This window comes from Mauremys reevesii, linkage group 1 (assembly GCF_016161935.1).
Source record: "Mauremys reevesii isolate NIE-2019 linkage group 1, ASM1616193v1, whole genome shotgun sequence".
NCBI classification, from domain to species: Eukaryota; Metazoa; Chordata; order Testudines; family Geoemydidae; genus Mauremys; species Mauremys reevesii.
The window spans coordinates 163,041,650-163,330,007 of record NC_052623.1 but is presented as its reverse complement, the minus strand read 5'-3'; the positions used below and the strand labels follow the sequence as shown (position 1 = coordinate 163,330,007).

Here is a 288,358-nt window from a genome sequence, read left to right as displayed (position 1 = left end):
TCCTCCCTTCCCCTCCTGCAAGGCCTCAAACCCTGGCCAGCTCAGAGGTGGGAAGCCAGAGTCAGGCAGTGCAGGGCAGATGCTGCTCTGGCTGGTGTCATGGAGCAGGCAGCCCCAGCATTCCCTGGGGGCTGCTGCTGGTGCCCAGGGTTGCAGTTGCTCCTCAGCTCACACAGCTGGTAAGAGCCACCCAGGCAGGGTACCCAGCTCTGTGGTCAGCAGAGCCCTCAGGGAGCACATGTCCTAGCTACCACCCTCCCTGCACTCTGAGTTACCCCCTCCCCCACCTGCACACAGCTCCAGTCCTAACTACCCCCTGCACACAGCCCCTAGCTACCCCTTGCCTGCACCCTGAGCAGTTCTCAAACGTTTTGAGCTGAATTCCCACCACACACAACCCAGACAAGCTGGGTGGTCTGCTGAGGTGAGCCAGGGAGTGGAGGTGGTGCTGCCTTCCTGGACTCCACTGGGCAGAGCTGGCCCAAGCCCCCTGGCCTCTGCCCCCTCCCCAACAGAAGTCAAACTACACCTATGCCCGAGGGCCCACCTCTGTCCTGGAGCCCCATGTCCCCCCCTCCCCCGGTGGGCCCTGGAGTGTTATAGAATGTTGGGGGGGGGGCTCAGAAAGGTTGAGAACCCCTGACTTCGAATCAAAGGGTACTGACCCCTTTGTCCTCTGTCAGCAACGGATTCTGCTACATCACGAGATGAAGGTGCAGAGCTTGATGCAAGTAAGAAAGCTGCTTAGAGATTGTAACTTGCTAAAGTTCAGTTTTAGACACTAGAAAGATTGCTTTGTTTGTAACCATACTGGTCCCATTTTCTCTTGCTTAGTATCACTTAAATCTATGTTCTTTATAGTAAAACTAAGAATAAGTTTATTAATAAACCATCTCAGTGCTGTGTATAAAAGGTAAAGAGCCTGTCCTCAGTTGGGCTAACAGGCTAGTGTGTCTGTGTGCTGTCTCCAAGGAGACAGCAGACTTAATAGTTTCTGTGAGTGTCTAGAGAGGGGGACTGGACACTGCAGAGACATCTCCGGGGTTCCCTGAATGTTACCTGCAAGGCAAGGTTGAGACCGCAGAGTCTCAAGGAGTTTGCTGGTTAAGCAGACTGGTGTGGCAGGGAGCGGTCTCCCAGTTTAAGCTCCAGTAAAGCTCTCTCTTGCTACAGTGGAGAGGTAACAGTGACCTATGGTTCTGGGCTCCCTAAGGAGAGAATCAGTTTCATGACCAGAAATTGTCAAAGAGATGGTAAAGCCCAGATCTCTTTGGGTTTCATGGAATTATTACACCCAGGGTGACAATGGAGTGGGTTAATTGTCATATGATCAAAAAACATAACCGTGCTATGAAACATCACTGCTAATACAGCTGTACCCAAAGCTTATTTAGAGACGAAGCGGGTATTCACCCACGGAAGCTCATGCTCCAATACGTCTGTTAGTCTATAAGGTGCCACAGGATTCTTTGCTGCTTATTTAGAGAGGTTTTCAATAGGAGAACAATTAGGTTCTTTGCAAAACAGAATTTGTTAGAGATACATGAAGTGCTTAGGGTGGTTGAAACATAAAATCCCCATTACCTATCTTGACCCAACATACATTATGGACATGCTACATATCCAAGGGCCCTACACAGTCTAATTCAGACCAAGTGATTTCATGGGATTGCTGTGCACAATAATTCTAGGTACAATCACCACATGAATTTTAACTAACATTTCCTGGCTTAGAAGGTTATTAGACTTGTTCTGGGGTGTTAAAAACCACCACATCCTGACCAATATAGCTGTGACAACGTAGCCCCAAGCGTACATGCCATCATGTCAATGGAAGTATGCTACGGTTGACATAGCTACCATCATTCAGGGAGTGGTGTCCTACACTGATGGAAGTGTCCATCCCACTGGTGTAGGCTACATTTATACAACAGGGTTATGCCAGCATAGCTATTGTGATGTAGCTATGCCAGTACAGTCTCTCTATCGGAGACATACCTTAGTCAAGACAGGAATTAGTCCTTGACTCAAAGTTTTTGTTCTTTTTAAATGAAGAAAAATACAACCATTATAAAGGAAATACATCTGCAAATACACCAAGAAAAAGCTTTGAAATGTAGTTTTCTTGAGCTTGTTTTCTTTCAGAAATATTTTTCAATGTTCATTTCAGGTTTACCAAGTACTAATGTATTCAAAAGAAGCCTTTTAAAAACACAGAAAAAAACCAAAAAAATAAGAACAGCTCTCTCCCCCTTAGCTCCAGTTCAACAAAGCACAAGCATGTGCTTAACAGAGGCCTATGTACTCAAGAACCCCTAGTGGATATTTTGGTGACATTCATGATGATGCAAAATGTTTTATCTCAAAGATCAGAATGTCTGGTCCTGGCAATACATATCCTGGCAATTTTAAACTAATGCTTATATGTTAGAAAACAAAAAAGCTTAGTCTACACCAATCACCATTAAAACAAAAACTCACTTTTTCCTGTGCTGGATCCCTGTAAGCCAAGTTTCAGTCCAGAGAAATTTTTACTATAAAAAAAAAGTTAAACACACACACACACACCACCTGACCTGCAATTAGAGCTAAGTGTTAAGCCCTATTCAAATCAGACATCTTCATGCCCCCTTTTAATTTGCTCTTTGCACATGCATGAATGGATAGGTCTGACTGACTACTTGGAAATAAAATGGAACTACTGTAGGGACCTTTCATTATTACACTGTGCACAAGGATGCTATGAACACAGTAGATTTCTGTATGATCATGGGAAAGTTTTGCATGCGCAGGTAATTACAGGGAAGGCAAGTCCACCCCATCCTTGCCAGAATTGTGAAAGGCATCCTTGCTGGTGTAAACCACACCTCCACTCAGTGTAGTGCTCTTTGCCCCTCTGCATGTGCCCACTCACTAGAAGTTGATGAGCCCACTGTAGTAGTGGCTAACAGACCTGGGTGTTTTAGATCAGGCAACAGAGATTCATGCCAGGTAGAATTCTCACTGCAAACAAGCTAGCCCCTTGTACACTATTAGAGTGGCTAATAGCCTCATTATAGTTGAGATCCCACAATGTTTAATGGATATAGTAGCTCACTCCATGTGGGCCTCTCCTATAGAAGGCACAAGCAGCATTGTGATTTAGGTCAAAATTTTGAACACTGGCCACTGATTTTGAGCACTTGAGACATCTTGGCCTCAATTTTAAGAGGTGGTAAGTATCTGCAACTTCCATCAACTTCAACTCGAGCTGCAAGTGTAAAAATCAGGGGCAAAGTGGGCACCCAAAACTGGGGTGCTCAAAATCAGTGGCCTGTGTTGAAAACTTCGGCTTGGATGTCCAACTTTTTGTCATAATGAAATGTGTTTGTACAATGACTTCCACAATGGGGCCTAAACCATAACTGGGGCCCATAGCCATTACCACAGTACACATGGTAAGAGAGCAGGGAGGTCAAACATGTGGCCCACAGGCTGGATATGGTCCCAGGACTCAGGGGCGGCTCTAGGCACCAGTGCTCCAAGCGCGTGCCTGGGGCGGCAAGCCGTGGGGAGCGCTCTGCCGGTCACCGCTAGGGCAGCAGACAAGGTGCCTACAGTGGACCTCCCGCACGCCTGCGGGAGGTCCGCCGAAGCCGTGGGACCAGCGGACCCTCTGTGCTTGTGGGGGCAAAATGTCTAGAGCCGCCCCTGCCAGGACTCCCATGACCATTCTCTCCAGTCCACAGCTTGCCCAGTCCACTTCAAAGGGGACCTGCTCTACAGCTCAAGGGGTTGGAGAGAGCTCTCACATGGTAAGAGTCCAGTGTCTGTGCCCAATCACCCTACCACAGCCAACCAGTGGCTTTTTAAGAAACCATCACCATGGCTCACAGGAGATTACTTTCCAGTCCCCTTTCTGCTTCTACCAGTGTTGTGCTCACAGAACTGGGTTCCTATTCTCCCACCAACTTTGCAGCTACTGCTGAACTCCGCAGCAGTAGACAAAGGAAGGTGACTCCTTCTATATGGTACCTTCCCCACCCATGCCCGCAAAAATGCCCAAAATGGATAGAGGAAAAGGATTCTACAAAATTGGTGGGGGGCAGCAAGGAGGAGGTAAATGATAGGGAAAAGGAGGAATTTACCTCAGAAGAGGGAGACAAACGTGAAGGGGGAGAAAAGAGAAAGTGGGTGGTAAGATTTTCCCCCAAAGGGATAAGAAAAAGTATATGGGGAGTATATTTCCTAACAGAGGGAGGAAGGGAGATAAAATGCATGGGGGCAGGGGGAAGGCAGAGCAGTTCATGATTTTATTGCAAGCCTTGTGATGTTTGGTGATGTTCTGAAAGCCCACCTCCTAAAGGTCATGATTACATGAGAATGTAAATTTTCATAAACAAAGGTTCAAATCATCATCATTTAAGGAAAAAGGTTGAAAAGGCAATCCATGTATGCCACAACAGCTCAAAAACACAACAAGGGAAATAAACCCAAGGTGTTTTTTTTGTTTTTTTGTTTGTTTTTTGCAGCTGATTCTGAGGCACTTGAGGTTAGGAAGGTTGCATAAATGCTATGATTAAAGACAGTGTTAAAAAGTAAATGCATTTAGCTTTGCTACCTAAAAAGCTACATTCTGCAGTCAAATAAGATCGCAAAATTTGCTTCTTGCCAGCAAACTTTTCATTCCCAACTCCGAGACTGAATGAAAGGGTAATTTATCCCTCACTTCAGAAAGAGCTTGACACCCCCAATCTAGTGCAGCAGGGTCATTTCTTTAATGTCAGAGAGGTAACTGGCATAGAAAAAAAATATCTGCACTAGAAATAACAGCTAAGAAGAATTACTAAAATAAAGAGGCTTTTATCTTTTAAACCCTGAAATACTTCTGCCCAACTACAGTAGTGATTGAAATCTCTCATCCCATTGTGAGCACACCTCTAAAAACCAACCACAACAATGGATACAGTTTCCTGTATCCACTTCCTCATACAAAGAATTCTAATTCTTTGAAATAAATATGCTTTGAGTTATTTTTGTAAGGGTCATGTTTAATATAGGTTGCCTAATGTGTAAAACACACCAAAGATTTAACATCTGCTACAAATAAATGTACAGAGGATTTCAAGTTCTTTATTTTAAGATTGGGATAGAGTACAGGTGGTCAAATTATTAAAATATGGTTTATATTCCACACTCCTGCATTTTCATACTGTGCATCAGATCTTAAAGTAATTATAGACACTATTAAACAGTCTGGCAACCACATGTCAACACCAGAGACTATCGGGCTGTTTTGCTGTAAATTCCAATATTAAAGGCCACTTTTCAAGACAGGCACAGGCACTACTCAACCTCAAAGCTGTGGAAGCAGGCTGCTCTGCAGAGTCATCTTTCAGCAGAAGACTGTGGCTGGAATAGGGTAGAATCAATGTTAAGGCACTTACTCCCCTTTTGGTATTCCTATGAATGTTATTTTTTTCTAGGAGCCACAGAAGAATAATAATTAGGAAAGACCATCACAGATTGATCTTACTTAACTAGTAAGATTTTACTTGAAACACACAGTATGTGGACAAAAAGATAAAAGCTGTAAATATAAATACACTGAAGACCTCATTTGATTCAGATTCTTGGTTCAGGAAAGAAAAATTCAGAAGCAAAGCAGTAAACTCAATCACAGCTGAAATAAATTAAATTTAACATTGAAGAGGCAGATAGCATAAATTAAAATGGCAGAGTAGTACCTTAGCATAAATACCCACCCTCACCTCTAGGGCACTCCTTTGTGCCAGGACAGAGATCTTCATCTTTGGTATCCCCCATTGGGGTCTCCCTCAGACCCATATCTTCTTTCAATTCCCTCTCAGAGTGCTCAGTAGCTTGGCCTTCCAGCCAGGTTAAATAAAAAGCTTAAATTACTCTTTTGGAGTAATCCAAAAATTCAAATAAAGTCCAACCAAATCTTCAAATGGATAGCCTTTCTCAGGCAGGTCCCTTGATGGCTCTACTTCAAGACCTCCCCTGCAGGAGCCTAGCCTACTCTTGTAGCAATCTTTCTGTTGCCTGTTTGATTAAACCCAGGCAGGGGGAGGGGGCAGGATGTCTGTCCCCCAACTTGTCTCCACAAAACTTTGCTCTCTCAGTCTACTTATAAGACCTAGCTCCACCTCCTCTGGCCAGGAGGCAATTAGTTCCTCACTCTCCAGGTGCAGAGTGCAATTAATAACTAAAAGTCTTTTCCTTGCCTTGCAGGTGATGAGGGTTAAGCCCCATCATACTTACTAATTATTCCTATTTTTAGTAAGGTATTACTTAACATGACTAAGGATTGGCAGACTCTGACCCAAACCAAATAACACAGAAAATACTATACCAATTGTATTATTTGCTTTTACATTTAATCCAATAAATACTTCAATTTTTTTAGTTTCCTTAAAGCTGCCGAAAATCCCTTGTCTGCTGCACTAGAAGGTTGCAGAATTCAGGGGGCTTTGCAGGAGAATTGAGGTCAAGCTTGCCACATAGTACATGGTGCCTTGTCACTAACTTACTTTTTTATATAGCACCCAGAACCTCAGACAATTTGTAAGGTGTCAAAGCTAAAAAAAAGAACTTAAGTGATTTGGCCAAGGACACATAGCAAGGGCACGTGATGTCAGGAGTTGACAGATCCGAGCCTCCTTCTCAAGCCACTTCATTACACCATCTACACACACACACACACACACACCCCTCTTTGTGTCTGAGGGCAGCATGCTGACTATAGCACCTTTTGGGATCTGCACAGCATATTTTAGAACTTCAGTTTTATACCCTACAAGTACCGTACAGAATGGTTCCCATTTAATAGTGGCTATGGGCTTCAGACACTACAATTATTCTTTGGACTTAAGTGAGTGCAGATAACTCTATGACAAACTGCACAGGGTAAATATAGTTATACAGGGTACATCTACACTTTTGGCAGTGCATAGACTACAGGCACTGCATGCCCAGTTACCATGGATATAAATAGCAATGTAGGCGGTAGGGTGACCAGACAGCAAATGTAAAAAATCAGGACAGGGACTGGGGGGTAATAGGAGCCTATATAAGAAAGAGACCCAAAAATCAGGACTGTCCCTAGAAAATCAAGACATTTGGTCACCCTAGGAGGCAGTGAGGCATGTCTGAGACAAGTAGAGTAGAACAGTATCAGAGGGGTAGCCGTGTTAGTCTGGATCTGTAAAAGCAGCAAAGAGTCCTGTGGCACCTTATAGACTAACAGACGTTTTAGAGCATGAGCTTTCGTCAGATGCAAGAGTAGAACAGTGGCCTACCGGGATGGCAGGTAGCATAGGCAGGGAAAGGCTGTGCCTCTCCAAACAGCCCTGTGTGGCCCCCGCCTGCTTGCAGCTTGGCCCCAGCCCATGCAGGCTGCTCCTCTTCTGGAAAGCCTGCAGGGGCTGCGCCACCCAGTGCTCCAGGGCTGGGGGGGGAGGGCACACATCACTTGTCCACCTGGTGCTCTGAGTCAGGGGAGTTGGGGTGCACACCCCCTTGCTCTGGGGCAGCGAGGGGGCAGTTGCTGCCTGCCCGCCCAGCACTCCCGGGCTGAGTGGGGGGTTAGCAATATTCATTCTGGCATTTCCCAACTTGTGAGTCCTTGATTTTGCAACCTTTTCGGGCTCTTTAATCCTTAGTTTTGTGTTTTCTAATTTTTATGATTTATTGACCAGAGCCACCTTTAACTAAACATTTTTTGTTTGTGAATTTTCTATTTTGAAGTGAATTTTTTATATATGTGCCATTTCAATAATAAAGCACACACATTCATTGTCTTCAGTGTTCATTTTGTTGCTGTTATCTTTGTGAAACTTCTTTTATAAATGGAACTCCACTTTTCCTGCAACTGCTAAATGATATTTTTATTTGTATGCAACAGAGAACTGACTAGGAACTCAGAGCTACAGTTTCCCAATTTTTGTAAAAGGCAAATATTCAGAAAATCATAGCCCCCACTTTGTAAGAAGCAGATACAAAATTGCAGCTCCCTTTCCTGTGTATTGTTTGCCTTATTTTCATGTAACTCTTTTAAGGAAGGTCAACATTTGCCCTCTGAAAGGAAACAGTGCAACTTACCGCAGTTCAAATCCAGTCTCCTTTGCTTTCATTATAGCTCCCTCCTGTGACCCCCGTTGGTAATGTTGTGTTAGTCTAAGGTAAATCAGTTATCAAAGGCAGCTGTTGCCACGTTTCCAGGACAACCAGGGCAATAGTGACTCTCCCCTAGTATGCAAATGAACCAGAATGTGCATGGGAGTGAGGGGCGAGGAGAGGGAAACAGGCCTTTCCAAAGTTGTGGTTTCCCAAATGTCCTAAAAATCCAAGAACTTTCAAACACCAAACACACTGGAGATCACTCCACATGTTAATTAGTGGATAAAATTTGGTTCAAGTCCCCCAAGGTGTGTTTATAAAATGGGTTCCAAAAAAAGGGGAGACACTGAGGTACAGACTCTGTAGAACAGAAAATTCTGGTGCTACCTTAACTATGGTGTTGTTAGTGGGAGACTATAATTCTTAAAATTAGAGCATTATATGGCCCACCTCTGGCTAATGAAAATATTTCTAAAGACTGCTCTTATTTCTGTACATTTAAGGGCCCAATTGCTTCAGGTAGTTGTATGCTAAAATGAACATGAGCACATTAGAAAGGAAAATGAGTGAGAGTCAAAGATCACGGCAAAAGGAAAAAAGATTGCATTTGCTTACGTGGCTTTTTAGTCTGCTGTTATTCTCAGAACAGTGAAACAATTGAATGAGTGCTTGGCAAGACACAGTGAAGAGTATTCACAGACAAATAGCTGTGGTAAACACAAATGCACACACAAACTCAGGAAACTCACTCCTGCAGTTTTTTTCAAGAGAACCTGCTATTCCCTACAGTGACAATTACCCAAGAGATACCTGTTCAATCAGTATAGTAGTGTGTGTTTCTTTTAATCTGCAGGAGGGGTTGTTAGGAAAAAAAATAAGGATTTATCTTTTTTTAAATGCTTACATACACCTTAGAAAGTGTAAGAGGTGTAATATACGTTAATGAATAAATAAAATGTACTTGCTACACTATCATGGAATAAGACTAAAAAAGCCAACCAAATATACGATTTGGTTTAAAATAAAAAAATAAAAAAGGAGATTCTGCTATATGTCAGTAACTATCAAAGTAAATATTCTTTGCATAAATTCTCACACAGCTGATGCCAAAGGGAAAAAAAATATGAAAAAAAAAGTGTTAGAGAGAGTGTTGAGCAGTCTTTTGGGCTGAATCCATGTCCCCTGTGCACCTCTCTTCACAGACGCTACTGCAAAGCCATATCATATTTGCTGCTTCCTGCTGCTTAATACAGACTGTGCAAACACACTGCTGAGAGAAATAGCTAAATTTGGCACTATTTGAATTTAAATTGTATGTTCAAGTGTTTTAGAGCAGCTCATCATAAACCACAAAGAAAAGAATTGCCTGTATCTATTGCCTTAGAAGGATGACAGTGGCACATCATGGTCCTGTCGAGTATGCTCCTTACCCTATTATATGACCAGCTCTGAACTCTTCCCACTGTCCTCTCTTTTCCTCCATATTGGCTGTCTTTATCCCGTGACAACCTCGTGACAGCAGCATAGGCCCCTGGGTCAGCAAACTTTATTGTTATTTCTTTGCAGGACTGGTCATTCACGTGCACCTTGGTCAGAAGGAAGCAGCACAATTGCTCACTGGGTTCAGCAGCTATTGTGAGACTATTCTGCCCGCCCCTCCGTTCTTTGTATTAGAAATAATGGGCCAATTTTAAAGTCTATGAGGCTGTGATGAAATAACCCAGTTTTGTCAACAATATGAGTATGAAATAGTCCTTCCCTTGAAATGGTCTAGGAGATAGTCAGACCAGAGTGATTTCAATATCTGAAATATCCTAATCAGTCTCAAATGCAAGGTGGACAATAGGACTGTGGAAGCTTGCTGCAACCCCTTGGCTAAAACCCAAGTAGCTATGCATGTTCCTTTTAGCAACTGTTTAGGTAGGAATCTGTTTTTAGAAATGTACATTTAAAAGCCCATGCAATATAGCTTTTTTTAAAAAAACACCAACAAACACTGTATTCTATATTGTCATATACAAAAACTATGTTACAAAGATTATGTTTAAACATTTATTTAGGTTGCAAAGTCAAGCAATTGAAAGCTAGGAAATGCCAGAATGTAGGTTGCCCGTGCAACCTCATTTGGCCTCCATGTACACGTACATCATAACAGTCTAATTACATGGTATTTTTTCCCTCAGGACCCCTTCCTCATTCAGTATCTAGGACAGGCAATGTTCTGGATCTGAAACTGCTGTTCACAATATTTTTAACCTCATCATTCAATCAGTGCATTAGTTACTGCACACTATCCAAAACTTGCAATACAGGCAGGAAAAGAGAAGCATTTAGTTCCTCAGTCATTTCTAGGGTATTCATCATCATAGTAACTAAATGCTTCCCTATAAGAGACCATTATTATACATATGGCAAAATTAAGGTAAAAAGACTTGCCTGAGCAAGACACAGTAAAACAATGGCAGAGCCACGACTGGGACTCATTCCTGCTGATACTACCTTACTACAAAGGGACTGATCACCCATAGCTCCTATCAACTTAGGTTGCAGTTGTAAGTACTCAGCACTTCAGCTCATCAGGCCCAGGTATCTTATGTTTGAACCAGAAAACAAGGAATTCAGAGTTAGTGGCCACATGCCAAAATTGTGTCTTACATAAGTTGCTTAGCATCGCAATGGAAGACTGTGACAGAAGTCGGGTTAGCAATGAGTTCTCCTATGTGGGATTCACCTGCCTTAACCATAAGACCATCATCTCATTTCCTGCAGTCCCCTACCTTGCTAACACATCTTCCAACTTCTAGAGCAAATGAAGCTGGGATCCTACAAACAACTTCCTTAACTACAGAATTCTGATTCATTCCTTGGGTACTCTCCATCCTGTTCTTAATGAGGCAGGGGTCCTATGGAAAAAATACTATCCAATTATATAATTTCAAGACTATCCTCATGCATATTATGCACAAGGGGGCTGAATTAAGGTTGCATGGGTCATTCCTTGACTTTGCAACCTTAATAAATGTTTTTAAGCAGTTTTTGATGTGTAATAGCCCATTTTTTTTAAAAGGAAAAAGGTAAAAAATATCTGTAATAGTAACAACCCCTCATCATGTATCACTGATAAGTGTTTGAACTCTTGACTGTTCAGCTGTACAGGACAACTCGAGCTACAGGACTAACTGCATTAGCTGGGAGCATGACAAGGCTGGAGTGTGGGAAAGGTAGAATGGCCTGCTGGAGTCATGCACGGTGATCAGGGAGAGCTTGCACCCAAGAGAGGGGATAGACATGGTGGATTCAACATGTAGCTGTTGAAAGAACCCTAGGCTGGCTCTTTTTCTCTTCCCCTTCTCTTCCCTACCCCAGGAGATTCAGATAGCGCCTTATCCATATGATGTCCTGGTAGAAGTGGAGAGAGGTGCAGGGGCCGCATACTGGGTCTGAGGGGTGGAGTTAGTGGAGGGAGCCCTGCCCAGCTGTTTGTTCCAGGGAGGCCCAGTGCAGCATGAGCTACTATGGCAGAGGTTGGCAACCTTTCGGAAGTGGTGTGCCGAGTCTTCATTTATTCACTCTAATTTAAGGTTTCATGTGCCAGTAATACATCTTAACATTTTTAGAAGGTCTCTTTCTATAAGTCTATAATATATAACTAAACTATTGTGGTATGTAAATTAAATAAGGTTTTTAAAGTGTTTAAGAAGCTTCATTTAAAATTAAATTAAAATGCAGAGCCCCCCCAAACCAGAGGCCAGGACCCGGGCAGTGTGAGTGCCACTGAAAATCAGCTCATGTGCTGCCTTTGGCATGCATGCCATAGGTTGCCTACCCCTGTACTATGGCAACTGTTTTGGTGGGACGATCAGCCCAGTCTTAGATTAGAATGTATTATTTTGGTATGATGAAGCAAAAGAGGAGAAACCAAACTTGAAAGAATTTCATGGGACAAAAAAACCTCTAGAACCAGACAAGTGCCTTTCTCCCTGCAGAATTTCAAAGGCCTACTGCAAGCAACATAGGGAGATATTATAGCTTCTCAAAACAGATTACAAGCATCTTATAACAATGTGTTGGGCAACTTATATCCAGGGGTGGCTTCTAGGTCCTCTATAATAAGAATTGTAAAAAGAAAGCTCTTCCAAGTTGAGGCAGGTGTTTGGGATGGGGGGAATTGTGGTTGGGAATTTTATGTGGGGAAGGGAGTTTAAGCTGCTGGCTCTGGAATCCATGTTGAAAAAGACTAAAGGATTTTTTAAAAAGCAAATCACTGTTCTGTTTTTTCATACTAGAGATGCTGGATATTTTGGATTCACAGAACAAGAGCTGATGCCAATTGAAGCTAATGGAAAGAGTCTTATGAACATCAGTTGGCACTGGATCAGACCCATATATTTTCAGGCCATTAGATTTAATATGATCTTCTGCATAGTCAAGATCACACAATTTCACTCGGTAATTCATTCAGTGAGACGAATTTGAACTAGAGCAAAATCTTTTATAAAACATTCAGTTCTGACTCGAAGATTTCAAGTTATGAAGACTCGATCACATCCCAATAAGTTACTCCTTGTTAGAAATACAGTATACACTTGATTCCCCAGTTCTAATTTTTCTAGCTTTGATTGCTAGACTTTGGATTTATCAGAGGTTTGTTTTTTTTCAAAAGAAAATCTTCATAGTAAATACATAAATTTTCCTTTTTGCTTAGTATAAGTTGGGAATAAATTCAGCTGTATTTGAGGAACTATTTTCAACAGTTGCAAACTGCAGTGGTAACAAGACAAACACTAGAAATATACTTTCTATTTCTGTAAAATGGTGGTTTTCAACCTGTGGTCTGCAGATCCCTGGGAGTCCACACACTATGTCTAACAACAATCTTTTCAACCGGGGGGTCCGCAGACTATGTCTAAAATTTTCAAATGGGCCTGCACGTCCATTTGAAATTTTTAGAAGTCCACAGATGAAAAAAAGGTTGAAACCACTGCTGTAAAAGTTTACAAGTATTGTTATTTATTCAAGTTTTTCCTCTGTAATCTTCAATTTACAATAAACAAATATTCACATTTGAAATGTATAAGCAAGCAACTGGGGTAGCCAATGAACAATCCTTTCATGGCAAAAATATTTTCATCTCAGGTCAGACCTACAAAGCAACCGTAGAAACAGGTTTTCTTCAAACTAAGTAAAATTTGGTTTAGAAGTAAAAAGAAAAAAGTTCTCCTTGCTAGTATGTTTCAAAATATACCACTTATATAGTGGTGGACACTTGTTTTCCTGAGCTCTAAACTCTTACTATATTAACAGTACTTTAAATGAAAGTACCCAATGATGAGAGGCTTTACACTAATAAAATTTGCTGAAGACTTGGTCTCACTTGCATCAATTATCACACTATAAGCCACATATAGCAGGGGCAGTTGAGATTCTAGCACAATATAAAGTGAGTCAGAAATTTCAGAACCAGGCAAAGTAATGCAGTTAAGACACAAAACTATACTGTTACAAATATTCCAGTGAGCTTTCACAAAAAAAAAAAAAAAAAATCAAACTGACTATGCTGAGAACGATAAATCAAACTGACTATGCTGAGAACGATCTAAAAAGTAATCTTTCTTTCCTGTAAAATGACCCAAATACATTTTAAAGTTCTCATTGTAGTAACAGCACTCTGATGCAGTTGGCTACAACAGAATATTAACTCTTCGTGCCACATTTGCAATTATGATCTTGAATACATTGTCAGGGACAATATATAGTTAATGTACCGCAACTTTATGCCAATTCCAATATTTAATTTTAAAAACAGTCAGATCAACATTATAAACCATAGGATCTTAAAATATTAACCTCTAAAATCATTTTAACTTTAAATACTGAACATTTAAACTATTTGCTTCTCTTTGAAAATTTCCTATTCAGCATAAAGGTGACTGTTGTTCTTACTACTCCTTTGTCAACTCAGTTAAAATGGTTGAAGCAAATTTTTATTGTATGGATGTAGACAGACTTTTAATATTAAAGTCAGTTTTGATTATTATTTCTTATTTGTATTAGTGCAGTACCTAAGAGTCATGGACCACATTGTGCTAGGTGCTGTTAAGATTAAAAGCTTATTGGAACAGTTTTGGCCTGCAAAATTTCTGACTACCATAAAGTATAATTTCTCTTTATGTAAGAGACTGCCAGCTAAAATATTGAGGCAAGTTCCAAAGTGAAGTAAAAATGGAGTCACGTATTTCACCTGCTTCCAAATAGCTGACAAGCAGAGCGGGTGGGAACATGGAATTATGTGTAAAAATACAATTCAGGATTCCACCATTTGCATTAGTAAGTTTCCAATATGTCTTTACCATGATATTTTTAACATATAAATATTTTGTACATAAAATTTGAAAACTTCTGAGTATCTTTATTCAGATCACCCACAGATTTTTAAGACAACTCAACTTTTATAACTCAAAATAAATGTAAAATTATGACATCATTAGATATTAAACCTACTTTTCTGTTTTGAATATAGCATGTGTATATTTAAAACAAGTCATTCAATCCACTTAAGGGAAAAATGTGCATTTAATCCTCAAGTCATCTTCTTTGAGTTAATAAACTGTTAAAAATATACTCCCATCTAGTGAAGGAAGAAAATTTGACATGTGTTAAGTCATTCTAGGCATTGAAAAATGTTCAAATAAAGAGTACCTCAAAATATAAAAAAAAAAATCTATTAGGATTTATTCCACTTTTAAAGAAGCAGCTAGAATTCCAAAATATCTTCAAATAAGCAATTGGAGTTGACAAAAGCACACATCAGACTTGAATGTACTGGTTGGTGATAAGTGTCCACTTTATCTTTATGTATAGATGTTATTATGAATTTCATTGGTTGTCACTAATTTCTTCAGTATCTCTGCACTTCTGGACATATCCTAGTAAAATAAAGAAATAGTCATTACTAATAGGTTACACAACACTTCAATCATACTCTTTCCTACCCACTCAAAAAACTTTATTACAGTGAACAGCAATATGATTAAAACATTAACAGTAACTCCTCACTTAACATTGTAGTTATATTCCTGAAAAATGCTACTTTAAGCGAAACGATGTTAAGCGAATCCAATTTCTGCTGTAAGAATTAACGTAAACGGGGTGAGGTGGTGTGTGTGTGTGTTAGGTTCCAGGGAAATTTTTTTCACCGGACAAAAGAGTGTGTGTGTGTGTGAAAACACACACACACGCACACAATATAAGTTTTAAACAAACAGTTTAATATTGTACACAGCAATGATGATTATGAAGCTTGGTTGAGGTGGTGAAATGAGAGGATGGAAGAGGGTAGGATATTTCCCAGGATGCCTTACTGCTAAATGATGAACTAGCACTCGGCTGTGCCCTCAAGGGTTAACACAGTGTTGTTAATATAACCTCACGCTCTACAAGGCGGCACGAATGGAGGGAGGTGAGACAGCATGGCAGAGAGAGACAGACACACACCATTTGCATGAGAGAGAGAGACGTGCATTGCCCCTTTAAGTATGCTGACCCCACACTAAGTACATTGCCTTTTTAAGTAGATCAGCAAGTTGAGATAGCAATTGCTGCCAGCAAGCTCCCTCCAGTCCTGAGCCCTGTTGTGTCCCCGCACCCTGCTCTGTAAGGGGAGTGGGGGGAGGGGAGAAGGGGACACCCTGACATTAGCACTCCTCTTCCCCTCCCGCCACCTCGCACAGCAAGCAGGAGGCTCCCAGGAGCAGCTCCAAGGCAGAGGGCAGGAGCAGCACATGGCAGTGGGGGGAGGGACAGCTGAACTGCCTGGCAATTCACAGTCTGCTGGGCGGCTGCCACACAGGGAACTTAGGGGAGCAGGAAGCAGATGGGGGGCTGCCGGTCCACCCTGGTTCCAAGCCCCCACCAGCTACCTGCAATGTGCTGCCAAACAACGTTATAAGGGAGCATTGTGCAACTTTAAACAAGGATGTTCTCTCATTGATCAGCAACATAACGTTAACCGGACGACTTTAAGTGAGGAGTTATTGTATAAGAGTCAGGTGTTATGAAAGAAAGTATCTAGAGAGCTAGTGAAAGCTCCAAAGGAGTGTCCAGTTTAATCACACACTAGGACAAGTTAACCTGTAGTCTCTTGCTCAAATAGTTACACCCATAAAAGGGAGGGGGAAGAGGCTGTATTTTTATTTCCCCTCAACAAAGTTCTAATATTATCAATTTAGAAGCCTTGTTGGATCCTAAAAATTCATCAGTGGTGTCTGAAAGCTGGAATTTGCATCTCAGTCACAGCTGAAAACAGCGTATTTCAAAGATTCTCCTACCAACCACTTTTTCCATTTAAATTCAAGTTCAACTGGCAAAAACAGGGTGAGTACTTTACAGAAGTCATTCTATAAACATGTTCATTCAAAACATTTAAAAAAAAAAGGAAAATATTCAACTTTTTGCTTGCTGATGGAGACAGTGTGGCCTAGTGGATAGAGCACTGGACTAGGACTCAGAAGACCTGACAGTCATGGGGACTTTGGCTCCTAAATCCCTTTTGAAAAAAGGGAGATTTTGGCTTCTAAATCCATTAGGTGTTGCGATACTGAGCATACCAAGGCCAAAAATACCTTTAAAAATCTGGACCTTTATGATTAATATGTCCCTGAAGTCTGTACTCTTTCAGCTTTAATAGAAGTTGATACAACTAAAAAAAATTAACATTTTCAAAATAATGTTTAAATGAGATCTAGAATGGCTCTCATCTGATACACAGCTAATAGCATAGCACCATTTTGACTATGGATGCACAGTGGTAAGATATTAGCTCACGGACCAGTAAGCAGCATGAGTAGCTTAGAGGCTTTTAATAAGATCTATAGGAAGTTCTATTTACAATAGCCACTTGAAGTTATTCCTTTAAATACCAGATTATAATAAATTCAAAAATGAAACGATTCTTGTGAATCTAGAGCTTCTCACACACTGTTGCTAAGAGGCTAATCACAGATGGAAGCAGTTTAAAGCATTTAAGTGTTCCAATTTGTAAGGTTTATATTCAGGATGGCCTGTTAATCCAAGTTTGTCTCTCTCAAATACTATACATCTAAGTCTTATTAGTCTACAACCTCAGACACTCCGATACTAAAAGAGAGAGAACTTTCCACTAATCTTTAAAATTAAGCTTTACCTTGACTAAACTCTTCAGGTTCTTAGAAGAAAGCACAGGCCTGAATGCTTCAATTGTAACAGTGTCCAGTTTGATGACATCCGTGTAACACTGATACAGCACTGCAGGAATCTGCCATACTTGACAATAACTCAGAACTATATATAACCAAAAAGAAAAGACTGTTACATCAACGTAATCTAATCCACACTGCATAACATCTCTTTCAATTTAAGTAATATACCATTTTGCTATGGGGTTGCATCTCTGACCATCTTGGCTAATAGCCATTGAGGGACTATCCTCCAAGAACACATCTAATTATTTTTTAACTCAGTTATGCTTTTGGCTTTCACAACTTTCCCTGGCAAAGGGTTCCAGAGGATGGCTCTGTGTTGTGTGAAAAAGTACTTCCTTATGCCTGCTAATTTCATTGGGTGACTCCTGGTTCAAGATATACTGTAAGATGTAATGTTACGCAATTGGAGGATAAACTTAAAATTAGGATAATCAGTTAAACGTTATGCTGTTCAAAATTAACATTCACCAATAAATGTCAACAGTTAGCATAGGACACAAGCATAACCTTGCAATGTAGCAAAAAAATAAATGAATGAATGCAAGAATATAAATTAAGTTGCATAATACCAGCAGCAGGGAGACCCTGTACAATATTTGGCTGCTCCAGCAGTGGACAACAGATGGTCTCTTTGAAGTCTTTTGTCTTTAAAGCTTTCAGAAAAGGAGAAGGAAGCGTTAAAGTGGATTCAGGGGTTTTATAATCAGTTACGGGACATGTTGAAAGAATGGTTACTTGCAGATCCTCCTCCCGCATACAGCCAAAAACCTGGAATGAAAATATGAATTCCACCATAAGTGAGGTTTATGCTAATACAGGAATGGAGTCCAATTACAGAAGACTGGGTTCATTTTAGTTCAGAGGGCAAAAAGTAGGAGGGGAGGGGTTGGATGGGGCGGCAGAGGGCAGTCAGGGAGCAGGGGTTGTGGATGGAGCAGGGGTCCCAGGGTGGGGGCCGTCAGGAATGAGAGAAGGGGTTGGATGGGGCAGCAGGAGGCAGTCACAGGTGAGGGTTCCAGGGGCTGTCAACGGACAGGGAGAAGAGGTGGGTGGATGTTGTAGAGGTCCCGGGGGAGCAGTCAGGAAGGAGGGAGGGAAGGTTGGATGGGGCGGTGAAGGGGGCAGTTAGGGAGAAGGGAGTGGAGGGGGCAGGGGTCCCTGGGGGCAGTCAGGAAGGAAGAGGGGGGTGGACGGGGCAGCAGGTCTGGGTGTGGTCAGAGACAGACAGCAGGAGGGGTGGATGGCGCAGGGGTTCCGGGGCCGGGCCATGCCTGGCTGTTTGGGGAGACACAGCCTCCCCTAACCAGCCCTCCATACAATTTCTGAAACCCGATGCGGCCCTCAGGCCAAAAAGTTTGCCCACCCCTGTGCTAGGTCATCATCTGAGACTGCTATAACATGAAATATATGTAGAATGCGGGTAAAAAAAGAGCAGGAGACATACAATTCTCCCCCCAAGGAGTAAAGTCACAAATTTAATTGACACATTATTTTTGTAATGAGCATCATCAGCATGGGAGTATGTCCTCTGGAATGGTGTCCGAAGCATGAAGGGGCATACCAATGTTTAGCATATCTGACATGTAAATACCTTGCAATGCCGGCTACAGAAGTGCCATGCGAATGCCTGTTCTCACTTTCAGGTGACATTGTAAATAAGAAACAGGCACCAGTATCTCCAGTTAATGTACACAAACTTGTTTGTCTTAGCGATTGGCAGAATAAGAAGTAGGACTGAGTGGACTTGTAGGCTCTAAAGTTTTACACAGTTGTGGTTTTGAGTACCGTTATATAACCAAAAAAAATCTGCATTTGCAAGTTACACTTTCATGATAAAGAGATTGCAGTTCAGTACTTGTATGAGGTGAATTGAAAAATTATTTTTTATCATTTTTACAGTGCATATATTTGTAATAAAAATATAAAGTAAGCACTGTGCACTTTGTATTCGGTGTTGTAATTGAAATCAATATTGAAAATGTAGAAAAAATCCAAAATATTTAATAAATTTCAATTGGTATTCTTTTGTTATAAATGTGATTAAGCACAATACATTTTTTAAATTGCAATTAATATTTTTGAGTTAATCACGAGAGTTAACTGCGATTAATTGACAGCCCTAATAGGAATACATTTTTGGATCCCTTACTCTTCCATGTACAGCCTTCAGATGTTACTACTTTCTACTCTAAGATCAATACACACTTACTAAAAATGGCTTCATTTTCTACATGGTCTTGTCATTTTTACAACTGATAAGTTAGTAAAAATGTGCAGATATCCCTCCCACCACCTTCTTAGGATTCATCACCATGAAGACGACAAGGAACGATATGGGAAATATGCTACGGAAGTTCTCTTATTTATGTATATGGCAGCCAAACAATAAATTACTCCTAAAGATAGGCAACTAATCCTCCACATTAATGTTTCGTTACCCTATAACTTGAAAACAAAGAGACTTGCTTCTGATGATTTATGCTTTCCCTGAGAGAGATTATGTAGTCATTGAAGAACCAGCAAAATTATGACATCACAAGAGATTGAAGGCAGAGCAATGGCAGCAGAGGGGTAGGGGTGAAGAGCAGCAGAGGAAGAGAAGGGGGATTTTTAGTCAAACTGCTAACCAAAAAGAAAGCTGAAGTTTCTATTAACATCTATTTAACTGCAATGCCTAATGGAATAGAACACTTGTTACAGATTAGAAACTGTTTTAGAAAGTTTAACTACAGCAGACACAACCAGTGTCTGCCCCATCGATTGTCTCACAAGAGCTCAGAACAACAAGCTTCCTAGAACCCCAAACCAGGAAAGACAAGACATGACATTGGTTGGTTTGCTTACCTGAGAAATATCATCAATATATATTTATAGATCTGCAAAGAGATTTTAAAATTGAATTGTACCTTTTTTATTTTATATATATAGGTACAATTCAATTTTAAAAATCTCTTTGCAGATCTATAAAGCACATTTTATTTTCCTTTCTGCCTCACGGAGACTGCTACAAACTCTTTTTTACACAATTTGCATAATATTAACAACTCTTATGATTTTACCTAAGCCTCGCAACATCTGTTGTGTTTGTTAATACTTCAGCTCCTGAAGTCAAGTGATTATGTGAATCTGAGCTTTCATTTAAAAAAAAAGTTCACAACCCATGAGGTTGCAGGAAAAAAAGATCATGAAAAATATGACCTGAGTGTACACTACACTTCAAAAACTAGAAGGCAAACAAAAATAACCCAATATTTAAGAATTTCATGATTTTGAAGTTGATTACATAATAGTTCCAGACCTGACTCATGCCTTTTGAGTGACTGGGGTTGACAATATTGCAAACTGTTTCAGCAGCAGCCTCTCTGTATGGCAGAATTATAGTGATGAAACAAAAGAGGCAGGAACTGAGCATTTCTCCCTCAAAGAAAACAGAACACACACTCCTCAGTGAGGACTTTGTCCATGCCAAGTTTCAAACTAGTTATTTTTGGCAGCCGTAGCCCTGTACAAGTGCTGTTATACTTTTCTTTCCTAAACAAAACACTCAATTTTCTTTCCTAAACAAAACACTCACCAAAAACACTCAATTTTTTCCCCCATATTTCCATAACTCATAAGTGGTTAGAATAATTCACCTCTGTTGAAATCAACAATGGAAAATTTAATCCTGAAAGGCAAATGTTTCTGAAAATGAGTATGAGAAAACAGAGGCTCTCTTCTGGAAACTGTTTTAGAAAGTTTAACTACAGCAGACACAACCAGTACCAGACATAATGGGATTACACAGAACTTCTTGGTACAAAATTCAAACAACATTTAGTTTTCTGAGTCGGGGGCGGGGGGAGTGATATAGAAAATAACTGAGCATTCTAAGCAGAGATGTTTTGTTTTTCTTATAAGAAGTCCCCCCCTCCCCCCCCCGAAAAATTCTTTGCTTAACTCCTGTTAATCTCAATTTTACCTTTTCAAGCCATTGAAATTGCTGATCTTCAGCCACATAGCAATTGCACTGGCACAACAATACCTAAAAAGACAGAATTGTAAACAAGTGATTCAGACAACTCAGTTACAGTCCCTTTCTGTCTCATATTAAAAAGATATTGACTCTACATGAACATGATATTGATTACACTCACACTATACACTACCACCATTTCAATGAGAATTTTCCATCTGCAACTGATATGAAGCACTCCATCTTGCCATGAATCTTCCTTGTACTGCACATAAAGGGCCAGATATTCATCTGGTGTAAGTCAATGTAGCTTTATTACACCAGTTTATGCTAACTGAGGATATGACCCAAAATGTTCACAGAGAACACTTATTAGTACTAGACTTTGAGGGTGGAAGTGAACACCTAGAAGTAACCTTGAATTCCATAATTTAATATAGCTATGTGGCAGAGTTGAGTACCCTAAACTTCCTGAAATGCAGCTCATGTCTCAGCAACCTCATCAAGCTGGCTGACAAATCACGTTTTTTTATGTGGTAAGCTAAGAACACTGCAACCTTACTGGTTTTCTTTTCTGAAAAGGACTCTCTTACTGATTTTCTGTTGAGAAAGAGAGATAAGGGGAGAGAATCATTTCTAAATGCAAACATATATGCCACTTACTGTTGGATCAGATATTAATTTGTAGAACAAACAGAAAGCATCTGTTGGAAGAACACTTGTTGTATTTGATGTTCTGCACCATTCATTCCACAATTTGACAGAGCCAACTGCTTCCCAGCATCCAGAATTCAGAACAAATGAGGACAGGAAAGCTGTGAACAACATCAGTATTAGTTTATATAGTAATATCAGATAGATGAGACATTCCCATTAAACCAAAATTCATGTAAAACCTCTTGAACTGGATTACTACAGTTTGTTTGTGGTTGGGGTTTTCTGGGGAGAACTCATTATCAATTACATTAAGTTAGTGGTTGCAACAAAACTACAAACTTTAGTACCCTTTCACCTGGAAAGATCAAGAATTAAAGTAATCTTAAATATTAATGTCATTTAAAAAAAATCACAGTTAATATTAATCAAATATATGTTCTATATATTCTAAATACTTTGTGTCACATGAAATATTTTGTTTTTCTCATCAGATAGTACAAAATAAACAGAAAAACGTTGACCCTTATTTGTCATTGACACAACAGATACTGTCCACTGTGCAGAGAGAACCATCTCCCTTCAAAATCAGTATCAAATCTACCGCATTCATTAACTGGTTGAAACTACAAGATATGTTCAGAATCTTTTCCCTTTCAGACTCATCTCTCATGATTAGACACACTCAAACAGAACACGCTAGTATGCAGCTATTTCCACCACCCCAGGGAATGAGTGCTACATTCATCTCAAAAACACACCTCCCACATGGCAATATAAGCCTCCATCACAGTGACCAGGATGCAATTTTCAATTCTGAAACAAATCAAACCCAAGTAGTGTAAATAGCAGGAGTGTACTATTCAAATAATACTTGCACTTTTGCCTTAATGAGTGAAGCAGCTTTTCTTATCTTGTTAATCCACATAATCATGGCTTTGGTACTAGCTTCTTCCTCAGTACCAAAACTCAGAGCAAGGCTCTGCTTGCTTTTGCCAAAAGTGAACTTCACAATTTACAGTAAGTGATCAAAAGTAGGGCTTGAAGAATTTATCAGACACCACCTAGCCAGAGACTAAGCATACTGATCAGAAACCAATATTAAGAGACAAAGAAGGGAGGCCCCTCAAGTAAAATCCAAGGGCAAATTCCTGATGAGAAAGTCAGATTTCATCCCTAGTTGACAGGAAAGGAAGGTGCTAGAATTCCTATCCTACTCTGCTCAATGCTCCACTCTCTGAGGCTAGTTTAGACTAGTATTTAAAGAGGTTTCAGACCACATCAGCTAGTTCAAACTAGCACACGCCTTCAAAAATTCTAGTTAAGACCAGGCAAACTGGACATTAGCACATGCTAAGAAGGCCAAGCTAAAGCCATGGGGGAAGCAAAAAGCCCAGGCTTTAGCTTGACCAGCTTACCAAGTGCTAAAGTACAACTTAACTAGTTAGGACAAGGCCTAGAATGTGAGAGTTAGATTATGGTGGCTAGTTCAAACTCACACTACATCTTTAAACCCTGGTCAAGACTAGATTTAAATAAGGTTCGGAAATTTGAAGTGCCAATCCACCCTTGGTCTGCTGGAAGGAGCTCTCTCTCTTTCCTACCAGTGGGGACTCACACTGCAAGAGAGAGGTGTCTTCATTATTATACTCCCATCCCAGTTTCCTGGCTGTTATAAGGCAGGACAAGCAGGTATAAAGTAACTCCTCGCTTAACGTTGTACTTATGTTCCTGAAAAATGCTACTTTAAGCAAAATAATATTAAGCGAATCCAATTTCCCCATAAGAATTAGTGTAAATAGGGAGAGTTAAATTCCAGGGAAATTTTTTTCACCAGACAAAAGACACATACACCTCCACCCTGATATAATGCGGTCCGATATAATGCGAATTCAGATATAATGCGATAAAGCAGCACTCCGGGGGATGGGGCTGCTTTACCTTGTTATATCCGAATTCGTGTTACTGCAAGTGGTTCCTCTGCGCCCCCTCCCCGCTACCAGTTACTTGCTGCGGCCCTCCCTGAGGCCCCCCTGCCCCAGGTCACCTCCGCTCCGCTTCCTCCCACGAGCGCGCTGCAGTTCTGCTTCTCCCCCCTCCCTCCCAGGCTTGCCGCACCAATCAGCTGTTTTGCGCGGCAAGCCTGGGAGGGAGGAGAAGCAGAGCTGAGTGGCATGCTCGTGGGAGGAGGAGGAGTGGAGGTGAGCTGGGGCAGGGAGCGGTTCCCCTACGCACCCCCCCGCATTATTTGCTGAAGCCCCCCTGCCCCAGCTCACCTCTCCTCCACCTCCTCCGCTTCTCCTCCCTCCCAGGCTTGCCAGGTCAAAGAACTGATTGGCGTGGCAAGCGGGGGGGGGGGGGGAGAGGGGGGGAAGAGAAGAGGGGTAAAAGCGGTTCCTCTCCCTATCCCCATTGTAATGCTGTCTCACCTATAACATGGTGAGATTTTTTGTCTCCCAAAGACCGTGTTACATCTGGGTAGAGGTGTATATATACATACACACATAAATACATATACACACACACACACAGAGTATAAGTTTTAAACAAACAATAATACTGTACACAGCAATGATGATTGTGAAGCTTGGCTGAGGTGGAGGAGTCACAGGGTGGGATATTTTCCAGGGAATGCCTGACTGCTAAATGATGAACTAGCACTTGGCTGAGCCCTCAAGGGTTAACACAGTGTTGTTAATGTAACCTCACACTCTATAAGGCAGCAGGAATGGAGGGAGAAGACACAGCATGGCAGAGAGAGACAGAGAGACACACCCACCGTGTGTGTGCACGGGGGAGAGAGAGAGAGATGCGCATTGCCTTTTAATTACGCTGACCCCACTCTAAGTACATTGCCTTTTTAAGTAGATCAGCAAGTTGAGATAGCTGCTGCTGCCAGCAAGCTCTCTCCAGTCCTGAGCCCTGTCCTGTTGACCCTCCGATCACCCCGCTCTCTGAAGATGGGGGGTAGGAGGACATTAGCACCATACACACAGCAAGCAGGAGGCTCCCAGAAGCAGCTCCAAGGCAGAGGGGCAGGAGCAGCACAGAACAGTGGGGGGAGGGTACAGCTGAACTGCCTGGCAATTCACAGTCTGCTGGGCAGCTGCCACACAGGGAACTTAGGGGAGCTGATAGGGTGGCTGCCGGTCCACCCTGGTTCCAAGCCCCCACAAGCTAGCTCCAATGGGCTCCTCTTTCTGCAAGCAGTGGACAAAGCAGGTGGCTGCCAAACAACAAGGGAGCACTGCGCAACTTTAAACAAGCATGTTCTTTAATTGATCAGCAACGGAACAACGTTAACCAGGATGATGTTAAGTGAGAACTTACTGTATCTCTGCTACCCTACGTGTCCCAAAACAGATTATTTGCATTCCATTGTAAAAAGTTTCAGTGCCTGCCTTTGCTCCTACTCTTAGCTTCTGAGTGGCAGACTGAAAGTGACATGAGCGATGAAGTCATCTTTATGGGATCATTTGCATTTTTCAAGAAGCGTCAGATAACCATATGGGATAGATACTTTTTAAAAAAATGTATTTTTAAATGCTACCTCCTGCAGGTATCAAAAGAAATAAAGTAATGACACTTTCAGTATGGCAAAGCAATGTACAACTTCAGAATTATTGGTGCTGTCTAAAAACGCATCATTACCTCAATTTACATTTGGAAAGTTCTCTTCACCAACATCAGATCTAAAAGTTTATCCCCTGAATGAAAAACGGAAGTAATTAAAATCCCTCCAGAGCATGGTCAGAATGCCTCCTACAGGAGCACTGCAATTCTCTACCCATTTTGCCAGGAACCCAGATTGCTGCTATCCTTTGCATAAAAAGGAGTTTAACAGTCATGGTGAGACCCAAAGCAAAATCAAACATGGCTTCAAGTAGAAAAGCGCTATCTTAGCACGCACACCTTCCCCATGTTCCTACTTGCTACTGCTCAGTATTCAAAAGTTACAGTGGGAGCAGGGCAAAACAATTGTATAGAGTTTCTATAGTACAGACTTTTTTCTCAGTCTGGACTACTTACCTACAGAATTATGTCCTATCGCCAATATAAACTTAGAGCAAGGAAACTGCTCATCTGTAAAGCTTCCAGTAGATGCACTTAACTTCGAATTCCAAAGGATGTGGACCTCCCTAGCATAAAGAAAAAGAAATAGGTTAAATGCAAACAAAACAAACAATGGATAAGAACACAGGTTGTGCAATAAGGTTAGATCCATTTACCTCTCTCTATGATCTGGAAAGACAATACAAAAATTGTTTTTGTGAGAATCATCCTACGTTACACAAATGAAGGAACACAAGCCAAAACGGGGAAAAAAACAAGTTAAAGAATATTTAGATAAGTTATATGTATTCAAATCAGAAGAACCTGATTAAGTTCACCCTTGGGCATTTAAGTAACTAGCTGGAGTAATCTCAATACCATCCGCAATTATCTTTGAGAACTCATGGAGGACAGGTGAGGTCCCAGACAACCAAAGAAGAGCAAACATAGGACTGAGTTTTTAAAAAGGGAACAAAGGACTTGGGGAATTACAGACCTAACTTCAACACCTGGAAAAATACTGGAACAAATTATTAACTAATCAAATGGTAAGCATCTAGGGGATAATAGGGTTCTAAGTAATTGCCAACATAGATTTCTCTAGAACAAATCATGTCAAGCCAACCTAGTTTCCTTCTTTGACAGGGTTACTAGCCTAATAGATATGATATATTTTAATTTCAGTAGGGCTTTTGACACAGTACCACATGACATTCTAATAAGCAAACTGGGGAAATGTCATCTAGAAGAAGTTACTATAAGGTAGGTACAAGATTATGGTCTTTCAACCAGTTTAAGAGTAGTAATCAATGGCTTGCAGTCAAACTGGAGAGATGTATATAGTGGAGTCCCACAGGGCTCTGTCCTGAGTCCAGTACTATTCAATATTTTCATTAATGACTTGGATAATGGAGAGTATGCTTATAAAATCTGCAAATGTCACCTGGATGGGAGGGGCTACAAGTACATTGCAGAACAAGAATAGACTTCAAAACAACCTTGACAAATTGGAGAACTCCTCTGAAATCAACAAAATTCAATAAAGATGAGTGCAAACAAAGTACTACGCTTAGGAAGGAAGAAATCAAATGCACATCTACAAAATTAGGAATAATTGGCTAGGCAGTAGTACTGCTGAAAAGAATTTTGGGGTTATTGTTGACTCATTCAATTTGTGGTCCCCTAGCTGATGCAGTTATGAAAAAGGCTATCATTCTGCGGTGTATTAACAGGTATGTCAGATATATAACACAGGAAGTCTTGACCCACTTTATTTGGCACTGGTGAGTCCTCAGCTGAAGTTGCATGTGTGGTTCTGAGCATAGGAAAATGAGGACAAACTGGAGAGAATCCAGAGTAAAAACATGAAAATGATGAAGTGCGGAAAACTAAAATGTTAAAAAAACAAAACAAAACTAGGCATGTTTTAGTCTTGAGCAAAGGCAATTGAGGGGGCTTAAAAGGGGAGAGACTTCATAGTCTTCAAACACCTTAAGGGCTGTTACAAAGCCCACATGTGCAGCTGGTGGGGCAGGGGATCAAAGTAATTATCTTAATCTGCAGCAAGGGCGATTTAGGTTCCATATTAGGGGAAAAAAATCCAGCTCTAAGGCTAGTTAAGCACTGGAAAACACTTAGGGATATTGTGGAATACCCAACCTGGTCCCACCTGTTCTGAAGCCCCTCCGAACAGCTGTCAGCGATGGGCCAGGTATACCCAGTCCTGCCTCGCCACAGGGGACTGGATCAGGGGACTCTTGAGGTCCCTTCCAGCCCTACATTGCTCTGACTCCTGCCTGACACCCACAGAGACAAGCGGGAGGGAAATAAGCTCAGCCCAGAAGCTGCTCTGCGCACAGGCCGCTCCGCACCTGCCTCCCACACGGGCGGGCTGCACGGGATCGGGCCCCCCCGTGCGAGGTTTTAGAAAGACAACGGGCCCGATCCCGCGTTTTCATCACAAACAGCGTCCGGGCGCCGCATCGCCGGGGCAGCGGCAGCAGCATCGCCGCGCCCCGCCCCCCCCCGCCGCGGGCGGGACCATCCGCCGCTGACACCGCCGGGCTCCCGAGCTCGCGCCCTGCGGCCTCCCGCGCGCTCCCGCGGGGGGGGGCTCGGTCCGGCTGCTCCCCCAGGCTCGCGCCCCCCGCGACACCTTTTCTTCTCCAGCTCCCTGCGGATCTCGCGGTCCTCGGGTGTCTCCTCGCGCTCCCCCGCCGCCACCTCCTCCTCGTCCTCGTCCACCCCGGCCCGGGACGGCGCCGCCACCACCTCCCCGAAGAACGTCGCCATCGAGCCGCCCAACCCCCACCGGCAACACGGGCCCCGAGGCCGCCCCCAGCAGCTCCGTAGCGCTGGCCACGCCCCCTCCCCGCAACTGCGCAGGCGCCAAAGAACCTCAGCCTCGCCGCGGGGGGAGGGGAAGGGCGCCGCTCTAGCGCCGCTGGGCACAGCGAGCTGCGGAGCCGCTGGAGCCAGGGGCGGCTCTAGGCACCAGCAAACCAAGCTGTTGCCTGGGGCGGCCAAATCTAGGGGGCGGCAGGCTGGGCCGTTGGACCTGCCGCAGGCATGCCTGCGGAGGGGGCGCTCGTCCCGCAGCTCGGCTGGACCTCCCGCAGGCATGACTGCGGCAGCTCAAGCGGAGCCGCCGGACCCGCGAACCGTCTGCAGCCGTGCCCGCGGGAGGTCCGCGGCTCCGGTGGAGCTCCCGCAGTCATGCCTGCGGCAGGTCCGCTCGTCCCGGGGCTCCGGTGGACCTGCCGCGGGAGCTCAACCGGGAAGAGGGGACCCGCCGCGGGACCGAGGAAGGGCGGCGCAGCACACCGCGCTGCCTGGGGCAGCCTATTTTCTAGAGCCGCCCCTGGCTCGAGCCGCACGACCCCCCCCTCTTCCCCCAATAGAGCCGGGCGGGCAAACTACCGACAGGGGCCGCTTCCGGCCCTTGAGCGCCCCGCTCCACACCGGCCCTGGCTGCCTGCAGCTCCCGGCTCCGAAGCGCAGGGGCAGCCAAGGGGCTCAGTACCCTGCCCCCGCCCTATGTGCCCCCTGCACCTCCCATTGGCTGGGAACCAGGGCGAATGGGAGCTACAGGGGCAGCACCTATGGCCAGGGCAGCGCGTAGAGCTGCCTGGCTGTGCCTCCGCGTAGGAGCTGGAGAGGGGACAGGCTGCTGCTTCTGGGAATTGCTTGAGGTAAGCGGCACCTGGCGACTGCACCCCAGCTCTGATCCCCCTCCCGCCCGCCAAACCCCTCAGTCCCAGCCCAGAGCACCCTCCTGCACCCCAAATCCTTCATCCCCACCCAGAACCCTTCCCTTCTGCCACCACCCACATGCTGAACACCTCATTTCTTGCCCCACCATAAAGCCTACACCCCCAGCCAGAGCCCCCACCCTCTCCTGCACCCCAATTCTCCAATTTCCTGAGCATTCATGGCCTGCCCTACAATTTCCATACCCAGATGTAACCCTTGGGTCAAAAAGTTTGCCTACCGCTGCCATAGAGCAACTGCTTAATGCGAGCCCTGCCCTGCTGAAACAGAGCAGCAGTGCATGTGCCAGCCAGGATGGGAAGGGGGAATATCACCAGCCCTTGGAACTGCTGTCTGACCCCGACCTTGCCAGGCCAGCACGTGCCAGCTTGGGGGCAACCTCAGAGCATAACATTTATTCACCCCCCGCCCCCGGTGGGCAGGCAGGGACCACCCCACACAGCAGCATGCCATGTGAAAAACAGATAAAGGGGACAAATCAGCACTGGAGCACTTCCTACCGGCACCTCACAGCAAGCAGAGGCTCAGTCTACACGGGAGCGCTCGCTCAGGGCTGTGGACAAGCCTACGGTGGAGCGCTTCTCCCACACGCATAGCTACCGCCGCTCGGGTCAGCAGTGTAACTGCTTGATGAGAGATGCTCTCCCATCAGTGCAGGTAGCAGCTACAGCTGCAGTGCTCATTTTGACCAGATAGCAAGTGTGAAAAATAGGGTTGGGGGGAAGGGGGTAATAGGTGCCTATACAAGACAAATCCCCGACTATCTGTACTGTCCCTATAAAATCAGGACATCTGGTCACCCTACCAGCACTCTATGTATAGACAAGCCCTGAGAGCAGGGACTGTGGGCTAAGGTCTCTGTAAGCTGCATGGCCATGCAGCAGCCAATTTAGCACCATGCAGGTGCTTAGGGAACCTGGCCAGCTGGGACCTGCTACAGCCAGGGGAGTTGCACAGAGCCTAGGGCTGCCCCAGGGAGTCCTCTTTCTAGCCGCAGAGCACCCTCTGCACTGCAAACCCCTCATCCCCATCCCCACCCCAGAGCCCACACACCCAGCTGCAGCCCTCCCCCCCTCCACCCCAACGCCCAGCCCAGAGCCTATCTGCCCTTGTCCTGAACCGCCCCCTACCCCATGAATTTTATTATGTGCACCACTATGAAGGTCATGTGTCACACACCACCTCCATATTGGTGTACATAAAATTAATTCCACACCTGGGGAATTAATTTTGAGGGAACACTGACTGGGGCTCTTGGCCAATGGAATAGTTTTTCACTTGAAGAAAATCTGGTCACCTTAGTAAAAGCAGCAGCATCTATGAGTAGTTTCAGCCTGGGAAAGATGTGTTTCTTTAAAAAGGGAAGGGACTGTAGCATTGCTTTTGCTTTGTATATATTTATTTAAAAAAAAGGCAAAAAAACCTCCTACCTTAGAACAACGTAACTTTTAAGTGGCTGACTGAAACTAAACAAGATACCAGAATTAGGAGGGCTTGTGCAACTTTGATATGACCCACTTGTGACCATGCAGTATTATTGAGACAAGGTGAGTGAGGTAATACTTGTACTAGACCAACTGCGGTTGGTGAGAGATGCTTTACAAGCTTACACAGAACTCTTCTTCCCTCTGAAAGCTGAAAAGCTTGTCTTTTTCACCAACAGTAGTTTGTCCAATAAAAGATACCTTGTCTCTCTAATATCCTGGGACCAACATGGGTACAACACCACTGCATATGCAGTATAAGCAGTGATGAGCTGCCAAAATATTAACCGGTTCCCTCCTCTTCACCCCATAAGAGGGTCCTGCCCCATCCACCCCCCTTCCCTGTCCCCTAACTGCCCCCTGCCACCCCATCCAACCCCTCCTCTTATTCCTGATTGCCCCCCGGGACCCCTGCCCCATCCTACCACCCTTTCTCTCCTGACTGCCCCTGGAATCCCTGCCCCTGACTGCCTCCCACCACCCCATCCAACCCCTGGTCCTTCCTGACTGCCCCCCCCAGGACCCTTGCCCCCATTCAATTCCCCTGTTCCCTACCCTCTGACTGCCCCGAGTCCCAACCCTAATCCACCCCCCACCCTCTATCCAACACCCTCTCCCTGCCCCCCTTACCGTGCCACCCAGAGTCGGGGCTGGGAGCCGCGGGCACTGGGCTGGAGTTGGGGGCCAGGCCAGAGCCACTGGTCAGGCCAGAGTCGGGGAGCGGGGCTGGGGCCCAGCCCAGAGCTGGGAGCCGGAGTCGCTGGCCGGCCCGGAGTCAGGGGTAGCCTGGAGCCGCGCCGCCCGGCCGGGGTCGGAGCTGGAGCCGTGCCGCCTGGCCAGAGTTGGGATCGGGGCTGGAGCTGGGGACACGCGGTGCCTAGAGCCCGCCTTGTGCCCCCCCCGCCCCAGCTCACCTGCAGGAAGCTGCTGCTTCCTTCTCAGCCCAGAGGGGGAGCCTTCAGAGGAGGAGGCAGAGGCAGAGCTGGAGCCAGGTGAGCTGGGGCTGGGGGCAGGGCAGGGAGCTGCAGAGCGCGTTTGTTAAATTTAAAAGCCCTTTACAACCAGTTCTAAAAGGGTTTCTAAATTTAACAACCGGTTCCCCTGAACTAGCTGCAGCTCACCACTGAGTATAAGAGTCTTCGTTAAAGTCATCTAGGGCAGTGATAAAGCACAGTAAAGACCAGCTCCCCTTAGGATCCTACTCCACTGCCTTAAATAAGGTATCTTTCTTTCCTCATGCAGCCCTCACTGTGACTCCTGTCCACCCAATGAGACAGGTTTAAGTAGGATAAATAATAATGTTATCACACAGACTTCATAAAACATATACATTTTGTTCTGAATTAAGACTGCACACACAATTTGAACTTTGCAACTTTAGTGGTGTTTTAGTAGAGCTTTTTGTATGCAAGATCTTTGGGTGGTAGTTTTATTTAAAACTGTCAGAGACATGTTGACTCTGCTTTGTTCATTGAGGGGGAAGGAGGTAAACTTTGAATTTTAAGATCTACACCACAGTCCTCTACCCCTTCAATTAAAGGATTAAAAGTAAACAATAAGCTGTTAGCCTCAGACAGGTGTTTTTAAAAGTTTAGCAAAAATGGTTCCACCATTGCTTCCAGGAATGAGAGAGAAAAAATAGATATGCTTTCCACTTAACACATTATTCCTTTCCCATGTATACTAAGAGCAAGCATGGATAATTTCAGTCAGTCAGATTTGGCAAAAATAAGTGACTGAAAATAGGCATAAGTATTGACATCATCATCACCTACCTATCAAAGCATTTTTTCTTCTGGAGTACAGGTGGACCAAAAAAGTTAATTAAAATTAAAATGACAGTTTTAAATGAGAAGATGAAATAGGTTGTTTCCTGTGAAGCCCTTGAGGAGGAGGTTCAGATGAGTACTATATTTAGAAATGGGTACAGATAATTTCAGAAACATCTGTTGCTAACTATAATCATGACCAACACCGTTATGAACACCCTGTGGATGGTGGACAGGCCAAAAGATAAAATTTTGTATTGGTATAGATGATTTCTATAGGTAAACTAAAGAAGTTGCTGATGAAAGGATCTGATTGGAATATGCAGATGAGGTTCTGCCACATTCCCCACCTAAGTACATCTCTTGGAGAGAGTGCAGCAATAGTGGCAACTAGTCTCCATCTTAAATTTCATTTTCTTTAAAAGTCAACTTGAACAGCATCTTGAAATCTAAGATGAATTAGGCTCCTTCTGACCTTTTTTGTATATGAAGAGGGAGAGTCTTGAACATCTTTCACACTAAGGGACACAGACTGTTCCCATCTCTAGTAGCTATAGAATCTTTCTGGATATTCTTGGATGTCTCTTGAGGTTGAGGCTATGAAAAAAGGATGCAGGTGAGCCTGGAGCTCCAGAATATCAAGGGTGCATTATTTCCAGTGCTCACCTTTGTGAAGTTCAATGGATCCAGCTGCCTGAGAAGTTATTCTTCAATGGGAATTGAAGGGAGAATATCCTCTGCTCTAGGTCTACTTTTGTACAGATGGAAGCACAACTGTACTTTTTTTGATAGTCTGAGCTGGAAAGAGGGATTGGTCTCATTTTGAGGTGTAGGTTTCTCCTAGGAGTTCAAGACCCAGATTTACTAGCTATGTAGTGAGTCTCATGTTTAGCATCTTTGTTGTAGGTTGGAGCAAAAGGCACTTCTGCTCCTGAATGAAGGCTTGTAGTGCATTTCTGGATCTCTCCAGAGTAAGGAATGAACTCTTGGAGTTATCTGTGTTGTCAGCACCACCTCAATCAATCTTCTCTGCAAACTAGATTTGTCCTAAGAATTGTGAGGTACAAATATTTGCTTTGAATAAATTATCTGCTGTCCATATCTTAGACAGGATTTAGCATATGGCTCCAGTGTTGGCTGCCAGTTTCATGGAATCCATGGATCTGTCTGCTCTGAATTAAGTAGCCTGAGATATTTCTTTAATATAAACTTGAATTCACCTTAGTTCTGGGTAGCTACACTTTTTAGGTCATTGCACCAAGACATTGTGTCCCTGGCGAAGCAGATGGTTGTGAGAGGCTCTGAGTGAATACTGCTGAAAAAGCTTCAGGAGACCCTTTTAAGTGTGGCTTTTATCTTCTTGTCTGCAGGGTGTTTTCAGGGAAGAAATCATTCATCAGGAATTACCATTTCTTGTGCCAGGGATCCACCTGCACCATCAACCATAGAAAGAGGAAAGAGTATCTTTGCATTCTAGGAACCAGTAGAATTACTCAGTTTGCCAATTGAAGTTCTTCCCATTGTTGTTTCTTCCGCCTCCCAAATTACCTCCTTGAAGGAAGATTGTAGGTCAGGGGTAGGCTACCTATGGCATGCGTGCCAAACGCAGCACGCAAGCTGATTTTCAGTGGCACTCACATTGCCCGGGTCCTGGCCACCATTTCTATACACAGAGGAATGGATCTTGCTCCTCCCTGTTTGTTTATGCAGCCTGGAGTTGTCATATTGTCTAACAGTGCAAGAATGTGATGAGACTAAATTACTGGTAAGAATGCCTGTATGCTTCTTGGACAGCTCTGAGTTCTGGGAGATTTACATGTATTCTAGTTTCCTGAGGTGTCCAAGTGCCCTGTGCTGTGTGACCATCCATGTGAGCCCCTTAACTTAACATGGAGATGTCTGTGATTGTCCACTGGGTGCAGGAGAATAGGGAAGAAATGCCTATGTACACTGGTGTGGGATCTTTCCACCAAGTTAGAGAGGCCCTTTTCTTAGTGGGGATTGTCACTACAGCATTTCTGCTATTTGTGCTCAGTGTATATTGGTCAAAGCCAAGCCTTCAGGCAGCAGAGGTAGAGTTTGGTGAACAGTGTCATGTAAGTACATGACTCCATGTGACCCAGGAGGGTAAGGCAAATCTAAACCAATGTCTACCTGATTCATCAGGTTGCCCATGGATTGGAAACTGTTGCTAGAGACACAAACCCTTGCTCTGAGTCTAAGGTCAGACTAAGCTCTTATGAAAGCTGTAGTTTGGGTCTGAGCAAACTTGCATGTTTACAGAGATCCCCATGGATGTGGAACAGCCCTGGCTGAGTTGTGATGTTACTACAGAAAACACTTTCATAAAAACCCTGGATGTAGTTACTAGACTGAATGGGAGTACTCTCTATTGACAGTGGTTAGGATCTAACACAAAACTGAAGAATCTTCTGTGGGAAGGGTGAAAATCTGTGAACCACATCTTTTTCTAGGGACAGTATTATCAATGCCAGCGTAACCATGCAGAGTTTTAGCTTGTGATTAAAAAAACGGAGTTGCTGCAAGTCAAGCATGGGTCTCCACCCTCCTCTTAGCAGAACTTTTAAAACTACTAATAATACTAACTACATATAAAACTTTGAAATATTTAGTGGAAAACATTGAAAAGGATCAGTTCCAGACACTGGAGATTCCCACTCAGGCCTTACGGCTGTAAGGAGGAACTGGAGAGGTTTTGGTCTGCACTGCTCCTTATACCTTCGCATGGAACACGAGGACAGAGGGGGCCCAGGCATGGACCAACAGATGCTACTTGCAAGAATTCTCAGGTCTCCTGCACATGGAGCGCATGCATACCCACAATACAACACACATAAGGACCAACACTCAAAGAAGAACTATGAATTACAACTCCAATTATATTGAAATATGAGGACAGGGGCACCAAACCCATTCTCCCCCACCCAAACAGGCTGAATAGAAAATAGGAGTCCCTGCCAAGAAAATGGACAGGTTAGCTGATAGTGAGAATTCCTCTTCTAAAAAGATACAGAAAAGCACCCCAGATCCTCATTGTCCTCCACAAGCTCCAACTCTTCTCAAAATCCGAATGCTGCAGAACATAACTAAACCAGAAAAGCAAAAGAGGATTTTAAGGCCATTAGAGCATATAATCTGACCTCCTGTATAACACAGACCGTAGAATTTCACCCAGTAGTCCCTGTAATGAACCTAAAAGACAGTTACCTTTTCCGTAACTGGTGTTGTTCGAGATGCGTTGCTCATGTCTATTCCACAGTAGGTGTGCGTGCTTGCCATGTGCACTGGTGCCGGAAGTTTTTCCTCTAGCAGTACCTGTAGGGGAGCGCCCTAGCGACTCCTGGAGTGGCGCCTCCATGGTGTGGTATAAGGGGCACTGCGTGCTCCCTGCACCCTCAGTTCCTTCTTGCCAGACAACTCCAACAGAGGGGAAGCAGGGTGGAATGTGGAATAGACATGAGCAACACATCTTGAAGAACACCAGTTACAGAAAAGGTAACTTTTCTTCTTTGAGTGATTGCTCATGTGTATTCCACAATAGGTGATTCCAAGCTATATCTGTTGGAGTTGGGAAGGAGTTCATAAACTCACGGGACGGAGAACGGACCTGCCAAACCTGGCATCCTCCCTGGTCTGAGAGACAATTGCATAATGCGAGGTGATCGTGTGAACTGAAGACCACGTGGCAGCCCTACAAATGTCCTGAATGGGGACATGGGCCAAAAGGGCAGCCGACGAGGCCTGTGCCCTAGTCAAGTGCACTCTTAATTGGTGGCAGAGGGATTCCCACCAGGTCATAACAAATACGGATGCACGAGGTGATCCAGTTGGAGAGCCACTGAATGGAGATAGGCCAACCTTTCATATGCTCGAACGAGGCAATAAACAGTTGTGAGGACTTTCTGAATGGCTTAGTCTACACCAGGTAAAAAGCCAGAGCCCGTCTCACATCCAGCGTGTGGAGGCGATGCTCCTCACTGGACGCATGAGGCTTGGGGCAGAGGACCGGCAGAAAAATGTCCTGACCCATGTGATAGGCGGTGACTACCTTCAGGAGGAATGAAGTGTGTGGGCGGAGCTGGGCCTTATCTTTATGAAACACCGAGTACGGGGGCTCGGATTTCAGGGCCCTGAGTTCTGAGACCCGCCTAGCCGATGTGATCGCAACCAGGAAGGCCACCTTCCACGAGAGGTGTGACCAGGAGCATGTGGCTAGCAGCATAAATGGGGGCCCCGTGAGATGGGACACCACCAAGTTTAGGTCCCACTGCGGGACTGGGGACCTAACATACGGGAAGAGACGATCCAACCCCTTAAGGAATCAGCCAGTCATAGCATGGGAGAATACCGTGTGGCCCTGCACCGGCGGATGGAAGGCTGATATGGCCGCCAAATGCATCTTGACTGATGAGGGCACCAGGCCCAGGGCTCTAAGGGGAAGGAGCTAGTCCAGAATAAACTGGATTGGGGTGGCCACCAGGGAAACGCCCCATTCATCCGCCCATCTGGAAAACCAAGACCACTTTGCCAAGTAGACTCAGCGCATGGAGGGCTGCCTGCTTTCTAGGAGGCTGCTCTGAACCTCTTCCGAGCATGTCCTTTTCTCCCTACCTAACCATTGAGCAGCCATGCCATGATGTGGAGTGCTGCTAGGTTGGGGTGAAGGCGGCGGCCCTGGTCCTGGGAGAGCGGGTCCGGGTGGGATGGCAACTGCCAGGCCTGTGAGGGTCCCATCCAGGCCGGGGCAATCAGAAGGCCTTGGCCGTCTTTATCTTTTCCAGGACCTTGCTGATCAGAGGGAACTGGGGAAAGGTATAGAGAAACTGGCTTGACCAGGACAGGAGGAAGGCATTGGATATAGCACCCCATCCCAGTCCCCCCTGGAGCAGAACTGGAGACAGCGACGGTTCTGCCGAGTAGCAAACAGGTCCACCTGGGGAGTTTCCCACACTTGGAAAAGTCTGTGCACCACCTCTGGGTGGAGAGACCACTCATGCTGAGAGGAGAAGTCCCTGCTCAAGTGATCCACCCGCGTGTTCCGGGCGCCCAGCTGATGGAAGGCCTGCAGGCAGATGTCATGGGTTATACAACAGTCCCACAGCCTGAGGGCTTTGCGGCAGAGGATCAGGCCCCGCCTTGCCTGTTGATGTAGAACACTGAGGCTGTGTTGTCTGTGAGGACCTGGAGGGCTGTGACCACCTAGCCCTCCAGGTGCGAGTGGAAGGCCAGGCATGCCAGCCGTACTGCCCTGAGCTCCTTGACGTTTATGTAGAGGTTCAGATCCTGAGCCAACCACAGACCTTGGGTCTGAAACGTTTCCCACATGAGCCCCCCATCCTAGGTCTGACACGTCAGACACCAGTTCCAGCGATGGGGCCCTGCCCCGAACGGGTCCCCTTGGAGCACGTTTCTCAGGGAGGACCACCACTGTAGGGAGGTGATTACTGGCTCAGGCACTGTGAGGACTTTGTCCATCCTGTCCCTGGCCTGGGAAAACTCCAAGGCCAACCAGAGCTGGAGGGGCCTCATCCTGAGTCTGGCATGACAGACCACATACGTGCACGCTGACATGTGACCCAAGAGCTGGAGGCACACTCTGGCTGTTGTCACCAGAAACTTTGTAACCGTGTTGATGAGCCCCTTCAGGGTCTCGAACCTGTCCAGTGGGAGACTCTGGCCGACGAGGCGTCCAGGACCGCCCCGATAAACTCTATGCATTAGTCTCAATCCAATGTGGACTTGTTTACCAACAGGCCGAAAGTGGTGCACGTGCACAGAAGGAGCGCCACATGATCCCGCACCTGCGACCAGGAGCTGCCCTTGACCAACCAGTCATCCAGATAGGGGAAGATCTGGACCCCCACACGCCTCAGATAGGCTGCCACCACCAACATACACTTCGTGAATACTCTGGGGGCAGTGGACAGGCCAAATGAGAGGACTGTAAATTGGTAGTGTTCCTGCCCCACCGTGAAACGGAGGAAGCATCTGTGCCCCTCGAATATATGAATGTGGAAGTTCATGTCCTGCAGATCGAGGGTGGCGTACCAGTCCCTGGGATCCAGGGAGGGGATGATGGAGGCCAGGGAGACCATGCGGAACTTGAGCTTCACCATGTACTGGTTCAGGCCTCGCAGGTCCAAGATGGGCCTGAGCCCACCTTTGGCCTAAGGGATAAACTGCCTTTTCCCCGCTTGCTTGTCCTTGGAGAACCCAGGCTAGGGGGCAGGCAGAGACTGCCTCTGTGGGCACCTCTTATAGTCCTGTGAATTCTTATAAGCGGTCTCATATTTTGACTGGGTGGCCTGAGCAGGAGTTTGCTGTGGCTTAAACTTAGGTTTAGCTGGAGCCGGAACATAGAGAACCAGAGTCTTGCAGGAGCCTTTCAGGCCATGAAGCTTTGTATCCATTTGTTCTGCAAACAGAGCTTTGCCCTCAAACAGGAGGTCCTGCAGGGAGGTCAGTGATGCCCTTCTCATGGACACCGTCTAGGCCAGGGACTGTGCAGCCGTGTCTGCTGCATCCAAAGCTACCTGCAGGGTTGCCTGGCAGCCGCTGTGCCCTCCTCCACCAGTGATTTGAACTCCTTCCTGTCGCATTCCTGGAGGGAGTCCTCGAACTTAGGCAGGGAGCCCCGCAGACTGAACTCATACCAGCCCAGGAGAGCCTGGTGGTTTGCCACCCGTAAGTGGGAGCTTGAGAATGAATTTTTTTTTTCCCAAATGAGTCCAGCCTCCTTGAATCTTTATTTTTTGGTGGACCGACTCAACCACCAGGGAGTTAGGAGCAGAGTGGGTGTATAAGTATTCATGCCCCTTGGCAGGTACAAAATACTTGCATTCCACTCTCAGAAAAGGGGGCCAATAGGGCTAGGGTTTTCCACCGGGCATTTGAAATTTTCACCACCCCTTCGTGGAGAGGCAAGGCCACCCTGCCCGGTGCCGAGGAGGACAGTACATTAAACAGTAAGTCCAAGGGCTCCTCCATCTCCTCTCCTTGGAGGTGGAGGCTTGATGCCACCCTTTTTAAGAGCTCACCTCCTGTGAGATGGAGGGAGGAGGAGCCGTAATAGCCTCATCCGGGGAGGCCGACGCGATACTTCGTGTCCCCACTGGCACCAGAGGGTCCACCATCTAGTCGGTCTCCAGACACGGTGCCAAGAATGTATGTTTCACCGACTCCTTCCTCGGAGGTCTGGAGAAAGAGGCCGATGGTCCTTTTGAAGTTCTGTCCACCGAGTGAGCCCCCACTGGGTGCCATGGTGCCCACTGGAATCACTGGGCCCGGTGCCACTGCACCTGCTGTGGCATCAGCAGAGTCGGCTGTTCAGCCTAGTTGGCCTGGCCCATCAATGGATGACTACGAAGGGAGGCCGGGCTGACAGATGACCTACTGCTGTCTGTGGACCGGGAGTGGTGCCAACCACAGAACTGTGATCTCAACGTGGAGGACCAGTACCGTCGGTAACAGCTACTCTGCAATTGGCTCCGGCGGGCAGAACCACGATGGTGAGACGCCGGCGATCAACACTCGGGGCTGTGGAGTCAGTGCCATGGTGGGGTCCTGGATTGGACGACCAACGGGAATGATGTCAACATTCGTGCTATGACCGGCTCCGATGGTCTCTCTGAGACGAGGACCTTTGGCGTTGTCTGCCTCGGTCCTGTCGGTGTTCGCTCCTCGAGGTGGAGCGGTGCCAGGAGTCTCGGTCAGATGAAACCCAACCAGACAGCCTGGTGGGCATTGAGGGCAATCCATGTGGACTTTGCCCTGAGCGGCAAACGGCATCGGGAACATTCCCTCCACCAAGACGGGTACCAAGACGGGTGGAGATCCCAGTAGCGGCTTGCCTCTGGAGCACGGGGCTGACATCGGCAGTGCTCCCATTACTGGCATGGACATAACATCGGGCTGCCTGCGGGGCCTCCGGTGTGGAGGGCATCCAGACATCAGGGGAGGCCTGCTCCCAATGGGCCAGGCTACTCTGCTTGACTTAAGTCGGAGGCCTAGAGGCTGATGGGGATCGAGGACTGCCCAACATGGGTCTAGCCTCTGTCTCGGGTTTACTCCAGTGCCATGGCAAAGAAGGCCTCTTCCTAGCCTTCTTGGCATTCCCCGTGGACGGGGAGCAGTGCTGACTAGTCAATGGCACCGAAGGGTCACTGCACACCGACACTGCAGTGCCCAGTGCTGACTTGGAGCTGTACACTGGAGCCGGGGTCAGTGCCGACTCCATCAGAATAGCCCGGAGCCTGATGTCCTTCTCTCTGTTGGTCCGAGGCTTAAACGACTTGTAAATCTTGCAGCGATCGCTGAGATGGGTTTTCCCCAAACAGCGTAGGCAGTCCACGGGCAGATCACTCACTGGCATAGATCGCCTACAAGTGTTGCACGACTTAAAACCCGGGGCATGGGGCATACCCCATCCTGGGCATTCTAGCTAAAGTAAAACTAACTACCTACACGTACCATACACTGAACGAACAAGCAGTTTTGGGGACAAAGCTGGAGCAGAGCAGTTCCGAAGCACCTTCACTGGTGGCAAGAAGGAACTGAGGGTGGGGAGAGCGTGCAGAACCCCTTATACCGCGCCATGGAGGTACCAGTCCAGGAGTTGCTAGGGGGCTCCCCTATGGGTACTGCTAGAGGAAAAACTTCCGACACCAGTGCATGCGGTGAGCACGCACACCTATTGTGAGCAATCACTTGAAGAATAACCTGTTTGCCTAAAGCATATCTTCCAGAAGCCATCCAAGTCTTGATCTGAAGACTTCGAGATGAGTATCTATCACTTTCCTTCATAGTTTGTTCCGATAGTTAATCACCCTCACATTTAAAGGTTGTGATTTCTAATTTGAATGGTTCTGAAACTTCCAGTCATTGGTCCTCACGTCTTTCCCTGCTAAAGAGCCCTTTAGTAACCACTATTTTCTTCCCATGAAAATAATTATACTCTATAGCCTCTTGATCTTTTTGATACCCTAAGCCGATTAAACTTAAGTCTCACTGTAAAGCTTTTTTTTTTTTGGGGGGGGGGGGTTCTTTTCTGCACCATCTCAAATTTTTCAACATTATTTTTAAAATGTGGCCATCAGAACTAGGCAATATTTCAATATTGGTTTTACCAGTGCCATAGACAGAAGTAAAGTCACCTCTCTCCTACTCCTCACTACTCTATTTATACACCCAAGAATTGCATTAGCCCAGGAGAGGGCAAACTTTTTGGCCTGAGGGCCACAATTGGGTATAGAAATTGTATGGCAGACCATGAATGCTCACAAAATTGGGGTTGGGGTGCAGGACAGGGTGAGGGCTCCGGAGTGGGGCCAGAAATGAGTTCAGGGTGTGGGAGGGGGATTCCAGGTTGGAGCAGGGGGATGAGGAGTCTAGCTGGAGGTACGGGCTGTAGGGTGGGGCTGAGGAGTTTGCGGAGTTGGAGGGTGCTCTGGGATCAAAGCGTTTGAAGGGTGGGAGGGGGGAAATCAGGGCTGGGGCAGGGAGGTGGACTCAAGGGTACAAGCTCTGGGCGGCGCTTATGCTTCAAGTGGCTCCTGGAAGCAGCAGCATGTCCCCTCTCCAGCTCATATGCAGAGGCATGGCCAGGCAGCTCTGCTGCGCGTTGCCCCATCCACAGGCACTGCTCCTGCATCTCCCATTGGTCATGGTTCCTGGCCAATGGGAGTTGTGGGGGTGGCAGCAGCGTGCAGAGCGGAGCCCTCTGGCTTCCCCTACGCATAAGAGCCAGAGGGGGCCATGCTGCTACTTCCAGGAACTGTGCAGAGTGGCCCCGACCCTACTCCCTGAGTAGGGCAAGCCCCAGACCCCGCTCCCACCAGGAGCTCGAGGGCAAGATTAAAATAGCTGGCCGGTCGTAGTTTGCCCACCCCTGCATTAGCCCATTTTGCCACATCATCATATTCAGAGCTCATATCGCGTTGCCTGTCCACTATGACCTCCTACTCTAGATCCTTTTTAGTTATTGCTGTCCAGCATACAGTCCCCGTTTCTGTAAGTATGACCTGCATTTTTGTTCCTAGCTATATGACCTTGCATTTGATTGTATTAAAATACATTTTGTTTTAATGGGCCCAGATTACCAAGCAGTCCAGATCACGTTGACTGCCCTATCATAATCATTTACAACTCTAATTTGCATCATCCACAAGTTTTAAATCAGCAATGATTTTATATTTACTTCTTGATCACTAATCAAAATACTGAACAGATCCCTGAGGAACCACCCTAGTAACACACTCATTCAATAATTACTTTTTAAGGTCTGTGAATTAGACAGTTTTCAATCCATTTAACATGTGCATTTATATTGTACAGTGCTATTTTTAATCAGAATGTTGTGTACTAACTCTAAAGCCTTAGAAAACAAAGTACTTTACTTCTGTGCATTTATCTTTACCAAATTCGTAATCTCATCAAAAATTGAAATATTTTTTATAATACAAACATACATAAAACTGTGTTGATCAACATTAACTGTATTCTTATCCTTTCATTATTTATTGAATCCCTGACAGCTTTTCTGTTTTGGCTGTGATTGATGTCAGCAGCACCTACCTGTAATTAGTTGGGCCATCCTGCTTTCCCTTTTTAAATATTGGCACATTAGCACTCTGCTAGTCTTCTGGAGTTTGCCCAGTATTCCAGGTTTTAATAAGAATTAACATCCTTAAGCAAGAGATCTCCTCAGTCAACTCTTTTAGCACTTTTGGATGCAAGTTATTTGGGCATGCTGATTTGGAAATGTTTATCCCTAGAAGTTTAACATCCCCCCCAGTAACAAATGAAGAGGTGGATCCTTGTAAAAGCTCAGATACACTTATTTATTTTTTAAAGGAGTCAGACAGCAGGCCAGAATTCTTGCCAGCTGACAGTTATGTACCTAAACCTACAGCTTTTCCATTCTGAAATGGATTAAAACCAGGAGGAGGGGAAAAACTGGGGATTTACATCTAAAAACCCTACTAGGTGAGGATGGCCAACTTGTTGAGCCTCGTGTCTTTTCAGAGATGTTACTGAAGAAGTCTCAGCAGGCGGGGAGTAAGATGTCCTAGCTTGCCCTCCAGACTGACAAATTTAAGATCTGTGGTAGTGAGCAGCTGTGTCAGAACTCCTCTTCTGCTGCTTCTCCTCTTAGCACTTCTTGGGTTTTTGGCTTGCTCTTCCATAATGAGAAGAGGGACCAAACAGGAAGACGCTGTTCCCTTTGGGGGAACACAACCCTGACAAATTTTGTTTTCCCTAAGGGAAAGGAGAGGGGATGGACAATATTTTGCTTACTGCTGCCCCAAAATAAGCTTTAGAAACTAGTATTTTAAAAAAATAAAATAGGATCGTTGAACAACCACTTGGTCTCCAGAGGCAGGGCCAAGCCCTATGGACAAGTCTTAATTGTCTCCTGTGCTTGAAGAAAGAGGCACCACCCCAATGTCTCAGATTGGGGATCCAGAAAAAGCAATATTTATTTTCTCTGATATACATGTTTCTTTCATCACTATTTTAATATTAAAGTGTACAAGTAGCAACAGAATAACTAGATTGACGTTCCCCCCTCAACGTCTGGATGTTCAATCTTACAGTTGATCTTGGTTTTATCCAATGAATAATGCAGAACAAAGATGCAGCCTAGTGCCTCTTCTTTCACAAGGAACCTGCCAGCCAGAGAAATATTCCACAGGGTGGGTGGAAGTAGCCTATTGTGGAGTACAATGTGTTGCTGCTCTGGGCAGGGGCAACATCAAATCCGCAAATTTATCACTTAATGCTTGCTACTGACAACAGGGTATGCTGTAATTAGATTTGGAGGCAGAGGTGGGGTGGAAGCTGAGCACTTCCCCTATAACACACACAATGGCCCAAAGGAGGGTGTAGCACATGGGCTGGTATTAGCTGGGTTCACCTCCAAGCACATTCCTACACATTGTGGACAAGTTCTGTTGCTTGCCCAAGCAGTACTTCCAACATTGTCTTCTGCCCACAACTTGACACAGAACAGGATGGACTGCTGTTCCTCCCTCCCCCTCCACACTTTCGAAGCCCAGAGTTGTGCACTGTGCAATGCTCTTGCAATTGCTGAATTACATCAATAAAGCCTTCAACAGTGCAGGGAGTTGCTTTCTGAGAATGGAGTTACAATTTAAAATAGTTAAAAATAGCCTTGTAGTTCACCTACAAATGATGTTTGTGAAAGAATAATTGTTTGCTTTTGGGAAAAAGGGATGGAAGATTGCTAAATAAGAATCAGTAGAAATAATTCCATTTACCTTTTAAATGTTTATCTTCCTGTTGTAACCAGAAACCTCCTCTACCTGCCTATACACAGTAAACTGAAATAGCACCCAGGAGCATATGATAACAGAATAAAATATTGTTTTCTCCCAGTGATTAGGGTGTGTATAAGAGAATGATTGTCAAATATTGTAAGTGTGTAGCATCAACAATGCAAGTTGACTTATGACTGTACTTTAGAAAAGCCAAATTTTCCCCCTCATGCACAGAATGAGAGTCCTTTGAATGCATCAATGGGCAGAGTTTGTCCCCAACCTTTTAGGCTTGTTTTATGAACCTATAATTATATTGGTATACTTCCTTTGAAAGTACTATATTTGAACGTACACCAAGGTTGAAGATAAAAATCCTAACAGCCCTACTTAATCTATACTTCAATTAGATGACAAAAATTCTGAGGCTCCCTTATATCCTCAAGTGTTTACTCCAGTACTCGAAATTATTACACTTCACAAACCACTAATTACCAGCCCAATCAACCAGCCACTGAATAATGCAGCCAATTAATTTTCAGATAAAGCAAACATTTATCCCTTTTGACAAGAGCATTTCTAAACTACTAGATACAAAACACTTAAAACAGTGACCAATCTCAATAGACAATCTGGTTCATACTTTGGCATCTTTGCTCTGCATAAGAAATCAGAGACAAAGAAAGATGAACAATTTAAACCCATAAACTTCTACAAAAATATACTGAATTAAGAGCTATATTCAAATCAGAAAAGGGACAAAATATTAGGGCACAAATGGTATAAGCTAGATTTCCATTAGGCTTAATATAGACTAGCTGTGCCTGTTCCTGATCCTGTGGGAGCACCTAGCAAAGGATGGCTCCTCTCCCTCACAACTAGCCAAGGAAGCTCAGGAAATGTGGGAGGGAAGGGGGAGAAAAGTTGAAACCAACCACCAGTTACAGCTCTGGCTTCAGTAATGATGCAGATTGAAGCAGTCTGGGGACTGCTCCAACTTTTGCCAACTCACTGTGGTTCTCAAGGGATGATCTGCCAGCTAAAATAGTTGGAGTCTTAATGTTCCAGCCACTTTCCCACCCCTCAAACCAGGTGGTTAGTTACAGAACGTGGAGAGAGATGTAGGATCCATCTGTGCCATGTGCCCACGGGGGACAACCCCCCCAGTGCGTGGATTTATGGATGGCTTCCCACTACCTTTGTACCAGCAGAACAGTGCAAAGAGCAGAAACATGGTAGAGAATTGATTGTAGTCACTAGACCTTACTGAAATAGTATTTTTGATTCTTAAGTTCCAAAGGTTGGACAGCACTGATCTATGGCAGCACAGTGAAGGGTTAAATGTTGATAGGTCAAATCTAGCTGTTTTGCTAACTGAACGAATTTTGGGTATGAAGGGGCACCACTGGAAATAAAACTGTCATTAAGAAAAGTCTTTATGCTATCAGCAGATTCATGAACATCTTACTGCACTGCCACATATCAAGCCAATGAGAAAGATTTAAATACCACTCCCCCGAACACTTTGTAAATTGCATCAGAAACTGATGCAGAATTACACATTTTAGTTTGAAAAAACATACATTAATCTCATTAACAATTGTCCAACTCCCATTCCTCGTATGTTATAATAAGTTCTAATTATTTTTGTTCTCAACAATGGCAGCTTAAACATCAGCATGTAGGTGCTGTAGGATGGCAATCAGAATTTAGTGTGGTTTATCAACGTAACAATCTAACATGAGGCACTTTTAAGTTAAAAAAAGTTTAAATGTGAAGGAGCAGGTGGGCAACCATAGCAAAAACATCTGAAATAATATTCGGCGCCTCAAACTTTTCACCCATTTAAAAGATAAACAAGTTTTAAATACACAAGTTTTAAAAAATACACAGCATGTTTCTTTTCATATCTATCTATATCTTTCTATATCTATCTATCTATATAGCTATAGATATAGATATAAAAACACACACACAAACCCTTAGGCCCAATCATTCACCTGCATTTTGTGGTCTCAAATTTACAGCATGGAAGCCGCATATTAAAATTGATAATATCACCTGTCAGCAAAACCCTATTTTTCCCCCCAATACCATTTTTTTAAAATTGTTAAATGCATCTTTTCCATTACTAGTTCTTTCAGGTTGTGTATTTTCAATAGTGGTAGCACTGTACATTTTAAAAGCTGTACTAATTCAAGTTATTAATGTAATAATCATTTATTACTTCTGATGTTTGTAATGTCATCATTCACCACTATTTTTATAATGTACAGTATTATTTGCAAGTTTGTTACTGTTATGAGATTTCATACAACATTAAAGAGGTGTTTAAATCAGCTGTTTTTGAACGCACTTATATTGTAAGGCCCAAGTAGTAGCACATTGCAGCACCCATAATAATATTCAACATACTGCTATTAACCTGTTGCCAGGTATTTAACTTTTTTTAAACTCTTGCTATATGTAGTAAAATACCAGTAAAGACAAAATTTTGCCCCTATAATGAGGCACATTTTGGCATCTGTGCTAAATGCTGCTGCATGGGCAGGCAAGTGCAAGTCAAAATATGAAAAGGAGAGTCATGATTTGACATTAGTAACTTTTTCATAGAAAAATATAAATATATTCCCTGAAATGTAGGACAAAGAAGAGCCAGCATTCATCATGAATCCTAGCACTATTACCATAAAAAAAGCGGACTGGCTTTTCCTCTTAAGGTTATGTTCCACAATCTATGTAATCTAGACCTCTATCATCATCATCACCACCATCATCATATCTCACAGTCCTTCTACCCCCATTTCTAGTTCTTATTTTAGAACGTCGATTTGCTCTTTTATATTTGGTGTAGTCCACATCAGAGTCATTTTCTTGATTAAGTTTAAGGCGTTTTGTTCGTTGGGGCCTTCTGGATGGCTTAGATACATTTGAATTTGAAATTTTACCTTTTCTAATTACTTTAGGTTTTCTTTTTCTTTTCCTCTTTTTTGTTTTTGCTGCATTCCTATAGCTACTGTTACTAGAATCAGTTTCAGATTCTAAATTGGAAGAGCAATTTAAACTGGCACCAGGTCCAGATTTTCCAATCTTTGCAGTCCCAGAAGGATCAGTCCGCTGACACAAAGAACTTCTTCCATCTTCCTGCTCTCCTGTTTCAGACTCTGTCTCCTTTACAGCACTCAAGAATTTTGCTTTTCTGAAAGACGTCCCAGCCTTTTGACTTGCCACCTCCTTTGTTTTTTTACCTTTGCACTTGCCTGATTCAGAACCTGCCTCACCCTCAGAGTTGCTCACTGCATGATGTTTGTGTACAAAAGTTGACTGGTCAGAAGTTTTCTTACTGCTCCCATCATCTGACCTACGGCTTTTGGAGTCCTCCGCTGAAAAGACTACTGTGGAATTTTTCATTTTAAGAGACGCAGCACGGACAGTTCTGTGTGGCTGCTTGTGGTCATTAATATGCCTGTTTTGTGTCATCTTTGTCTCTTTCTCAGATTTTCCCCTTTCAGACTCTCTAATATATTTTCTTCTAGCAGCAGCTGAATTAGGCTGAGAGTATGTTTTCCTGCTAGTATGTTGCTCTTTTACTTTTTCACTTTCAGACTTGAAAGTGGCATCTACCTTAGAGATGTCCCTTAGCCTTTTCTTTGATGCAGCAGACGCAGTCCGGTGAGGCAGTTTTCTGTTCTTTTTTTCAGTGCACACACTTTCTGAGCTGGAGAGCTCTTCCTTTAGATCACTCATCTTAATTTTATTAGCAGCCAAAGTAGCACTTCTGCATGGAGTTTTTTTTCCAGTAACAGTTTTGGCATTTAATGTCTCACTAGAAAACGTTGTATATTTTTTGTAGTCATTCATATATGTCCTGCTCCTGAGCACTTTTGTATTTTGTCCAATCTCCTCAGAGGCTGATTCTACAAAATAAAGATTTAAAAGTTCCTTTAAATAACTTACATTTCTATTAAAATCATATAGTTTACTCGGTACAAGCTTTACTACTAATGCTGAAATACATCGAAATCAAAGTACAGGTTATGCACTTTTCAGCTATGTGCAGTTTACTTCGGGTAATTATTTAAAATAAGATCAACAATGGACATCCTTTTAACTTTCAACATTGTGCTTTTGTTTTGAGATAAAAGAGGACAGGAAGCAACATTCTTTGCTCACAATGACAGTCAATCAAAAAATCACTACTTACCTTCAAGAAGGGGAATGATTTCCAGATTCTAAATATCTATGTGTAGTGTTAAAACTATCATTCTATTGCAAAGAAGTCTCTAAAAGAAATTACACACATTTATGAACCTGTAATAATTTTTTTTTCTGCTAATGCAGAGGCAGCCATTCAGAAAGCAAAGAAAGTACAAATTAAATTCTATTACCAGAAGAATTTTGATAGTTTATGCAGTTGATAAATGAAGTAAAAGAATTTCATCAAACCAGACCCGGACTGTGGAACTCACTCCCACAAGAGAAATGATCATAGGCCTTAACATTTTCAGAACTGAACGCATAACTCATTTCTTCAGAATAACTCTCCCTTAAATTCTTAACACACACGGTCTTATAAACACATAATTAGGGCCCTACCAAATTCACAGCCATGAAAAAACACATTATGGACCATTAAATCTGATCTTGTGTGCTTTTACCCTATACAATACAGATTTCACAGGGGAGACCAGCATTTCTCAAATTGGGAGTCCTGACCTAAAAGGGAGGTGCAGGGGGGTTGCAAGGTTATTTTAGGGAGGGTCACAGTATTGCCACCCTTACTTCTGTGCTGCCTTCAGAGTTAGGTGTCCGGAGAGTGGCAGCTGTCAGCCGGGCACCCAGCTCTGAAGACAGTGCCCCAGCAGCAGCAGCACAGAAGGAAGGGTGGCACTGCCATACCATGCCACCCTTCCTTTTGCACTGCTGCCTTCAGAGCTGGTTTGCTGGAGAGTGGCAGTTGCTGGCTGAGGGCCCAGCTCCGCAGGCAGCAGTGTAGACCATGCCATCCTTACTTCTGTGCTGCTGCTGGTGGCGGCTCTCTCCAGCTGCCCAGCTCTGAAGGCAGGGCTACTGCCAGAAGCAGCACAGAATTAAGCATAGCAGTACCACAACCTCCCCTACAATAACCTTGCTATACCCCCACACACAACTCCTTTTTGGGTCAGGACCCCTACAATGACAATACTGTGAAATTTCAGATTTAAATAGCTGAAATCATGAAACTTACAATCTTTAAAATTTTGAAATTGACCAAAATGGACCATGAATTTGGTAGGGCCCTACTCATAATGCTATTTATTCTACAGGCTTTGATGCAAGAAAGACAAAATATTTCTCTATTTTCATACATGGCAGGTGCTCAGATACTACAGTGAAAGGGAATAGAAAGGACAAAAACCAAAAATATCTTCCTTTTGACACACAAAACAGGCAGGGATAGGGGTGGAATGTGAAAAAATTGACAACAGAAAGTAAAAAGCTAGTAAAGAAATGTTAAGTTTCCAAAAAGATACCAACTTAATTATGTTTAAAGTACTTGATAGTATCTAATGTTCTCTGACATGTCACGATGTGTCTGGCTTTAAAACCTAGTTTAATTTCTTTAGATATTAAAATAATATATCCAGGAAACAGGTGGGGACTGTGCTGCACTGGCGGATTCCATGGTAGGATGGAATCACTGTTTATAGTCATTCGGTTTAATGAAATTCCATAAAACTGTATTAAGACTGTATATTTTATTACTGTAATTACAATACCACCTACAATCCAGAGATTGTAAACAGAAAAACTTTGGAAAAAAGCTTTTTAGGTTATCTTTATATCACAAAGCAGCAAATAAGGACAAACCCCTTTTTACCCTTCTCAGATTGTCAGAAATGTGTCATTAATGCATTTGATATTGCTCTGTGGATTAATCTTTTTTTAAAAAATAAATATTTCTAATTTAGCCTTTGACCAGAAAGCATGTTATTACTAGAGCCCTGCAAATCCACGGATATCTGCTTTGCATCTGTGGAGATCCATATCCACAGACCATTTTTGCGGATCGTGGATCAGATGCAGATACAACTTTTGTATCTAGAGCTCTGCAAATCTGCGGATATCCACTATATTCGCAGACCATTTTTGTAGATCGGATATGGATACAAATTTTGTATCCATGCAGGTGCTTCATGCCTACCTTAGTATTCTCTCTCACTCAGAATATCATAGAATATTCATAGTCTGGTAAACATACATTCTCAGTAAGTGTGTGTGTTCAAAACAACTTTATAAAAAAATATGATGAAAATTATATACAATAGCAAGGTTGACACTATAAATTTTGGTTTACTGTTTTTTCAAAATAATGTATTGGCAAATTTTCAATGTTCTGAAAAAGTGAAATTTGAAAAAACACAAATGCATGGAAAGCACTACAGAAGTGCTAGGTGGTGATATTTTATTAATCTTAATCTACTTAATCAGAACATCTGCTGGACAACCTGTTGTCTCCATTAAGAACTCTTGAGTAACAGCATATACTATTTTTTATTAGTAAAGCCGCTGCTGTCAGAGGAACTGCAAAATCTGTTTGTGGACAAGCCCATTTAGGAGTTGAATGGGAGGCATTGTCTACAATGAGACAGGGACTAAGCCTGCTGCCTGCCTAGTGCCAGGAGCTGCACTGGTGGCAATATGTAGTGGCATGGAAAGAGCCAATATAACATAGCTGAACAGAAACTATTGAAGTTTTCACACACTGCATGTATCACAACCATAACAGGATTGAAAGCTATTTCAAAAGACACCCCAAAAATTGTGGATTTGGCAGAATTATCCTTATTAAGTATTGTTATTTAGTATTACTAAGCTTAATTAGTTCCCTGGGAGATGTCCCAATTAAATGTAAATGCCTCAAAAAAATGTCTCCCTTCACTCAAGCCAATCAAAGGAGTAGATACATTAAACCTCCTAGTGCAGTTGCTAGAATTACCATACATGGTGGTGCAGCCAGAACAAACAAATGCTTGATATTGGAAGCATTGATCCAATAGTGCAAAGTGCAGTAATCATTTGTGATGCCATGATTTTGGCTGTGCAGACAGGTACCTTGAAGAACCAGAGAACAGAGTTTGCCTGAATCACCAATTTCATCCTGATGCTTGATGTTCCCAAGAAAGAGTTCACCCTCTTCCAGTCTACAGGAGGACAGGTAGGGACTATAAAAATGTTGACACCTCTCCTCCACCCCATCACTGATCTGTGCACTCTAACAGTGATAAACTGGAAAACGTCCTTAATTCTCTGGTTTTGGAAAATTTGGAGCAAAGTGACTAAACAAAATCGCTGCAGCGCTTTGAAATGAATCATCATAAAATCTCATTCTACAGTGTCCAGTTACAGCTGGGTGAAATTTTTTTGGTCAATTGTAAATTCAATGAAAAATGTTTTTTCAGGGCACCTAAAATGTGAATTTGGGTCAAATTAGGCTAAGTTTCAGCAGAAAAGAATGTAGCTTGTTCAGAGTGGAGCTGCAGACTAATTTAAACAATTATGACAGCCTTACATTTGTCATATTGGCTGCCTATTGAGGACCAGAATGGTTTAAAGCAGACACCCATCAACTTAAAAAAATTACATTACTGTCTGAGTAATACCCCAAATTACTATAAATGAAAAATTTGAGAAAATAAAATTTCCCATTTTTAATTTTAATTTGGGTATTTACACTAAAATATTGTCGACGTTTAGTTTCACTTTTTCCCCTACAAAGAAGAATAGTTTCTCCTGTATGTGTGGGATTTTCTACACAGCAATAGAGGAGATAAAAACATTTTAAAGACAGGAAAATTATAAAAGCACCAAATGGCAGTTGTCCTCATGGGCAGATGTATATTTGCTACTCACATTTGAAATTTACTAGTCAGTGTCTCTTTAAATCGGCTCTACTGGGTTTTGAAGGCCTTAAAGATGCTGGCTCTGAATACATTTTGATCCCACATCTTGAACTTTGTACTATGAGGCACGGTTTTACATACTACTCACAACACAGATCTTATCACATCCAAGATCAGCAGTTGATTATGCTTCACCTGTGGTAAACCCCATGCAGCACAGAACTCTTTCCATCCCTTCTCATTTTATTAAGAACACCTTTGCTTTTCTAGAAGTTTCAGACCATTCATGTTGCCCAACACATACTATCTTGTCTTTCAGTCTTTCCTTTAAAATTAGATGCCCCTGCTTCTATTTTAAGAGGGCAGTATTTTAATGCTTAAAGAGACACCAACTTTAAAAAAACCAACAACACTGTCAGCAATTTTACTGCACTTCAATGCTTTGGCTGCTGTATCTGGGGAATGAGGTGTGATGAGTACTATATAAAATATAATTATTCCATAACAAGTATGGCCGCTAGACATCAAGAAAAAGCTAGACATCAAGAAGCTCTATGGATAAACTCTCTCTCAGATTAAAATCCTTCATAATTTAATATACTAATTAGATGCATCCCTCAGGCTTGGCAGTTAACAGATGTGGCCCTCACTGCTGGAAAGGTTTTGCACCATTGATCCATTAATTAGAAAAACTGTATTTATCATTGCCAGTTTAATCTAGCTGTTAAAAACTGATTATTGCTTTGTAAAGAAAAAATTATTAAAAATAAACTGACACATTTTAACTCAGGAATTGTATATTTTTTTTTGGAAGGATTAGCACTCTTTCATTAAGAGAGGAGACATGATTCATATTTGAATTTTTGTTCTATTTAAGATATCAGAAACTGGAAGACAAATCAACATTTTGAATCCAAGAACATAAAAGTACAATACATTGAGAGCTACAATTTAACCAGAGTGTGATGGAAAAAAAGGGATATAAACCAGATTTTCTTCAAGCTGCAGAAGATGACAGATAGGTTAAAACATCCACCTTTCATACTAATAGCAAAACAATTCCCCCTCCCGCCCCAGGGGAAAAAAAACCAAAAAACAAAGATCAATGCTGGCTGATCTATTCTGGCACTTTTCACATTTGTCATGGTTAACAACTTTCCCCACAAAAGTTTAAGAAAAAAAATCTTTAACTGATCACCTTTAAACAGATAGTATTTTGCAGCTGTTTTTTTTCTTTTAAAAGGAAATACATCAAGTCCTATGTCAGGATAATTTTACTTGGTGTTTATATCACTTCTCTTTCCTTCCTACCACAAAATATATACATTCAAATTGGATGTAATATTTTATATAAAAATTAGAGATTCCCTTTTACAATATTAAAAAAACTCTTCAAAGACTTTGAAAAATAATTTTTCATGTCTCCAAAAATAGTAAGTTATATGCTGGATTCAAATATTTTCTACTTACAAAACAAGTTTCAAATAAGAGCCATTTAATACCAAAAAAGTACCGAAGGGTGCTGAAAAAAAGCCAATACTTTAAGAGTATTAACTGAATGGAAATAAGTATCTATGGCAATGCAGCTACATATAAAGTTTAATGGGCAATCAAGGGCTCAGTGACTGTTTTGTTGCTGATCAAGGGCTCAGTGACTGTTTTGTTGCTGATCATCTACTGTACCCGCCATTCTTATACATTTCATTGATCTAAGAAATCACTGTGTGTATTTGGCAGCAATTAATAAGTGTTTAGATCTTAGTAGGTCAAAAAATTATTTCTTGTGGGAAATTGCCAAGATAGCAGAATTAGTCACAAAACACCTTAAATGACTTTCTTCCTGAGATTCTCACCCCATGTAAACATATACCCATGACACAAAAATGTATCAAAACTATCTGCCTAACAAGGCATACAATACACATTTTAAAGTGCGACAGAATCAGTTATGTGGCAACCGAGAAAAATATATGTCATCTTGACAACAAAATGGCAACACTTTGACAATTCTGTGTTAGAAACACAGTGATGACCCAACTCCATATCCCCCCTCATATTTGGTAGTTTGAATAAATTATTTTGATTGAAATTAATAACTGGAAAAGGGTAACTTTAACAAAGATTTTAACTTATTATAATGCAGTTGTTAAGGCAGGTCATCTTTCCTCAGCTGTCAAGTTAGAGGTGGAAAATAACCCGGGGCCTGATTTTTTAACAGTGGTGTATACAGATAGTAACCCTCCAAGCCCAATCCCAGGCAAGTTGGGCAGAGTAGTTAAATGTATCTTTTGTGCTTTCATTCTTAATCATGTTTGGTGTCACACAAACAAAAAAAAGTTTTTGGAAGTTGAATAAAGTAGTACACGGCATGTTACTTTAAATTCAATAACAATTTTGTGACTAGAAAAAGGGGGAAGAGAACTACAGGAATAAGACAGATAATTTATGCAAAGGTACAATATAGTCTAACAAAATATGAATATAAAATATTACATTCTTACTTGTCCTTTATTCAGTTTAATATCTGGTGAATTATTGACCATTGCTAGCTACAGTATTATTTCATCCAGGATCTTAGAGTTACTGTAAAGACGTGCCTCAATTCCCCCTACCCCCACTCCTATTCAACCTACTGATTGCTACATGAAGTTGAAAATATATGTAGGGTGCTAACCACAAGTAAAGCTACATATGCTCTGGCTTCACAAAGGGCAGACTTCTCCAGGGAAAAGACTGGTACTTCTGCAGTATAGTTAAAAAAAGCACTCTGCAAAAAGGAGATGAAAGAGAGAGGGATGATATTGTATTTTTTAGAAAAATATGTATATAAGTTCCATTCACTACAACTCCATATGCTAGATTCAATCCCCTTTACTGGAGATTACAAGTTATGAGAATTCTCAAAGGCCTAGAACTAGTTGTAGTACCTATGAGGATGGTATAGATACCTCCCACTTACAATATAACAAAAAGAGCAAGTAAAAAAAAATACTCACCCAATTGCTTCTGTTGCAATATTTAAGGGAATTCTCTAAAGTAAGGTCTGCTAGGGCACTTGGGATGTTCTTTCTGATAGTTACTTTTTGCAGTCTTTTTTTTGGGAGGTTGCAGGGAGGGAGGGGGATATAAGGTAGAGCAGTTTTTGGAACTAGTGTGTCTGTCTCCCTGACATCTCTGGAATACAGTAGTCACAAAAAGAGAATATGCAGACTGTAAAGAGTCTTTAAAGTTGGCTAAACTATGAAAGAAGAACCAATCTCCTAAAAGAGGAAGTTGTAGCGACACACTAGATATGGCCCAGTGAATCCCAAAGTCATTCTGATGAGCTGAGTTGTCAAAGAAAATTCCCAAACTGGAATTACATCTCAATTAGCACATGGAAGTGCATATGAAAGAAAGAACGAGAAATGGAGAAGAATAAACCCTTTAGAATAGGTTGAAACTGCAGAAGCAAAATTAGTCTTATGAACATTTCTCTGAGACCATAACTTTGGGCTATTTATTATTAACTGTCTGCCAATGAGATGCTGCATATAAGAAAATCTCTGTGATGGACCGTAAGAGTGACTTAACACTTTGGTTAAACACATGAAAAACCAGAATATCCCATGAAATTTGGAGAAAGAGATATAGGGGACATCACTGTAACTGTTGGACAAAAAGCTTTATCATCTTAAAAAATTAAACCAGTAGTAAGAAAAAGGAGTGCATGCAGATACCAAATAAATACCAGAATATTGCTATCCTGGACACACAATGTTTTCACCTTTTAAAAAAAGGTGCAAAACACTGCCATCAAAACAAAAATTAAAATAAATAATTTTGCAGATTCCAGTTTACCTCATGGAAGCAACACCATATCAAAAAAACAATACCTTTCAGTCAAATAAAAAATATTTAAATTTAAATTAATGGCTCTTATGTATTCAACTGCATTAATAAAGCAAATTTGGAAAAATAAAAATAGTTATCTACTTTGTAAAGTAACTGTTACTTTACTCATGATGTCAAGATCAACAGGACTAATAATACTGATCATGTAACAGTAACCTAGTTTTATAAAGTCTCTAGAACAAGGAACAGGTGCTAGAACAGTCCACTTCGAGATTTTGAAATCTCTAAAACTGTATGTCATAGGCAATTTTCTCTCACAGCACCAAGTAATGCTCAATATTGTGCTAGCAACATATAGACCAGTGTTCAACTGGTTTTGAAAACTGTTACTCCGAGCAGTAACATTCCAGTCCAGACTGAAATACTGCCCCAAAATGAAACATTTTGGTATCAGTTGCTACATAGGCCAGCAAATGCAAGCTGAAATACGACAAGGACAGTCACAGGATTATGTTTTTCACAGAAAAATATAAATGTTTTCCCTGAATCTCATGACAAAGAAAACCATCATTCATCATGAATTCTAATGATATTACCACAAAAGTGGAATAGATTTCCCTCCATTATGTTCTATAATCTCTCAGTTCGAACACACTGTCTAGACCTCTAGATCATGATACCTTACAGTCTTTCTACCCTGATTTCTAGTTCTGATTTTAGAGCGTTGAGGAGCTCTTGTATATTTTGTATAGTCCAAATCCTCCCAGTCTTTATCATCCATATTAATCCTACGTCGTTTCCTCTGTCTAGATAATATCATAGATTTAGATGCATTAGCTTTAAATTTTTTACCTTTTCTAATGACTTTTGTTTTTCCTTTCCTTTTCCTTTTTTTTGTGTTTGTGGCATTGCTATAGTTACTGCTATTGGACTCAGTATCAAATTCTAAATTAGAAGAGCAATTGAAACTGGCATCAGGTCCAGATTTTGAGCTCCTTGCAGTTCGAGAAGGTCCCATTCTCTCTGACACAGACCGTCTTCCATTCTCCCTCACTTTGGTTTCAGACTCTGCTCTGTTCTTCAAATCACTTAGGGCTTTTGCTTTCTTTAAAAGAGTTGCAGACTTCTGACTGGTTATCTTAATTCTTCCACCATTCCACCTGCCTGACAAAGAATCTGCCTCATCCTCAGAGTTGCTCACGGCATGCTGTGTGTGTGCAGAAGTTGACTGGTCAGACACCTTTTGACTGCTCCCATCCCCTGACTTATGGCTTTTGGAGTCTTCCTCTGAGAAGTCTACTGTGGGATTTTTAATTTTAGAAGATGCAGCACAGACTGTCCTGTGTGGTTGTTTATGGCCATTGCTTTGCCTATTTTTTGGTGCCATTTTTACACCTATTTCAGAATCTGAACTTTTATCTTCAGATTCACTAATATATTTTCTTCTAGCAGATGAACCAGCCTGCGAAAGCATTTTCCGCTTAATATACTGTTCTTTTAGTTCTTTTTCACTTTCAGACTTTAAACCTGTGTCATCTTCAAAGCCATCCAACAACAATTTCCTGGCTGCAGCAGAGGCACTGCGGTGGGGCAGTTTTCTGTTCTTGCTTCCAATGCCAACACTTTCTGAGCTGGAGAGCTCTTCCTCCACATCACTCATTAGTCTTAATTTACTGGCAGCCACAGTAGCACTTCTGCGTGGAATTCTTCTGCGACCATCATCTTTGTCATTCACTATTTTGTAAGCCCCCTTTGAATATTCTGAGTCACTCCCATATAACCTTTTCCTGGTAGCTCTTCTGCTATGTCCGTTCTCTTGAGAGAAAAACCCTGTAATATAAAAAAATAAAAATGATTTAAATATTTGTTAAATTAAAAAAAAATTAAGCAACAGATTTATGACAAATATTTTAAAATAGAACAAGAACAATTTATATTATAGTACTAACAATGTACAAACCCAAATAGTACTGGAGAACAGCTCACATTGTGTATTTAATAAGGTGAAAAAAATCTGTATTTTTATTTTATAATAGCAAGGGCAATTCAAACATATTACACATGATATTCAGTAGAGCACAATTAGGGTTTTGGCCAACTATATTATCATTCCACCTATGATTTTTATGATCTCTGAATTACATGCCCTGCGAAGTCCATCTCCTCATCCCCATTTTAAGAATGCACCTGCAAGAAAAAATACTTGTTTTGTTGCAGTTTGGTTGATCTGTTCTTGGCACAAGACCAGATATGGGATACGGGCCATTCAAAGATGGTTTTCAAACACCTTTGCATTCCCCCAATCCTTGGGCCATCAAGGGTCTAAGTGAGTCCCCAGTGCATGAGCACAACTCCAGGCTGCTGCCGGTCCAATAGCCAGGAATCGCTGGAGCATATCCTGGATATGTACCTTTCCCTCTGACATAAATTGTGCCGTGGCAGCGTAGGTGATGCTACAACAGTTTTAGGTCACCTGGATATGTGCTGAGATAAGGGTAATCCTTTTACTAACTTTGTTAAGCTGGTTGTATACTTGCTTTGACCCAGAGTGATGCAAAACCATCAGAATGGATCAGAGCCCTAAAAAATTACCATATCATCTGTGGCAACAGAAAGCTGTGGGTGACCACTGTATTAAGTCTGTTAAATAAAAGCCTCAAAATTAAAACAAAGGAATTAAAAAATGAATCTAAAAAGTAGAAAAAAATTCCATACTACTAGTATTCTGGCACTCCAAAAACTTGTTTTATTTAATCAAAAAAATCCACAAAATGCCTAATTCAGATTTGGCGAGGAAGATGTAATGCTAAAGGGACACTATATCTGGTCAACTTCAGCCCAAACTTTGTTTTGTAAATATATGCTTTTACCAAACCTATAAGCAAAGGAAATATTTCCGTGTTTTTAAAAAACCCAGACGATTAAGTTGTTTTTGTAGCAATAATTTTACATTTACGAAAGATACTGTATGATTAGTTAGGAAGTGCTAGCTGATATCAGGGTCTGACTAGATTTTATAGAAAATGTGTTAAAGCAATATTAAGGCTGCCTATGAAGCACTCAGTCAGGACACACCAAAATAAAGGTTAACTTTTTTCACAGGGCCCCCATCTTCCTTTAGTGAGCAGGTAGAGTCTGCAGTGGACCAGGCAGGGATTCAACATTTATTTATAACTTACTTGTTAGAAGCAAAAAGTAAGAGTGTACACAATATAAAATGCTGGCTGTCAACAAAAAAAAGATTTTCTCTATGCAAATACATTTAATTTAATTTAAAAATACAAATATTTAATAAGTTTTTCTCAAACGAGTACACATCTCTGCCTCACTAGCTGCTGTACACAAATCCAACCTGCATATTGAGAGCTAAATACTATTTTATTCAAATTCATTTATACGTATATTAATGTAAATTCAGAGTAGAGTTAATTGATTTCAGCTGATTTACTCCTAATTTACACCACTGTAACTGCAAACACAATTTGAGCTACAATACAGGAACCTGAAGGAAATCTACGGAAATAATAGTAAGTGATCTTCAGGGATCCTAGTTTTCCATGATAAAAAACCAAAATTGTCCAATAAAAAACCAAAAATCTGTGTTTTTCAATGAGTAAAATGAAACGCTGAACTTTTTCCCTAACCACAATATACAGTGGAACCCCATTTATTCGATCTAATTGGGGCCGGGGCCAGATCAGATAATCTAAAATTTGGATAACCCAGAGACTGGGCAAAGAGCTTCAGCTGCGAGCCCCACTGCCTAGGGCTGACAACCAACAGCACCAGTTCGGTTAATATGGAGAACGGACAATGGAGGCTCACATAAATGGGGTTCTACTATATATATCTATATATAGATATATGTTCTTATTTTTTCACAAAATGTAAAAACTAAAGATTCTCCGTAAAAACGCAAATTTCATGTTTTTCCTATGGCAAAAGGATTTCTAAAATCCCTGGTGATCATAAAATTTAAATTATTTTTCTGAGGCAAATATACAAAATATCCACACGCAACCTTAAAACGTGACATATCTTGACTTGAGTGCTTCACTCTGCAATCTTTAAATTCTCTTATCTTATGTTTTCTTTAGGAAATATGCTAGAAAAAGGAAATAATTCAAATATGACTTTCATTATAAGCCTAGATACACAACTTGGCCAGACTGCACAAAAATGCCTAACGTGAGAGCTGGTCTACAGAGTTTATACACCAATTTACATAAATCAGTTTAAAAACAAACTTACTTGAACTGATGCAACTCCCTAGTGTGAACACACTCATATTGATGTAAATGTGTTTTGCTTACAACTATAAATTTAGTTAAATTGAGGCAGAAATTGCGTGTAGACAAGCCCCGATTTGTGGTTTACAAGAACTTTTGAACATCTCACTGAATGAAGCAGGGCTTCTCTGGAAACCATAGAAACCTTATTAAATATCCAAGATGACATAGGGGGCACCATATTACTTATTTCTATTCAAAATGTTATGTGAATGCATTAACAACCCCTTTACTTTCTATTTCCAGGAGTTATTTTTAAAAAGTATTATTAAAAATGTATAATGCCTGCACATTTAAAAAAAATAGTGATAATCTGAGCTAATCCGAACACTTACTTTAAAGTACACCTCCAACAGAAGGCCCACGGGTAACATTGTGAAAAGCATCTAACTGAGAAAGTTTTTAGGTCAGTGAGGTGCTTTTGAAAATGTTACCCTATATCAGTGTTTCTCATTTATCAGTCCATGGACCGGTGCGGATCCTTGAGATTTCCCTGACAGAGTTTAGGAAGGCAGCAAATTGGTCCCTGGGATCAACAAGGGTGTGAAACACTGCCCTATAGCCATGCACAATTTCATAAGAAACAAAAATGGGCTTTCAGAAAGGAAACACTCAAGTAACCGTAACAGCGGCTGTGTGCTATATATACACTCCAGCTATAGTTATCATGATAACATTCAAGAACAGAATCTAGAACATACATATTTATTGATTCTTGAATGCACATGTTATCAAAGGCAATATCTCAGTCAACCATAATACTCCATATTCTACTAGTGAACTGTCCCCAGTGAAACCATTTGTAAACTTACTGGATGAAACTCAGACTTAAATATGTTCCACAAATGAAGCATATTTTGTCATCTGTGCTAAATATTGCAATGTGGACAGAAAATACAAGTTAAAAATGAACACTATAATAGTATATTTGCATTAATAGTTTCATATAAATATACTTCCAGAATAGTAAGACAAACACTCAGCATTCCTCAAGAGATCTAGTGTCATGAGGAAGGGAAATAATTTTCCTCTGAAAAATTACATTGATCACTGCCCAATTTTAACAGCATACACCTTCATACTTCTATCTTTGTCGAACTTTACAATATTCCTACACAAGCTTCCTTCAGAATGTCAAGAAACTCATTTTGTGTAGTCCAAATCTTCCTAATAACCACCAAACCTACATTTTAATGTAGTCAACATCAGATTTAGATACATTAAGTTTTTAAATGTACCTTTTTTAGTGACTTCCCTTTTCCTCCTTTTTGTGTTTATGGCATCACTATAATTACTATTATTGGTATCAGTTTCAGATGCTAAATTAGAAGAGCAATTGAAACTAGCATCAGGTCCAGATTTTGAGCTCCCTGCAGTCCCAGAAGTTTCCATGCTCTCTGACACAGAACTTCTTCCATTCTCCTTCACTTCTGTTTCAGACTCTGCTGTGTCCTCTAAGTCACTCAAGACTTTTGCTTTTTTGAAAGGAGTTGCAGACTTTTGACTTGTCACCTTCTTGATTTTTCTACCATTCCACCTGCCTGACTCAGAATCTTCCTCATCTTCAGTGTTGCTCACTGCATGCTGTTTGTGTGTAGAAGTTGACTGGCTGGACACTTTCTGACTGCTCCCATTCTCTGACTTATGGCTTTTGGAGTCGTCCTCTGAAAATTCTACTGTGGGATTTTTAATTTTAGGAGATGCAGCACAGACTGTCCTCTGTGGTGGTTTTTTGCTATTGCTTTGCCTATTTTTTTGTGCCATTCTTGTATCAGTTTCAGAATCTGAACTTCCATCTTCAGATTCACTAATATATTTTCTTCTAGCAGCAGATGAACCAGGTTGAGAAAGTTTTTTCTTCCTCGCATACTGTTCTTTTAGTTCTTTTTCACTTTCAGATTTTAAACCTGTCTCCTCCTCATCATCATCATCAGAGCCGTCCAGTAACAGTTTCCTGGCTGCAGCAGAAGCATTGCGGTGGGGCAGTTTTCTGTTCTTGCTTGCAATGCCAACACTTTCTGAACTGGAGATCTCTTCCTCCACATCACTCATCAGCCTTAATTTATTAGCAGCCACAGTAGCACTTCTGCGTGGAATTTTTCTATGTCTACCAGTTTTGTTACTCAACGATTCACAAGCCACTGCTGAAGTATTTTCAGAGTCACTTCTATATAGCCTTTTCCTGGCAGTTTTTCTGATATTTCCATTCTCCTGAGAAACTGATCCTGTAAAATAAAGAATTGCTGTCAATTTTAAATATAAGGACACCCATTTATGTTAAATTTAATTTCCTGTAAAGTCAAACAAGTTCAACTCATAGGCACAAACTGAATTGAAGTACAAATGTAGTAGTAGCTGCAACTTACATGAACATTTTATTTAACTAGAAAATAAAGGTTGCTCATCTTTTAGATTTGTGAAAAATGAGTTTTCACTGTGACTTGAAGCTTGCTTTATTTGTATTTAAACCATCATTACTAGTATCAATTGTATTTAATTTATTTTTTATAATTAAAAACAAGGGAGTTGCAAAAGATTCATCCTCACTGTTGGACTCTCTCTTTGCCTTACTAGTAACTTCCTTCAGTATGGATTCCTTCAGTGCTAATGTTAATCCTTTCACCAAAGGAGACCGTAAGATTCTGAGAAAAGTCTTACTCTTACAGCAACAGTATCGGTACAAGTGCCATGTCGCTATGCTAGCCTCAGTCACATATTCAAGATGTTAATATACAGTTTTAACTTTTCAAAGTGTTATTAACATGAACTTGCACCACATATTTACCACTGACCATGCATTTTCTTATGTTATTGGCCATTCACAGAAAATGCTGATTGAATCTTACCCATTTGCTTTCTTTGAGCTGCTCTATTTCTGGTTACTCTAAAGCTGCTGTTCTTTGCTCTGGATACACCATTGTGTAATACTGGGGATGCAAGAGCCATAGAGCTTTCTTTACTTTCCTCTGAGCTACTTGAAGAAGAAGAAGAAGAAGAAGAGGAAGATCCTGATGAGGAGGCAGAGGAAGAAGCTGAAGAGCCTTCTATTTCACTTTCTGGTTAAAAAAAAATAATTTAGAATTCTAAGTAGGAACACAGCAAGTTAAAGACCTTGAAAATTAATTAGTAGGTGTAATTTGCTGTAATTTGCTGTTTTACACTTTTCGGAATGTTTCTTACACAACGCTTCCATATAATTAGTTTCACAGTGTATTGTTTATAGACAATGACAGGAAGGCATACGTTATAGGTGGCACTGGTAGTACCACCTATACCGATAGCAGTCTTAAAATGGAAAATGTAAGGCAGTTTTCAGTTGCTCATAACTTTGCCAAACTAAGTATGTGGGCTGAATTTTTTCATGCTGCATTGTCTGGTGGCATTTTCTCTTTTTTTAAGGTTCAGCTAAAAACGTTCAGCTATTTTCAAGGAAGGCTTTGCAATGTTAATAAAATTGTGGTGGCTTCTTCTTTAAGAGTTTAGCACCCTTATGCTTTGGAATAATAATGTGATATGAGACGGGGTGGTCTTCATGCGTTTGTTGCATAGGCAACATTAATTCTGGCACTTCCTTCCATCTGAGTGCGTAACTTTGAAATCTTAATATTCTTTTAGCATAGTGCTGTATGTGCAATACACACACACGCGTAATGTTAAATAAGTCATTTATGTGTTAAATCAGGGGTAGGCAATCTATGGCACGTGTGCCGAAGGCGGCACATGAGCTGATTTTCAGTGGCACTCACACTGCCCGGGTCCTGGCCACTGGTCTGAGGGGCTCTGCATTTTAATTTAATTTTAAATGAAGCTTCTTAAACATTTTTAAAACCTTGTTTACTTTACATACAATAGTTTAGTTATATATTATAGACTTATAGAAAGAGACCTTCTAAAAACGTTAAAATGTATTACTGGCACGCGAAACCTTAAATTAGAGTGAATAAATGAAGGCTCAGCACAGCACTTCTGAAAGGCTGCCGACCCTTGTGTTAAATAATGTATGACATGGCAAGTTCAAAGTGTTCATCACAAGTGCTGTTTGCTAAGACTGCTGTTTGAGACTTCAAGGTTCCATTTTCAAATTTAGCAGAAGATTTTTAAAGCAGCAAATGAGGATAGCTGACAGGACCATTTTTCTCCCTCTCACCCCTCAACAAGCCATTTAGCTCTGTGATGACTCCTCACGTGAAACTGAATACAGGCTGAGTACTGAATACATAAAGACTATTCAACAGGATTGAAAGATGGTGTACAAGTCTGCTTCTTTGGTTATAAATATATTTTTACTCATAAGTTTCCCCTTCTGCAGGCTTTTCACTAGTTATGCTGAAACTAAAGAAACTTACTGGGTTCTATACAACTTTAAAACAGACGAATTCTATACTTAACATGCAAACACACAAGATGTTACAAAACATTCATAGTTATCAGAGACAAGGTTTTACTACAGAAGGCATTTTAAAAGGTTTGTATTTTTAGGAGTTATTTAGCTAGAATTTATGGGAATTATGGTTACTTTGCCTACAAAGGCAAAAAAAATTAGCAAACATTTTATAGCTAAAGTTTAATATATAAGCACAAACAGCTTTTAAAACAGATTTTGTTTCTCACCTGATGACAACGCAGTATGATTTCTTAAGGGTGTAGTTCTAGCTTTTCCATTTCTTTCACGTGATGATATGCAAGCAGAATCAGAAGATTCGCCAGAAGAACTGTGGGCATAGGTGCTAGCATCTATTTTATGGCTTGTAACACATCCTGCTCTGCTAGAGGTAGGTTGGGTAGAAGAATCTTCCTGCTCAGATTCAATTTTTGCCTGAGATTTTAAGGGTTTCTGCTTCACATTTCTAGCCATAAAAAGGAAATAGAAATAACTAATATATGATGTAAGAGAGCAGAATATTTTAATAAGAAATAAAGAATATTTGGAAATGTGGATAAAAGGCAATAATTCCTATTGGTAAAAAAACTGTATTCAGTACCATTTCCAACTTGGTGAAAAGCGATTAAATTTGTGAATTAAAATATTAAATTTTATGATGTCTGCAGTTGTGGGACATTCACAACTCAGTAGTCGATGCTAAGTGCTCTTGGTAAAAGCGTAATTTACACCTACAGTGACAATATCTAATGATATCTAATCCATTTCCTGATTTAAACTACACATATATACATAAATCTGTGGCTGATAGTGTCTCCCCCCCCCGCATTTTCCAAGTTGCAACAGCAGCCTTTGGATTTCTGATGTACCCTAGAATCCTCACTTATCAGTTGCAATAGGCATTTCAAAGGGCCATGTGTACCAATTATATCCTATGATAAACAGAGTCCCAAAGACACCAGCTAAGAGGCAACCTGGGAGAAAGATCCTGCTCTCTGAAATAAAATGTGAGTACACAGAAATATGAATACACAAAGTCTATAGTTTTATACTGTAACGCAAATCTAGCCTGTATGCACACAAGCCTGGGGTTCAGTTTGATTACTGGAGAAGAGTGCTCTTCTGGTAGAGGAGTGGAAGAGAGAAGGGGCACTTGTTCGACACCAGAAATATTTCTTCTAATAAAGAAAATTAAAACATTAAAAAAGCCTGAATGGGAAATTTGTTACCTGATAAAACCCTGAATTAACATATGTACTAGTCCTTTAAATCTTGAGTTCTTCAGTGTTTAGAATAAGGCATCCTTACACGCTTAGGCCACATATGCCACTAAGGTATCTTTGCAGGTATGACTATACCGGAATAGTATACTGGCAAAGAGCTCCTACCACCAAAACTGTGCTTTTACTAGAATATTATTCCAACACACCTAAGCAAAAAACAGATTACATGGGTAAAAGTGCAATTTTGCCAGTATAACTGTGTGTACTACTAGGGGCTTCCTGATAGCACAACTATGTTGGTCAAGAACCACACCTCTTCAACTCCCTGGCCAACACAACTGTGCTGGCAGAAATCTTTAGTGTGTACTTGGCTTTAGCCAGAGAGGATTTTACACCTCTTGCACCTGTTCTACTTGTCTTAGAGACTTGCACATGAAACTACATCTCTTGGTTTATGGAACATTTCTTCCGTAGCTACCTCATAGCAGACTTTTAGCTGGGAGCATACCAAGCATTCCTCCTCACCCTCTTTCATGGGTAAAGACATGGGGCAAGAATTAGATTGAGAATACACCACATACAGGAAAGTAATCCAGAGATTTCTGGGGAGCCTGGCAGGAGGCCATTTTCTTTGCTCACATTAGAAAATACCATTTAGTATCCTAAAGTGGTGGGTAACTTGGCTCCTTTGGTTCACAGACTCACTCAAATAAGATTTTTCTAATTATTAAGCCACAAATTCATACAGCCAGAGATTCTTTTTGAGGGACAAGAAGTGCATGCTGTGGTCAAGATATGTCTTGTAATTTGCAGAGACCTATCTGAAGCACTCCTTGAATTCTGCTGAAGAGGAAATGCGGTCTCAATAATCCTCTGAAACACTAATCCTTGGCTCAGTGAAGGTCTGTGTGCTGGGAACAAGTCATACACAATTCCTCTTCAGATATGAATGAGACTGATGTTTCACATAAAGCATTGCACACTCTTTATTTCAGCCATACTTGCCTGCTATTTGGTGGAGGGAAGGGAGCAGATTGAGAATGTGAGGAATAGTCCTGTAACAAATCCTAATAAGCTCAGCACACCTGCCACTGCCCCACATATGCTCTACAGTTAAGAGCTGAAAACCTAAGGTGGCTCACTACTTGCCAGAAACAGTAGGGAAATAAAGAGCTGTATTTGGCCAAGGTAGGTGGACCTTGCTTCTGTTGCCAGCAGTAGAATGGCTGGGTGGCAACAGAAAGAAACATATCCAAGTAAACATGTTGCTAGGCAATGAAAGACATTGCCTCTGGATAGTAAGCACAGGAGGGAAAACCAGATTTAAAAGGACTGGTGGAGAAGCAGCTGAAAATGATTTATAGGTAATAAATCTAAACTAATTACATTTGCATCAAATCACTACCACCACCAGGTTTGACCTTCATGGTCTTCTTGTCACACCACTACGTACACACAAAGTGTGGAAGAAAACATGGAGTTAACCATGTTGCATTAGGAATATTGAAGCTTCTTTTCTTGGAAATTTTGGGTAAACCTCACCATGAGCTACCAACACCACATTATAATACATGTGGAATATAACTTCCTATTATATATGCTTGGTTATAACAATTTATCCTTATTATGGCTAGCAACTTTTACTAACTTGTAATAGGTTATCATTTAAACCTTCCACCTTTCATATAATTTCAGTTAAAAGTTGGTTGTCTGGCTAAAACTGAAGAGATTAAAAATGGTTCTACTCCATATGCTCATAACTGTTTTGTAATCAATTTATTTTGCACTACACAAAGGACCTTCTTTGCAAGTCTTCACTGCTGAAAAAAAATTATACTAAATATTTCACTATAATTAACTATTTAACTAATAAATTAATCCTAGGAGATCATGCTGTGATCTTACAAAACTGAATGCAACATGCATAATTTTTTACAATAGTGATAATTCCCCAAATGCATTCATCTTTCTAAATCTATTTACCTGAGTGTTTTGTTAGGGTGCTGTACCATGCTATGACTTTGCAACCTCCTATTACATCTCTGGCTTCTTCTCAGTCTTTCATTGTGTTTTTGGCCAGTTTTAAAGTCTGCAACGATTCTTCTCATTTTTTCCTCAAATAGCGCTGATAATCTCAAGGTCATGCTATAAATCTAAATAAAGAGATGTTAACTTTAAATTACAAAGTATCTTACGATACTTGTAAATTGAATGTTTTACAAAAAAGAATTTACTGAAGTGATCATCTGGAGAAAAAGTGACAAAATGACTCAGCATCTAGTCTTTGTCCAAACCCACCAGAACGGTTGATTGCTCTGTTGCATTACTAAATAGGTATTGATAAAAAGGCCCAACACTAAATGAAGCCTAGCCCAGCCTGACTACTATGAAAGCATAGTGTACAAAAAGATACCTTTGATCTTTTACTTGGAGTGTAAGATTTTGCATTGCTAAATATTAGTCTTATATCTTTGCATAGTTCCATCGGGTTGTCATAATTTCCAGCTTCCAGCGTCTCCTTCACTGTACCAAAGTCCATTGGAGTGTCTATAATACGTCTGTAGTCCTAGATAAAAGATATAGAGCAAAAAAGTTTCAGTAGCTTAAAAGGGCATACAGAAAATAAAGCAGAAGAATGTTGATGTGCTATTTTATTATTTCTATTGGCACAATAAGAACAGCTGAATAGTCTTAAGTCTTCAGCTACAACCTCAGCAATTTAAACGCCCCAACCCCAGCAAAAGAGTCTCAAGCTTTTAGGTTCAGATGACTTTGGTTCAGCCTCTGTTGCTGCTGTCCCACCTGGGAGTACACACTACAGCAGCTTTCATTTTTAAAAGTTTCCATCTTTTATGGTACAGAGAAAACCTTGAAAATATAAACAAAGAGCACCTAATGCAGTGATGTCTGAGTCCACAGAGCTTTATGGCTTTGACTGGGTAAACTGTCCCTATTCTTCTCAATGCAAGTTAGCTTAGATGCCCAATAATTATAACATTACATGTCAACATTAACTATTTCACCAATGATCAAAGCAGAGGGAAGATCATTGCATAAATCTTTCACACTATTTATTCCTAGGGACCGTGTAAATTGGTAGATTTGAGTGTATGGGGCAGGCTTAAGAGATACCTCCACTTACTTTCCCCAATTAAGAAGGGACTGAGCAGGGCCCAGCATGGCATCTGAGCCCCACCAAGGAGTCCAACAGAGCCCATGGGTGTATTTGAACCTCAATAAGGGAGAACCAAGTTCAAGGACTGGAACCCAGACAACACAATTTATTGGAGTATTATCTCATTTTGTCATCTTAACTGGGCAGAGCTCGGAAGAGTAATACTACTTTCTTCCGAACCTTTGAGTACTACTGAACATTTATGTTACTTGAGCATGCAAAGACCCCAACCAGGATTGGAGCCCAACTGCAGAGTACTGAACAAACACAGACAGTCCCTGCTACAGATATCTTACAATCTAAAATACATTAGAACAAAACCTATTAGGAAGACATAATATACAAGTAAATTAACAAGATGACTAATGGCACACTTTGGTTCTTACAGATTGTGTGATGTGTTTTTAATAGGGTCAGAGGAAGTATTAGGAAGAAATTAAGGTTACTTACCTGTAACCTGAGTTTTTCGAGATGACTCCACATATTCCCACTTATGGGTACTCCGCCACCTTTTGGCTGAATCCTCTTCTAGCAGTAACTGATATAGGACTCTCATATCCCACCTCAACCCCTCAGTATCCCAATGTATTCAGGGTGAGACTATAAAGGGGGCAAAGTACCCTTCCAACTTTAGGTCCTTCCACAGCTAAACCAGACACATAATTACAAGGCCTCTGACAGAAAGGAGAAGGAGGGTGGGAAGTGTGCATATGCAGACACATCTTGAAGAACTCCGGTTACAGGTAAGTAATATTAATTTCTTCTGTGAGTGGCTCTGCATATCCCTACTTATGGGAAAGACTGGCAAAGAGTGCTGAGACTAACCTGGAGGTGGGGGACTTAATTGAATAAAAACAGAAGCACCACTTTCCCAACCCCAGAGCACGTTGCTTGGTGAAAGAGAGCACTGAAGTTCAGGTTGCAGCTTTGCAAATCAGAGTCTGAGACATCTGCCTCAGACAAGCAAAGAAAGCAGCCACAGCTGTAGCGGAATGTGGTTGAATCGAAGCAGCTACAGGAATTTTTGCTAGCATTCAACACTCAGCAATACATTGCTTAATCCACCAGGAAATAGTCTGGAAAGAAACCATATGCCTATGTAGTTCCTGGCCTATGAAACAATCCAGACATTTTACAAAAGCTCTTAGTATTGTCCAAATAATAGGCAAGTGCCCTTATGGCAGCCAATGTATGGAACACAGATCTTCTTTCACTAGAATGTAGTTTAGAGGGAAAAAATGGTAAATTAACAGACTGATTAATGTGGACGTCAAACACCAAATGATAAAATGAACATTTAGCCAATGGGGTGAATGAGATTTCACCAACATGGTCAAAACCAAACTGAGGTCTAAGGAAAGGACAAGGTCTCTAACAGGATGCACATTAGATACACCTTTATAAACTTTTTAATTGAAGCAAGAACAAACAGGCATCTACCATCAACTAAAGCATGATACATAAAGGTCCATTTGGCAGCCATCTCTAACGATGAGTTACACTAGACAACTCTTGATTAAGTACATTAAGTAGTCCAGCCAATATTGAGAATCAGACCTCCTCTGCATCCATGCCTGAAATCTAGACCACTTTAGGTAGTAACAGTTTCTAATGGACCATTATCTAGAGTTAACTAGTATGAACAGGTGAACACGACTGCTCAAGAGCAGACAAAGTACGACCATACACACTCAAGTGAAGGGACTGCAGTCCGGGTTAAAAATCCTGCCCCCCACCACCTGGGACATGAGGTCTGGAGACAGAGAAAGGTATATGAAGACTCTACTGGACAGTTGGAGGATTTCAGTAAACCACTGCTGATGTGGCCAAGAGTGGGCAATGAGTATTATCTTGTCTTATCACCTTCTGTATGAAGGGAAAAAGAAATACCCCTCTCCTTGCCCTGTTGCTGGCAGCAACTATTACCAGCAAGTTGTGCACAGGGTGGGTATGAAAATACAAGAACCTGTCAGAGGGCATCTGGTACAATTTGTCCACCTTCTTTAAGATAGGTAGACAAGAGGTGGGATTGGACCACAGATTTGGCCGACTACAAAAACCCAGCCAGGATGGGGAGTGATATCTGACTCTTGGCAGAGGTACTGAGGATATAAAATACCAGATAGGAAGTCTCTTCCACTGGTACCGCAGGGAGATTCAGAGTGGACATCATGCAATTCCCCAAGTCCTAGAATTGGAATGTCCTCAGAAGGACAGGAGAACGAAGTCACTCCCACGTTCATCTGGTGACAAGTCAGGCTTGAAGTCAGTTTCTAAATGCTTCTGTTGAAAGAAAAGAGTTCTCTCTTCATCATCGTCCTCAGACAGGGCATCAGGTATTACTGTCTGCTGTGTCAACGGATCTAGGGGAATCAGATCACAGGATCTCTGGGCTTTCAGATTCCTTGCAGATGAAACGTCGCCGCCAAATCCACAAGAAGAGTAACTAAAGAGGTCTTGGCATGGTCATCAATAAGGCCCTGGGCCCTGTTACCCAGGGTTTTCAGAACCCAAAGCAGTGGTAACTTAAACTGTTTCACTCCAGGGGCTGTGAGGAATAAATCAATGCAAACAGCAATGTTGTCTGATAAAAGATTAATACAAGTAAGCGTGCACTTATCTAAAACTATAAGCGCACACAGACATAGGCAATATGTTTAGAACAATCCAAATAATTACCTAAAATCTGAGATGCTATAATTTTCAGCAGGTCAGCAATGGCCTGTTGCTTCCCCACCAGGGAATTTGGTATCAGAAAAAAAAGTCTCTCAGAATAGCTTCAGAGAATTGCCCCCAAGTACACTATATTATATAGTTTTTTTACTAGACTAACTTACAAAACACACAGATCATAGTGACCCCCTATGAGTCATCACCTCTCCTTACTTCAATAAACTACTTAAACATTCCTAACAATATTAGTCATAATAAAGTTCTATATCTAAGGTGCACAAATTCAAGATTCTCATCCACTTATTTTCTTCAGTCTCAATCTGTTGACTCTTTCTTTCCCTCCTTCCATTCTGATTAGTAGAAACTGCAAGACTCTGGTTGTGTTTGACCTTGCCTCCAGAAGCCCTGCTTGTTCAAATTAACCCTTAACTATGTGCTGTTCTATTTTATTAATTCATGGCGGCTGAATGCACACAATATGACTGCAATTAGCTTGATCAAAATCTGTTGTACACACACCTCTCAAATCTAGGGCAATAGCTCCAAGACTGCCAGTTTCCCTAACCACTGGGAGCCGGAAAGATGCCAACAGGAGACGGACCTAAGGATAGTCCAAACCTCAATACAGGTCTCTATATTCTTCGTTTATCCTCCTCATGGAGAAGGTCCGGGTCTAGATCTGAGAAAGAACGTACCACGGATAGTAACAGATCTGGAGGGAGGAATGAGAATCCAGTCCTTTGTGGTAGACTTTGACGGAGACCTCAGAGGAGGAATCAGAAGATGATCCAAGAGAGGAACAACAATAGGATTTGTTTTCTTCCCAACTGGAGACAAAGATGATAACCCTGGAACTGAGGATACTCACCTCCTTTTATGAGCTGTGCACTTCACACCTGGATCCAGGACATATATCAAACCTGAAAGGCAGACTTAGGTCGTTATAGTGACAGAACTTTCCAGAACTGAGAAAGTAGCCAGAGCCGAAACAGAAATTGAGTCAGAGAACAACAGTGGATCTGAAGATACACATGGGTTTGTCTCTTTTGTTACTGAAACTAGAGGTGGAACAGGACCCTGCTCTGGAACTGTGGCAGCCTTACCAGAATCAGACATGATCCATATAGTTCTGATGCACAGGAACTGGCACTGCTAGAGTTGGCCATCTTGCTTCTATGCTGCTTCTTCCTCAGTGTCCCAGAATCTGAAACTCAAGGCAATGATGACCCTCATTCAGAGACAACAGGTACATACATCTTCCAGGATCTGGAAGAGGCAGCTGAACTGTTCCTGGTCCTGCTGCCACAGGGATTAGATCAAAGTCCAACTGCTGAGAGGCATGAGGTATGGAACGAACGAGCGCAGCTGAACTGTTCCTTAATCTTTCCTACAGAACCGAGGTGGTGGGATCTGACCAGACAGCCCTCAGTTTGCACATTATCACCTTGGGGGTTTGACTGGGGGAGTCACAGGAACTGATCCAAGTCCCAGCAGAGGCTGCGGTTTCTTGGAACCCTGCAGTCGAGCAGAACAGACTGAGGCCACCAGGGCCAAGGCTGGCTCTTTAGACCTTTGAACCGAAGTCAGAACAGATTCAGAGGGTTTAGCCTCAAGGGCTTCCTTAAGTAGTAGTAGTTGTAGGCTAGTCTTCCTGTCTTTGTGAGCACTGGGGAAAAGTGGGGTGAAAGTCTGGCATCCATGAAGAGGTTTAAGAAAGTAGTATTTAAAGTTAACAGTCCAATGAAGTTAACGCACGCGAAAGAGTTCAGACTTCTCAATCATCGTTTCATTATGTCTGCGAAAATCACTGCACTGGTTTACATTTGCAAGGTTTTCTTTGTAACCATAGGGGTTAGGAATTGACTATTTTTCAAATGAAAGCTTAGATTCTATAGAATATTAATGTCCTGTGGTCCACAAATAAAAAAACAGGTCAGATTCAATTCATGGCTAAGCATTTGGACAGTCCTGCCCATGAATCTCAAGAAAATTGTATTTTTTTTTTCCAACACCCATTAGAAGTAACTAACTTCAAGCAACACAAAATGATACTAATATGAGATAAGCAGTTCCAGTTTCAGTAACAAACAAAAAGACCTAGGAATTAAGAATACAGACAACATGAATCTTTTCATAGATGTTTTCTTATCATAGGACAGAGATACCTAGGCACATGGCGAGGCTAATTTGTGTCAACAGTTCTGGACTAGCTCCAAGAGCTCAGATCTATGAAGCAAACTTCATGAATGACAGTCATATTATGGTACAAGTTCTGTACCAAAAGAGAGAAATGATAAGACAAACATTAAGTCACTAAGATTTATAAAGGACAACTTACAGGATATTGATCCAAATCAACAGGTTGTCTAAAAGGCTCAGAATCTTCACACTGGAAAATTAAATTCACCAGTTCCATACATTGTTTCTTCCAGATATTTTCATCATAGTTAATTTTCACGTTGTTTCGTCTCTTCATAACCCGTCTCTTAAAAAAAAAAATTATTGCCAGAAAAAAAAACTAAGTTACAAAAATAATTCCAATTAGAATTTTAAACACACATTGCAGAAACTGCTGGATAAACTTCAAGAGTATCTTAGTAAAGAAAGAGAAAATTACTAGCAAAAAAATGCAAAAAGCATTCTACTTTTTGCATTTTTTGCAATTCCTTCTCTTCAATTTTTGAAAAGTGTTGAGTAAGAATTTTCCCCCCTTCAACCTAGCTTTTCTTATTGGCTGGCCTACAGGATCAAACTTAGTATTATATTTAAGTGCAACAGGGATGCAAAGGTGCTTTCTTTCTTGATCTCTGAAAATTCCTTTAGGAAAACTATTCTCACTGATCAAAGGGGTTAAACTCACATCTTGTGTTTTTTCAAACTGTTTTCTTGCTGAAAACACTATCCTGTGTCCCTTAAGTATAAACCTTAAAGAAAAGACCTAAGACTTTGTTTCTTGAATAATTCCAACCGTTTGCACTTTAGGTTCATATACTCAGACTTTAAGGTCAGAAGGGACCATCATGATTCGGGCTAAGATTTTGTCACAGATATTTTTGGTAAAAGTCATGGACAGGTCACCTGCAATAAAAAAAATTCACGGAAGCCGTGACCTGTCCATGACTTTTACTAAAAATATCTGTGACAAAATGCGGATCAGCAGGCACCACACCTCCTGCAGCGGGGCAGCTGGGGCTCTGAGGGCCACCAGAGGCAGCGGGGATACCCTGCAGCTCCCCACTGCTACAGACTGAAATCACGGAGGTCACCGGAAGTCACGGATTCAGAGACTTCCATGACTAAATCATAGCTTTAACCATGATCATCTAATCTAACCTCCTGTACACTGCAGCCCACAGAGCCTCACCTAACCACTCCTATAATAGGCACTTAATGTCTGGCTGAGTTACTGAAGGTCTCAAATCTTGATTTAAAAGACTTCAAGTTACTGAAAATCCACCATTTACTTTAGTTCAAACCAGCAAGCGACCTGTATCCCATGCTGCAAAGGAAGGTGAAAAACCTGCAAGGTCTCTGCAAATCTGATCTGAGGGAAAATTCCTTCCTGACCCCAAATATGTTCACTGGTTACACCCTGAACATGTGAGTGAGACCCACCAGCCAGACACCTGGGAAAGAATTCTCTGTAGTAACTGAGAGCCATCCTCATCTTGTGTCCCATCTCCAACTGATGGAGATATCTGCTAGTAGCAGTTGCAGATGGGCTATATAACATTTAGGCAACCTCATCATACCATCTCCTCCATGAACTTATCAAACTTGGTCTTCAAACAAGTTAAGTTTTTTACCCCCCAGTACTGCCTTGGAAAGCTATTGCAGAACTTCACTCCTCTGATGGTTGGAAACCTTCGCCTGTTTTTGAGCCTAAACTTGTTGATGGCCAGTTCATAGCCATTTGTTCTTGTGCCAACACTGGCCCTTATGTTAAATAACTCCTCTTCCTTTCTGGTGTTTATCCCTCTGATGTATTTAGAGAGAGCAATCATTTCTCCTCTTAGCATTCATTCTGTTAGCCTCAACAAGCCAAACTCCTTAAGCTTCCTGGTTCTCCTTTCCTCTTATCCTAGTACCCGTTCTCTGCACCTATTCCAGTTTGAATTAATCCTTCTTAAACATGGGAACCCAGAATTGCATATCAACCACTTTACTGAAATCCAGTTAGAGTACATCTATTGCATTTCCTTTGTCTACAAAACCAGTTATCGTCACAAAGAAAGAAATCAGTTTGATCTGGCAGGATCTACCTTTCGCAATACCATGTTTATTTTAAGCCAATTATCATTCACCACTGTGCCTTTAACTACTTTCTCTTTCAAAATTTGTTTTAAGACCTTGCATATAATTAGGGTCAAACTAAGGGGCTTGTAGTTTCCTGGATCACTTTATTCCCTTCTTAAATTAGGTATTATATTTTCAGTTCTTCGGTTATTGAAGTCTGGTTTTATTAAAATCTGTTTTAATATCAGTTTTATCCATTGCATGTTCTGTATTATGTCTTAATTACAGGAATAAGTAAAAAACCTGAAGAAATCTTTAAAAACTTGTATCTGATTATTTGCAGTTATCACCAGGAAAGTAAGGAAAGGCATTAATTACAAAAGGTAGCACGCTCCACTAGGTTCTGCTACTTCACTACTGTTTTTGCTGACCACCTTTTTGGACAGGCAGGATTTCAATATTTATGGTAAGGACAGGCCAACTTACTTTTACTCTTCTGTAAGAAGTTCTTGGAAGACATTTATCATCATCCTACAAAACAGACCACACACCACTTCAAAAATAATTCACAACATAAAATAGGTAACAACTATTCAGACAAAAGCTGCCGTTATAATTTATACTAAAATGAAAATAGTAAACATACTACACCTCTATCCCGATAATAACGCTGTCCTCGGAAGCCAAAAAATCTTACTGCGTTATAGGTGAAACCGCGTTATATCGAACTTGCTCTGATTCACCGGAGTGTGCAGCCTTGCCCTCTGTCTCCCCCCCCCCCCCCCGAGCACTGCTTTACTGCATTATATCCAAATTCGTGTTATATCGGGTCACGTTATATCAGGGTAGAGGTGTATCTATTGTGATGGACATTATAGAAAACTGTCCAGTTAAGCTAGGAGTTCCAACAGTTTCTGACAAGCAAAGAGGGAAACATCAAAGGAGATACTGCAGCCTTTAAGAAGGCCTCAAATTAGGAGCGACTTATTTAGGACCCTAAACACAAATCAGTACTCAACATTCCTGACTCCAGCATCATGTCCTAGACTCATAGACTTTAAGGTCAGAAGGGACCATTATGATCATCTAGTCTGACCTCCTGCACAATGCAGGCCACAGAATCTCACCCACCCACTCCTGTAACAAACCCCTAACCTATGTCTGAGTTACTGAAGTCCTCAAATCGTGGTTTGAAGACCTCAAGCTGCAGAGAATCCTCCAGCAAGTGACCCAGGCCCCATGCTGCAGAGGAAGGTGAAAAACCTCCAGGGCCTCTGCCAATGGATGGATGATACTGGAATCCTTGATGCAAAGGCACCCAGAGTTAGGGGTTTCACTGATGCCTCAGAGGGATGCTTGCACTCTCGGTACCTCTTATCAGATGCTTTTTATATAAAAAGGATACCTTATGACAAACCAGGGCTCAATACCACCAACTTTAAACACGAAAGGGTATGAGAGACTCAGTGTGTAGCAGATGAAAAATCTTACAGCTTTTCAAGTTTTGCCTGTCTAGCTCAGAAGCAAAGACAACCAGGCATGAAAAGCCCACCAAAAGTAACTTTGGAGAAACACCGTTTTTTGAAAAGCCCACCAAAAGTAACTTTGGAGAAACACCGTTTTTCATGGTTTAAGTAATAAGAGTCACGTATGGACTGAATTTCAGAGTTTCCCTGGACTAAGTGCATTTCAGCATTTTGCTTAGGAATAAAAAAATGCTTGAAATGTCTTTTTGGTAAAAGTAGTGTACTATTTTTTATTAGGTGGCACTCCACCGAAAGCTGGCACTCCAAATGTACACATTCACTGTATGTATTGCTATCAACAGCTCATCACATTAAAATAAATGTATTAGATTACTATTCTCAAATACTGAAGTGAATTTTAGTTTCATATTGCATAATCAAATGCAGTAATCAATAATCATTTTCTCTTTTTTAAAGAAAGCAATTCAGAGCAAAAGTATGAATGTAATTATATCAAACAGTAATGACTCTCATCACATCTATAATTCTGTGTTCTGAACTCTTGGCATTATAATTTTTTAATTATACCATTTTTAATTTTTTTTAAAATTGGGATAAAAAATGAAAGATACCCAGAGTTACATATAATTCAATGAATATGTCTTCAGATGTAGTTATATATCTATATACTGCACATTTAATAACCAGTATGGAGTAACTGAGCCACACACATTTGGGGGAGGAGGAGAACTATACTGCATTTGACAACAGTGATTTATCTGTAAAATGTAAATAAATATTATTTCACATAGAGTGTACATGTAAATATCCACAACTCAACAATTATTGAAATACAGTTATGAAATATGGTATATCTACCTATACCAGATCCAAACATCCTCAAACTTTGGGGAAGTTCAAATAATGGACTGAGCCATTATATACATAGAAATTATGAATACAATATATGTATATGTAGCAGGTATATTTCTATAACCAGACATTTGTAATTGTGGCATGTTATACAAGTTTAAAAATATATCTTAAATTAGTTTTGCTGCTGCTATTAACTAGATTGACAGTACTTTATCACTGCTAATAAGCTCTTATTTTGAATATTTGTTTAAACTAAAAACAGCAGCAGCAACAACAACAAGAGTTTATTACCAGATCAGCAGCATCAAGAGAGTCCTGCTCATCTTCTGTTGTATTACTAAGTTCAAATATGTTTGTACAAACCGGATCACTGTAAAATAGAATTAAAAGCTTTACTATATGAATAATGGAAAAACATGGTTACCACTTTCTAGACTTTAAAACACATATGAACGCTGGAAAATAGTAATTTTCCAAGAGAATTTAAGGCTTGAAAAGGCATGCTTAAAGAACGTATTTTAAACTCAGTAAACAGGGCACTGTCAACATAATTTAATTAAAAACTCCTTTTACCAATTTCAAATGATTTCTGCATAATTGGACAGCTAATTCATATATTATAATATGCATTCATCTCAGCTTCTTAACGTTAGATTTATAACTGAATTTAGAATGTCCGGCTAGAAGTTTTTCCACTGAAAAGCAGGTGGCAGTGGCTGAGAAGGGAAGGGATATAAAATGTTCCGAATTCTCCATTTAGAAAAGAATTTAGTACATGTTAACAATTTCTCTCAGGTCAACTAAAGCATTTTAAGATTACGGCCTTGTCATCAGTAGGACAAATGGTAACTTGTTTTGCTTGGAACATCTCCATGCTAGATGGTTTACAAGAACTAGTTTGTTAATTAGCCTTTGGATGAGGTCTTTAATTCTGGTCTAGATAAAACAGGAGGGCCTACAGGTTTTCTATAGTGTGAAAAATAATATAAAATCTAAAATGCACCAGATCAGGCAGACTGATTAAAAGAGCAGAGAATACTTGTGTGTGTGACAGACAGTAGTAAGGGTATGTCTACAGTACGGGATTACTCCGATTTTACAAAATCTGATTTTTGGAAACAGATTGTATAAAGTCGAGTGCACACGGCCACACTAAGCACATTAATTCGGAGGTGTGCGTCCATGTACCGAGGCTAGCATCGACTTCTGGAGCGTTGCACTGTGGGTAGCTATCCCATAGTTCCCGCAGTCCCCCCCGCCCATTGGAATTCTGGGTTGAGATCCCAATGCCTGATGGGGCCAAAAATTTGTTGCGGGTGGTTATGGGTAAATGTCGTCAGTCAATCCTCCCTCCGTGAAAGCAACGGCAGACAATCATTTCGCACCCTTTTCCCTGGATTGCCCAGGTAGACGTCATAGCATGGCAACCATAGAGCCCGTTCAGCCTTTTTTCACTGTCACCATATGTCTACTGGATGATGCTGACAGATGCGGTACTGCAGTGCTACACAGCAGCATCCCCTTGCCTCTGCAAGTTAGCAAAGACGGTTACCAGCCGTACTGTACCATCTGTTGCCATGGGTGCTCCTGGCCAGCCTCGGTGAGGTTGGTCAGGAGCCTCTGGACAGAAATGGGAATGACTCCCCAGGTCATTCTCTTCTTTAAATTTTGTCTAATGGAGAGTCAGTCCTGCCTAGAGTATCAGGCAAGCCTACTAAAGAACCAGAGAGGCAAACGGCCATTCTGGGTCAGAGCCCCAGACATCCCACTGAAACAATGAGCTGCATGCCATTCTAGGGGGTACCCCTGCAACAACCCCACCCGTTGCTTTCCTCCTCCCCTACCCCTCTTGGGCTACCGTGGCAGTTATCCCCCCATTTGTGTGATGAAGTAAAGAATGCATGAATAAGAAACACTGACTTTATTGCCTCTGCAAGCAGAGATCAAAGGGGGGAGGGGAGGGCAGTTGGCTTACAGCGAAGTAGAGTGAACCACCATTCTGCACTTGCTCAGCCTATAGCTGAAAATGGGAATCTGTGACAAGCACTAGGATAGAAACACAGGCAGGACTGAATCTCCATGTGTGTGGGCCTTTGGTTGACACTGGTAAAATACAGAATGTCTCAGGATATGTATGTTGGGGGACAGTTCTAAACGGCAGCTTAATTTTTTTATTTGTAGCAAAATGTAGAGGTCTAAGTATCTGATTGTGAGCCCTGGTAGTAAGGGGTAGGCTGGGGTAGGCGTGACCGCGCGGTGTTGCTGACTGGGAGAACAGCCTGAGGCAGAAGCCTCCAGCTGGCATGATATTCCAGTCAGGACTGAATCTCTATTAGACAAAACTTGGAGAATGACCTGGAGTCATTCCCATTTTTGCCTAGGCACCCCTGGCCGACCTCACCGAGGCCAGCCAGGAGCACCCATGGGACGATGACAACGGATACCAGTCCTACTGTACTGTCTGCCGTCCACAAGGCAAGGCAAGGCAAGGGGATACTGCTGTGTAGCACTGCAGCACCGCGTCTGCCAGCAGCATCCAGTAGACATATGGTGACATTGAACAAAGGCGAAACGATTTTTTCCCCTTTGCTTTCATGGGGGGGGGGGGGGGGAAGCTGCCTGACGACATATACCCTGAACCACCCGCGACAATGTTTTTGATCCTTCAGGCTTTGGGAGCTCAACCAAGAATTCAAATGGTTTTCGGAGAGTGTGGGAACTGTGGGCTAGCTACAGTCGTCAGTCGCTCCTCCCTCCGTGAGTGTCCATTTCATTCTTTGGCTTTCTGGTTCGTTTGTCTCAGCCCCTTAAGTTTCACGCAGCACTGTGTTGAGTCCATGTTGTGGCCTCTGTCCATCATGGCCTTGGAGATTTTTTCAAATATTTTGGCATTTTGTCTTTTGGAACGGAGTTCTGATAGAACTGATTCATCTCCCCATACAGAGATCAGATTCAGAATCTCTGGTATGGTCCATGCTGGAGCTCTTTTTTGATTCTGGGACTGCATGGTCACCTGTGCTGATCAGCGCTCCACGCTGGGCAAACACGAAATAAAATTCAAAAGTTTGCGGGGCTTTTCCTGTCTACCTGGCCAGTGCATCTGAGTTCAGACTGCTGTCCAGGGAAGTCACAATGGTGCATTGCGGGATAGCTCCCGGAGGCCAATACCGTCAAATTGCGGCCACACTAACCCTAATTTGAAATGGCAATGTCGATTTCAGCACTACTCCCCTCGTCGGGGAGGAGTACAGAAATTGATTTTAAGAGCCTTTTATATCGAAGTAAAAGGCTTCGTTGTGTGGACGGGTGCAGGGTTAATTCGATTTAACACTGCTAAATTCGAGATAAACTCGTAGTGTGGACCAGGCCTAAAACTGACTTACCTCTAAATGGCTAACGAAACTATATTCAGGGTAGATGGTGTGTGGGGATGAGCAGAAACCTCTGCTTGCAGCTAAAAGTTTTCTCATGGACAAGTTCTATTGAAAGACCTTTCTCAAATCCTGAATAATAAATGCTGATTAAATTGGAGTGCTAAAAATGTCCCTTTTCTACACATATCAAGATGCTTCAAAGTTAGTTTGATAAATAGTTCAGGAAATATTTAGAACTTGAAAGTTTCTAAAGGCTTCAGCTATTCTTCATTATAAATAAATAAAGAAAGAAAGAGTCAGCCAAAATTGAGAGAAATTCAAGTGCTATCTCCAACCCAGGTAAATGAAATATGTATACAATTATATTCAGACTGAAATATGACTTACTCAATGAACTTTAACAGCTGTTTAGTGATCTTCTTAGCAGATCGAGCAATAGCACTCTGAGGTTCATTGAAGGTGCTGGCATTACTTTCAATACACCTGACTTCCCACACCAGTGCAGAGATCCTCCTTTAAGATTATAAAACAAATTAACATTCTTTGATACTAAAAAGGAGTATAGAAAAAAAAATTCAGTAAATATCTGTCCCTATTAGGTCTATTATACTAAATTGGCAATCCTTTAGTATCAAACCCCAGCTTAATCTCATTTAAAACAATTCATATGGAAAACAGCAAAAAGTATTCAGGGTTAGCCAGAGAAGTCTCAGCTGCAGGAGGCAGGGGAGGGAGACCTCAATATTGATGCAAAAATGATATTAATAAAGTATTTTAAGTAGTTACCAACTTGTTTGCACTTCTACTGAATATTAAGGTATAGTTACAAGAATGTTACATCCAGAATGATTGAAAAAATAATATACATGTTTGGCTAATTCTGTTACAAAATGTTGAAGCTAATCAAAGAAATTCCAGAGGGTTTCTGCTTCGATCTCCCAAGGATAAGCAAACATCAAGTAAACAAACCATGTAAATACTTTTAGGAAGAAACCTGATTATGAACAGACTGTATGGTTGGGTTATCAGAGAAATAAACCCAGAGGTAAAGTGGGCCTAATTCCATCTCCCCCAACCATCACCACTATTCAAAGAAAAATCTGATTTTAAACCCACACAAAAAATTCTAGAAATATCCTTATTGAAATTGATAACTTTTGTCTTCATTCTTCAGACTTGGACAACATTTATGGGGAGAAACGTTTTACACAAGACGCTGCTTACTTCCAACTCGTGTTTCCACTTAAAGTTGAAAACAGTTATTGTTTCTCAAATGCTTAAGATAGTAAAAGCTTCTTTTAATGTATTTTTCCAACTATTTGGTATCAAAATGCATGTCTTCATATAATAACTGCCTGATATCATTGCAGTATGAGTAGAGAGATGTTTTATATACAACTATAGCAAGGACATTTGATATTAGACTAATTACTAATGCAAGAAGCCATTTAAGCATAGAATATTTAGATTAATGGGGAATTAATTGATTACTGACAGTGGACAAGCAAACCCTCACTCAATGCAAGAGACAAGAAAATCATCGTTAGAAAAATTGCCATGTAAAGTCAACAACTTAGGCTAAAGACTTGCTAGGAGTTATATAACTTTAAAAAACTGTTCTGAGAATGAAAAACTCATTAAAAACAAGACTATTTGACAACAGAATTTCATTTCCTATCAAACTAATAAAAGGAAAAAAACCTCAGAAAATGGACTGAATAAAAAGAAAGTTAAAATGAACTAAGAATTTTCTGGCTCTTTCCTGCCACAAGAAGAACAAAGGCAATAAAGAAATGTTGCATATTCATTAAGAAGACTGCATACTCAGGAGCTCAAACCACCACCTAAACCAAAGCCGAAGGCATGAAGCCATTGAAAGAGGGCAACCAACCTGAATCTAAGCAAGCATGAATGTTCTCTTATAATGTCACAAAAGAAAGAAAAAGGGTATCAGATTCTAAATTGAGAACTCTCACTCCCTGATATTCTGCTTAAACAGCAAACACTCTATAACTCATCCTGTCCACCTCTACAAGAAAGAAAAAGAGAGAAGACTCAAGAAGAAACCAACCCCAGGAAAATGACCCCAAGACTTCAACATGGATTGGTGAGAGAACCAAGGGGATTAGATTAGATTTAAAACTCCTGTAATGATTTGCTGGAATACTGAAATGCTGTTGTAATTTAAAATACTAACAGTTTCTCCTGTTAATCAAGTGATTAGACTATGCATTCATGAGAAGAGATGGGGGCTAAACATTTGTACACAGAGAAAAAGGGGGATTCAATCAGATTTTAGATTCTTAATATTGCTCAACTGGCTTGTCACAAGACAGCTCTTTAAATGGCTTCTTCTAAGTAACTGATTTAAAAATATTTTCTTGGGCTTCATAAAATGTTTTTAAGATTGCTTACTTTATCAACTATAAATTGGCTGGTTATTTATTAATAACCAAAAGGTCCACATTCCCTGATACAAAATTCTTTTGCCCATCTATAAACATTCTTTGTTATCTAGGGATATACTAAAGAATGGATTCACAATAATTTGGGAAACAATACACCTTGGTCTTAACTTACCAAAGAGGAAAGCACACTTCACAGGTGTTCACTATCAGGGCATAATCTCTGTCAAAAGCTCTCCATAGAGAGACATACAGAAGAGATCGTAACAGAAATAACCATTTTATTATTTGTGTTCAGTCATTTGTGCTGTTTTCTTTTCCTTTCTTTAATAATGAAATAGCCCTGGTTAATAACTGATTACTTTGCTTGGGCTTAAATGTTTGCTTGCTATCCCCTACGCAATGTAGAAGAATCCCTGTGAGTCAATAGTGGAAACCACACTCATGAGTTGGCAGTAAGACTCTAAACTAAATGTTTTTAGTAATTTTGAAAACAAAATTACTTGGCGTCCAACAATTTATAAGTACCCCTTTCTACATTATACAGTAATCTTTTTTTCCTCCCACCCCTTCAGTTTTGAGATTCATGTTAATGCTAAAAGCAACAGAGTCTGACGACATGCGTCTGACGAAGTGGGTATTCACCCACAAAAGCTTATGCTCCAATACGTCTTAGTCTATAAGGTGCCACAGGACTCTGTCACTTTTTACAGATCCAGAACACAACTATCCCTCTGATACATGTTAATGATAGTTAAGCATTTAGGATTTAGCATATTCCTGGCCTAAGTGCATATTTTTCTGAGCACTCTCCTGAAATACTGAAATACTTTCATATTTCTCCACAACTATCAGACTACACAATCATACATTGCGTGGAACACTTTCATGAGTCAGTTAAGTTGAAAAAAAAATACAAATCAAGATAAAACTACATTAAAACTAGTTAATTTATATATGAAGTTTGTGTCTACCAGGCTCCCATGAGTTAGTCCTCAAAACCAACTACTTCTGGGGTTATACCCACAATGGTAGGCTTTTTTCCAGCTATCCAAAATATTGATGGCTCAGAATAAGCATTCTGGAACCCCCAGGTTCTGAAATCTCACTTGCTTAGACACTACTGCATTTGGCCTGAGTTCCTTTGGAGGTTCATAAGCTTTCAAGCCCAAATATTATTTTAAAACTTAATGAGACCCATCTGAAGAGGATAAAAACCCTGTTACTTAATTGGTACTAAAAAAACAGGAGTACTTGTGGCACCTTAAAGACTAACAAATTTGTTAGTCTTTAAGGTGCCACAAGTACTCCTGTTTTTTTTGCGGATACAGACTAACACGGCTGCTACTCTGAAACCTGTTAATTGGTACTGTATATTGTATCAAATTCTATTTTCAGCCACACAGACCTGATGCCTCTTTTGATATCAGAGTACTGAGAATGCAGCATACAGAAAACATATGTATTTTGTTATCTTAGTCACCTCTGAAGAATGAAGGAGCACTATTCCAAGAGGCAAAAAAGGGGGGCAAAATATGACCTCTTTCCACATTGTCCTAAGACATAACCATCTCAAACTGGGTAATTCCCCACCCGCCTGTTAATTTTTGACTTTCCCCAATCTTTCATATTTCTATCCTCCTCGTCATCATAGCCTGAGAGGAAGGATTGAGTAAAGGTCCTCTGCAAGTTTGAAGAAACTGAGGACCCAAGTTATAAGCAAATGCAGGTGATGTGCTGCATGGCCATGTACAGGGCTTAATTTTATCACTTACTATTCCAAATCCTTATAGCTAATTATGAACCAAATTATGATAATTGGCAAATATATATTTACCACTTTATCCATAAATCTCAAAGCACTTCACAAAAGGTGAGTTTTATCCTCATTTTACAGATGAGGAAACGAAAATGCAGAGATAATAGGGGCCTGATTTTCAGAAGTGTTGGGCAAGTACAACTCCCATTAAAGTCAATGGGTACTGCAGGCATCCAGCATCTCTGATAACCAGGCCCCATGTATCATAACTAAAGCATTCTTAACATTGTCAAACACATCTACGCGACTTAGGTACCTAAGCCACATTTTCAGAAGGGTTCAGAAGGATTTCAGAAGACATGAGACTCAGGCTCCTAAGTCACTTAAATGCCCAAGTCCCATTTTCAGAAATTTACCTCAAATCTATGACAGGCATGGCACTTCAGAAATTCAATTTACGTTACCTGACTGCTAGTCTTAAAAAAATCAGACATGCAGTTTTCATGTTCATTTATTCCAAAATAGCTCAACTAATTTTGTTTATAATTTCAACCAATGTTTATAATTGTGATATCACTAGAAGAAAAAACAAGGAACTAGTATCTTTTTTTAAATATATATTACAGTACTAATCACTTTTTAGATAACTATAAAATATTAGTAGCTATTCATTTTCACTGTGTTTACAAACAGAACATTTTCCCTTTTTGGTGCATTCTCCAAAAATTTTTTAGATCTTTGTAGGTCACTTAACTTGATGGAAACTTGGTGGAAACTTAGTGAAGGTAATGAAGTTTTCCTCCTTTCTACTGCTAAGGTAGACTAACCTGTAAAACCGGTTGATTAGTCTCATCCGAATAGTGCAAAGATCCGTTGGATAAGCTATCACTGTACAGTACTTTGGATATGTACTCAGATCAACTGGACCAGCAAAAGCTGCTGAAATGTCTGTCAAAAATAGTAATATTTCAGTTAGTTGAGCTAACAAATTCAAAGCCTGTATACATACAGATTTTCATACAGGCATTCATACTGTTATACTATAACCACTGTTAACAAAACAGGTTATGTATGAACCTGAATACAGATTTGTGATAAAGGCTGTATACCAGGTTGCAAACATAACTACAGTACTTTATCATAAATCTTTAAAAAAGGATCAGCACTATGTCTCAGATACCGAATTACAAACGTTTACTGCTATGAGAGCAATGAACTGACTAATTTTCTGTGTTCTCACCAAGATTCAGAAGCTGATCAATGCCACTGATAATCCGTTCACATACTTCATCTCGAGATCTTTTCCCCCATTCTCCCTCTTGTGGTTTGTATAGTAGCTTCTCCATTTCTTCATAAGTTACAGAAACACTAGCTCCTAATTCCTCAGGTTGATCAACTATAGTTTTATAGTAAATGGGGAAGGTGAGAGAGGAAAGAACAGAAACAAAAGAATAAATGAGAATTTAATAAGCTATATGCTTGCCAAGTTTGACACTGTAAATTCTTGCCTAATCTCATAAAATGGGGGGGTTTGATGTTTAGGAACACAAAATGTCTTTTAACCTTTCTTTGTTGCAGATGAGTTTTCAGAATACTTTGCCATCTAATGTAGGAATGTCCAATTTTGTTTTTAATGCACAAAATTGTATATAAGTAGCTGTTAACACTGTTTGCATTTACAGACTGTGTCTGTTTGAATTTAGGCCTGATGTCCACTAGTAAAAGACGTAAGTATTTTTGATTACACTACACCTTACAACGTTGATAGTCCTAGTGCAGCTATACTATTTTTCTTTGCACAGTAAGGCTAACTGAGTGTATAAAGAACTCACAATATGCAGGGTAATACCACGTGTTCCATGGGATAATAGAAACAATAGCAGTTCCTTTGAATTTTGTTGTATTCTACAATGAAACCTGTTTTAAGTGACCACTCAAAGGACAAGTACCAACTCTGCTTGCAGTGCAGAAGAGATCAAAAAAGCTAAGTAAATGTTAGTATGCCTAAAGACTAGCATGAAAAATACTGAGTATTATGCTATATATCTCAATGGTATATCACCTGAAATACTGTATCTAGTTCCTATCTCTAAAGGCATTCTGGGGTTTGGGGTTTTTTTTGTTTTTTGCTAGTAGCTTCTCTCATTCATTGATCACTAATTGGTTAATGCCCCCCACCAGTGGAAATGGGAGGTGGCTCAATGTTGCTGCTGGAGGCTCCAGGACTGAGCCCAGCCCTCCAGCTCAGGCCACTGGAAAAGTTCTTCCAAAGCTGCAGAAATACTTCAGGCAACCAATTATTAGCATCAAGACAAACCCAATATATTAACCTTCATGCAATTGTCTCTTATTCTCCCTTTAGAGAAAAAAATTAAATGTTACAAATTATATTCTGCTTTTCATCAGACTATTAGGGTAGGATGAATGAGGAGAGAAGCTACTAGCAGAAAGTTATTAAATTTCACATTCTGCAGCACAGCTTCTTTCCTCATTCATCACTAATGTGAAATAGCATGCACTGAACAACATAAGAGGGGGAAAGAAAGCAGCAGAGTTTTAAGTTGAACAACAGGTAGAAATGGAAGCTTGCCCACAAATAAAGCCACAGCTTTGTAATTTAAAGAATTATTTGGGAACCAACCCAGAAGCACCTTCCTACCAAAGGATGCCTCTAAAGAAGAATGGAAATCTACTTTGCAAATCTTCTTTATACATGTCTCATACAATTCCACCTCCCCATCCCCACAATGCCTTTAGGGACCTTGTAAAGAAAAATTTGATTCCTTCTCCATAAAGTTTCCAGATGTTCAGCATGCCATGCAGGATTTTAACATCTTGTCCACAGCAACTTTCTGAGGTAATGGCAACTAGAAAGGTGAGCTTGTTTAATTTGTCAGTCCAATTAAACTTGACCCCGATGAGACTCAGGTGGACAGCCTACTGTGATTGCCTAAAAACACCACCAGGCTCATACCTGATTTGCTATGGTGCTTGGTCATAGGACTCCAATTAACCAATGTGGAGAAATTTTAATGTAGCGGAGACACTGCTACTTTGTATTACAGCAGCATCCAGAGGCCAGGGCCCCATCATGCTGGGCATTGTACAAATACAGTAACTCCACACTTAAAGTCCTCTCTCTCAACGTTGCTTCAATGTTACGTCCCTGCTCCATTACAGAACATACTCTTAAAATTGTGCAATGCTCCCCTATAACGTCGTTTGGCCTCCTGCTTTCTCCACAGCTGGCAGCCCCCCATCAGTTCCGCTACACCCCCTCCGCAGCCTCCTCAACACCACAAACCAGCTGATTGCCGCGGGCAGGAGGCAGGGGAGGGAGCGGGGAAGCTGCGTGCCGCGTCTTGGCTCCTCCCCCCAGCATCCTGAATGCCACAAACCAGCTGATTGCCCCAGCAAAGTCAGTGCCCGTGCTTGCAAGAACAGCAAAAGGAGCAGCCAGACAATCCACACCCTCTTCCACTCTGACTCCACCACCTCAACCAAGCTTCATACTCAGCAATGATGATTGTAGTATTAAATTGTTTCTTTAAAACTGTTTAAAACTTATACCTGTATGAAACTGCTTGTTTAAAATGTATATAATGCCTTTTGTCTGGCAAAAAAAATTCCCTGGAGCCAACCCCCCCATTTACATTAACTGTTACGGGGAAATTGGATTCGCTTAACATCATTTCGCTTAAAGTCGCATTTTTCAGGAACGTAACAACGTTCAGTGAGGAGTTACTGTATAGAAAAAAAGTCTGTCCCAGACCAGAAAATAACTTACTATTTCCCCTCTCACAGAAACATAATTTTACCAGACCAGTGAGTAAAGTTTCTTGATTGAGTTCTGTCTGGATACCAAAATGCATCAACAAGGTTAATGAAGAACTGAACTACACTTCTCTTCCAGTGCCCAGACTCTTAACTGTAGGTGGTCCAGGTTCAGATGAAGGAGTCCCTGTTTGCAGAGGACTGGTCTTTTCACCTTGAATTTCCATCGAGTCCAACAATCATGCTTCAATCACAAGACAACCTCTAACAAGAAGTAGGACAGTGGTCCCCAAACTTTGGGGACTGTGGCGGCGGTGGAGCATTCGCCGAAATGCCACCTCTCAATGACATTGCTTGTCAGCAGCAAGCAGCGTCATCGAGAGGCGTCGCTGCCGAAATGCCGCAGAAATTTGGTGGCATTTCGGCGGATGCTCGACCACTGTCCAGGAGGCGGGCGCATTTAGATGTCCCCGCCGGCACCACGTTGGGGACCCCTGAAGTAGGAGGAAGCTTGCCCTGTGACCACCATAATTGCCCACTATGGGTTTTCTTGAACCTTCTTCTGACACAGCTGGTACTAGCTACTGTCAGACAGGATACTGCACTCAGTGGACCACAGGTCCAATCCCATATGGCCAATGATTTATGTTTTTATTAGATAGAGCTGGGTATGTGAACTAAAATGTTAGGTACTTTGAGAGCTGGAACTTTGTTCCCCAACCTATGAAGCTTGCTTCCATATTGAGCATGCAAGGGTGTAGAGTGGAATTTGGGTTGACTTTCAGAATGTCTGTATTTAGCTGCCGAGAAAGGGACATTTGGATGTGATCAGAATGCATCTAATTTTGCACTGTAGCAGGTGCATGCTTCATGATCTCATAAGGAATTTCTGAAGGCTCATTTTAAGAAATTCCACTCAGGGCACAACACTGATGCATGACACCAGCAATCCAAAGCCATTAGAGATAAATGGCTACTCATGACCACTACCAAACCTGTCTTGACTCTTGGATGAACATATTCTTTACATTGGGTCCAAAATGTGCTTCATTTAGAACAACTGGTGAGTGTAAACCCTTTCCCACAGCTGGCTACTCATGAATGGATCTGTTGCCCTGGATAAGGCATTGATTAGTGTCTGTACACTCATGGACAACATGGGCAACTTGCAATCTAAGTCATTCTGTGACCACTACCAGCCATCTCTTAAGACTCTGAGTGTTGTGAACAGGCAGGGCATATACAGACTCTTCAAAGTCTGTATATGGTTGTCTCACATGAGAATCACCACTTAGATTTAGCCCCGTGATTGTAGGACAGCTCTGCTATTACCTGAGGGGGATGTATCCCAGCAGCAGATCCAGGTGGCTGAAACCACAATGCTGTCAAATACCCAATCCAGGGGAGGATAAGGAAGACATTATATGTCGCTAATGCATGAAAATGTATAGAAATTGAAGTTATAAAACAAAACAATTGGGAGAAACTGAACCACCAAATTGTTCTGCTGCCAGAGACAAAAAAAAATCTGTGGTTCTGTAAGGTGTTTAGTTCTAGAGCCTCCAGAAAAAATGGACTACCTCTGAATAGCAGAGGTAGAGGACATAAACCTATTAGTGATGGACAAATAAGGACAGAAGCTGTTTTGCAAAAAATGTGGGTCATGGACAGGTGACCAATTAGAAGCATATAAAAATTAACCACAGAAGAGCTTTTGAAAACAAAGACTGCTTAGTTTACAGAAGAGTATACAAAATAATGAACAGTATAGAGAAGGTAAATCAAGTGCTCTTATTACAGGGCAAACATGCGGAACTTATCGCAAGATATCACTGAGACCAAGAGTTTAGCCAACTTCAAAAAAGGATTAGTCAGACACATGGCTGATGAGCACATCCACAACTACACTAGATAGGAATAAAAAAGTTTCAGTGAGCTTGGAAAGGAAGCCATTTTCTAACTCAGGGGATTGGGAAGAAAATTCCCCTTGGGCTGACTATTACATGACTACCTTCTTCAAGGTTTCATGAACTTTCCTTCTGAAGCATCTAATACTTACAAATGACAGTGACAAGATGCTGGATTAGATGGACCACTGGTCTGATGACCATTAAAACTGATTTTCATTCTAGCAGTAACCTTAGATATACCTTAGTCATTTATTATAAGGTTTTGCTGACTGCACAGAGTGCATATTTCATTATATTTGATCATCAACCTGAGTTGTGTGGTTACGATTAATGCAGGAATCTTGGCACAAGCCAAGAAGTTTAGAATTTTTAAAACGTCAGCCTTAATTAGTTCAACACATCTACAAGAAAGCAGGAAGAAAACTGATGCAAAGCAATTAACCACTGGAGCAAGTTACCATGGGTTATGGTGGATTTTCCATTACTCATCATTTTAAATCAAAATTGGATGTTTTTCTAAAGGATATGCTCTAGGAACTATTTTGGGGAAGTTCTATGGCCTATGTTATGGAGGTGGTCAGACTAGATCATCACAATTGTCCTTTCTGGCCATGGAATCTATGAATTACAACAAAAGTTACAAAGGCTCCTTTGCAGACAGAAAATTGACAACAGCCACAGGATTCTATGCTTGATGACTGGTTCCACTTGTCTCCCTATTTGTTTTTAAAATAGAATATACATTTTGACCTATAGGAGTACTTAAAAGTTTTGTGATCTACATACTTCAGCCATTTCCCTTCCCCACAAGTGATTCTGAGGAATGGGGTGAGGGGAATTTATGGAAAATGACATAGGCTAGTTTTGGACAATTCCAATATCCAGATTCAGAGATTTCAAAGTGAAAACAAATTTCCTCCTTCCACTTTCATCCTCTCAAAGCCAGTTTTCATGGAAACGATCAGATCTTTAACTGTAATAGAATACCTATGCCATTATATCAATTCCACCCTTAAGATCATATGAAAAATGATAGTGTCCTACAATAATAAAATAAGACTATACTCAGGTACTATGGTAACAGGGACCATATAAGAAAATATCAAGACTAGTATTACCACTTGCATGAAACAAATTATTTTGGAGATAGGCAAGAGGATGAGAGGCTTTTAATTCATTTTCACATACCATTATCAGGAATTGGCTCCATGTCCCATGGGCTAAGCTTTTCAATTTCACCGTTGTCCCATCTGTTTAAACAACAAGCAAATTAACAAAAAAATTAAATTATGCTCAAGTATAAGTGTTTCCCTGCAAACAAATGTAAGCAATTTTTCCTTTGATTTTAAGCATAATTAAATTTGCAGTATAAATATATAGGAAGGAGGGAGCAAACCACGCCCTCTTAGAGGCAAATCTACTGCAAACTTCGTTGGTTTAAAAGCTTTAAATTACAACAGCATTCCTACTCCAGGTAATGTTTAACTGATCTCCTACTATATCAATGGGAAGACAAAGAAAATGTCTAAGTTACTAACCAAGAACATTTCAAACAAAGTAAGGCAAAAACACACACCATTCTGAAGCTTATGTCAGAAAATTTCACAAGGTATTTAAAGTAAATAGAAGCAAGCTCCCAGGAAATATTGGAAGGTTTGAAGGAAAATTTACAACAGCTTTGCTGAATAGTTAAAATTTTGAATCAGCAAAGCCAACAGCAATCAGTTTAGCTACTTTTAGAACATTTACATAGCACCATAAATTCACACAGCACTTTACAAACAGATCATATATGCTCTGCTACAAAGAGTTTACACTCGAAATAAGACACAACAAACAAGATCAAGGTACTAGTACACAAAAGGACAGTGCAAATATTACTGTCAATGGAGGAGGATTGTTTTAAGAAATGGAATTACAGAGGGATTTGGAGGAAGGCAGACCAAAAAAATGGGGTGTTTGGTGGAGCACAAAGACTGTTGCGATCATGGGGAGCAGCAAGCTAATAGCACAAAGTAAAGGGAAAAGAAGAAACAAAAGTGATAGGATTGGAGGCAAACAGGGTGAAGGCAGAAGCAATAGTTAGTCTGGTTCACATCGAACAGTATATTCACTTAATAAACGAATGAGAGATTGATTTAAATTCCTGCAGATTGTATAGATTTTTTTATGCCTTGATTAGCAATGTAATAGCTAACAATGTTGATATTTAAATTACCATAGTTGGGTGTTGGTTACAACACCTATTTAGCTGAACAGGGCAATCTACACTTCTCAGAATTATTTTAAGCTGTCTGCAGACAAGCAGACATCGCTATTCAGTTTGCACTCCGTTTGCTGTTTGAAGGAAGGTTTACTTTGCAACCATAGAAGTTATAGACTTCTTAGAGCTTGCTTACTCAGTTTTTGTACGAATTATATTGGTTTAGAAACCCCTAGTATGGATGCAACTATACCAATACATAAGTACATTTATCAGTATAACTTATTTCAGTATAAGCTTTTTATATATCAGGGTTATATTGGTTTAAAAACCAATGCCAATAAAACAATACAGTGAAATTGGTATGAAAACTGTTTAGACCAGCCTTTGGGAAAAGCACTGTCTATTTATAGACCTTTCACCTGTTTTACATCTATGTGAATAATATGGAACTAACTTGTGATATTTATGAATACTGTATGCTGGTTTGGTTATTGGGATGCTGTTAACTTTATGAAAAGACCGTTACTCACCGTTGTAACTGTTGTTCTTCGAGATGTGTTGCTCATATCCATTCCATGTAGGTGTGCGCACGCCGCGTGCACGTTCGTCGGAAGACTTTTACCCTAGCAACTCAGTGGGTCGGCTGGGCGCCCCCTGGAGTGGCGCCACTATGGCCGCGGATATATACCCCAGCCGACCCACCCACTCCTCAGTTCCTTCTTGTCGGCTACTCCGACAGTGGGGAAGGAGGGTGGGTGTGGAATGGATATGAGCAACACATCTCGAAGAACAACATTTACAACGGTGAGTAACCGTCTTTTCTTCTTCAAGTGCTTGCTCATATCCATTCCATATAGGTGATTCCCAAGCCTTACCTAGGCGGTGGGGTCGGAGTGAGACGTGGCGGAATGCAAAACTGCCGAGCCGAAGGCCGCATCATCTCTAGACTGCTGCACCAGAGCGTAGTGCGAAGCAAACGTGTGGACCGATGACCAGGTCGCTGCATGGCATATTTCCTGGACCGGTACACGTGTGCCAGGAAGGCTGCTGAAGAAGCCTGAGCCCTGGTAGAATGGGCCGTGAGGTGGCCCGCTGGAACATGGGCCAAGTCATAGCAGGCGCGGATGCATGCTGTTAGCCACGAGGAAATCCTTTGAGTGGAGATGGGAAGGCCTTTCATGCGGTCCGCTATGGCCACAAAAAGAGTTGGGGGGACTTACGAAAGGGCCTTGTGCGGTGAATGTAGAATGCAAGCGCCCTGCGGACATCTAAGGAGTGGAGTCGCTGCTCCCGTGGAGATGAATGAGGTTTGGGGTAGAAAACCGGGAGGAAGATGTCCTGACTGGTATGGAAGGCTGAGACCACCTTAGGGAGAAAAGCGGGATGGAGGCGCAATTGAACTTTGTCCTTGTAAAAGACAGTGTACGGAGGGTCTATCGTGAGGGCCCAAATCTCAGAAACCCTTCGAGCCAAAGTAATGGCTACCAGAAAAACTGTCTTCCATCACAGGTATAAGAGGGAATAGGTAGCCATCAGCTCAAAGGGCGGACCCATGAGCCTGTTGAGTACCAGGTTCAAGTCCCAGGTAGGGGTGGGGTGACGGATCTGAGGATAGAGACGCTCCAGTCCCTTACGGAACCTAGCCAGGATGAAAAGCGGATATGGCCGCTAAGTGGACCTTCAGGGAGGATACGGCTAGGCCCTGCTGTTTAAGGTGCCATAGGTAGTCCAGGATGACTGGCACAGGGGCTGCCGTGGGCGCAAGGGCCCGTGAGACACACCATAGCGAGAAACACTTCCACTTGGCTAGGTATGCGGAGCGAGTGGAAGGCTTTCTACTGCTGAGCAGGACGTGTTGCACAGGAGCGGAGCAGCGGAGCTCTGAGGCGTCTAGCCACGCAGGAGCCACGCCATGAGGTGGAGAGCCTGAAGGTCCGGATCCTGAGTTATGAGGTCCGGCCAGAGGGGAAGGGTGATTGGCGGGGACACAGAGAGGCTGACCAGTGTGGTGTACCAGGGCTGCCTGGGCCACGCTGGAGCAATCAGGATCAGATGAGCCCTGTCCTGTCGGAGCTTCAACAGAGCCCTGTGGACTAGGGGGAAGGGGGGAAACGCATAGCACAGTTGGAGATTCCACGGAATGAGAAATGCATCCGAGATCGACCCTGGGGAGTGCCCCCGGAACGAGCAGAACGTTTGACACTTTCTGTTCACATGTGTCGCGAAGAGGTCCACCTGGGGAAAGCCCCACTTGCGGAAAATGGTGTGGATAATGTCTGGTCTTATGGACCATTCATGGCACAGGAAGGATCTGCTCAAGCGATCCGCAAGGATGCCACCAGGTCAATCGCATGTGCTATGCAGAAGCCCCATAACTGGATGGCTTCTCGGCAAAGGGGGGGGAAGAGTGGGCCCCACCCTGTTTGTTCATGTACACGGCCGTTGTGTTGTCCGTGAAGACGGAGACACAACGGCCGGCCAGAAGCCTGACGAACGCCTGACATGCTAGGCGGACCGCTCTGAGTTCCCATACGTTTATGTGGAGGGAGAGGCCCTGCATGCGCAGCTGGCCCAGGTGGGCTCCCCAGCCTAGAGAAGATGCGTCTGTCATTAGGGACAGTGTGGGTTGGGGCAGGTGAAAGGGCAACCCTGCACACACCACGGAGGGGTTCAGCCACCAATCGAGGGACTGCAGCACCTCCGGCGACACGGTGACCAAGGTGTCTATTGAGTCTCTGACGGACGGTACACCGAGTGGAGCCACAACTGAAGAGGGCGGAGCCGGAGCCTGGCATACTTGGTGACGTACGTACACGCCGCCATGTGCCCTGGCAGAGCGAGAGTCGTGCGGACCGAGGTCATGGGAAAGGCCCGAAGGTTGCGGACGACGGAAAGGCATGCTGCCCCCGGGCGTGCCTTCAAAAGGACATCTTCGGGTCCGGCTGCGGCTTAGAGGCGCCGTGAGTTTGGCCCAATTGAGGTCCAGAATAGCGCCTGCAGCCACCTCGTCCCCGGCGCCTGCCAAAGTCTTGTCCACGTCTAGGGACAGAGTAGGGACGGAAGTGTTGAGGGCGGTAAGTGTGGCACTGGGTTACAGGGGTATGCATGCCGAGGTTGCGCATAGTAACCCGATTGTCCTTTAGGCTCTGAAGCCTAGAATCAGTCTTTTCCGAAAATAAGTCTCTGCCCTCAAAGGGCAAGTCTTGGATGATGTACTGGAGTTCAGGTGGAAGGGTTGAGGCCTGCAACCAAGAGATGCGTCTCATGGTAACTCCTGCTGCCAAGGTTCGGGCTGCGGAGTCAGCCGCATCTAGGGAGGCCTGCAACGACGTTCTAGACACCTTCTTTCCTTCTTCCAGGAAGGCCTTGTACTCCTGGCGAGAGTCCGGAGGAAGCAACTCTCGGAACTTCGCCATCTCAGTCCAGGTATTAAAGTCATACCGACTAAGTAGCGCATGTTGATTAGCAACTCGGAGTTGCAAAGCGCCCGCTGAGTAGACTTTACGGCCCAGGAGGTCCATCCGTCTGGACTCTTTGGATTTCGGCGCCGGGGCCGGTTGACCATGGCGCTCTTTGTCATTCACCGACTGGACGACTAAGGAGGAGGGGGGAGGGTGCATGTAAAGGTACTCATACCCCCTGGATGGCACCGCCCGCTGGTGGAGGGCGACTAAGTGTGGCCTCAGGGGCTCGACGGTCCGAGACAGCGGTCCGCGATGGAGCAAGAGGAGCACCTTGGGCCTGCTGGTACACCCAAGGTGTCCAAAAGGGCCACTGTTGCCCACTCTGAGTCTCAGGCTGCTGTTCCTGAAACAGGCCCTCCGGTATGTCTGCCTCCTGGTCTTGGAAATAGTAGCTTCCCATATGCGGGGAAGCCAAGGGATGCCTGGACGGCCATAGTGGGGCGGATAGGCCTTCAGCCGACGTTCCCACCGACCTGGTACTTTTCCGCACCGGGGAACGGTGCCCGGAGAAGCTGCGGTGCCGAGAACGGGACTGGGACCGGCTCGGTGCCGGGAGGTCGACCTGGACCTGGTGTATCAGCGCCTGGAGCGGCTCCTAGATGAGCGGTGCCGTGACCTCGACCGGTGCCAGGAGACGTATGATGGCGACCGGGATCTTGAGCGGTGCCGGGAGTCCGACCGGCGCCGTGCCGAGGAGCGGTGCCGGGACTGTGAATGGCGGGAGGAGCGAGAACAGTGCCAGGACCTGGAACGCCGACGGGACCGTGACCGGGAGCAGTGCCGGGCGCTGGAGGAGATAGGATGGATCAGCGCCGGCTTCCCCATCGACTGGACAGCCCGCACCAGCGGTGCCGGGGGCGGTGCCGCTGCCGCATCTGAGAGCGCTATCAGATCCTTAGCCACCTCGCAGACCTCTGGCGTAGAAGGCACCCCATCAACTCAACCACGGCAGGTGCCGGGGAGACAGGAGCCGGACTCAACGGTCCCTGGGGAGCCGGAGTCGACGGCAACGGCTCGGGCGGTGGTATGGTGGCTGCAGGTACCGCGTGGTGCGGAGGAGCCGTGCCCTCGTGCCGCACCGCGGGCGGTGCCGGGGCGGCAGGGGTCTTAACAGACTTTGCTCTAGGGGAGAGCGAGCGCCTCTGGCCTGACTTAGGCACTGATGGGGTTCGGTGCCGAGAAGGAGCAGGTGCACCGGTGCGGCCCGGTGCTGAAGACGAGCTCTTTGCGTCCGACGACGGTGCACTCGATGCCGAAGACGGAGGGGTTAGAGCCGCCTCCATTAGGAGCTGTTTCAGTCTAATGTCTCTCTCCTTCTTTGACCGAGGCTTGAAAGACTTGCAGATTGCACACTTAGAGGATAAGTGCGACTCCCCGAAGCACTTTAGACAGGAGTCATGCGGATCTCCTGTAGGCATCGGGCGATGGCAAGCCGAACACGGCTTGAATCCCAGGGAACTGGGCATGAGCGCTGGCCCCGGTGCGGGGAGGGCCTAAGAGCCCCGAACCCCATTAAACATACTAACACTAATATAACAACTACAGAAATAACTATTAATTAACTTTTAAAACTGATATGAACTATATACAGGTAAATTATGGGAACGCTAGGGAGGTGAAGGTCAGCTAAGCTGCACTCCACAGTTCCAACGAATGACACGGGTGGTAAGAAGGAACTGAGGAGTGGGTGGGTCGGCTGGGGTATATATCCGCGGCCATAGTGGCGCCACTCCAGGGGGCGCCTAGCCGACCCACTGAGTTGCTAGGGTAAAAAAGTCTTCCGACGAATGTGCACGCGGTGCGCGCACACCTACACGGAATGAATATGAGCAAGCACTCGAAGAAGAATTATTTTTTTTAAACTCAGAATTGTCTGGATTCAGGCATGAATGGGAAGAATGGCTCAACACAACTACCTATCAATGAACACATAATTTAAGGGACAATGCCAAAGCTACTAGCTTTGGTGACTGACTGTCCAGTCTACAAAATTGGATTTTACCAAGAATGACTGAGGCCCCGCAAACACAAGGGAACAAAACTCAATTAGTGTTAAAAACATCTCGGGGTGGGGGAATATCAGACAGATGAAAGAGCCAGTTGGGGCAGTCTGGAGAAGCCATGCCTGTGCCTAGGTCTGCATCATGGAATAGTAGGACTTCAGGTAAGATAGACATGCACGATGATTGTTTTAATATCCTTTTTTCTCTAAAGCTTTGCTCTGACTGCTAAAGAAACGAGACTTTTATTTTAATAAAGTTGTTTGGTCACAAGCTCCTAAGGGAAGAATATCAGATTCTCAAACCCAGCAACACCTGTAGTTAATGACCTTTGATACAAAGGGTACTGTAACTGGCTCCTGGGAAAACTGAAAATTCCACCCCAAACACAGGCTTAACACCTGAGGGGGGCATACTCAGAGATCACAAATGGACAGAGATGCAGCTCACCCTATAACTAATGTTTTTTTAACTGATGTAGTTAAATGGATATAAAGTTAAGTTGGTATAAACCAGATGTAAACAGATTTTAAAAAGTGTCCACATGTAGGAGTTTGCATCAGTTTAAAACTGTCTTTTAAATCTATTTAATTAAACTGAAGCAACTTTCTTAGCGTCCCAGATTCCAAAACACAAGACCCCACGTCCAAAAAAACCAAAAACCATTACTGACTTGCCAAGCTACCATGAGCTGGTCCAATTCATCCCATGGTGGTCTACAGAGGACAGGTACAGTCACACAGCAATTTTAGCCACTTTGATATTGCTGCATTTCTCCCGCTATTAGCCTTTTGCAAATAAGTGGTATTTCAAAAGAAGAACTGGGTGTCAGGAGAAAGCAGGGTTTCAAAGGTTCATAAAGAAATATAGGTAACTGCAGATTTATGGAGCCGATGGAGATCATGGACCCTGCATTCTGTGCTCCAGCATCTTTAATGGATTGAAGGGTACACTAACCACATGTCTAATTATGGTGCTGCTGTGAGGCCCCACTAATTATTTGTGCATTATACATCTGTTGATACTATTGGCTACCAATCTGGTGTTTAGTCAAAGCAAAAAAGTAGCTTGTGGGCAGAGCTGGGGACAGAACCACCATTTCGCCTGACATTTTGACCCATTATAACAGTGATTTAGCTGCATATACCTTACTGATACCAGAAAGAACAGGAAGTTTAGAGGAGCTGAAATAGCATGCAAAGATGATTAAATAAAAGGACAGCACTGCTGACAGAGCAGGAAATTTCCATTATGGATAGAAGCACAGGTTGCTTTTGAGTAGAAGAGGTGACAAAAGATTTTTGTATGCAGCGCATACACAGATGTATAGCTGATTAACATGCATGCAGCTGGGTAAAGCAAAGCTACCCAAACCTTACCCTGTTGTAAGATAGCACATATATTACAGATTTAACATGGCTGTAGTATGGAGGGGGATGATAGAAATAAAGGCTGACAGCTGTCTTCTCACATATGTTGCAAATGTCACTGAATGAGAGACCAAAAAGCAGCTCCATACACTAGTCCTTCTCAAGAACAAAAACTATTGCAGTGATAAAGGAGGTTGACTAGCACATGACAAACATTTTGGATTTTAAACTACAAAGGAATAGATATTAAAATTAAATACTTTGAGGTATACTTTGCTTTCAAAAATATTTTTACTTCCATATCTGCCACTCAGTGGGTTTGCACACTACATTATTTTACATATTAAAATTAAGTTTAAGAATATATGAGCATGTCTTAGTCAATTTTGTTCTGGAGCCAATATTTGAGTATTAATACATATAAAGCTGGCAAGATCTGTACAGAACAAATACAGAAACTAAACATTTCCATGCCCCAGTACAAACCTACAAATATTAAAATCCAAAATAATTCATTTCCATTGTGTTAGTTTGGACTACTGAAGCTGTGTGTGGTTTTTTTGTTTGTTTGTTTTTTGTTTTGTTTTTTTTTATAAAGACATCTTCCTTGACTGTTCCATGGAGAAGATTCAGTAACCCATAATTTGTAAGTTATTACCGAAAATAGGAGGTTCCTCTCTTTCACAAATATAGAATACAATTTGTGTTTAGCAAGTTACTATTTATGAAAAAGTTACTGCATTTTGGCAATACATTCACATAGTGCTTAAGAGACTGTTTGCTAATGGAGCTTTATGTTTTCAACCAACAATATTTTGTGCATCTTACACCTACAGCCCACCAATATAAGCCAGGATTTATACTGTGTAAATAAACATTTTAAAGGCCTCTGTACTTACTTAACACTGTAACACTGAAAGTGACTATCTGGATACTGTGGCTGATATGGCTCTTGACCCAACACTGTTCCAAACCACCAAGCATCATCAATAATGGAACGGAATCTATCAGCTGTAAGAGAAAGAACCATTTTGCCACTCAGATACATATTCTGGTAACCAAAAGTTTTTAATTATGCTTTTTTCTGAGGATGGAATTACCAGAGAGAAAACTAATGAATAGACTCAGACTCATAGACTTTAATGTCAGAAGGGACCATCATGATCATCTAGTCTGACCTCCAATAGTATATTTTGGTTTAAAAGTATAAATATCTACTTTAAAAAACAGACACTAGATAAAAGAAAAATAACCGACTACACAAAGTAATATACATTATCATTCACAGTAAGCTCTAAAATCCAAACATATAGTAGCATGCAAACAACAAGATGTTAAATATATGTTTCAGTGTAGAAGGCATGCACCATTAAAGGTGCTGAGTATTCTACAATATATAAAAACTTGTATGACTTCAACCACAATGAGGCAAATGCCTGAAAAAACAGATAAGCCTTAACACTATGAATTGAAGGCCAGACCCTGGCTCTAGCACACCAGAGAGTTTAGGAGGCAATGAACTCCATTTCATAGTCCAGGTCTCTCCATCAATGTCTAACCCCAGCATTCAGATGTTCAAATCTCTAGAAACTGTTTGCAAAAAGGTCTCAGCTGACCTCAAGTGCAACAGTGGAGCATTTGATGATGGAGAGCTGTTGGAAGTCTATGATAGTCAGGACACAAGCCACACAGAACCTTTTAAATCAATGTCAACACAATGAATTGTACATAACATTCTCAGAAGCTAGCCACAATGGAAAATGTTTGTATTCTAAAACTATATTGCCAGACACTTGGAAGGTGAAGACTTACAAGCTTGCCAATTCCTTTGTCGTGCTTCATCATAAAACTGACGCAATACAAGAAAGTCAATGACATCTGGCATATCATGGTATCTAGATAAAACATAAAATTAGCTTTCATTTGTGTGTCATATTATATTATGCTACGTTGCGTAGAGCAAAAAATTAAGAAATGTCTCTTTAAAAAAAATCATCATCTAGCATATGCTTTCAGCAGAGAAACACATACTTGAGAGAAAATGATTTGTCTGAAAGTTTTCCAGTGGCATGGTCTATAAAAGCAAGCTTCAGGCAACACAGTGTAGGAGGGCCAACTTCATATCGTATCCCAACAATTTTTACCAGTTCTTGATCCTATAACAAACAAAAATGAAAGCAACAAATTCCATTAAGTTTCAGCCCTATGCTAGAGGCATAATCTCTAGTTTAGTTTTCTTATATAAAATATCTGAATAGTTTTAGCACTCAAAAAGCCAGTAGTGTTAAATACTGTACATGAGATTTTATTGGGAGACAACCAAATCCTTACATAGAGTCTGTACCCCTTTTAAAAAAACCAAGATTTATGTTTTTATTTCAATGAAGTCCAGGCTTCCCATGGGCAATTTTGAAGGTTTCTTTGATGACTGAAGAAAGTTTTCTTCCTCCTTTACGTTGGTAGGAAAACATTAATGGGAAGTTACATAGCTAAATACTCACTAGTTATATTTATACAAAATTTAAAATGCTAATGTAAACTGTTAAACACACATTATCAGTATTGAACATGTAACAACCTCAATATATTCTTACCCTAAGGACCATTTTTCTCCATGGCTCCTTGTGGGGATTTAGTTCATAAATATTATGTTTTCTGACTGCTTCAATATAAGCTTCATGACCTTGTCGAAAATATATTACCTGTAAAAATAAAAATCCACCGAATAATTATTTACTTGAAACACTAAAGTACTGTTTTTCTATATTTAGTGCCAATTGCTATGTTAACTTTTAGTTAATCTAAAATTTTATAGCACTTTTTGAGAAAAGCCTCTCACCTCATCTCCCATTTGGGGAACAAAAGGAGATTTTCGAAGTGCTGTGTCAGTTATCCAAACAGGAGGATGGTAGTCATATAACACGTCTTCGTTTACTGGTTGTGTGGGAGTACTATTTTGCACATTCTGATAAACAGGATAGTTATACATTAGAAATTATGTTCTTAGTGTAGTGTCATGAAAACTTGTTATCCAAGAATTTCTTCTCAAGTCTACACAATGTTAATACCATGAAACAATAATAAATTAAGCTCTATACAAAACCTTAAGACCAAAAATCTCCTAAAGCCCACATTTTGATACACAAGTTTGGTATTCTGGTTCTCCCTATATTTGCAGTTCTTCCATTGTCATCATTAAGTATGTCAACCATAAAGTATTCTACTCCCAATAAACTTGTAGGGCACAGTTCTCTCAGAGCTGCATGGTAGTTCTTAACATGACTGTCAAAAAGACTTGTCTAATTTTTGAAACTACTGTTCTATTGTGCACTGTCTGGCAACTACATATTGATTATGTATATATGTCATTTTATTAAACAGAAAACCTTCAGACTATTTAAATGTGTACCAAGTGTAGCTTAAAGCAAAGAAATTCCAAGTTATTATATATCTGCCACTTCAAAACTAATATTCAGAATCAAAGGTGACTATATAATCTTTGAGAAAAACAGACTTACATATAGATCATCATACACTTTATACTGTATGATGACATACATTCGAAAGGCACTCTGTTTTACCACCAATCCCCTGGCTACAAGGAGTTGCAAAATCACCTGAAGCGCTTAAAGATTCCAGTTCTCCACATTATTACAGAATGCTATTTTCCACCACTTTAGAATTTACCAAGGAATTCAGGGTAAAATTCCCACCCAGCGCAGAGGGCCAGCACAAGGCCTATAAACCATTTAATACTTGTGCTGTTTTGAAGACTTAAGTTATTTAAATGAATGATTATTTACATCCCTTTGGTGATAGGGCTGAGGTTCTAACCAGTTATTTTCTTTAATTTATTTTAAAAGTTCTTATCCCATATCAAGTATGGTGAACCGTGTGATGTTTGACTAGGAGAATGACACTTCACTTTGGATGCAGAATTTGCCCTGGTTATTCTAGGACTGTTGAATTACTACAGTGCATTCTATGTGAGGCATACCTTGAAAAGATTCAGAAAGTGAAGCTGGTGCAGAATGCAATCACCTGTCGATTAAGCAGTACAGCATGCAGACAGAACATTACATCAGTCTTATCTGCCTTTACTGGCTGCGAATAACTTTCCAGAGAGTTTGAAGTGTTGGTTTTAAACAAAGCTTTCAATGGTTTGGGAACTGGTTACCAGGGAAGACACATCTGCTCTCTAATGTAATACTACTACAACTGTAATCAGTGGAGATGTCAGAGTTGGAGTCCCCTCAATGTAAAATAAAGACATTTTGAAGAACAACCAAATTCCAGGGTCACAGTTCTCTCAAGCCCAGATTTCTGGCCTTCTAGGCATCCAAATTTCCAAATAGGCACTGAGAAACAGTGGCAGGCTTATAAGAGTGGATCAACTGGATATGGAAAGGTTTGTGTTGAGGATATTAAATGGCAGTTCAATTAATTTGTTTTTAGACGTTTTTGTATCAAAAACGGTTTTAAAATTCAGAAAATCACCAAAAGTATTCTAAAATCTAAACAAATAAAACCCTTAAATATGTGCATTCCTTGCTTTTGTATTCAAAGCTGCTATAAAAGCGGTAAAGGGTAAGAAAAACCATCTGTTTGGACCCCATAAGGGTGCGGAGGCTTTAGTTACCTGTTGTAAAGCAAAGTCCATAAAATTTAATTATGGAATGTAATGTTGCTGGGAGGGGGAAATTTTTGAAAAGGTAAAGGAGCCCAAGGTTAACTTTAAGACAACCACAGTTAGTAATATCACAAACACCTCTGCCTAATACGGAGGTAACGTATACGAACTCCATAAAGTCCAGGTATAAGAGATTTAAAACATAAAAAGAGATAGATGAAGAATTAAGTGAATAGAAGGAATTAACAGTATAATACCTCTTCCTGCTTTTTCGGTTTGGGTTTTTTCCTTCTTTTTCTTCTTCTCTTTGGAGGAAAAGATTTCTCTGCTGATACTTCATCTTCTGAAGTACTACAATATCTGATAGCTTTGCGTCGAGATGTTCGTACAGGAGGCTTGAGATTTATCCCTGCATCAGCTATCCAGTCAGAATATCTACTTGAAGAGTCACTGTTCACAGGGAAAATAATGGAAACAAATGGAATTTAGATATTCAAATAGCTGACAACTAGTTAAGAATGTTAAATTAATTGTAACAATATTTGTAGATGTAAAGTTCCCATTCCACTGTCCTGATCTTCAGTGGTTTTGGAGGTTGTCAGGAGGAGTAGAGGAAGGTTTAATTGCTGTGATACATTTCAAAAGAATTTCTAATTCCTTCACTTTGGCTAGCATTTTAATTTATGGCACTAATTCTTCAGTCACTAGCATGCAACTATGACATTTTTGTCCTTATAGAAGTTCTGTACAACATTCAATGTGTTCCTTTACTGTATTTCAGAAGGATTCCAATAAATAGGAACATCCTACCTACTCACAGGCAACAGAAGATACATACTTTCAGACATCTCTTATTTCATTGAGGGTTTAAAAAACAAAACAATTTCCTTTTCTAAAAGACATGCTAACCATAGCTTCTTATAGTTAGATAGGATTCCAACAAAAACAGCTGTAACTTGGCATGGACAGTCATCCCTGAGGATGAGAACAGTTTTGAAAAAATTGTGTTTGATTTAACGAAGTTTGAGAATCAGAATATGCCACACTAAATATATGCAAATTTTTATTAAGCTTATAGGCACAGACTTTAAGATATGCAGTGCACATTGTGTGCAGCTAACTAAGTGCATACTTTTGAAGACAAGTCTGCTGATATCAAACATTTATAATTGTTAAATTATGGATTTCACCACGGCTTAGAAATCAGGCCAATTTAGAAGACGTTTGGATTAGTAGTTTTAATAGTAAAAAGAAACAGTTACTTACAGTAACTGTGGTTCTTCAAAATATGATGCAGTCGTGTATTCCAAGAAGGTCCACATGCACATTGGAGCCAGAGACTTTTGCCTAGCAATACCCATAGGAGGTGTGGTGCTCATGCCTCAGGCCTGTAGCCCCTTCCTTGGCTTACCCATTTCCAAGAACGGGATTTACACCACAAGTCCAGGAAAAGACACCAATGCAGAGGGGATGGAGAGTGGGCCGTGGAATACAAGTCTGCCTCACATCTCGAACAACCACAGTCACAGCAAGTAACTGTTTCTTCTTCTTCGAGTAGATGCAGAAATGTATTCCAAGTAGGTGACTCCAAGTAGTACCTCCATCCAGAGGCACGGCTCAGTCTACTTGAGCAAGGATCGCAGGACCACTCTTCCAACATTATCGTCTGCTCTGGAAGAAGTGGTGATCACATAATGGTCCATAAATGTATGCATGGACAACCACATGGCTACCCTACAAATGTCCAATATGGACATGTCATTTGGGAATGCCACTGACATTGCCCGTCTCTGATCAAATGTCCCCGAACCAGCTGAGGAGGCATAGCTGATGCTATCTCATATGCTGTCTTAATGCAAGACATTAGCCATCCAGAGATTGTCTGCTCAGAGACAGCTTGTCCTTTCATGCGGTCCATACGTACAAACAGGCAAAGTGAAGCCCAAAATTGTTCAGTCCTGTTCAGATGGAAGGATAGACAGCATCTAACGTCAAGGATATGGAGGCGTTGCTACTCCATGGAAGAATGCAGCTTAGGGAAAAAATACAGGCAAACACATCGCTTGGTTCAAATGAAACAGAGACCACCTTGGATACAAACTTTGGGAGTGGCTGAAGCGTAACCATGTCCCTGAAGAACTGCATGTAAGGAGGCCCAGCCATCAGGCCCTGTAACTAACACGCCCTTCTGACAGAGGTAATGGCTATCAAGAATGCAGTTTTTTGACACAGAACAGGCAGAAGACAGGAAGCAAGGGGCTCGAATGGAGACCCCATTAGAGTCGCTAAAACAGTGTTCAGGTCCCACAAAGGGTCTGGCTCTCGGACTGGAGGATGCAAGTGGAGGAGCCCTTTCAGAGATCGTGTCACCTTGGCACTGGAGAAAACCAATTTTCCTTGGATAGGAGGATGAAACACTGATATTGCTGCTAAGTGCAGTCTCAGAGAATTGAGTGCTATGCCCAATTCTTGATGATGTAACAGGTACTCTAAGATGTCCTGGATGGAAGCCTCTGCTGGATGCGTCCCCATGGGCCAAGGATGACATGGAAAACCTCTTCCATTTTGCAAATTGGGTGTTCTAGTAGAAAGCGTCCTACTATTAAGTAGGACCTGTTGGACGGCCTCTCAGCAACACCCATCCTCCTCATTCAGCCATGCCATAAAGGTGCAATGAGCGGATACTGAATGCAGGGTAGATGTAGTCCTTTGTGAGGAGGTTGGGAAGAAGAGGAAGCAGCATGGGAGGCTGAACAGACAGACGAGGAGATCTGAGAACCAGTGCTGCCTCAGTCATGCCAGGGCAATGAGGATGAGTCTGGCTCAATTCACCTTTAGCTTGGTGATGACCTGGGGAAGGACTGGGATAGGAGGGGGATGCATACAGCAGAGTCGACTTCCAGCTGCAGTGGAAGGCATCAGAGAGAGCGCGCCCAGGATGAGTCCCTCTCGAGAGTAGAATAGGCAACACTTTGTTTTCCCTCGTCAAAGAGGTCAATTGTGGGAACGCCCCATGTTGTGAACATCAGCCGAAGGACTTCCGTCTTTAAGGACCACTCATGGTTGGGAAGAAAACCCTGGTGAGATGATCAGCAAGACGGTTCTTGACCCCTGGTATGGGAATAGTTATCTGGGTGATGTCTCTTCAATACAGAACTGCCACATGTTGATCACCTCCAGGCAGAATGATCTGGAGTGAGGGCCCCCTTATCTGTTCATATAATACATTGTGGTGGTATTGTCCTTAAGTATGTGAACCACTAAATGCCTGATCTGGTCCTGGAAGGCACAAACACGCATTGTGGACAGCCCGAAGCTCCAACATACTGATATGGAGTAAGGCCTTCTGTTCTGATCACAGATCCTGCAACTGCAGAAAGTCCAGATGCGCTCCCCAACCCAGAAGGGACGCGACGGTAACCAATGACTTGGTCAGAAAAGGCTGAGCGAAGGTGACTTCTTGCCCATATTACATGGAGAGTCCCACCAGAGCAAGGACTGCAGGACTGACGAAGGAAGGCGAACCAACCTGCCTAGAGAATGCAGGGCAGGGCGGTAAACCATCCTGAGCCACATCTGGCAAAACAGACTACGTGCGGACATGTGGCCCAACAGGCAGGCTCAGGCACATGCAGACTGTGGTGGATGGTTATGATTGCAAACTGAGACACAGCTAGTGAATCGTCTGAAAGCAGTTCGTCAGCAGGAATGCCCCTGGCCTCATGGAATCTAACAGGGCCCCAGTGAACTATTTGCTGAGTGGAAGTGGAGGTCAACTTCATGGTGTTTAGATTCAGACCCAAATGGTCGAGTAAGCATAGTGTGGGCGAAAACCTACTCTCTGGAGCTGCCTTCAGCAGCCAGTCATCAAGGTAGGGGAAGATATGGATTCTCTTCCTCCTGAGGTACACCATGACCACTGCCATTCATTTGGTGAAAACCCAAGGGACAGAAGAGAGCCCAGACAGGAGAACTGTGTACTGAAAGTGGCAGTCTCCTACCATTAAGCGAAGAGAGACTTCCTGTAACTCGGCAGAATGACCACATGGAAGTAGGCATCTGCAAAGTCCACAACAGTGAACCGGTCATTCTGAGACAAAATAGGGAGGATAGCTGATAGAGTGACCACACAGAACTTCATGTGCTTGATTAATTTGCTGAGTTCCCGGAGGTCAAGGACAGGCCTCATCCCATCCTTGGATTTCGGTATCAGGAAATACTGGGAGTAAAACCCGCAACTGTGGCATTCTCACAGAACCTCCTCCACCACTCCCAATGTTACCAGAGAGCTGACCTGCTTGAAGAGCAGCATCTCATGATAGGGGATCTTAAAGAGGGATGGAGAGGGGGTGTGGGTGTAGAGACAAACTGGTTGGCGTAACCTGATCTGACAGTGTGTAGGACACAGTGGTCAGACATTATCAAGACCCAGGCATTGTAAAAGCCGGACAGCCTGTCCCCAAAGGAACGAGTGGATGACAAGGGAAAAACAACAACTGGAACAGGGCTCTAGACCAACAAGTCAAAATGTGTGCTTAGCAGATGTCAAAGGAGGGTGTGCAGAGAGGCCAGGCCCCAAGCTCAAGTGCTTCCTCTTGTGAGACTTACCCCTCCTCCTGGGGTAGACTCACTGTCTTGGCGGGAAGGGGTGCTGTGGCCTGTATGGCTGCTGTTGCTGTGCCCCGTAATGGTGTCTCTGTGCAGATGGCATATACACCCCCAGCAACCTTAGGGTAGCCCATGAAGCCTTAAAAGAATGCAGAGTTTCATCAGTCTTGTCCGTTATAAACTGAACGGCAAGTCCTCAATAGCTTGCTGGACATACAGGGCAATTCCTGAGTTCTGGAGCCAGGAAGTCCTCCTCTTAGTAATTTTCCAAGGCCATCGCCCTGACAAAGTGTCTGTCACATGAAGGGCAGATTGCAATGACTTTTTACCACTAAGCAGCCCTCAGCAACAAAACAATCAAAATTCATCCTGGGAAGCCTCGGGCAACTGCTCCTTAAATTTGGCCATAGCCGACCAATTGGGGAAGTCATATTTGGCGAGCAGAACTTGCTGGCTCACGATCCTCATCTGCAGTGATGATGAGATGTGTATCTTCCTGCCTAGAAGATCTAGGCACTTTGAGTTTCTGTCCTTGGAGGACGACCTGAATCTGCTCTGCTGAGCCCTGCCATTCACGGCTGTGACCACCAGGGAGTTCAGGGCCAGATGAGAATAAAACCCTTTGTATCTCTGTACCGGCACAAAATAGCTCTTCTCCAACCACCTGGCCACGAGTGATACCAAGGTGTGCCTCATTAATAGGGAGGGCCACTCTCCCAGGGACAGAGGATTGGAGAATGTCCACGAGTTTATGGGTATTCTCCTGGAGAAACTCCACCTGAATACCCAGCGACAAGGCCACCCGACGTAACAGGTCCTGGTATGGAACTCTCTGTGTTGTTGAGTGCGTCAGTCCTGACGGACGGACTCAGTACTGAAGACCCTTGTACTGTCTCTGGTACCATGTCCATACCAAGGCCCAGAATGAGTGCTTTGTGGTTCAGTGCTGAGACTTCAGCGGCACATTCCAACTGAAGGGCTATCATGGACGCCAGCCCTGAAGTCTTGAACCAGCGGCGAGGACAGGACGAAAGGGCAAAGTAGGTCTGTCTCAGTCTGGTACGTCAACACCACTGACGCTGTCAGTACCAGCACTGTTCTCATTGTACCAGCCTCAACAGATGCCTGGAACCAAACTTGGTGGTATGAGGTGTCTGCCCTTCCCTCCACTCTACCGATGAGGCGTCAGAAGCTTCAGTACTGGGTCAGGCCTCATGGACTGCTCAACCAGGTGCTGCTTAAGGCAAAGGTCCCGTGCCACGTAAGTCCTCTTTTTGAATGATCTGCAGATCAAACAGTGCTCCTTATGATGAGTTTCGCCAAGGCAGAGCAAGCACCATGTGTAGGGGTCACTGTTAGGAATCTCCACTCCCCACTAATGGCAATGCTTGAACCCAGGTGAGGGCATCACTGGGGTGCACTGCCACTAACACTATGCTATATACTAATTACGAGGTTGTAAAGCGAGAACCACACAGAGCTCCAACTTCAGCTGACAAATGGTGAGAAGGAAACAGAGTGGTCAGGACGGCGCTACCTCATATAGCCAAGGGATGGGCTACAAACATGAGCGCAGTCACTTTACTTGTAATACATGGCTGCATCTACTCAAAGAACAATGCTGGAAAACTCTGGGATCACTAAGTCTTCTGCACTGGCACAGAAACATGTACACAGCTTAAAACAGACATTAGCCAAATCACGCCTATAAATTCTTAAAGGACACAGTTATGACATTAAAAGATGAAACTTGCCTGTGCTTTCCCTTGTCTATTAGCCCTACTACTGGGGACATCTTCCAACTTTTTCCTTTACAAGCCTATGAAATTAAATGTAAAGGACTCACTATTCACAAATCCTTCATATGCACTGAAGACTCACATCAGGAAATAAAAATTCTGCATTTCTCATATTAAAAATATATGTCACCACACATTCTTACATTCCCAAACTGTATTTGAGAAAGTGTGGTATCAGACTACTTAGCTTTTGTATTTGCTGATTTCTGAGTCCTTAATTTATCTTATGCACTTCTTATGATAAATTGGAGAGCTGGCCTCAATTCAACAAGATGAAATTTAATGAAGACAAATGCAAAGTACTTCATTTAGGAAGGATAAAATCAAATGCACAACTACAAAATGGAGAATAACTGGCTTGGTGGTAGTACTGCTGAAAAGGATCTGGGGGCTACAGTGAATCACAAACTGAATATGAGTCAATGTGATGCAGTTTTGAAAAAGGTTAATATTCTAGGATATATTAACACGCATGTTGTATGTAAGTCAGAGGAGGTAATTGTCCCACTCTATTTGGCATTGGTCAGGTCTCAGCTGGAGTACAGTGTCCAGTTTTGGGTGCCATACTTTTGGAAAGATGTGAACAAACTGGAGAGAGTCCAAAGGAAAGCAACAAAAATTATAAGAAGTTTAGAAAACCTGAACTATGGGGAAAGGTTAAAAACTGGCCATGTTTAGCTTTGAGAAAAAAGACGACTGGGGGGTGGGACCTGATGATAGTCTTTAAATATTTAATGGCTGTTGTACAGAGGACTGTTCAATTGTTCTCTATAACCGCTGAAGTTAGGACAAGTAGTAATGGGCTTAATCTACTGCAAGGGAGATTAGGTTAGATATCAGGAACAATTTTCTAACTATAAGGGTCGTGAAGCCCTGGAATAGATTTCCAAGGGAGGCTGTGGAATCCCCTAACACTGGAGGTTTTAAAAGAACAGATTAGACAAACACGTGTCAGGGATGGTTGAGATTTACTTGGTCCTGCCTCAGTGCAGGGGGCTGGACTTGACTTCTCAAAGTCCCTTCCAGGCCTACATTTCTATGATTGATGATAAAAGTCACCGTGGTAATTCAAACATCAACTTTTTAACTTTAATGTTGCCTTAATAAGATATTTGTATTTAGCATACACAAAATGTGGCTTCCCTTTTTAAAAAACAATCATTTCAGTAAGAGTAAAGAAGTGAATATTGGCAAGGTTTCTTGTTTAACACACACATAGGTCCCTTGACTGAGCATCTTCCTTGATTGCTGGTAAAAAGCCCCTAATCCCAGGGTGTTTTCAGAAAATGGATTTCTTCAAGTAACCTAATCATGATAGAACTTTATATTGGAGATTTTAATCTACATTTGTGTAGACATTCAAAAACAAAACTTGACAACAGTCAGGAGAGACTTATGTGAGAAAGTGGAAATATTTTTTTTTACCTAGAACTGTTACTGTTGCTTTTCTTGTCACTTTTCCATTCTTCCTCTTCAGAGGAACCTGAGCCTTCACTTTCTTCTGCTTCCTGGATAAAAAAAAAATAGTTTAGTTGACTATCAATCCTAAATTTATTTATTTTTTGCAGTGCATATTGTAAGTTTTATATTGTTTTAAACACTAAGATAGCATCCATAAGGGGATGGGAAGATATCAAGTTAAAAGAGATCTCCTTACTATGTTAAAAAATAACAAATTATTAAAAATAGTGAAGTGAAGTTCTTTAATTTCTATTTGAGCTGACTTCCTCAATACTAATACAAACTAGCACTGCATATTAAATTATTCAGCATGAGTAGACTGTACAGAAACACATGGGCCATAAGAACTGTTACAGCTGTTTCCAAGGCTACAACAGCCCCCTTCCCAGTGGTAGCCTCACTGTTTTGCCTATCAATACCTTAGCATTCTTTGATTGCACACTTTGCAAGATTGCAAATTATATTTCAAAATTATTATTAAAATATCTTAGACTCTTGATGTCCTCATGAAGTCAGTGTATGACAGAACCTGGCTCACTTAGCATGCAAAAGAAGGATTTAAAGTGGTAGAGGAAGGGGATCCACAAATGAAAAAATACCATGCCCCTCCTCCCCATAAAAACAGTAGAGTTCTAACTTCTGTAAATTTGTTTTCCTTAAATATTTTATACAAGATGGGCATGGTGATTTTGTAGATTTTCAGTATACTGATTGACCTTGTATTCATTTTTTTTTAAAGTAAAACAATGTATATTTAAATACAAAATGGATTACATGGTATGTGAAATATCCCCCAATATACTGCAGAAGTTTCCTGCAATTTTTGCCCATGTGAATTTCAGATTCCTAGGAGCAATAGCACATTATGAATTTAAGGACTGCTTTTTTAAATAGACCTAGTAACTGGGTATCAGCATGAGGGCTATCAGAGCTGGTCATCACTCAGGTTGTATCCTACAGCATACTACACAAAACATATGTTAAAAGAAAATTGTTAAGGTTGCAGAGTCAAGCACTCAAGGTTAAAAAATGACAGAATTAAGGTTGCCTGTGCATTCAACTGCCTTAACCCTGATACTGTCCTCTACTCCTGCAACTCCCTGCCTCATTCACTATACATTTTTTGACTTTCAACAGGTGAAACAGGGTTCCTACAGACAACAGTCTCTTCATACATGACTCTGATTCAACCCCATAGCATAGCTACCAGTCTCTTCCCCTGGCTTCAACTACCATATTTCCCAGCCCCAGTTCTTCAATCCCCACGTCTGGCTCTTGTTCCCTCTGCATTTGAGGGGCAACACGGTGCAGCACAAAGAGCGTCTCAGTGCTTTTTGTTCCTGTGCCCACCACCACCGCAGCCAGGAGCAGCACTTATAGGGAAACTCCTGCTCAACCCCTGCCCAACACAGAAAATCTTTGGAGAATTTAGCTGCCAAACTCCAAGTCATTACTTAGCATATGCAAACATACTTGTTTTCAAAGAATTATAAACTTGGATACATTTGGGCAGTTTTCCCACAGAACAACAAAAGACATCTGAAACCAGGGGGTAGCCAATTCCAAATTTCTAATCCGTACTACAAAGCATAAAGGCCTTAGAGCTTCTTAATGAAACAATTGTAAGGGTTTTTTTTGTTTTGTTTTTTAACAATAGGAAAAAATATGTTGTTTTGCAAATCTCGTTCTTGGAAATGGGTAAGCTATTTTTGCTGAAACTTTCAGAAATGTTCAACCTGAGGCAGATGACTGGCATGGAAAATAATAGCCCAAACAGAGTTTGGCACAGTATTTATAAACAACAGAAAGCAAGGTTTTATAACAGAAGTGTTGGGCAATCTAGAGCACTCACAATATCTGTTGACAGTTAACATATTATAGAAATATTTGTTCTTGTAAAAACAGGGATACATGCATTTTCTGCAACAGAAAAAGACAGTTACTCACCTTTGTAACTGTTGTTCTTCGAAATGTGTTGCTCATATCCATTCCAATTAGGTGTGTGCGCGCTGCGTGCATGTTCGTCGGAAGATTTTTACCCTAGCAACACTCGGTGGGTCGGCTGGGTCACCCCCCTTGAGTGGCGCCGTTATGGCGTCGGATATATACCCCTGCCGACCCAACGGCCCTTCAGTTCCTTCTTGCCGGCTACTGCGACAGAGGGGAAGGAGGGTGGGTTTCGAATGGATATGAGCAACACATCTCGAAGAACAACAGTTACAAATGTGAGTAACCGTCTTTTCTTCTTCGAGTGCTTGCTCATATCGATTCCAATTAGGTGATTCCCAAGCCTTACCTAGGCGGTGGGGTCAGAGTGAGATGTTGCAGAATGCAAAACTACTGAGCCAAATGCTGCATCATCTCTGGACTGTTGAACCAATGCGTAATGTGAGGCAAAGGTGTGAATCGATGACCAGGTAGCTGCCCGACATATTTCCTGGATGGGAACATGGGCCAGGAAGGCGGCAGATGAAGCTTGAGCCCGAGTAGGATGGGCGGTGAGGTGGCTAGCTGGAACGTGAGCCAAATCATAGCATGTACGGACACAGAATGTTACCCAAGATGAAATTCATTGGGATGAGACCGGTAGGCCTTGCATCTGGTCTGCCACGGCTACAAAGAGCTGAGGTGACCTTCGGAAGGGTTTTGTTCTCTCAATATAAAAGGTGAGAGCCCTGCGATCGTCTAGGGAGTGCAGCTGTTGTTCCCGACGCGATGGGTGCGGCTGCGGGAAAAACACTGGGAGGAAGATGTCTTGATTGACATGAAAGGCGGACACCACCTTAGGGAGGAAGGAGGGGTGTGGTCACAGCTGTACCTTGTCCTTACGGAATACCATATACGGGGGGTCCGCTGTCAAGGCCCAAAGCTCAGATACTCGTCTTGCCGAAGTAATAGCGACGAGGAAGGCTGTCTTCCAGGAAAGGTACAGCAGCGAGCAGGTGGCCAGTGGTTCGAAAGGAGCACCCATAAGCTTGGCTAGCACCAGTTTGAGATCCCAGGTAGGGGTCGGGCGTCTGACTTGAGGGTACAAACGTTCCAGTCCCTTGAGGAACCTTGAAACTATGGGGTGAGAGAAGATTGATCGGCCATTTTCCCCTGGGTGGAAGGCGGAGATGGCTGCCAGATGCACCTTTATGGAAGAGACCGCTAGGCCCTGTTCTTTCAGGGACCAGAGGTAGTCCAGGACAGTAGGAACGGACACCTGCCCGAGGACTGAGTTACGCTGAGTGCACCAGCAGGAGAAACGCTTCCACTTGGCCAGATATGTCATCCTAGTGGAAGGCTTCCTACTGCCCAAGAGCACCTGTTGGACCGAGGCAGAGCAACACAACTCAGACTGGCTCAACCACGCAGCAACCATGCTGTGAGATGAAGAGACTGCAGGTCCGGATGGTGAAGCCTGCCGAAGTCCTGTGTTATGAGATCCGGCCAGAGTGGCAGGGGAATCGGGTCTGCCACTGAGAGGTCGAACAACATGGTGTACCAGTGCTGCCTCGGCCACGCTGGAGCAATCAAGATCAGGTGGGCGCTGTCCCTGTAGAGCTTGAGTAGGACTCTGTGGACGAGTGGAAACGGTGGGAAGGCATAGAGTAGGTGCTTCTTCCACAGGATCAGGAATGCGTCTGAGAGGGAGCCCAGGAAGCATCCCTGGAAGGAGCAGAACACCTGGCATTTCCTGTTTTCTCGGGAGGCAAAGAGATCTATGTGGGGAAACTCCCATTTCCGGAAAACAGAATGAATGACGTCCGGACGAGTTGACCACTCGTGAGACAGGAAGGATCTGCTGAGATGATCCACCAGAGTGTTCTGGACTCCTGGGAGAAAAAAGATGCTACCAAATCGATCGAATGGGCTATGCAAAAGTCCCAGAGGTGGAAGGCTTCTTGACAAAGGAAGGAGGAGCGTGCTCTGCCCTGCTTGTTTATGTAAAACATGGCCATTGTGTTGTCCGTGAACACTGATACGCAACGGCCTTGGAGATGGTCTTGAAACACCTGGCATGCTAGACGGACCGCTCTCAGCTCCCGCACATTGATGTGTAAGGCCAGCTCTTGAGGCGACCAGAGGCCTTGAGTGTGAAGGCCCTTGAGGTGGGCACCCCAACCCAGAGATGACGCGTCCGTGGTTCGGGCCATCGAGGGTTGCAGTGGGTGGAATGGCATCCCTGCACAGACTAGAGTGGAGTTTAGCCACCAGGTTAGGGAGCCCAGAACCTTCCAGGGGGTAGTAGCCTCGCATGCTTGGTCACGAAAGTGCAGGAGGCCATGTGACCTACTAGGCTGAGGTAGGTGAGCACCGACGTTGTCAGGACGGTTTGAAGACCTCAAATAATTGAAGCCATTGCTTGAAAACGCGACTGTGGGAGGCAGGCTCTGGCCAGATTGGAGTCCAAAACCGCTCCGATGAAGTCTACTCTCTGCGTGGGTGTCAGAGTAGACTTCTCTGTGTTGATCATCAGGCCTAGGCTCCGGAAAAGGTCTGACGATGTGCAGGTGCTGTGACACTTGTAACTGGGAAGTCCCTCGAATGAGCCAATCGTCGAGATACGGGTAGACGTGTACCCGACGACGCTGGAGGGAGGCGGCAACTACAGCCATGCATTTTGTGAACACACACAGAGCCGTAGAAAGGCCAAACAGAAGTACAGTGAACTGAAAGTGTTGATGGTTGACCACAAAACGGAGGTACCGTCTGTGTGGTGGGGAAATTGCGATGTGGAAATACGCGTCCTTCATATCGAGGGCAGCATACCAGTCTCCCGGATCCAGGGCCGGGATAATGGTCCCCAAGGTTACCATGCGGAACTTCAGCTTTATCATGAATTTGTTGAGTTCTCGCAGGTCTAGGATTGGTCGTAGACCTCCCTTTGCCTTGGGGATTAGGAAGTAGAGGGAATAAAACCCCTTGCCCCTCATGTCTTTTGGCACCTCCTCTATGGCTCCCATGGCTAGGAGTGACTGGACCTCTTGTAAGAGGAACTGCTCGTGAGAGGGGTCCCTGGGACGGGGAGGGAGGGCGGGAGAGCGGGGTTGAAACAAACTGGAGGTGGTATCCCACTTCCACCATGCGCAGGACCCAACGATCTGAAGTTAGCTGGGACCAGGCAGGGAGGAATTGGGAGAGGTGGTTGAAAAAGGGAAGAAAAGGATCCGGTAAAGCAACTGGTGGGCTGCCCTCGGGCATCCCATCGAAAGTTCTGCTTGGGCCCCGCTGGTGGTTTAGGGGGTTGCCTGATTTTGACCTCCTTGAGGGCCAGACTGCCTCCGACGATTCCCTCTACCACGCCTTCTGCTAAAGTCCTGACGCGGCCTACGCGGGGCGTAAGGGCGGTGTGGCTGGGGCCGGAAGGTCCTGCGTTGGGTCACTGGCGTATGCATACCCAGCGAGCGCATTATAACGCGATTGTCCTTCAGACTTTGCAATCTGGGGTCAGTCTTATCTGAGAACAGGTCCTGGCCTTCGAAGGGCAAATCCTGAATAGTTTGTTGTAATTCAGGGGGAAGGCCTGATACCTGGAGCCAGGAGATACGCCTCATCGTCACTCCTGACGCTAGAGTTCTGGCTGCAGAGTCTGCTGCATCCAGAGAGGCTTGGAGGGAGGTTCTTGCTACCTTTTTACCCTCCTCAAGTAGGGCCATAAATTCTTGACGGGACTCCTGTGGAAGAAGCTCTGTAAACTTCCCCAAGGACACCCACGTGTTATAATTATATCTACTTAGGAGGGCTTGTTGGTTTGCCACCCTAAGTTGAGGCCCCTGGCCGAGCATATTTTGCGGCCTAGGAGGTCCATGCGCCTAGCTTCCTTTGACTTAGCAGCCGGGGCTTGCTGGCCATGACGCTCCCTTTCGTTCACCGATTGCACCACTAAAGAGCAAGGAGGTGGGTGAATGTAGAGATATTCATACCCCTTTGAGGGGACCATATATTTTCTCTCTACTCCCCTTGCTGTAGGTGGAATCGAGGCTGGGGATTGCCAAATGGTGTCTGCATTAGCCTGTACGGTGCAGATAAACGGAAGAGCCACTCTAGTAGGTGCATCAGCCGATAGGATGTCCACGATAGGGTCTTCTATTTCAGGGACCTCCTCCACCTGTAAGTTCACATTCTGAGCCACTCGTCTCAAAAGGTCTTGATGGGCCCTGAGGTCAATTGGTGGAGGGCCTGAGGAGGATGTTCCCGCCACCGCCTCGTCAGGCGAGGAGGAGGAGGAGAGGCCCGGGACCAGGGGGTCCTGTGGGGGCTCCTGTACTCGAGAAGTGTCATCTGTGTCAGGTGGAATCTGGATGTCTGCAGATGGTATCGGAGCCTCATCCGTGCTCGTGGGGGGGAGGGGGGGGTTTACTGTCGCCTCTGGTACCCAGTGTTCTGACGGGACCGACCGTGGAGCCACTGATGGAGCACCTTGGGCTTGGTGGTATGCCCACGGTGTCCAGAAGGACCAGTGATGAGGCCCTTGCTCGTGGCTCTGGCTCTCTGGAAATATATGGCTGGGGACGTCAGAGTCACACTCCTGAGGATAGGATGCGCTACCAGCCTGCGATGACACCCATGTGTGTCTCGATGGCCACGGCGGTGCCGATAGACCCTGGGAGGGCGCCACTGTTCTGGATGCTCGATCCCGGGGTGGAACCAGGGAGCGGTACCGGGAGCTATATGGTACCGCGAGCGAGACCGGGACCTTCTACCGTAGTGGTGCCAGGAGGTCGATCGGGATCTCGAGTCCCTTCGTCTGGAGCGACTGCGGGATACACGGTGCCGAGAGCGGTGCCGTGAGTCGGATCGGTACCGGGCGTATCTGGCCAGCGAACGAGATGTCGAACGGTGCCGCGAGTGCGACCGGTACCACGATGGAGAGTGGCGCCGGGACTGCGAGCAGCGCCGGGAGCGGGAACAGCGTGATCGAGAGCGTCTGTGAGACCGTGATCTTGAACGACGTCTCTCTGTTGGACCAAAGGAAGGTGGCCTTACTAGGGCCGGTTTCCCGATGGATTGTATGACCCGCACCAGCGATGCCGGGGGTTGAGGCCGTGTCGACTCCGTCATGGCGATGAGCTCCCTTGCCGTGGAGAAGGTCTCTGGTGTAGAAGGGAGGGCAAGCTCAACCACAGCATGAGCCGGGGAGCTGTCAGGCACCGGACTCAACCGCCCTCGTGCCGCGCTCAGTGGAGCCACAATCGGCGGTGCCACAGTCGACGGTGCCGGACGAACCGTCTTCAAAGAGCACTCCTTCTGTGGAGCTGAAGCAGCTGGAGCGCTATGTTGCTTCCTGGGTCTCGGGGACAGGGAGCAGTGCCAAGCAGATGTCGGTGCTGGTAAGGGTCGGTGCCGGGGCTCCTTCTCGGTACCGGAGCGGTCCGGGGCCGAAGAGGCGCTCCTTACAGAAGCAGTCTGTTGGGCGCTCGGTACCCGACGCTGCAGGACTAAGTGCCGACTCTATGAGGAGCTGTTTCAATCGAACGTCCTGCTCCTTCTTTGTCCTTGGTTTAAACGACTTGCAGATGCGGCACTTATCGGTAAAGTGGGATTCCCCTAGGCACTTGAGGCAGGAGTCGTGGGGATCCCCTATTGGCATCGGCTTTTGGCACGCCAAGCACGGTTTGAATCCCAGTGGGGCATGGGCCCGTACCAGGGTGGAGGGAAGGGGCTAATCCCCGATCCCCCCTTAAACTATATACACTAACTAATACTAACTATAACTACAAGAACTCGAACTATACACACAACAAACAGCAAAGAACTACGAGTAGCTAGGGACGTGGAGATTAGCAAAGCCGCGCTCCACAGTTCCAATGACCGTCACGGGTGGTAAGAAGGAACAGAAGGGCCGTTGGGTTGGCAAGGGTATATATCCGGCGCCATAACGGCGCCACTCCAGGGGGCAACCCAGCCGACCCACCGAGTGTTGCTAGGGTAAATATCTTCTGACGAACATGCACGCGGCGCGCGCACACCTAATTGGAATCGATATGAGCAAGCACTCGAAGAAGAATCTGACATTTTATGAAACTTTCAGGATACTTTCCACTAACTCCAGTTACTAAATTAAAGAATTTGGAAAAGCACTCACTTGGTTTATAAAGCCAAAACAGTCATCCCTCTCCTCATCAGATGAATCAAGTTGTTCTGTGTTATTCCGTGTTCGATAACTTGGATATTTACGCCTATGTAGTCTACGCTTGGATTGTATCAGTGAAGCTTCAGAGTCACTCTAATTTATGCAGAAGTAAAAAGTCAGGTGTTACAGAGAAAGATACAATGCTGAATTAATGCAGTCCAATTTTTGCATAAATACATAAGTTAAATATAGCTTTGCAATATGAAAGTAAACTTAATTTTATAGACTTGTAACAAATATTGTGAACACACAAGAACACAGAGTATCTACTCTTGAAGAGCTGAGATCTAACAAGCTATTCAGAGTTCCCACTTTTTGCTTAAATGTGGTACACCTTACGGTAGGGTCAAAATCCTAATGCCATAAGTTTTAAAAAAAGATTTGAACAGTAATTATAGTTGTGTAGTGAAATTGATTATTTACATAAACAGGACTCCTAGTTTATTCTGTAGTTCGATTATCTGCTGCGGAATTGAGGGCCAATTTATGAAATTAAAGAAAAAATAATGTCATATGAGAAGATACCTTTCTTTATAGTTGCATTGATTGTAAGCCAAAAACAAGGAGTTGTTTTAAATGTCAAAATAACAGCTTTTTTTTATAATATAGATCAAAACAAGAAATATAGTTCTTCTGAATTGGTGAGAAAGGCCGGCCACTTTCAAGGTTCAATTTTTTAAGAAGTTATTATAAATTAATAGTGGTTATTTTACAACCTAACAGAACTTGCTGCAAATCCACCATTTCATTTACCATTAGTAGCACACCAATTTGAAATCTACTCAATTAAAAAAAAAAAGTTAACAGTAACTAGATACTTTACCTGTCACCAAATCGCCCTGCCAATGTTGGCTTACAGTTTTACAATCATGTTTTCCTATTTAAACCATTCTGTCTTGTGTGGGCCTTTCCAACGAACAACAGAAAAGGAAAAACTGACTATCTAGGAACAACCCTGAAACTGATTGCACACAAAATGTCATCAAATCCACAAAGTAATCTGCAAAAGACAAAAGTGATACTAGACTACTACTCTGAATTAATTTCTATGAACTCTGAAGATATCATCTTGGAGGATTCTCACTATTTTTACACTCAATAGTACTGTATGTGACTGGGAAAACTGCCCTATCTATACAGTCTTGAATCCTTTAATACAATAATAGCAACATCAAGTCCAATCCAGGCCCGCTCTTGACTGTCAGACAAGAGGCCAACCAAGTTCCAGTCAGTGGATGGAGGAAGGTGAAACTCCCAGAAAAAACACACCAATTCAAGGGAGTCACCATAAAATAAAAAAATTTACCAGAAAAATGGGGCATTGGGGTCTGGGAGAATCCTGTAAGATGGTATCTTCAGAGACATGTGTAGGTACTTTTTCAACTCACGGCTCTCTCATGCAGAAGTTAAGAGCTCATCATTCACTATTTCTGTTTCATACCTTTTCTGAGAACTGGAATGTCTTCCTTTTCCTCTCTGTTGCATAGAGCTCTCTCTCTTCCTCTCCTTTTGCAATCCGGTACTCCTCTTGTTTTCTACAAGAGATTTTTGAAACTTGTCAAAATAAAAGTAAAATCACAATTCTGAAAGTAAATTGAGTAGTTACAGGTTTGTCTTCTTTAAAATACTTTATATTCCGACACTGGACCTAGCAAAATTGACAGTTTAAATGTCCAAATTTTATTCTCTCTTGGAATTGTTATAACACAACGGAGAAATTCTATGGTTTCTAAATATTTAGGGCTTTTATACAGCTATCAATTCATAAAGAAAAAATTCTCCTCACACATTGGCAGACATGGTTGATCAGAAGGATTTACAAGAGAATTTTTCTCCCAAATTCACCACTATCCCTTGCAGGATGAAATAACTTCACCCTCCCCCGATTTTCAATCTATGGTCCCATCAATAGAAGTAGGTCCAAATATATGGATAGATCACCTTCATTACACATCTTTTTGGTCCCATCTACACTACTTGAATCATGCTAACAGGCACTATGTAGTGATAGGCACCAAGAACATATTTTCTCTTTGCAAAGGAACAGGTTTCTAGATTTTCCTTTTGAACATGCTGGCCAAGTAATCTTAGCTGATACCATTTAACACTAGAGGGTTTGCTTCTCTTCCTCCCTACAATCACCAGGCTTTGTAAGCAGGTGATGACGACGACAACACCTTTCCTACTCTTTCCCTTTTTCAGATACCTGGCTCTGAGGCTGGGAAGAAGGAAAAAGCTTTTTATAGCCGCCTTGGCTACAAGTGCTGCTGTTTCTTATCCTCAGCAACAAATGCACCTTCTCTTCCTCTTAGGCATTTAATGCTCCTGTATGAAAACAGCAGCCAGCTGTCTTCAAGAACCTTCTGTTGCTTTCTGTTCAGGCAGTGCTCCACCTGTGTTGCTGATGGATAGCAACTCATACCAGGAGAGGAGTCGATCAGGAGTTTCCAAAATATTTTTTTGAATCTTTCCAAGTTACTGAATGTAACCCTATAACCCTCACTTTTCTGGAAAATGAGGAGCATTCAGTGAACCTAACTATCCTTTCAATTCTTTTGGAACATACTTCATTGTTTGCAGTAAACCCTCTTACATGCTCAAGTTATTTTCCAACTAGTTAGTTCTCCCTTCACCCTTATTTCACATACATTTTCCAACTTAGTTTTGAATGCAACTGAAATTAGTGCAAATTGAAATTACTAAATGTTAGAGTATTTTTTAAGTTTAGGCCTAATAGCACTGAATAAAGGAGAACATTAAGGTGTTAAACGTGTGGAGTAATATTGATAGCAACCTCATTTAAAAAAAAAAAATGTCCTTCATATGAGCCAGCTAGATTTTCACACACCTGAATAAATGCAGTGGTATTTCTGGTACAACTACTCTTCGTTTCCAAGCTTGAAGGTCTCGCTCTGTGGCAATTTGACTTCGTGGAGCATTCTGATGCATTTGACGTACACCTTCCACTTGCCCACTGCGACGCAGACCAATATTGGGGGGGGACTGGATGTCTAAACTTGGCCTTCTAAAACCTAAAAAGATGATGATGAAAGAGTAAAAGATCTTCTGCCACCGGACAGCTTTGGTGTCTAGTTTGCCCCAATTGTTTGACTGTAAATTAGAAATTAACATTCTCCAACGAAAGAAAGCTCACAGGAAACATGTTGAAGAATCCAAACTTTGTGAATGGATTGCCTTCTCTGGTGATAAATACATCTGGGATTTCAAGCTGTTTTAAAAATCTTTATTACTTCCACTGCTACTTTCAAACCCTAATGAAAGGCAGCACAGTATGAAAGATGTTTTGAGTTTTTCCTGCTGATTTTGCACCAACAGCTAGCTAGCTACCTAAATACCATTCCCAGCATGACACTTTTATAGTCATAGGTACATACACATTGAACAGAACCATGTTCATTTTAAATCCACTTGAAGTCCACAAGGTAAAGAAAGGGAGAAGAAACCATTACTCAATGAAAAGACAATTTTGCACACTTTAGAAAAAAGTAAAAAAATGAGTTTCAAGAACTCTTGAAATATTACAGTACTCTACATATATCCTTAAATATTTAGCTGCCTGCAATCAAAATCAACGCTTTTTGTATGTTTAAGGTTGTATGTACCAAAAGCTGGAGATTCAACCTTTTCAGATACATTTACAGAAGTATCTGGAGGTGTTTTAGCCCAAAAGGCACAGCAAAAATCCCAGTTTTAGACTAGAACCCATGTGGACTATTTCATACTCAAAAGTAGCACAAAAAACTCTTCAGATGAAGGGATTTCCCCCTCCCCATACCTAAACAAATATTTACCAGTAGTTACTGACCTCTTCTAGGCGTTCCTTCTCCATTCTGTAGTCCATTTGGAACAACTTCTTGATCTGATCCAGTTCTTTGGTCTTGCTGTTGCTGTAATTGTCTTATCATGCCATCAAGAATGTTGGGTTCCAGATTTTGTTCATCCTGGTCAACAGTTTGCTGGCCTATCACTTGCTCAACAACCTCTCCATCACCTGGCAAATTTAATACAAAGCACAAGCAAAATGGTTAACTGCCATAGACCTAAAGTTGGCTGTGCTGATCACCTTCACAGCACACCTTAAAATTTAAGCTCTTCTAAAATTGAGTACTCGATAATTCTGAAGTGTAACGTGGATAATCACCCACAAGTTATTTATATTACTTAATATTTTAAAAAAGGACACATTTACCAAACCTAAAATGAACAGAAATAATTCATGAGTTTTAAAAAATATATATGCCCTGCAACAGCGGCAACCCAAATATGGCATCAGAAAATGAAATTAACCAAAAAACCTCCATAAAAATGTGAAACAGACTATTTTCACTGTTTACTCCTTGCATTTATTGGTTTGGAGAAACATAAAAGCAAATTAGATTAAGAAACTCTGTTTCAATAATTTTACGATGTTACCCATACCACAGGCAAAGATTTTTTGTTATTGTTTGTAATATTGTCTCTTAATGTGTCTTAATTGTAATGTGTTTCAAACTTCTTTACTGATTCTTGCATACCCATGCTATGGTTGCATACAGCCAGGAAACCAGTTATAAACTAAAAGACACTAGACAGATGAAATATTTTGTTCCAAAGAACTCACACCTTTTCAATTTGAGCTAAACCACCACCTTCATTACCTGTCAGTGTATTAGTGATTATAGCCTCTTTGTAAACCAGCAACTAAAAGCTGAAACTATAGCAAATATTCTTGATCAGACAATATTACATCCAATAGACATTTGTGTTACAAGACAATATATTACAGTTGCATTAAAACCCAACAACATAAATCTCAAATAAAAATATATAAATAACTTCGAGGTAAATGTAGAACATTAATCTTTTCCTATTCAAAAGAATGCAATGATTCTAAAGTCCAGTCAGACACAGACAGATCCCGAAGTTGAAATTACTATTTCTTACTTGTTGCTATATATCCCAGTTGAGGAATCAAATGTTCGTCTGCACAGTTCTCTCTTCCTGGTACTAATCGCTGGTATTTTGTTGGATGAGGGTTTCCATCCACATCTACTAAGAACGGAGGTGGCATGAGATGAGGAGCCTGTTGTGTCTGCTCATCTAGGACATAATTGTTAGCGTCTCGAATCAATGGTCGGTAGTCAGTGTGGAAGAACATCTGATCAGGAATCTGGAATGAAGCTTGCATATTATCAACTTGAAAAAAAGGTATGTTAAAGAACTTGTATGTAGAAGAAAATTATACTAAGTTTACCTCCTACTGCGACAATGGATATAGAAACAACAAGGAGTCAGGTGGCACCTTAAAGACTAACATGTATTTGGGCATAAGCTTTCGTGGGTAAAAAAAAAAAAAAAAACACACTTCACTTCCTTTTTTCTTCCACTTCTTTTTACCTATGAAAGCTTATGCCCAAATACATGTTAGTCTTTAAGGTGCCACCAGACTCCTTGTTTTTGTGGATACAGACTACCACGGCGACCCCCTGATAATTGGTATAAAGTAGGGACTGCAACCTTTAGCACGCGGCTCGCCAGGGCAAGCCCCCCCGACAGGCCGGGCTTGTTTGTTTACCTGCCGCGTCTGCAGGTTCAGCTGATCACAGCACCCACTGGCCGCGGTTCGCCGCTCCAGGACAATGGGGCGGCGGGAAGCGGCAGCCAGCACATCCCTCGGCCCACGCTGCTTCCCGTAGCCCCCATTGGCCTGGGACAGCGAACCGCAGCCAGTGGGAGCCGCGATTGGCCGAACAGGTAGGTAAACAAACCAGGCCGGCCCGCCAGGGTGCTTACCTTGGCGAGCCGCATGCCAAAGGTTGCCGATCCCTGGTACAGAGACCAAGTTCTCAAAAGGAAAAACGCCACACAAAGATCCTATGCCATCCTAGATTTGTGTTGCTCTGACGATATCATATCCCTCATAAAAGAAAGGAATATTGATAGGCAAGCAGTTAAAAGTATTCAGTACGTTGGTCTTTGAGAGGATAATACACTGAAAGTTCTGCAATCCTATATTAAATAAAATTGCTGCTCTACCCTGAAAAGTAACTATAAAACAGCATTTCAAATTTCCATTTTTAATTTAACATTTAGCAAACATTTGCTTTGTTTCCATCTAAACATATGGTTCTCCAACTGCTAACCTCCAAATTTGCTGTGGGATCTCAAAGTCAGGCAAAGTTCTTTCTTCATCAAGACTTAGCAGCAGAAACAAAGATTCTGCAATCAAAATTAAGCTTTCAGTTGCATCCAACTAACTGCACTGAAGTAAAATAGGGGTGCAAAAGTGTCAAAGAGGTAACAATCCAAACTTTTATTACTGATGATGATAAGCAAGAAGAAATGAACCACTTTTCCCTTTTTGATCCGAAGTTGAATAGGTAGGAGAGTTAGGGAAAAAACCCTCAAATGATAAATTTGGAATAAGAGTTGTAATTTTTTTATTATTTTTTTTTTACGATAGACTGGCACTTCAGACATTCTTCTAAGAGGAAAAATAACTGCTTATTAAGCAAAGCAAAATAAAAACAAAAACCAGAAGTCATGATAGTAAATACATATATCCAAGTATGCAGTATATTTTTCACATGAATTCATTTATTTCTCTAGTCATCACCACAAACGTCAACTGAAACCTGAACTTACCTTTTCATAAGGCTTGTTACACCCAAAACCAAATATCAACAGATGCCCATGAGAATCTGTACAGGCAAAATGTTGTCCATCTGATGAAAACTTGCAGTCAAAAACAGCACCATGTCCTTGTCCTTCAATCTAGATTGAAGAAATGAAACTCAAGGTAGGCTGTGTCATATTTTTTGGAACAAGCAACATTGTACAGCCTTATCCAAACTTCAATCACCAGAGACTCCCTGTTATTTAAAAACAAGGTCATGTTTCTCCTACTATATGTTACAGTGAAATCTTTTTTGTTACATTCAGTTTATTTAACGTTCCTCATTACATGATAATTAGGACTCTGATCTTGGAATTGGATCTGCATCGAAAGACCCTTAACACCTGTAGAGTCTCTCTGAAATCAGCTCCACTTTGCAAAGCAGCAGCATTCACCCATGCAGATGTGATTACAAGCTTGGGCCCCATCAAGTAACGTACCCCCAAATACGGCTGAGAGGGGAATATGAGAAATTTAGAGATTTATCCTAGGTCTCTACCATATGTAACCTATTCTCAGTATAAAAAAGAGGAACATATAATTTTATTTAGATTGCAAAATCAAGAATCTATAGTCAGCTATTTCATTTCCTAGATAGGTCCAAATTTTAAGAGAGACTTATTTAAGGTTGTGGATCTACTGTAATTTGAACTACAACAGCTAAAAACATGCTTTTTACAAAGCTTTATATTTTTAAACAAAGACACTTTAATATCAAATGCTACTTTTTAAAGCACCTCACTGCTATAGCACTTTACAAAGATATCCTCCAGACAAAGTACAAGATACAAAGCCAATCCCTTATTGTCTACATCTAGAAAGGAACAAAAAAAGTGTGAACAGTGGTTATACTAGCACAACTTGGGGGAAAAATAAGTTATTTAAAAGTGGAGAAGGATAGGCTGTCAAGACACCTGTCAAGAATAAAGTGAGCTCCATATAGCTGGGCGAACCACAAAAAAAAGGAACCATCACTTTCTGACTTAAATGATAGTAGCATTCTTAAAGACACAGCTAACATTGTAATTACTTGTCAGAATGAGCCTTGAGGTGCTGGTCTAAATATAACAAGGGGACTACACAGGGTAAGGGCTTTAATTTGGCCCTGTTGGTCTTTAAAGTCAAACCACCATTTTAGAAGCCCCAAAAGTGAGAAGAGTGGGGGAGAGAAGATGCTCTGATCACAATTGCTCAAACATTTTGCATATCCTGAAAAAGGCAGAGGAATATATAATAATTTGATCTTACCATGTTAAAATAATGCTTAGTTTTGTTGCCTTTTGTAATATCCCATATAAAGATATTGCCATCATGGCCTGCAGATAACATAATCCTTGAATCAAAAGGGTGGGTCTCCAACACAAATACTTCATCCGTATGTCCCTATTTTAATATGGAAAAATAGGCATATAAAAATCACAAGTTTACAATTAATACGTTAGAGAGTTCTGAATTCATGCATCCTAGACTTTTAAGACCCTCAGACCCTCCAGAAATCTGAGAACTTTTGGTGGTACCAACATTCAAGCAATTGTGGAAGTGACAATAAACACTGTAGATGGGTGCAATAATCAGGGAACCTTGTGACAAAGAAAAGACTGTTTTTGAACCATACCACTGGCTGGATTCAAACAAAGATAGCAACATACCTACTTAATTTAAAAAAAAAAATGGGATTTGATATTTATTGAAGAAAAAAGTCTCAAGCTTTTCCCTATTCCACATGGAAGGTAGGCTCAATATTATTGTTTTGCACACACTGGGATTTTTTTGTGTGTGTGTGGGGAATGGAAGCTCTTGGGTTTTGGGGTGTTTTTTTTTTAAAATAAGCACTATACATGCATTATATTCGGATACAAGCTTCCAAGACAAATCAAATTTAATGACCAATTCAACATGCAAATGCCACTTTAATACTAACGAGAGAGAAAGGCTGCATATTTTAAAAAGCAGGTAAGATCATTACATACCACCATATCATGAAGTAATTGCCCAGTATAAGAATTCCAAACTTTTAGCAGATGATTATTCACAGCAGTAACAACAAAATTATCATTTTGATTCCAAGCTATCATTGTTACTTTTGGCTTCATAAATCTGTCTTCTTCTGAATGAGAGCCACTATTTAAAAAGAACATCGCCAGTGTAAGCATAACTTTTAAAATAAGTGTTCATTTCAATATCTAAACAAATATTGAACTCTGTTATGATATTAAGAATCAGACATATTGAACTAAGGATTAAACTCTAGTAGTAACTTGTCCACTGTTTTGATATTTCTGCAGTAACTTGACCATAGAATGTGTTGATATCTTAAACTTTAAATCTGAGTTTTCTTGCTTTGGTAGGTTTTACTTTAAATCACAAAATTGCGTGCAAAACAAGTGTTTTTTAAATTTAATGGAAATATACCACTGATATGTTTTAGGCTCAAAATGTTAGTGAACCCACTGAAGAACTGATACTTTAAAAAAAAAAATCCACCCAACAGTCCAATGATGTTCAGATATCTTTTTTCACCCTTTGTTTTAATTAGGTAAGCTTCATGAGAATTGGATGTCTGTGTAAGTTATCACACAGTACATTCAATACGAAATTTATTAGAATATTGAAGTTAAGAATCAGAATGAGCTATAAGGATACCAGAAACCAAGGACCTGGGACTCTCAATCTGCTCTGAAGTCTGACTCTAAGTTACTCTTGCTTCTTTTTTGAAGAAAAAGGCTGTTGAACCCACTTTGTATGTCTTAATTCACAGTCCCTACATGTGCATGTCAAAAAGATTTGTTGAAAACAAGAGAGACATAAAATAAAACAAATTCAATTCACTGAATGTTGGCCTCTGAAGAAGGGAGGGGAAAGCACTGCTAAAATTTAGTGTATCTCATAGGGTGCACAAAATTACCTCCATCTTTTTAGATGAAGCCCATATGAAACTGACTTCCTCAAAATTAGGAGCACATTTAGATTTTTGGAATTTTCATTTTGAAACTCTGGGAGCAGTTTGTGATGCCACAATATGTGGGTGAAAACTAAAGAACACTTTTGGAAAAAAATCAAATTGCTATGCTAATTAAAGCAAATCAAGTTATGATAAAGTTACAATTTATGGTAGGAACAGGGCTTCTGGATTGCTAGAAAGGAATCAGATGCAGCAGGCTTCAGTAAAGAATGGGCATTTTTCTTCTGGAGAAGAAAATGGATATTATATGGAAGAGGAACTTCTTTAATACACTAATCAAAAAACAACACACATACTTACAGTAAAAGGTGCAGAATTTAGATTAGATTCCAAGCAGATATAGTGAATCTTTCAGAGTACCCCGACTCCCCATAAACACACATAAATAGAAGACACTCAGCATACCCTGGTAACCGATCAGCCATATCCAACAAGATACTCCTCCATTCTGTTTGCTGGAAATGCCAGATATGGGCTGTTCCATCTCTGCTGCCACTTATGAACCTTGAAATAATTGTAAAAGATTTTATCTAGTACACAAAAGTATAGTCACAGTATTTCTACTTAAAAATACACCCATCCAGAGTTCTGGGGGCATAAACACAAGGTTAAATAAAACCTACAAAATGGAATAACGACCAAAACAAGTTATCTTTCCGATCCAAGCTTAGACTCTCCAACGACCAAAACTCAGACTTCTTTCCCAGAGAAAGCCTAAGAAAAAGATGAGCTTTCTATGTGAGTTCAAGGTCAACAAATCTGAGAACTGGCAGAACAACAGGGAAACAAAGTTCTGAGTTAAGGACTCTTCATGAAAAACCTGTCTCCAGGTCCTTCCTTATTAAATCAAAACCCTTAGCTCAAATGCTGTGGCATCAGACAGAGAAAGGCAGCCTGAGATATCCAGGATGTAATTCATGTAGGGCTTTACAGATCAAAAATATTTTAAAAATTGCGCTGGGAAAGGAACTGCAACAAAGGGTAGATTTATGCCTGAGCTCCATCCATATCCTGCATGAGAAACACAGCTAAGCAAGAAAGCGGCCATACTTTCTACCGATTATAATTTCTAGATTGCATAAAATAGTAGCCCCATGTAGATATCACTGCGTTACTGCAACATGAAAATGCCAAAGACAAGGATTACTGTAGAAAAAGCCATATTTATAAGGAAAAACTGCAACCTCCAGGCTAGGTGTAAATTACAAAAGCATCCTTAGTCACTGTTATCTAGGTCTCCAGTAAAAAACAAAAGTTTGCAATTCATGGTTCCAATATGCCACTTATCAATATGCCACTCAGTTACTGTCTTGGATCTTTTCTGCATTTAAAGTAATAAGATCATACACATTCATTTTATTATAATATAATAATAGCACTTTGGTTTCATTAAAAATGCCCCCACTTTTTTGTAAAATCCTTTTTCTGTAAAACCATACTTGAAGAAAAAAGTTAAAATGATTTCATACAATTTTATTAAAGATATTGCTGTTTCCAGTCCCTGCTTTAATTTCCTGATCAAAAACACATTGCAAAATTAGGGTGGTTTGCTGAAGCCACTAACAAAACAAAACAGCTGAGCAGACAGCAGTGCAGTGTCATAGCAATACTTGGCACACTTCACCAAATAAGTCCATTTCTTAGATTGTAAGTTCCTTGGTGCAGGAACTGATTCTATCTTTCTCTGTACAGCACAAAGTACAATGGGGTCCAAATACTTAGATGGCCCTGTGGGCATTATGATAAAATTAAATAGTTTCTTCCTACTACTTCCTTCCCCTGAAGCCTTAGATCCAATTAGGGGGCTTCTAGTGGACGTGATGCAGAGGTGTAGCGTTCCTAGCATCTGACATGGAAAAGGGGTGGCAAAAAAGGTAGTGCTGGAGCTGATAAGCAGGCTAAATGGAGAGTATGCCCTGCAAGACTGGATTATGCATAGGGAAACTGATGCTCAGATGAGGGAAAGAGAAGGTGCTTGTGATATAACTTGACACTAGCAGGATACAGCACATTTCTAGGTGTGGGAAGACAAGCCGGTACTGGAATGTGTGTGTAGCAAGGAGGTTGGGAGAGGAAGGGGGTGGAAGATCCTGGCAGTGTCAAAGAATGAGCAATCTTCTGTAAGGACTCCCAGTAGCAGGAGCTAGCAAATCAAAGTGTCCTCCCTTCCCCTGTTACATCAAACCCAATATTCAGGATCTCTCTTCAACAAGCTACCAAAGAGCCAGTTAAACAAAATAAAACACCACACACAAAAAAGGGGAAAAAAGCAGCTTTACAGACATCGTAAATGTGACTGAAAGGATATACCAACCTGGACAATCCAGACAGCGTCCTTTGCTTAAATATATGCACTGCTGCTTTGTAAGATTTATGGGTGTGGTTTTTAAAACTGCTCAGCATGAGTTAACTGCTCCCATTTAAGACAACGAAAATTTTACCACTGCCTTAAATGGCAGAAGAGAGTTAGGCCAATGTTTGCTGCTTTGAAAAGCCAATCCTTAATTCTTATTAGATATTATTATTATTATATGGGAAAGTGTCATATAATAAAATAATAATAATAATAATAATAATAATAATAATGTTAAAAAAATCAGTTTATCCAAATAGAAGATATGTTAAAATATTCACATGGAACAAAACCACAGAGCTGAAATTCAAGTGAACACTGCACTCTAGAGAAATATAGATCATCCTTCAAATTACAGCTATATCAGATTTTCTTAGTTGAGCACTCCATGAATGTGACAATAGGTATTTAATGCCAAAACATTTAAAGGACATATTTACATGTTGAGTATTGCAACATACCTATCACCACCGTTCGAAAACTGAATGCTGTCAACTTTGTCCTGCAAAAGAAAAAAAAGTTTTTAAGAAAGAGGTTAGAAGTTAAATTATTTTTAATCGGGAACTTAATTTCTTTTAGAAAATGTACGTAGCCTTCTTTACAAAAGAAGTTAACATACAGGATCAGAAAAAAGTATTAGCCAAGTCCCAGAGAATGTGATCTCTTTTGCAACACACTGCAGAAAACTGTCCCATCGCAGAACAATTTTGATTAAACAGGTTTCAGAGTGGTAGCCTGTTAGTCTGTATCAGCAAAAACGAGGAGTCCTTGTGGCACCTTAGAGACTAACAAATTTATTTGGGCATAAGCTTGCGTGGGCTAAAACCGGATGAACCCATTCTAACATTTAAAACTTCAAACAGCTTCAGTCATTTAAAAAAAATTAACCTGCCAGAAAAAAAAAAAAGTGTTCTCTTCTTCTTGGCCTAAATATAGAATTCTCTCCATGAACCACACACACCCATGGCCCAGGTCATGCACTACTCTGTCCTGCACAAGTGATAAGTTTAAGGTATGCTAAAAAGCAACTTATGAGCTCTGGAAATAGGATTTTTACACTAAGTGAATACACCACTTTCCAACCAGACACAATTCTCGTTTCTAACCCTGAAAATTACCAAGGTATGTGTCTTTAAAACTGACATGTAGAGGTGTTTTAAACACATTTGATAGTTTTGTATCTCTTAAGAGTCCTGTACAGCTGGACTCATGGTGCTAAAGATGCCTTACTTCATAGGCGAATGATGCATAAAAAAAATTAAAAACTCAAACCCTATTTTATAAAGCATGCGGTACACATTATATACCACACCTTCATGTATTAAGGTTTATTGGCACACAAGTAATGTAACCATTCCCAGCTCATACTGCTAAAACCATGGTTTTATGGAATTATGTATTACCTGCCCCTCCACCCCCACCTTCATTCTCTCTACATATACATCTCTCTCTCTCTCTCTCTCAAAAATGGTATAATACACAAATTAAGAAGTAAGCATGCTTGCTGGTCTACATTCCTCTAATGCTTCTGCACCCATAATAGATGGTAGATATCTCGTTCCTAGAGGAGATAAGCAACAAACAGGGGAAGAACACTAAATCAAGTTACCCAATAAGGCAGCAATAACACTTACAAGAACCAAAGAAGAGAAGCTAAGTTTTTATGTTGTGGAGGAGGACCCAAGATCACAATGTCTATAAACACAGGGGGCCAAATTCTCATACACTAAGGCCTCCTTTTATAGTTCTGCAAGTGTAAAGTAAGGGTAAACATTTATTCTTGCTTTAAGGCTCCTTTACACTTCCAGAGCAGGATAAATGTGAATCAGGCTCCAGAGAACATCTATAAAGGAAGGATTTTTATTTTATTTTGTAAAGCAGGGAACATGCTAGAAAATACTTGGGCTAGCCATTAAGGAAGTTATTAACAGTAAGAGCAATTGAAGAGAAAATTGGGCACCATCACTGTAGATACTCAGTAGGTTACATAAGCCATTAGGGGAACCAGTGTTGGGAGCAGTCCTATCAAATACAGGGAGTCAGACTACTGCAACTCAAGTGGCCTTTAGTGGCCCTAATACTTAAGTTGTAAGAAGAAATATTTATTGAAAATACCCACTAACTATTTCTGATCTAAAATATTCACCGAATTTCAAGTTATACCATACAGTATTGCAAGCTTAAATCCATAAGTGATAAATACAATCATTTTAGTATGTATACCCTATTATGTCTTAAGTGTGTACTTTCATTTGTGATGCATTATGTCTTGCATGTTTAACATTAAAACCCGATACAAATTCTAATGTAAAACATGCAAGACGTGCGTACTTTCATTTGTGGTGCAGTAATAAATTACACTTCTACAGTGGTATAAATGCAAAGGAGCCTTAAAAACAAGAACAACATTTACCTTACTTCACACCTGCAGAACTGTATAAGGAGGCCTTAGTGTATGAAACATACTTAAAATAAAACATACTTAAAATATCATTATGATATGATCCCTCAATTCATTAAACCCATATAAGTGCTTCAAGTTACTGTCACTTAGCTTTTCAGACCAGTATGCAAAATTTTAATCCAGTAAACTTTTAAAACCATATCTAGAATGCTGCTAGAACCCCCAACACAGTTCTTTAAGTATTTTAAATAGGTGACTTGTAGATTTAACAATCTTACTTACAGCATGGCTTTCCAGTTCAGCTATTTTTTCAGGTGTTTCAGAGCCAAAAAAATACATCCTGATAACATGATCTGTACTGCCTGTTGCTAGAAACGTACCACCTGAAAATTCAAACAGTAATTAAAAAGCTGACGTGGATAAGAACTTTCATTTGTTACAATATCAGGTAGAACATGATAGATTAAAATTTTGACAGGTGTCAAATTTCTTGCTCTTTTCCCACTATACAAAAGTGGGGTGAAAATTCATTTTTCTTAACAAATCCTTTTTTAGCCATAAATAATAATAAAGTAAAATCACTAAATTTTAGTATGAAAGATTAAAGGGAAGTATAATAGTAAGAACTTTCTAAAACAAGGTTGCAGCTAAAATTATCTACTGTTTTTACAGTAGAAAGACTTCTCCATAGTTCAAAAGAGTGTTACATTGGCTATTCTTCACTGGAAATACCCACATTGTAAATGAAATGAAGGGTCAAGATGAGAGATTTTATAGCCGGGAAAGAGTAAAAACAAACAAAAAAAAGTGGGGGGGGGCAGGGGCTGGATACAGTTTTCATTCTCGGGCTTTTGTTTATAAAAGATTCATCCAACCACTGGGAACTGAAAGAAGCATGGTCAAAGCATACAAGACATTAAGACATGTGCAAAGTGAATGCAAAGCCAGTAAGTTCACATTACACATTCTAAATATACTGTTGCCCCCTCATAAGAATTCTGGTGAATTACAGGGCCTTACAGTTGGTCAGTTTTGGTTACTGGAGAAAAACTGATAGGAAGTCACACTGTATTTTATTTACATTACATACATGTGTCCTGCTTCTCTTAATACAGATGAATCTAACTCCAGAAACCCCAGCTCAGTCACCACCTGGAACAGCTACCTTCAGCGCTGTCCCGCCAGGTCTCTAACTGTCCTCTTAATGGCTACAGAACCTTCCCCCTCCTGTATGAGCTATCATCCTCCAATCACAAGCCAGAAAAGCAGCAGCAGATTTGTCACAAACCTTCTGCCAACCTACTGTTGTGATGAATCTTCAGAGCATTACTGAAAGCACAGAGCATATATATAGATACCCACTGATAATGCAAAAGCAGCAAAGAGTCTTGTGGCACCTTATAGACTAAGACATTTTGGAGCATGAGCTTTCGTGGGTGAATACCCACTTTGTCGGATGCACGTAGTGGAAATTTCCAGGGGCAGGTATATATAACCAAGCAAGAATCAGGCTGGAGATAACGAGGTTAGTTCAATCAGGGAGAATGAGGCCCTCTTCTAGCAGCTGAGGTGTGAAAACCAAGAGAGGAGAAACTGGTTTTGTAGTTGGCAAGCCATTCACAGTCTTTGTTTAATCCTAAACTGATGGTGTCAAATTTGCAGATGAACTGAAGCTCAGCAGTTTCTCTTTGAAGTCTGGTCCTGAAGTTTTTTTGCTGCAGGATGGCCACCTTAAGATCTGCTATTGTGTGGCCAGGGAGGTTGAAGTGTTCTCCTACAGGTTTTTGTATATTGCCATTCCTAATATCTGATTTGTGTCCATTTATCCTTTTCCTTAGAGACTGTCCAGTTTGGCCGATGTACATAGCAGAGGGGCATTGCTGGCATATGATGGCGTATATTACATTGGTGGACATGCAAGTGAATGAACCGGTGATGGTGTGGCTGATCTGGTTAGGTCCTGTGATGGTGTCGCTGGTGTAGATGTGGGCAGAGTTGGCATCAAGGTTTGTTGCATGGATTGGTTCCTGAGTTAGAGTTACCATGGTGCAGTGTGCAGTTACTGGTGAGAATATGCTTCAGATTGGCAGGTTGTCTGTGGGCGAGGACTGGCCTGCCACCCAAGGTCTGTGAAAGTGTGGGGTCATTTTCCAGGATGGGTTGTAGATCCCTGATGATGCGTTGGAGGGGTTTTAGCTGGGGACTGTATGTGATGGCCAGTGGAGACCTGTTGGTTTCTTTCTTGGGTTTGTCTTGCAGTAGGAGGCTTCTGGGTACACGTCTGGCTCTGTTGATCTGTTTCCTTATTTCCTCGTGTGGGTATTGTAGTTCTGAGAATGCTTGATGGAGATTTTGTAGGTGTTGGTCTCTGTCTGAGGGGTTAGAGCAGATATGGTTGTACCTCAGTGCTTGGCTGTAGACAACGGATCATGTGGTGTGCCTGGGATGGAAGCTGGAGGCATGAAGGTAAGCATAGCGGTCGGTAGGTTTTCGGTATAGGGTGTGTTAATGTGACCATCACTTATTTGCACCGTGGTGTCTAGGAAGTGGACCTCCCGTGTAGATTGGTCCAGGCTGAGGTTGATGGTGGGGTGAAAGCTGTTGAAATCGTGGTGCAATTTTTCCAGAGTCTCCTTCCCTTGGGTCCAGATGATGGTGTCATCAATGTAGCGTAGGTAGAGAAGGGGCGTGAGTGGATGAGAGCCGAGGAAGTGTTGTTCCAGGTCGGCCATAAAAATGTTGGTATATTGTGGGGCTATGCGGGTGCCCATAGCGGTGCCACTGATCTGGAGATATATATTGTCATCAAATTTGAAATAGTTGTGTGTGAGGATAAAGGCACAGAGCTCAGCAACCAGTTGTGCTGTGGCATCATCAGGGATACTGTTCCTGACAGCTTGTATTCCATCAGTGTATGGGATGTTTGTGTAGAGAGCCTCTACATCCATGGTGGCTAGGATGGTGTTTTCTGGAAGGTCACCAATGCATTATAGTTCTGATAATGCAAGAGATCATATAGTTCTCTAGGCTGGAGGTATCAATAGGGCATATCAGTCATGTTCTAGAATGTCATGTAAGAGCCCAACATTGTATTTACAGCTACACTCTTATTTGCCCAACTAGAAAGAGTGCTCCAGAAGTAGCTGATGTGCTCAGCACAGGAAAGGGCAAAGTAACTTGCAAGGTTCAGTTGTAACAAGTTCTTTGTTAAGAAAGTCTTGTCCATTCTTTCCCAGATGCTAAACGTTATTCATCTGCTGGCCTGATCGGCTGTCCCAGAAGATGCACTACCTGCCTGGAGCCTGCATCCAAGGTGTTATGGAAAGGTTGCAAGGTTCATCTGTGTCTCTGACAACTACTCCATGCTGCTCATCCATGTGGATACTTATGATACTGCCAGGTATAACCCTAATCAGATCAGCAACGACGACAGGGATCTCGGAGCAAGTGTGAAGGAGTCAGGGGTGCAGATTTAGATTAGATATTGGACTAGATGACCTCCTGAGGTCCCCTCCAACCCTGATAATCTATGAGTCTAAAAACCTAACTGTAAGAGTTGTTAAACATTGGAATAGGCTTCTGCAAGAGATTGTACAATCCCTGTCACTGGAGATTTTTAAAAACAGGTTGGACAAACATCTGTCAGGGATGGTCAAGGTATGCCTTGGGGCAGGGGGCTGAACTAGATAACCTCTAGGCCCATTCTAGCCCTACACTTCTATGATTGTATAAAACAAGGTTTTGTACAAAAGAACAGGATAAAGTTATATGGATCCTTACATCCAATTCTGGAGTGTAAGGAGAGGAATAAGAAGATTTATTACAAGTGTAGGACAGTTGAAATTGACAGAATGTTTCTGTAGATTAGTGGAAAAAATGAAAAAATGGCCAATATCAACGTGCATACAACTTACCAACACTAAAAGAAGAACAAAGCATCTGAACTCCAGGCCTGGATTTCTCTGTAAACTTCACTGGCCGATTACTTTAAAAGAAAAAAGTTGCTGAAAAATCAGGACATGCAATGTAAAGATTAAAGGTTAACACAATCTTCTAAAATCTGAGTCCACATTGCCAAAAACACATGCACAATCACCAATGTCAAGGATCTAAAGTGATGTACGTTTTCTTCGTGAGAAGTCGGAATTGCAGTAAGCTCAGTTTCCATCCAAGACATCAAATTATTGTGCGTTTGATTTTTTTTGGGGGGGGGGGAGGAGAGGGGGGGAAAAGAGGGGCTGTTGATTAATTGCAGTTAACTCATGCGATTAACTCAAAAATATTAATCGCAATTAATCACAGTTTTAATCGCACTCAAACAATAGAACACCAATTGAAATTTGAGTATTTTGGATGTTTTTCTACATTTTTATATAGTATTCTGTGCTGTAACTCAAATCAAAGTGTATATTGTTTATTACAAATATTTGCACTGTAAAAATCATAAAAAATAGTATTTTTCAATTGACCTCATACTAGTACTGTAGTGCAATCTCTTTGTCGTGAAAGTACAACTTACAAATATAGGGGGTTTTTTTGTTATATAACTGCACTCAAAAACAAAACAATGTAAAACTTCAGAGTATACAAGTTCACTCTGTTCTACTTCTTATTCAGCCAATCGCTAAGACAAACAAGTTTGTTTACATTTAGGGGAGATAATGCTGCCCACTTCTTATTTACAATGTCACCAGAAAGTGAGAACAGGTATTTGCATGGCACTTTTGTAGCCGGCATTGCAAGGTATTTACGTGCCAGATATTTTAAACATTCATAGACCCTTTCATGCTTCGGACACCATTCCAGAGAACATGCTTCCATGCTGATGATGCTCGTTAAAAAAAAAAACAACGTGTTAATTAAATTTGTGACAGAATTCTCACCCAAGGAATTCAATGTCCCATGTTCTATTTTACCTGCATTCCACCACATATTTAATGTTATAGCAGTCTCAGATGGATGACCCAGCCCATGTTGTTGATTTTAAGAAGACTTTCATGGCACATTTGACAAAAACGCAAAGAAGGTACCAATGTGAAATTTCTAAAGATAGCTACAGCACTCAACCCAAGGTTTAAGAATCTGAAGTGCCTTCCAAAATCTGAGAGGGACGAGGTGCGGAGCATGGTTTCAGAAGTCTTTAAAGAGCAACACTCCGATGCAGAAACTACAGAACCCAAACCACCAAAAAAGAAAATCAACTTTCTGCTGGTGACATCTGACTCAGATAATGAAAATGAACGTGCATCAGTCTGCACTGCTTTGGATTGTTATCAAGCAGAACCCATCATCAGCATGGACGCATATCCCCTGGAATGGTAGTTGAAGCATAAAGGGACATATGAATCTTTAGCACATCTCTCATGTAAACATCTTGCGACACCTGCTACAAACAGTGCCATGAGAACACCTGTTCTCACTTTCAGGTCACATTGTAAACAAGAAGTGGGCAGTATTATCTTCTGCAAACTTGTTTGTCTGGGTGACTGGCTGAACAAGAAGTAGGACTGAGTGGACCTGCAGGCTCTAAAATTTTATGTTGTTTTATTTTTGACTGTAGTTTTTTTGTACATAATTCTACATTTGTAAGTTCAACTTTCATAATAAAGAGATTGCACTATGTACTTGTATGAGGTGAATTGAAAAATACTATTTCTTTTGTTTTTATACAGGGCAAATACTTGTAAAAAAAAAAAATAAATATACCTCTACCTCGATATAACGCTGTCCTCGGGAGCCAAAAAAAATCTTACCTTGTTATAGGTGAAACCGCATTATATCAAACTTGCTTTCATCAACCGGAGTGCGCAGCCCTCCCCCCCCGCAGCACTGCTTTACCGCGTTATATCCAAATTTGTGTTATATTGGGTCACACTATATCGAGGTAGGGGTTTATAGTGAGCACTGTACTCTTTGTATTCTGTGTTGTAATTTAAATCAATATATTTGAAAATGTAGAAAATATCCAGAAATATTTAAATAAATGGTATTTTACTGCTGTTAAATCACGCGATTAATTTTTTTAATCACTTGACAGTCCTAATTTTTTTTTAAATCTATTCATGAATTTATGAATACACACCCTGAAAGAGCAGAGGTAATATGGAGTTCCCCACAGTTTGCGTTTTCTCTCCTTTGCAAATCTGATTTACACACTCCATGACATGTCCAATAAGTGCTATGCTGGAGACACTGTACCACATACGGCGCTTGGCCTACAGGGGTAAGGTATTTCCCAGGATTCTGCAGTTTCATGTAATTTTATGAGGTGTAAAACAGGTTTAAAAATCAACGTTTTGCAAAGATATGCAACTGTTGAGTAAAACGCTTGGTTTCATGCTCTGTGATGATGCAGTGTCACCAGCTAAGCATGTATTGTAATCACTCATGGAACAGATACTGATAAATATGGATCTGGGAGAGATAAAAAGGTAAGATTTAAAAAAGAGTCAGTTATATGCCCAACTTTGTTAATTAAGGAAAAAAATCCTGCAACTGAAATGCTGTTCTACTCCAAAAATTAACTGTACAAATGGCATTGTATGTTTCCATGTTAATTACCTTAATGACTTCCAGAACACATTTTTTGTTTACAAAACCCCCTCATATTATAAGGCAAGAATTGTGTTTTATGTTTGTACATCACCCAGCACAATGGGGGCCAAATCCTGATTGGGGACTTTGGACAATATTAAATGTAAAGTGCTTTGAGATCTACAGTTGAAATGCACTATAGAAGTAAATATTACTTATATTTATTTTTTAAAAACTTATTTTTAAACTACTAGCCCTATAAACTAAAACTGGGAACAGAGAGTGAACCTGAGACTTTTCTGTGTCACATATCCGTAAAATGCTCTTTGGGCCAAATTGTGACTTAGTAACACCTTTGCAACTACACTGACTTCACTGGCACAGGCATAAATGACTTCTTTTCACAATCTGAATTACAGGCTTTTTTGATCAAGTACTGGAAGTTTCCACATTAGACATACTGGAACACTTCAACAAATTTGAGGATTCTGTATTAGATATTATGAACACTTCCATGGAATAATGTTAAATATATTCTGATCATGTATTCTGCTTAGTACTAGGAATAGCCTAATTACTAATTTAGTAAACAAATTTCATACCAAAACTGTAAATTGTGTCAGTTATTAATTGAACATGGTAACAGCATCTTTTAAATACATTTGTACACACAAGTTTCATGGAATGAACAAAAGTAGGGGGTCCCAGAACAACAGAACTGTCAAACTCAAAGACAGCAAAAATACCTTTACTATATGGGTCTAATATACTAAGATTTTCAATTTTACTTTTCCCACAGTGTTTCTGATGTCGTAAGAATCTAGTGAATTGGTTTGTTCGTTCCTCAGGACAATGAATCGAGCACAATTCTGTAATGAATGCAGTGTGTAATGGCACTTAAAAATATTCTGTAGGCTGCTGTATGGGATATTTTAAGCTTTTCTATGTGTAAACATCAAAAGATTATTTATATTCAACAAGTCAATTTACACTCCCTAAAATAACTGCCATCTTATAATCAAGAAAGGGAAGATATCTGAAGAGCTAAACAGCAACCCACTTACATACCTGAATTTCATGGAATCTGCATCCCATTGCCAAAAGCAAACTGTTCCATCTGCACCAGTAGAGACCATGTAGCGCATGGAGCCTTTGACCATTGGACTAAACTAAAGTTAAAGCCATATACAAGAAATGTTAAGCTAAAAACTTGCAATTTTTTTTTAAATGACAATGTTCCGTTTGAAATTCCATAAGAAAGAAAATAAGAACTTTTTTACAAGTTCATATAATTTTGTAATTATTCTAGATTCTAATGAATGGGAACAGTTGAAATTCAATTGCTGACACATACAACAAAGTTATAGGTCCTGAAATAGAAGGTTTGCATCTTAAATTTCCTTTTTAAGTTGGGTTTCTCTTGTATATTCCAGCCATAACTATATTTAAAAGAAAAAAGAGGAAAGTGCAAGAGATGTTTTACTCCTTTTAAAAATCTCAATTGACTATCGCAGTTCACTGAAAATGTCAGTGAATCTTTCTAGGTAGCAAACACAGCATTCTAAAGACAGTGGAGGAAATCTGCTCTAAGCAGGTACTTGTTATACATTGTTTTAACCAGGTCACACACTTAAACTAGCATTATCTAACCATTTACAGGTAACTTGCTCTGTACGTGTAAGTTCACATGCTGACGTTTTTCTTTAAGGATACTGATTCAAACCTACGCAGGTAACTACCTCTTTAAAAAGAGCTACACAGGAGATGTGAAAAGCAACATACACAGTGATTAACTTTTTCAACTCTTCCCAACACCAAAAACCTTATGAAATTTTGTAAAAGTAGTATTAAAGCCACAAAGCTTATCTACAGCCAACAAGAAAAAAGTCAATACAACTGTCTCAGGTACAAATACTCAAATCCACCAGCCTACTCGCATTCTGCATTTTAAAAAAGTCATGCATAATGGGTGCTGAGACTAAGCAATGCTTACAAGCACCACAAACTGTGCAAGAATGAAAAGGAACCTCAACTCCAGAGTGCTGGAGGGAAACAGAATTGGGTGAAAAAGAGCTTATCTTCTATTGATTTCTGTAAGACAAGGGTGTGGTAAAGATGCCAGCCTTCCGCTCTCTTCCCCAAACCAGCCTGCACTGGTGGCAAATTGTATAAATTTTCTAATAAATAACATGTGTATGATTTGTTAAAAGTGGAATTATAAGGTCCTAAAATATGCAAAGTTTGAAAGACTATGATTAAAACACAGTACTCACATTAAAGTACATTATATATTGAAAGTAGAGAATAGATTACCTACTACACACAACAGAACATACAGAATACACTTATGATTGTTTATTCCCAAAATACGAGTCCTATGTTTGTGTGTTTTAAGATAAAGTCAGAAACTGGACTGCTGTTTCTCAAGCACAGGGTGTTTTTCTTAACACATTATCAAATCAATTTAATTCTGAAATATAAAATTTTGGAATATTTTATGGTATAAGTTTAAAATAAATTGATATTAAACCTGAGAAATGGTTCTTTGAAAGGAATATTCCCCTGCAATATTCACAACATCCTAACATGCAAGTGGGATGTGAAACTGATTAGTCTATTTTTACTCTAAACTGAGAGAAATGGAAACAATGTAAGTGACAAGAGTACAATATTTTAAAGTCTTGATTTTAATAATTTATGTAGACATAAAACAGTTGAGGTAGTGTGTTTTCGTGCATATGAGTTTTATTTTTGTTTTGTATCATTCAGTATTAATGTATTTTCTCTTAAATGAAATATGTAAATTTTACCCTAATATTGTCCTTTTATTAAAAAAGAACCAAAACTATTCTTTCATTAACTTCAGTGGGAGAAGGGGTTATGTCAGAAAACCACAGTAACTTTCATTAGGTCCCCCTCCGCAATGGATTTAGAAGTCAAACTTTAGGCACCTATAGTTTTGAAAATTCTGACCTTATTACCGGTAAATATGTCAATACCATACATACACTTTGAAAGAAAATTCAGTCATGTCAAAACCACAAAGTTTAAAATAACCTGCCACATTTACCTGCCACTCTACTGCTGCTCCCCCTTCAACCTATCAGAACATCAATTTGCTGTAAAATTTTTACTGGATGAATTAGAAGTTATTTGTCTCAAAGTAATTTGTCTCAAAATACAAAAGTAGTAACTAATTTTCACTGTCAGAGGGTATTAACATAACAGAGCCATTAAGTCCAGGCTCTTATCACACGGGCAGCAGAATTTCCCTAGACTTTGGCCACCAACTGAGAGAGTCAGGTACTTGTCCTCCTATAGGCTAGCTAATCTTAGTGCTTCCTCTGACTAGTCTAACTGCTATTACTGAATTAATTTCTCTTTAGCTTTCCTGACTGAACACAAAAACATCCCTGGTCATGTCTACACTAAAGGCATTACAGCAGCACAGCTACACCACTGAAGCTATTGTTACCTACCAGCTCTGTGTTCTTGGGGAACCAGGGTGCAGTACCCAGCCTGTCTGACTCATGAAAGACCTTCCCCCCACCCAGCCTCTGCTTGAACCAAAGCCGATCAGAAGACAGACTTACAAAAAGCAATGAAAAGGCAGTAGGGGAGACACCTAAACGCCTCTGGACAAGGGTGACAGGATTAAGGAAACTCCCCTAGCCTCATCTGCATCAAAGATGGGACAGGGAGGCATCTCCATTAGCATACAGAATAGAGAACAGAGATTCCAAGGCAAGAACCACACTGAACTATGGGACCAGAAAAGCACTGCATCATAGGGGATCTCTGCTCCAGATGTTAATGAACCCACACCTGCACATACCCAGCTCAGTAGTTATCAGACCAATTCTAGTAATAAATCCTTTATTGGTATCCAAAATACTGAAGCTGCCTGCCTAATTGCATTGGGAGCTCCCTGGAAAGAACACTGCCCATTGCAGGAATGATCAGCTCCTATTGTCTAGCCTGAACAAAACAACTTTGGTATACACCTCTACCCCGATATAACGCTGTCCTCGGGAGCCAAAAAAAAAAACTTATCGCCTTATAAAACCGCGTTATATCGAACTTGCTTTGATCCGCTGGAGCACGCAGCCCCGTCCGCCCCGGAGCGCTGCTTTACCGCGTTATAGCTGAATGCGTGTTATATCGGGTCGCGTTATATCGGGGTAGAGGTGTATTCCCATGAGCCATCAGTTTACCCATAAACAAATCCAGTGTTCTCCCTTGAACCATTGTTATTTCCCTACAAAAACTCCTACCCATACTCAAGTAAGTGTTTTGATGCCTGGATCCAAAATCTGCATCAGTTCCATTGGGACTTCATCTTCTCCTGACTGATCGTGCTGGGGGCTCTGCCTGTCTCCAGCACTCCGATCCCTCAGCTACCACCACCACTTGGGAACCCCAATTGATTCAAGCTTCATAGAGTGATGAGAACCCATCTCTCTCGATATAGCCTTCTGACCCTGACTTGCGAGATCAGTTATAGTTTTCTAAATCTAACTTTTATAATTAAATTTAAATTAGATTTAATATTATAACTGTTTTGTTTTTTTGGCTCCCCTATAATTATTACCTGGCAATAAATAACGTTCATGGTTAAGCTGGTTGCTTCTCTCTCCCTCCCTCTCGTGGGTGTTGTTTTGGCTTCCTCATTCCCTCTGCAGCAATGCTCCTCATAGCTAAAATAAAGATGCCTGCAGCGCACAAAAATCCTGTGGGGTTTGCTCATCGGGTGGGTTACTACCAGAACAATTGTAATGTGAAAGTGGGGATAGGGAATGGAAATGGGACATACGAGTCTGCTGAGTCTAGGGGCATATAAGGGTGGCAGATTGAAAATGCTGCTCGATCCAGCTTGTTCAGGTATACTCTATTCCGGTGCAGTGCCCATGGCATTTGAGGGTGACAGCTTGGAGGTGCTGTTCAACCCAGCCTGCTGAATCCAAGGGCCTATGAGGGTGACAGCTTGGAAATGCTGCTCGACCCAGCCTACTGAGTCCAGTGACATAAAAGGAATTAGCTTGGGAGTGCTGATTAATCCAGTCCTCTCAGGTCTGGTCTACACTACGAGTTTATCTCAAATTTAGCAGCGTTAAACCGAATTAACCCTGCACCCGTCCACACAACAAAGCCCTTTACTTCGATATAAAGGGCTCTTAATATCGATATCTGTACTCCACCCCAACGAGGGAAGTAACGCTGAAATCGGTTTTGCCATTTCAAATTAGGGTTAGTGTAGCTGCAATTCAACGGTATTGGCCTCTGGGAGCTATCCCTCAGTGCACCATTGTGACCGCTCTGGACAGCAATCTGAACTCGGATGCACTGGCCAGGTAGACAGGAAAAGCCCCGCAAACTTTTGAATTTCATTTCCTGTTTGCCCAGCGTGGAGCGCTGATCAGCACAGATGACCATGCAGTTCCAGAATCAAAGAAGAGCTCCAGCATGGACTGTACAGGAGATACTGAATCTGATCTCTGTATGGGGAGATGAATCTGTTCTATCAGAACTCCGTTCCAATAGACGAAATGCCAAAACATTTGAAAAAATCTCCAAGGCTATGATGGACAGAGGCCACAACAGGGACTCGACACAGTGCTGAAACTTAAGGAGCTGAGACAAGTGTACCAGAAAGCCAAAGAATGAAATGGATGCTCACGGAGGGAGGGGCGACTGACGACTGTAGCTATCCCACAGTTCCCACACTCTCCGAAAACCATTTGAATTCTTGGCTGAGCTCCCAAAGCCTGAAGGGTCAAATACATTGTTGCGGGTGGTTCGGGGTATATGTCGTCGCCCGCACCCCACCCCCCACTCCTTCCGTGAAAGCAAAGGGAAAAAATTATTTCTCGCCTTTTTTCAATGTCACCATATGTCTACTGGATGCTGCTGGCAGACGCGATGCTGCAGCGCTACACAGCAGCATTCCCTTCCCTTGCGGACGGCAGATGGTACAGTATGACTGATATCCGTCATCGTCATCCTGTGAGTGCTCCTGGCTGGCCTCGGTGAGGTCGGCCGGGAGCGCCTGGGCAAAAATTGGAATGGCTCCAGGTCATTCTCTTCTTTAAGCTTTGTCTAATGGAGATTCACTCCTTCCTGGAATATCATAGCAGCTGGAGGCTGCCCTCCCCTCCCCGCTTTGATCTCTGCTTTCGGAGGCAATAAAGTCAGTGTTGTTTCTTATTCATGCATTCTTTATTACTTCATCACACAAATGGGGGATAACTGCCACGGTAGCCCAGGAGGAGTGGGGGAGGAGGGAAGCAACAGGTGGGGTTGTTGTAGGGGCACCCCCTAGAATGGCATGCAGCTCATCATTTCTGCGGGATGTCTGGGGCTCTGACGCAGAGCAGCCGGTTGCCTCTCTGGTTCTTTAGTAGGCTTGCCTGATATTCTAGGCAGGACTGACTCTCCATTAGACAAAACTTAAAGAAGAGAATGACCTGGGGAGTCATTCCCATTTTTGTTCATGCGCCCCCGACCGACCTCACCGAGGCCGGCCAGAAGCGCCCATGACAGCAGCGACGGTAGAATATGACTGGTAACTGTCATTGTCAACTTGCAAAGCAGCAGACGGTACAGTAGAGCTGGTAACCATCTTTGCTAACTTGCAAAAGGCAAGGGGATGCCGCTGTGTAGCACTGCAGTACCGCATCTGCCAGCAGCATCCAGTAGACATATGGTGACAGTGAAAGAAGGCTGAACAGGCTCCATGGTTGCCGTGCTATGGCGTCTGCCTGGGCAATCCAGGGAAAAGGGCGTGAAATGATTGTCTGATGTTGCTTTCACGGAGGGAGGATTGACTGACGACATTTACCCAGAATCACCCGCGACACTGTTTTTGCCCCATCATGCATTGGGATCTCAACCCAGAATTCCAATGGGCGGGGGAGACTGCGGGAACTATGGGATAGCTACCCACAGTGCAATGCTCTGGAAATCTACGCTAGCCTCAGTACATGGATGCACACCTCCAAATTAATGTGCTTAGTGTGGCCGCGTACACTCAACTTTATACAATCTGTTTCCAAAAATTGGTTTCTGTAAAAATCTGAATAATCCCATAGTGCAGACATACCCTCAGACACGCTCTGTTAATGTTTGTGTGTGTACGTTCATCTGATTCTAGGGCTGGAAGAACCCAGCCCTGGGGAACGTCGGTCCTGCAGGATAGCTCCATTGGGAGGGAACTTGCAGAAGGGAGAAGTAGAGCTCCGTATGAGAACACAAGTGACAAAAGCAGTACATTGATAGAATTACAGAAACCCTCCTGTCCCAAGAAGAGTAACCCTAATAAATGAGCATACCCCAAAGTAACAGGCAAATCTGGTAATACTATGCCACTCTAACCCTGTAGCATAGACACAGACTACAGTTATGGAATGGGTTTTTCCTGTCACTGTAATAACTCCAACTTCCAAAGCAGCAGTAGCTAGGTCAATGTAAGAACTTTTTTTGTTGACCTAGCTATGTCTACCCCAGGGATTAGGTTGGCACAGCTATGGTGCTCAGGTGTAGATTTTTCCACACCCCTGAATGCCGTAGCTTTGTTGACCTAAGTTTTGATGATAGATCAGGCCTATATTTTTTGTCCAATTTATCTCAGATTTTGTTTATAGGTTTAGTCAGCCTAGTGCCTTCGAGTTTGCTTTTTTTATAAATGGAATTCTGTGATTTGAGAGCCACATGGGGCCGCAACTGGCTTCCTCTCTTCACAACATCTGAACTTGCTGAAAGTTAAGTGTTTAATGTCTAAACTTGTTTCTTTGATTTTTGAACATGTCTTGCACTTCAATTTGCTGGAACACTTATAAATATTTTCATATGTACTTTCCTCAAGTCAAGACCTTCACAATATTTAAGCACTGCATGAGTTTTTTTTTTTTTTTAAAAACACTACTATCAGCCAAAATTCTAGCTAGTTAGAAGTGTAGGGTGTGTCAGTCAGGCTGAGGCAAGAGAACAGCAAAATAAATCTGACTCCTGAATGTTGTCTTTTACCGTATTGCTGTTTGCTTCTATTTGGACAACACTTTTCACTTATATACATTTATCAAAATAAGATACCAGCTTTTTATCCAATACTACAATTCTTACTAACAGCAAAATAAAACCAGAAGATCAAATAAAACACGTTACCCTTCTGTTTTACACTAAAACGGTCAATGTTTTTTACAATGAATTTAGAGGCATAAAAAACTAATCATCATTATGGTATTAGTATGTTTTTAATGCTTGTGTGCTATTAGACGTTGATAACACAAAGCTACAAGACGAAGGATAGACATGCCCATTAATTAGAAATATACCTGTAAAGATGTAATGGATCCCGTGTGTCCCTGGAGCACAGCAACTGGTGCACAAGTTCTCAGACACCATACCCTGATCATTTTATCACAGCTTCCAGCTGCAATCATAGTGTTTTCATAATTCACAGCCATATCAGAAATCTCGGCTGAATGACCTCGTAGTGTGGTGAGCAACCGGCCATTGTGAGTTGACCAAATTTTCACCAAGCAATCATCTGAACCCTAAGAAAAAAGGGTTACAGAATCTGGCATAAGTTCAAGTTTATACATACTCAAGACACTATCTGCTTCAGTTTTGTCTTTAGAGATGATGAAATCCATTCTGAGTCTGGAAAATTAAGATTTTCTATTAAAACCAGCTTATGCTATTGGTGTTTATGGAATCTAAAATTTAGTCATATTGCATAGTGGCTCAAGTCACAAAAAGATGTAGGCACTTTGTCATCCTTTGGAATCCACAGCCCTGAACTAGGCACCCAGTCTGCTTATATAAAACAAGGGGAGAATTAAGCACTTAAGAATGGAATCCACAAAAACCAGTACACAGTGGAGAACGTCTTAAATTAGCCAATGGGAAATACCGAGAAGGATGTGAACTAAACTCCATCCCTTTCATCGAATTAGGCATCTATCTCTGCTTGGGATTCTCACCCATGAACCCTCACCTGGAGTTAGGTGCCTAAGCTGTTTTTTTCAAGAAACAACCATGGGAAAGGGGAGGAAGCAGCCTCCAACTTTTAACCCAGTGGTTAGAGCACTCACCTGGGGTGTGGAAGACTCAATTTCCCCCTCTGCCTAACGTGGAGTAGGGACTTGAACTTGGATTTCCCACCTCTCAGGTGAGAGCCCTAGCCACTGGACTATAGAATATTTTGGTGTGGGTCTCAATCTCTCCTGTTGAGGCTATTCCACTGTGCATAAATAATTAAATATTCACTGAGCCAAAGACAGAAAAAATGAGTACACCAGACTGTCGCTAGAACGCAGGGTTTTAGATCCATGTGCGGTCCTGCGTTAACATGGGGACCGCATTATAGCGGGGACCGCGTTACCATGGATTCCAATGAAGGTAATTAAATTTGGGATCCATGCGTGGTCCCCCGCTATAATCGTATTCACACTATAAAGACACGTGTTCTAGCGAGGGTCTGATGTATAATCCAAGAGCTATGGCACTCACCTGAGAGGTAGGAAATCCAAGTTCAAATTTCTTTGCCACATCGGTATAGGAGAGAAACAAACAAGGAACTCCCACATACAAGGGAGTGCTCTAGCCACTGGAATAAAGCTAAGAGAGGCTGCCTCCTTTTCCCCCCACGCCATCATTCCCTCCCAGCATCAACAGAGTATTCTGGCATGCTCTGAGAACAACAACTGGATCAAGCCTCACAAGTGGGGCAACACCCAGCCTGAAGATCCTGCTGGGGCTTAGACATGAGAGAGGCACCTGGAGTGTGTGCATACTCATTAGCAGAAACCTAGGCATCTAGGGGACACTGCTGGTGGGAACTCAGAGACACTGGGGAATTTTAGACACCAGCTGAGCAGAGGTTTTGAGGATCTCAGTGGTGCCTAAATTCAACATTTAGGCATCTAACTTCTCTTTTAGCTGATTAAATCCTTCTGTTAATCTAGCCCTAAATGGAAAAAAGTTAGTTTCAGCCTGTTTGATAAAACAAAAGTGATCCCTTGTTATTTTGGCTTACTCTGAAGTTCACAGTACCTAGTTTCATCCAAATAGATAACAGCAGTTTTTTATATCAAACACAAGCAGAAGACATTTGAAATGACATCAAAATAATCTTTTTGTTAATTTTCTCTCCATTACCAAATCCACAATATAATGGCAGTTAAACAAAAGCTCTTTACCATAAAACCAGCCACCTTCTCCACTATTCACAAACATGCAACACCCAAAACACAGAAATGTATCAGAGAAAAAAGCATGTATGTAGATATCAGTACCTAATAAGCAATAACGGCTAAAGTTCAAAAATGCTCCCCTCCATACACATGCCTAACAATTCACCCAAATGAAGTGCAGGAGCTCATTAGCTTTATTTCTAAACTTTAAATTTTGAGATCTGAATATTTCAGGCATAAATACTGAGCATTTAAAAGCTACTTTCCGATATCCAATTAGAAATAGTTCTAGAAGACCCAGCATTCACAGCGTCAACTCACAGTAAATATTCTGTGTCCAGTCCTATCAAATGCAACACAGTAGACTGCAGAGAGATGGCCAAGAATCCGCCTATGCATCCTTATGTGCTGATACATACTTCCTGGAAATGATGTTCTATATGTTGCACACCCAGTTAATTGTTTTGCACGATTTACTTCCACTAAAACAGAAATGCAAATAGATTAAAGAATGCAAGCACAAAAAAAAATCGTCCTGTGAAAAGCCATGTTTAAAACTTATTTCCAGAGGGTTTAGATGATGATGATAAAAAAAACAGGTCTCCTGTAGATAGCCACTCTGTCTTGCTTCCATAACCAATAGATTACTGGATTTAGTAAAGTGACTCTCTAGCTTGTGTACAGAACTCCAAAGTTTATTCTGAGTTTATGCTACAAAGAAGTGGGGCAGCTTTTTAATTTATTCTCACCCCAGATAAAGTAGTTTGGTTTTTTTATACAAAGACAGACAGCATCTTCTACCTCACATTTTGCCATGTACTTTCATAAACAATAGAGTCCTTTTTACCAAACACCCCCCGACTTGCAGATACCATAAGTATCTCTATTTGCTTATTAGTACACTGGGTTTTTTTAAAGCAGAAAGACTTTCGTTTAGAATCTAACATCTTACTCCTGCAATGAATTCTATATGGTTGGACCCCTATGCTCGTGCAGAGCCCCACTGAAGTAAAATGAAATTCTATAGGTAAACTTTTAGAGCTGGTTCTTAAATGCAATTTCCATTACTATTTATATGAAGAGAAGCATAGAGAACATAAGTGTCAAGAAATACATAAGACACTGAAGTTAGAAGTGATTTTATCATCTACGTACCAAGGTTTGGTGGAGGGCCATAGTTTACAGGAACTTCAGGAGGTCTTCCTCTACGAAGAGCAGCTAAAGCAGAGCCCTTCCAAACAGTGTTCCTGCAATCTTTGACATCAATGTTAGTTGCATAGGAAGTTACCCATAAGAGCACATTTCAGAAAAGTGAAACAAACGCTACTGTTCTGAAATCCATTATAAAGTTTAGCAAAAACAAGTAATGAATAAGCCTGCCAAAGGGCCTTGTACCGCAATATTAAATTTAATAAGAGCTGAAGGAGCTCAGAACCTCTCAACCTAAAACTTTCCAACAACAGTTTGAAAGCCTATTTTTAAGACAGGTTACAACACTGTCCTGGCAAGGGAGATTTGATAATGACACACAGTCACTTGCTCCAAAGGCTCAGAGGACTTTAATTATTTGTGAAGTACCAACATACTCACTTCTGCACAAAATACAGATGCTACATTTATACAGTAAATGATTTACTAATTGAGTTATTTGCATTATTGAGGTTGTGATAAAGCAACAAAATAACTCTGGCTATTCGAAGTCAACATAAAGATTTTTTGCAAAATATATTTTTAGCAACATCTGTCTTCATGGCAGTTTACAGATAATAAAAATAAGATCACATATGTCTAGGCTATTCTTGGAAAGCATTATGGGTCCCTTTTTCAAAAAAAATGAAAGCACTTAAAGATTTATTTAAAATGAGAAGTTCCCCCTCAAAGAACTGCACTCTGTCCATCCAATATCACTGTGAGAAACACTTTTTTACATGTTATATGTAAGTAGCTAGTACTGCAGATCGGGTTGCACAAGCATTTCCATTCTACCCGTTTTATATCTTTCCAACATTGTCACCTTTTAGGCTGAAATTGTATAGGACTGTTTTCTGCCCAAAGGTGGCTTTTATTTAATTATTTTTAAATTTGTGCCAACGGGTCAGTTGTTTGACTACAGGAAGAGAGGAGATTTTCCCCAATATTAAAAGTTATTTATTTTAACAGGTCGAGTGCTGAAATGGCAGCAAGTCTGATTCACAACAAATGCAAAGTCACTGCCTCATTCACTGTGGAGCTAGTGAAGTACAGAAGAGAGGTAACTGGGAAATGCAGTGGCATCCGCTAAAATAGTTCCACACCATAAAATGTTTTTTCAGTTAAAAAATACAAACCCCACAGAATTTCTCTCACATACAAATACACTAGAAAAACCTGAAGGTCTTATGGATTACTTAATCACCAGCCTAGCATTACTGTCAACTATCCATGATAAGAAATGAGGCCCCTGACTTCACATGTATTACTAAAATGTGAATGGGAAGACATTGCTGGACTGGTTTTGGCACAATTGGTGGTGTTATATACAGTGAGCCATTTCTATCAAATACAAAGTGCAGGAGCTCTCCTACTCCAAAAAATGGATCACTACCACATTATCCCTTGAGAGCCACAAGCAGAGTCAAAAAGGGACTGGCATTTGTGTACAGAGTGCCTTGATACACTGCAAAGCCCCATCATGATCTGATGCAGATACTCAAAGAGGTATCTCCACAAATTGATATTGGAATGGACCTCAGCTGAAGCTAGGAACCTCTTGATGGTATATGAAGGCACAAGAAACCAGAGTATTTCCAAAAGGCTCCAAGGGAGAATATTACTCCAATTAAAAACTACTCTAAGAAGGGTTTGGGTTGGGTTTTATAATATTTTGTCCTCAACGATTGCTTAAGTGGCTTTTAGGCATTCTCTTCCCCCACTTTGTTCTCACAGGTCACCATGTTTACCAATGACCCATCAACAATTGAAGTGGGATTAAAGACAGATAGAGCACTGGTGACAGTAGTCTCCTGCCAATCTGATAGGTAGCAAAAGGTTGTGTTTTTTAAAACATCTTGTCATGACTGAGAAGACGGTTTCTTTGCCTCTTCCATAACACCCACAAATTTTCAATCAGTGGATCTGTTCAGCCATAGACAGCTTGATTAGTTCTGGCTACCTCCACTGGACGGCAGATACATGTCCCTCCTCTTTGAAAGAGAGACTGTCATGACTTTCTGTAAGAAAAGTAAATTGCCAGCCTCTCTGAAAGAAACAATTGTGCAACCATTGCTCAAAAATTAAACATTCATCACCTGACATTCACAATCTAGCAATAATCACCAAGTGTCTATTTTTACATTTTTTGAGGTGGAACTATACCTTAATCTGCTCAGAAACTGAAAAGGCTGTATTAAGTGAAGTTTCACACATACCTCCATGCATAGCACACCTCAAGATTAAATTGTTGCAACAACAAAAGCATGGATCAAATTAGCAAAGTGTGGGTCAAAGAAACTGTCAACTCCTGGTCAAGTGCACATGAAAAAAGCTGTCCTGGTCATTCAGAGCAGCTGGGAATCCAACAGTATTCAAACACTCATAAAAAACAGCAGGTACATACCCAGAGTAAAGGCACTCATACAAATCACTGACATCTTCCAGTTGCTTCCCCATATCCTACCAACATCACTTCCACTTTATCTGGATTGAACATCAGCAAGCTAGCCCTCATCTGTGCCCCTATCCAAGCACTGGGCAACGTATTTGGAAAGTACTAGGTGGACAAGGTGAGAGGTATCTGCATTCTCTCTCTATTGGATTATGGGTGAAGTCTGTCTGTTTTTGACCTGTAAAATCCTAGCTGACTTGGGCCCTTTCTATTCAAGCCCATCCCTTTTTCTCAAAGATATTCCTTATGACTGTGGTCAGAGGAGGTGCTCAAACAAGAACATTCTTAGTCTAAATTAAACAAAGGGAGCTGCTAAGAGAGTACTGTCTATCAGGGGTCTGAATTTTGCAATTCATTGTCCCCATTCTTAGTCCAAAATAGCTGAAATCTGTTGATCTTCAGAGCAGGAGGAGTGAGCTGACTGCACATTATTTGTGTGCCAATAGCTAATATTAGCAGCCAGGGTTGTTTCAGTTTCCCCTCTTAGTCTTGGAAAATTTGTAGGGTTAACTTTTGTTTGCTTTTAATACATAGCAATAGCACTCAGACCACTGGAGAGGCTTCCCGCCCAACTGTATTGCAAAAATTTAAGTAATTAAAAATAAAACAATACCTTTCGCTGTACGTAGCAATGACTGCCTCCCTGCACCAAGTAAGGAATTCACTCTTGAAATGCTGGGTGGAATCTCTTTATCCAGTATAGGGCCAATACGCTTGCAAATTTGCAACAAATGATCTGGAGCCACATGTTTGTTGGATAAGACCTGATAAGAATTTAAGTTTAAAACAAATATATGGCATATCTAGACTATATGATTCTATGTCAGTATTTACATTAACATTTAGAAGTGCCTAAATATATATATTATATAATTCATACAGCAGAATCAGCTATATAAACTCTGATCTTTACAGTAGTGAATTTTAAACTTTAAACTTCTATAATTTAAAAATTACCCAGGAATGGGAAAGCTGTTGTAGAAAGACCCACTATACATTCGCATCTTACTATGGAAAATACAGGACTTCACACAAATGGCTCAGACTGGAGCACCCTCTCATATTCAGTATTTTCCACAAAAACTATTTTACCCAGTTAAGAGTAAAGCTTTAGCATAAGTAACACCACCACTTTGCTCCAGATGCACACAAATTTCAGTGTTTCAATTCTACATGATATCATCATGTCTCATGCTCACTTTTTTTGTCTGATTTAACCAACACTCCACAAAAATACTAAGGCTCCTTGACTCGTTTTTTGTCTACTGTATGTCTGAAAAAATTATGTTATGGTCAAACACACGAGACAAATTAATATAATTGGCAATGTTGACTAAGTTGTATAAACTGGAAAGTTATAATCCACTGACATCACTTAAGGCTTAAGTCATCTACCTAGCTCCTCTGGAAAGAGCATTGGATTCTTCAAGGAAACTACGAAATGCAGCAAACAATCCTACTCTCACAACTCAATGGCAAAACTTCCAAAGCTTCCACTGACATCTTAGGGGAATAAGATCACGTCCTTTACCCAAATCACAAAGGATTCTCAGATATACTTAATTTAGAATCCAAGTATACACAAGCACAGCATTTTGCAACCAAAAATACATGCGCATTTTATTTCTCACTTTTGCAGTGAACTTTGAAAAAATGAAAACAACATATATACAACTTCATGACTGACAAACTACTTGAGTAGGAGTCACATTTAAAGTTAGGGTTTCCACAGCCTCCACAAATTGGCCAAATTTTTGTTTATAAGAATGAATTAGTGTTCCCATAAGATAAAAATATCAAAATCTCAATAAGTCAACCTTAACTTGAGGCGCAGCTGCCCCATAACCAGAAAAGTAAAAATCAGACCCCCCACACACTATTGCTGTACACTCGTTTGGCAAGTACTTGTCCTAATCTGCTTACATGTTTCATATGTACATGGGAGATGAGTTATAGTTGTGAGAACCAAAACCAGTGCCTTGACTTCTGTATATTTAAAAAGGCCAAACAACTTAAATTACACCCAAATTACCTTAAAGCAGGGATCGGCAAACTTTGGCACGTGGCCCGCCAGGATAAGCCCCCTGGCGGGCCGGCCGGTTTGTTTACCTGCTGCGTCCGCAGGTTCAGCCAATCGCAGCTCCCACTGTTCATGGTTCACCGCTCCAGGCCAATGGGGGCGGAGGGGGACGGCAGCCAGCACATCCCTCGGCCCGTGCCGCTTCCCACAGCCCCCACTGCCCTGGAGTGGCAAACTGCAGCCAGTGGGAGCCACAATCGGCCGAACCTGCAGATGCAGCAGGTAAACAAACCAGCCCGGCCTGCCAGGGTGCTTATCCTGATGGGCCACGTGCCAAAGCTTGCCCATCCCTGCCTTAAAGTTAAGTTTTCAATATATATCTATATATATATAGACCAATAGAAAATTTTCTGTAATTTGAAAATAAAAATGATTATTTACATTGAAATTTTAAGAAACCCCCAGCAGTGTTTAAAACCCAAATACTGCAGCACTAAGAATCTGAAAATGGAACTCAGTTAAGTCACCTTAACATTAAGTGACATAAATACAAGTATTAAGCAGAATTTAAACAGGACAACTAAATGGAATTTTTACTATTATTAGTGACAGTGACATTAAATTAGCTTAAAAAATTCCAGTACTGTAAGTAGTGTCATTTTAAAATTCTAAAACCATAATATTTATACTGGTTTTGGCCTGAAGAGAAAATGTGATTAATATCACACTGAAATAAAGTTATGCATTATTTTCAGTATCTAAAAACTTGAGAAATGAATTTAGTGAAAGAGTTAGTGTTATTACACACTGAAACATATCTGAACGTATAATACAGTAAATTATGTTACTAAGACTGATTGCTAAACAATATTTGGTAGACCAATAAGTATACTTAAATCTTTTCATCATTTATTGAAGAATGTTTGCCACATCCTCTAAAGAGATATGAGTACTGACCAAGATGCTTCAAAGTAGAAAGCTTAATTTTCCCCTTCAAGTATATTTATGAAATACAGTTTATAAAAAGAGATACCACCTTTGTGTAATTTATACCCAATATAAGTCTTGTTAAAGAAAGTTCTTAAAAGCCTACTAAAATATTTTTTTTTAAATGGTTGGTTTTTGAGTTTTCACGACAGCAGTTATTTAAGCTCAGGCTCAGATTCTATAATGAGTACTTGGTCTGAGATGGAATACACCCAAATGCTCAACATTGCAGGTTTGGGGTCTTAAATGTTTGCCAGCTGTCCCTGAAACCCAAACCCAAAAGAATGACACTGATTAGCCTATTTTTACACTTAGACAATTAAAAGTACCTAAACAGCATAAATGGCAAAGTAAAAAAAAAATGTTAAAAAGCAGAAATTTTGATAACCTAAACCATTAACAGCACAGATAGGAATTTTTTTTGTTGTTGGAGGGGAGGAGGGAGACACACACAAAGGCTCCAATCCTAGGCAGTCACATGCACAGACAGAAGCATTAAGCCCCAAAGTCAATGAGACTCAGCATAGGAATATGCCAGCACCACAACTGCAGAAGAATTGGGGCCTATGTAACATCCTTCATAAGAAAACCTTCTGTGCTTACCTAAAATTTAGGCTAGATCTTGGAACGTAATCCTATTGACTTCATGCAAGTAAAGTGAGCAGGATTGGTCCTTCAGTGTACTGATTTAAAGCGGTACTATATACATTTGCTCAAATAAGGGAACTGTCAAATTCAAAATTACATTTGTGGCTACCTTTTTGTTTTTAACCTATAACTACATTTTTCACACTTTTTAAGTGTGTGTAGTCAATTTCACTCTTTTCTCGTACCTTCAGTCACATACCACTTTACTTTGTCAAAGTATGGAAAAAACAGAATTTGATTGTAAAACTCCAAAGATTAGCAGAGGAACTCAGAGGCTGGTTTATTACTTGGAACTAACTACTCCAAGCTTTTTTTAAAAGTAATATAAATAAACTGAACTACAGACTTCCTATTGATGCTGTCCTCCCTTTAGTTTGTATCCACATAGCCACACATTATCACGTAGTATTTTAGAAACAGTAAGATAGAACACCAGGAACAGTTACATCTCTACTCTGAAATTGTTGTAAATACATCTAGTGCAATTAATTTGGCACAAGTTGTGCAGCCGTGAGCCAAAGGGCATCTTTCGGAACATTTTGATTAGTAAGAACACACTATGGACAGTAAATCAGAAAGACACCATTACAAATCCCCACCTCCAATTTCTGTACCAGTGATTTTGTTTCCTAATCTGTTGAAAGCAGCAGATGTAGGAAACCAAATAAAAAATAAATACCATCCAATCAAAACCTGCTTAACAAGTCTCCTAGTGAAACACAGAAATGAAACCTCTTAACAGATTGGCTCTACCCCATAGGTAGGCAGGAACAAGGGCAAATGGCACAACCTCAAGCCCCGCCTATCCTACATAACAATATCCTCCAATTAAAAACACCCCTAACCCCTTATGTTTTTGTTTGTTAGTTTAAGGTAAAGTAGTCAAACACCCCTTCTAAAAATCAGCCTTCTGTCTCCTCCCAGACCTAGGGTGAAATACAAAAATAATTAAATGTAACGGCTGTTTTTTATTATTAAATGGAGGGTCTAATATTAACATTATTATTCTAATTCAACGTTGTTTTTTTAAATCTCACCAAATCTTCATAACTTCTATAATGCTCATTTCCTTCCCAATCCAACCTTTTAGGAAGCAACTAAATTGAAAAAGAAACAAAAATGAGTGATTAAAAGGGGAAGCGTGGGGAGATCAAATTCAAAATAATGCGGGGTTTTGTTTTTTGTTTAAGGAGATGAATGACTTAAAGGAAAAAGGTAAGAGGCTAGGAGAGGGGAAAAGGCAGCAGAGAGTGTTTCACACACAGACCTGGTGCTGCTCCAGCTCCTGCACCAGCACCTGCAGGGGAAGGAAGAAACAGATGCACACGAGTTAGGGAGGGGGAACCAAACCTCGCCGTCTCTTCAGCGGCCGCCGCAGCTGCACAGGGCTCGGGGCCGGGCACCGGAGCCCCGGGCGGCGGCGGGTGCGCGCGGCGCTGCCGGGCTCTACTCACCTCCGCCGCTCTGCGGCAGGGCCCGGTGGTCAGGAAGCGGGCGACGAGGAAGTAGAGCTCTGCAAGAGAGACGGGGGAGAGCGATGAACGCGGGGCCGGCGGAGCGGGGCGGGGGAGCCCCTCACCGACTGTAATTCATAATCATGACCGGGAAGATGGCGGCGGGGAGCAGCAGGAACCGGCAGCGCCCGGCCGGCTCCCTCACGCGCTCCGCTGTTACCTGATTCAATGAGCGGCAGGGAGCCGCCGCCGGAGGAGGGGACCGAGGGCTCGGCCATGTCGGGGGCGGCCCCGCTGCTACTGCCCAGGCAGGACACGGGCTCAGGCAGCGTTTGGCGCGGGCAGGGCCCTGCTCGGCATAGTCCTGTCAACGCCTCCCCCACCGCGAGCGAGCGAGTCTCCCCCCCGCCTCCCCCTCCTCGCTCTATCTCAGCCTCGGCCCGGCCGCCATTGCCGCGGAGCGACCCGTCGCAGTGCCCAGGCTGCCGTCTCCGCCGGGGAGGGGAGGGGGTGAAAAAATAGTCCCTAGCCGGGGAGACTGGGGGCGGCGGTGAGGGGAGTGTTTGTATTCGTCTCTGAACCCTTCTGGGGTGAAAAGCAGCCCGCGGCCTGCCGGTGCTGTACTAGTGGGGAGAGGCGGGGGTGGGGGCGGGAGCGAGATCCGGCCGCGGAGGGGGATGTAGGGAGCAAGGCCGTGACGAGACGTTGAGGGAGCGTCTGCACGTTGGCGGGGGGCGGGCCTGGGAGATGCGCGTGCGGCCGCCCGGCGCCGGCTTGGGGAAGCTGCCGGCAGCTGCTGCGCCGCAGCGGGGGCCGGAGCGGGCTGGTGATGGCGGGCAGGGGCCGCGCCGCCATCCGCGGGCCGGCGGTGCCTGCTGGTCTCGGGCGGCTCCGCTGGGAGGGCAGCGCCCGCTCGTGCAGCGCGGACCGGCCGGGCTCCCCCGGGGCGGGGAAGGGCGAGCGGTGGCGGCCTGAGCCGGGGCAACGCGCGTCTCCTCCCCGAGGGCGCTGCTGCCCCCTGCGCCCCTGTGATGGAGCGAGCGACAACGGCACCTCCCCTCGCCCCGTGTTAAATCGGGCTCCTCGGTGTGGGTCCCCCGAGCGCTCCCACCCGCGGGACCAAACCCCCCGGAGCCAGGGCAGGCGCCGCCGCTGGGTCTTTCTGTGACCTGCCCGGCGCAGTGTTGCTCCCAGGCTGCTTCTCGCTTGAAGGTTCCCAGAACTCAAGATGGGCCAAGCACTTCCCTGGGCTGGGTTCCCAGCCAAGAGCCCAAAGGGTTTGTAACTACCCATGTCATTTTGCCTTGCAAACATCACTGTCCATTATGGTGCTAGTTTTCACTCTCAACACTATGCCTTTAAAAAGAACCGGACAACTTGTGTCACCTTAGAGACTAATAAATGTATTTGGGCATAAGCTTTCATGCGCTACAGCGCACTTCATCAGATGCATAGAACGGAACAAAGATAGATATCTTAAGAGTTGGTATGGCAACTTCCACCTTTTCATGTTCTCTGTATGTGTGTATATATATATATATATCTTCATACTATATGTATCTCCATTCTTTGTATCTGATGAAGTGGGCTGTAGCCCACGAAAGCTTATGCTCAAATAAATTTGTTAGTCTCTAAGGTGCCACAAGGACTCCTGTTCTTTTTGCAGATACAGACTAACATGGCTGCTACTTTGAAACCTGTCACTATGCCTTTAGCTTCATATGGAATTTACAAATAAGGTTTGGATCTGGAGAGCCTGAGATATTTTAAGGCCTATGCAAGGGATATGAGCTTTGCTATGCTGCCTGAGTTAGGGTTACCAACAACACACAATTCCCCATAAGTATCCAAAACATTTTTTGTATTTCCATCAGGCTGCTTGCACTCACCCTGCATCACAGTGTACTTTAGTCCAGATCATAAAAGGTATTTAGATACCTAACTCCCACCGAAGGGGTGAAGCCAGGGGCTAGCCTCCCCAAAGGGGAGATCCCACCCATGTTGAAATCCATTATCTTTGTTGTGCTTTTTTTCCTCCTACCATTCCTTAGAATCATGAACGCCATCATTTCATGATCACTTTCACCTAATTTGCCTTCCACTTTCAAATGCTCAACCTGATTTGTCAAAATCAAATTTAGAACAGCTTTTCCCCAAGTTACTATCTCCACCTTCTGAAATAAAAAAATTGTCTCCAATGCATGCCAAAAATGTGTTGGATTATCTGTGGCCCTGCTGTATTATTTTCCCAACAGATGTCTGGGTAGTTCAAGTCCATCACCACCAAGTCCTGTGCTTTGGATAATTATGTTAGTTTAAAAAACACCTCATCCACCCCTGCCTTTCCTTCCTGAGCAAGCTGTACCCCTTTCTATCCCCAGTCATGTATTATCTCACCAAGAGGTGGATATTTTTTGCTGTTTTTAAAATTAAATAGGCAGCTAGTATTGTTTTTAAAATGATTATGAAGAACAAGTTTAAGCTTTGTTGTAACATGCATTGTTTGCCTGGACTGCTCAAAATCTGCATGCTTGTGTAGAAGGAACTCTTTGAGTTGGCTTCTTAAATATCTTCATGCTGTTTCACACATCTGATACTCCTTGATGAAACATACGAGCCTTGTCTTATAACAGGCTTATTCAAAGTGATACAAGCTACGAAAGTGAGATCTTGGAAGAGTTGCTGTTTTCATAATGTAATAAAAATACTGTAACGATAAATAATAAATATGTGCAATAAGCTTGTCATAAAAAAGTATATTTCCAAGATCACTGCTTTTATAATTTATACTCAGGTAAAGGAGAAAATCCCTGGAAATACATCTCTACCTCGATATAATGAACTTGCTTTGATCCACTGGAGTGCGCAGCCCCCCCCAGAGCACCGAGTTACTGCGTTATATCCAAATTCGTGTTATATCGGGTCACGTTATATCAAGGTAGAGGCGTATTCATTTTTAGGAGGGGGTTCACAAGTCTCGACATTTTAGTGAAAGGGGTTCACAGTTCGTTCAAGTTTGGGAACCACTGCTTTAGAGGAAAGAAAACAAAAATAAAAAGGCAAAAACCAGAACACATCAAGGGAAGGGGTGGGGGGAATTCCCTTTTGAACCCCTGCAGATGACTGAACGAAGCCCTGAAGATGAGATTAAGAACATAAAACATTAACTGGAAGGGATCCCAGGGGCTACTGCGCCCAGAGTCTCACCAGCGCAGGCAACCCCATCATACAATCCCACTCAATTTTAATTATGATGTATCAACATTCCAGGTAAGACTGCAACTGGACACTTGGCAATAAAAAAAAATAAAAAATCCCTCTCTAGAAATAACATTGTCTATTCCGAGTGAATGTTAAAGTATCTACCAGTACATGTTTCTCTCAGTTTTTCAAAGAAAAACAAAATCCAATAAACAGATTTCTGTAGGAGTTATGTGTGTCACTGTAGTCAACCCAGGGGCTACAAAAGCAATGTCCTTTTATGACCAAGATTTTATTGGCTCTTGTTTGGTAATCAGTACATAGACACACCATGAACAATTTGTACAATTTTTTTATTCTTGTGTATTTTTCATCTTTTTAAAAACCATTATTTCAATTATTTTTCATCTTAACCTGTGTTGAGAAACTGTCCTTTACAATTTGACATGATGTACCAGTATCTTGAATACTGTCATATGAAGTTAGATCTGCTATACAGAAAGTTCCACCTACTCAGGGCTTGTCTACACTTCCAGCACTGCAGCAGCACAGCTTTGCACAGTTGGAGTTGTGCTGCTGTAACACTTAGAGAAGATGCTATGCTGACAGGAGAGCTCCTCCCACTGGTGAAGGTACTCTGCCTCCCTGAGGGGCAGTAGCTATGTTGATGGGAGAAGCCCTTCCATTGAAATAGCTCTGTCTACACTGGGAGTTCGGTTGGTATAAATGCATCACTTAGGGGGGTGGATTTTCCAAACCCTTGAGCAACGTAGTTATACTGACATAAGTCTGTAGTGTAGACCGGAGCTCAGTAACATCACACTCACCACACACCCAATAAAGGTTTCCAATTTTTCACAGCACAGTTACAAAGTTATTGAAAAAAATAAAACTACTACTACTAAAAATAACTGTCTCAGATAATACACAATTCTGAAACGGAGATCCAACCCCAAGGAGCAGTTTCATTACAGAAGTAACTCTATAGATACAGTGGATATAAGTAAAATGTTAAGACATTTTCAACTTATGATTCCAAAGTTTGATCTGTGTCATGCCTCATTTAACAGGATAAAAAACTGTCCCTCAGAGCCTATGGAATGTTAAGTGTAATCAGGATTTCAAAGCCTCTCCCTAATCTAACATTCCATTAATTTCTGGCTACACAGAAAATAGACAACCAGTAGATGATTTGACCTCTTTAAAAAAGCATTTACACGTATCGAATTATGTAAAAAAATGAGATGTGGTGGGACTCCCTCCTTTTTAAAAGTGTGTTTTCTAGAACTACTAAAAAACTTGCATTTACAAAATAGTTGATAAAAATATTCCTCTGAATTGTACAAGGAAGGTAGGTACTGGGTCCACTAATAAAAGACTTGGTAGAGATATTACTGAGACTTGGCTTCTTTCTCTCTTGCTGCATCAGACCCTGGAGCCTGAAAAAGGGGAGAGGACATAGAGAAGATTTAGTATAACAGTTTTCTGAAAATCTCAATGTCTTAGTTCACACACAAGATCTAACAGTAAAGAGAATATGGTAGCTTCAAAAAGATTTAACAAATCAGGTATATTTTAAGAGCAAAATTCATTATCAAATGTTTAGCACAAATGATTACTTAAGTCTTCACACATTTTGATTCATGATCTTAACCAATCAGTCCCCTTTGATAACATTCTACAACACAAAACAACTTAAAGTGAAATGTAACTGGCTCAAATTTTAGGAAGTCTACTTCTTATATTAGAAATGTAAAAGACTAACCAGTAAGAATTAGTTTTACGGGTTAACTTGCCTTAAACATTAATCCCGGAGCAGGGCCAGCTGGCCCGGAGCAGCACCAATGCAGGCCCAGCCACGCCGGCTGGATGGGGCCCTAGACCCAACTGCGCTTGCAGGATCAGCCCCAGACATTTAAACAACATATTTTTCGTTTAAACGGTTAACTTTTTAAAATGGAATTAACGATTCTAGAATGCATATGCGGTAGGGATGTAAAGTCATTCCAGCTCAAGACAGACTTAAAAGTGAAGGGATTTTTTTTTAAAAAAGGAGCCTATTTCATTAACTGCTGCCCTTAAAGGTCAAAATACTTTAAGATTTAATGAGTACTCTCTCTCACACTAGGAAGCTTAGATCCTGCGGAATAGCACATCTTTAGAGAAGCAAACATTTGAATTCTACACTGCAGTATTTGCATTGTTACTTTAACTATCTCAAGATTTCTAACATGTTTTAAGACAAATGATCATGTCACAGTATTCTTGAATTTAGAAGTCCATCTCTGCAGAAATTTAATTCAGTATCTAGACTGAGTAATAGTGGCAGAGCTACCCTGTGTCTAGATCAGTGGTCTCCAACCTTTTTACGCCCAAGATCAATTTTTGAATTTAAGAGCAACCCAGGGTCTACCCCATCCTGAGGCCCCACCCCGCTCACTCCACCCCTCCCCCGGAGCTCTCTCTCCCCCAACCCTCACTTTCACAGGGCTGGGGCAGGGGGGTTACGGGCTCTGGGCTGGGGCTGAGGGACGACCGGTCAATCGCAATCTATCAACAGGTGACCACTGGTCTAGGTGACACCAGTATTTTGTCCCTTAACTTCAAAACAACAAATTCATACAAGCTTAAGCTTAATAATGGCCATATGGGGTCAGACAACGGTTCATCTAGCCCAGTGTCCTGTCTTCCGACAGGACCTGATCCCAAGTGCTTCACAGGGAATAAACAGAACAGGTAATCCATTCCCAAAATGGCCTTTCCCAGCGTCTGGCAAACAAAGTCTAAAGAGCATGGTTTTGCATCCCTGCCCATCCTGGCTAATAGCCATTGATGGACCTATCTTCCATGAACGTATCCAGTAATTTTTTGAAAGGATACATATACTCTATCTAGATAGATAAATTCATTGCATTTTTACTGCATAAATGTTATCTTTAAAATAGGACTGTCAAGTGATTAAAAACATTAACAGTGCAATTAAACAATAGAATACCATTCATTTAAATATTTTTGGATGTTTTTGACATTTTCAAATATATTGATTTCAATTACAAAACAATACAAAGTGTACAGTGCTCACTTAATATTTATTTTTTATTACAAATATTTGCACTGTAAAAACAAAAAAAAATATTATTTTTCAATTCACTGAATACAAGTACTGTAGTGCAATCTCTTTATCATGAAAGTTGAACTCTCCATGTCCAGTTACAGTCCTCGGTCTAAGTTTTGTAACTTAGATCGATTTAGGGCTGGTCTACACTACAGCAGTAAAACTGACAGGCAAGGCACTATCTACTGAGGGTAAAGGAGACGCAGGCTCTGCTGTGGATTCCGTCCCAGACCAAAGGTAGTAGAGAAGGAAATGGGGGCAGTTGAACCACACAGCACGCGCACGCTCGCTCTCTCTCTCTAGATATATATCTATGTCTGGCTCACAGCGTGATGGGGGGAGGTGCACATGTGCAGTCTAATGGGCACTGCTGATGAAGATCTCCGATCCCAGGCACAGGAGGCGCTGCCACATCTATAGCGGAGTACCCACAGGGACATCATCACTTGAAGAACAACTGTTGCATTCAACAAATACAATTTCTGACCATTTTCAGATATTAATCAATGTGCATGCTCAGTTTTAATAAGCATCAGTTAAGAGTGTAATTGCAATTATCAAGTTATTTAGAAAGTAAGTATTGAGCCTACTGACACTAAGTCAGATTAACATCACACTGAAATGAATGAAGCAGTTGACATTGCAGACAGTCTGAAAATAGCTCTAAAAAGTCTTCTTTTGAATTTGCATCAGTTATCTTTCTAGAATATTTCTCTGAAACCATGAAGACTAGAAACTATCAGAGATTTTCAGATCAGTCAGAGGACAAAGCTACTGAGGCTGGTTGAAAATTTTCTGTCAGCGATTTTGGGTTTTAACATAATGGAATTTTTTGTGAGATGTTTCTTGTTTTCTGCAGAAAACATTGGTTTTTGCTGAAAGATGTTGGTCAAAAACTAGTTGTAGGACTTAATGGGTTGTAGTTTGCTCCTTGTGTACTCACTCTCTTCCATGGGCTGGGATCCCCAGATACAAATCTTTCATAATGCACCAATATCCTCTCTGGGTGAGGGCCGTGTGCAACATGAAGTTCCATCGTGCATTATGGGAGATGTACTCCAGCTGGGGATCACAGCCCAAAGAGAAGGGGGACATGAGAAGCAAACTACAACTCCCATGAGACTCTATTACCACATTTGGCTGAAATCGTTTCATTTTGAGTTTTTACTGAAAGCTATATTCCATGGAAATTGAGTTATGAAAATGTCTCTTATTTTTCCAGAGGAAAAGATTCCAATGAATTTTCACTCCCAGTTCTGGTAGCTACATTTCTTCCATTAAAGTTAATAGAAGATGCATGGCTAAATCCCCTAGGCTGCTATGAAAATCTCAGTGACATGCATTTATATCTTAGATTTTGCAGAAACTGAATCTGATGTTGGATAGATGTTTAGATTAACTAGTGCATTACATTATATTAACTCTTCATAATCAAGAGCTAATCTTTTGTCTAGGTTAAGACTAAAGCTACTACTATACCTCTGCACTGTTAATTTCTCCATTTTCTGCAGGCAAGTTATCTTTAGTTTCTTCTTGATTAGTCCCCTCAATCTGTTTTCCTTTTGGTCCTTTTTTCCCCTTTGATTGAGCTTTCCTGTCCTCAGATTTATCCTACAATAAAATGAATGAAAGAATTTAGATAACCTTTTAAAACAAAATAGTTATTAATTCTCAATATTACCAAAAAATAAAATCAAACTATATGCTCCATAACCAGTGAAGGTTTCCATAGATAGGTAGATAGATATAGAGAGAGAAATTCTCTCCATTCCAGAAATAAGAGATAGTCAAACTGGGATCAGAAACTAAAGCACTTATAAAGAAGGTTAGTAGTGGTTTCTCAGACCCCATAACTACTTCCACACAACCACTACACAATTGAACAACAGATTAAGACTTATTGTTTTTAGACAAGAGCACTAAGGAGTTCAGTGTTAATAATGCTGTATTAGTACGAAAAGAGGCAAAGGAGAGGATGCAATGACTTCACTTATCTAAAGGATACAATTTTTATCTAGGACACTGCTATATTTCAACACTTTGCACAGCCATTTATTTGTAGAACAGCATTATGCAATAAGAACAGGATTTATCAGGCAATTGTTATTATATACACAAATACTATAAGTAAACTGCAGCAGATGAGTTTCTGGAGAGAATAGCCATCGGAATGAACATATTTATTGGGGAATATTAGCAAAATCTAAGACACACATATTTAGCCATTCTTCACAGCTTTCCTACTTTTTCATTTAAAACATTCAATATTATATAAATTTAATCTAAAAGGCTTCTATACACCAAGTCTTCATGCATCTCTATTTCAAAAATAGAGATCAAGAGACTAGAAAAAAATCATTGTTTTAATTTGAAGATTTATTAATGATGTATAATGGGTAAAATTGTGGCTGATAACCCAAATAGACTGTCTCAGTTCATTTGCATACTGCAAGCCTACTGGTTAGGACTGTCACATATAGTTGTGTACTTCCTTCACAAGTACATTTACAGAAAATATTGTCAGAACAGTAAATTATTTCATAGCTGTAACCTAAGGACTTTATTTTACATAGCCAAGATTAAATTCACTAGAAAATGGGATATATTCCCTACTTCACATATATGTCTATGTCAGGGATCGGCAACCTGTGGCACGCAGCCTGCCCTGGTCTATGTATTGCATAGAGCAGTGTTTCCCAAACTGTTCCGCAGAACACTGGTATTCTGTGAAAGACTCTTGCACTTGATTTTTGTACGACTTTACATGTGCTTTCCATTAAAGTATTGAATTGCTAGTTCAAGTTATTTTAAATTTGTATTTTGCTTTGTTTTATAAAACAAAATATATTTGAGCAAAAACAACAATTTTTACTTGAAAACTAAACGACTACAAAGTAATATTATAAGTGTTCCGTAATAGGCTAAAAAGTGTTCTGTGGCCAAAAAAGTTTGGGAAACGCTGATATAGAGTATCTTCACCAGATGAACTATAGGAATGCAGATGCATCAGTACAGCTGTGCCAATACACATGTAGACATGCCCTGAATTAACACTGAACTCAATACAAGTTCAAAAACGTTTTACAAGGTTAAACCATGAATTTCTACACAGTCTTTTAATATGCAAGTACATACACACTTTCCCTTTCAGGTAGCAATAAAGACATGAAATATTCTTATATGAAGTTGCCCCCTGATATCAAAATAACCATCAGCACTACTAAAATACTCACACCTCTTAAGTATGTTCAAGAGATCCTAAGTACCATTAGCTGCTTAATAAAGGAAAAGGTCTAAGCGAGGTGGAGTAGAACCATACTACATACATTCTTCGGAAGTTCTCCTCTAAAGATAGATAACTTGGTAAAAATAGTTGTTTAGTGCACATTGCTGCCTGGGTGCTCCCTGGAAGCCAGGTAAGTTAAGAGCAACATCTAAATGAAATCTGTCCTAGATCCAGCTGTATGATCAAACCAACAGGGCACTGTCCCTGTCACACTTGCTCGACACACCAATCTGTGCCATTCACAGGTGTGTCTCACTCACCTTTGCTACGGCTGGTGCTGCCTTTTTTGGCTTAGGCTCGACTTTGGCGGGGGCAGGTTTCTGGAAAGAGAGGCAGGTTTAGTGCTCGCCCCTCACAGCGCCTAGGAAGGGACAGCCGGGGGATGTCTATACTTACAGCTGATAGGCGCGCAGACCGCCTCTTGGGCTAGAGAGAGAGACAGACAGCGTGAGAGTCAGGTCCCTGCCCCGCCTCCCCCCCAGGGGAGCCCGCGCAGGAAGCCGGGCACTTACCTCCTCCTGCGCCTTCCCGTCAGCCGCGTTCAGCTGCGAACAAACACGCACAGGAGAGTGAAGGAACAAACATGTGCGCACGCGCCAAGCCCAGGCCCCCTCCCCCTCCCCAGGGGCGGTCACGGCTGTGACATCAGTAGACACGCCCCTTCCCGCCGCCGCGTTCGGATTTCGAACCCCGAGTGCGTTTAACGGCTACAGAAAATTCGAGTGACGCAGCTGCCGCTTGTCGCGAGAAGGGCCTCGCGGTCGCTCAGCGCCGAGCTAGGCTGGCGGGTCCGGCCGATGCCCCGGGCGCCGTTTGGCCCAAAGCCCCCCGGAGCGAGCGTCAGCCGAGCCCGAGGAGTTTGCGGGCGGCGGCGCGAGAAGCCCGGGATAGCCCCGGGCCGCAGCGTCCGGTCGGCGCCTCGGTGCGGTGCTGTGGGGAGCGGTTCCACCCCGCACCTTTCTCCTCGGCATGGCGAGCGGTGGCCCCGACCGGCAACCCGCTGGTGCAGCTGTGGTCGCTGCTGCTCCCCGCGTTCACTCGCGCCCAGCGAGCGGCTGCTGCCTGCGCGTGAATGACTCTCAGTCTCGCTGCGCAGTGGTCGGAGCCCGCCCTTCCCCCATCCCAGCGGCGCCGCAACAGGATCCAGCCGGATTGGGGGGGGGGGGGGGGTCGGGGGCGCGCCCCATTCACTGGCGGCTGCGCGCGCCCATTGGGCCGAGCCTCCCGCGGGGCTACTTTCGAATCACAACAAGCCCTTGGGGCGGGCCTGTCACTCATGTCAGGACGTGGGGCGTGGCGTGGCCCATCACTCCGGCGGGGAGGGGGATGAGCGCCCACCTGATTGGTCAAGGTCCCTCACACGGCCACGCCTTCCGTCCCGCTTCCCAGCCGTGCTGGAGCAGGGATGGGGCGCGTGACGGGGGATGCGCATGCGCAGTGCCAGGAGGCGGAGGAGGAGTCCAGCTGGTTAATGGCGGCCGCGCGCGCGTTGTAACGGTAGTTCGGTGGCTGCTGCGGGTGGCCGGCCGGGTGATGGCGGAGAGCGGCGCGTGGCTGCTCGTGCTGAGCTCGGTGTTTCTGTGCAACCTTCTCAAAATCCTCCTGCCCTCCTGCTCCTCCATCGTAAGTGACGTCAGCGCTCCGGGCTCCTCCCTTAGCAACCGTCAGCCCCCGCTCGCGACAGTGGGGTGGCGCGGACCCCCGAGACCCTGGCGCGGAGGCCCCGGGGCGCGGCCCGATGTTTTCCTCTTTCGGGGACCGTAACCCGCCCCCCCCTCCCCGCGTGTCTGTGCCCGGCGCCCCCCGGCTGCGGTGCGCGTCTCCTCGGGAGCCTGGGGCGGCCGGGCTGGGGCACGAGCGCAGGGAGCCTGGGCGGGCGCGAAGCTGAGCCGCGGTCTCCTGAGACAAAGGGCCCGGGCCCTGGGCGCGGCCTGGCAAAGGCCCGGCCTGCGCCGCTGCGCGCGCCGAGCTCGGCCCGATCGAGGCGACCTGACTCAAGGCTGTAAAGCGCTTCGTGCCACCCCGGGTTTTCTGCGCCCTGGCCCCGGGCGTCTGCTGCCACTGCCGGCTTTGCGCTGGGAAATTGGACCTGGCTCCTTGAGGCCAAGGGCCCTGCGCCTGTGGTAGGTGCTCGTTAAAGGCTTCTGCAGGAAAAGCGGCTCACCACAGCTCCGGCTGGGTTAAGGACTCTATCAATTGTCAGGAAACCCAACGGAGAGCTCATTTAGAGTCCCCGAAAAACTGATACCCCTCCCCCAAACCATTCCCTGGTGGCTCATAGTGGGGATAGCTCAGTGGTTTGAGCATTGGCCTGCTAAACCCAGGGTTAAGAGTTCAATCCTTGAGGGGGCCATCTAAGGAAGGGGGGTAAAAATCTGTCTGAGGATTGGTCCTGCTTTGAGCAGGGGGTTGAACTAAATGACCTTCTGAGGTCCCTGCCAACCTTGATATTCTATGATTAGTGACCAAGAGGGTCTTTCTACCCTTGTCCTGATTTTTCACACTTGCTATCTGGTCACCCTATATATCACTGTCTTGTGTCCAGCCACAGATTGTACTCCTCCTACATAATACTGAACCTATTATACTCTTGGGGGAATTCTGTGCACATGTAGAATTCATTTCCCCCACATAATTTTTTTTCTCTGCAAAAAATACATTCTGCTGGGCAGGTGCTGCAGGTACACCTTTCGCCTGCCAAGGCTGCTATGGCACCAGACGAGAGGGCAGTTGGTTCAGCAAGCCTGGCTCTGCCCATTGCGCCAGATGAGGGGGCATGGGGACAGACAAAGAGGAGAGGGGAGATTGCAATGCTTGGGGGCAGGGTCACATAGATGGGTTCAGAAGCGCTAGTGGGGGGACATATGGACAGGGCCGCCCAGAGGATTCAGGGGGCCTGGGGCAAAGCAATTTCGGGGGCCCCTTCCATAAAAAAAATTGCAGTACTATACAATACTATATTTTCATGGGGGGCCCTGCGGGGCCCGGGGCAAATTGCCCCACTTGCTTCCCCCCCACAGGCGGCCCTGGGAAAAATAAACCTTCCGCATCTCGTCACAAACCCAGTTTTGAGAAAACTTCTTTACAAGGTATCACTGGTTCTCAGCATCCGCTAGTGCTAAAAGGCACTAAAGCTCATTAAAAGGGTTGGACAAATATTTTCCGTCAAAACTTTTTTTGGATCGAAAACTAGGGGTTTTTAAAAAGCAGAAAAAAATCATGGACAATATCTGCTTTCCTTCAAAATTTGTTGTGGTTTTTTTAATTGAAAAGCTGAAATTAGTCTGCCAAAACCTGAATATGGTTTGGGGTTTCAGAAGTGTGTGACCAAATATTTGCTGCTTGCTCTGTTTGATTGCTTAAAGAAACAATAAAAAAATTCTGCTTAAAAAAAATCCAAAACTTTTGAACCACCTCAGCTTGTGACTAAATGCCTGAGCCCATCCAGTCAGAGATTTTTCCAGGTTTCTGATACTTTGCTGGCTTCCTTGACTCACATCTGTCTCCATAACTTTGGGTTCATTTAGCTTAGAACATAAGAACAGCCATACTGGGTCAAACCAAAGGTCCATCCAGCCCAGTATCCTGTTTACCGATAATGGCCAATGCCAAATGCCCCAGAGGGAGTGAACCTAACAGGTAATGATCAAGTGAGCTCTCTCCTGCCATCCATCTCCACCCTCTGACGTACAGAGGCTAGGGCCACCATTCCTTACCCATCCTGGCTAATAGTCATCAATGGACTTAATCTCCATGTATTTATCTGTTTGCTAGAGACTGGCTCCACGGGGTCCATCACAAACTGGAGACGGTTACTGGGGTATTGACTTTAGTATAGCTTATGTACATACTCCACAAACTGAACATTTGAGCTTGTCCAGAATCTGGGTTGAGCCTATGTTGTGAAAACTGAAATGCTCAAAATGCATGTGAATGGACACAGGGTACTAAAACTAAATTAACCCAGAGGTTCTCAAACTGGGGGTCGGGACCCCTCGGGGGGTCACGAGGTTATTACTGGGGGTTGTGAGCTGTCAGCCTCCACCTCAAACCCCGCTTTGCCTCCAGCATTTATAATAGAGTTAAATATATATAAAAAAGTGTTTTCAATTTATAAGGGGGGGGGTGGTGTTCGCACTCAGAGGTTTGCTATGTGAAAAGGGTCACCAGTACAAAAGTTTGAGAACCACTGAATTAACCCTTCTGAAGCCTCAGGGACTGCAAGGGAGGGGGTGGTCTCCCTTGGTAGGGTTGGGAAGGAGGTAGGTGGTGTAGGATATTGCTCTTCTCATGTGATCCCTCCCCCCAGTGGCTAGTTTAAATGAAGCTACCTTCCCCTGACATGAATCTCTCTATGGCACTGAAATTAAATATAGATTATAATTCGGCATTTGAGAAGTGAAAGGGATGGTAGCCCTAATGGAAAAGCTAACAGTTTGGCTCTTCTGCAAGCTGCAAACTGCTGAATGAGCTTTAGGGTAGGGAAGGCTGTGCCTCCCAAACAGCCTGGCCCTGCCCCCTATCTGACCCCCACCCACTTCCTCCCCCCAACTGCCCCCCTCAGAATCCCTGACCCATCCTGCTCCTTGTCCCCTCACCATCCCCCAGAGAACCCTCCAAACCACCACCCCAGAACCCCACCCCTGCTCCCTGTTCCTACTGCCCCGACCCCATCCACTGAGTCCTGACAAACCTCCAGAATGCCCACAATCCAACCCCCCCCTTCCCTGTCCCCGGACCGCCCCCAACCTCTGCCCCCTCGACTCCCTGCCCCTTATCCAACCCCCCGGCCCTGGCCCCTTACCCCCACCTCCGCCCCTCTCCCGGAGCCTCAGCGCATCCAGGAGCATCCCTGAACAGCGCAGCAGCCCCGTGCCTCCGGCGGGGCCTGAGCTCCTCCCTGCTCAGAGCCACATGGTAAGGGGGCGGGGCTGGGAGCTCCAGCGGGGCCTGAGCTCTCTCCACTCGGCCTGGAGCTTGCAGTCCTGCCCCCTTACCACGCAGCTCTGAGCAGGGCGGAGCTCAGGGGCCCCACTTGGAGCCACGCTGCTGTTCAGGGACGTTCCTGGGTGCGCTGAGGCTCCGGGAGAGGGACGGGGAGGGAGCCTCGGCTGTTCTCGTGGGGGGCCCTGCTGAGCCCGGGGCCTGGGGCAAATTGCCCCACTTGTGCCCCCCCCCCCCTGGGCAGCCCTGCATATGGATGGCTGAATGGGGGGCGTGTAGGGACACATGGGGTGGGGATGCGATGCAGGGACACATGGGGACTGGGGCAGATATGCCTGAATGAATGGGAGAGGCTACGGGTCAGCCAGGGTCTGTATGGGGGAGGCTCCCCAGCTCCCTAAAAATCTCTCCCCAAAACCTACAACTGTTCCATACGTCTCTCATCCACACCCACCAACCCTCCTCACTGCCAGGCTCCTTCGCAGCAATTACTTCCCTCTCTTTCAGCTCCTCCATTATCCTTGACTCCCCCAAGCCTTTGCACCGCTTCCGAGAAGTGTGGGAAATACGGTTCCGTATTGTAGTTTAAATAAATTATTACTCAGAGTTCTGTATTCATTTGCCTAGTAAGGAATTTATTTGTCTAAAAACATTTCTTGAATCTTTTTTTTTTTTTGGTCTTTATTGTTATAGACATACTTGCTGACAGGCATTTTGAAATAAATTACCAAAATAATTGGAACTGGTGTGACTATATTGCGTTACTTAATTTGCCTAGTAAGGAATCTATTTGTCAAAAAAAATGTCTTGAATTTTTTGTTGTTGTCTGTATTCAGTCATTCCCCCGTCAAGCCCCATCCCCATTATTTTTAGTAAAAGTCACAGACAAATCACGAGCTTCCATTAGTTTGTTTATTGCTCACAACCTATCTGTGACTTACTAAAAATAATGGTGAGAAAGTCTTTACCTTAAATATTAGCAACATCCCTTTTGAAGAAGCTATTCTACTGAAGGTCATAACAGTTCTATTTTATCGACAATAGTTCAGAAGTGCTTAGAAACTCTATAGCAGTGGTTACCAAGTGGTCGATTGCAATCAACTGGTAGACCCTGGAGACTTTCCCAGTGAATCGCAATATCTGGCTGCTGAAAGTCTGGTGGTATAGCAGGGCTGCTGCTAAGGCAGGCTCCTTGCCGGCTCCAGCCCCATGCCACTCGGAAGTGGCGAGCACGACCCCGGGGAGAGGGTGGGGCCAGGGGTCTCTGTGCATTGCTGCTGCCTGCAAGCACTGCCTCTGTAGCTCCCATTGGCCAGGAATGGTGGCCAATGAGACCTCCAGGGGCGGTGCCTGTAGAGGGGCAGCGCACGGAGCCATGTGGCCTCCTCCTCCCCCCAGGAGCCGCAGGGGCACGTTGGCCCCTTCCGGAGAGTGGCATGGGGCTGGGGCAGGCAGGGAGCCTGCCTTAGCTCCGCTACGTCACCAACCAAGGTAAGTGCTGCCCGGCGGAAGCCCGCACCCCAGCCCAGAGCCACCTCCTGAAGTCAGCACCCTGTACCCCCTCCTGCACCCCAACACTCTCCCTCAGCCTGGAGCCCCCTCCTGCACCCAAACTCCCTCCCAGAGCTCGCACTCGTCCCCTCCTGCATGCCAACCCCCTTCTCCAGGTTCAGCCCAGAGCCCCCTCCCACACTCTGAACCCCTCAGCCCCAGTCCAGAGCCCACACCCCCTCCCAAACCCCTGCCTCAGCCCGGTGAAAGTGAGTGGTGGGGAGGAGAGTGAGGGATGGAGAGAGCGGGGGGATGGACTGAGTGGGGATGGGGTAGATGCTGGTTTGCACTTAAATTGAAAACGTAATCTTGTATATAAAAAGGTTGGCGACCACTGCTCTAGAGAATAAATCCATATAAACCAAAATTCAAATTGTGGATTCTCATTTTAAGTTAGGCAGAGAGATTGTTTATTTTTCTTTGAACAAGTGATACACTGCTAAATCTTTCCCCTCCCCTCCCCTCTCATTCTTACAGTATATCTCAGAATAATTAAGAAATGGAACATTTCAAGAGGTATACTGAAATTATTTTAGAAAAATCAACGAACTATATAAGTAAAAAAACTCAGAAGACCAATGTCGTCATTACTAGTTGTGACTTCTTTTTCATGTCTGAGTGACCCACCCCCTGAAGTGTTAGGCATTTTGTTCTCACCTGTTTTGGGATGGAATCAAACAATTCTACTCTTAGATAGGGAGCCAGGTATGCTACTCCATGCCTATCAACCACTTATTACTGAAGGTTGACCTGGTTTTGGACACTTGTGTTTTCTCCTTTTAGGAACCTGTGACCAGGGATATTGACTTACAGATGTCTTAACATATTTTTATTTAGTAATTTGGAAAAAAAGTAAAAAGAGTTTAAAATAAAGAATCTGTACGCATTGTCTTATGTAGAGTACTACTATCCCAGAAATTGTAACTGCAGCACTGTTAGCTTCTTTTCATGCCCCACTAGGACTCAAGCTTGTCCTCTCTGACCCTCCTTTAGCCTGTGCACTTTTATCAGCCATATCCTTTTCTCTTCCTTTTCCTCCTGGGTTCTTTATGAAAGTCAGTAAATGCAAGTTAATGCTCATTGGAGGGAAAAATTCAACTACTCATAGAATCTTGTGAGGTGGAAGTTAATATATCAGCTCAGGAAAGTGATCTAGGCTTTATAGTAGCCAGCTCAATGCACCTCTTGCACTGTGTTTCTAAAAAAAACAAACAAAAAAAACCTAACGATGTTAAGATGCACAGGGGATGGAATGGCAAATAAATTGGAAAATATATAAATCAGTGGTGCACCTCAGCTGGAGCATTGCAGTACTGTTCACCCCATCTTAAAAACAATATTGCAGAAATAGAGGGAATTGAGAGAAAAAAATTATTAGAGGCATGGAAAAACGTATGTGAAGAGAGTTTGAAGAGATGGGGATTGCTTAGCTTAGAAAGAGACAAATCAGAGGGGAGATGATACCAGTTTATAAAATAATCATTGGTATAGAGAAAGATTTGGAGTGTCTGTTCTTCCTGTCTCATAATACCAGACAAGGGCACAGTCAATTAAATTAAAAGTTAGCAAATTAAAACAGGTAAAAAGGAAATATTCTTTCACACAATATGTAATTAAAGGATGAAACTCATTGTCACAAGAAGTTGCTGAGACCAAGAATGTAGCAAGATTCAAAGGACCTAGCTATTTATATGGATAGCAAGGATATCAGAATTATAATACTTAAAAGGTAACAAAAATTTTGGAAGAGATATTAAATGTCATGCTTCAGTGGTTAAGCCAGTCTCTCACTACTAGAAAATAAGAAGAGCTGTGAAATTAGGTCGGTGTAACTGTCGCTCAGGAGTGTGAAAAATCCACAGCCCTGAATGAAGCAGTTAAACCGACCTAGCCCACAGAGTAGACAATGCTAGGTTGGCGGGAGAATTCTCCCATCAACCTAGCTATTGCCTTTTGGGGAGGTGGATTATCTACACCAGGGGTTCTCAAACTGGAGGTCGGGACCCTTCAGGGGGTCTCAAGGTTATCATATGGGGGGGTCGCGAGCTGTCAGCCTCCACCCCAAACCCTGCTTTGCCTCCAGCATTTATAATGGTGTTAAATATATAAACAAATGTTTTTAATTTATAAAGGGGGGAGTCTCACTCAGAGGCTTGCTATGTGGAAGAGGTCACCAGTACAAAAGTTTGAGAACCACTCATCTGTGCCAACAGAAGAACCCCTCCAAATAATGTAGGTAGCTGCAGCATTTTAAGTGTAGACAAGCCCTTAGTGACTGGCCCTCAACACTCAAACTCCATTTCACAGCTTAACAAAGAATCAGAATTTGTTGACATTGAGGCTATGCTGCAGTCTATTTAATCAAGATTTTTCTGAGGGGTGGGAGTAAAGATAGATTAATTTGTTCTGTGAGGTTGTTGAGTCCTTCAGTTGATATTGTACATGTATTCTGTGGTATAATTTTTAAATTGTACAAGTATATAGAAAGTATGGTATTTGCTCTTTATATATTTAAGAAAATACATATATACTAAATTCTGACTAAATAGCTGATTGTGTTCCTTTTTTTTTTTTTGTAGATATCCAGATTGCTACAGAAGGATGCAGAGCAGGAGTCCCAGATGAGAGCTGACATTCAGAACATGAAGCAAGAACTCTCAACCATTAGTATGATGGATGAGTTTGCTAGATATGCCCGACTGGAAAGAAAGATTAACAAAATGACTGACAAACTTAAAACTCATGGTAGAGTGCAATATTTGCCACTTGTTCAGTTTCCCTAAAAACACATCTTTTTCCAAGTAGGTTTTTATTTTGACTGTATTTGACCTTATTTGTAGACCCTTTCACTTTTTTCTTTATCCCTATCCAGTGTTCTCTCTGCTTTTTTTGTTTTTAAGTTTGAGGGTTTTATTAATATTTTTTTTATTTCTGTTTTACATAATACTAAGGGGGTGGGAATATAAGTACCTTTCAGAGGAATTCACAAGGAAACTGAGGCAGAAGGCAAGTTTTCATTTTCTGTCTGAAGAAACACTCCAGTTAGTACACCTAGAATTTCTGAGTTCAAGTCAAAATAGCAGCATGTCTTTAAGACATGAAAGTGAGCCACTAACGCTTTGTCTTCATTGCAAAAAGGTGTTTGCTTTTTCTACAGCAGGATAATTAATGCATGTTAGCAATCCCTTTGTAAAGTCCTAATGGAGACAAGGCACTGACTACAGTGCATTGTCTCTACAAAGGTGTTTAATAAAGCTTTTGGCCGCTGGGCCACCATGTTTAAAGATTATTTTTTTTTGGTGGATTCCTTTATATTGCTCTGAAGCACCACAGCGGTTGAAACTCAAATTGGAAAAAGAGCCTTTCTTGTCAGATGTAACTATTTGAACTAGTCACACTAAAATGATTTTTCATTCTGAATGAGATTCATTCAGCTGGGCAAGAAAGTATTCTTGACAACATTCCCATGAGCCCGAATGGTTAAAAAAAGGCAGTGATAGAATGCCTAATGCGATAATCTGTGTCCGCTAAAGAGATTGCACTACCCCTATGGAACAGAGGGCTAGTTCGAACTCAGTGTAGACCTGCCCAGAGAGTACTCTCATTTGTGTTTAGTCCAACATAAGTTTTCATAGGTCAGCAGCCATAGAGATTCCTTCTGGTTAGGTTCTTTGTCTAGTAAACCACTATTTCAAACATTCCCCAGAGTAGCTTTGAGTAAGGAAGTAGGTAGCATCTTACTCACAGAGGGATACTCTGTAGCATACACTGATATTTTGGATGATGAAAAGAATGCTTGTTTTCCAATAATAAATTGCCAGTGACAGCACATAAATAGGAGTCTAATCTTTAAGCAGAATATTTTCATTTAGAAAGTGAAATATTAATAATTCACCAGTTTGAGGTAAGCACATTTACTATTATATAAATAATACCGATGGCAATATTTCTTTTCTTTTCACAGTCAAAGCACGAACTGCTCAATTAGCCAAAATAAAGTGGGTGATAAATATTGTATTCTATATTCTACAAGTAAGTGAACACTTTATTATGATGGAATACAGATTATTAAAACAAATACTTAAAATGATATTTTACCATTCTGCAGCTATTGGCTAATACTTATGCTATGTCTACACTACGGACCTAACAGCGGCACAGCTGTACCACTGCAGCTCTCCCACAAGTGCAGCCTCTCTATGCCGGTGGGAGAGAGCTCTCCCACCAGGCTAATTAACCACCCCCAATGAGCAACAGTAGCTATGTTGGTGGAAGACACTCTCCTGCCGACATAGCACTGTCCACACCAGCGCTTTTGTTGGTGAAACTTATGTGGGTCAGGGGTGGGGTTTGTTTTTTTTCACACCCTGGCCAACAAAAGTTTTTCCAACAAAAGTGCTAATATAGACAAAGCCATAGACGTCCATCTGACATTCTGACTATATGTAGCATGGCAAACCCTCTCATCAGTAAAACACTTATTTCCAGGGATGGAGGATATTGTTGATGGGGGGTGGTATTTGTGAGGAGAAGGGATTTTTGAGTTTGATTTAATGTCTGGTCTGCTGTTTTCTGGTTTCTTGCCTTATCCTTTACGTCATTGCTCTGTTATTTATGTCAGAGGCAACTGGTGCCCAGGATGATAGGTGCTATCTGTCTTTGTAAGCTGGGCTGGTAGCCCTGCCTGTTGCTAAGGTTGCTTTACATTTACAGTTATAAGACCCTGTTTTCAGTTGCTTATAACTTTGCCAGACTTCAACTGTTTGGACTGAAATTTTCCTTGAAAGACAGTTTATACTCATTTCTTGAATAGTTCAGATTTCATGCCAATTCATTGTTTATTCTCTCTGCTAAGACTGTCAATAAAGGTGACCATTAGAATCCATTGTGAGAGTTTTTCTTTTTCCTTCTTGATGTGGACACCAGTCTAGTTCATAGCAGACTATAACCATCAACTCAGTTTATGCTAATTGGAAAAAAAAATCCATCAGATTGTAATAGTATTTGATCACTGTTTATCTGGGCTAAAATTGACCCTGCACCTACAGGTAAAAAACACCATTTTTCTGTGAGCCATCCAGCCCCCCAAGAGACTGTATTTTGACACTGATATTTTAATATTGTGTGTATAGTTAAGATGATGTAAGTAGCATCCAGATTGTAACAACTTTTTGTAGTTTTATGGGCACAATCTTACAAATGTAAATTTAGCCGCACTTCATAATTATTCATATTTTAATTTACTGCCACAAAATAGAAATTTGAACATACTTTTTATGTGTTATTTTCCTGGCTAATGAGAATTTCCATTCCAGGCTGCTTTGATGATCTCACTAATTTGGAAATATTATTCTGAGCCAGTTACTGTGCTTCCAAGCAAATGGCTAGCCCCACTGGAGCGTTTAGTAGCCTTTCCTACTGGAGTGGCAGGTAAGATTGTGTATAAGTAGTATACATTTCTCTTCTCTCCAAGTGTATGTGGATTCCAGTAGTATAACGAGAAAGGGCACATGAAGGATAAAAATGCTTTCCTTACCTATCTTTCTAATAACAAAGAGAATTTTAAACTACAGTTTTTACTGATCAGGCTTCTGGGCCCTACTGCAATTTTATTAAATAACATAAAAAATGAAGGCTTCTTTCACCTTATGGGAAATTTGAAAAAAGTGATCAGACAAGGAACAGCCTGCTCTCAGCTTTCTTTGTTGAAAGAAACATGATTAGGCTGCATGGGGGCCTATACACAGAAATACATTGTAGTGTTTCCCTTCTTGGTTTTAATTTTTTTACTGAAGTAAGTTTAAGCAATTCCTGAAGCCTTCCTGGATGTCTGGTCTCATATTTACATTTGGGATATTCCTTTCTGGGCCCTTGGCCATTAGCAGAACCCTGCATTTACTTCTGAGATAAACTGCATGTTTCTCCTTTATTATGTTAAAACTAAAAAGATGTTGAAAGGAATTTATGTAGGGAAAATTAATTAGAGATCAGTTGTATACTAACAAAAGCCAAAACCTCACATTAGATTAGAGTAATCATGTACAGGTCATATATAAAGTGATTTGAAATGAATTTAGAAAAGTAATGCTCGAGGGCCCACTTCCACTGAAGTCGATGGGAGCTTTACATTGACTTTGAAGGATTTGGTGTTTAGTGAGAGACCTTGGCAAGGTGCTGTTAAACAGACAGTTTACAAAGTGTCAAGTCTAAACTTTTACCTACCTTAAAAATACTATATCTTTCCACGTTGTCTTCCTGATCCTTGAAAATCTATCATTTTGAAAAGAAGAGCTTCAACAGAAAGGTAAAAAAAAATGGAACTTTTCTCCAGCACTACCTAACAGTAAATTCAAGATTCAGGGTTTCTCTGAGGTCTCAGATCCATGTTTCTGAATGGAGACCCTGACTACTGTATACTGACGAGCTGATCAGACAGGCAGACTGCAAGGTGGGGGTGTGTGTGTGTGTGTGTGTGTGTGTGCGCGCACAAGCTAAAACAGGTGACGGGTTTTAGTTCAAGCCTGTATGTGCCAATGGTGTCCTCTTCAAAGGATTCTAAATTATGTTCCTATCTTTTTAATGCTTAAAAGCATTCTTGAGCAAGGTCCCTATTCAGCATGATAACTTGCCAAGACAGGACTGTGTTTCTATGGTGCTGTGAAGCATTAGTCCTTGAAAGGCATTTACTTAAACAGTACATAAAGCTTTGAACAGTTCTGTTCAATTATCTGTCTCTCATCCTCTTCTTTTGTCTTAGTTGATAATCATGAGGGAAGGCTATTGGTCTTGAAAATGCTTCTAAATTATGCTGCTGCCAGTACAGAGACATTTAAAACCATTGAAAAGAATAGTTTCTCCACCTCTATCCCAAGGAAATAAGTTACATTTTTTAAATGTGATACTGAATTGACATAGCATAAAAATGCAGAAACTTACAAAAAGAGATGCTAAACCACATGATGAACTAAAAGTTCGGCCAGAATTTTTCCCTTTGTTTTTTATTTTGCTTTGCCAGCCTAAAGTGAATTGTGGGATGTGATTGGTCAGTGTCAAGCAGCTTTTATGGGATGCCAAGAAAATCCAGCTTTTGGTTAAAAATTACTGTTGTACTTTCTAAGAATGTAACACTTTTTTTTTAAACTTGTGTGCAGCCGTACATTCACTTGGAAACAACAGTTCTCTTTAGTTTTGAAATACTTAATTTTTAAGAAGTATTATATTCCCTTTTTGTTTTATTTACCACTTTATTGTTGCTGAACTTCCTGGTGTACTTCAGTCTGGAAACACTATTCTGCCAAACTTAACTACTGTGTGTCAGCACTGTTGGTTTTAGTGGGAAGGCCATTTAAAACAGTAGCACAAGAGTATCTGGAGGGAGGGTCCAGTAGGGACAGAGTTAATAGTTTTTTCCTGGGTATGCATATTTAAAACATCGCTTTAAAAAAATTGAGCATTTTCAGGAAACATTCTTTTTACCCACCTTGAATTTTTTTTTAAATTTAAAAGGAAGGTTCTACTGTGGTGCTCCCTTTCTACTTCACCTTTGTCTTCAACAGCAAAGTTACATATCTCTAATCACACAACAGATATGTTTAGAAGCTGCAGGATATGTATGCCACGCATTGGTACATACTGTACCTCTAATTCAGTACCATCTCCCTGACTTTCAGATTCTCTCAGAATTAGGTATAAATACTTTATCCCTTTGATTTCTTAAAATTTTCATTTTTGAAACTTTCTGAGTTACTTACCAGAGTTAGAGATGTGTGTTTGAGAGTTATTGATACAATGATATACGATGCTTTTCTCTCTCCTCAGGTGGTGTTGGAATTACATGCTGGCTTGTGGTCTGCAACAAAGTTGTGGCCATTATGCTTCACCCTTTCAGCTGAGAAGGAATCCCAGAATTCTGAACTGCATTTCCATTATTATAGTTAGAAAGTGGAGTCCTGAAGTCTTTTACGAGAGACAAAATACAGAGCTTGCCCTAAGTACTTCATTCCTGGTGTATAAAGGGGGAAAAGCCCTTTCTATCTAAGGAAGCAATTGTTGTATACAGTGTAATAATTAAGCATGAATTAATTTTCATCTTTTATTATTTCAATTGAATATTTATCAATAAGGTTTATTGGTCAGACCTTCTTCTCTTGATTTATCCCTCAAGTTCTTAGTCAGCAACTTTTAAAGATAACATTACTTTTGATAAAGCGTCATTTTTGTTGTTGATGACTAGTATATACACTGGTTAACTGCAGAAACAAGAATTTGTCACTACAATTTCACTGAGAATCAGCTGCAATGCTGGATTAACTATAGCTTTTAAAGGTGAATTACAGAGTGGCTGGAGATTCTTTTGGGATTTTACTATTTCTTTGGGAGAAGTATGGAGACTGATTCATATAATTTTCTTTTGGTGGAGCAGGGAGGTAGATTTACTGCTTGTTTATTTTAGAATGTGATTTCCTGACTTTACCTTGCAGACTTCAGCATTTATGGGCTGTCTTAGAAGATGCACCGCTGATTTAATTGAAATCTAAAGTTGTCCTACGGCCCTCTCTCAACTGCCAAATATGTGGTGGCTGGCTCCTTATTCCTGTCTGCTCCCAAATGACAATGGAGACCTACTTGCATGAACATACTATATCTCCTCTCCCAAATGGCTCTTCCTAGCCCCGGACCTGATTCTCCCTCTCAAAGTACTTGTCTTCCCCCTATCTCTCAAGGTGTACTGTGTTGGGAAGGAACGATGTGGCCAGTCTCTTCCTGTTGAGGAGGAGAAGCAGGAAATGTTTAAACTTCAGAAGGAAGAGCAATCACTAACATTTCAAAATATGAGTAACATCATCTTTCAGGATAGCCCAAGATAGTCTGCAAGGTAAAAAAGTAAGTCAGGGACTCAGATTTCTAAAGTAATAGAAAATCTTGAAGAAAATGGTAATTAGCGGAGGAAAAACTTTACTTTTTGGAGTGAATCCTCTTTTCCCCAGTGTAAGCTACAGTATACAGGCTGGATGCATATGGTCCTGCAGGGTAAGGGCCTCCGTACTAGCCTGCCAAACAGTGATAAACTGTTTTGCAACTGCTGGGTTGCACTGTGTGCTGCCCATGTCATTCCTTTCCTGAAAGGCCAATGGTCAGTGGATTTGCAGAGTCCCTGATCCACAAGCCCTGCATGCCTCTACACTGGCATGGAAAAAACTCGTGTGGAAAGGGGCACATAACACACCTGCATAAGTTCCAGGAACTCTGGCTCACCTGCTTGCCCTGTGCAAGGGACCTGCATCTGTTCCACTACATTCAGCTTCCTTCATAGTCCTAGCGGGGGTGTGCCCGATTCTCATCCCTCCCCCAAATGAACACTTCATTTAGGAAAGAATTCTTAAGGTCATGATATCTGTTCTGTGTGCGCACATAAAATGTTTTTCTTTGTATGTGAATTTTTAATTTGTTTTTTATGTTGGTTATATTGAGCCAGTATTAATATTTATGCATAAAATATGCAGCACCAAGAAAAAAAATACAGGGATTAAGAACCGGTGTGCATAGTTTCTTTATTCATTAAATAAGATTGTTCTTGCCATGTTAATTTTAATTAAAACTTTTGAAAAGATTAATGAGCATTTTATTGGTAGATAATTGGTAGTTCCTACCTAAGGAGATAAACAAGGAAACAGTGCATTACATACACAGACTTTGAGGCACTAAAAGTAGATTATTTTAACAATGCTATTAACACTGGTCCCCTAGATGCATCTCATGATGCTCAAAAGTCTTGCATTTCATTTGTTTTGAAGTGAAAGAGCAGCAAGACCAGTAGGAGCAGCATCTTTTTCCAAAATAAAAGCTGCTTTAGCAGTAGATTTGTGTTGTCTATTTTGGTTACACTTACTAGGCCAGGTCTTGCTGTATTTATTCACACAAGTAATCCTATTGATTTCTTTAATCAAACTGCTTGTGAGAGCAAGAGCAATGAAGTTTTGGCTCTGAGAACTGTGAACAAAGTTGTTGGTTTAAGTATTATTTGAATGTGACTGCTCCATATGCTGGGTATGTCTATAATCACATGAGAAATATTGACATTTCATAGATATTCTTTCCCCATGCATTTTTCATCACACTACCAACCATCTTTGAAGTTTCTCATTGCAAAGTTTAATCAAAGTATTTTATCTTTAGGAAAAAAGCTATCGAGTACCAAGAAAATTACTCTTATGTGAACACATGCAGGGTATCTTAATCCTGAAAAGTGATTAGAATCTGTTACAGGATAATTAATGTTCACGCTACTGTTTTTAAATGTCCTTGACTTTTTTGAAAATTAAATCAAAGACAGATTTTTTTTTCCTTTCTGACCCTTGCTACATATCTGAAATATCCTACTTTAAGTGACTGTAAAAATTTAAAAAAAACAGTAAACAAAGGCAAGGCTATTTGAGAAGTGGTCATCCACTACTTTTCCAAAACAACACATTCAGTGGGCAAAATAGTGCAGACTTCATCACCTGAGACCAGTGGTTGGGATGGGGTGCTTTGAAGAATTCTAACTTTCAGTGGGAACGAATGACGCTTCAGAGCTTTCTGGAACTGGTGAAAATATAATTTTGTTTGAATTTTGGAAGATATTTCAGGACTGAATTTTAACTTATTGTATCAGGGCCAAATAATGGCCATAAAAAGAAATCAATCACCTCAGCCTTCTGAAAAATCTCACATAGAAATCCAGATTGAAGCGAAAGATCTTGCATTTTACCCTAAAGGCTGCCTGTCATGCTTGAGCATTGGTAGATGATATGGATGATTGAATTCCAGAGCTGAAGACCTTTCTCCAATAAAGGTCTGCTATCTGTCCCCAGCATTTCATCTTTAAACTCAAAGCAATTTGAATTAATGTGTTCTCTTATTCTGACACAAGATCACTGAAATCCTTCAGCTTTTAGTGATGCCACTATTGGATAAAAACATAGCTTACATATGATTACTTTTATAGTGTTAAAAAAAGCACTTTATATGGGCCCATATCCACTAAAGTACTTAAGTACTTGCATAATTTTAAGCAGGAATAGTCATAATGAAGTTACTGGGACTACTTGTGCTTAAAGTTATGAAACTGCTTAAGTGCTTTGCTAGACTTAAGGGCTCAGATTTAAAAGCTACACAAATATTTAAAACAAGTGTGAAATCCTGGCCCCACTGACTTCATAGGGGCAGAATTCTGCCCCATAAATCCAATAGGTATTTCAATCCTATTTGTCTTTTCACTTCTGTAGAACAAGCCCTTCTTTAATGTGTTACTCTTCCAAACAACTTCAACTGCTTTCCAGCCTTGACAACTTTTCACTGCAGCTAGCATAAACATGGTTTTAATATTCTTTATTTTGGTATATTCTAATATGCCCAAGAGTGTTCAACCAATTGAGTAGCGTGCATAAGCATTGGGACACGGCACTTGTAGAGAAATACTCTCCTGTAACTGAGTATTCCATTTCAGTTTTATTGCTGAAGAATGGTTCAGGTAAAAATTCGAATAAGATTTAAATGAAATCTTACAAATAATGAAGGCAAAAAAACAAAACTGGTAGGCAACACACTGCTTTTCAACAAATGTTAAACATATTACATATTTCAGGATTAAAGATAAACAATTTAACTTGTACATCAATTGAATATTAAAACTATTTTATGTCTGGGGATGAAGTTGTTAGTTTAGACTTTCCTAGTGTAAATTTAGAATCTCCACATTGCAGACCAGTGTCAGTGTTTGAAATCTCACTTGTATAATTATGTAACCTTTCATTGTCCACAATTGTTTGTTCTTTATCAAGCCCTTTTGTGTTAGGGGTTGAATGGTTGTTTAAGACATAACTTGGTCCAAAGAGTTCTTCCATAAGAGAGTTTTTCCTCTCAGTTAGCGTTGTACGAACGTAGCTTCCATCCTCTGCATCTTTCTGCCTTGTTTTGGTAACTTTACCAAATGATGGCTCATATATGCCAAATGAATTTCTTGCCTTCAATTCAGCTATCTCACTCTGGTGCCGACCTGCTTGTCTGTTCTTGCGGAGGCTGCCTGTGTTGGACACTGGACCTGATGCAGGAAGCCCCTGATGCAAGTTTTCAGTGGCTTCTGTGAATGTATACTGTTTTTTCAGTCTAGTGGGTGTTCTGTTATTCTGAGTTGGAGTTACACTTTTATCATCTGCTGCTCCTTTGTCACTTAGTTGTTTACTTTTTCTCTCCTCCCTTTCATTCTCTTCTCCTACAACTTTTTCCTGATTATTCTTCCTTATTGGGACATCATTTGTAGGTCGAGTTTGTCCTGCTTTCATCAGTTTCTCTAGTTCTTCTTTCAGTAAGTCAGCTTTCCTTTCTTGCACTTCTCTCTTTTTCTTCTTTCTTTCCATAAATTCAAAGTGAGTTTTTTCTTCCATGAGCTGTATTTCATCACTTAAAAATTCTACAATGGAATATTTTTTATTTAGCAATGTTCTTAATTTAGGGATGTTTAAGAGCATTAGATAGTGCAAAGGCATTTTACCTATGGAAATCTATATACCATCATTCTCGTTTATATTGCACCAGTTCTATGAGATTACTAAGAAGATACTATTCACCAATGAGTATGCCAGAAGACTTGTTAGATCTAGATCAGGGGTCAGCAACCTCTGGCACACAGCTTGCCAGGGTAAGCACCCTGGTGGGCCAGGCCAATTTGTTTACCTGCCGCATCGGCAGGTTTGGCCAATCACGGCTCCTACTGGCTGCGGTTCACTGCTCCAGGCCAATGTGGGCGGTGGGAAGCTGCAGCCAGCACATCCCTCGCCCACACCGCTTCCCGCAGCCCCCATTGTCCTGGGACGGCGAACCGCGGCCACTGGGAGCCGCAGGTGGTCAAACCTGCCTACACGGCAGGTAAACAAACTGGCCCGGCCTGCCAGAGTGCTTACCCTGGTGAGCTGTGTGCTAGAGGTTGCCACCCCTGATCTAGATAGTAGAGCACCCTGCCGCTAAATCAACCCTAGAGATTGCATCTAGGCTTTTACTACATATTTTTCCAGATGTTTAACTTTATTCAGTGTACAAATGTGCTAATTTTATTCATGATAATTTTTAATACTCCATGATTTCTTAAAGGGTGAACATAGAAAAGTGATATACTTCTACACGACAAAGTCCAACTACCAGCCCTGCAAACAAATTCAACATGTGATCTAAACTCAAATTGTGTTCTTTTTGTCTTCAGCAGCATCACCCATTATAAAGAAGAATTCTGGAACTTAAGTGACAATTTTGTTAATGTTGAATAAGGAGGAATAGATTCTACTTTATCATTTCCTAGCTATATTGGCTCTGTAGTGTCGGCATTAGTAGGGTTTTTTGGGGGGGAGTATTATACACAAATACAGCAGCCATGGTTTATATATCAAGTTGCTATACAATTTAAAAAAATAGGGATGGTCTCACTGCCTTGGAGAGAACTACACACTACCAAACAATAAAATGAGCTAAAACCCAACCTTAAAGAAAAAGCAGATTACAAGGGGAAGTGAAAATAGTCAAAGATTAACTGAAATAAACAGAAAGGACTTATACCAAGGACTGAAGACCATCAAAGAGTGATTTTAGCTCAGTAAGAAACCACCACCATCACTCTTGCAGGGTGGGTTCCCCTTATTCATGAAGCTACAACAGATATGCCTCTTCAGGGATAACAGCATTAACAGTGTCAACAGAGGGCCAAGTAGCTTTGGGGTATGACAAACCAAAAGGAAGTTTTGAGAGGAGATGGGCTCTGATCTCAATCCTTGTTGAGACAACTGGGGAGACAAAGTAGATTGAGACAAACTCTAGACAAGGTTCCAGTAGCAGCATAAATTGCCTGTCTCTCAAACCTCATCTGAAACTACCCTTCTGAAGGCAAGATGAAAGGGATCAGCAGCCTGTCATTCAGGATCAAGTTGATCAGCATAAATTGTCAATAAAACCACCATAGTCCATTATCTGCTCAAACAATGCATCTGATTTCTGCATACTGTCACCAAGAATGCTATTAGAAGGCCAGGAGCACAGACGTATATAAACCACCTCTTAATTACTTACATACCGGTAAGTGCTAGAGCACCCCTAAGGTGGACTTCAGTGGCTTTTATGAACACTGTTGTTGAACTTGTTCGTTGTGTGTCAGATACAGGCTAGTAGCCATCACGGCAGGGTGTAATATCAGTGTACTGTAGCTCATTCATTCTGTTTGCATAAGATCAAATGAGGTTATGAAAAGTTAAAAATATACCTCTACATGTTCTATTAAAAGTTTCTTGCTTTGATGGTTTCGTGGTTGGTTCAATTTCTATCTTGTGTTTTGTATCTTCATAGGGTTCTACTTTTCGATTTCCGTCTTCAGTTCTTTTTTTCTCCTACAATTCATAGTTTAAAATAAACAAAGATAATGGTGAAAAAAAAGCTGCACTTACGTTAGTGAATGATCAATTAAATTATTTTTGTGTGACTCAAGATGCTCATTTTTGGTATTTTCTGTTCTATTTAGATTATCATACATTTATTTCATATAGTAATATTTGTCCTAACAAAAGTATCCTTAAATGTTTAAAATAATACCACTATATTTGAAAAAATGGTGCATGCAATATATCTTCAGAACACACTGAAATTAAGGATATTCAGAAAAAAGTTCTTGAAAATTATGGAATAAAGTATGATATATGAACAAACACATTAGAAACTTTGAGGTTAAATGGGATCCAAATGTTTCATACCTCTAGGCACAGAGCTGCACTCTTGACTATTCCTTGTTTTTGATGATGTGAAATCTGTGCTGTTTTAAAATTCTGCTTATTTACTTGTACTGATTTGCTTAAACTAACACCTGTAGAAAGAAGCGCAAGTATTAACGGGAAGCACAAGAGTTTCTGAAACAATACAATATTTGGAAACAGGTAATAGCTATTCAACCAGTATTGGTATGGAAATCTATTATTTTAAACATCTCTAGCTCCAGGTATGTATTTCTTTATTCCCATAATGCAATTTTATAAAGAAACATAAGGCAGAAGAGATCTGTAATAGTGTCTATCAAAATCCACACAGATAAAACAGGCACCACTGGCATTCCCCAAAACACTATTCAGCTGTTGGCGAACCTCCATAAGTGCCTACGTTTCCACCAGAGGAGTCCCATAGGGACCTAAGCTTCTGCCAGCAGGCATGCACAAAGCCACTTTAGTCCTGATGTTGCCCTAGCTCATGTCTAAGACCTGCCAAGTTTCACAAACTAGGTTTTCCATGGCTTCTCACCTGACAGGTAGGCATGCTCAGAGCATGCCCAACTTACACAAAAGACAATGGTTGTGGTGTCCATTTTCCCTCTTATAACCAATTGCCCAGGGGTTAGTGCACTCACATGCAATGTGGAAGACTGAGGCTCAAGTCCCCACTCTTCCTGATTTAAAGCAGGGACTTGAAGCCCCATCTTGCAGGTGGGTACCCTAATCACTGGGCTAGAGGGTCATTCTCATCCTCTCTCTTTGGCTCAATGAATATTTAATTATTATTCAAAGTGGAACAGCTTCGACAGGAGAGACTGAAAGAGCCCAGTAGTTAGGGCACTTATATGGGAGACCTGAGTTCAAGTCCAGCAAAGGAGGGACTGGAACCTGGGTCTTCTATAGCCTGGGTGAACACTCTAGCCTCTGGGCTATTGTCTATAACTGCCTCATGCTACCTCCTGATTTTTCATGAGAAAAAACTGAACTGACTTAGATGCCTAACTCTGAATCCCAAGTGGGGGAAGGCACCTAACTTCCTTTCAGAGATGGGGCCTAAGCCCCACTCCTCTCCTTGTCCTTTCCTTCTGATTAGCTTAAAGTGGCTTCCCTGCCCAGCATGCTGGCTTCTGTGAATCTCTTTTTTTAAAAACTAACTCTTCCTCCATGCCTAGACGACACTAGACGACAGGGTGCAACACCCATACACCTTTTGAGAATCTAGCCCCAAGTGAGGAGTACAAAAACATAGCAGAAAGAAAAAAAAAAGGTGTCATCATGAGGGCTTAATTTATTGAACACAAAGTTGTCAGCATTTCCTTTTCCTGATCAGAGCATTTCTGATGTTAATAACTCAGAGTAGCAAATAAATTGGTTAAACCAGTAATGGGAGGATGCAGCATGAGTATTTCTACATCTAGCACACTCGGTTTGAAAACAGAGCATTGGCTGCAGCACATAGACGCCAACTCCATGGATGCTCCAGGGCTGTAGCACCCACAGGGAAAAATTGGTGGGTGCTCTTCACTCACTGGCAGCTCCCCGCCCTGCCCCTCTGCCCCAGCTCACATCTGCCTCTTGCCTTAAGCATGCCATGTGCCCACGTTTTCCCCCTGGCTCCCAGTGCTTGTGCCACGAAACAGCTGTTTTGCAGTGGCAAGCGCTGGGAGGAGGGGGAACGCAGCATGCTCGGGGGAAGAGGCGGGTCCGGGGTGGGGATTTGAGGAGTCCAATAGGGGCCGGGAGGGGGCGGAGTTGGGGTGGGACTTTGAGGAGGGGGTTGGAATGAGGGGGTAGGGGTGGAGTCAGGGCAGGGCCGGGGGAGTGCGAACACCCATTGGCTCCGGGAAAAGTTGGCATCTATGCTGCAGCATGATTTCCTGGTTGGCTTTGTTTTGTCTTCCTTGAACTGTTGCTGGGTGGTAGCTAGGAAAGATCTTCATAACTAGCATTTTGGAAATTATTTCTTAAGGAGTTTGGACCAGTGTGATGGACAGTTACGATGGCAATGGTCCAATAGATCAGTGGTTCTCAACCAGGGGTTCACGTACCCCTGAGGGTACACAAAGATCTTCCAGGAGTACATCAACTCATCTAGATATTCATCTAGTTTTACAACAGACTGCATAAAAAGCACTAGTGAAGTCAGTACAAACTAAAATTTCATACAGAGAATGGTTTGTTTATACTGCTGTATATACTATACACTGAAACGTAAGTACAATATTTATATTCCAATTGATTTATTGTATAATTATATGGTAAAAATGAGAAAGTAAGCAATTTTCAGTAATAGTGTGCTGTGATACTTGTATTTTTATGTCTGATTTTGTAAGCAGGTAGTTAAGTGAGGTGAAACTTGGGGGTACGCAAAACAAACCAGACTCCTGAAAGGGGTACAGTAGTCTGGAAAGATTGAGAGCCATTGCTATAGAGAACCTTCCTTTTCTTTCTGAATCTTTGGTGAGTGCTACTGAGTTGTTTTAAAAGCCTTGTCAGCAGAAGTCCTTTGAGCATTTCTTAGATTCAGAACTAGGGGGAGCTAGAGATTTAGATGTGCCTTACGTTAGTACCTGTTAGTAAACAGTAATATCTTTAGTTCTTTATTTCTGTATATTTATATATATTAACTATTCTTTAGAATCTTTATCTTCAGCAAGGAGTATGTCTCAATTCTAAGGCCTAGAAAACTGTTTTTGACCAATAAGTAATCCTATTCAGAAATTCATTCATTATGCTGTATTTAATCACTCTAGGGCACCTTCACGTTCTTGGAAAACCATCTCCTTAACATTATATAATGCTGACATAAGCATATCTAAACTAGGAAAACTAATAAGAGATTATTGTTATAGCAGTCAGATGTTTTCTGTTGGGGAAATCAATATGGAATAATGATTATGGAGTAAGAAAGACCCACTGAGAGATATTAACTTGAAGAATTGTTAGTCCTCTCAGCTGTTGTTAATCATGCCTTCTCATATGAGTCAGGTAAACTGAGACTCTATAGAAATGACATCACAATATATGTTTCTGGGGGAATATTCTTGGCAACTAGGTTTCTTTTGTCTGAAACCCTATATAATGACAGTGATATGAAAACTTAGGTTGGGGGAACGAAAACTGTACGTCCCTTCCAGATGCAGGACAGACACATATCCAGCTCTTAGTCTGACAACAAAGGGTAGTAATGTATCTATTTATTTCTGCATTGTGTATAGTGCTTTACTAATCTCTGATTGATAATCTTAGATTAAATAATTTCAAGTGAGCCTGTTTTTTCAACAATCTCAAGTCATTAACTCAGACACACAACATCTGTGAGGCCCAATCTGTTCTCTCTCAAGTGAAAAAACTGTTGAGGAGGTTCTAATGAAGAAACTGTCAATTTACTTAGTTTCCTGGGATTAAGGATGAAAATGCTGCACTATATATGCATTTGCACATACAGAGACCTCATCCTAGGCCTACTGTCTGCTCTTCATAGAGTTTGTCACAATGGGGAATAGAAGACATGGAAGAGGTACCCCACATCTGTTTCATTCTTGATCCACAAGGGAAGAAAAATATAATTAGTCTTTTTTCACAAATGAAAAAATAGAAAATGGCCATTTTGCGGGGGAGCCTGAGCAGCTCTGGGGAGCCCCGGACTCTTCACCTGCCCTGGATGGGGGCCAGGGTGCCTGAGAACAGCCCCTAGCTCATGTCCCTGCCCCCCAGGGCATACCACTGCCAGTGGGACTCACGGGTGGGGACTCCAGTCCAGCCGCCTGCCCCCTCCCCCGGGCCTACAGATGTACTCTGCAGGGAGAGGAGGCCCTGGCCCAGTTGGGAGGTGGCAAGGAGCCCCAAAAAGGTCACAGGCAGCAAGGAGCTGGGCATGGAAGGCTCCTCCAGTGCAGCTCCCACTGCTACTGGCCCGGCCTCAATGGCCACTGCACTCCACCCAGGCCTGCTCAGTGCCTGCACCTGGCTCCAGCTGCCAATCTGCTCCCCACTCACCACTGGGTCCATCCTGCTGTGAGGCTGCCCCTGCACTGCTGCCTGGGCTTTGTGCCTGAGGCAGCAGCCACATGTGGCACTGCTCTTCCTGTTGCCTCTGGCCTGAGGCTTGCAGTTGGGGAGGGCAACCATCCCCCAAAGTACACCCAGGCCACCACAACTCCAAGCCTGCTCAAGGCTACTACGCACATGTTAAAAAGTGGGAGGGTGTGGCCCTGTTCTGGCACCCCTGGGCTCCCAAGGCTTGGGGGTTCCAAATGTTCTTTGTGCCCAGGGACCCAGTAAATCTTAATTCACCTCTGTCCTTGCTGCTCCCTGGTCAGGGGATGTGAAAAACAGATGGTGTGGACAGCGCTATGTCAGCGGGAGATGCTCTCCTGCCGAGATAGCTACTGCTGCTCATAGGGGGTAGTTTAATGGTGCTGGCGGGAGAGTACTCTCCCACCATCACAGAGTGGCTACAGAGGAGATCTTACAGCAGCACCGCTGCAGCAGTTTGGCTGTGCCGCTGTAAGGTCCGTAGTGTAGACATAGCCAAAGAGAAAGTTAAGGGATGACTTCATAACAGCCTATAGGAATATATATTTAGTAATGGGTTCTTCAATCTAGCATAGAAAGGAATAACATAATCCAATGAAGCTAGACAAATTCAGACTGGAAATAAGGCATAAATTTTTAACTGAGTAATCACTGGAACAATTTACCAAGGATTGTGGTGGAGTCACTATCACTGTCAACTTTTAAATCAAAAGTGGATGTTTCTCTAAAATCTTTGCTCTAGGAATTATCTTGGGGAAGTTCTATGGCCTATGTTATACAGGAAGTCAGTCTAGATGATCACAATAGTCCTTTCTGGCCTTGGAATCTATGAAGCTAACCAAAGAAAAACAGAGTCCCCCTTCTTCTCTCAGACAATCCGTCACTGTGACCATCACTCTTGTAAATACTGTTTAGAAGCAAGCCCTAGTCTGGGATCTCCCACCCTCAAAATGCAAGTCTAAGGCCTGGTCTACACATAAAAAACAGGTCAACCTAGCTGCGATGATAAGGCCTATGAAGAATTTCATGCCCTGAACCCCATATTTAGGTGAACCTAACCCCTGGTGTAGACACAGCTAAGTTGAAAGGATTCTTCCATCAACCTGGCTACTGCCAAGGCCTTGTCTATACTACAGGGAAAAGTCGATCTAAACCATGCAATTTGAGTTATGTGAGTAGCGTAACTCAAGTCAACATATCTTAGATCTACTTACCACAGGGTCCACACTATGCAATGTCAATGGGTCCCCTTACTGTTCTCGATCTGGTGGCGTACAGAAGTCAACGAGAGAGCGATCTGCTGTCAATTTAGCAGGTCTTCACTAGACCCACTAAATCGACAGCCGATGCATCGATCGCTGCGTGTCGATCCCGGTAAGTGTAGACATGCCTGAGAGGTGGATTACCTACATTGACGAGAAACCCCTTCCATCAATATAGGAAGCACCTATTGCACAGTGCTACAGTGGCACTGTGCTGACTGCACTGTAGGCATACCCTTAGAAGCTTCAGCTGGGAAAGGGCCATGGGAAGTTATGCATCTTTGAGATTAATGTATAACAGAATCTCCGGGGCTTACGGGCTAGGAAAACAGCCTTTGAAATTGCCACTTGAATGTCCTTAATTTATTTTAAATTTTTTCATCCAGTTTCTGTTTGGGTCCTCTGTTTTTATTATTAATTATTATTATTATTATTTACATGGTACTGTAAGTAAACACCAAGAAATGTTTCCTTCTCTGTGACTGGAAACCAGCCCTCCTAGAAAAGGGTTACTCCCTATTTGAAATGTCAGTTAGGGGAAATGATAGAATCATTCAGGAAACTATTCATTAAATGAATATTTAAAAAAAATTAAAACAACATCTGTATATTTGCAGTGAGTTCATACAGTTTCATGCATATCTTATAATACCTATGCTATAGTTTAGGCACAACAGCAAAAATCCAGTACTTTCTGTTCTCCAAAAACATTCTAACTCGTGGAATGGAAACATCACATAACAAGGGCTATCAGACAAACAACATAAACACATAATAACTCATGTATGCATTCATAAGATATTGAACATTTAATACATATACAAAAGACACTGTTGGATATGACAATTAGATCGGGGTGGAAAGTGTCAAACAAAACTGCAATAACCATCCTTGTTTATTGCATATGATGACTGGCAGAGGGAGAGGTGACAAGAGATGTAATTCAATGATCAGATATCTTGACAGGCAGATAAGCGTGTAATGGATTTCTTCCATAGCCATGTGAAACATCTCTATACATTGAGAGTAGAAATGAGTGAGGCTTGAGCTGGATGAAGTGTAGCATGAGGTACAGAGTCTTACCTTATTAGGAGAGGGAAGCCTCTGATTGGATAGGATGCAGCAGCCTAGAAATATCTTACTCCTGTCCTCTTAGCAGGATATTTGGCAGTATTTACTGAAGAAATTTGCAACACACCTCTTGCAAACCTTGTCCAAACCTTTACTCATCTTATGGAGCAAATATAAGAGTAAAAGCTTCCAACTGAAATTTTTCATCACAGAAACAATTTCTGCTGAAGTGTAATTGCTGTAAAAAAGCTACCTGAAACAAAGGCACCGAAGGCCTGTGACATCACAGAGAAGACTTCTCACCAAAATTCTCTGGATTTTGTTGGCTCTGTCTGATTCAGATTGGCTGACTCAGCAGAAACCCAATTAGATTTAGGCGGCAATCTGAATCCCAGAGATCTGATTTTCTAAAACCACTAACTTGTAAAGATTGGATCAGAAATGCTGGTATTTTATCTTAGTTTTTGAGTTATCTTGGTTACACAAAAGTCCTGTGGCACCTTATAGACTAACAGACGTATTGGAGCATAAGCTTTCCTGGGTGAATACCCACTTCGTCAGACACATGCATCTGATGAAGTGGGTATTCACCCACAAAAGCTTATGCTCCAATACGTCTGTTAGTCTAATGTTGCCGGCCCAGAGGGCCCGAGGGGGGCAACACTGGGGTTCGTTGCCCAGTGTGCGTCACACTAATTAACACACCAGGGTGGAGAAGCAAGCCAAGTTTATTTGAGCCCAAATAAGGTGCAAAGGAGAAATAGCAATCTCAAATCCTGCACACCTGCATGCAGGCGGGGTCCCAGTATTTATACCCCCTTTGTTTTTCTTTATCTGTACTTTCTCATGCATATAACCTTGATTACAGCATCTGCTTTCCGCTTATCTTATCTAGTATTGGCTGCACCTAGTGCCAACTGGCCTTGCAGCAGTCAGCACATAGCACAGGAGGTTACAAAAGTTTAGTAAGGCTAACAGAAGCGCTTCACATAGAGGTACTTTGGTTCACATAGGCCCAGAGCCATCCTCCCGAGTTACCTAGATTTATGCCTAGTGACACCAACAATAAGGTGCCACAGGACTCCGTCACTTTTTACAGATCCAGACTAACACGGCTACCCCTCTGATACTTGGTTAAATACATGCCATCAGAAATAGTGTTTATATAATTTTAAAACTGCCCATCTGATTTTTAAGAAATGGGTAAGACACATTTGCTACTAGACTAATCAAATGCTAAATTTCAGGCCAGAATAATTTTTGCAGACAAATTATAAATTTAAATACTTAACAGATTTTACAAATAAAACCCTGACATAACTTAACCTACAGTGATATTAGAGGGCACAGCTATGTTCAAACATACTACGCAAAATCTGTGATGCAGTAATATGAAATACTGTTTGAATGCTAATAATGTAATGATGCAGAGATTATGTACTTAAGGCAGAAACACTGCTTATGTCTCATCATTATTACACTTTATTTTCCAAAACTTTTGTAAGTATTAACAGACACAGTATCATATAGTGTACAGTCTGTGTAAATGTCACTAAATAAAGGTAAAAATTGTCCCAAAGTTCATTTACATAAACTGAGTTAAATATTCAGAAATGGGCTACTTAACTGCATCCATATGAGCAAAGAAAAGTAATTGTGTGTCCAAATGGGTAACTGCATGCGCAAGAACCCATTTTGCATATTTACAGGTGCAATTTAGGTCCCTGTTTTAGAAAATTTATCCCATTATGTCCCAATTATAAAGCAATGCAAGTTCAACACTAAAATATATAAAAATAAAAAATATTACAGATATACAGTACCTTTTTTGCGAGGTACTGGATCAGCTTTGTCCTGTAGACTTTTAAGCATCCGATTTGCATAGATATTTTTTATACCAACTTCTCGTTCTTTTTCCTAAAAAAAGAAAGATCCACACTATCAAACTTCATGATTACCTTTTACCAACTCCAGTGCCTCATCTTAAAAAAATGTTAATGAGTGTAATAATGTTCCTGAAAATAGAGAACAAGTAGCTGTGGCCTGAGATAAACGTTCTGCAGGCAGACACCTTATAAAAGGTTTAACACATTGCTGTACCAATACACTTTGGTCCTATCTCAAATGTGAAAAGCCTCACCTTCCAGTCCAAAGCCTTTTTTGGATGGAAACTGCCAACCATGGTGAAATGTGTCAATGGGAGTGAGCCTGTGATGTTCATAAATGGGAACTAGCAATCTTATTTTCTTCAGTGATCTAACTCCGAATTTGAATTCTGATCTCTTTTAAGCCTTAACACACCCCTACATTCTTTCATATCCATTTTTAATAACATTACATTCAAGAGATGGAGATGTGACGGGTTGGGCCACAGAGACCCGCCTTGGGACTGTCACGTGATGTGCTGAGACTACCTCTGAGCCCATTTTCTCTGCCAGTTTGGGCCTCCAGAACCCTGTCTTGTTGAGCCAGATACACTAATCTGCTGCAACACAGACCCAGGGTCTGATCCATGCCCCCAAAGCTTCAGACTTAACTGAAAATGGCTTAGCAAGTGCTCCTGTCTCTAGCACCCAGACACCTAGCTCCCAATGGGCTCCAAACCCCAAATGAATCCATTTTACTCTGTATAAAGCTTATACATGGTAAACTCATAAATTGTCCACCCTCTATAACACTGATAGAGAGATATGCACAGCTGTTTGCTCCCCCAGGTATTACTTACTTACTTTGGGTTAATTAATCAGCAAAAAGTGATTTTATTAAGTATAAAAAGTAGGATTTAAGTGGTTCCAAGTAATAACATACAGAACAAAGTAAGTTACCAAGCAAAACAAAACACGCAACTCTAAGGCTAATACATTAAAAAACTGATTACAGATGAAATCTCACTCCCAGAGATGTTCTTTCACAGACTGGACTCCTTTCTAGTCTGGGTCCAGCAATCACTCTCACCCCCATAGTTACTGTCCTTTGTTCCAGTTTCTTTCAGGCATCTCTTGGGGGTGGAGAGGCCATCTCATGAGCCAGCTGAAGACAAAATGGAGAGGCATCCAGGGCCTTTTATATTCTCTCTCTTGTGAGTGGAAACCCCTTTGTTCTTCTGTGCAAAGTCACAGCAACAAGATGGAGTTTGTAGCCACCTGGGCAAGGCACATGTCCATGAAGGATTCATTTTTTTGCAGGCTGATGCCATTGTTTGCATGTTAGTTTGAACTTTCCCAGGAACGCTCAGATGTGGATCAGTGTCTCCCAAAGTCCATTGTCAGTTAAGTGTTTCTTGATTGGGCACTTACTGAGAATAGTCCTTTCTCAAGAAGCTGACCAAATGCTTCACTGAGGCTACTTAGAATCAAACACATTGAGATACAAGTACATAGCCAATATTCATAAATTCAAATACAAAAATGATATACATATACAGACAGCATAATCATAACCAGAGAACTACAACCTTTCCATAGACACCCCACTTGACCTCCTCTGTACAATACCTGGTGCAACCATAGGACCCTGGTTGCAACAATGATCTATACGGTCACAGTTCATGTCAATAACATCACAGAGACCTCTCTAATAAATGTTTATCTTTCATTCTTCTTCTTCACTGTCCTTATTTAGATTAAGTATTCTGTATTTAAAGCTAAAATTGGCTTATACTGCACAGTCTACAAGTAATCTGTTCAGAAGTATGGAGCAAAAATTTTGTTTCCACAGTTTGTTTTATTTATGACATGCCTTCTTTGTCCATATTTTATAAACTATTATTCAGTAGAGCAGGAAGGATGAGAAGCATGACAGCTGTCTGATTGAAAAAAACATTTTTAAAATTGAAACATATCTTAAAATTCCTTAAATATGTAAGACAAACTTCAACTTCATTCTTACTTTGCATCCATTCTTATTGAACAGTTTGACGAACAGTAAAATGCATATAAAATGCAGGTGAACTTTTCAATCTCTAAGTTACTGGCTGTACAGAGTACATGAGAATAAACAGTACAGTAACTCCTCACTTAAAGTTGTCCCGGTTAACGTTGTTACCTTGCTGATCAATTAGAGAACATGCTCGTTTAAAGTTGCACACTGCTCCCTTATAATGTTGTTTGGCAGCCGCCTGCTTTGTCCACTGCTTGCATGAAGAGCAGCCCATTGCAGGTAGCTGGTGGGGGCTTGAAACCAGGGTGGACTGGCAGCCCCCTATCAGCTCCCCGCTCCCCTAAGTTCCCTGTGTGGCAGCCGCCCAGCAGGCTATCAATTGCTGGCAGTTCAGCTGTCCCTCCCCACACTGCCATGTGCTGCTCCTGCCCTCTGCCTTAGAGCTGCTCCTGGGAGCCTCCTGCTTGCTGTGCAGGAGGGGTGGGGGAAGAGAGAGGGGTAATGTCAGGGTGTCCCCCTCCCCCCTGCTCCTGCCCCCCACTTACCCGTTCTCCATGTAGAGCAGCGTGGGGACATGACAGGTCTCAGGACGGAGGGAGCTTTCGGGCTGCAGCTGCTGCCTCAACCTCCTGATCTACTTAAAAAGGCAATGTACTTAGAGTGGTGTCAGCGTACTTGAAGGGGCAATGCGCATCTCTCTCTCACACACAGGGTGTGTGTCTCTGTCTCTGCCATGCTGTTTCCCGTCCCTCTATTTGTGCTGCCTTGTAGAGTGTGAGGCTACATTAACAATAATGTGTTAACCCTTGAGGGATCAGCCCAGTAGTGTAGCTAGGGTGGGAGCGGGGCAGTGGCTACTCCCGCACTGAGCACAAGTGGTGCCTTTTTAATTTTACTTACCCGGGAGTGGGAAAAAAAAAGGCGCCACTCGCTGCAGCGCTTTTACTGATGGGGCAGCACTCCGGGTCTTTGGCAGCACTTTGGCGGCAGGACCTTCACTCGCTCCGGGTGTCTTCGGTGGCACTCAGGCTTCATCGCCGAAGACCTGTGGAGCGAGTGAAGGTCCCACCGCCAAGGTGCCGCTAAAGACCTGGAGCGCTGCCCCGTCAGTAAAATCGCCGCAATGGGTGGTGCCTTTTTTTTCCTGCTCCCCCTCTTCCCTCCACCTGGCTACGCCACTGGCTCAGCCGAATGCTAGTTCATCATTTAGCAGCATTCCCTGGGAAATATCCCACCCTCTTCCACCTTTAACTTCACCACCTCAACCAAGCTTCACAATCATCATTGTATTAAATTGTTTGTTTAAAACTTATACTGTGTATATATATATATATATATATACATATATATATATTGTGGCAGAGCTCTGACCTTGCTCCCGTGGGCCCTGCGCTTCTAGGCGGTTTATGCTAGCCTCAGTGGCTCACTGTGACCCTCCACGTAGCCCTTCTCTCTCTAGGGCCAGGGTTACAGTCTACTGAGCCCTTTTCATCATAGGCTGCAAGGAGGTTGGTGAGAGAACTCCCACAGTCTCTGTTCAGCTCCTGTCCTGACAGGGACCTGACTTCCCCTTCCAGGAGCTGTTCCTGTAGTGGTGGGTTGGGGGGAACCCGGGCCCGCCCTCTACTCCGGGTTCCAGCCCAGGGACCCTAATGGTAGCAGTTGTTGGCAGCCAACCTTTCGCTGCCAGAGTTGCTACATTTCCCTGGGCCACTTCCCCACAGCTCTCCTGCTTCTCCCTTCTTCACCCTTACCTTAGGGCTCCTTTAACGATGTTTTACGGTGTCTTCAGTAACCAGCCCTTCAGCCGCACTTCCTCTCCTCTGGCTCCCTGGCTCTCTTCTGCCTGACTGGAGTGAGCCCTTTTTATAGTATCAGCAGGGCCTTAATTAGAGTCAGGTGGTCACATTAACTGAATGGCCTCACCTGACTCTTTACAGGTTAATTAGAGTCAGGTGTTCTCATTAGCCTGGAGCAGCCCCTGCTCTGGTCAGTCAGGGAACAGAAAACTGTTAATCCAGTGGCCAGTATATCTGCCTTCTGCTATTCTGCTGTACCCAGCGGGCCTGGGTCTATCACATAATATATATTATATAGTTTTTTGTCTGGTGAAAAAAATTTCCCTGGAACCTAACCCCGCCATTTACATTAATTCTTATGGGGAAATTGGATTCGCTTAACATTGTTTCACTTAAAGTCGCATTTTTCAGGAACATAACTACAACATTAAGCGAGGAGTTACTGTATTTCAGTACAGAAGTCAGGCTGATTGGCATGCCCAATTGCTGTTTGTGCTAAAGATCCAAGTTTTGTTCACCTAAAAACTTAAATACAGAAAATTGGGCATCGAAAATAGAGGCACAGAAAACAGTACCCACAATTTTAGAGGCCTTCTTCAATTAACAATTAAATGGAAATATTTCAGATAAGTGTTACGATAGAAATAGAAACTTAGTGCAAACAATCTGCATTTCAAAATAGCTTTTCATTAAAGTGACACTGAGAGGTTTAAAGCTCATGGTCCTGCAATTGTTCCTCCTCCCCAGATCTGCACATGGAGGGGACCAACCTGTGAGGAGGGTGATCAATTCTTTGGGTCCATGGGTACCCCATGAGCCTGTGATTCACCTGGGAATAGGACAGACATTGTATCCCACTCCTGTTCTGCTAAGTCCTCCCCCAGGATTCCTTGGGGGCTGCTGCAGCTAGGGGGAGTCCCTTGTTGCAGTCATATTGCCAAAGAACAAGAGAGGAGGAGGGCTGTTGGTGCAAAGCTGTATGGCTGCACGGTGCTTCTGTGCAGATGGTCCTGGCCTCTCATAGGTCCCCAGGGACAAAGGCGCTGATTCCGTGGATTCTCTGGGGCTGGAGCACCCACTGGAAAAAAACAGTGGGTGCTCAGCACCCACCAGCAGTCCCATGGATCAGCTCCTCCTCCTCCCCCACAGCACCTCCCAGCCTCCAGCAGCCCTGCCGATCAGCTCTTTCCCCTTCCTCCCAGCACCTCCCGCCTGTCGTGATCAGCTGTCCAGTGACATTCAGGAAGTGCTGTAGATGAGGGAGAGGAGTGGGGGCAGGAAGTGGCAGGGGGAGGGGGCAGAACGGGGATGAGAAGAGGTGAGGTGGGGTGGGGTGGGAGTGGGAAGAGGCAGGGCAGGGGCAGGGTCTTTGGTGGAGTGGGGCAGGGCCTGGGGCAGAGAAGGGGTCCAGCACCCCCTGGGAAATCCCAAAGTCGGCATCTCTGCCCAGGGATATGCCAACACTGAAGCAGACTGCACAGCCTATTCCACTTCTAACTGAATGATGCGGGGGGAGGAATCTCACAATGGTTATTTTAGAGACTAGATCCCTCCTAGGGGTGTGGTTTCCACAGGAGTGGATAAACTGCATCACATTGTTGGCTCATATTCAGTTTGTGATCCACTATAACATCCAGATCCTTTCCTGCAGTACAACTGCCTAACTAGTTACTTCCCATTTTGTAGTTGTGCATTTGATTTTTCTTTCCTAAGTGCAGTACTTTGCATTTGTTTGTATTGAATTTCATTTTGCTGAATTCAGACCAATTCTCCAATTTGTCAAGATTGTATTGAATTCTAATCCTGTCCTCCAAAGTGCTTGCAACCCCTTCCAGCTTGGTGTCTGTGACATTACACTCCATATTCTTTATGGAAATATGCTTATGATATGGCTATGACATCACTGAGATGTACTTTATGCAAGATGGGTCTTGTAAGGTATCATTGGAAAAGTTATGATTTACTGAATGTGATTATCCAATTTGTATGCCTGTATCATTTCTGTATCTGAAATAGGAATATTGGCCATGTATCTGTGTTTCAAATGGGCTACTTTGAGTGTAACCCCCAACTAGCCCTTCAGTTACAACTATGAGAAAGCCAGACAGTGCTAATGACCCATTAGCAAAGACAATGGACTGTAAAAGCGCTTAGTCTTCCTGTGGATGTTCGAGACAGCCTACGAGCAATGGCTGCCACAGCCATGCAGAGGCATGGGACCGAGTATCCTGGTTCTGGATATCCCACCTCCCCTTTTGGAATGCCAGTGTTTTTCCACTGGAAGACAAAGGGTTCCCACCTTATACAAGAGCTATATAAGGCACGGGAGTGACATCATTGTGGTTCTTCTCTGCCTCCCCACCGAAAGAGACACTGAAAAACACCTGGAACCAAGAACTGAACTCGGGGGAGAAGGGTAGCTCTCAAGCTGGAAGGGTGTCTAGCTTGTGAATAATAATACCTGAGGTCTCAAGCTGGAGACCAGTGCAGCTGCCTTTCAAGACTTTCTATATCTAGGGTGAGAAATTACTATTTAGTGAAACAACCTTAGCTTATGTGTTTTGTTTGCTTAATAATCTGCTTTGTTCTGTTTGCTATCTCTTTAACCACTTAAAATTCACCTTTTGTAGTTAATAAACTTATTTCTTGTTTATAATATAACCCCATTTGTGCAATTCATAATTGAGGTGTGGGGGGTAAGAGGTTGTGCATACCTTCCTCCACATTGAGGGAGGAGGCGGATTTCATAATATACTTTGGGTCTGCACTTCAAGAGAGGTGGACACGTGAGTGCTGGGGCAAGTCCCTTAAGATGAGTCTTCCCAGAGCTAATCTCAGTGTCTGTGTTGTTCTGCAGTTGGGTGTGGCCCTGCCTGTGTGTGTGCTGGAGGAGGCTTAAGAGCCTGGCTCAGCAAGACAGGTAAAAAGGGCGCCCAGGCTGGCAGAACAGGTGGGCTCAGTGGTATCTCAGCACATCAGGTGGCATCCTAAGGGGGGCAACCCGTCACAGTGTCATCTGCAAATTTTATAAGCATATTCTCCACTCCATTATCCAAGTCATTAACGAAAATGTTGAATAGGACTAGGCCTAGGACCGACCCCTGTGGAACCCCGATACAGTTGTAGCATAACATGCTGATCTAGATTCATCAAATGGTAACAGGCAGATATTGTCAATTGCATTTCTACTAGTTATTGATCCACTTCAGAGATGTAATTATAATTTAATGTATTTTACTTTTTGATATTTTTGCAGTGTATACATTTTGCATTACATATTCCTTAGTTATCTTATTTAAGAATATAATGAAGGTAACAGGAACATATAACATAAGACATGTGGCACTTTTATAAAAAAAGAAACCTATTTTAAACCTTGGGTACCTTAATTTTTTGTTGAAGAGACTTAATTTCCATTTGCAAGTTCTTTGTGATTGTCCGAGCTGCTACAGTCTTTCTATTCTCAGCTGCCAATTGACGACTAAAGATGCTACTGTTCAACTTCAGCTGTTTTTCTAAGCCCTAGAAATATTATATATTTAACCATGTGGTATATTCACTGGAACTGCTGAAGAATTTCAATTCACATCAGGTTTAAAAATTAAGCAGAGTAACATAATGAAAAATGAAACTTCTAATAATCATATTCTACTGTAAATAAAATCTGAAATTAGAAGTTTGTAATAAAACAAAAATGCAGTGTCTCCATTTACATCTAAAATTAATAAAAGCTGGTTTCAAAACAAAGTTTACCAAACAAAATCAATATATAGGTATTCAAAAATTAAAAATAAGTCAATATACTAAATTCCTGATGTGTTATCCAATACAGTCTTTTTTGGGGGGATCATCAGGACCTGATTCTCATTTACATTAAGGCCCCTTTACACCACTCTGGCAGTATAAATGAGAATCAGGTCGGGTATCATTTAGAACCCAGAGGATAAACTGTAATTGCAATGCACTGTGTCGGTATCAAAGTTATAAGCTAAGCACCGAATCCTGCAAATTCTCCATGAGCAAGACTTTCTACTGACTCAGTGGGGGTTTAACAAATAAACAGCTTTCAGAATGGCAGCTGAGTTTAGTTATTCTTTTGATAGAGTAGAAATGAATTTCTGGAGGGTAAATGGAAGACTTCACTGTTATAAGATTTTATTAAAAATCAGAGATGGAGGCTTTCCCCATAAAGACAATGAGAGTCAAGAAGTATGAGACATTAAAGGCACGGAAGCCTCTTTATTTTCTCTCATCCTATGCCTATATTACACTCTCTCGGGGACATTATTTTTTAACAGTTCTGTAAGCCATTACTTTTTTACTAAAATATTTGTGTTTGATACTGTTATGAATTCAAGTTTGAATGGTCTACATCTAAGTTGGAAGGAGTAAAAGTAAGGATATGCATGAAGCACTTTAGGCACCTAAACTCCAGAGTTAGGCTCCTAAATCCCCATGTGTGGCAGCACTGCAATCCACTAAACTTCTGCTTGGCTGCTGCCTAACCCCGTAGGCACCTAAACTCACTCGGCGCTTAACTTTCCACTGTAAAAGTTCCCTAGGCACCTAAGTTTTAGACTCTGGGATATACCCACCACTGCCCCACTCTGGGAGTCCAGATGGCTCCCTCCCACCTAAGTCCAGAGTGATTAATGAACCGGGGGAAGATAGGCATTGGGCTGCCTAAATGGGGCTTGATCCAGTAGGTGCCTTCCCTTCCAGATTGGGTCCGATTCAAAATGCAGCTGGAAGAGGAAGGAGTGGTGTCCACCTTATAACTTTTAATCCAGTGGTTAGAACACTCACCTGGGATGTGGGAAATACAGGTTCAATTCCCCACTCTCTGATAGAGGGTGAGAACAGACTTGAGCAAGGGAATCTCCTAGTTCTTAGGAGGGTTCTCTAAGCACTGAACCAGAGGATATTATTATGTGGGGCTTCCTCAATCTCTCCCGCTGAAGCTGTTCATTTGTGGATAAATAATGGAGTGAATGGAGGAGGGGTTACTGGACTTGGGGTCTCCCATGTGGGTGCTCTAACCACCAGCCTACAAAGTCATGGAATCATAGAATATTAGGGTTGGAAGAGACCTCAGGAGGTCATCTAGTCCAATCCCCTGCTCAAAGCAGGACCAACACCAACTAAATAATCCCAGCCAGGGTTTTGTGAAACGAGGCCTTAAAAACTTCTAAGGATGGAGATTCTACCACTACCCTAGGTAACTCATTCCAGTGGTTCACCACCCTCTTAGTGAAATAGTGTTTCCTAATGTCCAAACTAGACCTCCCACACTGAAACTTGAGACCATTGCTTCTTGTTCTGTCATCTGCCACCACTGAGAACAGCTTAGCTCCATCCTCTTTGGAACCCCCTTGCTATCAAATCCCCCCTCACTCTTCTCTTCTGCAGACTAAATAACCCCAGTTCCCTCAGTTCTCCTAGTAAGTCATGTGCCCCAGCACCCTAATCATTTTCGTTGCCCTCCACTGAACTCTCTCCAATCTGTCCACATCCCTTCTGTAGTGGGGGGACCAAAACTGGACACAATACTCCAGGTGTGGCCTCACCAGTGCTGAATAGAGGGGAATAATCACTTCCTCGATCTGCTGGCAATGCTCCTACTAATATAGCCCAATATGCTGTTGGCCTTCTTGGCAACAAGGGCACACTGCTGACTCATATCCAGCTTCTCGTCCACCGTAATCCCCAGGTCCTTTTCTGCAGAACTGCTGCTTAGCCAGTCGGTCCCCAGCCTGTAGCAGTGCATGGGATTTTTCCTTCCTAAGTGCAGGATTCTGCACTTGTCCTTGTTGAACCTCATCAGATTTCTTTTGGCCCAATCCTCCAATTTGTCTAGATCACTCTGGACCCTATTCTTACCCTCCAGTGTATCCATCTTAGTGTCATCTGTGAACTTGCTGAGGCTGCAATTCATCCCATTATCCAGATCATTAATAAAGATGTTAAACAAAACTGGCCCCAGGACCGACCCCTGGGGCACTCTGCTTGATATCGGCTGCCAACTAGACATCGAGCCGTTGATCACTACCTGTTGAGCCCGACGATCTAGCCAGCTTTCTATCCACCTTATAGTCCATTCATCCAATCCATACTTCTTTAACATGCTGGCAAGAACACTGTGGGAGACCGTATCAAAAGCTTTGCTAAAGTCAAGATATATCACATCCACTGCTTTCCCCTCATCCACAGAGCCAGTTATCTCATCAAAGAAGGCAATCAGGTTGGTCAGACATGACTTGCCCTTGGTGAGTCCATGTTGACTGTTCCTGATCACCTTCTGAATTCCTCCAAGTGCTTCAAAATGGATTCCTTGAGGACCTGCTGCATGATTTTTCCGAGGACTGAAGTGAGGCTGACCGATCTGTAGTTCCCCAGGTTCTCTTTCTTCCCTTTTTAAAATATGGGTACTATATTTGCCTTTTTCCAGTCATCTGGGACCTCCCTCAATCACCATGAATTTTCAAAGATAATGGCCAATGGCTCTGCAATCACATCAGCCAACTCCCTCAGCACCCTTGGATGCATTAGATCTGGACCAGGGCTGGCTCCAGACCCCAGCGCGCCAAGCGCGCTTGGGGCGGCATTTTGCCGGCAGGGTGGCACGCGGCTCTGGCGGACCTTCCGCAGGCAGGACTGCGCAAGGGCCGCCGGAGCCGCCTGCCGCCCTCCCAGCGCACCCTCTGCAGGCACGTCTGCAAGAGGTCCCCCGGAGCCACGGGACCAGCAGCACGCCCCCTGCAGCATGCCACCCTGCTTGGGGTGGCCAAATTCCTAGAGCCGCCCCTGATCTGGACCCATGGACTTGTGCATGTCCAGCTTTTCAGAATAGTCCTTAACCTGTTCTTTCACCAATGAGGGCGGCTCACTTCCTCCCCATACTGTGTTTCCCACTGCAGCAGTCTGGGAGCTGACCTTGTCTGTGAAGACTGAGGCAAAAAGAGCATTGAGTATTTCAGCTTTTTCCATATCGTCTGTCACTAGGTTGCCTCCCTCATTCAGTAAGGGTCCCACACTTTCCCTGACCTTCGTCTTGTTGCTAACATACCTGTAGAAACCCTTCTTGTTACCCTTTACATCCCTTGCTAGCTGCAACTCCAATCATGCCTTGACCTTCCTGATTACACCCCTGCATGCTCTAGCAATATTTTTATACTCCCCGCAGTCATCTGTCCAAATTTCCACTTCTTGTAAGCTTCCTTTTTGAGTTTAAGCTCACCAAAGATTTCATTGTTAAGCCAAGCTGGTTGCATGCCATATTTGCTATTCTTTCTGCACATCAGGATGGTTTGTTCCTGTGCCCTCAATAAGGCTTCTTTAAAATACAGCCAGCTCCGTTGGACTCCTTTCTCCCTCATATTAGCCTCCCAGGGGATCCTGCCAATTAGTTCCCTAAAGAACAGTGAGTCAGAGTCATTCTCACTCACTCACTCTCTCTCTGACCCAATGATTGCTCCAGTGTGTGGTGTGTGTGTGTGTTAGGGCACCGATATGGGAGACCCAGGTCCATTCACTCTTTCATTATTTAATCCACAGTGGAACAGCTTCAAAGGAGAGATTGAGGGAGCCCCACATCAGAATATCCCACGGCTCAGTAGTTAATAGCACAAGGTGAGTGTTCTAAGCACAGAGCTAAAGTTACATGGTGGGTACCACCACCACCTTCTACTCCTCCGGTGGCCATTTTGTGTTGTGTGAGGCAGGCGCACAACTCATTCCTTCAAGAAGGGCCTAGGTCACCTGACATTAGGTGCCTGGTTCCCATTTGTGGATCACTAAACAGACCTAGGCGCCTCCCTGAAGCCCAGATTTAGGTGCCTACCTCAGAGAGAGATTGGGGCGCAGCAAACACTCCTCTCATCAGCATCTCCCATTGGCTAGCTTAGATGGCTCCCTGCCTAGTGTGTTGGCTTTCTAAGTTGCCTATCTCTCCCCATTCATTGTATAGGAGCCTAGGCACCAAATTCAGGCTTTGTGAATCTCAGTGTTTATTCTGTGATTTTCTAGGTGCCTAAAAGTTGGCATTGTGATGCTTGCTGTTTCAGCCCCTAAGTCCCTGGGAACACTGCAAAGGCAGTATGCCCAACCCTTGGGGGTAAGGAAGGAACATTCTCCATAGCTCTCTAGCAGCCTCCTACAAGAGCAGTATTAATGAGCTTCAGAAAGAACAATATACAACCAGGGGCAGCTCTAGGCATTTTGCCACCCTAAGCACGGCAGGCAGGCTGCCTTCGGCGGCTTGCCTGCAGGAGGTCCCTGGTCCGCGGATTCGGCAGACCTCCCACAGGCATGCCTGCGGGAAGTCCTCGAAGCCACGGGACCAGCGGACCCTCCGCAGGCAAGCCGCCGAAGGTAGCCTGCCTGCCGCCCTCGCGGCGCTCGCAGAGCACCCCCCGCGGCTTGCTGCCCCAAGCACGCACTTGGCATCCTGGGGCCTGGAGCCACCCCTGTATATAACCCTCTCCATTGGAGACAGGTCGCTGTAGTGCAGAGGGGTAGAGGCATTAAAGGTGGGCAGATGGGATTGTGTTAGCTCTGAGGTAGGTTTTAGGGGATCGCCACACCCAGAAATAAGGGGGAAATAGTGTTATGAATTTATGAGGCAATTGTTCTTGTATTCTTCCCAATGGCTACTCACCCAATTCTCATTTTACTGAATATATTATTATTTCTTTGTGCTTCTCCTCCCTCCACTTCCTTCTGGAAGAATATTGCATCCTAACAAGGGTGCTGTCTATTCAAATGTTGGCAACAGTTGTTTTTATTAGTTTTGGTCAAACACCCTTAGATATCACAATGGTGGTCACAATATAAATTAATTAAATATTAACTCTGCCCCAAAAAACCCTTGAAATAAATAATATTAGTACTTATATTGTACATTTCATACAAGAATTTCAAAGTACTTTATATATATTCATTAATAAAGCCTCACATCACCCTCCTTTAAAACTGTTCATCCTTTTAACAGATGAATAACCTAAAGCTCAAATAAATTCAGTCTTTTGCCCAAGGTCACATTTCAAACCAGTGGTAGAGCTAAGACTAGGATTCCCGACTCATGTTTAATTCACTAGTCAACAGCTGCAATATGTTTGACTACACCTGTACTAAGGAGTGAATGGGAGACTGGAGACAGCTCTCCAGTAGTATGTCATATTTTTAAAGGTAATAGGGCAACAGTTTGACTAATCTTTATTTCCAAATTTAATCCACTGATACGTTTTTGTAAGATTTTATTAAAGTTATTGGTAATTCATTCATAATATCACTAAACTTTGGAAAGCTTTGGATTAAAACAAATGGATCTGAATTTCTGTATTGTTAGCTTGCACTATAAATATTCATTTTATATGCATTGATTAATAATCTTGCATTATTCTTTCACAAAAATATTTCCTATTATAGTTCTAAAAATACAAGGACATGCTCCATATTACCTGTATTCTCTTATCATTGGCTTCCATTTTTTCTGTAAGGACTGATAATCTATGAGTAAGTTCCCCTCTCTCTGCAAGATTCGTGTCTTCTGAAAGTTTCTGCAATACTTGCAAGGCATCTTTAGTCTTTAACAGCTCTGCTTCAACTTCTCTGAGCTTCCTGGATGTATTTCGTTCCTGTTCCTGAGACTTCCTAAGGAGTCCCCTTAGAGTTCTTACCTCACTATAATGTTTTGCTATAAGATCAGGCAAGTTATTCTCCGCATTTTCATATTTACCTATTGCTTTCAAGTGCCGATACTGAAGCTGTTTCAGAAGCTGGTTTTCTAAGTTTGATGCTTCTAGTTTATGCTGGAGGTCAGACAGTTCATTTTTCAGCTCTTTAATTTTGTGAAGTCTTGCAGATAATATACGTTGAGCCGTAGCATCTTTTTTCTGGGAAACCATATTATTCTGAGTACTTAAAAATGAAATATTCTGGAATTGCATCTTCTTAGGTGGCAACTTCTTGCCTCCTGCATTCAGACCAAAACAAACTAATAGTGACTTACATATCATTTAATGGTACAGAAAGCAAAATCAGTACATATCTTTACTCATAACTAGTTATCCTAAGCTACTTAAAGGCAGTATGTATGGCAGTGTCCAAAATCTGTACTAAAATTTCACTGTTCAACTATTTTGTGCTGATACATCTATAGCATGGATTTTTCCTGGCAGTATTCGGCCACAACTAAAGCCAAGTCCTTATGAGGGCCAAAGGTTCCCTCACTTCCTCATTCTATTGATCACTATCTTCCCCCAGGAACCATCTTCACTCTAGATAGCCTTAGTGCTAATATTCCAGCAACAGCTTTCTCTGAGACAAATGAGGCTTTCTCTGAGGCTGGTAGGATGTGCTTACAAAACAGTCTCCCCAATGCCACCTGAAACAAAGTTTGTCTCTCAGTAATTCATTGAAGTCAATGTGTGCTTTGTCAGAGGATTGGGTTGTATGAGCCTGATCCAATTCCCTATGGAAAGACTCCCAATGACTTCAGTGGAGTTAGATAATGCCCTAGATTAGGAAAATTCAATTCATGATGAAGAAGGAAGAAAACAATAACTTACTGCAAACATTCAGAAAACAAAGTGATTGTAACAGTACACACCCTAACAAATCTGCATCTAGGAATTCTATACACAACTGTATCACTTTCAAACCATCTTTTGATTTGAACTAAATAAAAAATAGCTTATAAGCACAAATGTAGTGTTGTTTAAATTATCAGGCATTTAGAAAATACAGTTTTCCATTTTATATACCATATTTGATAAATATTCTTGACAGCCTGAAATTCTAAGGGTACCACTGCTAAGCATCAATGTCCCTTTCTGAAGTATAACTGAAAATTTAAAGGGTTGGGACTGTAAGTCTGACTGTTTTCCTTGCTTTTATGCATAAATTCAATTTCATAGCAGCTCTAATGCATTCCAGGAAGTACATTGCTAGAGAATTAGTATTATAATTTATATAGCACCCAAAATCTCCTTGCCATTTTAAAGATAAAATGTGTATTCAGGGTCCCTGCCTTAAAGAGCTGGTAATCTAGAGCCAGGTCCCTTTTTTAAAGAATATCAGGGTTGGAAGGGACCTCAGGAGGTCATCTAGTCCAACCTGCTGCTTGAAGCAGATTTTTGCCCCAGATCTCTAAATGGCCCTCTCAAGGACTGTATTTAGCAGGCCAATGCTCAAACCACTGAGCTATCTCTCCCCTGGGAGTGCTGGCTATGAACTATTTACAAGAGCAGGCTCTAAGCAGAAAACATAGATTCACAGATTCATAGATTCCAAGGCCAGAAAGGATGATTGTGATCTTCTAGTCTGACCTCCTGTGTAACACAGGCCACATAACTTCCCCCAAAATAATTCCTAGAGCATAGCTTTTAGAAAAATATCCAGTCTTGATTCTAAAATTACCAGTGGTGGAAAATCCACCAAAATCCTTGGTAAAGTATTCCAATGATTAATTACCCTCACTGTTAAAAAATACACCTTGTTTCCAGCCTGAATTTGTCTAGCTTTAACTTCCAGACACTGGATTATGTTACAGATGAAGGCTGGGGATGGGATTATGCAAACAAGTGATTACACAGTGAAGTTAGCTGGTGTTTTGTTAATTCCATGATTTTTGACTATAGAGTTTTCTAGTTCTATTTATTTTCTGCAGCCTGTCTTATTAACAATTCTTTGAGGAAAAGACTAGGTTTTACAGGCCTTTTGGAAGAAGTATCTCAAAAGGAGGGGCTTGAAGGCGAAGCGAGTAGAGACATGATGGATGAGGTCATGGGAGTTGGGAATTCCAGTTGTACGGGGCTGCATGGAAGAAGGCCCAAAGGGTATGTCTACATTGCAATAAAAGACCCGTGGCTGACCCATGTCAGCTGACTCAGGATCACAGGGTTAGGCCTGCGGGGCTATAAAATTGCAATGTAGATGTTCAGGCTCAGGCTGGACAAGTTTTTGGGACCCTGCAAGGGTCTTGGACAGGGGTGGGAGTTGGCACCTGAGTTTTACAGTCACTTTGTGCACGTGAATGGTGAGAATTAAGGAAATCCATTTCTAGACATGAAAGTAAAAATGTGGGCTTGATGGGGGATATTTTCTTTATTGTTAGTGTTTTGTATAATATGGCTAATTCAATATTATATTGGCTGACAAATGAGACTGAAATAGACCTAAAGCAAAAATTTATTTTTATTTTATGTGACATATTAAGACAAAAACTGTCAAGAAGCAGGGATAGTACCAATCTTCCTGTGTATATTATTTGGCTATTGTCAAACATCTAATTTATTAGTGGGGAAACAAGAACAATTTTCTTTTTACCTTTTGGCTGACCATTTTTCTTATTTTTCTTCTTCTGTAGTTTCTTCTCTTTGGTTCCTGACAGTTCTAAATAATTGCTATTGCCAGCTGATTCAGAATAGTCAGTGAGAAAATCATCAGAATAGTTAACATGAGAACTTTCACTTTCACATTCTCTACTGCACCTACTATAATCATTAATTCTGCTACTACTGCTGCTTCTGGTGCTCTTACTGGTCCTAGGAGATTCATTACTGCCTTTGCTTCTTGTGTAGCTTTCTGACTTACTATCTTCTGGCACTATAATACGGAGGAAACAGTCATCTAGGGCCATCATTGTGTTGCTAGTAGAGGACATCATAAATGGGTTCCATCACCTATCAGGAGTGGAATGTTTGTCAGTTTATACATATAAACATGAAAAAACATAATATTTATTTGCCTGTTCAAAAGTATATTTTCTCCTTAAGTCTAATAGAAACAGACAATTGTGTGGTTGAAATAAGGCAATAATTTAGGGCTCATCTTCACTGCAAAAATTAGTTCAAGTTAGAGTTGCCAACTTTGTAATATTTAAAAAATGGACACTCCAGCAGGAGTGCCAGAACCTTCTCTTCCTCACCCCTGCCCCCCACCTTCCCCCTGAAGACCCGTCCCTGCCCCACCTCTTCCCCTCAGGCTTCATCCCTACCCCACCTCTTCCCCGAGGTCCTGCTCCTTCCCTGCCCCTTCCCTCAGAGGCCCCACCCCATTTACTCCTCTTTCCCCTTCCCCCCGTAGTTCGCTGCTCTTCCCCTCTCTCCCACCCTTGGGAAGTACTTGCCTGTGGAGCCAGGACTGGGAGCTGCAGCCGCCCAATGCACATAGGCTGCAGCGCTGGCTAAATAGGGGCTGCTGTGGGTGATGACTCGGCGCCTCCCCACCTCCCTCACCCACAGTAACCAGACTTTGGGTGTCCAGCTACTGACCGGATACTGTCAGGTCCCCTTTTCAATCAGACTTTCTGTTCGAAAACCAGGCACCTGGCCACCCTAGTTCAAGTTAGTACTCAAATTAATGCACTGGAGCTAGCCTAGCTCAAGAGTGACCACACTTCAAAACAAATACCACCCATCAGCCTCAAGGGGTAGGGGAACTTGATGGGACCATCAGTGAAAGAGCCTACCCTGAGTTATGGGTTATATGGTAGGAGCTCTGTAACCCCCACACCAGAAACAATTAAATTGCTGATGGGCAGGTAGCACCTCGTCCCTGTATTTATAATTTAACAAAAGTTGTGGCCTGCTATTTAAAATCCATCAATTTGTCTGTCCTCATTTCACTATTGTGTCCAACTCAACATTGGAGTTACAGAGTGATTTGTTTAGCAGCACAGAGTGACTGGATTAGCTGTTGCTGAGTTGTAACTGGACCCGTTGTAACCCTACTATATTACTAGTTGGAGCATTAGAAGCACTGGAGCTTCAACTCCCCAGGGTATGGCTATACTGTATCTGGGAGTGAGCCTTCTAGCTCGGGTCCACACACTCATGCTAGCAGGGCTCACCCCAGCATTCTAAAAATAGCTTTGTAGATACTGCAGCTCGGCTGGAGTTTGGCCTCTGAAGCCTGGCAGGGGGCTTGAGAGCTTGAATTCCAGACTGAGCCACAATGTCAAAGCAATGTCTACACAGCTATTTCCATAGTGCTAGCACAAGCCCAGCAAGCATGAGTCTGTGGACCCAAGCTAGAAGGCTCACTCCCAGATGCAGTGTAGACATGCCTGGACAGGCCAGATAGCTCAAGCTTAAAACACCATTTACTTCCAGCTAGAGATTTTTGTGCGTGAATGGGAGTTGAGTTAGGGATAACGCTCGAGTTATAAGTCAGAGTTAACTGTGTTGTGCTTGTGCAGACAAACCCTTAGATTCTAGAGAGAGAATATTATACATAATCTTTGTTATTTAAGAGCTTAACACAGTATAGTCATATGTTCTCAGGTGTCTGAGAAGAGGGACACAATGTAGTGTACCAGTCAGGGAGTTCATATTAAATAGTGAGGAAAAAAAGAAATAATAAACTGTTTTATTCAGAAAATAACATCAAACTAAGACATTTCCAGATTTATGAGCAGGGGCGGCTCCAGGCCCCAGCATGCCAAGTGTGTGCTTAGGGTGGCACGCCGCGGGGGGCGCTCTGCCGATCGCCAGGAGGGCGGCAGGCGGCTCCAGTGGACCTCCCGCAGGCATGCCTGCGGAGGGTCCGCTGGTCCCGCAGCTCCGGTGGAGCATCCGCAGGCACGCCTGCGGGAGGTCCACCGGAGCCGCAGGACCGGTGACTGGCAGAGCGCCTCCCGCGACATGCCGCCCTGCTTGGGGCGGCAAAATGGCTAAAGCCACCCCTGTTTATGAGTACTAGATTTAGGTACATTTTCATATGCTTTTGGCATATATCTAAAGAGGCTCAATTGCATCTGAAAATGTGTCCTTTCCCTTCTTGTTTTCAAGCAAAATGAACTGAATTTTGGTGAGTTTTTCAGAAAATAGGGCAATTTTCATATTAATAACAAGATAGAAAACACACTTCTAGTTATTATTCACATGAGATCGGGACAGCAAATCAGAGAGTGTATAATTGCTTATTCACTGCATTTTACTTATGGGAGCTAGGGTGACCAAATGTCCCGATTTTATAGGGACAGTCCCGATTTGTGGAGCTTTTTCTTACATAGGCACCTATTACCCCCCACCCCTGTCCTGATTTTTCACACTTGCTGTCTGGTCACCTTACTAGGAGCTAGCACAACAGATTAAGTTACACTCTCAGCAGTGCCATTTTTAAATTGTGATTCTTCAAAGGACTGCTTCCTGTGTGGGATTCACTCTGCCTCCTCTTAACATCATATGAAACCTGTCAGAGGAATTCACCCCTGTGCGGGGACCTCTCCTCTCTCCCCACAGGGGATATTCTAGGAGTAGTGGCAGGGGCAGTATTTTGCCCCAGTGGTTCTGTGCCACTGCAATGATCCATAAGGGATCAGAAATCATGTTTTAGCCTAGGTATTAGGCAAGGATCTACATTCAAATACGGTTTACAAACTCTGTTTCAACCATCATTTGGCCCCAGGCTTCCAGAAGCAGCAGAAACACAGGGGGTGGGGAGAGATGAATTATGGTTTGAAGACAGTCAAAAGAAAGACCAGGAAAGCACAGCCTGGGTGAGGAGAGTGTGACTATATGGTTCAGTGGTTCCCCCAATCAGTCAGTCCAAGGCCCAGGGCACCACCAGGCCAGCTCAGCCTGAAGAACAAATGGGCGCAGGGCAGGAATGGGATGGAGCTGGAACCTGGGACACCACAAGCCCTGCCAGGGATGGAGCCTGGAGATGCTGCCAGGATTGGAAGGGCAACCTGGCTAAGGGGCCCCTGGAGCTCCTCTGCACCTCCCCCCCCCATCCCGCACAGGTAGGACCCCTCCCCTCCCCGCACTGCCCCCGCACGGGGCGGGGCTCTCAGCCCCTCGTTACCTGGCGCTCTCCTGTCCTAGCGGGAGAAGCTGTTTTCAAGTCTTTGTCGCTATGGGAACGGGGATCCCTGGCGCTGTGCATCCTGGGGCTTGTAGTTCAGTGTTCGGGGCAGGGTGGGGGGAGTTGCCGCTTCTCCGGCCACCTTCCCCTTCCTAGTTCTGCTCGATCCCTCCCACGCTCTCTCCTCTTCCCCCTCCCCGACTTCTAACTTTATTAGTTTTCGGAAATAAACGCGCTCTGCTGTGTTTGCCTTGCTGACCCCTACAGCAGTCCCCAGAGCCCCCACTCTCCAGCCACAGACAGGGGCTGAAAGGGGGAGGCCACCCCGGATCTATTTTACAGTGAACAGCAGCAGGGATCGCTCCTGTTACTCGCTCCATCAGCTCCATGTAATAACCCGCAGTGTCTGATGCCTTCACACCAGGCTCTCTTCTCGCAACAATCCCAGCAGTGCTATTAGGCTGTAGGGAGCCTATGACTGAACGTGAAAGGTCTCGCAGCAAAATCCTCCCTCACAGGTTAGCCCCCAAAAGAGGGGAGGTGGTAACACACCCAGCCCTATTCTCAAGCTCCAGAGAAAGGAGGGACTGAAATAAAATTAATTGAGCATTTTAGGATAAAAACAACTAATGAAAAAACTAATGAAAAATATAATTCTAAACATTGAAACAATTTTCTTCAAACCTAGGAATAAAAAGAATTGTGCTCCACGGCAGAAACCTGACATTTTAAATCAATAGACATTTGGGTCAGATCCTGTTCAATGGGAGTTTCCAATACAGAGTGGCTACAGGATCTTGCTCTTTGACAGCTGGGTAATAAAAAGGAGTAATGCACTGTTCATCATTTTTGTCACAGTCCTGCAAGGTACTAAATGACTTAATGGCCCCATCCTGCAAATATTGGTGTGTTTAATAATTATTAGTGGCACAACTATTCATGATAGTTGGCACTATGACTTGTAGAAAATGATTACAGGATCAGACCCTTCATCTGTAATTCTGCAAAACATTTTGAGACCTGTAAAAGATGCTATACAAATCAATAAATAAAAATAATAGTTCAAAAATGGCTAAAATTTTTATTTTGTGATTGTTTTTTATTAATTTTCATAAAGAAACCATAAAAATACAAAAAGGTAATTGACTCACAGCTTGTATGTGTTACCAAATATTGCACATTTTGCAGGCTATCCAATAGAATTATTCCGGTATACAGCTTGTCAGAGCTGCACGACCAGACAATATAAAATCAAACAATATTACAAAAACATAAAATGGTGTGGGTGGGGGAGAGGGGTAACAATAATAATAAAAAGACATACACAAATAGACAAGAAAAGGAAAGAGAGGAGAGGGAGTGGGGCAGGATAGAGGGAAAAAACAGAGAGGTCCAATGCAATGGAAGTCTGGCATTATTTGAGCTATCTAAGCATTCTTTATCCAAATTTATCAAAAAACACGGTCCAAGTTTCTTTGAATTCATATAATTGCTCTCTGCTAAAATAATTTATGTTGAATTTAGTAAAAAAGTCTCCTGGGTAATTGCTTGTATGCCAAGTTTTAGCACAAAGCACCATTTTTTTGGCCATAGTTTCTTTTTCTTTCTTTTTTTTTTTAGAAAAATTGTTGGCAAAGGTTTTTTACTACCTGTCTTCACTACTTGCAAGACTGACTCTTGTCTCCTTATTGGAGAAGCAGGTGACAGAGATTGAGAAATAGTGAACTTGGTAAAGTGTCCATTCTGTTGTCTTTTTCAATAAATTTCTTCAGAATCCCATTTACATAAAGATGGAAATAATTTTTCACACAACAGAGCAATGTATCTTTAAAATTATATAATGGTCCAAATAGGTAGTAAGTCACTTGGCAAGTGCAATTCTTACTGGTTACTATGAGTATAACTCTATTGGAGTCAGTCATAGTTAGCATTATGTTCAGTGTTAAGAATTTGCAGGATTAGAGCCCTGAAGCCTTGAATCTTAAAGTTAAACATTTAAAAATGTTTTGCAGAACTGAGGCCTAAATTCTTGAGCCGTAGTTCACCTCTGGCATTAGGAGTCTCAATTCCATTGAAATCAATGGTGTTGAGCCTACTTACACGAGTGGTGAATTTGGCCCTTACAATTACAAAATTATGTGATAATATTGCACATTCCTAAAATAACATTCATTCTGAAAGATCCCCAAAAGCTAAACAATATGTGTATACAGCATCCACTGACAGACAGCTGTCCATGGGAGGTAAAGCAGCAGTCAGATGGAAAACCAGTGCCCTGTACTACTCAGAGAAGAGAATATTTTCACAAGGAAACCTGGCCCCACTCTTGCAAAAAGTGCCATGGGATCTTCACTGGCCACATAGAGTACAGAAAAACTTGTTTTTTAGGGTCTCAGGCATGGGGTCATCCACATGCCTCCCCGTATCTCACCCACCCCAAAATTAATCCACAATGGCCTAACATATATTGCAAAGAGAAAACAGAGCCATAAAGTTTGGATCCTGATCTGAATTTCCCAAAGCCTCAGAATGTTTGGAACTGTGGCTTTAGTTCAGGCTGATCTCAGAATTGTTGTTTCCAGATTGTTTTGATTTTAAAGGCAGAGACTGTGGCTGTTACGCTGCATATAAACTTCAAACTGAGGCTCCTTATTTTAGTCAGAGAGTGGGTGTGAGCTCTTAAATACAGGGGATTATTATGAAAATGCTGACATCCCTTTAAACTTTGTCCTGCAGCTTTGCAAACTCTTCCAACACTCTTTCCCCTCCCCACCAGCATTTTCCTTGCCCTGTCTGATTGGTGCACTGCTCTCCCTTGCCTTTTATGGACTGTCACCCGGTCAATTCTAAAGTGAAAAGGCTAGGGGCAGGTGCAAGTCCCTCTGCTCTAGATACTTTTGCCAACCAATCCTCTCCCAGCTTCTAGGCTCCCAAAATACCTAAAAGAGCCAATGAACTTGGGGAAGCCCAGGATACTAGTGGGTGGGAGAGGCTAAAACTAGTTAGATTTATGTGGAGGGGAGATTCATTTGGGAAGGGATTCTGGCTGCCCTGGGAGCTGCTGCATGTCAGGCTCACTCTCAGGGCTCTGGTGACTTGTAGATAACAGGATTGTTCTGGTGGTTCTCTTCTATAACGGTCAAAATGGTGATCAAAGTCTTTGTAGCCACATCCTCTGGGTCTACAGCGGTAGGTTACTCATGTAATGTATGTTTCACCCCTACCCTCTCTTCACCAGGATCAGTTTTTTTGTGAATTAACTGGTGTCTAAGTATGGGATGTGTATGTACTAGTTACCAGGTGAGCCTGGGTCTGAATGTGAGGGAAACAGTGAGATGTCTCTAGTCTTGTGTCTAATAGCTAATTCTTGCAAGTGCCTCCACACATGGAGAATTATAGTTAATAAATATGGGTTGTGTATATTTAAATTCTAATTGCAATTCATATATTGATGTCTAAATATAATTTCAATTAATAGACTGAAATCTCTTTGCAAATAATATATACAATAGGTGTATACAAAATAGGCTATTCTGTTGCCCATTTACCTAAAAATATTGAGCTAGGCTGTTTGCAGTAGAAATTATATATATTTACTTTTGATAAATACTTTGTGACTCTGCTAGGGTTTAATGCTGTTGCATAGTGGATATTGTTTCCAGGAATAAGCCAGAACCAAAGTGAGAAGAGTAAAATTATGCAGAGTAAACTTGTTCCCAGTTATCCTCTCCCCCCACACCCTTTTAATTTTTTGTCTCTTGAAAGGCTATACTGGGAGTTTCAATTTTGAACCTTTCTGCTGTAGTTGTCAGCACAACATGTTGGCTGAAGTGAAGGGCATGTGAAGAGAAGAGAGAGCTGGAAATCCAGGGGAGGTGGGAACTGGGAAAGGACTATTTCCTTTTATATCCAGTTCCCAGAGGAGCTCAGATTGCAGCCTTGCCTTAGCAATCGCTCAATCACGGTGACACAGTAAACAAACTGGCTAGTGCATGCACATAACTGTAACTGCATCTCTACAGTTACACCGACACCATTCCTTAAGAAACTTCCAGAGAAGAAGAGTTGAAAAGTACTGAAAAAGCCACCGTTCTCTGGAAGAGTCACTGTCTCTGGCAACTAAGTAGAGCTAAGAACTAATACTTAAAGTGCATCATAACAAAGAAATTACAAAGCTCTTACTAACCTTGCTTAACACAGAGCTTTTCAGCTTGAAACACTTTTATTGTAGACTTTTTAGACCCATTTTAGCAACTTTTTATTTTTATATGAAAAAATACGATGTAAGGTATGAGAACAGCAATAAGGAACATACTGTTGGGTTGCTAATCTGTAGTCAAGCACAGATTATTTAAATGGCTATATAAATTACCATCTATCTTGCATAGATTTACTCTTTTCTTACGTTGGATCATTGAAGGAGAGTCATACCTGGCTATCTTTGTTCCCAATCAGCTGTCCTTAATGAAAGGCTGCAAGCATGATTGAAGTCACTCTACAGACTTTTAAGCATGAGCCTCTGGACTAAGGCCCCAATTCCCAAAAACACTTAGGCACATGCCTAAATCATTGCCGTCAATGAGACTATTCATGCTTAAAACTGCACGTTTCAGTGCTTTCCTGAATCAGAGCTATATTCACCTAGCTGGTAGCTGTAGCAGACTCCTGTCTTCTGTGGATAAGGCACTGAAATGAAAGGGACACATAACATGCCCTGAGCAGTGGATTACATATGCTTATCATCCAAATGCACCAGTTTAAGCATTGCTAAGAAAGGTGATCAGTGCCAGATGGACATTATAAATGTTGCATTTATTGATCCCAATCTTCAGTCGTTGTTAGCAGTATATGAATATTATGCTAGTGAAATGCCAACACAGTTTGGTTGACTTTTTTTGTTTGTTTGTTTGTTAGTTGAACCATTTTTACACATTTTTCTACAAGCACAACTTTAATTCTGCATTTCCTGGATTTTTAATCATAGACAGGTATGTTATGTGCACATGTTTTTTTAACACCACTGTTCTCAAAAGGTAACATACACTCAGACTATTGATATGAGCCTGCAACTTTAACTACTCCTTAACAAAATATTTTGCTTGAGTGATTTTCTAAGAAGTCATATATTGTTCTTATTGTAGTATTACTATAGAACAATAGGGATGGAAAGTGCCCTTTTAATAAACTTAAAATATATATAGCATGAAACTCATCTCGTGCAGAGGGATAGCACAAGGCACACACATCACTTAAGTCCCACTTAAGCCTTATTTTGTACCATTCTTGTCCTTCTGTGAATTTTATCTTTTCAGAATTTAAATTGTACTGGTATTACTGATGCAACCTCCAGTTTGGCTATTTACTGTTACTTCAAATGCTTATTGTTTTGAAGCAGAATAAAAACATGATTGGCCCAAATGCAACTGGTGTAAGTCTGCATAACTCAATTGTTGTATGCAGTGTTATTGTAGCTGTGTTGGTCCCGGGATATTAGAGAGACAAGGTGGGTGAGGTAATATCTTTTATTGGACTAACTTCTGTTGGTGAGAGAGACAAGCTTTCCAGCTGGACAGAGTCGAGCTCTTCCTCAGGTCTGGGAAAGATATCACAGCTTAATACAAGGCTGAACAGATAGGTTAGCGTAAGTAGTTTGCACATATTCTAAAGGACAATTCAAGGTGAAGTGGTGTTAACGGGTGCTAACTGCATATGCTAAATACTTATGTTTACTCTTGTATTTAGCTGTGATATTTATCTTTCCCAGACCTGAGGAAGAGCTCTGTATAGCTCAAAAGTTTCTCTCACACCAACAGAAGCTGATCCAATAAAAGATTTTACCGTGTCATCTGCCTTTTCTGTCTAGCTCAGTTGTTGTTTTAAAAATTACTCTCATATGGATCTGTATTTGCAATATGTTGTTGATTTAGTAAAATATTTTCCCAAAGTGATGCCATAGACCAGATCCTCAGCTGGTGAAAATTATCTAAGATCTGGAGTGAAATCGATTGGATAGATTTTTCCTTACTAAATCTTTACGTATTTTAAATAACTTCTCTTTTATTATAGCTTTCCTAATAGGAGCATTTAGTTTATGCAGAGCTATTCATTAAGGAAAGTTGAAGATCAAGACTTAATTTTAGCATACAGATTTACCAGATGGTTGGCTTGAAAAAGTCATAACAATTGAAGTAATTTCCTAACTATTTCTTAAAGAGTTTAGAAATCCTGTAAGCTGATATGTTTTCTTAAGAAGTACACTGCTGTATAATAAATCAGAAGAGGAGGTTTCGTTCTTAAGGAGAGAGAATACCATATCTCCTCCAATATTCCTTACTGCTGTTCATGGTTATGACACCTCAGAAATCTTTTTATGTCACTTTATAAACCCTTATTATATCTGACCTTTTTATGTGCTCACCTGCCTTCTAAGAATGAATTTGTAATTATAAAAGGAGATGAATCAATGCACCTGGAAGTGCTCCTTGTCTCTGCCACCATGCAGAGTGTTTGCAGGATTGGGCCCATATCTTGCATATTCTCGGTAAGTCCAATCATTTCCCTTCATAATAAGAGTGGCAGGGGGTGGGATTCCTCTCTGCTGATCTCCCTCGTCCCACACAAAAAGAGGTTGACTGGAATCCCAGTAGGGGCCATCTGAGGTCACTCAATTAGGGTGAACTGCAAAGAATGGGGCTGACAATCCCCAAAGCTGGTAGATATTTCAATTCTTAGATTTACCCAGCCAGCGCTAAACAGCTTCTATAATACCTCACTGGTTGACCAGAAACCAACAACACAGTTCCCTTAAATTAACCCAGCCTCAGGCCTCCATCCAGGTACCCAAGTCAAATATGATGAAGATTTCTGAAAATCTTATTTCATCATAGAAAAGAAAAGGTTCTACCAATTTCAAAGGATTGGACACATTACCTCCCAAGTTAATGAATATTCCAGATCTTACTCAAATACATGCTTACAATTCATATTAACTAAACTAAAATTTATAAAAAAGAAAAGAGAGAGTATGGTTAAAAGATCAATATACACAGACATAAGTTCAATTCTTGAGGTTCAGGTACACAGAAGAGATGGTGAGCTTTGTAGCTGCAAAGAGTTTTAGAATTTAGTCCATAGGTTATAGTCCAATATTCAGGGTGTTTGCAGCTGAACTGGGACCTCAGTCTTGCAACTCAAACCTCCCCTGATGAAGCTTAAGCAGATCTGAGAAGTCAGGATCAGGACCCAATGGTCTTTTATACAGTTTTGCTTGACCACACAGTCCTGGGTAAACAATAGGCTTTTGATGTAACCTCCTGTTTCCTAAGCACTACCAGTAATTAGTTACACAAATCCATTCGGCAGTCTATTACAAACTTCAAAGAGACATATAGGCAATGACATTATTTCACCCAAGATTCATCTAAATGTTAATATTTCCTTTTGATCTCTGAATTAATAGTTATAGTGACAGACAGGAACTGTCTGTTTACATGGCTAGTATCTAAGATACTCACAGTTACTATCACCGCTAATTCTTTAACAATACAGGTTTGCATTTCAAAGTTCTAGCGTATCTAGTCTTGAATGGCCTTAATTGCCATTTCTAATAAGTCTCTCTACTGGCCCACTCTGGGTTAGTTAGCCTGCAAGATACTTAACCCTTTCCGGCCATGTGTGGCACTCTCTATAAGATTCGTTGCAAGTATATACCAGTGGTCACAATAATGATTTGCATGATTATATTTTAATTAGATAACATCACAGCCACCTGTTTGTATAGCATTGTAAGGCTTATGTGGGTGTGACACTTTGTCTGTAGACACTGTGTTACTTACATTGGTTTTGGCTGTCTTGTCAATTTCACAGCAGGAACTCTCTAACTGACAAGAAAGTCAGGCAGCTAGAGCCCAGCTTCCCTCCTCCCCCGCCCCTACTGCCTTGGAGATCTGGGTGGCTGGACCCTGCTCCCAGCTGGGAGTCAGAGGAAGAAGGATTGGGACCATTGGCTGTCTTGTCAATTTCATGGCTGAGTTGTGAAATTGACAAGGCTGCCCAGCTCCTGGGGGATGGGGGAGCCTGCTTTCCTAAAATGTATTTCATAAAATGTAAAATGTAAACAACATATTCAGGTTTTTTAATCCTTGCTGACCCTGATAAAAATTGTGTGTGTTAATGTTTGGATTGGATAGTGTATATAGCCGTCCAGTGCATGGTTGTGAAGAAGGGGAGAGGAAAGAGAGGTCATATAGCAGGCCCCTAGCCAGCTGAGGGCAAGTGAAGGCCTGTGTATTTGAAGTATTGAGCCCTTAGACTTCAGTTTTACAAAAACTCATCCATTCAGCAGGATTGTGACTGAATACAGAATAACTGTATTCTTTTACTTTGAAATACATGCCAGAGCACTAGTATCTGGGAGTGATGGGGCTGGGTGAATTTGGCCATGTGTAGGCTTGAGCTCATATTGCAAACAGAGAAACAGGATAGCACCTCTTACCATGCTGAGCCACAACAGAAGCAGCAATGTAATAAACATAAATAATTCTCTGTCAGCTCATGAAGAACAGATTGTTTTTATAGCATCAGATCAGAGAACTGCATCAACTTTATTTGCCAGATTTAATTCTGCTATAAACTTGCTGACCAGATACCCTCTGCTGCTGCTGGACACCTATGGACAGTTGGTCAGTGGGTAAACTTTGGATGTCAGGGATATAGATGAAAATATTCTACTCCACAACAGATGAAACTACCACTGGTGGCTGGGATGCAGAAGCACCACTCACTCAAATGTGGGCCAGCTGCCCACCTGTGAGGGGAGCTGGACCAAAACAGTGATGCTGCGATCCCTTGCACCAGGTGTAGGTCACAGTGCACAGAATAGGGAGCCAGGCCCAGCTAGCCCCATGAACCAGAAGTCACTTCAAATGGGGCAGGTGGTTTAGGGGGTCAAAGTGGTACAGTCCTATGAAACCTACGACTGTGAGATCTGATCCTGTGGGCCGCACCTCAGGTTCCCCTTCAGATTGATCTATACAGAGCTTTCATGGAGCCCACCTCTGGCCCAAAGAGAATGCGCCCTGTATGGCTGATTTATCTGTACCATCCACTCACCCACACAAGGGTGAGGGAGATTTCAGTAATGTACATGAGCGCCTTGTATGGGCCCTCCACAAGGACATAAATTTCACCCTTTGAGTGCATGGAAGAGCAGTGTCTGAACAGAGCATGAGCATGATGATTTCATCATATCCCCCTTAATGTATTTTTCTTCTTTCCACTCCACATCCCCATCTCCCACTTTCTAACTCACCAAGCCCCCATCACACCCCTTCCCCCTCAGGCACCTCCTGAATGGAGAGGAGAACAGCAGGGACCCAACAGTTGAACAACTCACAGTCCAATCCCCTCCAAGGGACTGGAGGAAAGGAGCTGTTGTTCCATCAGTGATTATCCATTCCCTGTCCCTACTGAGATGCAAGAGTGGGAAAGGGGTGGAGTCAGGCTTGCACTGGTGATGGAGGGGGATTGTTTACCTTAATCTGTACAGATGACAGCAAAAAGGCCATGCTATGTGTGAGCAGCATTTATTATTATTATTTATTAATGTATTTTGGCATTTACTACTGGCACTCAAAATAATAGGTGCAGTAGAGTTGCAAAATGTCATCTCAGGACTCAGATAATTTCACAGTCACTGCTTAAGTAAGCCTCTCCACAGAGGTAAGTGTTATCACTAAAGCCCTACTTCATTTGTGATATTGCAGAAATTGGGGATCCTGCAATATTCATCTTCCTCTGCAATTTTGATTTTAATTAGCCTACTTTGTACAGTCATAATTTTACATACATTTTGAGTATCCGATTAGTACTGCACTAACATTCAATGCCTGTAAAATGTAAAAGGCTAAAATGACTGGACTCAGTTTCTACAGCAGTTATGTTAAGACATTTAGTCTTTTGAATTTTACATTGTACCAGTCACTTTAAAAAAAAAAAGAATGTAATATAGTTGCAGCAAAATGTCTGATTATCAAAAAAATTAGCAGGCATAATATAATACTTAAGGGTTTACATCATCCCAGAATTTTTTTTTAAACAAATAGGTCAACTCTGGCTTTTCCAAATTGCTGCTATTAATAAGAGTCCATTATTACTTTTCTGTGATTCTTCCATGTCTTGTCCTCAATTCAACCACAATTATTTGAAGATCATCCTGGGATTCAAGTAGGGCCTTAGTGATTTTATAGCTGAGGCACAGAGCTGCTGAAGGTTACATGGGCAGGGATTGTTACTTTATCTAGGTACCCAATGCCTAGGACAATGGGGGCCCTGATTGGGGTGTCTAATGTTACTGCAATGCAAACAATAGATAGCAGGTCTGGGGCAGAGATGAGAACAGAACTCCTATTTCCTGATTTCCATATTTTGTTCACCAATACAGTATAAGCTGTTATGATACTTTATATGCTTTCAGTCCCATGTATTGATACTAAAACACAAGCCAAGGTTTTTATTCAAAACTGTTTTGAACACATTTACAATAGACTTTTACTGATACTTTTTAAAATCTGAAGTTGCCTCTGACCTGAGATAACATTAATGTGAGTCACCCCTTTTACAACTATCTGTAAATAAATAAGGCATAATACAGTATTGACAGCCCCAGGCATTCAAAAATCATGAGTCAGACCCCCCCCCCCCCGCCCCCTCCACTAAGTTCAACACTGGCTTAAGAATCACCAGAGATTAAAAAGTAATAAACGTTGAGGTCTTTCCCCCCACTCTGATTTCCTTTTTTAAATGTCTCTGTATTTGTTTTACACTCTGTCCTAATATTGTTTGAGCTGAATGTTCTATCCCACTATACTGATGTGACTCTGAAATTAGACAAACCTTGCTTACCCATGCCTAATACTTAAAGCCATAAACTAGGGAATGCTGGGTTGCAATTCAACTGTTGTTCTTCCTCCCTCAGCTCTTGGAGCGTTAGGTGATGTTGTGCCCTGTGTACCATATGTGCTTAAATTCCTGTGCACAGTGAGATGGGCTAATGCTGGAATTAGAGCTGTCAACACTGTGTTTACTGGCTTTTGTAGCATTAGGTATAAGCATTCGTATTGTTTGAATGGCTATTTTGAGTATGATTTATACAGATGTTCTCTTATTAATTTCTTCTGATGAGATGCCCTTGTGAGTGCCCAAGGCAACTCGTCCTGTCATCAGAGAGTTTCCTTAAAAGAACTGTGCAGTTAAATGGCCTTTTAAAAAATGATTCCCTTTTAAAAACCAAACCAAACAACCTCTTAGACCTGGTCCACACTACATGGTTAGGTTGACACAAGGCAGCTTTCATTGATCTAACTGTGGATGTGTCTACATTTAAATTTCGCTCCTGTCGACATAACTGTCCCACTACACTGACTTAATAACACGAACTCCCAGAGCAGCATAGAGGCAAGGTCAATGCATTTAGGTCAATGCCGTGTCAGTGTAGACATTGTGTTACTTATGTTGGTTGTTACTGGCCTCCGGGAGTTGTCCCACAATGCCCCACCCTGACTGGTCTGGTTACTGTTGTGAACTCTGCTGCCCAGGGGCCAGGTGGAGAGGCAGCCTCTGCTCCCCTTTAAAGCCCTGCAAATTTTTGAAATTCTTTTTCCTGGTTGCCCGGCTTAGCAAACACACCTAGCAACTCTCCATTGTTGTGTGCAACTGCTCAGCTGACCACGCTGGCTCCATGCTGCAGATGCACTCCTTCCTGGAGAACCCAAGGGGTGTTAAATCTCCTGGTTCTGTGGGGAGAAGAGGCTGTGTAAGCAGAGCTCTAATCCAGCTGTAGAAACGTCAACATGTATGAGCAGATTGGGCAGAGGATGCAGGAAAAGGGCTACAACAGGGACAAACAGCAGTGGTGTGTGAAAGCCAAGGAGCTGTGGCAGGCCTACCAGAAGGCCAGGCAGGCCAACAATCGATCTAGTAAGGAGCTGCAGACCTGTCACTTTTACAAAGAGCTGCATGCCATCCTCGGCAGAGACCCCACTCCCACCCCTAAGAGCCCTGTGGATACTTCAGGGGAGCCTGAGTCACAGGCCCCCACCGTGAACAGCGAGGAGGAGGAAGTGGATGAGGGAGAGACGGAGGAGTATGGAGGACAGGCGACTAGGGGATCCAGCTGTGCAGCGAGCCAGGACATGTTTTTGACTGCACTTCAGTCCAACCAGTCCTGACAGTCGAGCCTGGACGAGCCTGATGCAAGGGAGGGAACCTCTGGTAAGCGGCTGTTTGCTTTGAAATTGCAGGGATGGAACCCCCAAAGTAGCAGGACATATCTGTTAATTTGCTGTTTTGTACTTGTGCTAGGAGAGGTAGTGAAACAGCCAGGAGAGGTAAGTTGCTATCTGCTTTTCATTCCCCTCTAGTTAGGCAGAGGGGCCACATGGAGCAGTTTCTTTGTGTGTCCCGTGAATCCTCTGTAGAGCTCTTGATGTAACTCTCATGGAGGTATTTTGCAATCCTCGGCTGAAGGTTTCTAGGGAGGGCTGCCTTATTTCTGCTGCTGTGGTAGTATACTTTCCCATGCCACTCAGCAATTACTTCATCCGACACCATTGCAGTACACAGGCTAGCAGCGAATGGGCCTGGGTGGCACTGGGATCACAACACCAGCTGTGCTCTCTCTGTCTCTGTTACCCTCAGGAGTGAGATATCGGCTAAAATTACCACTGCCTGTGGAAAACGGTGTGAGTATTCAGTTCCATTGCCCTATACACATAGACTCATGCCTGTGAGCTATCCCCAACTATCCCTCATTTCCCCAACCTCTCCGCCCGACCTCCTGCTCCCCAGGCTCACCGTGGCTCATGGTGTGACTGGCGTTGTTCTGTATCAATCCCAAGGAGAAGTGAGAATGTAGTGCTTACAACTTGTGTGGATCAAGGGGAGTGAGTTCAGTAGCCTAAGTTTCAAGTTCTGTTGTGAATACACTGATAATGGTACGTCTGTGTGTTGTATCTTCAGCTGCTGGTATTGTGGCCTTGAGGGTCTCTCCCTCCACACTTCTGGAATACCTGAGCCAGATAAGGAGGAGAAAGAAGAGGACTTGGGATGATATGGTCCAGGAGATGCTTCAAGCCTGTGCTGCATTAGACAATGAGCCCAGGGCCTTGACGATGACCCTTACAGACAGCATGGAGAAGGAAAGAGTAGAAAGGAGAAAAGTCTGGGAGCTCAAGCAGGATAAGGAGAGGGAGGTGCATCAGATATAATGGGGCTTCTGAGGCAGCAAAAAGAGATGCTGTAGACTCTGGTAGACGTGGAGGTCCAAGAATCCCATGCTCACCTCCCTCTCCAGCCCATAGACAACTCAATAGCGGGACCTCCTGACACCCCCAACCCCAACATTCCACGTGGTGTCAGTGCCGTGCACTAGCCCTACCACTTCAACCTGGGGGACATTAAAGACAATCACAGTTCCACACACACTGACCTGTGACAGACACGGCTGGCGTGTGTGTGCACCTGAAATGGAAATGACTGTTCTTCCCTTTCATCAGTTCTGTTCACTTAATTTATTAAGTTCTAAATGTGTTTTTTTTATTTTCCTGATTACAGAATAAAATTCTATTTTTTTGGAACATAATTAATTTTTATTAGTTCGCAACATATGCTGGCAGGTGCTGAGGAGGCCTGATACCCACCAGTTCCTGCTATTTCATTTTGTCACAGATCCCATAACATTATTCACAGACAATATTAGTAGGTACATTGGCAATGCTATATTCCTACACACACAGCACTCACTGCAAGGTTCATATCCGATTGCAAAAGAGCAAGGCCAGGTAGAGCACACTACAGCAAGACACACTACTGTGGCTCACTATTAAAATGGTCGTTCAAGGCCTCTCTGAACCATATAGCTCTGCGCTGAACTCTTCTTATAGCCCTTGTATCTGGCTGTTCATATTCACTAGACAGCCGTTCTGCCACCCTGCCAGAAACTTCCCCCCCCATTGCTTCACAGATATTATGCAGGTCACAGCAGGAAGCTATAACCATTGGGATATTTTTTTTTACTGAGGGCCAATCTCGTAAGTAGACAACGCCAGTGACTGTTCAAATGACCAAAGGCGAATTCAACTGTCACTCTGCACTTGCAGAGCTTGTAACTGAAACACTCCTTGGTTCTGTTGAGATGACAGGTGTATGGCTTCATGAGCCAGGGGAGTAAGGGCTAGGCTGGGTCTTTCAGGATCACCATTGGTATTCCAACATTCCCAATGGTAATCCTCTGGCTGGGAAAGAAAGTCCCTGCTTGCAGCTTTCTGAACAGTCCTGTGTTCTTAAAGATGCGTATGTCACGCACCTACCCTGACCAGCCCACACTGATGTCGGTAAAACATCTCTGGTGATCCACCAGCGCTTGCATTACCATAGAAAAGTAGCTCTTTCTGTTGTACTCTGTGGCAAGGTGGTCTGATGCTAAAATAGAGATAAGCGTGCCATTTATTGCCCCACCGCAGTTTAGGAACCCCATTGCTGCAAAACCCTTCACTATGTCTGGCACACTGCCCAGAGTCACAGTCCTGCATAGCAGCGGGTGATTAATGGCCCTGTACACTTACATCACAATAGCCCTTGCAGTGGATTTCCCAACTCCAAATTGGACTGACCAGCAGTAATCTGGCATTGCAAGTTTCCATAGTGCAATTGCCATCCACTTCTCAACTATAAAGGTAGCTCTCATTTTGGTGTCCCTGTGCTGGAGGGCTCAGGCATAGGCGAATCATGGGGCGGGTATGGGGGGGTCAAGTGCCCCCCTCCCGTTTCTGCTTGGCCTGCCAGGAGGGAGGGAGAGGGGCTCTGTCCTTCTGCTGTGCCTGCTCTCCAGCACACTAGGCCTCTGTCCTGGCAGCGAAGCTCAGGTGGGGAGCAGAGGGGGTGGGACCAATCACTTTTCACACCGGCCACTCTGGGTTCCTGTTCTGTGCAGCACAGAGGCTGCCTGCGAGAGAGTCCCCTCTTTCACCTGGCACAATTCCAGCTCCCTCAGCCTCTCTCCTCAGCAGTCGGGCCCCCAGGGATGTGGGAGTGACCTGCTGCCGCTGCTCCAGCCAGGTGCTCTCTCAGGCAGCCGCTGTGCTGCACAGAACAGTGACCTGGAGCTGCCAGCTTCAGCCGGACAGCCAGGGACAGGGGCTGAACATGCCATGAGGGGGCTGGGGGGAAGAAGGACAGAGCCCTCCCTCCTCCACCAGTAACTCTGGTGGGGTGGGGAGGTCGCTGGGCTGAGGAGATACGTGGGGTGGTCACGTGTCTTCTCCTTTAGATTGTGGAAGGCATGAGTCGTTTGGTGAGTTTGGCACACCGATCCAGGAATATGGCCGTGTGCATCCAAAAGTTCTGCAGCCTCTGCTCATCATCCCAAACCTGCATGACAGTGAGATCCCATGAGGCAGTGCTCGGGCCCAGAATCGGCACTCCACCGTCTGCATTTGGTCTGTGAATGCCTTCAACAACCTTTAATTGTTTCTTTCTGTGTCCCATAGCAATCTAACCTCCAAGGAATTGTCATGTTATCCATGACTTCTCTTGCAGCTCTGCAAATACTGCAAGATCAGATGGCCTGTACTCACTACGCTCATCACAATAATGCAGAGCTGTGCAGGATCCTTGCTTCTGCCAGAGATGGTGGACAGCAAGGAGGGATGAGAGAGTTGGGATTTTGAAAAGAGGCATGAAATATTATGAGATGCAGACAAAATTATGGGATGGAGCACATTGCATTATGGGAAGTTGAATCCATGCCCCCAATCACTCCTGCATGACTCGTTTTTGGCCCCAGGAAGCATTGCGAAAACTTCCCAAAACACGCTGCGCTGGATTGTGATGAGTTGCATAGTGGGATAGCTACTTATGGTCAGAGGTGAAAGTAAGCCGGTACGGCGTACCGGCAAGAGCCAGTACGCCGTGCTGGACTGCATCGGCTTCCGCAGCAGGGATTTAAAGGGCTCTGGGCTCCTTGCGGCTGCGGGGAGCCCAGAGCCCTTTAAATCCCACCTGCAGCTCGGTGCCCGGGCTGGGGCCAGGATTTAAAGGGCTGGGAGCTCCCCGCAGCTGCAGGGAGCCCAGAGCCCTTTAAATCCCCCCCGCAGCTCTGGCGGCTGGGCTGGGGCTGGGATTCAAAGGGCTCGGAGCTCCGGGAAGCTCCAGGCTCTTTGAATCCCAGCCCCAGCCCAGCCGCTGGAGCTGCGGGGGGGATTTAAAGGGCTCGGGGCTCTGCAGCAGCTGGAGCCCCGGGCCCTTTAATTTGCCTGGGAGCCCTGGGTTGATTTAAAGGCCCTGGGGCTCCCAGCCACAGCCGGTGTCCCAGGGCCTTTAAATCTTGAGAGGCCCCGCCTCTTCTGGTTGAGGCCACGCCCCCTCAGGACTCCGGCAGTACCGGTAAGTCCTGTAAGTTACTTTCACCCCTGCCTATGGTGCACTGTACTCTGCCTTGATACAAGCGCTCCTGGTCAGGATGCACACTGCCGACACAAGGAGCATAGTGTGGGCACTCACAAGAGATGTAGTAACTGTGGTGGCTCTTTGCCTATATAATTTACGTCAACCTTATTTTGTAGTGTACACATGGCCCTAGACTGATCAATTGCATATTCACTTGCATGTTTTAAACATGTTGTATTAGTGTTTCCATCCCAAGTTTTCTGTTTTAGCCCTTTTTGCAAAGCTAAGTTTTTGTCCCAAAATTCTACACATTGTCATTTTATTTCTGTCTTTGTAGAAGTAAGCACAGAGCGGTTTTCATTATTAGTTTTAACAATAACGCTAATGAAAATGAGTCCTTTAATAAAATGTTCTGACCATCTTCTTCTTTTCCAGCTTTTCAGGCTGATTAGATTATAGACACAGAGTAGTAGATTAATTTGCCGTCTTATTTCCTGTCTCATTGCTAAAATCTGAATGACATAGGTGTCATTGTGGGTTTCAATATTCAAATGTTTCACTTCTGCAAATCAGCTTTCAAATCATCTGATGAGTCACAAGCAAAAATTACCTTGGTGGGATCATTCTAGTAACCATTTTGGTATGTCATTAAATTACCACACGATTTAGCATAAGTGGCAGTAAGAGAGACCCAGGTCTGGAACACCGATGTTGCTGGTCACAGATTAGGTGCATGTGATTAGCAGAAAGAACAGGAGTACTTGTGGCACCTTAAAGACTAACAAATTTATTTTAGCATGAGCTTTCGTGAGCTACAGCTCACTTCTTCGGATGCATAGAATGGAACACACAGACAGGAGATATTTATACATACAGAGAACATGAAAAGGTGGAAGTATGCATAACAACAGGAAAAGTAGCAGAACTCTGTGAGGAAGCATGCATGGTGCTTAAGCTCAAACTCATGCCATTAGTCCCTTAATAGTGCAGGTCTTTCACCAAACGAACAGAAAATAGTCAACATCAGAATTATAGCTGCAAACTAATGGCATATGCTGCAGGATTGGTTTCTGTGTTCCAATTGCTCAGAACATTAGAATCAAAATGTACAAGTGACATGTTTAAATTTTATCTGATACACAAACAGAAGTTATGTCCTAACGTGTATACAATGCCTCTTGATGTTCCTGTAAAACTGCAAAGTGCAGATTGAGTGGGAAAAGTTTCCAATACAGGAACTAAGGAAACATTTTTCATCAAGCATCCTTAATTGTACCTGTGGCCTAAGTGTTAAGGGGTAGGCCCAAAAGAAAAGATTATTGGCAGAATAAAATTTCATAAGTAAAGACTAGCTTAAATGTAGCTGTTCTATATTGGATGAAGCATCCAGTTTGATATAGCTGCATTGGTTTTTAGCTTACATGAAAATAACAATTCTTCTTTTTTCCTCCCCTCTTCTAACTAGATTAAGAAGAAACAGCAAGAAGTAGTGGGCTTCTTAGAGGCCAACAAGATTGACTTTAAGCAAATGGACATAGCTGGTGATGAGGACAACAGGAAATGGATGAGAGAGAACGTCCCAGGTGAAAAGAAGCCACAAAATGGAATCCCCCTCCCTCCACAGATCTTCAATGAGGAGCAGTACTGTGGGGTGAGAAGTCATTTGACATTTTCGCAACTTTGCAGACATTCTTCCTTCAGGACATTTCACAAGTGCCCTAAATTCTACCGCTCTTCAAATTATTTGAGATTCTCTTTTGAGTTAATAGATTTAGGAGATATTTCTTAAGTCCTGAAGAGAAAATAGAGGGCCTGATTGTCCCCTTTCACAGAGACACCTACAGGGAGGTAAAACTTATTAGGGAAACTCTGCTTGGTGATCTGCATGGAGTTTCCTAGCTATCCTCTGCAGAGATAGTGGCTTGTGGGTTCAGTGAAGTGCATGGAGTGTCAGCCTGCCACTCTTACAGAGCTCCCTGGAAATCATGTGTTCCCTCCCACTTCACCACAGCCCCTGATATAGCATAGCTTATTCATGAGCTGTTCTTCTATTGGTTCCCTGCCCACACTCTACTTCTGCCCTATCTTGAGGGGGCTAAAGGATGCTGAACGGGTGATACTGCAACTTCCACTGGATAGTCAGGAGGCAAGGTCCTATAGTCCCTTTCCCTAGCCCTGGTGTCCAGCTCTGCATCCTTTCGGTGAGCTGAGTTTTCTTGTTGCATAATTAGATTGAACTCCCTTATATATTATTCTAGACAGAGCCCTACATCTTTTCCCTGTTTTATTGTTCGGTATTAGATTCATCTTGTAATGCCAGGTTCATCATCAGACATTTTTCCAGAACATGAAGGTCACATCTGGAAACAATAACAGAAGAGGTGTCACATGCGGAATAGAAAACAATAAACCCCAAGGGCGCGTAGCCAGATATGGAGGGACAGAGGTTGCTCAGCCTGCAAAACCGCAAGAGCTTCTGCCCAAAAGTGAATCTTTAATTTGTCCAGTCAGCCAGGCCCCTTAGGTCCTTTAGTTCTGTGCCCATACTGATTTCAGTCAGCTTCTTCATAGCACCATTTAGTCACCATTAGAGCTTGGTTAGCTACTTACAGCACATAGATCACCCCTTTGACCCCTGTTTGAGAATTATCCATGAACAGATTTTGATTTTATTTATTACAGACTTGCTCATCATTTAAAATTGTTAAACAAAATAGTCAGGAAATCTATTCCTCATTCATGTCATGACTGGTCTGACATGGGCCCGTGACTTAGTTACATGGGCCCAGATCCTCAAGGGTATTTAGGCACCTAATTCCCATTGAAATACCTGGGCATTGGGTGCCTAAATACCTCTGAAGATCTGGGCCCAGCTGTTATCCTGTCTGCTCCCTGACTTGATGACAAGCATTCTTAAACAGGAGGAAAAGGTGTTCAGAACCTGAGATAGATAGATGGTTCCGACACAAAAAGGCATTTCCTCAAGTATCCAAGAGAACTTCACTGTCTAGGAACATTCTTGTAGCTTAAGATGTTACTTGTAAAAATGTCGTGAGACATGAATTAAAAGGGATGTGAACATTATCAAGGTGAATCTGTGGTTTTCATTCAAATAAATGCTCATAAATACTTTTTTTTTGCATATTAACCCAGATCTAGGAACCATTCTCAGTTACCGCTCAAGCCCCAATGAGATTAATTAAATAGAAACCACAGCTCACATAAGGCTAGATTTTCAAAGCTCAGAGCCTGATTTTTCAAGTGGTCAGCACTCACCAGGGTAGAGTTTCAAGAGAGCTCAACTCCCATGTAGGCACCGAGATAAGGGCCAGATTTTCAAAAGAAAATCTGGTCTCCAGTGTTTGATGTGTATCTTCTGCCATTGTAAAATCACACTGACAGGGATGCTCTGTTATGGGTGGAGGACACTAACAACCATTTCCTGTGCCTTTGACTTGGTCCTGACCAATGTAAAACAGCAATACATATGCCAACAAACTTAAACAAAGTCTTTGTTTAAGTTTGTTAGCATATGTATTGTGCTGTTAAGCATGAATGCCCTAGCTGTGTTTTCCCTGCTGCAGTAGCGGGGAAAGGAACAGAGCACAGCCCCACCCCTCCTGCCATGTCCTCCGGCGTGGCTACACAGCTCCATGGGGGCGTGGGGGCCGTCTGGCAGCCCCCAGTCTTTTCAGTACCCCTTACCGGCTAGAAATCTCTTGCAGGTATGGGGTACCACTGTACTTGCACTCCTGATCGCCGGCTAGGCTATCCAGCCCTCCTAGGGACCCACCAACCACTCTGGGTAGTGGCACTGGTCCCCACACCTGGAGGTCCCACCCACACTGGAGCACTTCCAGGCTGCAAAAGACATCATGTCTTTGCTGGTGCCACCAATGCCGCGTCAAGACGTAGTTGTCTCTAGAGGGAAGCCAGCACTGGTGTCTGTGTAATGGTCTCCATCTGTGTGGCATTGCTCCCTGGCACGACAGCAGTCAATGTTGAAGCATCAATCTCCAGGGACGTGCTTCTGACCTGCCCATGCTGACCAGAGTTCAGGGCACTATTCGCTAGATTCTTGGCACTGGTGCTCCGAGGCATGGCATCACTCGCCCTATGGTTGGCGCAGATCCGTAGCACGCCACCAGTCTCTGGAATCATGACAACATTTGACAGAGCGGAGGCATCACTCCTTGGGGGAATGAAGTTCACCGGAACCACAATGCCGATCTCTGGGACCATGAGACTGGTCCCCGGAGCCGAGATGCAGATCACTGGACTCATGGCACCGCTCTCCGGGGTCCCAGAGCTCTAGGTGTCAATCGCTGGTGTACCATCACCGATCTGTCGAGCTCCACCGCTGGTCCTCAGACAGATGGCACCAGGACCCGGAACCTCAGTACCTGTCCCCCAGCTGCAGTGGCCAGGATAGCAGGCATGGAGGGATCATGGATGCAGCATTGGCACTGCAGTGGTCCCCATGGCAGGAACTTTCCTCCTCGGGCTTGGAAGCTAAGGAGATAGCGTGTCCCTTGGGCCAGCCACACCCAACTAGATTTGGGGGGGCTCCTCCAGGGCCACTGGCTGGTGCATGGCCCCAGGGCCAATGGCCTGTCCATTGGCACTTTTGGAACCCATGGGGGTTCCTCCAGGCATGGGAGACTCAGATGCAGCACTCAGTGTCAGGGGCATCAGAGAGAGGTCGGTGACAGTCTTCTGCTCTCCCCTGGAATCAGAAGAGGGGTCTGAGAAAGAGGCCCAGGAGCACCCTCTGGCCTCGGTGGAGACCATCCATGTGGGGGATGCTGAGCCAGCCCCTCTCCCCGCCCTCGCCTCCTCGTAATCCTCACCCAACGAGGCAGTGGCGGGACTGTCCCATACAGTGTCACAGGACAATGCCAAGGCACACCAGGAACTGCTAAAGAGGGTGGCAGCAGACCTGGGATTGGAAGCAGAGGAGTTGGTGGAACCCTCTGACACCTTATTTGACATTCTGGCCGTGGTAGCCCCATCTCAGATGGCGCTCCTGGTACACAAACGGGCAGTAAAGCTGGTAAAAGCCCTATGGCAGACCCCGTCCTCTCTTCCACCCATTTCCAAGTGGGTAGAGAGGAAGTATTTTGTCCCCGTGAAAGGATTTGAGTATATGTATTCCCACGCGGCCCTGAACTGTTTAGTGGTCCCTGCAGCTAACGAGAGGGACAGGCAGAGGAAACCCAGCTCAACTCCCAAAAATAAGGATGGCAAGAGGCTGGATGTATTTGGCAGAAAAATTTATTCATCTGCCAGCCTCCAGTTATGAGTGGCAAACCATCAGGCCTTACTCGGGAGGTATGATTTCAGTTTGTGGCAGTCTGTGGCCAAGTTTGTGGATTCGCTGCTGGAGGACTCCAGACAAGAGTTCCTGGCCATTTTAGATGAAGGGAGAAAGATGGCAAAGGACTCCCTTCAGGTGCCTCCGATGTGGCAGACTCAGCTGCCAGGTCCATCGCACTGGCCGTGTCAATGAGGCAAGCATTGTGGCTGATATCTTCCGGGCTATCGATGGAGACGCGGCAATCAATCCAGGACCTCGCCTTCCATGCAGAACAAACAGACAGAAGATTACATGGATTTAAGGACTCTAAGGCTACTCTACATTCCCTGGGTCTCTATACACCGACCTCCACTAGAAAGAGGTTTAGACCGCAGCAACCTCAAAGACCAAGCAGTCAGACCAGACCGGAGCCCTACCACAGGAAGGGCAAGGGCTATAAGTGCTGTCAAGGCCAACAACCAGCCCCTTCTTCCCACTCGGGCTCCTCCCGCTACCCGCCTGGTAACAAGCAGGCATTATGAGGGTGCGCCCAAGGGCAACCTCCCAGTCTGCAGCCAGGATCCTGCACCCCTCTTGTTTTCAAACCACTGTTTTCCTTTCCTCCCCACTTGGGCCACTATAACATCGGACCAGTAGGTCCTCAGCACTGTGGCAGTGAGGTATACCCGACAGTTTATTTCTACCCCTCCCACCCCTCTGCCTCATCCCTCTTCAGGGACCCTTCTCACAATCAGTTTCTCGCCAAAGAGGTGCAAGCTTGCCTGCAAGTTGGGGCCATAGAAGAAGTCCCCTTACACCTAAGAGGGAAAGGTTTTACTCGGTATTTTCTCATTCTGAAGGCCAAGGCGGGTCTGCGCCCCATATTGGACCTGCAAGGTCCCAACAATTATCTCAAGAAGTTGAAATTCCGCATAGTCTCCCCTGGCCTCCATTACCCTCTCTCTGGATCCTGGAGACTGGTATACTGCCCTCAACTTGAAGGATGTATATTTCCATATTGCCATTTTCCAAGGGCACAGAAGGTTCAAATCATGAAGTGGTTACTTTTCTTATATAAATATTAAGGGTGTGTGGGGGGGAGATAACAGACCCTGTTTATCTTAACATAGGCGAATGCAAGGTATCCTGTCATCTACCTTTCCCCCAACTTCTTGGTGACCAGTGTCACGATAAAGATTTTTGAGATTCCATAACAAGAAGTTACATAATGACTGTATACCATTAAAGAGCAACTGCCTTATAAAGCGAGGCAGACCAGCTACAGCACCTGTAAATTATAAATGTGCAATATTTGACTCTGTGTGTAAAGCTATATTGAGAAAAAATAATTTGCATGTTACTACAAATTTATATTTATACAACATCCTTTGTGGGAGCATCTCAGAGTGCTGTGCAGTGTTCTTTTTTTTTTAAAAAAAGGCAGTTACGATAACCATTTTTAAAAGCTAAATTAAATTAGTATTGAAATTAGCCTTACAAGAGTTCTAATGTGAGCAGGACTCAAGTTTCATACCAAAGGAGCATAGTACAGCAGGCTTGTTACAGTACCTAATTTTAGTATTTGGTTGGACACCTGGAAATGCTATTTGGATTAATAATGGATGGAAATACATATAAATGCAATAGGCCAAATCCTTCCTCCTGGCCCTGAGGATGTAGCAGAAATAGCACATTTCCGCTGGATGTGTAGGTATCAGACCCTGGAGCAGTACTTATATGAAGGGAGTGGGAAGAGACATTATGGGCAGGGTGAAAATATGGACAGTGGTTCATGAACTAGCCCACAAATTCTTATATGGGATACAGTGGCTTGTGGTCAGTATTCCTGGCCATACCCCCACAGTCGCAGCTACATATCAGTTGTGTCCTATCCACTCGTTCGGATTATGGGTTCCACTGGACATACTTATGGCTGAAAGCACAGCCCCATTACTCTGTGCACCAGGACTGTTAATGTTTGTTGCTTATCCTTTAGGTTGTGTGTCTTGAGTCTTCTCTTAGTCTTCAGCCATTCTGTTTCTATCAATCTCCTTTCTGTCAGTTCTTTTCTTTCTTCCTTCCCTTAGCATCCTTTTTCCTCTAGACTGGAGTCTCTTATTTTTCACTCCTATCCATTTCTCCTCCCTGGGACTTCGGCTGCCTCTTTCCCTCTCTTCCCTTTCCCACAGGTTGCCTTATATCTCTCGTGTGTGACTGTGAGTGCATGTACACACAGAAAAGTCTTGACCTGGGAAGGGTGGAGATGCGGGACTGAAGGGAGTGAATCTGGGTGAAGGATTTCCTTCCTGTTACAAAGGGCAGGAGATGTTAAGTGCAGATATGGAGGCTCCATTTTTTGAAGTGGAAGAGACTATTAAACACAATGAGCAGCGGAGTGCAGCTATAGCTCCATTTATTTCCTCTCGTGCTGGTCTGTAAAACTGTTTAAATCTCATGGCTGACCCTTTATTGGTGCTGTCCGTATTATAGTTACTGTAAAGTGGATGTTCCTTACAACTGTTTTGGTGAAAATAAACTATGCAGAGTGTGATGTTGCACTCCATACGCTTTATGGAAATATGCTTATGAATATGACATAACTGGAATATGCTATACTCTAAATACCCCTTGTATGGTGTCATTAGAAAGCTTGTAATCTACTAAGTGTGGTCATCCTATTTGTTTGCATGTTTTGTTTCTATATATGGAGTTAGGAGAATATGATATAAACTTGTATCGCTGATGTAAACATAATAAGTGGAGACCATTAAGGGTGCTCCAGAAACAATCAGTTAGAATATCAGGGTTGGAAGGGACCTCAGGGGGTCATCTAGTCTAAGCCCCTGCTCATAGCAGGACCAATCCCCAACTAAATCATCCCAGCCAGGGCTCTGTCAAGCCTGACCTTAAAAACCTCTAAGTAAGAAGAGTCCAGCACCTCCCTAGGTAACCCATTCCAGTGCTTCACCGCCCTCCTAGTGAAAAAGTTTTCCCTATGATCCAACCTAAACCTCCCCCACTGCAACTTGATTACTCCTTGTTCTGTCATCTGGTACCACTGAGAACAGTCTAGATCCATCCTCTTTGGAAAGTCAGCTCTGTCCCATGGGAGGAGTCAAGGGGGAGACGGCTCTGGCAGCCAGGGGTTCCTCACTTCCCTAGCAGGCACCTCCCCTCAGCCTGGGGAGGATGTGTGGCTTGGGACTAACTGGGTTCTTGGCTTCCCAGCTCCAGGACTGCCCAGGGAGGCTGAGCAAGAAGGCTGCCCTGAGAGCAGCAGCTGATAGGTAAGAAAAGAGCTGGAGCTCTACTTCTTATTATCCCTCCCTGCCCCATGAGCCCGGGGCCCAGTGCCACATGCACTTGTAAATGTTCTTAGTTACTTGAAAGACTTCCTGTGTACCTGTGGACCAGCCCAGGAGGAATGGAGACTAGGAGTCTTACAGTGACATGTGACCATGTCACCTGATAATGAAATCCATCTTAAATCTGGTACTTTTCCATTTAGAAGGAGGGGTGGGGACCCAGAGAGACAAAAGATTCCCGCCTTGTGCCAAAGTTATGAAAGGGGGTGGAGAAAGACAAAGGGGCGGCCAGTCATGAGAAAACCCCTGCTTACCACCTGAGATGTCTGCTGGAACTCACAAGGACTGTACCAGGGGAAAGGATTGGGCCCAGACTAGGAAGGAATCTAGTCTGTGAAAGACGCTTATTGGAACATCTCTGAGGGTGAGATATTACCTGTAATCAGTTTCTTAATGTATTAGGCATAGACTTGTGTGTTTTTGCTTTATTTTGCTTGGTGACTTACTTTGTTCTGTCTCTTATTACATGAAACCACTTACATCCTACTTTTTATACTTAATAAAATCACTTTGGTTTATTAATAAACCCAGAGTAAGTGATTAATACCTGGGGGAGCAAACAGCTGTGCATATCTCTCTATCAGTGTTATAGAGAGCGGACAATTTATGAGTTTACCCTATATAAGCTTTATACAGAGTAAAACAAATTTATTTGGGGTTTGGATCTCATTGGGAGCTGGGTTTTTGGGTGCTGAAGTCAGGTACCTGCTGAGCTGTTTTCAGTTTAGTCTGCAGCAGGCTGGTGTGTCTGGCTCAACAAGACAGGGTTCTAGAAGTCCCAAGCTCTCAGGGAAAATGGGCTCAGAGGTAATTTCAGCACATCAGCTGACAGTCACAAGGGGGTCTCTGTGACTGAATCTGTCACACAGACGATACAGGTGGGAGAAGTGGGAGAGGTTTTTTGACAGGCTCCACTGGAAGACTCACACATTATAACTGGATGTATTTTCAATGCCTGGAGCTAGCATTAGTTTTTAGTTTTCATTATAAACCATCTAAACTGACAATTATATTCTTTACTTAATCTCTTACTTAAGATGCCTCTTCTATTGGTGTCTACACAGAGGTCTTCATCACTTTCTAAATACACTGATTACTTTGTGTTGTTTTCCTGCATTTGCTTTTACCTGACAAAGAAAACTTCTAAGGAAGAAGTTGAAAATAAACTTCCTGTTCATTATGTGATCTGAATCTCTAGAGTAGACTGATCACTTGCTCCTTATTTTAAAGGAGTGTCCCATATTTTGAGGTAAATCCCTTATTTTTGTACCTAATGGCTAGCATAGCTGATATTCAATATATGATGCATTTTTGTTTTGCATTTCAGCAGTAATCATGCAAAGGATTGTATATAGTGTGATAAAAATGTATGAGTTTATGTATGAGTTTATGGGGTATTGTTTGTTTAAAAATAAGCTTTGACTATATTTTTCATACAGTTGTCCTTCATCTACTGAAATGTAGATGGTAACTCTACCATGGGTATGGTAGAGTATGCATTTATAAGGTTACTTATGTGCAAAGTATTATCAGATACCAGGAATACATTGAAATTGCTGTGTTTCTTACTATCTGTCTTGGGTGCTGTTTTTAAATGACTCAGGTGGTTTGGTCTTGGTGTGATCCTAGGGCTGGTTATCCATTGGAGATACCATGTATGTACAAGTAAATTATTGGGACACTTACGGTTTAACACCTTTATCCAAAGAGGAACTAACAGTGTGTGTTTATTTAATATCAAGCACATCTTATGATCCATCACTATTGTAACCCTTGTCCTTCCTTCCCCCTTACTTTGTTTCTCATCCATTGCTATGTTGTGACTAATTTAAGGCCAGATTCTGCCTAGTCCTTACGAAGATGCAGAAGTGTATTCGTTTTGCCAAGTGGCATTAAACACATTGATCTAAATATGCTTCTTTGTATGTCTCAGATTCTGCAAATCCTTAGTCATGAGAATGGTGATTTGGGGGCAATATATGGAAGGATTTGTAGGATCTGTTCTCTTTTGCATATGCTTCTTACCAATTCCTTGTCCTTTGTTTAATTCCTTTTCTAGGACTTTGAATCCTTCTTCTCTGCCAAGGAAGAAAACATTATTTATTCATTCCTGGGTCTGGCACCACCTCCAGGTACAAAGGTATGAATTTCTGTTCTTTGCTGAGGCCCATTCATTTTAATTTAGTAAAAGATGGAGGTAGGCCCTGACTCAGCATGTAAAATAATGGACAGTGACAAGTGCTGCAATAAGAAGTTAGTTTGCTGGCACAGGGCTGCAGCAAAGTCTTTTAAAGAAAACAAACAAACAAACAAAAATGGTGCAAGCTTTCCAATAGAAAGTCTTCCAGCCCTCTTTCTTTCACCATGGATTTGTTACAGTCTCTTCTGCGACTTTAAAAAAAGCACCTATATTTTGCCATATTCAACTTTGAAACAATACAGCAATCCCTAATTAAATTATGGGTAAAAGCCACACAAACCCCATTGCACAGAGCCCTGAGTGAACAGGCTTTATATGGGAGAACTATGCAGGGCTAGGGTACAGAATCCATTCCCCTATCTGAGTGGATAGCCCCTATCAGGAAATGGGATACTGTGACTTTGTTTAATCTGACAGAGGGAGTTGTAGATATTGGGTCCTTACAACCATAGGCCCTTTAACTAGGCCTGTGGTGTGCCACAAACCACCCTTCTGCACTGTCCCACATAAAGCTGAAAGCCCAGCTCTGTTGTGCTGGACGCGCTGATTCCCCCTGCATGTGGTTTCATAGCTGATCACCCCTTGTCTGTTGAATTGCAGCTGTTCCATGGTGCTGGAGGGGGCATTCCACCCCCCTCACTAATGTGTAGATTGTGTTGATCAAGTGGCATTTGTGCACAACACTGATTCATAATTAACTTTTGTTATAATAGGCCGACTCCACCTATAGTAAGGATAGAGATAACAAGGGAATTTCCAAATTTGACCAGAACAGTGGTTATTTAGTCCAATATCCCATCTCTGACATCTTATGCTTCAGGGGAAGCTGCAAGAAACTTTGCAATGGACAATTGTGGAATTAACCAGTACACAGGGAAAATTTATTCCTAATCTCACCAGTTTGTGGTCGTCTTTTGACGTGAAGCGTGAGGGTTTATATTTTTCTATTTTTTAATCCTAGCTAATGTAATTGTGGATGTTCCCCGTATTCATATAAATCACTGTTTTTTATTAATCCTTTTTTTCTTTTCTCCTGTGGGGTCCCTGTACATTTCTTCACAATCTTCTCCAGTTTTGTCTGCTGCTTTAACATTATGTAAGTTAAAGAGTCCTGTGGCACCTTATAGACTAACAGACGTATTGGAGCATGAGCTTTCATGGGTGAATACCCACTTCGTCGGATGCATGTCAAGTGGGTATTCACCCACGAAAGCTCATGCTCCAATACATCTATTAGTCTATAAGGTGCCACAGGACTCTTTGCTGCTTTTACAGATCCAGACTAACATGGCTACCTCTCTGATACTTTACATAATGTATCCTCTGTAAGTTTTCCCACTTCACTGTTCACCCATTTCCTAGGTTTTAGAGCACTGGTCTTAATACAGGTCCCGGAGGCTCCTCCACTGTTAACCTTTGCTCTGTTATGCAAAGTAGCCATGTATTCCTCTTCTATTTTTCTTTCTCTTAGCCAGTTTCTAAAACATGGCAATGCTTTATCTTTCACATCACAATTCTGTTGTTTGTTAATAGCCACTTGTGAGGGACTTCATCAAAGACTTTTGGAAAGTCCATATACACTATCTCTACCAGTTCTCCTCTATTCACTATATTTTGTTGACATGCTGATATATTCTAGCATAATAGAGAGGCATGCCATTTTTTCCTTTACAGAAGCTGTGCTGGCTTGTCCCTAACATGTCATGTTCATCTACGGGGCTTATAACTCTATCTTTGCTTATGCTCAAATGTGATCAGATCTAAATATTGCCATCTTTCTCATGGCAGACATGGATATAATGAATCAAAAGAGTGGGTGAGACATAGTCTGAGCACAAGATTGATAGCAATACACTCCTTTGTTCTAACATGGCCTAGTGGCTAAAACACTGAAGTAGAAGTCAAAAGACCTGGATTCTAGTGCTTGTTCTGCTTGGTGACCCATGTCACCTTTTTGTGCCTCTTTCCGTGTCTGTAAATATGGAGATGATGATACTTATCTCCTTTGTAAAGAGCTTTGAGAGCCTACAAATGAAAAGTTATGTAAGTCGCATACATAAAACAAAGGCATTACTACTATTGATTTTGTCTTTGCTGCTGACTCCCTGGGTGACCTTGGGACAATCCTTTAAATGGCTTCAGTTTCCCACCTTTCTCCCAGGAATATCAACACTTATTTGTCTACCTCTGAGGAGTGTTGTGAGAAATAATTTAGTGAATTTCCATAGGGCACTTAGGGGATTAAAGAAGCTACATGTGCTACATATCATCATCATCATCAAAATGTTGTGAATCAATAGGATTAAGAAAATTGTATTTCTCCTGTTTTCTCACTTCATACACCATCCATTCCTTCATGCATTGCTCAGCTAGGTACCTACCTCATAGAACTGGAAGGGATCTTGAAAGGTCATCGAGTCCAGTCCCCTGCCTTTTTTCTGTAGAAAAAAGTACTTTATTTTTCCCCTTCAAGAGTTCACCCATTCCTAGCCTACATCCAAGGCTATTAAAATGTCCAGTCAGTGACAGCATCACAAATGTTGAAAACAATATGCTTAGGACATGTTGCCAGAAAAACAACCTTTTGGTGATATTAGTAACAAGCAAGAATGGTTTCTACTGATTTAACTGCTGTACCAAGGTGCTAGCCTTTCAGATCTGGAGATGGAGTTGCTGACAGAACAAGGAGTAATGGTCTCAAGGTGCAGTGGGGGAGGTTTAGGTTGGATATTAGGAAAAACGTTTTCACTAGGAGGGTGGTGAAGCACTGGAATGGGTTACCTAGGGAGGTGGTGGAATCTCCTTCCTTAGAGGTTTTTAAGGTCAGGCTTGACAAAACCCTGGCTGAGATTATTTAGTTGGGAATTGGTCCTGCTTTGAGCAGGGTGTTGGACTAGATGACCTCCTGAGGTCCCTTTCAACCCTGATATTCTATGATTCTATGAATGCCTTACTGCACTTTTTAAAAAAAATGAAAACATGGAACTATCTTTATATCTAGCACCATTTAAAATCTGCATCTGAATTTGAGAGAGATCTACAGATCAGGACAAACACCTACTTTTAGCGTTTATTGCAGTGTATTTCTCAGCATCTTCACTGGAGGCCAGAGTGGTTATTGCTTGTGGTATAAATGACTTCATTGTGCTGCTGCTGCTTTTCTTTCCCTGGCTGTCAATTTAACCCTTGTGTGAAATGTAATAGGAGTATGGTGAAACTGATGGCCAGTGGCATGAATCTGGAGACGCATGGTGAATTTAGAAGGGTGGTGGTGGTAATGGCGGTTCTTTAAACAATATTTCCCAGTAAATCTCTTCTTGTCTCAGTAAATTACTAGTACACAGAGATCATTTTTTAAAATCATAACATGGAAAATTTATAAAGCCAACCAGTCAGTCAGTGTGCTTCTCCCTCACAGTATCTCTCCTCACTGAAGCTTTAGGACGATAAGCATGAAGCTAGTATGCTATGCTGCTTTTCATGCTGACCAGTATTGTCTGACGAGCCCTGCCTGTCTGTGGTATCCACCAGTTGTCTCTCATTTTACACGTAGATTGTAAGCTTCTTGGGGCAGGGACAGTCTTTTTGTTCTGTGTTTGTACAGCGCCTAGCACCGTGGGGCCCTGCTCCATGACTGGGGTCCCCAGGTGCTATTACATTACAAAGAATTAATAATAATATTGATACGTGTTTTTACAGCACTTGTAGGCCCTTATCCAGCAAAGCACTTAAATGTGTGCTTACCTTTAAGTACACGAGAGTTCTGCTGAACTCAACAAGATCACACTTACCATTAAGTATTTGCATAAGTCTTTGCAGGTCAGGGCAAAGCACTTGATGTTTTTTAATAAGTGCTGAGCATATTATCATTTCCAATGGGTTTGTTGCCCTAAACTTACATGACATTGCAAAGAGACAAATTACTTATTGATTTATACCAGGAATAATTCAATCTGCCATTACATCTCTAGTCTTCCAAAACCGTTATTACATCTCCTACGGTATCATTTAACATGGATGAATAATACAATTTTATACCCCTCTGGAGAGAAGGAGTTTGTGTGTTTATAAGCTCTTTAATCTATTTATGTGCGCTGAAGGAGCACCTGATCTTAAACCTGGTCTATTTTAATCCTAACTTCCAAACAAAAAAGAGTGTATCATTTCAGGTCTGAATGCAGGGAATGGCTGTACTTTTAGGGCCTGATCCAAAGGTCAATACACGTCAGTGGCAGATTTTCCACTAACTTCAATGGGCTTTGGATCAGACCCCCAGTGTAGATGGTGGGGCTTAGGCATATGAATCTGAGCCATGCCCAATAAAGGTTGTAACTCTAGTGATTTAGGCTCACATACCTCGGTCTCTGGTATCACTAGGGTGGTGAGGTACAGCTGGAGAGATACCTTCCTGATTCCCCTACCCCTTTCATACTTGTATGGAATGTGAGACTGAATGGCTATGTAAGAAGTCTGGCTGAATTTGGAGAAGGTGGGAGTGGCATTTCTGTTTTCAACATTCTTTATCAGTCTTTGTTAATGTGCATGGAAAGATAATGTGCATGGAAAGATAACTGGATAAATTCATGGTGGCTAAGTCCATAAATGGCTATTAGCCAGGATGGGTAAGAATGGTGTCCCTAGCCTCTGTTCGTCAGAGGATGGAGATGGATGGCAGGAGAGAGATCACTTACTCTTATGTTCTTATAATCATGCGGTGTTGAGCAAGCTTAAAAACAACCAATCTCCCCTTGGGTCCCCCAAACCTAGATGGGTTCTTATGAAATAATTAGGTGAGATAAAGTAAAGAAAAAGGAACCATCAATCAGAAAAGCACTCACAATGTAATGCCTAATTGGTAGATTAATCTGTAGTGGGTACAGATTAGCTGACAGCTTTTTACAGATTTATCCCCCAGTATGCTCTTGGTTTTGAAAATATTTCTGTTTCTTGCATATCCAAGCCACTGTTTTTATAAAGGGACCCATTTTTCAAAGAAGTCAAGAGATTGTTTCTGGGGATCAAGTATCAGAGGGGTAGCCGTGTTAGTCTGGATCTGTAAAAGCAGCAAAGAATCCTGTGGCACCTTATAGACTAACAGACGTTTTGGAGCATGAGCTTTCGTGGGTGAATACCCACTTCATCGGATGCAAGATGAAGTGGGTATTCACCCACGAAAGCTCATGCTCCAAAACGTCTGTTAGTCTATAAGGTGCCACAGGATTCTTTGCAGCTTTCTGGGGATGTTTATTTAGAGACAAATTTAAAACCACGGCTCTGTGTGTTCAGAAGTTTAGTGTGACTGAACCCTTGATCTTTTTCTTAAATGTTACAGGAGAGACATCCTGTTAATGAGAAGACTGCTACTTAAATTAAATTAAGTTAGCAAGCAGTGTATTGTACCATCATGGCTTTGGAGCAGTTAGCCAGGTTTGAATGCTGGCAGTGGGTTATTTGTTGTGGGGAGGTAATGGGTTATCTTTGTCTACTATTATTTAGCAAAAATACATTATAGCTTATATCTCCCAGAACTCCAGAAAGCAGATAGCGCCTCGCTAGACTATTCCTTTCCGCAGTTGTTCTAGGAATTCAATGGAGCGATGCTGATTTACAACAGATGAAAAGCTGGACGTATATGTGTTACTCATCTCTAAATCCTTTTTGTTTTTGCTGTGCTGATTTTGAGGTTTAGTACCATATATACTTTAGTAAATGGAGAATTCTCCTTTTAAAGCATCTCTGAAAGTGAAATTGAAAAAGAGAAAATGTGCATTCTTAAGGTAGCTATATAATTTACTGATAGATGTGTTTTATTGACAAGAAAAAGACTCATCAGTTTGCAGGGATGTTGCTTAATTTTAAATTAACAAAAACTATTTGGGGTGCTTTTAAGTGGTAGTTTCATGACTAGGTTTCAAATAGCGTTATTTCAGTATGACTTTCTATATTAATCATTCATATGTTTTTGAGCCAGTTTCTTTCACACATCATACAAAGCTAAATTCTGCCCTTAGTAGTAGATGTGCACATCTCAGTGGACCTGTGTGTGTATGTATTTGGTGGTAAAATATTACTAACAGTCTAATTCTCCTAACCACTCCTTTAAGTTTGTATTTTGGGTAAGTGTCCTGTTAGCCTGGGATAGTTTGTATGGTGGTATATTTTTATGGATATTTTATCCTCATTTCTTGTGTATGTTTTAACTATTTATAAAAAGCCATTAATGCCAGTGAGGATAGGGGCATAAGAAATCTAAAGGCATAAAGTTTTTTTTAAAAAGTCTATGCTCAATAAGAGCAATGTCTTTTAATTTTATGAGTCCCTACAAAAAAGTGTCTCTAACGAAAAATGTCATTCACATAAGCAAAATGATAAATGCAATATTTTGCAAGAGAATTTCAACAAATTTATAAAACCTCTCGTAATAGTAGAATTATTTTTTTAAGGTTAAGAGCACCATTTTCATTCTAGAATTCGTTTGCTAGTTTGCATGGCCAAAAGCCAGAAGTGTAAAGGGCACATTAAGCAACAAATAGCTCTTGGAATGCCCTTTTAATAATAATACTATCAGTATAAAAAGGTACTGAGTCAGTTGCCAAAATGTGTCATGCTGGTAGACATCTTTAAACATTTTTTTTCTTAGCACTTGCTTGCTCTTTCTCCAGCTTTGTTCTGTAGATTTATTCAGGTTCTCACATATTGTTCATTTTCTCTGATTCAGGAGGTGAAAACTGCTGAAGAGACATCAAACCTTCCAAACGGTGAAGTTTCGGGTGAAGAGCACAAAGTTGTGGACGTAATAACTGAGTATTTTGTTCACCCTCAGAAGTCCACTTTCACCCATTCCAATCATCCAGCATGTTCTATTCCCCCTGAGTCCCAGTCCAGCAAAACCTTTAAGCAACATGCTTAACTTTAAGAATTTGAATAGTTCTATTGAATTCACAAGGATTGTGGTCCTTTCGCCTAACAGCAGAGCTAGAGATGAGGCTTTTTAAAAAAAGGAACAGACAAATAAATCCTTAGGGCCTATTCACATACTTAAAAAAGTGACCCCTTTTGTCTTAAAGGGTGTGAGTACCCTGATGCACCCACGGTTTGTGTATGGATGAGTGTGATCTTGCACAACTCACATAAACTTGCATCAGCACTAAAAATGAAGAACTCTGTACTAGCTGCTTGTTCATTTCCCTGGAAAGAAATAAGTCAGATAGCCCAATGTCTGAATAAGTGAGGGCAACTGTATAGTGGTTACTTGGTAGCTTTGAACAATGAGTTTCTGAGAGAGCCTATAAGCAATTAGTTTTGTACATCTATTGTCTTTCTTTCCTCCTCTGTAAGTGCCTGATGTTCTCTCTGCTGTGCTTTTCCTTTGTTGTCAGGAGACTGAAAAGTCTGAAGTAACTGAAGAAAATGAGGCACACACAGAAGACAACGTAGATGCAGTCGCTAATTCTATTGAACTGCCATCAGAAGAGCAACAGGTAATTTTCTCTTTTCTTCTCTGGGAGTTTAATCCACATCTGGGCTAAATTCATTAAATTCAGACATCTCCATATAAATCTTTAAATTCCTCAGCATGAATCTCAGGGTGGTGCTGGCTATATGTTGATCTAAAAATGGCCATAACTGGTGTTTGTGTGCATTCTTCTTCAAGTTCACAAAAATCAGGGGAAACATATGTAAATATGGGTGAGCTTTGCTATGGGCCTTGACTAACAATAGCTGTCCTTTAGTTAACAGCTTCCCCTGCCACTTATAAACATACACATTTTTTAAGCTCACCTAGAACTAAACACTAGTATGAGGAATAATCAGGAAACTAGAAGCTAAATCACTGTCTATACTAGAGAGAAAAGTTGTTGCCATCAGTGGTCCAGGCACCGGAGGTTCTTGTAAAACCCTGTTATCCCCATACAAAAGTGCTCCTAATGTTGCACAAGCATTGCCAGTACCACTGCGAGTGCACTGCCTTGGCGCAAGCCTTATTGATTCTCAGACTTCTTGTAATAGAAATTGCTCACTCCTGTAATAGACCCCCTAACCTCTGGCTGAGTAATGAAGTTCTCAAATCATGGTTTAAAGACTTCAGGTTACAGAGAATTCACCATTTACACTAATTTAAACCTGCAAGTGACCCATGCCCCATGCTCCAGAGGAAGACGAAAACCCCTCAGGGGCTCAGCCAATCTGACCTGGGGGAAAATTCCTTCCTGACCCCAAATATGGCAATCAGTTAGACACTGAGCATGTGGACACCCACCAGCCAGACACCTGGGAAAGAATTCTCTGTAGTAATTCAGTGTCTCATCACCAGCCACTTTGGATTTTTGCCACTGCCAGTCACCGATAGGCCACATGCCATCATAGGCAGGCCCATCATACCATTTTGGAAACCATTGGAAACCAGGAAAACATTTTGAAGCACTTTGAGGAGAGGAAGGTGATCAGGAATAGTCAACATGGATTCACCAAGGGCAAGTCATGCCTGACCAACATGATTGCCCTCTATGATGAGATAACTGGCTCTGTGGATATGGGGAAAGCAGTGGATGTGATATATCTTAACTTTAGCAAAGCTTTTGATACAGTCTCCCACAGTATTCTTGCAAGTTAAAAAAGTATGGATTGGATTAATGGACTATAAGGGTGATAGAAAGCTGGCTAGATTGTTGGGCTCAATGGGTAGTGATCAACGGCTCAATGTCTAGTTGGCAGCCAGTATCAAGTGGAGTGCCCCAGGGGTCGGTCCTGGGACCGGTGTTGTTCAACATCTTTATTAATGATGTGGATGATGGGATGGCTTGCACCCTTAGCAAGTTCGCAAATGACACTAAACTGGGGGGAGACATAAATGTGCTGGAGGGCAGGGATAGGGTCCAGAGTGACCTAGACAAATTGGAGGATTGGGCCAAAAGAAATCTGATGAGGTTCAACAAGGACAAGTGCAGAGTCCTGCACTTAGAATGGAAGAATCCCATGCACCACTACAGGCTGGGGACCGACGGGCTAAGCAGCAGTTCTGCAGAAAAGGACCTGGGGATCACAGTGGATGAGAAGCTGGATATGAGTCAGCAGTGTGCCCTTGTTGCCAAGAAGGCTAACGGCATATTGGGCTGCATTAGTAGGAGCATTGCCAACAGATCAAAGGAAGTGATTATTCCCCTCTATTCGGCACTGGTGAGGCCACATCTGGAGTATTGTGTCCAGTTTTGGGGCCCCCACTACAAAAACGATGTGGACAGATTGGAGAGAGTCCAGTGGAGGGCAAGGAAAATGATCAGGGGTTGGGGCACATGAATTACGAGGAGAGGCTGAGGGAAGTGTGCTTGTTTAGTCTGCAGAAGAAAAGAGTGAGGGGAGATTCGATAGCAGCTTTCAACTACCTAAAGGGGGGTTCCAAAGAGGATGGAGCTCAGCTGTTCTCAGTGGTGGCAGATAACAGAACAGGGAGCAATGGTCTCAAGTTTCAGTGGGGGAGGTCTAAATTGGATATTAGGAAACAATATTTCACTAGAAGGGTGGTGAAGCACTGGAATGGGTTACCTAGGGAGGTGGTAGAATCTCCATCCTCAGAGGTTTTTAAGGCCCAGCTTGACAAAGCCCTGGCTGGGATGATTTAGTTGGAGTTGGTGCTGCTTTGAGCAGAGGGTTGGACTAGATGACCTCCTGAGGTCCCTTCCAACCCTAATCTTCTATGATTCTATGATCCCCTCCATATACTTATCAAGCTCAGTCTTGAAGCCAGTTAGGTTTTTTTGTTCCCATTGCTCTCCTTGGAAGGCTGTTCCAGAACTTCACACCTCTGATGGTTAGAAACCTTCACCTAATTTCAAGCCTAAACTTGTTGATGGCCAGTTTATCTCCATATGTTCTTGTGTCTACACTGGCGCTTAACTTAAATAGCTCCTCTTCCTCCTTGGTATTTATCCGTTTGATGTATTTATAGAGAGCAATCATATCTCTCCTCAGCCTTCTTTTGGTTAGGCTAAACAAGCCAAGTTCTTTGAGTCTCCTCTCATAAGGTAGGTTTTCCATTCCTCGGATCATCCTAGTAGCCCTTCTCTGCACTTGTTCCAGTTTGAATTAATCTTTCTTAATCATGTAGACCGGCATTGCACATAGTATTCCAGATGAGGTCTCACCAGTGCCTTGTATAATGGTATTAACACTTCCCTGTCTCTACTGGAAATATCTCACCTGATGCCTCCTAGGACTGCATTAGCCTTTTTCATGACTGCATCCAACTGATGGCTCATAATCATCTGGTGTTCAACCAGTTACCCAGGTCTTTCTCCTCCTTTGTTGCTTTCAACTGATAAGTCCCCAGCTTATAGCAAAAATTACATAAGAACATAAGAATGGCCCTACTGGGTCAGACCAAAGGTCCATCTAGCCCAGTATCCTGTCTTCCGACAGTGGCCAGTGCCAGGTGCCCCAGAGGAAATGAACAGAACAGGTGATCATCAAGTGATCCATCCCCGTTGCTCATTCCCAGCTTCTGGCAAACAGAGGTTAGGGACACCTAATTCTTGTTGTTAGTCCCTAAGTGCATAGTATGATCTTGCACTTTGCACTATTAAATTTCATCCTATTTCTATTACTCCAGTTTACAAGGTCATCCGAATCTTCTTGTATGATATTCTGGTCTTCTTCTGTATTGGCAATACCTCCCAACTTTGTGTCATCTGCAAATTTTATTAGCACACTCCCACTTTTTGTGCCAGGATCAGTGATAAAAATGTTAAATAAGATTGGTCCCAAGTCTGATCTCTGGGGAACTCCACTAATAAGCTCCCACTCTTCACTTATTCTAAATCATTAAAGATCAGACGCGCCTCCATGCATAAGGGTCAGGCACCCATTAAAGTTTCATTTAAACCCTCAAAATAGGGCTTTAGTGGGACTTAGGTGGTGCCTAGTCCTTGTGCCAGCTCTGAGCACAGGGCTGAATTTCATCCTTAAGTTGCATCTGTTCATTTTCCAAGCTTTGCTCACTTTCAGCCTGCACATGGTTGCCATTTAATACCTCTTTCCTCAAACCTTGGGGGAAGCCCTGGGTAAGGCTGGAGAGCATCCCTTGGCTGGATTGGGTTACTTGCTGTTCAGGCTGGCATTCTAGTCTAATGTTTTTCAAATGAGAACAGAATGCTGGAACAAGTTGTTGAAGTCTTAAAATGTATCAAGCAGCTGTGTATGAGAGGCTTTGTAATGACATAATGCAATGCCATTTCTATACAACTAACAATTTGCTGGTCTTCATTTCTTACAGGATAGGTTTGAGTCCAAGGTGGAAAACATTGTCTTTTGGCCAGTATAACAGCCGGGTATGAGGGTGGGGGGGAGAGAAATAACGTGTTTAAAGTGATCTTTTTAAGGTTATGGTATAACCTGATTTTTCTTATGAGTTCTTTCATAGAGCATAGTTCACCCACCAGACTCCAGCAATGTTCAAATGTTCCTTCAAGGGGTACAAAATAAAGGAAAAAATCTCCCCAAACAACTATCAGTCAGTACGCCAAATCCCATTAAACTCACGAACTTCTGCTAGCTCCTAGCAGGTCACCATTTCTATTTCTGCTATATTCTTTGTAAGAGCGGGTAACCAAAACTGAAGAAAAGAAGGGTGCTGTAGCAGTTAGGGTGCCAGCCCAGGACTCAGGAGATCTAGGTTAAATTTCCTGCCCTGCCTTGGACTTCCTATACAAAATTGGACAAACCACTTAGACTCTGTATGGTTCCCTATCTGTAAAGAGAGGACAATAGCACTTCCCTACGTTACAGGGATGGCGTGTGGATAAATATGTTAAAGATTGTCAGATACTCAGGTACTATGGTAATGAAGGCTATATAAGTACATAAAATAGGTAGATGTCAGTCTTTAAGGTGAGTTTCAGATTTATTCTATAGCCTAACCCATTTTGTTTGCTTATTTGACCATATCTGGTCATTGCATCAAGGTTTTCACTGAGCTGTCCATGCCCAGGTTTTTTTCCTGATTGGTACAGTTAATTTAGAAGCCATCAGTGTGTCTCGTGTTCTGAAATGGTGACCTTTCCATCAGTGCCCACTGTAATTTGCAACCATGTGGTTGCATCTTCTGAACTGTAGTCAGGTCCCCGTTGGAGTTTCAGTTTACCATGTTGACCAACTCCTGCTCATTCAAACCAAAATAAGACAGTTACAGCACAGTAGTTTTATATTTCATGCCTAAATCAACACAAAGTTATGAACCTTGTATTGACATTTTGGCTCTGTTCACTATTTTGTTTCATACAATTTAAAAAGGAAAGCTCAGTGCAGAGTTTAATCCAGCCTGTTTAATTGTGCTGGTGATTATGTCATAGAAAAATTTGAATGGAATCCTGGCTAGTTACAGATATCTTGATCTGTGCCAAGAAGCATACGACAGCTGATACAATAAGCTGTGGCTCTGTCTCCATTAAGGAGTTGTATGGAAGAGCCCAGATTCTGGAAGGCCTTTCCGCAACAAAAGCTACAACAGCAGAATCAGGAACTAGCCGCAAATGGTGGTAAACGTAGGGCCTGACAGCCAGGGGCGGCTCTAGTAATTTTGCCGCCCCAAGCAGGGCGGCACGCCGCGGGGAGCGCTCTGGCGGTCGCCGGTCCCACGGCTCCGGTGGACCTCCTGCAGACGTGCCTGCGGAGGGTCCGCTGGTCCCGCGGCTCCGGTGGAGCATCCGCAGGCACGCCTGCAGGAGGTCCACCGCAGCCGCGGGACCAGCAGACCCTCCACAGGCACGTCTGCAGGAGGTCCACCGGAGCCGCCTGCCGCCCTCCCGCCGACTGGCAAAGCGCCCCCCGCGGCATGCCGCCCCAAACACGTGCTTGGCGTGCTAGGGCCTGGAGCTGGCCCTGCTGATAGCTCTTTCCACCCAATCCCTGCTGGGAGCTGCTTCAGGATACTGGGCCTCAAAAGCTCCACTCCTAAGTAGCCAAGGCCAGGGGTTCTCACAACAAATTTTTGGTGGCCTCAAAGTGTGGCCACCAATTCTTACTGGTGGCTGCACTGATACTTTTTCCCTAAAATCCTTAATTAACTGTAGGAAAAACAATTAAATATGCACACATTCACTCCAAAGAATTGTAATGTATAGTTTTCGTTTTTTTTGACATAATAACAAAAATAATGCTGCCTCCCTTTTGCCCCCTCCCATCCAGGGCTTAATGGGTGCTGGGGCTTGCTGTGAATATTTGTATATCTGTTAACATCAGAGCACACTTAGTAGATACCTAGGAGGCAGTGAAAAGTGATAAGTAATATTAACAAACATACAGGTATCACTTTTCACAGATAGCTAGTAAGTCTGCTGTGATAAGTGACACTTATATGTTTGTTAATATCACTTCTCTCAGCAAGCCCCAGGACCCATTAAACCCCGGATTGGGGGTTGAGGGGGGGTGGAGGGGGAGGCAGCAGGGGCCAGAGGTGCTGATGGAATGGGTGCAGGGCCGGGGGAGGCAGCAGGGGTGGGGGCAATGTGGGGGATGGATGTGAGGCCAGGAAGGCAGCAGGGTCCTGGGGGTGGGTGGGTGGATATAAGGCTGTGAGAGGCAGCGGGGGCCAGGGGAGATGGGGGTGGGTGATGAGCCCCACTGTCGCATGGCCAGAGCCAGGGCCTGGTGCCTGCTGCCATGCGGCCAGGGCTGGGTCTCAGTGCCCGCAGCCAGAACCCAGAGCTGGGGACAGGAACTGCATAGCTGGAGCCAGGGATTGGAGCCCACTGCTGCGCAGCCAGAGCTGTGGGTCAGCGTGGAGGGCCAGTGCCTGCCGCTGCACGGCCAGAGCCTGGAGCTGGGTGCTGGATCCCAGGGCTGTGTGGCTGGAGCCAGGAGCCAGCGCCTGCCATTGTGTGGCTTTAGCCAGAACTCGCTGCTGTGCAGCCTGGGCCACAAGGAGGGAGGGCCTGATGCTTTGCTCCTCCCATCCCAGGAGGCTGCCATGGCCTCAAGAAAAGCCCCTGGTGGCCGCATGGTGGCCGCATTTGAGAAACATTGGCCAAGGCCAATGAGGTTAAGCTGCTGATGAAGCCAATGAAAGGCCCCAAAGCCCTGGAAAAACCCCTCATGCACATCAGTGACAGCCTCAGGAACTAGGAGCAATACATGCCATGTCTGACAGCCTTCCTCGCCACACTCTCCCACTAGATCTGTCAACATATGCTCTGGGCCACTTGGCCTCAGCAGCTCCACCCCTAATTCACTCATGTGGCCAGGAACAGCAGGGGAAGGAAAACTCCTGTGGTTGTCTATGAAAGTCACCTAGGTAGCTGCTGCAGTAGAAACAACCTTCATATACTTGGTCCTCTGCTCATCACAAGGAACAGTTACGCTTTGACTTCTGAAGAGTATGAATGCTGCTCTAATCAGTGGCCTGATCCAAGTGTTGCCTCCCTCCTCTCTAGTCTCCCACCTTTTCTTTCTTTCTTTCTTTCTTTCTTTCTTTCTTTCTTTCTTTCTTTCTTTCTTTCTTTCTTTCTTTCTTTCTCCATCAACATCATCCTTTCCCTCTCTTTTCTGGTACCTCTTTTTTAATCCCCATTTCCCACCTTGCATGAAATGAAGAAGGCCTACCATCACCCTGCCCATTTCACTTGGACGTTGTAATTTTTCCCTACCTTTTAGCTGTTTGTTGTCCTTTCACATCATAAGGTATTTGGGGCAAGGACTGTGATTTTGCATGTGTTTTATGCAACATCTAGCACAACAGGGTCCTGATCCTGACTAGAGTCACTAGCTACTACTGTAATATACTGTTTGTCTTGCTGAATTTTAACATCAGACCTCAGTCTGAGGCTCAGGCTGCAATATGAAATCCTATTTGAATCATATCCCAGTTGAACCAGTTTCTAACACTGTTTGGCAAGCCAGTGGGGTCGGGGCCAAACTATTTTAGAACCATGTTTTCAAAATTGTATTATAGCATAGATGCCTGCCACGTCTCAGTAATTCCTCAGGCCATAAGCAAACTGCCTCACTTTTCCCTCAGAACTCACTATATACATGCCCATAGCAAGTATTACTTTGATTTTGCAGGGTGGACAATTAGGAGAAAAAACAGCAGTGCTTTGCTTGTAAACTGAGAAGAATTGACTGAAAGTCATTAAGTGACAAAAGATATAGGACTCTATTATCATAATTTTGTTGTCGCTTTTCAGAGTAGAACCACAGTGTAAGTGTTCTTTGGGAGTGAGCCTCAAGGGAACAATACCTCAAAATATAGCTCATTATTCCACATAATTGCTTTAATTTAAGTTGGTTTTAGTCTCACCTATGTTTTCCCTCTATGGCCTTTGACATTTTTTCTTAGATCTGCCCTTTTAAAAATCTTTTCTGTATCTTTTTGTGTAGGTAAAGGAGGAAGAACACCCAGTGACAGAGGTGCAGTAGAACGTTCAGACACTATGTTTTCAATTATGGTGTGTGCATGCCTGCAGTGCCCACTCATCCCCATCTACTCCAACAGAACTTAGCAAATTCACAAATCTCTGTGACATCTACCCACTTCCAAAGTCAAAATACTGATATTAAAGTCTGGTTAGGGACAATTATTGTTCAGTGCCCTTATCTAACTGGTTGAGCAGCAGACCTTTGACCTTGATAATTAGAAACTAAATGAAAAGAATCTTTCTTTCAAAGGCTCTTTAATAAAATTTCCTGTGGGTTCTCAAGACACTCATTTCCTTTGAAACTCATTAATTTAAAATGATCTTGATTATGCTTTACAAATATCTTGAAACCTTAAAAACCATCCTTCCAGTTAAGGTGTTGTTGTCTATACAGGGCAACTTTTCCCTGCCCAAGATTCTTAGAGCCTATCCAGGATTGCACATTTATGTTCTAAATCTTTCCCTAATATCCTCAGTAAGGTTAATTACTCTTGGGAGTTAATTGCTGATTCATACTGGAAAATAGCCAGTACATCCTAAATATCTCCACAACACTATGTTCTCTCATAGATTTATTATATATACATGTGTCAAGGTTCCTTCCCCACTCTGGACTTTAGAGTACAGATATGAGGACCTGCATGTGAACTCCTAAACTGAATTACCAGCTTAGATCTGGTTTTGCTGCCACCACTCCCAAATACTAGCTCCCTTCCCTGGATAGTCTTGAGAGACTTCTTCACCAAGTTCCTGGTGAACACCAATCCAACCCCTTGGATCTTAACACAAGCAGAATGTAACCAACCCCCACCTTTCCCCCCACCAATTCCTGGTGAGTCCAGATCCAATCCCCTTGGATCTTAAAACAAGGAAAAATCAATCAGGTTCTTAAAAAGAAGGCTTTTAATTAAAGAAAGAAAGGTAAAAAATCATCTCTGTAAAATTAGGATGGAAAATAACTTTACAGGGTAATCAGATTCATAGAGCCCAGAGGAACCCCCTCTAGCCTTAGGTTCAAAGTTACAGCGAACAGAGGTAAATCCTCTCAGCAAAAAGGAACATTTACAAGTTGAGAAAACAAAGATAAAACTAACACGCCTTGCCTGGCTGTTACTTACAAGTTTGAAATAGGAGAGACTGGTTCAGAAAGATTTGGAGAGCCTGGATTGATGTCTGGTCCCTCTTAATCCCAAGAGCGAACAACCCCCAAAACAAAGAACACACAAACAAAAGCCTTCCCCCACACCAAGATTTGAAAGTATCTTGTCCCCTTATTGGTCCTTTGGGTCAGGTGTCAGCCAGGTTACCTGAGCTTAACCCTTTACAGGTAAAAGGATTTTGGTGTCTCTGGCCAGGAGGGATTTGATAGTATTGTACACAGGAGGGCTGTTCCCTTCCCTTTATAGTTATGACACATGGCTATAGTCAGTGTTGTGTCATGTAGACCTACAAGGTGCCCATAGCTAGGGATGCCCCAGCTTTTCTCTGTTCACTCCTTCTATCAGCCAGTGCCTCAGAAGAGTAAAAACCTTTTTGCTGTGGTTTCCAATGCTAAACTTGAGAGATTTGTTAGTCTCTAAAGTGCCACAAGTACTCCTGTTCTTTTTGAGGATACAGACTAACATGGCTGCTACTCTGAAACCTGAGAGAAGTGAGGGTACGTCTACACTACGGGATTATTCCGAATTTGCATAAACCGGTTTTGTAAAACAGAATTTATAAAATCGGGTGGAGCGCGGCCATACTAAGCACATTAAATCGGTGGTGTGCGTCCATGGTCCGTGGCTAGCGTCTATTTCTGGAGCGTTGCACTGTGGGTAGCTATTCCCTAGCTATCCCATAGTTCCCGCAGCCTCCCCCGCCCCTTGGAACTTCCGGGTTGAGATCCCAGTGCCTGATGGGGCAAAAATCATTGTTGCGGGTGGTTCTGGGTAAATGTCGTCAGTCACTCCTTCGTCTGGGAAAGCAATGGCAGACAAGCATTTCGCGCCTTTTTCCCCTGGATTGCCCTGGCAGATGCCATAGCATGGCAATCATGGAGCTTGTTTTGCCGTTTGTGACTCTCACCGTATGTGTACTAGATGCCGCTCACAGAGGCGATTCAGCAGCGCTACACAGAAGCATGCTTTTGCTTTTGCATGACAGCACAGATGGTTACTAGCCATATTGCACCATCCAAACCCTTCCATAAATTGGAACTGAGGATGATCATGGCTACCAGTCCTTTTGTACCATTTGCTGCTAGTGCCCCTGGCCGATGAGCCAGGGGCGCAAAAGCCAAGATTGGTTACTAGCCATATTGCACCTTCCATCGTTTTGTACCATTTGCTGCTGTCATAAGTGCCCCTGGCCGATCAGCCAGGGGCGCAAAAGCAAAAATTGGGAATGACTCCCTGAGTCAATCCCTCCTTTTTGGTATCTAAAAATAGAATCAGTGCTGCCTAATATAGGCAAGTGTACTAGAGAACCACCGTATCATAGAACCAGAGAGCACAGCTGCTCTGTGTCAGAGCCTGCAGAAATTATGATCTGTATGCTATTCACAGGGGGTGCTCCTGTAACAACCCTACCTGTTGATTCCGTTCTTCCCCCAGCCTTTCTTGGCTACCGTAGCATTGTCCCCCCACTTGTGTGATGAATTAATAAAGAATGCAGGAATAAGACACACTGACTTGTTAGTGAGAAATGAGTGGAAGGCAGCCTCCAGCTGCTATGATAGTCCAGACAGGACATTAAGCAGTGTGTAGGAGAGAAGCCCAGCATCCCACTGCTAGTCCAGGGCAACTGAATCTTTTCTTTACACATGAAGGGTGGGGGCTGATGGAGCTCAGCCCCTGTTGCTATGATGAGGATGGTTACCAGCCATATTGCACCATCCATCCACCAGTAAACATTAGGGCCAATAGGCTGATGACGAGGACGGTTACCAGTCCTTTTGTATCATCAGCTGAGGCTGATGATGAGGATGGATTTCCATCTTTTGTACCATCAGCCACCCATGGCGGGGAGCAAGGATGTTGGTGTTGAGTGCTGCACTATCGCGTCTATCTGCAGCATTCAGTAAAGATAGGGTGACATGTAAAAGAGTCAGAGGATTGTTTTACCTTTCGCTTCTGGGGGTGGGTGAGTAGATTGCCAAGCTATGCCCTGACCCGCGGACACTGTGTTTGACCCTAGAAGCATTTGGAGCTCAGCCAAGAATGCAAATACTTTTCGGAGGCTGCAGGAACTGTGGGATAGCTTCAGTCCTCCAGTCCATGAGCATCCATTTGATTCTTTGGCTTTCCGTTACGCTTGTCACGCTGCAGTGCGCTGAGTCCCTGCTATGGCGTCTGTCTGGAGATTTTTAAAAAAGGATTCTGAATTTCATCTTCTGTAACGGAGCGCTGATAGAACGGATTTGCCTGCCCTTACAGCGATCACATCCGCATGGTCCATGCGGGAGCTCTTTTTTTATTTTGATTTCAGACTGCATCGCCACCCGTGCTGATCGGAGCTCCACGCTGGGCAAACAGGAAATATTCAAAAGTTCGCGGGGCTTTTCCTGTTTACCTGACCACTGCATCCGAGTTCAGATTGCGGTCCAGAGCGGTCACTGGTGCACTGTGGGATAGCTCCCGGAGGCCAATACCGTCGATCAGCGTCCACACTAACCCTAATCCGATATGTTAATACCGATACTAGCGTTACTCCTCTCGTTAGGGAGGAGTACAGAAACCGGTTTAAAGAGCCATTAAAATCGATATAAGGTGCCTCCTAGTGTGGACGGTTTTGGCGTTAAATTGGTTTTACGCTCCTAAAACCGATTTAAACGCCTAGTGTAGACCAGGCCTGAGACTCCCTTGCAAAAGATGGAAGGAATCTGCATCCATTTATTGCTGTGTTGATGCTCTTTAGCCATCTCCCTAAGTTCTGCTCCAGCATCTCACTGAACATTCGTACATCACAGCAATGTCATGCAGAGCTTTTTTTTTTTTGAATGTATCTCTACACTTGATGTTGTAAATTTAATGGATTTGAATTTCAAATCCAATATGCAAAACCTGGAAAGATGTGAGTTGTTTGTGAGCCTTCTTGGATTGTTCTCAACAACACTGGCCAAAGAAATCCTTCTTAAGGATAGACTGGAAATACTTCCAAAGATGCAGTATGAAATTCCATTTGGATGGGCATTTTCCACTTCAGTTAATCTAAGGGGAAGATCATTTTAGTGCTTTATAAAGTTTGCTTTATAAAGCTTGATTTTGCAGGAATGGTTCTTTAATGCAATTATGTTAAACTGGCACCTTCGTACTCACACCCACGTGTGTATTTAGTTACAACCATTAACTTTGCTAACTCAAGCAATTTTTTTTATAGAATTGCAGAGTCAACATAGTTCTGGGTTATATTCTGCCTCACATACCATCATCAGAACTTCTAACTGAAGTCTAGTTGCCCAGTCTTTAATTGTTGGTTATGCACAACCCTGAAAGAACCCACCTTAATTTTTCACAATGTGGGTGGACTTTGTGGCAGTTAGTAATACTTTTTACTTGCAAAGGGAGCAGATTTGATCCAGAAATCACTGAAGGACAATAAATGCAAAATATTACAATGCCATTTTAGTCACTTTCAGAGTAGAACTGCCTTTTAAAAGCTTCACTTGCTATGCAGAGGAAGACAGAGTAAACAGGTTTGTCTACTCTACACTGTCATTAAAAAATCCACGGAACTGAGTTTCAGGCCAGCTGACTTGGGCTCACAGGACTATAAAATTGCAGTGTAAACATTTGGGGTTGGGCTGGAACCCACACTTAGAGGCCTTCCTTCCTCATGTGGTCTTGGAGCCCAGGCTCCAGCCTGAGACTGAATGTCTACACTGCAATTTTATAGCCCTCCAGCACGAGTCCTGTGAGCTCAAGTCAGCTAACCTATGCCAGTGGTGCCTGTGCCAGGGGTCTTTTATTACATTGTAGACGTACTCGTAGGCTGTTTCCTCTGTAGTATGGAAATGGCAACTATCAGATCATGGCTTCGTTGGCTGGCTGATGTTCCTTAGTCAGAAAGGGTTGGTTTTTTTTTCACTTCTGAAATTCATTCTATATCTCAAAAAGCAAAGAACATGTTGGAAACATGGGCTTATTATTTGGCTCTGAATGACTTCAGGCTTTGCAGTAGCTTAGATCACGGGGCATGCATGTTGACTTTCTCATTGCTGTAGAATAAGGTCTCATCTAAAACAACAGATGCTTAACATATTTGCATACATGTGTATTCAAAATCTAATCTTTAGCATCTATTTACAGCTTAGATGTATCTTTTCCCCCAACAGTTCTGTGAAAGGCGTTTTTATACCCCAAAGCTTACCTCTTAATACTGTAAAGCTAGAGCACTGTGTGTATGGGTTTTTTTTTTAAAGAAAACCTGCATGAAATGTATCTGTGCTATTTTTGTTTTTTACGCTAATGAATGTGACATCTGCTAGATACATAATCTAGATACAGTTGCAAATTTAGGGATCTGTATTTCAAGACTGCTCATTTTTCTTTCGACTCTCCTGTGATCACTTTTGTACCCCCGTTCTACAAACAAGGAGGAAGAAGAAGAAGAACAGGAGGAAGAGGAAGAATCTTAGTACTTTTTTATGGCTTTTTTTTTCTCCAAAGGGTTTTTCAGGTAATTATGAAGTCAGCTTGCTTTAGTTTTTCACCAAGCGTAAGGAAACATCATAGACTTGAAAATCCTGATTCTGCCTGAAATTTCACCTAATATTATTACCAGTAACACCTCAGGTGATTAGAATTGAGATTACAGACAAAAGAATATTTTCCTGTTTGTTTACTTTGTACATTTGACAGCACTTTGCGTATAGTCAATTTACTGTTCCCACCCCCATATAGTCAGTCAGTTTTCCCTGTTGTTTGTGAGTCTTTTAGTCAACCGAAGGGCAGAGAAATATATATATTTAAATATGAAAAGTGATTTGTAAAATCAAAAGAACATCAGGAAGCCTCAAAGGCAGGTGTAGTGTGTGAAACTACTTTTTAACTACTTTTTGACTAGATTTTAAGGGGACAGTGCCCCTTTAACTTCAGCAGATGGCTGGTTTTTATATTTATTTTTGCAATAGGAGGAAGGTAGGAATCCAAGCATCAGCCCTTATACATAAACCCTCTCCTTATCCCTAAAGAAAATACAGAAAGGGTGTGGGGGTTTCCATACTCAGTATTTCAGGGACCAATTAGGGTGACCAGATGAGAGGGAGAAAATATCGGGACACATGTGGGGAAGGGTCTGCCGGCGGAGCAGAAAAATAAAAAAAAAAGCTGAGTGCTGCCAGCAGAGCAGAAAGAGGGGAAAAAACAAAAAAAAGGTGAGTGCTGCCGACGGAGCAGCATTAAATAAATAAATAAATAAATAAATAAATAAAATAAAAAGGGCGAGTGCTGCCAGCGGAATGAAATATCAGGACAAATTGCGTCCCGACCAAAGATCAGTCGGGACACGGGACAAACACCTAAATATCGTGACGGTCCCAATTTTATTGGGATGTCTGGTCACCCTAGGACCAATACTTATCCTTTTCACCCCTTGTTATGGCCTCAACCATGTATAGATGTCGTCAGAGGGGGCAAGTCTCCTAACTAGAAAGCTGAGATGTTCAATTCTACCAAGGACTGCCATTATCACTGCTCTGATTTGGCTGGTAACAAGCAGAAGACAGAGAGAATCGCACCCTCTTTTTTGGCCAAGTGGATGTATTTAAAGTGTACTTTTATCACTAGTCCCTAGAGTCATGCATCTTTTTTTTTTTTAAATACCTAAAGCCGTATACTGTGGTCTGGATAATTTTTTTCGATTGATTTGATTCTTCCCAGATTTTTTTTGCCCACATTGATATTTTGCCAATGGATCAAAATCATAGTGATCTGATAGACTTGCGTCACCTACTATAACTAAAGAGTTGTTTTACAGTAGCTGCATACTAAGGTGCTATTCACCAGTACATTGAACTTTCCTTCCTTCCTGCACAACTGGAATATTTACATGGTTTGTAAAAATGATAATCGGTGCTATTCAAAGCACTTTTTTATATAAAAAGTAAAATTGTCCATGATAATAATAACAATGATAATAATAATTAATAATTAAATAAATTAATAAGTTCCCATTTTAAACACTGACATCTGGAAATGTAAAGGTTAAGATTCTCTGTGATAACTCACCTAGCACATATGGAGCTCAATTTTTCCCTTAGAAATAGCCACGCATCTCCTACTGGAGTTGTACGTACATTTCTGAATGCATATGCAACTCCAGGACTGAGCCCATTCTGTATTAAGATATAGACACAGCAGTAGAAACTAATCATCATACTCAATATGTCCGATGTGGGTGAGTTCACTCCATTCTTCATCACTGCAACTCCATTGACTTTGAAGGGTTACTCCTGACTTACACTTGCCAGGTGAGAGGAGATAGGACCTCTTAATGCTTCCATGACCGGATGGCTGAGTGTTTAATATTGTTAATTTAGTGTTACATCAAAGTATGTTTTTGTATTTAATTCACCGGATTAACTCAGCAGATCCAGGGTGGAGACCCAGTGTCTCAGCACAGCTTTGTGAGGGTTGAGGGGCCAGCCTTCCCACTTTTCACTCTACCCCCATCCCAGCACTGGGTTCCTCCACTGCTTGGGAATTAACGTGCCCTAATGTTGTACAGTGCTTTGTATGTGAAGTTCTATGACAGTGCTAATTTTATTTATATATTTGCTTTTTCCTCTTCAGGAAGCACAAGTCCGTGCAGCACCAGAGAAAATAAAAACACCTCTTCCCCGCAAACAACCCACCATTGCCTTTTGCACCAACACATGTATAGACATCTATATAGCCCCAAAACACAAGACACCACTCTGCCCTATATTATATATATATTTGGTATTCTGGTCTTTTGTTAAAGTGGGTCATCTTAATTCTGGCTGACAAGATCTCAGACTTAGCTTTATATGTTCTAACAGTACTGTCTATGTCTAATTTTAGATTGTAAGCTCCTTGGGGCAGGGACCGTGTCTTCCTCCATGTTTGTACTCTGCCAAGTACACTATCGGCACTCAGTAAATAATCACAGTTGTGCTTCGAAACTGTATTAGAAGATAAAGAACTTCAGCACTGAAAACTCCAAAGAAGATCCCTGTGTACAAGCTTTGTGTCGCTTATCTCTGAACTGGCCTTTAAAAATTAATGTGATTTCCATTGTACAGTAGAGTTTAAATAAACACATTTTAGGTCAGGTCTTCTGTTTGTCCACAGAGGCGTTTATTTAACCATAGTACATATCACAGTTACAGGGCAAACTGCATCTTAGTTCCCTTTTAGTGCCTCTTGCGTGACGGGCGTGGCTTCCTACACTTCACCCTGCCCCACTGTTTCCCCAACTATGTTAATGCAACAGGCCAACTGCATTTAGCACCTGTCAGTCCTTTCGCTATGAGGACCTGTGACCAGATTGTTGATTAAAATGACTCAAACACTGCCTCAGAGCAAAGCACTATTTATTCCTTTCGCCAAAGGTACAAAACACGTAGAGCAAAGCACTGTATGTCTGGGCCAGGTACATCTGCATCTTTCCTTGCCAGCTTTTGTTAGTGCCCCTCAGACCAGCTAACCCCCCATCTCTGGCTGGGAGAAAGAGACTGTCCTGATCACATCAGCCTTTTCCTCTCTGTATGTTGCCTTGCCAGACTGTCAGCTTTTGCTGCTATCCTGGGGCACCCCCTGGCACTCACTCAATCTCCAGCCTTTTCTAGCCTCCAGCATCCTCTAATGGCTTAGCATTCCCTTTGGCTTCTCTTTGGAAGTTTCCTTTGGAGTCTGGACCTTGACTATACCTTGACCAAGAAATTTGGATCTTGACAAAAAATAGTTGACTACCCAGGCTGTAGGAGAATACAAGCCAAAAGAATTAAAACTAGAAGTGGAAAAGAATGTGACAGATGTCCTGAGTCTGTGTGGCTTTCAGCCTTTTCTGGGATCTTTTCAGTCTCTCCCCCACAGCTCCTCTGGTGCTATTTGGGGTGCTCCCTACCAGAAGCTCATTTTGAATGGAGGGGCTGAAGTTTGAGGCTAGGGGTGTGCACCGAGAAGTCTGGGGTGCAGAGGGAACTCAGGCAGTGCCAGGAACTCTGGTAGCGGCAGGGCAGCAGGCACTCACCTTGGCCTTGAAGATGCATGGCAGGCTGAGGAAGCAGTGTGGTCAGGGTGGCTGCAGCAGCATGGTGTCCCTGCCCTCCTGTCCCTGGCACCCAGAGCAGCCACAACCTAGCTCCCTGTCTCAGCTGCTGCTTTTATATAACTAGAAGTGGCTCTTGTCCTGGAGGGGAAACAGCCCTCACCCTGACCTGAATTATGTGACTCCACCCAGCCACCCCTTCCCCATCCAGCCTGGATCCAGCCCCCACCTCCAGGTGCCCCTTTTCTTCCCAGCTGGGCTGGAAGAGGAGCAGGGCCAAGATGCCCCATATCATACCCTTCCCAGGTATAGAGGAAATATCCAGGGGCAGAAACATAGGTCAGCCCCATAATATTTCCATTGCAGGGGGCAGTAGCCTCCCCCCACCACTGCTTTTCAGTAAGAAGCAGCTCGTAGGTCTTGGTTCCTTCTCTAGAGTCATTCTTTCTCTTTCCCATTATCCACACCTCTCCTTATCTATCCCAGAGGCCTGATTGGGTCATGAACCCATTTTCCCCACCAGGGAAGGCAAGGTATGTGTGTCACAAGAGGGGCTGAGACCCATTTCCCCTTAAAGGGCCAGCCACCCTATGACAGCCATATTATAAAAGTCTGTATAAGACATGGCAAAGCTACTTTTTACCCATAGAGCCAGAAAACCTGACAGGCAAATATTGACAGTGCACTTATATCTCAGTGGAAAACCTCCCCCACATCAATGCTTTCAATTGACTATAAAGGAAGGAAGAAAAGAAAAACAGGCCCATTTCTTTGGCTCCTGTGGCCTGATACTTTACTGCCCTGCACCTTATGTGGTCATTTACACCAATGCAAAATGAGCGTTAAATAGGTGTAAAATGCTAACAAATCAGAATAGTAATGATTTACATCCACTTCATAGGGGGGTAAAAACTATTCAAGGTCCAGGGCTATGTGAATTCTTCCCTTCAAGTTGTTTTTGATTATCTATCAGCCTTGAAGAATTCAGACCTTTCACAGAGTTCTTTTAGAGGTCATTCATTGTCAGTGAGTGGAGAATTCTGGGCCAGTAGTGTTTTATACGCTGCACTTAGGACTGGCTGAAAAATTTCCATTAAGACTGTTTTTTGGAAACATTTTTGCAGAAAATTTTGATTTTTTTTTGTTGAAAACCAAAAGTCCAAACCCCATTCGAAATGCTGCTACTACTTCATGGGAGTTGTAGTTCAGGGGCCACATGTTCCCATTCTCCTCTATGGACCCAGCTGGAATTCATCTTTCATGATGCACTGTAGCCATGGAAGCGCCATGGTATGCCACCTCCCTGCATCAAGAGGAAAGACGAGATGTCTCATGAGAGATTTAATCTGAGGCCATAGGGAAGAATGGTAGCATGCGTTACCATGGTGGCATTTCGGAACTGACATATTTTCATTCTTAAATTTTTGTTTTGTCAAAAACTCAAAATGTTCCATGTAAAATTTCAATGAAAATGACTCTGATTTCATCAACATTTTCCATTGTGGATAGCCCCCTCCTTCCTATTTTCTGACTGGCACCATCCACATTGCATTCAGTTTTGTACAGGCATAAATGACTGCAATCAGTGGTTACCTTTAGTAATAAATAGAGATATACCAATCTCCTAGACCTGGAAGGGACCTTGAAAGGCTATTGAGTCCAGCCCCCTACCTTCACTAGCAGGGCCAATTTTTTGCGCCAGATTCCTAAGTGGCCTCCTCAAGGATTGAACTCACAATCCTGGGTTTAGCAGGCCAATGCTCAAACCACTGAGCTATCCCTCCCCCCTTCATACATCAGTGGTATCATTCTGGCAAATTACAACAATGTGAGTTCCAATTTCTGTGCATATTTTATCCCTCAGGGTAAACTCCATACCTCAGCAGGATATCAGTCCCAACCCATGTCCCTTGATCAGAGTCTCTGCTACAATAAAATCTCATATCAAATGAGATTTAGGCTGGGTGGTGGGTTCAGTCTAGTCTTCCAGCCTGTTGCTCTCACTGGGGTTTGTGGTTTTCATCTGGCTCCACCAAAAGATCAAACAAGCCCAGTAGAAAAGGGGAGTGAGAGAGGCAGGAAGGAGTTTGTAAGGGGTTTAAGTGACCCATCAGCGAAAGAGTAAAACCAGAGTTTGACTGGGTTTCCCCCCAGCCACCACTCCTGCAAACACTGGGCAAGGGGCAGCTCCATCCCCCACTGAGGCTATGGCGAGGGGCAACAGGGGAGGAAGGAAGCCACATGGCAGTCCCTTCCCCTGAACACCACCCTCCAGCCCCCAAACTCTGTCCCAAAGCCTGCACCCACCCCTCCACACTCCCTCCCAGAGCCTGCACCCCTCCACCCTTCCTGCACCCTACCCTGTGCCCCAGCCCGGAGCCTGCACCCAGCACCCAAACTCCATCCCACTCAGCCCTGGGCAAAGCTCCTTGGTCTGGCTCCCAGCCCCTCTCCAAGGTGTGCAGCTGTCTGGAGGTGCCTGTCTTCCACACCTTCCTCATTCACACCTCATTCATTCAACAGGGCAACTGATTACAAAGTGGAGGGAAGATCTTATTCTACTTCTAGCAAAAAGACATTTTTCTTTTACCTTAATTATACTACCTTAGGGGCCCGCTATAACATATTACTAAGGTTCAATACAAAGTCATGTAAAAGTTATACAAAAATGCATAATGCAGAGATTTAGCTACAACTGCATTGATTGATTGCTATGTGCAGTAATATAGTGACCCCTGGGTCTTTGAATAAGGCTATATACTCGGGGGGGGGGACTAGGGGGTGAAGAGGGGTGTGATGGTGGGGCCGAGCAGGGAGGGGGTGGGTCCTATTTTACTGCTGTGATCTGGTCATCCTATGTGTGCCAGGTTTCAGAGTAGCAGCCGTGTTAGTCTGTGTCCGCAAAAAGAACAGGAGTAATTGTGGCACCTTAGAGACTAACACATTTATTTCAACATAAGCTTTCATGGGCTACAGCCCACTTCTTCGGATGCATAGAATGGAATACTTCTTTTTGCCTATGTGTGCTGTTTCTCCTCCCCACCAAGCCTTCCTTTTTGGCCCACAGCTGTTTCGACGGGGTGGTGCTGAGGAAGGAGGGTTTGTTTCTGCGAGGCGGGTGGCGCTGGTGTGGGAGGCAGTGTTTCCACGGGGCCGGGCGGTGCTGGGGGGAAGGAGGGGGCATAAAATAAACATTATTGAAGAAAATCAGTTGTACAACTATCAAAACATAAATTATTTTCCTAATATAAAAGTGAAAATCTATAATTAATATTCTTTTAGAATGTGGTGACTTCTATCAATATGGGCAAGAGATCAAGAGATACTGGTAGAAAGTACCCAAGTGGGAGTAAGAAAAGAGCCATATACAATATGATGTAATGTATGTAATATATAATTTTGTTATTATGTATATAGTCATGGAAAGTAAATAATACATGTAAATAATACATGGAAGAAATGAAAGGTGGTTTTTTTTAAGTGTTTTTTTTTTAAGTCATCCTGGCCGGGGCCCCGTCGAAACTGTTCGAATTGGGCCCCGCACTTCCTAAAGCCGGCCCTGTCCGGCTTGATTTTGTTTAGGACCCTGAGTAGCAGCAGCACTGGAGGACAGGTGTAGATGGGACTGAGGAAGGCATCTTTCAGAGATTGATGGCTTAGACTGCCTCTCAAGTAGAACTTTTGGCATATTCTGTGGAGCAAAAGGGTATGTGACCCAGGTCCTGGGGGGAGGGGGCACAATAAGATTGCTTAATTAGGGAAAACTGGAAAGAATGGGGCAGAAAATTCCCCAAACTGTTTTTATTCTCATACTTGGATTCAGCAGGCTAGCAATAAAATAGCTTCCACCTAGAAAGCAAAAACACAGTTCCCTTAAAGTAACCCAGCCTTGGGACTTCCTTCCAGACAGACAAGTCAAATGTGATGAGGATTACTGAATATCTTATTCATCATATAAAAAGTTCTACCAATCCCAAGGAATTGGACACATTACCTCCCAGGTCAATGAATATTTCAGATCTTACCCAAATACACTTACAGCCAATTCTTATTAAATAAATAAGATTTATTAAAAAAGAAAAGAGAGGGAGAGTATTGGTTAAAGGCTCATTATACATACAGGTAGAAACAGAGTTCTTAGGTCAGATTCATAGTAGTGTCAAAGTTAGGCTTTGGCTACACTTACACTTCAAAGCACTGCCGCGGCAGCGCTTTGAAGCGCTAAGTGTAGTCAAAGCGCCAGCGCTGGGAGAAAGCTCTCCCAGCGCTGTCCGTACTCCACCTCCCTGTGGGGAATAACGTACAGCGCTGGGAGCCGCGCTCCCAGCGCTGGGGCTTTGACCACACTGGCGCTTTGCAGCGCCGCAATTTGCAGCGCTGGAGAGGGTGTGTTTTCACACCCTGCTGCAGCGCTGCAAATTTGTAAGTGTAGCCAAGCCCTTAGACTCAGGACTCACAGTTTGTCAGACCACTCTGTTTTATTAGCACAGCGCTCTGCTAATAACACCCAGATAATGTGAGCACCATGCAAGACACAAACTATCTTATTTATACAGATAAAAGGGTGAGAACTTAACAAGATAACAAAGGAAGCAGAATCAGATAAGTTTACCTGGGCTAGGCATGCATATCTTATTTCTTTACTAACTATTACCAATCTTTTGTTAATGTTTTGCCATTAGCACCATTGTTTATGCCTAATGTTTCTTTTCCTGGCACCTGTATTTCAACATTTCTTATTTCTGCTTAAAGGTACATACAACATTTCTTTAATCCATTCTTATTTTTACAATATAATTCATTCTACTTTCACAGTAGAGATGGTGAGCTTTAGCACTGCAAATAATTCTTTTAGAATTAGTCCATGGGTTGCAGTCCAATGTCCAACACCTGACTGATCCAAAATGAAATTGGATATCTCAGTCTTTCGGCTTACATTTCCCCTGATGAAGCTTAAGTGGATTTGAGATGAAAGGATCAGGTCCCAAGAGTTTTTATAGAGATTTTTTGCAGGCTATGCTAGCTTCTTCATAGCAGATGTTCCTTGGGTGAAAAATAGTGTCTTTGAAATAGAATTAACTATTTCCCATGTAAGCATAAGTAACTATCTGCATTCCTCTGCATAAGGTAATTATCCATTACCCAGTTCATAGACAGTTTGCTACAAACTTCAGAGAAATATAGACAATGACATTATTACACCCAAGGTTTATCTAAATGTTAATATTTCCTTTTAATCTCTGAATTAACAGAATACAGTGATAGGAACCATCTGTTTACCTGATAAACATCTAACAAGCTATAAGTAAACACATACAATTAGTATTACCTTTAATTCTCTAACAGTACAGTGTTAAACTGCAATATAATTTTGATTGTAACCATTTTATTTTAGTATCAGAGGGGTAGCCATGTTAGTCTGGTTCTGTAGAAGCAGCAAAGAATCCTGTGGCACCTAATAGACAAACAGACGTTTTGCAGCATGAGCTTTCGTGGGTGAATACCCATTTTATTTTAATTTTTCCCGTACCGTTATGCCATGACTTCATATACACCAAGTATGCATGAGTAGCTTGGTTACCATGGTTACTGCATTGACATACTTGAAGTGGTTCTCACAGTCCAAGAGGCCTCAGTCCTGGGATTTTAATCAGTGAACCAAAGACTTTTCTATATTCAAGTGGGCACAGAAAGGAAGCTGATTGCAATATTAGCACGGGCACATCTTGAGCCTGAAGACCTGAGGGGAAAATGTGAGTCTTGACATCCTTAATTACTCTCAAACTCTGGGGATTTACATTAGCAAAAAGTAGTTAATATAACAAAAGAGTTTATTTTAATATCTGACTATATGTGAAGGTTCCTGTTAGATGTAGCTATGAATCAAAATGTTTGTCTACTTACTTTGCTGAATTGGCTCTGAGGCGGCTGCTGTATAAATGAAGCAACAATAATTTGTTTTGCATATGTTATGCAGTATTTTCTTAACATTTTTTAGCTGAGAAGTATGTTTACAAAACAAAAATTAAATATCCTTATTTTTCTAAACTGGAACTCCATTTACTGAGCTCCATTTGAAAGCTAAAAGCAGGTGCTTACATGCTCAAAGGCAAGAGAATTACAAGGAGGAGGGATTCTTTTTAATACAGTATTTTGTTCTATTGTGTTAACAGCAACACACCTACCTCAGAGCTCCAGTGTGGTGTGGGAGGAAGGGTGGGAATGCATAGGGAGCCTTCCTGCATTTGCTTGACCTGTACAAGGGCCTGTCACAACTGCAGTCTGGGGGAGCAAAGGGGCTGCTTCCTCTATATGGAGAGGCACAGAATCCCAAGGGCTTCCCTTAAGAACTCCACTCTTCATAGCCGACCACTGAAAACAGTATAAATTAAAGTTAAGTTAAGGCTGGTAAAAAGTTGTCAATAACTTATAAAGAGAGCCAGTCAAAAATTGTCAGTGAAAATGTTTGTTTGGACAGAAACTGCCTTTTTTATACAAGATTTTTTTTATTAAATGTCCATTTTTTTGGTCCAAAAATTGAGTTTTCAGTAAATGAACAACCAGAAATAAAATAATAATAATAATCAGTTGACCCACTCTCCCATGGTACCAGTACCTTAGGCATTATATTACTTAGCCTCCTAGAAATTTTTTATACAGAAACTAATTTAATAGAAATGATGGCTTCTGGTCAAGTAGGAAACAAAAAATTATAACTAATATCTTAATCTTTGCAGACAACTTTCCTAAAAAAGAAATGTTCATATATGACATGGTGGGAAAAGGATTTGAATACATGAATTACCCCAGAGGAATGGGCTTTTTGATCTGGAAAAGAGGACTCAGTTGGTGGTATGATAAAAGAAAATGTCTTTAAGATACTATTTTAATGGTATTTCACAGCAGTCAGGTTAAAATATATACAGTATATAGATTGAATGGGGATAAATGTTGACCAAATTGTAACGAAAGAGAAGATTTAATGCATATCTGGTAGACAGGTCCAATTGTTAATGAGTATTGGGATGTGACTCATAACCAAATGCTGCACATTGTTAGCTAGCTATTATCAACTGATCCTTTGTTAATCCTCCTGGGGTTTCCTAGGGTATGTTTACACAGCAAAGAAAAACCCACAGCTGGACAATGCTAGCTGACTTGGGCTCATGGGGCTCAGGCTGGGGAGCTGTTTCATTGCTGTGTAGACTTCCAGGCTTGGGTTGGAGGCTGAGCTCTGGGACCCTCCCACCCTGCAGGGTCCTAAATCTGGGCTCCAGCCTGAGCCTGGAAGTCTACACAGAAATGAAACAGCTCCACAGCTCCGCAAGCCTAAGTTGGCTGGCATGGGCAAGCCATGGATTTTTCTTTGTTGTGTAGATATACCCCTGCTGTAAATGGTCACACTCAAAGTAATGAAGATGTAGTCTCTTTGCTAGTAACTGCTAGTAAGAGCCCAATATTAGATAAATGTTTTTTTAAAAGGGGGGTGGCTGTTATAAGAAAATTAACATATCAATTATGGACACCCAAAAGTGGACAAGGGACAAAGAGATACTTAGATATTTGCTTACCATTTATTCAATACGCAAAGTACAGTCACCTACGAAAATGGCATACCTAAGTCATTTGATAAATATAGTTTGATAAATATGAATAAAATTATTAGCTTCTCTCAGTTTAATGAAGTCACCGGAAACAACATGTTCTGGGTGGTTACAGAGGCTCACTCTGTAATACAGTAACACCCTGCTAAATAGAGAGATTTCAGAATTATATTACTGCATAAGGTTTTCTAAACAAAAAAACCAACTCGGTATTGTAATGTTCAATGTTTTAGTTCTGATGTTTACTTGGCAATGGATTGGAAACTTGTTAAAGCTTTCCAAATAAATAGCCATATTAAATATATGTATCTTTATCAGTTTTTACCTAAAACAGAACATATAACTTTTGGGGTTTTAGCTTTTTCAACAAAAACTGTTTTTTATTTTAATTGAATTGAATTTTATTTTTATTTTTTAAATGAAAAAGATTTCATTTTTGTTGAACTTTTTTGGCAGGAAAAAAGAATCACAACCTATTTATGAATCTGATTATTCCTCTAAGCTGTCTATGCCTGATTTTGGTTTCAGTTATGTCTGTGTGACTTAATTAGTATTAAGGTGCTACTTTAATTTATACTGGTGAGATAAGGCCATCTCTCATAAATTTAGAAACACATAATACTAGAATATGCATTAGTATGCTATTGGTTGCTCTCTTGAGTGGCTGAAGGCACTCTGGCTTCAGCCTTGAGTCTCTCAACATACCTGAGGCCTGTAACACTGCTAATATACATTTTGTGGCTTATAACTACTGTATATTACTACACCTGCCTGGTCAATGAACCTTAATTTGTCTGTGAACATTCTTTAGGTAGAATTTTCCCAGGTTGTAGACAGAGTTCCATTCAATTAAGGTAGGGCAGGCAATTACAAATTGCATACTATTATTCACACCAGAAGTGCTATTTTGTGGTTTCCTCTCTCTCTCGCTCTCTCTGTTCATCTCTCTCTTAATGATGATGATACTTTTTGTAAACTTAGCACTTATAAATAAGAAAAGCCATACTGGGTCAGACCAAAGGTCCATCTAGCCCAGTATCCTGTCTTCTGACAGTGGCCAGTGCCAGATGCCCAGAGGGAATGAACAGAACAGGTAATCATCAAGTGATCCATCCCCTACTGCCCACTGCCAGCTTCTGGCAAGTACTCTTCTGTGGCTTCCACAGGAGCCTATGTCCTGCTGTGACAGGTTTGGCAATTTCCAGCAATATACTTGAAAGACCTTATTGCATTAAGTGTATGTATTATTGTGGGCTAGGATCATATGTAACCTCTCTATGGTGACAGATGTAAGACCTGGGAGTTAAAAAGACTATACTGAAAATGTGCCAGAGACGTATGAACTTTGGGGACAATAAGCGTTAAGTGGATTTCCTGCGGAATCCCTTGGGAAAAGTTAATGCAAATTCCCCCACTCCAGTTATGCAAAAGCCCAGCCTTTTGAAGCTGTGCCATGAGGAGAGGATCATTGTCTGCCAATTACCTGTTACAGAAGGCCAAGATCAAAGGCCCCAGCTGTATAAAGAAATGACTTTTGTTCTAATCTTGGATCTCAGGGCTTGTCTACACTGGCAATTAACAGCGCTTCAACTTTCTCACTCAGGGGTGTGAAAAAGCAAGTTGCAATGCTGTAAAGCGCCAGTGTAAACAGTGCCCCAGCTATGCCCCTCATTGAGGTGGTTAGCTCTCCCAGCGCTGCGCCACAACCACATTAAAGCACTGCCATGGCAGCACTGCCGCAGCAGCGCTTTAGCGTTGCCAGTGTAGACTAGCCCTCAGATGGATATGAACTTGTAACCATAGGAAAAACCAAGCTGTGGGTTTTGAAGGATTAAAACCTACCAGTGCCCTAGACTGGAGTTGTGGGGGGGGTGATCTTTAGTGAGCTTTATAGCATGCTTTTAGGAACTTTTATTGTTTTTATGTTTTCTCTATAATGCTTTTACCTGAAGACTAAATGTGGTTGCTTAGAAGGAGCTGTGTGGTAACTTATAACTCTGGGCAATACACTGGTTATAAAGCAAAACATAGGTTCAGGCAGACTGGCTTGCTGATGCTACCACAGTGTATGGCAGGGAGCTATGCAGACTTCAAATCCCCGGTCAGGAGGGAGTGATGGCTGAGAGCCAGAAGCCTAAAGATGGTGCTGTTGGTGGACCATGGAGGTGGAATACAGCTGTAGCGTCCCTTGAACTGTGACATACGCAACTAGATGGGTGATACAGTTCTCAAAATTGGATCTTTCAGGGGAGACAGTCACCACAAGCACTTATTTATACTTGCCTCATTATTAGAGGCTACCAGATGGTGCAGCTTTAGCAACAGTGTTTTCCTATTATCAGTGGATAAGATACTGCAAAGTCCACCAGTATTTAATCCTGGTAAAAATCATGACCTGCACTATCAAAATTTGAATGCTGATTTAAAGGGATTACCGAATAAAATCTAAAAGGTGCAAGTGCTTTCATGTGAAACACTCTGTAGGGTATCATAGAGTCGCTGTACATTCTAGAGGAGTTCATTCATCCCTTCAATGGGAGTTGAGGGCACTCATTGCTTCACAGGAGATCTTAACACTTGACAGAGCCAGGCCTTTTATAAGAACATAAGAATGGCCATACTGGGTCAGACCAAAGGTCCATCTAGCCCAGTATCCGGTCTGCCAACAGTGGCCAATACCAGGTGCCCCAGAGAAAGTGAACCTAACAGGTAATGATCAAGTGATCTCTCTCCTGCCATCCATCTCCACCCTCTGACAAACAGAGGCTAGGGACACCATTCCTTACCCATCCTGGCTAATAGCCATTAACGGACTTAACCTCCATTAATTTATCCAGTTCTCTTCTAAACGCTGTTATAGTCCTAGCCTTCACAACCTCCTCAGGCAAGGAGTTCCACAGGTTGACTGTGCGCTGTGTGAAGAACTTCCTTTTATTTGTTTTAAACCTGCTTCCCATTAATTTCATTTGGTGGCCCCTAGTTCTTGTATTATGGGAAAAGGTAAATAACTTTTCCTTATTTACTTTCTCTACATCACTCATGAATTTATATACCTCTATCATATCCCCCTTAGTCTCCTCTTTTCCAAGCTGAAATGTCCTAGCCTCTTTAATCTCTCCTCATATGTGTTGTGGAAAATTGTTCACACCGTTGATTTTGGATCAGACAGCCTGAGGCTCCTTTATTTTCATACAAGCACGCATGCAGGGAGAGTCAGAATGGCCCCACGCTGCTCTACCCATTACAAATTTCGTCAAGCTTATAAGGCTAAAACCACAAACTATAATTCGATACATTGCCTTATTTGGAATTAATATTTTGCAAACAAGCAAGCCACCTCACTATTTTCCATTTTAGGTTTTTCCTGTTATTGTTCTTTGGAAGTCAAGTTGGTGATCTGACTGTCTTAACGACCCCTACCTTGCGGTTACATTGTGCAAAGGATCTTGCCACATTCTAATTGTCACAAACTGAGCTGGCACATATGGGCCCTATGTTCTCCCTAGTTCCCCTTTCCCTGGTTTCTTGCTTCCCCAGTGACCCTTGTACAGATAAAGAAGTTTAGCAGAAGTTTAAACCTTTTGCTCTTATGTAGCAATTGTTCTAGCTACAGGCCTTGGGCCTGCGAGGCAAGGGAGAGGTTAAGGTACGCTCAAAATTCTGGGCCTATAAGCGGGGTGGGGGGGGATATTTTCCCTATCATTCCCTCCTTTTGATGCCATTTCTTCGGCATCAACTCCCTTAGATCTGAATGTTCATTAAATCCTGGATTTCAGAACTTGTAGGCCCATTTTCACGGGGTGTTTCTAGGGTTTCATATGTCGGGGACTCGGGCAGGCAGGGATCTAATTCCCTTAAGGGGACAAGGGCCACTTGGTGAGGTGGAGTATACAAAGCAGGTGTAGGGTGGGAACAACACGCTCTGTAGCAACAATAGCAAACACAAATATTTAATAATAATCCTCCTTCTAAAAGGCCCCATAATATGTACTTATGGGAATGGGGGGGTTGGAGGGCTTTAGTGATGGAACAGAGAACATCAGTTTCAACACAAAGACTTGTAACTCTATGGGCATCTGAAAGGCATTAAGTTCAGTCTGGTACATGTTTTCGAGGAGATAGATTTGTTCCTGTAACTGGGATATTTGCTGGACCTCTGGTAGGAGGGACACTAAGGAATGAAAACGATCTGGCACCAGAATGGTCCAATCGAAAGGGATATGGAACAGCAGGAAAACCTGGTACGTTTTGTCTGCGGGCCAATAAATAACATGAGTGCCAGTGGCTGTGTTTCCTGTTAAAGACCGTGTCCCGTAAAACAGTTGAGTCAACAAGAACGCAGCTATCGTTGGCCTGGATAAGGGGTTGGGAAGCAAGGGTTGCTAATTGCCCACTACCTTCCCAACAAATATGCTCGTGGACGATAACAATTTCTCCAGGGTTAAGCTTTCTAATGCACTGAAGTTGAGGGGGTTCTAAGGGCCAGAAAGTCCACAGGTTGCCCAGCCCTATCCAGAGATCAGGCGTTATTTCCGTGGCACCGATTAAGAACCGGTTCAGGCCGTGGGGTGGTTTGACTGTTCTACCACCTTTTCTGTAGTTCCAAAAGTAAGTTCAGCTGTTATACTTTAACAGATCTCCTGGTTCCCCTTATCCAATTCCAGTTCCTCTTTTTGAGGACCTGACCACATTTTTCTGCCCCCGCATGCCCCTTGTACAGAAAAGCCACTGTTCCATTTTGGGAACTTTCCACTGTGACTCCTTTTACCTCTTGACACACAGAAGCAACTTTCTATCACTCTTTCATCTCTCTGTCCCCCTCCTCTCTTCCCCTTATACACAGAGACAAGCTGAACCAAAGTTCAACACAGCCTGAAAACAAGCTTATCCAAAGTTTAGGCCTAAAAGCCTGGCCAAAGTTGTAAGCCCACCGTATTTTCCCTCCTTTCCTGCTTATCCTCATACACATTTATCACTGCTTCTGGCTTCCTTTCTTTTCAACTGTTGCCATAAAGTTCATTATGAATCATTAGCTTCACTCGCTCTTGTGCATTTAATCTAGCAGGTTTAGGACTGGGCAGGTAATGATAAATGCATCCATTACAAAAGCAACAATAACATAATCCCATACCAAACAATAATAATAAAAGAAATAACATTATTATGGCAATAAAACAATGGGGTTGGGATTACTAAATGGTTTTAGTTACAAAACACAAAACTGTGGAGAGTAATGGAAGGAGGAGGCACATATCAGAGCCTTAGGGGGGCTCCTATGAGGACCCTAGGGGGGCTCTGGGTGTTCGCTACTTCCCACCACCCAACACAGATGTAATGAGGTTGAGTAGCATCCGCAAAAGAGAAACTAACAACTAATTATTCCTCAAGAAAGGCTTTTAATGACTTACGACTATAAAGGCAACACAGAATGTGCCTAATGACTTTAATTTTAGTAGCCTTAACCTATTTATAACTTTATCTAATCAATTTGTAAACTTTTATTGACTTTTATGATAAAACTTGATGGTAACTTATACTGAAGACAGGCACAGCGGCTTGCAAAACTATTATGATTTATAAACTACTAACTTTACCAATGCTGTACCTGTTTCCAGCAAGGCACAAAACATATACAGTTACTATATATTGATTAAACCTATAGTATTAATACAGACTTAAGATTAACCAGCTCGAGCATTACCAGACCGTTTTAATTCATATTTCACCCTGCATTCGTCCAAAGATACGTTACCTTTCAGTTGACCATTTCCTGCACTGGCCAGGCACAGGTAGTCACTGAAGTGCAAGTCCCTTTGGTTCAGGGGGCGTATGTGAGCCTGACAAAGAGCGATCTCTTTTAGGTCAACAACACATACACACACACACACACACACTTGCGCCTTTGCATCTTATTTATACGATAATTGCTGGCCGTGCTTTAAAACAAGTCAACCAATCAAGGTGGCCAAATATTCCAGGGTGGCATTTGTGGTTGTTTTGAACTTATGAAATGTGCACCTGTGCCCAGCTTATCTCTCCTGTATGCAGCTAGTTGTGGTCAATTTGCTAGACTTAAAAAACCCTAAATCAGCTTAAAGAAGTGTCTGGTTGCAGAGCATAGTAACCACAAGTCTGTATTAACCTTTACAGAGTTTCCTTCTTAATCTATAAAGCTTCCTAGATAGATTATGCTTATGCTTGCAGGATTCTACTATACTCGCTTCTTACAACTTCCGGAAGTTTGAGGCCTAACAGTACTTAGCCTGACACTACTTGACAAGTTGTTTTTACAAAATAGCCAAGTTGACAGTTTATTCTGGTTCAGCGAGTAGTTTTTAGCCGATTGTTAACTTAATTGTCCATATATGGTAGATGGGTGTATTTGACCAGTTTCTTATTTATAAAGCACTTCACTTTTTTTTTCTTGATGCTGGGGGATTTCTTTGCTGTATACTGATATCATCTGGTATTTTTATGGTGTGATATCTTTTGATGTCTTTAGTCTGTGGGATGCATCTTAAACATCTAGTTAGTTAACATAATAAAGGTTTTTTGTGTTTTTACATTTTTCTTGTTTTTAGTAACCCAATCTATACTTTTTCCAGTTGTTGTATAGACATTTATTTTTATTTGAGGTGCATTGCTAATATTTTATATTAAATGTAATGCTTAACAGCTAAAATAAATGCTTACAATCTTTCATAAGAAGATGTATTGCTTAACCTTGCAGAACACTTTGTTTCAGCAAAAGAGTCAGTAACATAATTTTAACAAGCTTTTTAAAGTTAAATTCCTTGTGATACCAACTTTACTTGTGTTAACTGTTTAGAAGCACAAACTTTAACAACCATTGCTTCCCATTAACATAACATCATAAAAGAAAAGCGAATAAAATTAAACCAAAATAAATTTTAAATACAGGTTCATGAGGGCATTAAACTTTCATGATGCTTTGTTATGTTTGGGAGCCAAAGGTGGAAACCTGTTGAAAATGTGAAAACCTGTTGAAATTATTTGGTTAGCTTTATGCATAAGCTGTTATTTTTACATTTTGTTAATATTATTTTTACCTTAATGTTGAGGTTTTCCCTTACATTTTTTCTTTGAATAACAAATAAAAAAAAATATAAAACAGAACTGTGATTGATAAAATAATTTTTTTTTGGTTTGCAATTGCATTATTTGTTGAGGCAGAAATATATGTACATATATTTGAAACTGAAATCCTTTTGAACTTTGCACAAAAAATTGGTGCTAATAATGCTATGATTATACCCAAACCATGATCTTAAAATAGTGTGGTACCACATATACATATATATTTTTTAAAAAGGGTATAAAATTGACTTTTGTTGCAATAATAAAAAATAGTTACGTGACATACACAACATACAACACACACAACATACAGGACAAACTTACAATTAAAAACAAATGGTGCCAGAATTTTATTTATCAAACTAAAATATAAAATAAACAAAAGGTTTAAACATCTAAATAAGCAAGTTATTACTTTGTTATTTAAAACTTAATAAAAATTGATAAAATTTATATAATTACTTGCGAAATTTATTGTATTAATTTAGTAACTGAAGGCATTTTTTATTACTTCCTATTTAACATTATTTTAAAACTTTGCTATATGAAAAAGAGAAAAGCTCATGTGTGCCTTTTTGTTGCTTGGCAACCATATCTTCAAGAAAGTTAGGAATAATTCCAGCTGTTGCATCCCTGAAGGGTTAAAATAATTAATTTACTGGATTTATGTAAAGTTTTTACCTTGTTTTTTTCTTTGTTTGTTGTTCTGTTTTCGATTGCTTTATCCTTTACAGATTTCTGTAAAAACTATAACTTTTAAAACAAAGTGAGAGAGCTAAAGTGAGGAGAGGCAGAGGAAATGGGGGGTTATAGAGCAACCTAGAAAGGTAGCAAGATGAAAATACACTCAGGCCTGGTCTACACTAGGACTTTAAATCAAATTTAGTAGCGTTAATTCAAATTAACCGCTCAACCGTCCACACCAGGAAGCCGTTTAATTCGACCTAGAGGGCCCTTTAGTTCGAATTCGGTACTCCACCCCGACGAGGGGAGTAGCGCTAAATTCGACATGGCTATCTCGAATTAGGCTAGGTGTGGATGCAAATCGAACTTAGTAGCTCCGGGAGCTATCCCACAGTGCACCACTCTGTTGATGCTCTGGACAGCAGTCCAAGCTTGGATTCTCTGACCAGCCACACAGGAAACGACCCGGGAAAATTTGAATTCCTTTTCCTGTCTGGCCTGTTTGAATCTCAATTCCTGGTTGGACATCAGGGCGAGCTCAGCAGCACCTGCAACGATGCAGAGCTCTCCAGCAGAGGAGTCCATGCAATCCCAGAATAGAAAGAGGTCCCCAGCATGGACAGACCGTGAAGTCCTGGATCTGATTGCTGTGTGGGGCGATGAGTCTATGCTTTCGGAGCTGCGC

General features: G+C 42.4%; 6 protein-coding genes and 1 long non-coding RNA gene across 8 annotated transcripts; 3 read left to right on the top strand and 4 right to left on the bottom strand.

Annotated features, from left to right (window-relative positions):
- Positions 1–14,831: 14,831 nt before the first annotated feature.
- On the bottom strand, positions 14,832–28,334 carry PSMG1 (proteasome assembly chaperone 1). Its single transcript, XM_039528596.1, has 7 exons — positions 28,178–28,334; positions 25,999–26,108; positions 21,979–22,130; positions 21,322–21,384; positions 17,930–18,128; positions 17,303–17,439; positions 14,832–15,047 (listed from the first exon to the last, which is right to left on the bottom strand). Exons 1-7 carry the CDS (start codon positions 28,312–28,314, stop codon positions 14,973–14,975), a joined length of 873 nt encoding a protein of 290 aa, XP_039384530.1. The 5' UTR covers positions 28,315–28,334; the 3' UTR covers positions 14,832–14,972.
- Positions 28,335–47,042: 18,708 nt separating this feature from the next.
- On the bottom strand, positions 47,043–162,229 carry BRWD1 (bromodomain and WD repeat domain containing 1). Its single transcript, XM_039527263.1, has 42 exons — positions 161,851–162,229; positions 161,631–161,689; positions 161,444–161,473; positions 161,214–161,273; positions 157,135–157,285; positions 154,034–154,132; positions 153,200–153,360; positions 151,016–151,237; positions 143,754–143,854; positions 140,066–140,136; positions 136,434–136,534; positions 134,209–134,249; positions 131,800–131,898; positions 130,403–130,553; positions 129,681–129,815; positions 128,402–128,530; positions 126,701–126,926; positions 125,583–125,768; positions 124,605–124,788; positions 123,198–123,291; positions 121,709–121,849; positions 113,602–113,684; positions 106,027–106,219; positions 103,979–104,104; positions 103,734–103,841; positions 103,171–103,295; positions 102,952–103,034; positions 102,039–102,150; positions 93,288–93,349; positions 87,656–87,811; positions 87,243–87,363; positions 82,639–82,764; positions 79,169–79,247; positions 77,022–77,066; positions 74,638–74,784; positions 68,865–69,017; positions 68,435–68,604; positions 65,459–65,694; positions 63,694–63,903; positions 62,086–63,072; positions 57,411–58,388; positions 47,043–48,758 (listed from the first exon to the last, which is right to left on the bottom strand). The coding sequence occupies exons 1-42, from the start codon at positions 161,906–161,908 to the stop codon at positions 47,563–47,565; spliced, it is 7,995 nt and encodes a 2,664-aa protein (XP_039383197.1). The 5' UTR covers positions 161,909–162,229; the 3' UTR covers positions 47,043–47,562.
- LOC120399218 lies at positions 84,259–89,927 on the top strand. Its single transcript, XR_005595036.1, has 3 exons — positions 84,259–84,358; positions 89,173–89,272; positions 89,661–89,927. It is a non-coding gene; the product is annotated as an uncharacterized LOC120399218 (long non-coding RNA).
- A 3,851-nt stretch (positions 162,230–166,080) lies between the features above and the next one.
- On the bottom strand, positions 166,081–172,384 carry HMGN1 (high mobility group nucleosome binding domain 1). Its single transcript, XM_039528444.1, has 6 exons — positions 172,189–172,384; positions 171,745–171,777; positions 171,629–171,658; positions 171,493–171,552; positions 169,426–169,557; positions 166,081–166,270 (listed from the first exon to the last, which is right to left on the bottom strand). The coding sequence occupies exons 1-6, from the start codon at positions 172,201–172,203 to the stop codon at positions 166,223–166,225; spliced, it is 318 nt and encodes a 105-aa protein (XP_039384378.1). The 5' UTR covers positions 172,204–172,384; the 3' UTR covers positions 166,081–166,222.
- A 154-nt stretch (positions 172,385–172,538) lies between these two features.
- Positions 172,539–187,266, top strand: GET1 (guided entry of tail-anchored proteins factor 1). Of its 2 annotated transcripts, none has more exons than XM_039528415.1 (5): positions 172,539–172,855; positions 180,307–180,472; positions 181,692–181,759; positions 183,043–183,157; positions 185,546–187,266. In XM_039528415.1, exons 1-5 carry the CDS (start codon positions 172,559–172,561, stop codon positions 185,617–185,619), a joined length of 720 nt encoding a protein of 239 aa, XP_039384349.1. In that variant the 5' UTR covers positions 172,539–172,558; the 3' UTR covers positions 185,620–187,266. The 2 variants fall into 2 exon arrangements, with proteins under 2 accessions (XP_039384349.1, XP_039384358.1); XM_039528424.1 differs by lacking the exon at positions 172,539–172,855 and adding an exon at positions 179,937–179,959.
- Positions 187,267–187,422: 156 nt separating this feature from the next.
- On the bottom strand, positions 187,423–220,491 carry LCA5L (lebercilin LCA5 like). Its single transcript, XM_039528403.1, has 8 exons — positions 220,364–220,491; positions 216,881–217,236; positions 214,012–214,526; positions 207,938–208,075; positions 200,699–200,792; positions 192,496–192,605; positions 192,012–192,135; positions 187,423–190,178 (listed from the first exon to the last, which is right to left on the bottom strand). The coding sequence occupies exons 2-8, from the start codon at positions 217,218–217,220 to the stop codon at positions 189,400–189,402; spliced, it is 2,100 nt and encodes a 699-aa protein (XP_039384337.1). The 5' UTR covers positions 217,221–217,236; positions 220,364–220,491; the 3' UTR covers positions 187,423–189,399.
- Positions 220,492–223,360: 2,869 nt separating this feature from the next.
- On the top strand, positions 223,361–271,486 carry LOC120400056 (SH3 domain-binding glutamic acid-rich protein-like). Its single transcript, XM_039528433.1, has 7 exons — positions 223,361–223,552; positions 238,272–238,457; positions 247,527–247,607; positions 254,386–254,460; positions 255,047–255,148; positions 263,037–263,066; positions 270,847–271,486. Exons 1-7 carry the CDS (start codon positions 223,508–223,510, stop codon positions 271,039–271,041), a joined length of 714 nt encoding a protein of 237 aa, XP_039384367.1. The 5' UTR covers positions 223,361–223,507; the 3' UTR covers positions 271,042–271,486.
- Positions 271,487–288,358: the final 16,872 nt, after the last annotated feature.

Excerpts from the sequence above, each read along its gene's own strand:
- PSMG1 (XM_039528596.1), bottom strand. The coding sequence starts at position 28,314 with ATGGCGACGTTCTTCGGGGAGGTGGTGGCGGCGCCGTCCCGGGCCGGG. Across the intron at positions 22,131-25,998 it reads GATAGGACATAATTCTGTAG|CTTTCCTGTCCTCATTTGTT; the intron begins GTAAGTAGTCCA and ends TGTTGTTCACAG. Across the intron at positions 17,440-17,929 it reads ACAGGGTCTCCCTGCTGCTG|TTCTGAGTTATTGTCAAGTA; the intron begins GTATTATGCAAC and ends GGTTATATATAG.
- BRWD1 (XM_039527263.1), bottom strand. The coding sequence starts at position 161,908 with ATGGCCGAGCCCTCGGTCCCCTCCTCCGGCGGCGGCTCCCTGCCGCTC. Across the intron at positions 134,250-136,433 it reads CTGAACTGGAAAGCCATGCT|GACAAAGTTGACAGCATTCA; the intron begins GTAAGTAAGATT and ends TTTCTTTTGCAG. Across the intron at positions 102,151-102,951 it reads ACAAAGGAATTGGCAAGCTT|CTGATAGATTCCGTTCCATT; the intron begins GTAAGTCTTCAC and ends TTTCTCTTACAG.
- HMGN1 (XM_039528444.1), bottom strand. Across the intron at positions 171,553-171,628 it reads GGTCTGCGCGCCTATCAGCT|AAACCTGCCCCCGCCAAAGT; the intron begins GTAAGTATAGAC and ends CTCTCTTTCCAG. Across the intron at positions 166,271-169,425 it reads GAGAAATTAACAGTGCAGAG|GCTCCAGGGTCTGATGCAGC; the intron begins GTATAGTAGTAG and ends CCCCTTTTTCAG.
- GET1 (XM_039528415.1), top strand. The coding sequence starts at position 172,559 with ATGAGCGCCCACCTGATTGGTCAAGGTCCCTCACACGGCCACGCCTTC. Across the intron at positions 172,856-180,306 it reads TGCCCTCCTGCTCCTCCATC|ATATCCAGATTGCTACAGAA; the intron begins GTAAGTGACGTC and ends TTTTTTTTGTAG. Across the intron at positions 183,158-185,545 it reads CTTTCCTACTGGAGTGGCAG|GTGGTGTTGGAATTACATGC; the intron begins GTAAGATTGTGT and ends CTCTCTCCTCAG.
- LCA5L (XM_039528403.1), bottom strand. The coding sequence starts at position 217,220 with ATGATGTCCTCTACTAGCAACACAATGATGGCCCTAGATGACTGTTTC. Across the intron at positions 214,527-216,880 it reads GAAAAATGGTCAGCCAAAAG|GAGGCAAGAAGTTGCCACCT; the intron begins GTAAAAAGAAAA and ends GTCTGAATGCAG. Across the intron at positions 192,136-192,495 it reads GTGCAGCTCTGTGCCTAGAG|GAGAAAAAAAGAACTGAAGA; the intron begins GTATGAAACATT and ends TATGAATTGTAG.
- LOC120400056 (XM_039528433.1), top strand. The coding sequence starts at position 223,508 with ATGGTGATCAAAGTCTTTGTAGCCACATCCTCTGGGTCTACAGCG. Across the intron at positions 247,608-254,385 it reads CACCACCTCCAGGTACAAAG|GAGGTGAAAACTGCTGAAGA; the intron begins GTATGAATTTCT and ends TCTCTGATTCAG. Across the intron at positions 263,067-270,846 it reads AAGAACACCCAGTGACAGAG|GAAGCACAAGTCCGTGCAGC; the intron begins GTGCAGTAGAAC and ends TTTCCTCTTCAG.